The sequence below is a fragment of the Eubalaena glacialis genome, chromosome 18, assembly GCF_028564815.1.
Source record: "Eubalaena glacialis isolate mEubGla1 chromosome 18, mEubGla1.1.hap2.+ XY, whole genome shotgun sequence".
Taxonomy (NCBI): Eukaryota; Metazoa; Chordata; class Mammalia; order Artiodactyla; family Balaenidae; genus Eubalaena; species Eubalaena glacialis.
The window spans coordinates 27,944,110-28,209,988 of NC_083733.1; the positions used below are offsets into that span (position 1 = coordinate 27,944,110).

Below are 265,879 nucleotides of genomic sequence, written 5' to 3' on the forward strand. Positions count from 1 at the left end.
AAGGCTGGGCCCAGACTCACCTGCCTGCAAGATAAACAAGCCAGCAACCAGCAGCTGCTTAGAGGCAGGAGGTGAGGGTGGGGCGATGGGGACCGGGGGGCATGGTCCCTGCTGCCAGAATGTTGAGCTGACACAGACGAAGGAAGGGGGCAAGAATGGAAGCTTCTTCCTTGGCAGGGATTGGGGGCAGCTGCTCCAGGTATCCCGGGGTGCAGAGGGGAGTGGTCCAGGGAAGCTCTGCTTCACGCACGAGGTCCTCACAGAGCCTCTGAGCACACCCTTCCCAGCCTCCTCCTGGACCACTCGCCCCCCAGCCCTGCCTGCCCAGCCCCTGCATCACCCTTGAGGCCTCGCCCGAGACCAGTAGTTCTCCTGGGGAGTTTTTCAAAGTTCTCACTCCAGGTACCCATTCCCCCAGGTGGCTCTGATTCCCACCCCCACCACCAGTACCCATAGTATTAAGAACTGAGCCACCCGTTCTTCCAAGAAGCCATCCAGGCAGTTGTTGATTCATTTGGCAAAGCCTGTACCAGGAGCCACTGTGGGCCGGCCCCAGGCTAGGCACTGAGGTACATAATTGCAACCTTGAGAGCCTTCCCTCGCCTCCCCCGCCAACACACACCATGTTTCCCACAGTCCCCTGGGTTCCCCCTCACCTGGGGCCCATTCCCCACTGTGAGAGTCATTTCTTTCCTAGCCTGTGTGCCCTGCCAGATCACCAAACCCACGCCCCAGCCCAGGGCCTGGTGTGGAGAAATTCTGGGTGACTGGTGGGTGAAGGAGAAAATGTGGGGAGAAGGAATGGATGATGGATGGACAGAAGGCTGGACAGGTGGATAGATTCAGCCATGCATTTAGAGAGTGCCTATTGAGGGCCTACTGTGTACCAGGCACTGTTCTAGGCACTGGGGACACAGCAGCGAACAAAACACAAAAATCTCTGCCGTCTTAGAGCTGCGGGAGACAGATAATAAATTAAATAAGGAAATAAATATGAAATATATTCAGTGGTAAGAACTATGGAGCAACAAAGCAAGGGAGGCAGAGAGAAGGATGGAGGAGAGAGGGTTGGTTTAGATTTTCTCGGAGAAGGTGACACTTGACACAGACTGAATGTGACAAGGGAGGTAGACTTTGCGATGTCTGGAGGGAGAGCATTCCAGGTAGCAGGAACAGCACGTGCAAAGGCCCTGTGGTAGGTGGCTGCTTGATGTGTTTAAGGAAAAAAGAGGATCCGGGCATTGCTGAATGAAGGGGTCGAGGTAGAGAGGAGCCCAGGGAGATGAAGGAAGGATGGATGTACAGATGGACAGATGGGAACAAGTGTGGTGGATCTGGATCTGATGAAGTGTGGGAGAGCTCCAGCCCCCTGAGGGAGGGTTTGCCTCTTGGCCACAGCTCAGACTCATTCCTGGAGGCTAGCCCAGATCCCACTGTGGTTCCTTGTCCCCAGATCACCTCCCCACTTCACCTGGGGAAATTTCCAACTGCTGATACAGCCTCTGCTCTGCCCATGGGCATGGGTGCCTGCTCTGCTCAGCAGGAAGCTGTGCCCCTACCCCCATGGCTGAGTACAGATGCGGGCACCAGGAGAGAAGTGGGGTGTCAGAGAGAAACGGGCCTTTAGGAAGAGGGCCTGACCCCTGAAACCCTGGAGTTTCCCCAGGGTCCTGAGAGCTGTGCCCATGGCCCCAGAGATGACACCCACCCCAGTAAGGACACCAAAGGAGTCCCACTGACTTCCTGTATACCCACTGGTGACTCCCCCACTCCTGACACCCACACTCCATCCCCCCACCCTATGCCACTCTGCCCCCAGGGCCCTGGCTAGTGATGTAATCACCAGGCTCTGTCAGGTGAGCAGGAGGGGCTGGGGCTGCAGCCCTGGGCTGGGCCCTCATTCGCTGGGTGCACTTGGGGAGGTTGCTTAACCTCTGTGCCTCGGGCCATCTATGAAATGAAAACGCATGCCTTCGCCCTTCTTGTCTTCCAGAGGCCAAGGGAGGAAAAGGGATAGATGGAAAGTGCCTTGTCAGAGCAGGTGTCTGAGGAGCATTTGTGGGGCTGGGGGCTTGGTTTCTAGGAGCCCCCACCCAGGACCTGTGGATTATCCCATCAACTCCTCGTTACACCCTATGAGGCAGGAGCCACTTTTTAATGTGAGTTTTACAGATAAAGGCGGGGTTGGGGTGGGGGGAGTGTTAAGTAACACATCTGAGGTCATAGCCAGGCAGTCTGATCCAGGACTGGGGCCCTTTATCTGACCCTGGGTGAGCCCAGCCTCCCTCTGCTCCCCCCACCCCCACTCAGAGGGGAGCCTCCGGACATGCGGACCCTTTCCTTGTAAGGGGGAAGTGTGGAGGGGTGTGAAGGGCCCCAGCTGTGACCTCTCATGCTCTAGCAGGACCTCAGGCTCGGTCTCCAAGCTCCCTCTGAGAGCTAGTGCTGCCCACAAAGGAGAGAGTGAGCTCCCCATCCCCAGGGGAAACCAAGGAGGTGCTCAGCTGGAGTGTTGCAGAGAAGACACCTGCCACATCTGTGAGGAGGACTCAATGGTCTCTAAAACCATTTTCTAATCACAGGTTAATTCACGTGGGCCATTTTTTACTAATTCATGTATTCATTCACTAAATTGATATTTGCAGAATAACTACTGGGTGCCAGGACCTTCCTCAAGTTTTTAAAAACAAACTGCCGACAGGGCAGGCAGCAGCGCTGTGATTGGGCGTGGGGCTCTAGAGCAGACTGCCTGGGTGGGGCATCCCAGTTCCACTTGCCTCCCTTAGCCTTGGTTTGCTTATCTGCAAAATGGGGATGATAGCAGTATCAATCCATGAGGATTAAATGAGAAAATGCTGAGTGCTTCCAACAGTGGCTGGTACATGGTGAGGGCTAAGTCAATGTTTGCCATATCCAAATGCAGAGGGGAATTGAAGTTACTGACCTTATAAAGCCCCTTCTGGTCTTCACTGTGGCCTCTGTATTGAACGGAGTTGGCCTCTTCCTCCTTTTTGGCCACATCTGGAAGAAGGTGACCTCCCCGGCCAGATGTGGGTGTACAAGCCCACAGCCCTCACTGTGCTGGGATGGGCAGAGAGGTAGCCAAGGGCATTACCCTGCTTCTCGTGAGGAGTTCATTCTCCACCATCTGCATCCTTGGTCACACACCTTCCAGGTTCTGCCTGTACCTGCTCATCCGTCTGCACACAGTCTGAGGATCAGGAGACCTGCTTCCAGCCCTGGGTCTGCGGCTCACTGGCTCTGTGGCGCTGAACAGGTCAGGGCCCTTCTCTGAGCCTCAGTGTTCCCATCTGTGTCCTGGGGACAATAAGTGGACCCATGCTGCAGTGTTTTCAAATGACTCACATGAGGAGACTTGGGGCAGGGAACCACTTTGCCAAGCAAAAGACTCATTTCACCATCCCAGCAACTCTGACAAGTGTCTGTCCCCATTTTACAGACGAGACCAAGGGCAGAGAGAAAAATTTGCTCATAGCCCACATGTTTCTGTGGCATCAGGCCACACCTTTGGCATTCCATGACCCTGCAGAAGCTGTCCTTGTGTAGTCTCAGTGGTCCTCTCTGGGTTGACCCTGTGTCAAGGTGACTGAGTTCTAAGGCAACTGAGTCACCTTTTCCTGGTGTCCCGTCACATCCCCTCGGAGTCAGCACTCCCTGTGTAGCAACCAAACACAGGAAATGGGTACAAACCAGATGTCAAGACCTCAGGGGCAGGAGCTGTGGGCCTAGAACAGCTCATGCCGGGCCTGTGTCTGGGAGAAGCTTGGAGGGCATCTCATCACAGCCCCAGCGCGGCCCTGACCTGCCCATGGGTCTCTTATAGGGATCAGGTGTCCCTCGTCTCTCCTGATATCCCACCCCATCTCTGCCCAGACAAATCCCACCCATCCGCCCCTATAACCCAGTTCAAATGCCCCCTCTTCCAAGAAACCCTCTTGGAGTTATCCCATCCTTCCCTACTGGAAGTCAGCCTCTGAACCTCTGTTGGGAAGGGGGACATTTTACCTCTACTCCGAGTTCTTGTGGCTGGACTAATCCTAAAATTGACACAAGACATTAATAGGAGAAAAAGAAACAAAATTTAATTTGTGTGCAGGGAGATCTCAGAATTAGGACCCAAGGGACTTCCCTGGCGGACCAGAGGTTAAGACTCCATGCTTCCACTGCAGGGGGCGCAGGTTTGATCCCTGGTCGGGGTACTAAGATCCCGCGTGTCACATGGTGTGGCCAAAAAAAAAAAAAAAAAAAAAATAGAAATGGGACCCAAGAAATGGCCAAAGCTGGCAGCTTTTATACTTTTTAGACAGAGAAACAATAAATTTGTGAGGAATTGACAGGATAAAGAAACTTAGGTTTGGGTGCTTAATTAGTGAAGAATCTAAACAGAGATTGGGCTTAGGGCAGTAAATTAGTAAAGAAGTAACAAGGTTTGTTTGTGCAGGCTTCTCGGCCCCAAATTCTCCCTCTCTGGTGATAAGGCTGTCCTTACTCCTCCAGATGCAGGAAGGGCACTTTTCACATGAGAGAATTGTTTCCTGCTTTTCAGGGGAACAGAGGAGGGTCAGAGCTTCCTTCTTGCATCGGCTGCTTCTCAAGCAACTTCAATTCAAAATAATCAATGTGCCATTGTGACATATTGGGGGCAGCCTTCCCTGAGCCCCAACATCTCAAAAGTCCTGCAGCACTTTATCTACAAGAATACTACCATCCAACTCTCCTGAGCACTTCTGTGCCAGGCCCCTTCCTTAAACTCTGCATGGACTGGTTCATTTCATCCCCATAACGATCCTATGGAGGGGTGCTATTATTACAGACAAGCAGGCTGAGGCCCAAAGAGATTTAGTAACCTACCCCAGAACACATCGCCAATAAGTGCCAGAGCCAGCATTTGAACCCATATCTGTGTTGGACCATGATTTGTCTCTTTCAGGCAGCTTCTCAGTAAATGTATTTCATTCAACAAACATTTTCCAAGTGCCCACTAAGTGCCAGGCCTCACCCTGGGCTCTGTGGACATGAGACAGACACCACCCCTGCCCTCATGGAGTTTATACTTGATGGGGTGAGGAATTTTTAAAAAATCAATGATGTAATTAATGAATCAAGTAATTCAAGAAGTATGAAGAAAAATAATTACATAAAATGTAAGGGCAACGAAGAAAGCAAACCAAAAAACATAGGGGCAGAGATGGCATGGAACAGGGAACCTGCTTTAGCCAGGTAATCAGGGAAGGCTTCTTGGAGAAGGTGACATTTGTTACAAAGTCCTGATGGATGAGGAAGAGCCAGCCTTGGAAAGAGTGGGTCTGGGGCACAGTGTACCAGGCAGAAGGAACAGCATGTACAAAGGCTCAGAGTGGGAAATGAGCTCAGAGCGTTGGGGAAACAGGCAGCTGGTAAGTGTGGCTGGAGCACTGGGGCAAGAGAGATGAGGCCAAAGAGGAGGGCTGTGAAGACAGGGAGGGAGGTGCAATCTTGATCCCAGAGCGTGGGTGGACTTACACAGGGGGTGAGGGCATCGATTTACATTTCAAGGAGAGTAGCTGTAGGATTAGGCTCTGCCCTGACCAGGTCAAGGCTGTTGGTCAAGGCTGGGTCAAGGGTCCTAACAGAGGTAAGCAGGCACCAAGCAGGAACCCTGCAGAAGTCCCCCAGGGCAGAGAGTGGGGCAGCCTCCCAACCCATCCAGGAGGAAGACACTGACTCTGGTCCACCCACAGTAGCTGGTTCCCACAGAGCTGGAAGGTAGGCATCTGTCCATCCATCAGCAGTCTGTCTGTCCGTCTACCCATCAGCCCTCTGCAGCCTTGGGTCCAGAGCTGGCCTCCTCTGCCCCTCACCAGTAGCGGGCTGTTAAATAGTAACACCTGGCTCTCTGTGTATTGTTCGGACATGAACACTGGTATTTTCTCTCTTTTTTGTTTTATTTTTTTTTAATTTTTATTTTTGGCCGCACTGCATGGCATGAGGGATCTTAGTTCCCCGACCAGGGATTGAACCCGTGACCCCTGCAGTGGGAGCGCGGAAGTTCATAACTGATATTTTCATTTACATGAACAAGTAAGACAAAAATGAAATGACAAAGACATGTTGGAAGTTCACTTGTTCGTCAATGACATGAGCAATTTTTTGCTGAATATGATAATAGTCCTCAAATCCTGGAATTCTTGCTGACTCAGATAAAAGCTTTTGAATACACTGCTGAATGGGATAACAGTTTTCTGTTGTTTTGTGCTATTCACGATTTAACAACCACAGATGTGACACACTGGATTGAATGTGCCTTACTAACATTTTGCCCACCACTTCCTTAAGTCTATCTAGACAATCAACAAAATGATATATCAAGGCCTGATTTGCAGCATTTGCAGATTTCCGTGGTATAAATACTCCCACCATGGCCAGTTTCAAGATGCAAGCATTGAACGTGGAACTGGAGAAAAGATGTGCTGTGGCTCACTATTCTATAGCATTTCTACTGTACCAGTGTGATGGATGTCAAAAACCACAAGAACATAGATCGCTCACTTGCTGAGGCTGCCGCAACTAAGTACCACAGACTAAGCAGCTTAAACAACAGAAATGTATTGTCTCACAGTTCTGGAAGCTGGAAGTCCAAGATCAAGGTGTCGACAGGGCTGGTTCCTTCTGATGGCTGTGAGAAGGGATCTGTTCTATGCCTTTCTCCTAGCTTCTGGTGGTTTACTGGCTATCTTTTGTGCTCCTTGGTTTGTGGAAGCATCACCCTGATCTCTGCCTTCATTTTTATATGACATTCTCCCTGTGTGTGTCTGTGTCCAGATGTCTCCCTTTTATAAGAACACCAGTCATATTGGATTAGGGCCCACCCTAATGACCTCATATTAACTTGTTTCCCTCTGTAAAGACCCCCATCTCCAAATAAGATCACATTTTGAAGTACTGAAGGTTAGGACTCCAACATATGAATTGGGGGAAGGACACAATTCAACCCATAACAATAGATAATGGCAAAATGTGGCATAATAGTTAGAAAGTAGTATATTTTGAATATTTATTACTATTTTGATTATAATTTTAAGTTTATGCAATTTAATTCTTAACAATGGCTGTGTTTCACAACCAATAACCAGCTCTTGTGAGCCAGTACGAATAGACTCCAACACACCAGTGGCCCTCACCTCCCTTCAGCCCTGTCCCAAGTCCCCAGCTGACCTCCCTGCAGGCTCAGATGAGGGACAGGTCAGGAAAGCTGGGTTTAAGTCCTGAACACATCCTCTGAGGAACCCTGAGAGACTGGTCTCTTCTTACCAGGAAGGGGTCCTGAGGGAAGGATGCTCCAGTGACAAGCTGTGGTCTCAGGGCCGCCCAACCCAACCACCCAAGAGCTGGAAACAGTCCAAGGGCCCAGCACCAGGAAATGGCTCCGAAAGCACAACCCAGCTCTGCCCCTCCTAGGGCGACCAACGATCTCTATTTGCCCCGGACTGTCCCTGCTTTAGCACTGAACGTTCTGGGTCCCAGGAAATGCCTCAGTCCCTGACAAAGCAGGCAGTTGGCCATCCCCACCTCATGGGCATATGGTCAGGACCAAAAAAAAAAAGCTTATAAATACTAAATTCAGTGAAAATAAGCAGAAAACAAAGGTGGCATCTCTACCCATCCCAAGGACCAGTTTCTCTGCTCTGAGGCAGGGCTGGTACCCAGGGGCTACTCAGAAATGCTCTGCAGAGCCAGTGGTATCAAATTTGTGTCTCTGGGTCCAGCTTCCAGATAGCAGAGACGTGGGGAAAGGAGAGGTAACCCTGAGGGGTGGGTAAGCGCAGGACGCTGGAGCCAGTTCAATCCCAGCTCTACCACACACTTGTTGTGTGACCTTGGGAAGGTAACCTAACAGACTTGTGCCTCAGTGTCTCCATCTAGAAGCTGTTCCTACCACCTTGGCTTGTTGTGCAGCTTCAGCGAGAGCAACCACAGAAAGCACAGCACCTGGCGTGCAGCAAGCACTTAGGCAATGCTATCAGAAAGCAAAGCCAGTTGGAAGGATTGTGGGTATTTCTTTCCACTTTAGAATTATTTCCATTATGGCTGTTCTAAGGTTGTTTGCGCAATGCAATCAAAACAAAACGAAAACCATAGGTATCTATGTACATAGATGTATACGAATAGAACCTGAAACCAGATGTTATACTCTGGAGGGGTGTGTGATGGGGGCTGCTCCCGGGATGCCGCGGCTGGCCCCAAAACGTGCCATTCCTGGAGGTGTATCTTTAGAACAGCTGATAGGAGATGCAGCTGGTTTCCTCTCTGAGGTTATGCTAACCCATGTCAGAACTAAAAACCTCAGCAAGCCGAGGAAATGGGAGGAGGTGAGCAAGCACAGCTCCCGTATCAGATTGTCTGTTGTTTCTGGGGAAGCCCAGCACAGGCACGACTCAGGCCCACCTGCACGGCTGACACAGATCCCGTTCCCCTCGACACTGACGGCGCCTTGCAGCCAGAGGCCTCAGCAACTTAGGGCTGCCGTGGCCCCAGAGGGAGGAGAGTCTGCCCCTGTACGCGGAGGGGGCAGCCATGCCCTCCCAATCTGCTTTCTCCCTTGTCTCTGAGCTCCTGTCCTAACATTAGATTTGCCTTGTGCAGGGTGGGGCGGGGGGAGGGGTGCCTCAGGTACAAAACGTAAGGAGGTGCTGTCAGGAGCCAACGGACCCTGCACCTCGCTCGAATCTGCCTCTGACTCTATGAGGCAGGCTCTGTTATTATCTCATCTCAAAGTCCAAACAAAATGGAAAGCACAAGCCTCAGAGAGCACAATGTTACTTGCCCTGGAAAGTAGCAGAGCCGAGATTTGAACCCAGGCCCGTCAGGCTCCAGGGCCCACTGGCTTAACCACTGACCCATCCTCTCCCCCTGGGCACATGGACATCTGCCTGAACCTCAGGTGACCAGCATGGCAGAAAACACGCTGAAGCTGGGTTTGCAGGCTGGAGCTGGGGTCCCGACTCTGTCCAGGCTCACTGGATGACTTTGGTCAAGTCCCTTCCTTTCTCTGTGCCTCGGTTTCACTGTCTGCGGAAGCTGATGGCTGCACCGGAGCAGGAGCTACAAACTGCAGTGCCCACCAGGTCCGGGCAGGCCAAGCTAGTGAGGGCAGGAGGGAGGTGGGAGTAGGTGGGTGACAATAGGGAGTGGGGGAGCCCGGGGTGATCTGGAGACTACGGGCCAACTTGGGGAGAACTGCCCAGCTCCAGCCAAATGTCACTTGAAGGGGTTTGGGCCCAGTGTGGCCTGATCCTTCAGTCTTTGGAGAGAAACCAGAATCTGATTTTTATATTTGAATCTAAATTGTTAAAAGTTGAGAATGAATTCAAATGGATTTCAAGCCTTTGAGAGTCAAAGCCTACATAGGGCCAGACACCGCCCATGGGCCTCTCACTGACAACCTCCAGACCCCATGTCAGAGCCTTTGGGTGTTCCCCAATATCCATATGCCCCTTTAGTGGAATGGAACCTCATATTTTTAGCTGGGCTCATAGCTCCCCAGAATAAAGACATCATTTCCTAGTTTCCCTGGCAGTTAAATGTGGCCACATGACCAAGTGCCCCCATCTGCCCGACAGGGAGATCACAAAGGCTAACATTGATATGGGCCACGTGCTGTTGTCAACACTTTACTGCATTAACTCCTTCATGCTCACAGCAGCCCCACAGTAGATACTATTTTATCCACTTTTTCCAGATGAGGAAACTGAAGCACAGACACTGAAGTTCACAAAACCAGAGAGAAACAAAGCCAGGATTCTCCTCAGACAAGCAGCTTTGCTATCTCAGTGGGTCCTTTCACCCCAGAAGACAGGTTTGGGCTTGGCAGCAGCAGGGATGGGGTTCAAAACAAGGGCACATGTCCTTGGGCCCCCAGCACAGAGTCTGGCCTGGCTGAGGAGGCCCCTCGCCAATGAGGGGGGCAGGAGAGTACAGTGGACAAGAGCCCAGACTCTGGAGCCCCCAAGAAAAGAGGTCACTCCTGGGTAAGCCTCCTGTGCCTCAGTGACCTCATCTCTAAAATGGGTACATCAGGAGCTCGTGCCTGGCAGGAATAAAGGTGCATGCAAAGCACTGAGCCCAGGACCCAGCAGAGTCTGAGGGCAGGGAGGGTCCAGGACTGTTCTAGCCCAGCCGAGCCACCAGGGAACCAGGGAGAGCTGGGGGCTTGAGGGGCCTGCAGGGGGTGTCTCAACCCACTGGTGCCAGCGCAGGCACCGGGCAGGGATCAGAAAATGTATGTTCCAAGCTCTCCCCTTCAGCAGCCCTGTCCTGACTCCCAAATCTGCAGGGTTCCCCATGGGTCTCAAGGAACTCCTGATGGGGCGTGAGGACCAGACTGGTGGAGGGCAAGCCTGGGAGGCTGGGGCTCAGCCAGGACCCCACCCCACCCCGTTTGAGAGGTCCCTCTGTGCCAGCCCTGCCCTGCCCCCACTTGCCATCTGTCCTGGTTCCCCCAGCTGCTGGGTTTGCCCACGTGATGCCCCATCTGCTGTGAGTCAGAGGAGGGGTTCACTGGGCCGCCTGGAGGATGGGATTAGGGGTGCTGAGTCCTGCAGTTCAGGAGGACGAGGAGGCACTGGGATTTGGGTCTGTGGGGCCACATTTCTCCCATTCCCCTACCTGCACCCCCAACATCCCCACAGCCTCCTCCATGCCCTGCCTCAGAGCCCTGCCATGGAGAGAAGCCCATCTGCATCCCTGAAAGGGGCGCAATTCCCACCACCTGCACGAAGCTCTTGCTGAGGATGAAGTGATCTGGGGCCTGGTTCAGATGGAGCACCGTCCATGTGGTCCCCTTCATGGCTGTCCCTGCCCTCCCCCTCCCATCTTTGTCATGCCGGCCCCGCTGGGAAGGCCACCCCCACTACACACAGCCCGGCCACAGCCCCGCCCCCTCTGCCCCAGCCCTGCATTTCCTTATTGGCCCCACTCAACCTGCTTCTCTCCAGGCTGAAGAGGAGGCCTTCAAGACTAGACTCCTATGTCCTCAACCCACAGTAGCTGTGTGACCTCTGGCGAATCACTGCCCTCTCTGGGCTCCTCTCCATCTAGGCCCAAGGCCTCCTGCCGTAGTTTCTGAGTTAATTGGTTTTGGATGATGTCCAGCTTTGGTCATTTTTTTCAAGCCTCTCCTACCAGGTGACTTCAGTGTTAGGGAAGAGGAAGAGTGGTGTTTTCTTCCGGAGGGTCTTGGGTATCAGGCTCCCATTTCTCCCCCAGCCTCAGTCACTGGCTCAGCCTTTCCCCTGGAGGTATAGGGTACTTGGGGACAAATGATCCAGAAGGCAGAGGCCCCAGAGGGTCAACGTCTGTGCCCATCAGCGGTGGAAAGTGAAACCTTTGCTGGCCGAACACCCAGAGGTTGCACCTGCTGCTACACAAACACGCCTCCGAGCAGCAGGAGGCCTGAGGTCAGCCTCCGGCGGGCACGCAGCCAGGGCCACCCCACCCCAGCCATGCTGAGCCTCTGCCAGAGTGAGAGGTCAGGAATGTACCACAGTCACCCATGGGGTGGGCCACAGGATGTCACAGAAAGAGCCCAGCCCTGGAGACATGCAGACCAGGGGTCCTGTCCCCCCTCCATCACTGACTCGCAGTGACCTTGGGCAAGTCCCTTTCGACTCTGAGCCTCAGTGGGCCTAGTCTTAGCAATAATACAGTAAATAAAGTGCCCAGCCCAGGGTCCAGCCTAGAGTTAGAGCAGCAAACTGCACCACAACAGGAAGAGGAAAAACAAACAAAAAAAGATAAGCTGATTTTTCTTTTTTCCAGTGCTTGCCGAAGTCCATAAATAATGCCTAAGGTTAATAAATCAAGAAATAGTGGTATAAGCATGTTATTTATTGCCCTGGAGGTAACCACCACATAAATTAAAGTAAGTGGTAGACTCTGAGGAGGGGGTTTGCAGGAAACTGGGCCTTTTGATAAGTCCTATTCACCAGTTCATGTTTTTAAATATCTATCTCTTAAAAGTATTTATTAAAAAGTGACTCAGCCCTTGCAGTGTTGTTTTGGGAGGTCACCACTCTTTTTTTTTTTTTGGCTGCGTTGGGTCTTCATTGCTGCGTGCGGGGGCTACTCTTCGTTGTGGTGCGCGGGCTTATTGCGGTGACTTCTCTTGTTGCAGAGCATGGGCTCCAGGAGCGCAGACTTCAGTAGTTGTGGCACGTGGGCTCAGTAGTTGTGTCTCGTGGGCTCTAGAGCACGGGCTCAGTAGTTGTGGCACACGCGCTTAGTTGCTCCGCGGCATGTGGGATCTTTCTGGGTCAGGGCTCGAACCCATGTCCCCTGCACTGGCAGGTGGATTCTTAACTACTGCGCCACCAGGGAAGCCCCGGGAGGTCACCACTCTTAACAGAAGTATTTGGGGCCTACAACGCCAAAATAAGTCAAAATAAGCCTTATTTTGAGTCCACTCAAGTTGTGGAGTCAGGCTGCTAGGGTTCAAATCCCTGCTCTGCAACTGACAAGCTGCACCACCTTGGGCAAGTTATTTAACCACTCTGTGCCTCAGTTTCCTCATCTACTGAATAGGAATAATAATAATTCCAGGCTGCTAGCATATATAATTGTGAGACGTTATCATTATATATTTATAACTCACATATGCAATTGTTTTACAAAAATAGGGTTATTACGCTATACATAGTGTTTTATAACTTGCTTTCTTTTCTCTTGCTAAGATATAATGGATATCATTCCAGGCCAGTACATAGAGTTCTATTTCATTCTTTCTAATTGACGCAAGAATTCCATTGCACACAATGTAAAATTTATTTTTCCATAACCCCCTATTGAAGGAAATTTAGGCAGTTTCCAATTTTTAGTATAATATGCTTCACAGCAATGAATATATATTTTGGGCACACGTGGGGCTATTTCTGAAGAATAGATTCCTATGAGGGGAATTGCTGGGTCAGAGTTTGTGCAGTTAAAACTTTTATAGATACTGCTAAATTGCCCTCCCTAAAAGTAGTACCAGTTTAGATTCCCACCAATACTGTGTGAAAGTGCCCATTTTCCCATACTCATACCACTGTTTTTTATGCCAGTCCGGAGAGGGCTGATGTCATTGTTTTTTTTTTTTTAATGAAAGCTTATTTATTTATTTATTTATTTATTTATTTTTGGCTGTGTTGGGTCTTCGTTTTTGTGCGAGGGCTTTCTCTAGTTGCGGCGAGCGGGGGCCACTCTTCATCGCGGTGCGCGGGCCTCTCACCGTCGCGGCCTCTCTTGTTGCGGAGCGCAGGCTCAGTAGTTGTGGATCACGGGCCTAGTTGCTCCACGGCATCTGGGATCTTCCCAGACCAGGGCTCGAACCCGTGTCGCCTGCATTGGCAGGCAGATTCTCAACCACTGCGCCACCAGGGAAGCCCTGATGCCATTGTTTTAATGTGCCTATCCATAATTGTGAAGTAGTATGAACATCTTTTCATAACTTTACTTTCCATTTTTATTTCTTCTTGTGTGAAACAATTGTATATATCCTTTACCCATTTTTAATTGGGCTTTTTGTCACTGATTTATTTTCTTACGGATCTATACGACCTTTTTTCGTATTAAAAATCTTAATTCTTTAATACACATGAGGCAATATTTTCCAGTAGTCTACTGTATGCTTTTTAGCTAAATTCTCTGTGTCTTTGGTCATAAAGTTTTACATTATTATATAGTCAAACATAATGTTCCTTTATGAATTTTGGCCCTCATGTCTTAGCTTTTACTGGTTGGACCTTATTAAAAATATTCTTCTATATTTTACTTTAATATTTTTATAGTTTTTGTATAACATTTAATCCATCCATCTTTAATCCATCTGGAATGTTTACATGTGTGTATATCGTGTGAGGTAAGGATCTAATTTTATTTCCTTCTAAATGGAGAGCCAGTTGTCCCAACATTTATTGATTGATCCATCCTCTCCCGGCTGACTTGCGATGTCCCTTTGCCAAATGTAACTCTCTGACATTTTAAGCACCCTTGTTGTGACTGGCACGTGGCAGAACTCTATAAATGCTGACTTTGGGAACAACCGAAATGACAGCTAAATGAGACCAGCATATACTATCATGCAGCAAAGCACGAATCTCAGAATTTAAAACTGGCAGTGAATATGAAGTGGCTCCCAATATAAATGAATATCTGTGGCTTTGGTTTTTGTTTTCAAATTGACTTTATCTCCCTGCAATAAAATTTCCACATTTTAAGTGTACAAATCAATGACTTGACAAATGTGCACGCTTGTGTAGCAAACACCCCAATCAAGATATAGAGCATTTTCATCTTTCAAGAAACTTCCTTTGTGCCTTTGGAGTCAACCTCCCCTCCACTCCCACCCCAGGCAACCATGATACTAAACTGTGTGCGTGTAGTACATTGATAACATTTTCAGAGAAATAAGTAAACCGGCTGCAGCATGAGCCTGTTGGCTGAGGAGGAAGGCCAACTTCCCCTCCAGGAAAGGACTACTCTCTTGAGACTGACAAACACCTCCTTGGACCTGGTTGATTAAGAAGGGGGTGTAGGAGGGTAACCCAGGCTAGGTATCCCCAACTCAGGCAGGCAAGTTTGTTCTCAGTTTTTTCCAAGTCTAGAAATCAAGTCTGCCAAATATTTACTTAATATTTTCTTCTAGATCTATGGATCTTTTAAAATTTAATTCAAAATGACTGCTTTTAAAAGAAAACACAATATCCTGTGTTAAATGACCAGGGTCACATGCCATAATTAATGAAAAGCTATTCATTAGACTAAAGTTAAAAATTAATCTCCCTGTGCCATCTAAACTCCCATTCATATTGCCTCTTATGGAGAGAGCCACAGACACAGAAGAGGTAAGTGAGTTGCAGAGGAAGAATCCAGAACTTGAGGATGGAGGCGGGTGGCTTGAGGGGCAGGAGAGTGGCTGGAGGGGACAAGCCAGCCTCAGTGTGTCTCAGGACCTAAGGGCTTCCTTTTGCACTAAAGCAGTGGAATTGCTTTAAGAACAGAACTCAGTCCACATCCCCCGTCCCTGCAAGCCTGTGACAGTTTCTTAGCTCACAGGTTCTGAGACCTTCCATCCATAAAAGGAAACATGTATTTGAGGGGTCAAAGAGAAAATATCTTTGGAGTCAGAGAGACTGGGCTCTATTTGTACTTAGTTATGTGTCCTTGGGGAAGAGAATAACCTTTCTGAGCTTCAATTTCCCCACCTGTAAAATGGCCATAATAATAGTACCTCACTGGAAGGACTGAATCTGCTGGGGTTTGCAAAGCACACCGCTGGGCAGAGCTGGCTCTCTGTAAATGAGAAGCAGTTGTTTTATTTCCCCTAGGATCTAGGAGGATGCAAGCCACCGACATCATCAGCCTTTGCCTGAGTGATGAAGTGGTTAATGAAATCAGTCCCTCCTGAAAGAAGCGGCTCTGGCAGCCCCCAGTTTTGTTAATGAATTGCTCATTAAAGTTCTACCTGTTTTGGGCTTCCCTGGTGGCGCAGTGGTTAAGAATCTGCCTGCCAATGCAGTGGACACGGATTCGAGCCCTGGTCCGGGAAGATCCTACATGCCGCGGAGCAACTAAGCCCGTGCGCCACAACTACTAAGCCTCTGCTCTAGAGCCCGCGAGCCGCAACTACTGAGCCCGCGTGCCACAACTAATGAAGCCTGCGTGCCTAGAGCCCGTGCTCCGGGCACAGGTGAGGAGCCCTGAGGCTCAGAGAGGTCAGACAATAGGTGGTCAGGGCAGTAGTCCCCCTGCTCAGGCTCAGTGCTGCCTTTCCCCTGTGGTGGGGCAGGTGGAGACCCTAGTGTCCACACTAGGAGGGACAGTCACACCTTTGCCTGATGCGCAGGTCATGTGGGGCCCTTGAGACTTATCTATGCTGTCTCTGGTCCCATTTCATTGACGGGGGACTGAGGCCCAGAGAGGGGCGGGGACTGGCTTGAAACATACAGTCAGAAGCCAGAGCCTAGGTGTTCTGCCTCCGCTCAGGGAAGACAAGTCTGAGTAGGGCTCAGCGTGCCTGCCTGGGGCCCCCCAGCCAGAGGGCTGCTGCGAATTCTCACTCCTCGCTGTTATCCACCCCGCCCCCCGTGAGAAGCTACTTACCCAAGACTGTGTCTGGGTTACACCTTCCTAAGCGCTGCTATTGGTGGTAGAGGCAGCTGGTTTGAGGCTGCAAGTTCTCAAGCTTCTCGGTTCCCGGCAGGCAGCTTCAACTCATCATCCAGCGCACACCCTCCCAGCTCTTTTGGGTCCTCGAGTCACCTTGGCAACTGCAACCCCCAAATCTCCCAGTACAAACGTTGGGGCTTGGTCAGAACACCCTCACCAATGGGGAAACCAAGGCCCAGAGAGGGAACAAACCAGGCCACAATCACACAGTGGTGGCAGAGCTGGGGCTAGAACCCTGGAGCGCCCCTTTGCAGGTTAGGGAGCCAGTGGCCTTCTGGGCGGCTTTGGTGGAGTCCCTGCCCTCTCTGGGTCTCAGTTTCTCATCTCTAAAATGAAGGGTTGCATGAGATTAAAAGAGTAAATGCAATAGTAATATTCTGTCGGTTATTTCAGTTGACCTAGAGAGGTGTGTGAGACACTTTTTATCATCCCATTTTTAAAAAGATTTTATAGTGCCTATTATGTTGCAGGCACTCTCTCAAGGGCATTACAGTTATTAACTAGTTTATTCTCCTATCAACGCTATAAGCTAGTTACTATTATGACTATCCCATATTGCAGATCTGTCAACTCAGGCTGGGAGAGGTTAGGTGTAGCTTCCTGGGGTTGCATAACTCGTACGTGAGGAAGCTGAGATTTCTGCCTAGTCAATGCTGCAGTCAGCCCACAGCACTGCGCCCATTTTACCAACCATCCACGGAGGAGGAGGCAAGAGGTCCTTACGGCAGCAGTTTGGGGACAGGTGGACACAGGTGAGGTCACTGGGAGCTGTGCCACGAGCTGTGGAGTCGGGGTCCACTTTCCTGCCTCCCCAAGGAAGGGAAGGCATCTGATCTTTCCCTGAGTTCTGCCGGCCATATCTAACTCACTTCTGCTCACACCATCTCAGAGGACACAGCATCCTGGCAATGGTACACCAAAGTGGTGACAAGTTGTAGGCTGGACATGTGTAGAGACTGGCATTATAAAGAGAAGACTTTCTGGTGGCACAGTGGTTAAGAATCCGCCTTCCAGTGCAGGGGACATGGGTTCGAGCCCTGGTCTGGGAAGATCCCACATGCCGTGGAGCAACTAAGCCCGTGCACCACAACTACTGAGCCTGTGCTCTAGAGCCCACGAGCCACAACTTCTGAGCCCGTGCACCACAAATACTGAGCCCACGTGCTGCGACTACTGAAGCCCATGCACTCTACGGTCCGCATGCTGCAACTACTGAGCTTGAGTGCTGCAACTACTGAAGCCCGCGCGCCTAGAGCCCATGCTCTGTAACAAGAGAAGCCCCCTCAATGAGAAGCGCGCGCACTGCAACAAAGAGTATCCCCCGCTCGCCACAACTAGAGAAAGCCCGTATGCAGCAATGAAGACCCAATGCAGCCAAAAATTTAAAAAAAAAAAATTTTTTTTAGATAAAGAGAAGACTTTCCTTTATGCAACCCAATGCAAAATGTCCCCTCAGACCCTCAGACCCAGTGGATCTAAAACTGATATTAAGATTTTTGTCTTCAGTCATGGCAGACTTCCTTTACCCTCTGAACATGGTTTAAAATGCTGAGTAAAATATTTTTTTAAATTGCAGAGCTAAAAAGATCATGGGGAAGCAGCAGGCTAAATCTGAGGAGAAAATATAATCCCAGAGAGGTAAGCAAAGTAACAGAACCACCAAAGCCACTTCCGTATGAAGGGTATTGACAGATGCTACCCACTTGGGCTTAGATCTGGGGGCTTTCAGGGTAAGCAGGACAGAAGTCAAGGCCAAAGGCCAGTCAAGGGAGGTGAGTCTTAAAGCAGATGCTTCCCATGTAGGTTGGGAACCCCTCCTCGGGAAAAGGGTAAACCAGAACTAAATCATGCCCCTCCTGTTGGCCCCAGAAAGCAATTTGGAATTGAGAAGAGCAAAAGCAAAGGGGCAGGGGAAGAAGCCCATTCTGAGAACTATAGCCATAGACTGACACGCACGTACTTTGCCACTCCAGGTACAATAGCCAGGGGCAGACAGGGAACCTCAAGCTGTGAACTTGGTCTGAAATTTTTCCACCTTAAGTGTCCCAACTGCCTATCAGAAACAAATACAAGAAGGGGGAGGGGATTGGGGGAGGGATGGAGTGGGAGGTTGGGGTTAGCAGATGTAAGTTATTATATATAGAATGGATAAACAACAAGGTCCTACTGTATAGCACAGAGAACTGTATTCAATATCCTGTGATAAACCATAACGGAAAAGAATTTTTAAAAAAGAAGGTATACATATGTACAACTGAATCACTTTGCTATACAGCAGAAATTAACTCAACATTGTAAATCAACTACACTTCAATTTAAAAATTTTTATTAATATAAAAAAAAGAAACAGATTGCAGTGTTGAGCGTAGCACTCGTGCACACGGCCTGCCGAGCTGAGGTGTTGGGCGTAGCCGTTTCACACTAGGAACTCTGGTCTGAAGAGCCGGGTGCACTTCGAATGAAATTAGACAAGCACAAAGGAAAAGAAAAAAATGCTTTATGTACATTCTGTCGATGAATCCTCTCAACATCTCTGCAAGAACCAAGATGGCGGAGTAGAAGGACGTGCTCTCACTCCCTCTAGTGAGAACACCAGAATCACAACTAGCTGCTGGACAATCATCGACAGGAAGACACTGGAACTCACCAAAAAAGATACCCCACATCCAAAGACAAAGGAGAAGCCACAATGAGATGGTAGGAGGGGCGCAATCACAGTAAAATCAAATCCCATAACTGCTAGGTGGGTGACTCACAGACTGGAGAACACTTATACCACAGAAATCCACCCACTGGAGTGGAGGTTCTGAGCCCCACGTCAGACTTCCCAACCTGGGGGTCCGGCAACGGGAGGAGGAATTCCTAGAGAATCAGACTTTGAAACCTAGTGGGATTTGATTGCAGGACTTTGACAGGACTGGGGGAAACAGAGACTCCACTCTTGGAGGGCACACACAAAGGAGTGTGCACATCGGGACCCAGGGGAAGGAGCAGTGACCCCGGGGGAGACTGAACCAGACCTACCTGCTAGTGTTGGAGGGTCTCCTGCAGAGGCAGGGGGTGGCTGTAGCTCACCGCGGGGACAAGGACACTGGCAGCAGAAGTTCTGGGAAGTACTCCTTGGCATGAGCCCTCCCAGAGTCTGTCATTAGCCCCACCAAAGAGCCCAGGTAAGCTCCAGTGTTGGGTTGCCTTAGGCCAAACAACCAACAGGGAGGGAACCCAGCCCCACCCATCAACAGTCAAGCGGATTAAAGTTTTACTGAGTTCTGCCCACCAGAGCAACAGTCAGCTCTACCCACCACCAGTCCCTCCCAACAGGAAGCATGCACAAGCCTCTTAGATAGCCTCATCCACCAGAGGGCAGACAGCAGAAGCAAGAAGAACTACAATCCTGCAGCCTGTGGAACAAAACCCACATTCACAGAAAGATAGACAAGATGAAAAGGCAGAGGGCTATGTACAACATGAAGGAACAAGACAAAACCCCAGAAAAACAACTAAATGAAGTGGAGATAGGGAACCTTCCAGAAAAAGAATTCAGAATAATGATAGTGAAGATGATCCAGGACCTTGGAAAAAGAATGGAGGCAAAGATTGAGAAGATGCAAGAAATGTTTAACAAAGATCCAGAAGAATTAAAGAACAAATAAACAGAGATGAACAACACAATAACTGAAATGAAAAATACACTAGAAGGAATCAATAGCAGAATAACTGAGGCAGAAGAACGGATTAGTGACCTGGAAGACAGAATGCTGGAATTCACTGCTGTGGAACAGAATAAAGAAAAAAGGATGAAAAGAAATGAAGACAGCCTAAGAGACCTCTGGGACAACATTAAACGCAACAACATTCGCATTATACGGGTCCCAGAAGGAGAAGAGAGAGAGAAAGGACCAGAGAAAATATTTGAAGAGATTATAGTTGAAAACTTCCCTAACATGGGAAAGGAAATAGCCACCCAAGTCCAGGAAGCACAGAGAGTCCCATACAGGATAAACCCAAAGAGAAACATGCCAAGACACATAGTAATCAAATTGGCAAAAATTAAAGACAAAGAAAAATTATTGAAAGCAGCAAGGGAAAAACAATAAATAATATACAGGGAACTCCCATAAGGTTCACAGCTGATTTCTCAGCAGAAACTCTACAAGCCAGAAGGGAGTGGCATGATAAAGTGATGAAAGGGAAGAACCTACAACCAAGATTATTCTACCCGGCAAGGATCTCATTCAGATTCGATGGAGAAATCAAAAGCTTTACAGACAAGCAAAAGCTAAGAGAATTCAGCACCACCAAACCAGCTCTACAACAAATGCTAAAGGAACTTCTGTAAGTGGGAAACACAAGAGAAGAAAAGGACCTACAAAAACAAGCCCAAAACAATTAAGAAAATGGTCATAGGGACATACATATCGATAATTACCTTAAACGTGAATGGATTAAATGCTCCAATCAAAAGATACAGGCTTGCTGAATGGATATAAAAACAAGAACCATATATATGCTGTCTACAAGAGACCCACTTCAGACCTAGGGACACATACAGACTGAAAGTAAGGGGATGGAAAAAGATATTCCATGCAGATGGAAAAAGATATTCCATTCACATGGAAATCAAAAGAAAGCTGGAGTAGCAATACTCATATCAGATAAAATACACTTTAAAATAAAGAATGTTACAAGAGACAAGGAAGGACATTACGTAATGATCAAGGGATCAATCCAAGAAGAAGATATAACAATTATAAATATATATGCACCCAACACAGGAGCACCTCAATACATTAGGCAACTGCTAACAGCTCTAAAAGAGGAAATAGACAGTAACACAATAATAGTGGGGGACATAAACACCTCACTTACACCAATAGACAGATCATCCAAAGTGAAAATAAATAAGGAAACAGAAGCTTTAAATGACACAATAGACCAGATAGATTTAATTGATATTTATAGGACATTCCATCCAAAAACAGCAGATTACACTTTCTTCTCAACTGCGCACAGAACATTCTCCAGGATACATCACATCTTGGGTCACAAATCAAGCCTCAGTAAATTTAAGAAAATTGAAATCATATCAAGCATCTTTTCTGACCACAACGCTATGAGATTAGAAATCAATTACAGGGGAAAAAACCGTAAAAAACACAAACACATGGAGGCTAAACAATACGTTACTAAATAACCAAGAGATCACTGAAGAAATCAAAGAGGAAATCAGAAAATACCTAGAGACAAATGACAATGAAAACACGACAATCCAAAACCTATGGGATGCAGCAAAAGCAGTTCTAAGAGGGAAGTTTATAGCTATACAAGCCTACCTACAGAAACAAGAAAAATCTCAAATAAACAATCTAACCTTACACCTAAAGGAACTAGAGAAAGAAGAACTAACAAAACCCAAAGTTAGCAGAAGGAAAGAAATCGTAAAGATCAGAGCAGAAATAAATGAAATAGAAACAAAGAAAACAATGGCAAAGATCAATAAAACTAAAAGCTGGTTCTTTGAGAAGATAAACAAAATTGATGAACCATTAGCCAGACTCATCAAGAAAAAGAGGGAGAGGACTCAAATCAATAAAATTAGAAATGAAAAAGGAGACGTTACAACAGACACCACAGAAATACAAAGCATCCTAAGAGACTACTACAAGCAACTCTATGCCAATAAAATGGACAACCTGGAAGAAATGGACAAATTCTTAGAAAGGTATAACCTTCCAAGACTGAACCAGGAAGAAATAGAAAATAGGAACAGACCAATCACAAGTAATGAAATTGAAATTGTGATTTAAAATCTTCCAACAAACAGAAGTCCAGGACCAGATGGCCTCACGGGTGAATTCTATCAAACATTTAGAGAAGAGCTAACACCCATCCTTCTCAAACTCTTCCAAAAAATTGCAGAGGAAGGAACACTCCCAAACTCATTCTATGAGGCCACCATCACCCTGATACCAAAATCAGACAAAGATATTACAAAAAAAGAAAATTACAGACCAATATCACTGATGAATATAGATGTAAAAATACTAGCAAACAGAATCCAACAACACATTAAAAGGATCATACACCATGATCAAGTGGGATTTATTCCAGGGATGCAAGGATTCTTCAATATACGCAAATCAATCAACGTGATACACCATATTAACAAATTGAAGAATAAAAACCATACGATCACCTCAATAGATGCAGAAAAAGCTTTTGACAACATGCAACACCCATTTATGGTAAAAATTCTCCAGAAAGTGGGCATAGAGGGAACCTACATCAACATAATAAAGGCCATATATGACAAACCCACAGCAAACATCATTCGCAATGGTGAAAAACTGAAAGCATTTCCTCTAAGATCAGGAACAAGACAAGGATGTCCACTCTCACCACTATTATTCAACATAGTTTTGGAAGTCCTAGCCATGGCAATCAGAGAAGAAAAAGAAATAAAAGGAATCCAAATTGGAAAAGAAGAAGTAAAACTGTCACTGTTTGCAGATGACATGATACTATACATAAAGAATCCTAAAAATGCCACCAGAAAACTACTAGAGCTAATCAATGAATTTGGTAAAGTTGCAGGATACAAAATTAATGCACAGAAATCTCTTGCATTCCTATACACTAATGATGAAAAATCTGAAAGAGAAATTAAGGAAACACTCCCATTTACCATTGCAACAAAAAGAATAAAATACCTAGGAATAAACCTACCTAGGGAGACAAAAGACCTGTATGCAGAAAACTATAAGACACGGATGAAAGAAATTAAAGATGATACCAACAGATGGAGAGATATACCATATTCTTGGATTGGAAGAATCAATATTGTGAAAATGACTATACTACCCAAAGCAATCTACAGATTCAATGCAATCCCTATCAAATTACCAATGGCATTTTTTATGGAGCTAGAACAAAAAATCTTAAAATTTTTATGGAGACACAAAAGACCCCAAAGAGCCAAAGCAGTCTTGAGGGTAAAAAGCGGAGCTGGAGGAATCAGACTCCCTGACTTCAGACTATACTACAAAGCTACAGTAATCAAGACAATATGGTACTGGCACAAAAACAGAAACATAGATGAATGAAACAAGATACAAAGCCCAGAGATAAACCCATGCACCTATGGTCAACTAATCTATGACAAAGGAGGCAAGGATATACAATGGAGAAAAGACAGTCTCTTCAATAAGTGGTGCTGGGAAAACTGTACAGCTACATGTAAAAGAATGAAATTAGAACACTCCCTAACATCATACACAAAAATAAACTCAAAATGGATTCGAGACCTAAATGTAAAACTGGACACTATAAAACTCTTAGAGGAAAACATAGGAAGAACACTCTTTGACATAAATCACAGCAAGATCTTTTTTGATCCACCTCCTAGAGTAATGGAAATAAAAACAAAAATAAACAAATGGGACCTAATGAAACTTCAAAGCTTTTGCACAGCAAAGGAAACCATAAACAAGACGAAAAGACAACCCTCAGAATGGGAGAAAGTATTTGCAAATGAATCAACGGACAAAGGATTAATCTCCGAAATATATAAACAGCTCATGCAGCTCAATATTAAAGAAACAAACAACCCAATCCAAAAATGGGCAGAAGACCTAAATAGACATTTCTCCAAAGAAAACATACAGATGGCCAAGAAGCACATGAAAAGCTGCTCAACATCATTAATTATTAGAGAAATGCAAATCAAAACTACAATGAGGTATCACCTCACACCAGTTAGAATGGGCATCATCAGAAAATCTACAAACAACAAATGCTGGAGAGGGTGTGGAGAAAAGGGAACCCTCCTGCACTGTTGGTGGGAATGTAAATTGATGCAGCCACTATGGAGAACAGTATGGAGGTTCCTTAAAAAACTAAAAATAGAATTACCATATGATCCAGCAATCCCACTACTGGCCATATACCCAGAGAAAACCATAATTCAAAAAGGCACATGCACTCCAATGTTCATTGCAGCACTATTTACAATAGCCAGGTCATGGAAGCAACCTAAATGCCCATTGACAGACGAATGGATAAAGAAGATGTGGTATATATATAGAATGGAATATTACTCAGCCATAAAAAGGAACGAAATTGAGTCATTCGTTGAGACGTGGATGGATCTAGAGACTGTCATACAGAGTGAAGTAAGTCAGAAAGAGAAAAACAAATATTGTATATTAACGTATGTATGTGGAACCTAGAAAAATGGTACAGATGCACCAGTTTGCAGGGCAGAGGTTGAGACACAGATGTAGAGAACAAACGTATGGACACCAAGGGGGTAAAGCCGTGGGGGTGTGGAGATGGTGGTGTGCTGAATTGGGCAATTGGGATTGACATGTATACACTGATGTGTATAAAATTGATGACTAATAAGAACCTGCTGTATAAAATAATAAATAAAATAAAATTCAAAAATTAAAATAAAAAATAAGTAACGTGCTCGTAGAAATGTAAAAAGCCTCAAAATGACAGTGAAGAGAATCACTTATAATTATGTCCTTCTGGGCAAACAATGATGTAGTGAATGTTCTAATGACTTTTTTCTGTGCATCTATAGATATAAAATATGTATTTTACAAAACAAAAAAACAAATACAAGGCTGGAAGGGACCACATCCATTCCTTGGGGGAAGCCCCACAAATAATTTTTCAAAGCCAATGGCTATAGCCAGGTCAAAGATGACAAAGTACATAAAGACAAGAGAGAATGTAAGTCAAATCCAGTAGAAGTAGATCCATGGTTACTGCAAATTTTGTAATGATCCGATAAAGAGGATAAAATAACTATCCTTACTATATTCTTAAAAAAATGAACAACAACCTGAAAATATCGTCAGGGAACAGTAAACTATGGAAAGTGACATCACATGTTTTCTAAAGAGCCAAAGGAAACTTTTAGAAACTTGAAGATAGATCAGAAGAAATTATCTAGAATGTATTCCATAAAGACAAGAAGATGGAGAATACTGATAAGAAGATAGGAAACATGGAGGGTATAGTGAGAGAAAAATCTAACACATATTTAATCAGAATCCCAAGGAATGAGGAAGAAATATTTAGAGATAGTGGCTGAGTATTTTCCAGAATTGATGCAAGATACAAGTGGCCCATCCACAGATACAAGTGGCCCAGAAAACCTCAAACAGAACAAATACAAAGAAATTGATATTTAACAGAAATAGAAAAACAATAAGAAAATATCAAAACCAGCCAGAGAGAAAAGACCATTTACTTTCAAAGGAATGGCAATTAGACTTACAAATCATTCTCAACAGCAACGATGGAAATCATAGAAAAATAGAATGAAATCCTCAATGTGATGAAGCAAAATAACTGCCAACTTAGAATCTATACTCAGCTAAAATATCTTTTAAGAATGAAGGCAAAATAAAGACATTTTCTTTCAAACAAAAACTGAGAGAGTTCATCATCAGCAAAACCACACTAACGAAAATTTTAAAACATGTACTTGAGGCAGAAGGAAAATTATCTAGATGGAGGGTTGAGGATACAAAAAAGAATAGGGACTAGAGAAAGTTGTAAAAAAAATATGGACAAATGTATAAAATAATGACTGTATAGAACAGTAATCATAAAGTCTAGTGGAATTTAAAATGAAATGAAAATATCAGACAATCTAACATAAATTGGGAGTGGGAAGTAAATAGAATCAAAATGTTCTAATATCAATGTGGTATTCAGGGGAAGGGCAAAGGTTTGATAAATTTTAGGCTTTAATAAATTAAGTGTGCATGTTACAATTTCTAGGGTAAACACTAAAACAAGGGTCAGGACACTGGCCCATGGGTCAGACCCAGCTTGCAACCTGTTTTTGTATGGCCTGCAAACTAAGAGTGGTTTCGACATATGAAAAGGGTTATAATAATCCAAACAAAGAAGAATGTGTGACAGACTGTCTGTGGCATGCAAAGCCTAAAATATTTACCATCTGGCTTTTTATAGAAAAAAGTTGCCAGCTCCTGCACCAAAGGAATAGAAACAGAGTATATCATTTCAAACTTATTAAGGAAATAAATGATATGAGTTAAATGATAAAACATATACAGACAACTCTTTAAAGGCCAGAAAGAAAAGAAAAAAATAGGATGAATAAGAGAAGTAGCACAAAATAAGATGGTAGATTTAATTCCAAATATTTACAGTAGGTGTACCTTACATTTACATTTACCTGTACATATACATTAATTATAAATGAACTAAATGCTCCAGTTAAAAAGGCAACATTTTGGGCTTCCCTGGTGGCGCAGTGGTTGAGAATCTGCCTGCTGATGCGGGGGACACGGGTTCGAGCCCTGGTCTGGGAAGATCCCACATGCCACGGAGCAACTAGGCCCGTGAGCCACAACTACTGAGCCTGCGCGTCTGGAGCCTGTGCTCCGCAACGGGAGAGGCCGCGATAGTGAAGAGGCCCGCGCACCGCGATGAAGAGTGGCCCCTGCTTGCCACAACTGGAGAAAGCCCTCGCACAGAAACGAAGACCCAACACAGCCAAAAATAAATATAAAAATAAATAAATAAAATTAAAAAAAAAAAAAAAAAGGCAACATTTTCAGACTGGATGGGGGGAAATTTATTTTGTTTAAAAATGAACAGGGACTTCCCTGGAGGTCCAGTGGTTAAGACTTCTCCTTCCTGTGCAGGGGGTGTGGGTTCAATCCCTGGTCGGGGAGCTAAGATCCCACATGCCTCGTGGCCAAAAAACCAAAACATTAAAAAAAAAAAAGAAAAAGAAGCAATATTGTAACAAATTCAGTAAAGACTTTGAAAATGGTCCATGTCAAAAAAATTCAAAAAAAAAACAAAAAACATTCTGTGCTCCCAATGCAGGGGGCCTGGGTTCCATCCCTGGTCAGGGAACTAGATCCCACATGCCGCAACTAAAGACCCCGCATGCCACAACTAAAGATCCCACGTGCCGCAACGATGATCCCACATGCAGCAACTAAGACCCGGCACAGCCAAATAAATAAATAAATAAATAAATATTTTAAAAAAATAAAATAAAAAATGAACAAACACCTCTAAAACATAAAATAGAGAAAAGTTTAAGGTAATAAAATAAAAATACTAGTTTTAAAAAAACTGATATAACTATATTCGTAAAAAGACAAAGTAGGGCTTCCCTGGTGGCACAGTGGTTACGAATCCACCTACTAATGCAGGGGACATGGGTTCGTAGCCCTGGTCCAGGAAGATCCCACATGCCGTGGAGCAACTAAGCCCGTGCACCACAACTACTGAGCCTGTGCTCTAGAGCCCACGAGCCACAACTACTGAAGCCCATGCCTCGAGCCCATGCTCCTCAACAAGAGAAGCCACTGCAATGAGAAGCCCGCACACCGCAATGAAGAGTAGCCCCTGTTTGTCACAACTAGAGAAAGCCCACACGGAGCAATGAAGACCCAACGCAGCCAAAAATTAATTAATTAATTAATTAATTTTAAGAAAAAAGACAAAGTAGACGTTAAGGTAAAATGCATTACTAGAGGGAAAGATAATAATAAAATTTAATTTCACTAGGAGGACGTAACAATATTAAAATTCTATGTACCTAATAACATAAGCTCAAAATATATACAGCAAAACTTGATAGAACTACACGGAAAAATAGACAAATCAACAGCCATAATAAATTTTAAGACACCTTTTTCAATTTGATAGGGAAGGGAGATGAAGATTTGACAAACTCAGTTAATAAATTAGACTTGGACATACATAGAACACTGCACACAACAAATGTAAAAAATCCATTTCAAGCCCATCCAGAATATTTATAAATATAGCTCATATTCTGGGCCATAAAGCAAATCTCAGTAAATGTCAAGGGATTTAAATCATTCAGATAATGTTTCTCTGACCACAATATAATTAAGCTTGAAATCAATATAAAAGGAAATCCCCACATATTTAGAAAATGTAAAGACACACTTTTTATAACAAAGAAGAAACCACAATTAAAAACAAACTATTTCTAAAACTGAACAATAATGAAAATATATATTCAAAATCGTAGGAAATTTTTCTAAAATAATACTTATAAGGAAATATATAGCATATACTAGAAAAGAATAAAGGCTTAAAATTAGTTAGGTAAGCATCTACCTCAAGGAGTTAGAAAAAGAATAGTAAATTAAAAGTATATAGCAGAAAAATAATAAAGATAAAAGCACAAGTTAGTAAAGTAGTAAGCAAACTTACAATTAAGAAAATCAACAAAAATCAAAATTGACTCTTTGAAAGACTAACAAAATTGACAAACCTCTGGCAAACTATGAAGGTAAAAGAAAAAGGCACAAATAACCTATGTCAGGTTGGAAAAGAGAAACATTATGCTATAACAGTAATCATATAAAACAGAATATTGTGAACAATTTTATGCTAATAAATCTAAAAATTAATATAATTAAATATTATAAAAGTCCTAGAAAAACATTGCTTACTTAAGCTGCAGTAAGCATTCTAAATGGAAATAAAAATCCTGAACAGTCCTGTACACTAAGTAACTTCTATCTGTAGTCAAAAATCTTCCCACAATGAAAACCCATCACCAGAGAGCGTCACTGGAAAATACTACAGAAAATTCTGGAAAGAAATAATAATTCTAAATTGGCCCAAACTCTTAATGAAGACTCAAACTCATTTTATGAGGCTAGCATAATCTTGACATCAAAACCCAACAAGGCATATGAGAAAGAAAAATTACAGGTTACTCTCTCTCAAGAACACAGAGGCAAAAATTCTAAACAAGATATTACAAACTATACCCAGAAACATATAAAAGGATAATGTTATGATCAACTTAGGTTTAACCAATGCAATGTAGATTTAACGTTAGAAGAAAAATTAATGTAGTTCAAACATTAATAGATCAAAGGTGAAAATTCTAATGATCATTGTATGCAAAAGAGATGTTTGACAAAATTCAATATCCATTCATGGTTTAAAAAAAAAAAACACCTTAGTAAACTAGAAATATAAGGAACTTCCTAAATCTGATAAAGGGTATATACTTTTTTTAAAAACCCTACAGCAAATATTATACTTTAAGGTGAAACTGTCAAAAACTTTCCCTTTGAAATTGGTAGCAAGATAAGAAAGTCTGCTGTTACTATACCAGCTCTGTATTGTTCTGTAAGACCTAGCCTATGCAGTAAGAAAAGGAAGAGAAATAAAACAGACAAGGATTGGAAAGAAAAAAACAAACCTCATTATTCATAGATGCTATGATGAGTACATTTTTTAAAATTGACAAACTATTAGAATTAATAAGAGAGTTTAGCAAGGTTGCCGGATACAAAAAATCAATGCTAAGACATCATTATGGGGAATTCCCTGGCGGTCCAGTGGTTAGGACTCTCTGCTTTCACTGCCAAAGGTGCGGGTTCAATCCCTAGTCGGGGACCTAAGATCCAGTAAGCTGCAGGGTACAGCCAGAAAACAAACAAACAAACAAAAAGCTAGAAAAAAAACCTCTGCCTTAAAAAACCAAAAAAAAAACCCACATCACTATGCAATACTATATAGTAACCACAATTAGAAAATAAACTTTTTAAAAGGTCACTGTAACAGGCTCTATTCACTATATGATGGCCCCAAATGATCCCAGCTTCCTGGTAGTCACGCCTTTATGTAATCCCCTCCCCTTGTGTGGGCCGCACTTAGCAACTTACTTCTAATGAATAGAATATGGCAGAAATCATGAGATGTCACTTCTGATGTTAGGTTATTAAAAGACTGTGGCTTCCATTCTTGGGTGTTCTCTCTCCCTCTCTCTCAAATCACTTCTTCCCAGGAAAGCCAGTTGCCATGACATGAGGCAGCCCTACAAGTCAAGCTGAGGTAGGATATAGATAGGCCCCAGGCTGAGCAGCTGCAGCTGGTCTCCTGCTGACTCTTTGAGATGGGTTACCAGTGGGAACATTGGGCCCTGACTGGGTGCATTCTTGTGGATTTCCCTGCCCAACACATGCACAGAGAAGACCCTCAGTCTAGGGGAAGGACAAAAGGAGAGAGAAGACGCCAGCTGGAATCCATCTTGGCTGAGAGATTCACACCCACACCAGGACCAAATATGGAGATGACTGGCCAGGAAAAAAAAAAGGAAAACTGCCCCTATATAAGCAATCTAAGCTGCCCCTACTGGGTGCAACTCAATCTGACTCGCCTGTGTGCTCTTTTACACATATTTTGTTTTTTCCACAAATACTTTGCTTCTTCCACACGTACTTTGCTTCTAATAAATGCTTTTATCTTTTTCACAGTCTTGGTCTCTTTGCTGAATTCTTTCTTCAAAGAAGACAAGAACCGAGGTCCTTCTTCCAGCTTCTCACTGTGGGAATCAAAGCCTTCAGATAAGGCCACAGCCCTAGCCATCAACTTGACTGCAACCTCATAAAAGACCTTAAGCCAGAACCACCAGCTAGGTTCCTACTCACAAAAACTGGAGATAATAAATGTTTGGGGTTTTGATGCTGAGTTTTGGGATAAATTGTTACATGTCAATAAATAATTAATATAACCACCATCTACAACACTTCAAAATATATCAAGTACCTAGAAGTAAATCTAACCAGAAATGTACAAAGTTCAGATAAAATTCTAAAACTTAATTGGGACATCAGAAATAAACTGGTGCACTCACCAATGGTCCCACACATACGTGGCTGCCTGATTTACGACAGAGGTGGCATTTCTGAGAATTGAGGAGAGACTTGACTTTTCAATAAATGGTGCTCGGATGGTTGGGTATCCATATGGGGAAAAAAAAAAATTCGATCCTACTACATACCAGTCACGAAAACCAATTGCAGGTAAATTAAAGACCTAATGGTGAAAAGCTACAAAACTTCTGAGCAACGATATAGAAATATGTCTTCCTGACTTTGAATAAGGGAAGAATTTCTTAGACACAAAAGCACCAGCCATCAGGTAAATGTTTAATCAACTAGAACATATTAAACTGAAGAATTTCTGTTCATCAAAAGACTACAGGGGAGGGAATTCCCTGGCGGTCCAGTGGCTAGGACTCTATGCTCTCACTACCAAGGGCCCTGGTTCGATCCCTGGTTGGGGAAATAAGATCCCACAAGCCACGTGGTAAGGCCAAAAAATTTTTTTAATTAAAAAAAAAAAAGACTACAGGGGAAAAAAGTGAATAGAAAAATCACAGAGTGGGAAAATATAATTGCAATAGTGTAACTGACAAGGGAGTCGTATCCAGAATATATAAATATCCCGCAGAAATCAATAAGAACAAGAGGAGAAGGGAGCCTGAGACAAGGGCTTGGGTGTCTAGAAGATGATGCCCGAGGGAGGAGTGAGGGGTGGGGAGAGTGAGACAGGGTAGGCAGACATCCAAATACAAGGGCATTATCAAGGTCACTGCTGTAGGCAGCGGGACCTCCAGGACCTCAGAGGAGCTCCAGAGCTGTCTCCATGAAGGTCAGGAGGTGGGGAGCCCATTCATCAGCTATCACACCCCCATTCCAGACTTTTCCACAGTGTTGGAGAAGACCCTGGGTAGAATGTGGAAAGACTGGCTCTCTGGTGGGAGGTTTGTACCCTGCACAGCGGCCGAAATCAGAGTGACGCTGGCACCAGAGGCATACGCTGCAAACAACCCTATAGAAAATAGAGAAAAGATTTAAATAGACACTTTAAAAGGGCGGAGGGTCCAACCAGCCAATAAATATATGAAGAGATGCTCTAGCTCATTAAATTGCCTTGGAAATGCAACTTACAGTAACAACGAGATACCATTACACACCCAGCAGATTGCCAAAAAATAGCAATGCCGTGTGCAGCACCAGAGAGCCATGGGAACACTCATCCAAGCAGAGTGGGACTGTAAATTTATTCAACCACTTCAGAAAACTGGCATCTTCTAGTAAAGTTGAAGATACATATGACCTGTAGCTCAGAAATCCCATTCCCAGATATACAGCTTGGAGAGACACGTGTATAAATATGTACCTCTACGTACATATGAGAACGCTCATCAGAGCATTGGTTACAATAGCCCTAACCTGCAAACATCCCAAACGTCCATCCACAGGAGAATGGGTTCATAGCTTGTAGTGTGGTCACGTACTAGAATGGCATACAGCAATGAACTTGAATAAACTGTATCTACACACAACGACACAGATGAATCCTACACACTTAATGGTAAGTTGAAGAAACATGGGTTTTGTTTACATAAACTTCTAAAACAGGGAAAACCAAAATTATGTTATTCAGAGATGCAGATATTGGGGGTAAAACTATCAATACAAGTGAGGAAGCGATGCCTGTAAATGTCAGGATGTTTCCATGCTCCGTGCAGGAAGGTGTGGGATGGAGAAAAGAGGCTGGAGGTTTCGGGGGGTGGGGGTTACGTGGGGATTTGCTTTATAATTTTTGTTAAATTGTGTGTAGATCCTGTGTATCCTCTATAGTTCACATTTTATTAATATTTAACAGTAAAGGATTACATCAATAAAACTGAGGCACACACACGTGCCACCTGTTCTCCCTTCGTGGGTTCCCCACCCCAGTTACAGACAGACCACCCACCACCCAGGACCCCAGGTATCAGCCTTGATGACTCCACCCACCACCTGGTGGCCAGTCAAGCAATTCCGTCCTATGGGTCCCCCCTCCCAACGCCCCACAGAGCCTCGCCCCCCCTCCCTCCATTCCTGCTGTCAGCACAACCGTGGGAGGGGTGGCCCACCAGTGTCTCACGTACACCCGAGAACAACCAGAGATGGCTACTCCTCCCTGGATATTTTTCCAACCTGTTTCCACCCACTGCCAGAGTGACTCTTTGGAAACACCACTTGCATGGGGAACTCACCTGGTCAAAGACTTTCAGTATCTCCCTACTGCCCAAGCTCCAAGATGGGGTCCCTTCTTATCCCTCTGGTTTCTCTCTTGCCCCTCCCACTGCCACCCTGCCCCCCAAGCCCACGTGTCTGCACTCTCTCTTCCTTTTACCACCCCCAACTTCCCCCTCCCCCTTCCCCTGTCCCACTCTACTCAACATGGAGGTCTCAGTTAGAAGTCCCCTCTCATAAGAAACCTTCCTGCCAGGCTGGGTTACACCCCTCGCCCTGCCCTAATAGCCCGCCTAAGGAAGCAGCCAAGCCCACAGGCTCCAGGATCTAGGGTCTGGGTTGGTTTGTGTTCCTGTGGCGCGGGTCCCTGTGGTGAAGGACTGAAGCCAGGACCTGCCTGCCTGAGACCAGAGGCCCCCATTGCTGGGGAGGAAGGTCTGGGGCGCCTCTGACAGGCTGCGTCTCAGCAAAGCATCTCCTGGGCCAGGAAGCCTGGGGAGGGGCCAGGAGCCAGCGGACTAAGAGACCCCATGGGCTCCAATACGAGGACATCAGCAGTGACTACGAGGGGCTGAAGTTGAACCAGAGGCCCTTTCCCCATTTGCTTTCCAGGAGCAACATAAGCCTCTCAGATTTTTGTTGAACTCAAAGGCCTTCTCGGGCTTCCCTGGTGGCTCAGTGGTTGAGAATCTGCCTGCCAATGCAGGGGACACGGGTTTGAGCCCTGGTCTGGGAAGATCCCACATGCCACGGAGCAGCTGGGCCCGTGAGCCACAATTGCTGAGCCTGCGCGTCTGGAGCCTGTGCTCCGCAACAAGAGAGGCTGCGATAGTGAGAGACCCGCGCACCGCGATGAAGAGTGGCACCCGCTTGCCGCAACTAGAGAACGCCCTCGCACAGAAACGAGGACCCAACACAGCCAAAAATAAATAAATAAAACTAAAAAAAAAAAAAAAAGACCTTCTCCACAAATGTCGATCCCCATGCAGAGGATGGGAGAGCCTTGGAGTCTAATGTGATATAAAAATTAATAATGAAATGTGATATTTTTGCACCCCCAATTTTGTCCACACACATCATCTTATGTTATCATTGCCTGGTACATCCCTGGTCCCACCAGACGGTGAGCCTGGAGGAATGGGGGAGAGGGGTGGCGGGAGCAGCAAATGGGCCTCCTCCCTTCACGGGGAACCTCAGGCTGAACAAGCCTGGCTCAACATGGGGTCTTTGTGCATGTGGGATAGACAGAGGGTAGATGGACAGATGTTGGATGTTGGATGGATGGAAGGATGGATGGATGGATGACTGGATAAAAGGACAGATGAATGGATATGTGAACAAATGGAAAATAAAGGAATAATGAAGGGATGGACAGACAGAAGGATGAATGGATGAACAGATGAGTGAATGAACAAAGAGATAAATGGATGGGTAGATAAAAGAACAGCAGACATTCCCAAAGAGGGATGGAAAAACTTATCAGTTTTCTTATTTAACAGATGTGGGAAAGCCAAGTCAGGGCCTCAGATGCACTCTTGCTGGAAATGCCCCACCTTGCAGTTGGCAGGAATGTGGGAGTCCTCGCTGTCCTCTGCAGGTTGCCCATGGGCTCTGGGACCAGGGAAGAAGGCAGAAGTGGCCAACCATGACCCCTGGTGGTCACCATAGGAATGACCACCCCAGCACCTGACTTGGCGGCCCTGGCGGTGCCCAGCCAGCTGAGGAGCCCACCTTCACCCTGACCCCAGCTGCTGACCTTCTGGCCCTTAGGCTGAGGCTCCCATGTAAATGTTCTTAGACACAGCTCACATCACCAGTGGTGTGAGAGGCGCTGGAGCCGGTGTTCACACTCTGAAGGGCCTACTCCTGACCAAGTCCTGTTAGAAATCACCTAGAGAGAGCTGCTGAGGACATCTGTGAACAGGTGACTAATAACAGCCCACATTTAAGCACTGCTCATCACGCTGGGCGGTGGGCCAGGCCACTCACACCTTTCTCTCCCTCACAGCAGCCCTGGAAATAGCAACTAGGACGGCCCCCATTTTATAGGTGAGAAAACTAAGTCTCAGAGAGGCTTCAAGAGGATTGCCAAGGTCTGCGGTGAGTGAGTGGCAGAGCCAGGATTCGAACCCAGACTGTCTCTGATTCCCTCCCATGCTGGCTCCCTGCCTCCCTGCCAAACCCTGCTGGGACAATAATCATGGCTGACTTCCTGAGCATCCTGGGTGGGTCCCCAAGGACACACAGACACACACACACACACACACACACACAGCCCCTGCCACTAGAGAACTCGTCATCCAGTGGGGTTGCTCCCATCCCTCCACTGTTCTGATAAGGAAGCAGAGGCTGATTTGAATCTCAGCTCTGGCATCGAGTAGCTGTGTGACCTTGGGCAAGTCACTTAACCTTTCTGTGCTTCAGTTGCCTCATGGGTGTAACAAGCATGATAATAATCAAACTTACCTCACAGAGTTGTTGTGAAAATTAAGTGAGTTAATATATGTAGGGAGCATTGGGTACATAGTAAGGGTTCCCTCTTACCATTATTAGGGAGAAAATGGGGCTCAGAGAAGGAAAAGCCTGAAAACTCACAAGTATAGCAATTCCACACTCACTTTCATTGTTTTTCAACAACAGGATGGAGACGAGGCCAGGCAGCAAGATGGGGAAGGTGGCAGTGGCCGTGGGCTCTGTGGCAATGCTGGTAGTGGAGCCTGGGGAGGACGCCTTTCCGAAGCTTTCCCACTTCTGCCGGCAGAGCCGCCCCAGGACCGCAGACCTGGGAGGGGTCACTGACTTCTTGGCAGCCCAAGCAGCCCAAGGCACGGGGCCTCGTGCCCCCAGGGTAGTCAAATCTCAGCTAAATGTGTCCCCAGCCAGTGACCACGATGCATACAGAGCAGGACTTCAGCTGGCCAGCAAGTGGCGAGCCTACGGACTGCAAGCCTATCCTGGATTTATTTTTATCCCAAACCCTTCCTCCCAGGTCACCAGCGGCATTAGGTGAAGCAGTGCCTTAAGTTATATTCCCAGAAACCCAATGTATGTAACCTGGGCAAACATGTGACTAAGAAGAGACCCAAGATTTTGGGAACAGAGCAAAGAGCTTCTAAGGTGTAAAGAAGTGAATAAATGGAGATCCTGAAGTTTATTAGAGAAACTGCACTGGGTGACCCTAGGCTACCATTGTAACTGGGACGGTAAGAAATACTCTGCAGATCACTACACACCTTTCCCTGCTGACCTGACTTTCCTCTCAGAGTAAGTGGACACTGCCTGTGGATTTCAGGGTTTCCGAGCTGAAGCGGGTATCCTGAATTACTACCGATTAGACTCCACGCTGGGAATCCAAGTAGATAAATCTGAACTAGATCACTCCAAACCCCTGCTGTCGTTCAGCTTTGGACAGTCTGCCATCTTTCTCCTGGGTGGCCTCAAAAGAGATGAAGCCCCCATCCCCATGTGTATGCACAGCGGTGACATCATGGTAATGTCAGGTCTCAGCCGCCTGTTGAAACTTGCAGTCCCGAGGGTCCTTCCCAGTCCAGAAGGGGAGAGCCTGCCTTGCTGCCTAGAGACTCCTCTCCCAGCTGACCTCCCCAGAGACTCAGTGGTGGAGCCCTGTTCTGTGGAGGACTGGCAGGTGTGTGCCAGCTACTTGAAAGCTGCTCGTGTTGACATGACTGTCGGACAGGTGCTAGCCATAGGTCAAGACTGCCCTTTGGAACCCATGGAGGAGAATAAAAGAGACATCCCCACGGAAGTTTCCTGCCATCTGGATGATGAGAATAGCCAAGAAAAACGAGCTAGGTTAAACCCTGACTGCTGAGACTTAAGAAAGCCCATTCTTTGACTCAGGCAGGTCTCACAGTAAATGACCATGCTGTTTTGTATTGCCATAGACTTTAGCACCGAGACAAGCCAAAAACAGACCGGGAAAAATTCATCATGGATCACACTGTTGCCTTGGAATGCATCCTGAAGAGAAAACTGATTAAGCACTTTGTTCAGAGAAGTGTTTGACATGGTCCAGTCCTGGTTAGGTTTTGGGACTAACGTATGTGAGAAGTCCAAGGAAGTATGAGCTCCCACCGCAGCCTTCTCAGCCTCGCCATTACCTCTGAGAGACGTAGAAGTGAGTTTCCATGTCTATGGAGTCTTCTTTTTTTTTTTGGCTGCACTGCACAGCTTGTGGGATCTTAGTTCCCCTACCAGGGATCGAACCAGGGCCTTTGGCAGTGAGAGCTTGGAGTACTAACCACTGGACTGCCAGGGAATTCCCTCCACATCTATGGAGTCTTTAAATACCTCAGGGGACTTCCCTGGCAGTTCAGTGCTTAGGACTCCATGCTTCCACTGCAGGGGGAATGGGTTCAATCCCTGGTCGGGGAACTAAGATCCTGCAAGCCACGCAGCACAGCCAAAAATAAAATAAATACCTGAGGTTTTATTGATGGGAAACATAATACCCCTCCCACCACCCCATCTAGTGATTTGTGATAAAATTGTGGGTCCATGAACCAACCATTAGTCTTGTCTTCTTAATTCTTCCAATCAACATCAAATTCTTTGATCTTCTCTGGCCTTCACAGAAGAATCTTATACACATTAAGACAATGGAACTGGAAATCACATCCCCTGGAATAGAAAGTAATCACAGTTCTCTCTCTTGCCTAAAAGGTAAATATATATAAACTCAAGGAAAGGGGAACAATAGTTACTCCAGATGTCTTTTTGGTCTCTAAACTCTTCCAGTTGGCTTTTTAATGCAATTTTAATTGTTGGACTAAAAATGTCCCAAGGGTATTCTGTAACTGTTTAATGCCCGAATAAACTTAATTTCAAATTAAAAAAAAAAAACAGGTTGGAATCACATCACTCTTCTCAGAAACCAGCTCCCCTTTGTCCTCCAATAAAATCCAAATTCTGGAGCCTCCACTACCCTTCCCCCTCCTCCCCTCTCCCTCCCCAGAGGTGTCTTGAACTTTGTGGCTGTCACTCACTCACTCTGTCTGTATAGCTTTGTAGAGTATACATGCTTAGATATCATTTGCTTGTGCTGGGTTTAAAACTAAAGAGTATCAAACCATGTATAGTCTCTGGGATTTGAGTTTTTCAACGCAGCACCACGTGTCTTAGATTCACCATGTTGTTGCAGCGTTTCTGCGATTGCCAGCAGTGCTGTTATGGACACTTTCAGGTGTGTATCTAGATACACCTGCAGGGCTTCCTCTCAGATAGAATCCTGGGAGTAGAATGGCTGGGACACAGGTGTGCCACTGTTATCTTTACAGAGAAATGCCAAACTGTTTTTCCACGATGCTTGAATCACTTTACAGACCTGCCAGCAATTTTGAGAGTTCCTGCTGATCCATATCCTAGCCAACATTTAACAGTGTCAGATGTCGCACTTTTTACCAACCCACTGGGTAGAAAATAACGTCTCATTGCGGTCTTCATTTCCATGTCCCTGATCGCTAGCGAACTTAAGATCCCGTCATGTTTTCTGGCCATTTCATCTTTTGTGAAATGCCAGTTCATGGTTTTTGCTCATTTTTCTCTTAAGTTGTTTATCTTTTCTTACTGATCCATAGGGGATCTTGATACCAACTCTGTGCTTACATCTTTTCCCAGATATGGCTCGTCTTTTCACTTCTTTTCAGGTGTCTTTTGGGAAACAGAAATTATTTTTAATTTTTAAAAAATTTTATTGGAGTCTAGTTGATTTAAAATGTTGTGTTAGTTTCTGATTTACAGGAAAGTGAATCAGTTATACATATACATGTATCCACTCTTTTTTAGATTTTTTTTTCCCCATATAGGTCATTACAGAGTATTGAGAAGAGTTTGCTGTGCTATACAGTCGGTCCTTATTAGTTACCTATTTTATATATAGTAGTGTGCATACGTCAATACCAATCTCCCAATTTATCCCTCCCCCCCTTTCCCCCTTGGTAACCATATGTTTGTTTTCTACATCTGTGACTCTGTCTCAAACAGAAATTATTTTTAATGTGGTCAGTTGCATCTTTTCATCATGGTTAACACCTTTTTGGTGTTTCCTTTAAGAGTTGTTTCCCCACCCTGAAGTCAGAAAGATATTAACCTATATTTTCTTCAAACAGTATTAAAGTTGTGCTTGTGACATGTAAGTCCTTAATCCATCTAGAGCTGATTCTTTCTTTTTTTATTTTTTGGCTGCCCCACGCAGCATACGGGATCTTAGTTCTCCGACCAGGAATCAAACCCGTGCCCCCTGCAGTGGAAGCACAGAGTCTTAACCGCTGCACCGCCAGGGAAGTCCCTAGAGCTGATTCTTGAGTACACTGTAAGGCAGAGATTCAAGCGGACTTTTTCCCCACATGTATAACCGATTTTACCTGCTCTACTAAATCACATGGTCCCTCCCCCTCTGGTCTGCCAGCTTCCACTGTCATAAATCAGAGTCCCACACATGCCTCCTCTGTTTCCAGGCTCTCTTTTCCATTCCTTTGGTCAATTTGTTAATCCCAGTGATAAATTTCCAAATATGTGGGGATATTTTAAATTATATTTTTGTTATTACTAACTCCACTGCACTGAGGTCAAAGAATGTGCCCTAATAGCAATTCTTTGAAATTTTTTTGGAGGTTGCTTTCTAATCTAGTATAATATCAATTTTTGAAAATAGTCCATAAGTGCTTAAGGAGAATCAGATCGTGGGAGACAAAACTCAATTAATGTCCATTATATCAAGTCTGTTGCTTATGTTGTTCAAATCTTCCATATCTTGGCTAATTTGTTCAGCTTTGCCATCAATAATTAAGAGAAGCATTTGAAATATCCCATGCTGCTGGTGGATTTGTCTCCCTAGTCTATCAATTTTTAAAAGATTTGTCGAAGTAAATTTGCAGATGATAATTCACTTTTGAAATGATACGGACGTTCATAAGAGAGAGAAATAACTATTGTCATGGGGGAAGGGCAAAGGCTATGGAGGCGAGAGAAGGCCCCATCCTAGATTTTACAGGTCAGGGGCAGCTTCCTGGTCCAGACACAGGGAGATCAGGAGAGGCTGCAAAGCTGAGATCATAAGGGTGTGTTGCCATCTTTCTGCAAATGAAAGACCTGAGGGACAGCGTTCCAGGCAGCTTGTGCCAAGGCCTGGAGGTGAGAAAGTACCTGTTCAGGGAACTTGAAGTATTAATAGTTCAGGGTGGCAGAAGCAAGGAGGATGAGGAAGGAATGGTGGGAGACGGGTGGGAGAAGTGAGCACAGGTCAGACCCCCAGGGTCTTCGAGCTCCGGAGGGGAGTTTGACTACAAGGAGGGGGAGGTATGGAAGGGTTTCAGCAGAGAGCGACATGGTCAGGTTACAGGATGAAAAAATTCCCTCTGGCTTCTGAGTCAAGCTCAGACTGGGAGTGGGGAGGCAGGGAGGCCTGTGAAGAGGCCCTGTGGCAGATGGAGGCTGGTCTGCACCATGGTTGATGGGAGGGGCACCACAAGGCAGAGCCCTTGAGCATCCTGGTGGCAACCTTGGCTGGCAATGGGAGCCCTGGAGGAGGAGCCTCGAGTTGAGTGCAGGGCTCATTCAGTGGGCAGAGGGGTCCCCAGTCAGCACAGGGTGGATTGATTTGAAGGGTAAAGAGTGCACACCCCGGACTCCAGAGCCAATGCTCCTTTCTAAGAGTGTTGCCAGACTTAGCAAAAGAAATAAAGAAAAGAAAAAAAATAAGTAGACGGAGATCTACAGGATAAAATTTGAATTTCAGATAAACAGTGAACATTTTTTTGTATCTGTCCCTCAAATTGGGCATCCTGTATTTTATCGGGCAACCCTCATTCAACCCTCCTCCCCCCAATACACACACTATGTCTTTCTGAAAAAAACCAGCAACAAAGCAACATAGAAACTGCTAGTCTGTGGCCTTGCTGGCTTCGACTTGTCATCCTTCACCACAGGCCTCCTCGGAGACTCTGGCCCTGAGCAGCGAGCCCTAGGCGCCTCCCGCTCCATCTTCCGCTAAGTCTGGAAGCCCCTGACAGCTGGGCCCGGTGCCCAGTCTGGGCAAAGCCAGGATCCCGCTGGGAGTGAGGGGAGGGCACCGAGGCCCATCAACGGCCCCCTCATCCCTGCCCCGCACCCGGTTAGGGCCTTTCCGGGAAGTGGTCCCTGCCCAGCGCCTGAACCCCAACCAGGCTCAGGGCCACATAGCTGGGGCCGTTTCCTAGAATTACCAGAACGATTCTGTGTCACTGTGGCCACATCCTCCCTGGGGCAGCCCTGGGCTTGGTAGGATCTAACACGCCAGGTCTGGGCTGGGGTGGGTCCCAGGCAAGGCCCTGCTTCAGTGGGCTGCGGACCCAGCCTGGGTCGCCGCTCCCCGGAGCTGCCCAAGAGAGGGGCCGGAGGTGCCCATGATCCTCGGCACCCGCATTGGGACGGGGGCCCACCCCAAGGCCTGGGGAGCCTAGTACAAGCTAGGGCTGGCCAAACGGGGAGCTCGAATGGGGGCTCACATCACCCTGAGAGAGGCAGGGGGACACTCTGCTGGAATAGGAGTGGGAGAGAGAGCTCCTCTGTGGGAAAACTGGAGAGATTTCATGGGAGGCATGATAACTGAGCCCCTGAGAATTTAGATAGATCAGAGGATTTGGGAACCGAGGGGTAGGGGGACAGGTGGCAATGGCCTGGAGCCTGTACCGTGTGAGGAATGTCCGTAAAATGACAAAAGGCCAGCAAGCCTGGACCAAAGGCAGCTCTGGGGAAAGTGGGAGAGGAGGTAGCGCAGCCAAGGGACAGCAGGATATGCTGAGCAAGGAGCTGGGCCTGTGAGGCCGAGCAGACCTGGACCTTAGAGGGTCGGCCTCTGAGACTCAGTTGACACTGTAATAATAATTACAAAATACGAGTGATAACAATAACCATTTACTGAGCACTTACCCTCTGCTAAGCCTCTTTATATGGGTTATTTTATTTACCCTTCAAAATAGGTACTACTATTGCCCCTATTTTACAGATGGGAAAACTCAGGCACAGAGAGGTGGAGTGGCTTGTCCACGGTCACACAGCTGACAAGTGACAGAGCTGGCATTTGAGCCCAGGCAGTCTGCGGAGCCTGCGCCACTCACCAATTAGTGAAGGGCTATTCATATCAAGAAATGAACAGAGGGCAGAGGATCCCCCTGGGAGAAAAGGGATCCGGCTCCAATTCCCTCCCTGTGACGTTCAAAGTCACTGCAATCTATCTGATGGCCTGGAGTGGGGCCCTGAGAGCCTATCCCAGCCCAGCGCTCTAGTGCCAGGTATGCCCAGAGCATAAGACCCCAAGAGCCAGAGTGGGCGGCTGCGTTGGGAAAGAGAGAAATGGCTGTGTCGGCAGTGCTAGCATTCCTCCTGCTGGTCACCCAGCAGGTGCAGTCCTGGAGGCAGAGCCTCTCCATCTGGTGTGTCATGTCCACAGACAGGCGACCACAGCATCACCAGACATGGTTCTGAACCCAGTGGCTTCTGACATTGGCCAACAGCGCCCCCTGGTGTGAAGCCTGGGAAAGGTGCTCGCTTCCTGAGTGGTCTCCCACTTGGCCGGACAGGACAGGTCAAGGGCAATGGTGATTTTCTACAACTGCGACAGCTAACAAAACAAACAGGAAGGAAACTGAAATGGGAAGCCTGACAAAAGACTTGTATAATTTATACCAATTTATAAATACTTTAGGTGCCCACCAACTCCAAGAGAACAAACAAGCTTGGGATTTAGAAACCACACCCTCACGCCTACCAGATGAAATTCAATCCTGCCCAGTCATCAAATAGCCGAGTCACTGGAGCTCAGATGGAGGGGAAAGAGGCGCTCCCCTCCCACCTCCAGGAAGCCCTGTGGCCCCAGCTGCTGGTCTTAATGGCCTATGGGGGTCTGGGGAACACTGGAAGAGGAGCCTCTGGAAAGGACTGGACTTCCTGATCTTTGGGAAGGGCGGACTTGGAGTCAGAGTCATCATAATTTGGGGGTTAAAGGAAAAGAGGCCTCAGGTACAGGCTGGTGAGGTCTTACACACTGGGTGGGTCTCTAAGCACTGGGTTGGGGACCCCCGGCCAGGGCTGACCCTCTCCCAGAGGAAGGAAGCAGGGCCCAGCAGGTGTTTTCAGGGCAGGCCCAGGCCAGGGTGGGGATCCCCACCCCACTATGACCTCTTCCTCTCTGGTGCCATTCAATCTGCATAAAGCTCTGGGATTAGGCAGGACCAGAGCCATCTGCCACCATGTCACAGATGTGGAAACCAAGGGTCAGTGAGAAATGACAGGCCCAAGGTCAGACAGTGAGACTCAGAGACAGGCATTGAAACGTGGCCTCCTGACTCCCAGGCCAGTGCTCTGGCCATAGGCCTGGCCAGCTGGGCCCAGGCACCAGGGGCAAGTTTGCTGCCCCCAGGTGGGGCTGGACCCGCCCCAGAGCAGAATGCCTGGGGACGGAGAGCAACACGCTGCCCTCTGGGCCTGGGGAAGGCATGGAGGTGGAAAAGGCCCCCTGGAGGTGACAGTGGCCTCTGGTGTCCAGCAGCTGGCCTGCCATCTTCTCGAGGGGAAGCCAGGGCCTCCGGCTGCAGGCAGCCAGAGAAGCTGGGGGCTCCAGGCCAGGAGGTCCAGACAGTCCAGACTACTGCACCATCTGGGAGGAGCTGAATGCCTCCATCTCTGCCTCTGAGCGGCGCCTCTGGGAGCAGAACCACAGGAAGAGGAAGAAACCTGCACGCAAAAGACTGGTTAGTGGAAGCATCGCAGGAACAGCGTGGGGCCTCCTCCAAAATCCAGGCATCTCCTTGGTTGGGGTAAGTGGGGCCTCCCTGAGGCCCAGCAGTAATTCTCAGAAGCCCTTCCTGTTGGAGGCCAGAAGGGACCGGGTGTAGGAGCTGGAGGACCAGCCACTGCTAGCCCATAGGCTGCCTTTGTGCAAATTACAAGATGGCGCCCCTTCCTATGGGCGGGCGTAGCCCCAAACCAGCTTGTCAGGGCCCAGATTTCAGCCCCTGACTCACCCCCTTGACCTGGAGCCCTTCAGTAGTAAACATGTAGCAGCTGTACGCTACCCCCCTGGGGTTTCCTCCACGTCAACCACAGGCCCTACCGTAGAGCGAATTGAAGGTGGTGAAGAGGAAGAGCTGGGGCAGCAGGAAGACACCAAAGGAGAAGAAGGCCAAGGTCCAGGTGGTGCCCAGCAGCACGGTGAGGCCCAGCACGGTGACGGTATCCCAGCAGGCCCGCGGGCCCAGCGCCTTCTCCTGCGCCCGCAGTCTGTGCAGGACCCGTAGCGCCCAGGCCAGCACCACCAGGTTGAAAAGGGATGTGAGGCCACCAGAGCCCATGACCAGGACACCGTGCACCCAGGGGTTCCGCACCCAGCATCTGCAGGGGAGGGGTGAAGCGCTGGGGTTGGTGTGGCTCCCAAGGCTGGTGGCAGGGAAGCCATGGTCTCCTGGGCCTCTGGACTGCCTCTTGAACCCAGTCCAGTCTTCCGGCTCAGACCCGTCATTTCTTGCCTGACTGCACACGTGGTGAAGTCCTGGGCTCAGCTTTCCAGCCAGGCCACCAGGTAGGACCCACCTGCCACCTCAGCCCCCTGCCTGAAGCCCCTGCATGCCTCCTTTACCCTCCTTTACCCACCTGAAAACTCTTTCTCTCCTCCCTTGAACATCTAACCCTTCCCCTTTCCACGGCCAGCCCAACTGTCAACTTATAAGGTATTGATTGCATCATTGGTCCATGGTCCTCTTTCCTGGAAACTTCTCCTTCCACCCACCACATGATTATCACCATCTCATCCCCATCTTTGTGCAACGGCGCCAGGAGCCCCTCCCCACCTGCACTGGGCCACCAGCCCTTCCCTGAGCTGCTGCAACTCGAAGCTTGGTGGAGGGGCGCTCTCCATGTGTGGACTGAGGAGCCGTGGGGGCAGCAGGAAAACTCCACCAAGGGCAGAGGAAAGATCAGAGAGATACCTGACAGTGGCCCCAGCCCTGGTCCTAGACCGTCCGTGAGGTCTTCACGCCCTTTGCTTCCCCCAAACACCTTCAAGGCAGGTGCTGCCTTTTCCCCCATCAGGTCACGTGATTTCCGTGAATCAGCCATACGATCCTCATGGTGACCCTATGAGGCTTAGAAACGCACACCTGCCTAAGGTGGGACTTGAAGCCCCGTGGTCTAAGCACAGAGCCTGTGCCCCTAACTGTCACGATCACTGCTCTGGCTCCTGTCACTGCAGTCACAGAGTCCTTGAACATTATTTTGGGGGTTCATCCAAGTGGATGAGTGTGGTGCTGGATCATTCCTCTTCACTGCCAGATGATCGTCTGGCAGGGGTGGCTCTATCGCATTTATTAATCCGGTGTCCTGTCAGTGGGCATTGGAGTTATTTTCAAGGTTTTTAAAAACTGCTGTTAAAGAAGATGTGGTATACACACACACACACACACACACACACATAAACACAATGGAATATTATTCAGTCATAAAAAGAAGGAAATCTTGCCATCTGCGACAACATGGATGGACCTTGAGGACATTATGCTAAGCGAAATAAGTCAGACAAAGAAAGACAAGTACCGTATTATCTCACTTACTTGTGGAATCTAAAACAAACAAACAAAAAAACAAGTTCATAGATACAGAGAAGAGATTGGTGGTTGCCAGAGGCCAGGGAGTGGGGGACAAGGTGCAAAACGGGTGAAGGGGGTCAAAAGGTGCAAACTTCCAGTTATAAAATAAATAAGTCCTGGGGATGTCATGTACAGCATGGTGACTACAGTTAACAATACTGTATTGCATATTTGAAAGTTGCAAAGAGAGTAGATCTTAAAAGTTCTCATCACAAGAAAAATTAATTCTGTATGTATGGTGACAGATGTTAACTACACTTATTGTCGCGGTCATTTGGCAGTATATACAACCAAATCATTATGTTGCACACCTGAAATTAATAAAGTGTTATATGTCAATTATACTTCAATTTAAAAAATAAAACAAAAAATGTAAAAGAATTTTTAAAAAATACATATATATGTAGTAAGTGTTTTTTAAATGCAGGAGAATAAAAGTCACAAAATCCAGGGTGAGAGGGGAGAGGGAGAGGTGAGGAAGGCCGGGAAGAAGATGGCTCTTCAGGCGGGAGCTCTCTAACATCCCTGCATTAATGTGCTTCCTGTTCTGTGGAAGCGTCACTGTAGTTCTTTTGCCCATGTCACATATTATACAATAAAAACACATGTTTAAAGAGTCCTAAGTCACACTTCCTCTGAGAAACCACCCCGACGCTCACAGAGAGGAATTAACCCCATCTCAGCCTCACTCTGTGCCCAGAGCCCTCACTTCCCAGAGACTGGGATGGGCAGTGGTTGGGGGCCAGGCTCTGGAGCCAAATCCCAGCTCTGCCCTCAACTGGCTGGGTCTCCTTGGGCAGGGTTCTTCAGCTGCCTGTGCCTCGGTTTCCCCAACTGTAAACAAGGGCTGACAATGGGGCCTGCTCCTTGCTGTGAGTATTCAGAGCCAGCCCTCAGCCGTCTTGAGCTGGTGTCAGCCAGGAGAGGGAAAAGGCCAGACGGTCAACTGCTGGTGATGGGTCTGCAGGGGGTTGTTAAGCTATTCCCTCTATGTTGCCTGTTAGAAACATTTCATCACAAGAAAAAGGTTAATGTCCGAGGGCACGGGAAGGGGCAACAGAGTCTGTCCCCCAAACCGCCTTGGGCCCCCTCCCCACATACACTCTGAGCCCGGTGCCTGGGGTGTCCCAATCCCCACAACACTCTCTTCTCTGACTAGGAGGGTTGGAGGGCTGGCGGTGCCATGCCAGGCCCAGGTCACGGGGAGCCAGAGCCAAGCGCGTGAGCGAAGCACGGAGGTGAGGAGAGAGAAGAGCCAGGCGCAGGCTGAGCTCCACCGCAGGGCCTGAGAGCCAGCGGGGGGGCTGGCCGCCAGCAGCCAGGGGGCAGAGGCCCCCCTGCTCTGGCCTGGCCTTGGAGGCCCATGTGCTTCCTAGAACTAGCATAGAGAGTGAACCCATCCTGCAGGAGACCTTGGGGATCCAGCAGAAGGGGCGTGGCAAAGCCCCCTGGAAACCACGCCCCGTGTAAGCAGTAGCCCCCTCCCTGCCCTGCAGCCAGTGCCCCGCTTACAAGGCACCCTATCTAGAGCCCCAGGACCAAGTGGCCCTGCTGCCAGAGCCAGGGAGCCTGCCGCAGCCCTGAGCGCACTCACATGGACGTGCTCTGGAAGCCCGTGCTATTCCCCTGGCTGTCGGAGAGCGGGATCCTGTGGGGTCCGTAAACTGAGCTCTTGACGGCGAGAAGGAGCAGCACCAGGAAGGCCGGGACCCCTGAGGAGTGGGACAGAGGCTCAGTGTCTGTCAGGAGACCCCAGAGATGGGCTGCTCATGGGTTACTGGGGCTGCTAAAACAGGATTCCGCTGGGCAAGCAGAGGGTGGGGGGGATGGGAGGGAAAGAGATCGCTCTGAGTCCCCAGCCGCTGTCATGTGGTCCAGCCTCAGAGCAATTAGCCTGGTGGTCTTAGAGAAGGCTGATATGAATGAGGGCTCTAGGGTAGAATGGTAGCGGCAGTAGTAGTGGTCACACTGGGAGGTGATGGCTGGAAGGTAATGGGAGAGAGGGTTTGGGAACCGGAGAGGAAACAGATAATAAAGAGAGGGGCTAGGATGGTGATAGAGACGCCGATGATGGTGGTACCAGAGATGGTGGTGAACACAAGGATGAGGATGGTGGAAGTGATGGTGGTATTGGAGGTGGTGATGATAGATGTTTTGGAGGTGGAGGTGGTGATAAGAATAGTCCTGTAGGAAGTGGCGGTGGGCGCTGGCAGGGATGGTGACCAGTGGTCATGGCAGTGGAGGACAAAGAGGACAGGAGGGGACAGACGCCCAGTCTGGCTGGAAGCCTCAGGAAGCAAGGGAGAGGGAGACCGTGCTTACCCCAGCCCACGGTACAGAGCTTGAGCACGTATCGGCGGATGTAGATGTTGTAGACGCGCCCAAGTAGGAGGTAGAGGTTGAAGCCTTCAATGGCCATCCAGGCGAGGCAGCTGAGCAGCGCGTAGTGCAGGGTGGCAGCCAGTGCCACGCATGCTGACCCAGGCACGGGGGGCATGGCCAGCACGGGGCTCAGCAGGAAGGCGACATTGAGGAGTAGCACCGAGGCGTGCAGGTTCATGTGGATGCATGTAATGGAATCACTCTGCTTCCTGCGGGTGGGAGCGTGGCCCTCCGTGACCGGGACGTCACCAGGCAGCGCTACCCCCTGGGCTCATAGACACATAATGACTGGGACACAGGTCGAGAGGGGCAGGGACCCAACAACAGCCACACACAAGGAGGCTGGTCTCCTGCTTCCCAGCCTCTGCACTCTGGAAAAGCCCACCTGACTCTGGGGGCCCAAGTAGGAAAGAAGGAGGGGTGCTGAGCAGCAGTGGGTGGGCAGGCCCAGCACGAGGGCAGGGGAATACCTGGCATGGAGGTGCAGCAGGACCGTGAGCAGCGAGGCCACAATGGAGATGCTGCAGCCCACCAGGGAGATGTATGTGAGAGGCGCCAGCAGCTCTGCAGGGACCGGGGCCGGGGAGAGTTGCTGTGGGAGGGAAGGGGGGCCAGAAGCATGGAAATGCCCTCCACTGCCTAAATCAAAGAGACCTGCCAAGACCTCAGCTTCAAGCCCCCCTACCCTACAGTCCTAGCCGTGGTCCTGACCTGAAAACAGCCACAGCAGACACAGTGGCTTTTCTGCCGCCCAACTCCCATCTCCCCTTCCTCCCCTCCCTCACTCCCGCACGTGGGTGGACCCTCCACTTCTCCTACTATGTGTAGTCAGGTGCACCAGGCCTGGCCTATTGGAGCCTTCCCTCCTCCTGCCCACAGTGATTGGTTAAGGGATGGGCATGGGACACACTCTAGGCCTGTGGGACTCAGTCCCATGACTTTGGCTGGCAGAATTGGGTGAGAGAGGTCTCGTTCTACTCACCTGAACCTAGTAGGACATAAAACAGGAAATGTCAGCAGCCATGTTATAAGCCCATGGGGACATCCTGTCTGAGAACTAAGCTAACACAAAACAAGCACAATTGAGAGACTGAGATAGAGTCCTATCTTGGTGACATTGAGCCCCTAGATCAAGACATGCCTGAAGCCTAACCCAGCCTTTTCGGGAACGTGAACCCATAAGGTTTTTTTTTTGTTTTTTTTTTCCTTAAGCCCATTTGAGTTGGATTTTCTGCCCCCTGCACCGGCTTTTGCCTTTCTCCTCTGTCCTGGATATGGGGCCCTCTGCAGCTCTGACCACCCTCGCCCAGGCTAGATGCACACATACCATGAGAACAGCAAAGTAGGTGAGGTGGTTGCAGCGGCAGAGCACCTGGGAAGGTGAGGGCTGCTCTGTGCGGCAGCCCTCAGTGCTCCAGGCCCCCCAGTGGTGCTTGCTGGCTCCCTCCTTCCAGAAGACACAGTTCACTGTGTAGCCTTCCTAAGGGGAGATGCTGGAATTGGGTGCATCCAAGGGGTGGAGGGGAGGGCCATGGATCAGGGAGGGTCTGGAAATTGTGGGGGCCAAAGGTGACTCAGCTGCACCGTTGTCAACATTTTACCAGGCACTGGCTGGGCTTTGGCATCAGACAGACCAGATTCCAGCCCCACCTCCACCACGGACTCTGAGAGTGACCTGGGAAAGTCACAGAGGTTCTCTGAGCCTCAGTTTATTCATCTGCAAAATGGGATCATTTATACTCAAGTCACAAGGATGGTGGAATAATCAAAGGCAATGAGAAATCTTGAGTGCCCAGCTCTGGCCAATACAGTAGGTGCTCTATAATCAATGTCCGCTTTCCCCTCCTCCCCATGGGGAACAATGACAGTCCAGACCCATCCCAGTGGGGCAGAGAAAGAGTCATCTACAGACAACCCTGACACCAAGCCCTGTGGGTGGAAAGGTGAGGGAAATGAAATAGGCACACCATGGAAGACCATGGAGGAAAAGGCAGAGGAGTCCTGAGAAGGGAAGGGACAGCTGGGGCACTGAGGCCTTAGAGGACACATCAGATTTCAACAGAAGTGGAGCAAGGATATAACAGGGGCAGAAGCCCAGAAGAATGAAAGGAAAGGACAGTGGAGAAATTGGGAGTGCAGAGCGGTCCTGATGAGGCTGACAGAAGATAGGGCCAGAGTGTAGAGATTCTGGGGCTTTTCGGGAATGCCATCAGGGCTTGTGCCCACCCAGCAGTCCTTCTTCCTTCTTTCGGCAACAATATCTGTAGTTTCCTTGAGGACCCATCCCTCTCCCAATGACAGGTCAAATGAATCCAGCCCAGTCCCTGGGCCATGTGACCCAGGTCTGGCCAATCTACATGTTCCATCCCCCTGGGCACAGTGATGGGTCAGGGATGGACACATGACCCAGCTGGACCTTTAGAATCCGTTATGGGACCCTGGTTTGCACTGGCAAGAAAGAGCCTGCTGAGAAGAGGGGAAGGAGGTCCAGCACTTCAGCTGCCATCTTGCCACAGAGTGGAAAGCCAAGGCAGGAAACCATTGTTGACAGATGGAGACTGAGCCATTATGGCATCATATCTGTGCCTGAAGCTAGAACAGCCCTGGACATTTCATGTACATGAGCCAATAAGCTGGCTTGAGTTGGTTTTCTATCATGTGCAATTCAAAGAATCCTGACGAATGCAGTGTGTAAAAGCTTCTCTCTCATTTCTTTGGCAGGCATTTTCAAAGTATGATAGATTTAAAGCAGCTTGTTTCTAAGATAGTTCCAAGTCTGGGTTTGATCAAACCAGTGTTCGACAGGACAGCCACAAGGGGGTACGGGTGGGTTGGAAATGGGGGTGGCCCCAACAATACCAGGCTTTGGTTGTGCCAGAAGCTGATGTTCACCGGCTCACTGAGGTTGCTCACTTGTCCATGGCTCAGCTGGGCACCCAGAACATAGTTATTGAGCACAGATGAATTGATGTCTTTCTGGAAGGGCAACAGAAGAAGCACTGACTGGAGGGGACATGAGGAGACCCTGGACGAGGTCCCAGAGCCCCCCTTCTCCAACCCCTCCTCCCTGGATGAGAACAAGCAGAGTGGCTTTCACTTGTACAACTGCGCCAGCCTTGCAGCCTTTGCGTATGTTGCCCCCTCCACCTGGAACCCTGTCTTCTCACTACCACCACCATCACCTCCCATTTGTTAAATGAATTCCAGCCTCATACCCTCCATGTCACCCTACCCTAACTCACTTTCAAATCCAAGGTTTAAAGGCACCTCCTCCAGAAGCCCTCCAGGACTGCTCATTGGGAACCATCCTGACCCCACCCTGACTCATCCATCCCTTTGAATCTCTATGGTTATAATCAACCTCGAGCTAAAATTAAGTCTCTAAGGTCCCGGTCTAATTGTTGAGATAGAGAGCTCTCTGAGGACAAAGATCTTGTGACCTACTTGTCTATCTCCCATCTAGGGAGAGGCACACAAACAGTAGATTTCTTAGGTCTCGTTTGCACATTATAATCATGCCTCCCTTCCATTTTGCTAAAACAGAGGCCCAGAGAGGGGCACTGATTGACTGAGGTTGCACAGTAGGCTGGTCCCTGCCCAGAGGCCAGGAGGTGGCATGCATGCCTGCAGTGCCCCCCAGGAAGGAGCCAGCATCCACCCTACTTGGCCTACCAGCAGGCCCTGACCTGGAAAAAGCGGGTGTTGGAGAAGTAGATGCAGATGAGACTCAGCTCCCTGGAGCGCACCCTGCAGGCATCCCGGGTCAGCTCAGCTGGGAACTGCATGGCGAGTGGGACCTGGGCCTGTGGAGAGCCAAAGACAGGCTGCACCTGGTGTCCGAAGCCTCCAGACCCACCACAACACCTTCACTGCTCCCCACTCCCGAGGAAGCCCTCCCAGCCTTGCCCCAAGCATTTCCTACCTTGGAGCCTCCACCCACAGAACCCTCTCCTGCCAGGCTGCACCTCCACCCAAACTTCCCGCGATCTCAGGCCTTCCCTTCAGGCTGTTCTGGTCTTGAATTTGGGTTATTTATCCCACCCAACTGGGGCCCTGAAGATGGAGCATCATCCCCCAGCACCCAGGTATTCAGCAGGAATCATACCAGGGCCCTCAAAGGTGTCCCATTCCCCTGGCCTCTCCCACGACTGCCTCACCCCAGGAACCTGCAAAAGCAGGAAGAGGACGCTGCCCCTGAGGGGCCACAAGCACCCCCTTTCCATCATTCACATGAAGAACATCAGCCCCATTTTACAGAGGCGGCAACTCACAGCTATTAAGGCAGAGCCCTGATTGGTGGGAAGGTGGGCGATGGACCCTGGGGAGAGTCCAGACCTTAAACCCCTGGAGGATTTCTAGGGTAGAGGCTCTGGCCACTCCCAATCCCTGGCCACCTCTGACCTGGGGGACCTGCTCCAGAGCAGCACTTCTCAGTGAGAGACCAGTGAAGTTGCAGCCCAGCTTGAAGGCTAGTGTCTGGATGGTGTGCGTCCGCAAGGTGAGGTTGTGGCCCCCAAAGCTGGCATTGAGTAGCCTCGACTCTAGGCCGTGGATGAGCCTGAAAGTGAGAGAGATGGCCACAGCCCGAGGTAAGGATGGAGGCGAGCGGGGCTCCCCACAGCCTCCCTCATCCCACACCCCTGTCACTCCCACCTCTAGACCTCTGCATACAGTGTTCCTGGCACACTCTTACCTCCCCACCCCACCCATCTCCTTCTCCCATTAACTCTTGTTTGGGTCCCAGTTTGTTGACACCTCCTCCAGGAAGCCTTCCCTGGCAGCTCCCCACTGACTGAAGTGCCCCACAGCCCTATGCTTCCCTGGTCAGTCATCAGCATTGGCCTCTCACCCTGAACTACTAGGCTTTTGGGTCACAGACCCTGGAGAGCCCAGCCCAAGTCTTGGAGCCCCTTCCCAGAAAAATGCATGGAGACCCATGATTCTGCACCTGGTTTCATGGCATCCATGGTTAAGGGCCCCCAACCAGAGAGTAAACTCAATGAGGACAGGGATATGTCTATCCCACATCTCCAGAGCTTGGTGCCGGGCACACAGTAGCTACTCAATAAATGAGTGTTGAATAAATGAATTAACAGTCTACACTGGACCAACCCTGGGCCGTGGATTCAAGGTGCAAGCTGGGGGTGGAGGCACAGCTGACTCTGGGCGGGCGAGGAGGGACACCCAACTCACTCAGCAAAAGAAGTGAGGCTCCGGCTCCTGGTTGCCATCTCCATTCTCTCCATCCAGCGCAGGATTTCTTGGGATGCCTCTGTGAGGAGAGAGTCAGACATCCGCCTCAGCCTCTGTCTGCAGCTGCCCCACCTCCCGTCCCATGGTCTCTGGGCCTTCCACCCCAGCCTCCTGCTGCCCCAGGAGGCCTAAGTGCCCCTTTTCAATCTCCCTTGGTTTGAGGCCTCCCCGCTTCACATCACAGCCAGGGATCCAGGCTAGGATGGCTCTTGCAGCTCAGCGGAGCCCTCTTACCCTCTGTTCTGCTCTGAGACATCAAGAGGCACAGGCAGAGGAAAAGGGCCCCGCAGCGATCCATGTCCTGCACCGAGTCTCCTCCAAGAACTGGCTCCCACCCTGGAAAAGGTGCGTGTCTTTGTCACCCCGGTAAAAGAGCCACCTCTAACTCTAGGCATCTGGCATACCCCAAGAATAGGACATGCAGCATCTTATTTGATCCTCACTACTCCTGCATTTCACAGATGAGGAAACCATGGCTCAGAGAGCAAGGCGTCTTGCTTTGCGTGAGGCTGCCTGAAGCCATGTCTCTGTTACTCCAGAATCCTTGACCATTTGGTAAAGCCTGCCATTTGCAGCTCTGCCTGAGACACATCCTCCTCCCAAAAAATGGTATCTCTGGGGGCTTCCCCAGTGCTCTGACCTTACCCAGGGGAACACTGGGAGTTGCTTGTCATTAACCCTGTCCAGCCCTGTCATTCACCCACCACGTGACTTCGGGCAAGAATCTGTCCCTCTCTGATTAAACTGCCAGCAGCTGGGGGAATCCAAAAGTTGGAGCAGAGAAAAAAACGAGAACTAAGAGTTTCAGGAGAAGGCTGGTTTTGATGACAATCGTGGGAGGTCAGAGGCCACCAAGAATCACAACAGCTGGATGACATCAGGAAAACCACTGCCTTTGTCCACAAAGAATTCCCCCAAAGCCCATTTTAAAGTATAATGTGATTTGAACATATTGTTAAGTACTGTATTCAACACTTGCTGTGAAACCTTGTCTTCGTTTTCACTTATTTTTGTGACTGCCAGAATCTATGGCAGCTGTTAGTTATGAATTAAGATGTCAGGTTCAAATTTGTGAAAATAAATCCAATGTTTTGGTTTTAAAAAAAAAAAGAATCTGTCCCTCTCTGCCCTCATTTCCCTCGGTTTTAAAATTAACTAATAGGGACTTCCCTGGTGGCACAGTGATTAAGAATCCGCCTGCCGATGCAGGGGACATGGGTTTGATCCCTGGTCCAGGAAGATCCCACATACCGCAGAGCAACTAGGCCTGTGCGCCACAACTACTGAGCCTGCGCTCTAGAGCCCATGAGCCACAACTACTGAGCCTGCATGTCACAACTACTGAGCCCGCGTGCCACAACTACTGAAGCCCGCGCAACTAGAACCCGTGCTCCACAACGAGAAGCCGCTGCAATGAGAAGCCCACACACCGCAAGGAAGAGTAGCCCCCGCTCACCGCAACTAGAGAAAGCCCGCGCGCAGCAATGAAGACCCAATGCAGCCAAAAATAAATAAATAAATTTATTTTTTTAAAAAGTTAAAATGAACTAATAAACTTCTGCTTAAACATAGCAAATTTACGCCTACCCCCGAAACTCCACTAAAATGAGAGTGAATGAATAAAACAGACACAAAGCCACAAAAGACAGAACAATGGGAAAGAAGACAACAGCAGATGAGAGATATCAGTGAAACTTTGGAGGCCGCAAAGCAGGTGGCCACCTGCTTAAAAAAAAAAAGTTAGCAGACCATAAGACGTTGAACCCAAGCGCTTGCAGTAAGGAGAGGTGAGTACAGCGGGTGGGGGGATCGGGGAGGGGACATGGAGAAGCCAGCTAGGTCAAGCCTCACAACCGTGGGAGCACTTGAGCGCTGGAGGCATCGGGAACCTCTGAAGGTGGGATGAAGGGTGAGGCTAAAAATGGGGGGTTGTTGGTTGTGAGTTTTTAAAATGACCAGCTGGGTCCCCAGATCTCCTCTGCCACCTGGAGCATCCAGGAGCCTTCCTCACCACCCTTGCATCCTCAACCCTACCTTCCAACACAAAGTACATTCCCTGCAGACAGCGCACCAGAGAGAATCTGCGAGGTGCCATTCTGGTACAGGAAAATTAAGCCATATCCCCTCTCCACTTCCTCCTCCAATCAGCTTCCAGAAGACTGCCAGCAGCCAGGCAATGATGCTCCAAGGCAGGAGAAAATTCTTCTCCGAAGAACTGACCATTCCAAGAAAAGTATCCTGTAGCTACTGACATTTTGGTGCTCCTTGATAAAACGGCCAGGACCAAGCTTATGGTGAAGCTTCACCAGTCACCAAGCTCTACCAGCCAATTAAGTTTTTGTTGTTGTTGTTGTTGTTTTTTAACGCACACAGTTTATTTATTTTCAATTTATTTTATTTATTTATTTTTGGCTGCATTGGGTCTTCATTGGTGCGCACTGGCTTTCTCTAGTTGCGGCGAGTGGGGGCTTCTCTTTCAGTGGCTTCTCTTGTTGCAGAGCACGGGCTCTAGGCGCGCGGGCATCCGTTGTTGTGGCACGCGGGCTCAGTAGCTCTGGCTCGCTCTAGAGCGCAGGCTCAGTAGTTGTGGCTCTCGGGCTCTAGAGCGCAGGCTCAGTAGTTGTGGCTCTCGGGCTCTAGAGCGCAGGCTCAGTAGTTGTGGTGCACGGGCTTAGTTGCTCCGTGGCATTTGGGGTCTTCCCGGACCAGGGCTCGATTCCATGTCCCCTGCACTGGCAGATGGATTCTTAACCACTGCACCACCAGGGAAGTCCCAGGCAATTAAGTTTTTAGTGCTCCACTCTTTTTTGTTGTTATAAGTTTATTTATTTATTTTTATTTTTTTATTTTTGGTTGTGTTGGGTCTTTGTTGCTGCACGCGGGCTTTCTCTAGTTGCGGCGAGCGGAGGCTGCTCTTCGTTGCGGTGCGCGGGCTTCTCGTTGCAGTGGCTTCTCTTGTTGCGGAGCACGGGCTCTACGCATGCGGGCTTCAGTAGTTGTGGCACAAGGTCTCAGTAGTTGTGGTTCACGGGCTCTAGAGCGCAGGCTCAGTAGTTGTGGCGCGTGGGCTTAGTTGCTCCGTGGCATGTGGGATCTTCCCGGACCAGGGCTCGAACCCGTGTCCCCTGAATTGGCACGCGGATTCTTAACCACTGCACCACCAGGGAAGCCCGGCAATTTCTTATAAAACTAAACATGCACCTACCATATGACCCAGCAATCCCACTTTTCCGCATTTATCCCAGAGAAATAAAAGCTCATGTTCACAGCAAAACCTGCACATGAGAACTTCATGGCAGCCTTATTCGCAATAGCCCCGAATTGGAAACAATCCCAATGTGCCTTCAACGGGTGAATGGTTACACAACCTCAGGTACATCTGTACCATGAACTACAACTCAGCAATTAGAAAAATATACTGTTACACACAACTTGGATGGGTCTCAAGGGAATCATGCTGAGGAAAAAAAAAAAGCCAATCCCGAAATGTTGCATACAGTATGATTTAATTTATATGACATTCTTGAAATAACAAAATTATAGAGACGGAGAACAGATTAGTGGTTGCCAACAGTTAGGGATGAGGGGTGTTTCTGTAAAGGAGCAGCACTAGGGAGCCTTGTGGTGATGGGACAGTTTTGTATCTTCATTGTGATGGTGGTTACAAGAATCTACACGTCATAAAATTGCATAGAACTAAACACACAGACACACACACACACACACAAATCAGTGCATAAAAACTGATGAAACTGAATAAAGGCTGTGAATTGTACCAAAGTCAATTTCCTGGTTTTGATATTGTACCTTAGGTGTGAAAGATGTTACCATTGAAGAAGACTGGATGAAATGCACACAAAACCTTTCTTGCAACTTCCTGTGAATTTTTCGTTTTTTCAAAATTAAAAGTTAAAAAAATACAGTACGATGGATTGCCATTTCACTATTAAGAATTATGATGTAAATAGCCACATAGAAGAGGAGCACAGCATATCATTGAGCGGAAAGAACAGGTTAAAAATAACACATATAATATAATCACATTTATGGAAAATTATATGCATGTTTAAATCTATGAGGATATCTAGAAGAATGGTCACCAAAATATTAATAATGTTATGGGAGGGGGTTAGTTTCTTTTTTTATGTTTTCTGTATTGTTTGAATTTTCTACAACAAACATGTATTACCTTCACAACAGAAAAGCAAATATTTTAATGCTTAGGATTTTTTAAATATTCCAAATGACTATTTATTGTTATTGAAAAAATAATAGTGACAGATTGCTTATGAGAAACAAAAAGCATGTTGCAAAACAATGTAATCCAATCCTTGTAAAAACTGTACTTTTTATAGATGCAAAATCTGGAAGAAGCACATCAAGGTCACTTCGGTGAGGTGAGATTCTGGGCCTATTTGTTTTGTTCATCTGTGTTTTATAAAGTTACCCCATATGTTATAGTTATCCACTTCCCAATTTTTATTCATTCTTTAGATGGGTTAGAAATTTACATCTTTCAAATATAAACAATAAATAAATACAAAATGGTGCAAAAGGCAAAGTATTCCTGCCTCTTGTGTCACCTAACCACTCAGTTCCCAATTAGTCACCCCCAGGTCACCACTGCTATTAGTGTTTTGTGCGTCTTTACCAGTTTCTTCATACAAATATAAGCGAATATGAGTTCCCCCATTTTATTAAAAAAAAAAAAAAGTAGCATACTCTGTATACTTGAAAATAACCTTGGAGAGCTTTCCTTAATAGTACCTAGAGCCTCCACTTTCTCTTTTATATCTGCACAGTGTGATGTTAGGGATAAACCATAATTTACTTAACCAGACCCCTGTTAATAGTCATTTGTGCTGGTTCCAGTCTTTGCCTCTTACAAACAGCTTGGCTGTGCTTGTACTTGCCTCATTTCCCACATGTGCAAGTTCATCATCTGCCCATTTTGATATTGGGTTAGACTTTTCTTTATCAACTTCTAGAAACTCTTTACATAATAGGAAAATTAGCTCTTTGTCTATTACATGAGTTGCAAGTATCTTTCCTAGTTTGTCTTTTGCCTTTTGACATTACATATGGCCTTTTTTTCCAGGTAGGTCTTTTTTAAATATAAAATTTTTATGTAAAAAAATTACCAGTGTTTTCTCTTTGGGCTTCTGGAATTTGAGTTTTAGCTAGAAAGACCTTCCTCATCCCAACATTATAAAGGAATTCTCCTAAGTTTCTTCTGGTAATTTTAAGGTTTCATTTTTTTATATTGGAATCTCCAGTCCATTTGCATTGATCCTGGAGTGTGAAATACGGATTCAATTTTGTTTCCTGGTGGTTATCCATCTGTCTTAACACTATTTATTAATATGTGTGTGTATTTTAAAAGAGAATAAAGGGACTTCCCTGGTGGTCCAGTGGGTAAGACTCCGTGCTCCCAATGCAGGGGGCCTGGGTTTGATCCCTGGTCAGGGAACTAGATCCGGCATGCATGTCACAACTAAGAGTCCGAATGCTGCAACTAAGACCTGGCACAGCCTAAATAAATAAATAAAATTAAAATATTTTTAAAAAAAAGAATACCTACATTATATAAAAATAAATAAATAAATAAAAGAGAATAAAGACTTTGGAGTCATAGAGTGCTGGGTTCTTATTTATTTGGCTATTAGGTTATTTATTTGGCTGTGTTACCTTGGGCAATTCACTTACCCTCTCAGAACCTCAGCGACTGAGGGAAAAGATTTGGGGGGGACAAAGGAAGCCACTGAATGAAACCATTTGGAATGTTTCAGGTGAGAAAACTGAGAACCTGAGAGTGTAGAAAAGACCCCCTCACAGTATGAATGGGGAAACTGAGGCCCAGACAGTGGTGTGGATTTGACCTCCAGGGTCTGGACCCTACGACGGGGTCCCCAGGCCCTTGGCCATGCTTCTGCCAGGCAAACACAGAGGGAAGAGGAGCTTAACCCCACCATGCAGCTGGGGAAATTAAGGCCAAAGCAGAAGTGACATCCCCCGCACCAAGCACCCAAAGAGAAGCTGTGGTTTCCACCCCCTTTCCCAGGAGCAACCACAATCTTCACTTCTGCTTGCAACCTCCAACATCCCCCTCCCCATCTTTTCAGAGAGACCACCACTCGCCATTACCCCACACCCTCAGCCGTCTCCTTCTTTTTGCAATTCGCTATTTAGGGTCCTCTAGAAAACAGGAATCCCTTACCTGACTCCCAAGAAGGTTCCAATTGACCGTGTCGAAACTGAATACCACACAAGGGTCTGCTCGGGGTTCTTCAGCAGGCCAGTGGGCAAGCTGAAACGCAAACCCAGACTCCAAGTCAAGTGCTCTCCCCCACGATGCGCTGCAGCCTCCTAAAGATGGCCTGGTGGCTGAGTTGCTGTATGGATGAGGAGACAAGTGGAGAGCAGAACAGAGCCTTCAGAAGATGTAAATTCGATAACTAGTTCCAGTATTCAGCACCTGAGGTCTGACGTTAGGCAAGGAACTTGACCTTTCTGTGCTTCAGGTTTTCTCATCTGTAAAATGAGGCCAAGGTCATCTATTTCCCAGGGAGGGAGACTCAAACAACCATTTCCATGATCCACACTCCAGGGAATCTAAGGCTCTGACCCAAGGTTGCCAGCCAGGACTACGCTCAGTGGGAGAGCTGGGAAGCCCTGCCTTCCTATCCAGAGCTGGCGGTGCACCCCCGAAGCCCACCCTCTCCCCAACAGCACCAGGGTCCACTGAGCCACTGCATTCCTGGATAGGGCCCCACCTGCCCCTCCCAACAACTGCTCTTGCCAACCACAGGCCGGAGTCCCCACTTCTGGCCTCCCCCCTGGCCTGGGTGAAAAGTGAACCTGTGGTCTCTGCAGGAAAGTCTTGACAGGTGCTATTATCAGCCCCATTTCACAGGCAGGGAAAAGGAGGCTCCACCAGCACCCAACAGGGGGTCTGTGACCCAGCCAGGTCCAGAGCCTTTGCCTGAGACACACTGTCCCCAGGCTCCCTTCCAGGTCACTCAGAGGAACCGCACCTGCTCTGATTTGCCCAACATAAACTCTGTGCCAGGCCCTTACCCCTGTCACCTGAGGTGCAGGTTACTGGACTAGCCCCATTTTACAGATGAGGAAACTCAGGTCCAGAAAAGCAAAGTTCAATAACTTGCCCCAGGCCACATGGGGCAGGGGGGTGGGGGGGATAAATATTTGAACACAGCACCCAACCACTCCTTAATTTAAATGCCTTTTTTCAAAAACATAGATCTGTACATTCCTGAGATTTGGGGTTGTCATCAGGGGCCCAGGAACTGGTGAAGGGAATGAAGGTGAGTCCCCACCTTGCGGTTCCACGGATGTCACCAGTACAGCAACCACCCAGGCAGGGGCGTGCCCAGGGCCTGCTACGGAACCCAAGGGTAAGGACAGAATCTGGGGGGAGGGGGGCATGGAGAGACCCAGACCGAGGGGCTGACCTGTGCAGCTGTTGTTGTCTCACCGCCGTCCCGCCGCCTTCTGCACGAAGAAGGGGAAGTTGGGGACCTCTGTGCTGCGGGCGGGCGACCTCCTGCCCCTGCACTTCTCTCTGCTCTCTTCACCCAACAGCTGCACCGCACGCTCCCACTTCCCTTCTTCTTCCACTGGAAGAAGCCTATTTGTTTCTTCCCTCAGGGCCTGCAGCACTTCCTGTGGGCAGCTGCACATTTGCAGAGATGCTGGGCTTCGGAGGGGAGAGGGAGGGCTGGCCAATGTGGCACCCAGCGGGGTCCAAGACCCACTCAGCTCTGTGCCCTTGGGCAAGAGACGTCACCTTTCTTGGCCTCAGTTTCCCCTTGTGTAGGAAAGGGAGAATGATCCCTGCCTGATGATCAACGAGATGGATGATGGCAAGGACCTCAGGCAAGGGCTGGCTCACGCTGCCTGGGTTCAAATCCCAGGCCCACCATTTCCTGGCTGGGTAACTTTGGGCAAGTGACGGAAATGGGGTAGTATAGGGCTTATCAAGGGTAATGCTGCAGAGTCACCGGAAGTGCTCCGTGAAGCCCTCAGGTTTCACAGATGGGGTGCCTGAGGCCTGGGGAGGACAAGGGCCTGGCCCAGAGTTACCCAGTGCAGAGCCCTTTGGAGAAAGGCCTCACTGGGAGCAGAGCTCAGAAAACATGGCCAGAACTGTGAGGCTGGAAGGCTGGCCGGCTTCTCCTTGAGCCAGGGGTCTGGACCAGCCTGTCCTACATCAGTCTCCTCCTCCGCAGAACCCTAAGCAACAGGGCGACGTGTCTGTGTGCGTTGCTGGGGAGACAGGGTGCTCTCTCTTGCCAGGGCCCCAGCCAGGCTCCCTGGGAAAATTCTGACTCAGGAATGCGCTTTTCTACCCCCACGGCTGCGATGGGGGTGCAGCAACAGGGAGAAAGAGGCAGGTCCCAACATGGTCTCCCTCTTCTCTGCCCCAACACTGGAGGCCTTGCTGTATCTGCTCAAGTACAGCCCACAGGTAGCTCAGGTGGCCTCTGTGCGGGGAAGGAGGGCAGCTGCTCCTTGCAGGGCAGGGAGATTTCGGGGAGGCGCAGGCCCACCCCAGCTGCAGTGCAGAGACTTTGCAGGGACACCCGTGTGCCTGTGTCCTGACCCCTGGGCCACACTCCTGCTGGGTGACTTGGACAAACTCTTGCCCTCCTCCACACTTTGGTTTTCTGCAGCCATGATGCAGCCCTTGACCTCTAGGCCCTTCCTTCCTTTCCGAGGTCTCCTGCCACCTCTAGGGTTACAACACCAGCAGCTGCTCTCAGGGCCCAGGAGGAAGCCCTGCTCACCCCAAAAGCCCCTCTATTTTCCATCCTGGATCTGTGCTAGCCTTACTATGCGCCGCCTCAATTGGGGGTGCCAGTTACATAGCCCTGCCCTCCAGATCCTGGAACTCACTGCCAAGACACTCCCCAGCTCAAAAGCCAGCAGTGTCTCCCATTGTTTTCATGGTCTAGCCCCATCCAACTTCTACTTCCACCCAGTTTGGGATGTGCTTGCCATGTTCATCCCCATCTCCCTGCTCTGTTCCGCTCTGACACACACATACCTGGGTGGCACGCTAGCTCCTCTCCATCCCTTAGGGCCCAGTCCTGCCTACTCTGGGAAGCCTTCCCTGACTCCAACTCCCCTATAAAACATTCCAGATGCTTCCGCTTTAGGAGGCGTGTCAGGTCCTTGTTCAGTCCCCCTGGCAGGGAGGAAGGCAAGCCACTTCCCACTCCCCAGCCTGGGAGAGCCACACCCCAGCCCTAGTGAAGTGTCTCTCCACATGGGGGCTGCTCCCCCTGGTGATCTGTGAGAGGGCAGTAAGTGGCACCCCAGACAGGCCATTAGATAAACTACTGAGTCACACCACAAAAAAGTCATTTACTTTTCAGTCTTTCTCAATCCTGGTGGCAACCAGGAGAAGCGTCCATTTAGAACTAAATTGTCTCTAACCTCTTTCTACCACTGCCTTCTGTCCTTTTGATTTTCATTCTTCAACCTTCTATTGGACATAGAAAACAAGACACCTGATTTTTCATCATCAACTCAGCCTCCTCCACCTTCACTATCTGTATCCCTACCTCCAGAAACTCTGATAAAGAACTCTAGACTCTTGGTCCATGGCTGTCCTTACTGGCTGTGAAACTTTGGGTAAGCCTGAGCCAAGAGCCTCAATGAGCATTTCCCCAAGTTTAAAATGGGGATGTTCCAGTCCTCTGAGTACTCAATATCTGAATCTCTCAGGTCCAAAGTACACACAGTAAGCAAAGGCCAGCCACTGCAACATTTACAGGTTAGTTCCCTCTCAACCACCACATATCCCCACCAAAATCAGTCCCTAGCTGACTGTCAGATGCTATTAACATTTAACCACACAAATACAAAGCAAATGGTTATGAGTGAAACTGCAAATCTTGCAAAAAGCGTGAGATTTCATGAAGTTGATGGAAGTGATGCCGTGGAAATGGAGCAGCAACTGACCACAGAGGAAGAGAACTTCTGTAAGAGAAATGACCAAGAACTTCCAGAGAGAATTGTTCGACTATCAAAGGATTCATAGTGACCATTGGGAGTGAAACCCCAAATACATCTGCAAAAAATGATCCTCTTGCTGCAAAGAGCCAATACTTTGTTCATTCTAATGCATGCATGATTGCAACCATAATCTAAATACAGGCATACCTTGGAGATATTTCAGGTTCGGTTCCAAGCCACCACAGTAAATCAAATATTGCAATATATCGAGTCACACAAATTTTTTTGGTTTCCCAGTGCATGTAAAAGTTATGCTTACACTATACTGTAGTCTAGTAAGTGTTCAATAGCATTATGTCTAAAAAAAACTTTTTAACTTAAAAATCTTTATTGCTAAAAAATGCTAACCATCATCTGAGCTTTCAGCGAGTCATAACCTTTTTGCTGGTGGAAGGTTTGAAATATTTTGAGGGTTATCAAACGGTGACACAGAGACACGAAGTAAGCACATGCTGTTGGTGCCAATAGACTCGCTCTAGACAGGGTTGCCACAAACCTCCAATCTGTTAAAACAAAACAAAACATCTTGTGAAGGGCAATAAAAAGATATATGCCTCTATTGTTAATTTTCGGTTCAAACTAATTTATCTTCTTCATTTTTAGTTTCTTTTCCCATGTAAAGTCCCAATACAGCAAGTTTCCCTCCACTACCTCTCTGAACTTCTGGTCCTCTTTTTAGACGGATTCACCTCAGCGGCCTTCTGGCGGACAGGATGTGGTAAGAACAGGGCCGCCAGGCGCCCGCCTCCCCCTCTCGCCAAAACCGAAGACACCCACTCCCAAGGGAGGAAGCCCCAAAGTGGCAGAGCGCACGCAAGGGCCCCAGAAGGTAACTGCCCGGGACCGCCCTGTCAGCTGCGGCCCTACCCTTCGCAGGAAGTACCCTGGCACATCCGAGAAAACCTCCGCCCGGCGGGCCAAGTGCCCCATCACACTTCTCAACACGCGCGAGGTTACTCTGGCCAACCCTTCTGTTGTACAAAGGGAAAACTGAGGCCCGATGAGGGGCAGGGACTTGCTGCTCCACGTCCACTCGGTGGCAGAGCTGGCACTGGGAAGAATGCAGGTAACAAAAGTGAACACTTAGTAAACACGCTCCACGTGCTGAGCCCGGGACAGCCGGTGCCCACTTCTGCTGCTGGGCGCCTAGTATGTCATTGGTGCAAGGAGAAACCTGAGGCGGGAAAGCCGAGCCCCGCGGGCGCCCCCAGACCATGCCTTCCTTCCCCCCCCCACTCTCGGCCCCCATGCTGGGGTGGGGCCTATGTCGGGGTCCGGCACGCTCTGTGCTGATCCCGCCGGCTCGGCCCGCGCCCCTCGCCCCAAAGTTAGGTTTGGGTCCCCCACCCCACCGACTAGGAGGGCCAGGGTCAGAGCCAGTCCGCAACCCGCCGGGGCCCCACCACCCCCGCCCCGCCGACTCCTCTCCCTCCCCTCCCCCCGGGAGGGAGGAGGAGACTCCGCGGCCCTCCCTCGGCCCTCCCGGCGGCGGCCGCAGCAAGCCCCGTGCCCGCTCCGCCCATCCGCGGCGGGTCGGACGTCCGGAGCCCGCGGGTCCCCGGCCGAGGTGAGCGGGGCCGCCAATGCAGGAGACCGAAAGCCACGGCTTCCCGGGAACTCCCTCCAGGCCGCGAACCTTCCGCGGGAGGGAAGGGGTTAAGTTGGGGGCGTGTTGGAGGAGAGGAGAGCACTGGGGCTCTCGCGTCCGCTGCAACCCCCAGACTCGGAGCAGAACTTCCTAGCCCCCTCCCCGGGTTCCCCCACCTCCTGGGGCCCGGGCCTCGGGAGTGAAGGGGCTGCGGGAGTTGGGGGTAAGGCAGGGCCGCCCTCGGAATGCAGCGGGCCGGGGCCGGACGGGAGGGGGGCGCCAGCGGGCGGGGGCGGAATTTGGAACTCTCCCGGGGGACCCAACGTGGTCACCATGGCGAGTGCGGGATGGACAGGCAGCGCGGGCCAATCGGAGCGAGGCGCCACTGCCCTAGGCCTGCGGCGGCTGCCAATGAGGGACCGCGTGGTGGGGTGGGCGGGACCGCGTCTCGAGGGGCCAGGAGACCCTCCTCCCTCAGCCCGCCGCTACCATGAGCTGGGAGGCTGGGGAGGGGGCAAGCAAGTGAGGTCTAAGGCGGCTCGTGGTCGTGGGAGGGCAGAAGGGGAATTTCTGGAAGGAGTTGGGGCAGGTGGAACGACGGCTCAGTGCGAGGAGAAGGGAGTGGGCCTCGGTTGCCTCACCGTTCTGATTGTACGAACGACTGGTGTCCGGCAAGCCCGTTCCCCATCCGGGGCTTCAGTTTTTCCGTCTTAAGTGTCGGTTATGTAGGGCTGTTGTGGAGCTTGGATTAGTTCGTATTGGCGCAGATTTTTCCCACTTGTTGGACAAAGCTTTTAGGTATCTTGTTAGTGCCTCTCCCCATCCTACAAGTAAGGAAACAGCCTCAGAGAGGGCACGGACTTGCAGATAGCACACAGCATAACACAGGCAGAGATGAGACTCGTGGGAAGTCTGCTGTACAAGAGTGAATAGTTCAAGGAGTTGCTCAGAGGCCCGGGGCAGGGGTCTGCCCCCATGAAAGGCTCCCATACTCTCCCAGCTATGCTTGGCCACTTGGCCTGATGACTGAGGACCCCATTGTGTAGGTGGTCCCAGGGGCATCTTGCCCCTCAGGTGATCACGACCCAGGAGGGGAGGCATCCTGTCCCAGCATTCTAGCGCCCCACCCCCAGCCCTACTTTGCTGCTGGTCCTCTATGTGGATGTGGACCAGTAGCTGTACCTCTGGGTCTCAGTTGGCCCATTTATAAAGAAGGGAGTTCTGATCGGTGATTTAGGATATCTGTGGCTCCTGGATATGAGATGGGGGTACCTGGGAACAGGCCAGGGGTGGCTACCCCCTCGGGCTCCGGTTCAACCTGCAGGCTCAGCTTACCTTCCTCCCTCCTTCTCAGTCCTCTCCTGGAGGTCCAGTGACTGGAGCGTGGGCAGCAGGTCAGAGGGACAGGCGCCCACACTTTGTGGGCTGACCAGCCTTGGACCCTGCATTTATCCAATCAGGCCGTCCTTTGTGGTTTCCTGCCGGGCTCTGCTCCCTGCCCACAGCCAGGCCTGTGGCCACAGGCCAGCCCCAGAGCCCCACCTGAAAGGTTCTGGGAGAACATAGAGGGTTTCTGAGCTGGAGGGAAGAGTAGGGCCACCAGGCACACTGGCCCCAATCCCCTAAACTGGGCCCAATCTAGGCCTCAGCATTGCTTACTCTTCTCACTAGATATGAGTCATCTAAACATGCTAAGGACGAAACACAAAGTTGTCCCCCTGTGAGTCAGGCTTCCTCAGGTAAGATGCCTGATCCTTGACCTGGCCATGAGATGACTTCTCACTGTGACCTTGGCCTCAGACAGACTCTGACACCTACCTGTCTCAGAGCCTGGCCACAGAGTGACTCCTGATCCTTAGGATGGCTCAACCCTCCCAGGTTATAGGCAACCCTTAACTGTTCATTTTCCATCCATCAACCTGGGAAGCATTTATGCAGCATCTGGGCCCTGTGCTGACAGCCAGCGAGACCAAGATGCCCTTGTGGACTTCACAGTGTGGCAATTGCTGAAGAACAGGGAGGTACCAGTGCTTTGGGAGCACTAACATACTCTGTGTACAAGGTCAGGGAAGGCTACCCAGAGGAGAGGTATCCCAAAGTAGGTCTTAAAGGATGCGTAGGAGTTTGCTGCTGGAGAAAGAAAGGAGAAACAAACATTCCAAACAGGTCCATGAGCAGCAGGAACCACTGGTCACTTTGTGTAGACAGGGCTGATGAGGGCCTAGCCTGAGGCAAATATCGGATCAAAACATTATTATTATTATTTTTTTAATCAATTTTTTTTTTTTAAATTACACTATACTAGGTGTGCTTTATTTATTTATTAATGGCTGTGTTGGATCTTTGTTTCTGTGCGAGGGCCCTCTCTAGTTGCGGCAAGCGGGGGCCACTCTTCATCACGGTGCGCGGGCCTCTCACTATCGTGGCCTCTCCCGCTGCGGAGCACAGGCTCCAGATGCGCAGGCTCAGCAATTGTGGCTCACGGGCCCATTTGCTCCGCGGCATGCGGGATCCTCCCAAACCAGGGCTCGAACCCGTGTCCCCTGCATTGGCAGGCAGACTCTCAACCACTGCGCCACCAGGGAAGCCCAGATCAAAACATTATTGTTTCTGTCCTATGAGTGGCCAGCTGCTGCCTGGAGCAGTGAGGATGGCTGCAGGGATGGGGTTCAGGAGCTCTGAGTCCCACGTGGCCCCGCTGCCCAGCTCAGGGGAAGTGAAGCCATGGTTCAGCCTTCTGCCCTCCACCCCACCAGCCAACTTGGAGCAAATCTTGTATGCAGGGCCTGTCCTAGTGGCTCTGGGTGCCACAAGTGTCCTACCTGGGTTGGGGGAAGCCTGGACTGCAAGAAGAGAGAGGGCAGCTGGCCAGGTCTGGCTGCGGAAGGTTATGGGGCTCTGCTCCCCGGCAGAGAGTGGGGCTGGGGAGGCCAAGGCGTTTACTGGAGGTGGTGGAACTGAGCTTGAAGCGTGGGTGGGGTTTCAGAGGCTGAGGGGGGCATCCCAAGTGGGGGAACAGCCTGAGCAGAAACCCTGAAGATTCAAGCAGGAATAGACCCGTCTGGCTGGTGGGAGGCAAGAGAGGAGAGGGTGGGTGGGAAAGGCTCTCTGGGCCTGTGGAGGCTGGTCCCTCCTCCACCTAATCCTTGGGAGGTGGTGACACCCTGCAGGAATCAGGAGGCCACCCCACACATACCTGCACACCCCTGGGGAAGAAGGCGCTGAGCCTGGTGGGGAAGGGCAGGCAGGGTAGGGCAGCTGGAGCTTGTCTCTACAACTGCAAGCTGAACCTCCGTGTGGCATCGACTCTCGGTGAGTGTGTACGTTACCAGGGCTTGGGTGTATGTGTGTGTGTGTGTGTGTGTGTGTCCGTCCATCCGTGTCCCCAAGGCTGTGTTATGTGAGTGGGGTGGGGGTAGGGGTGAGGGGAGGCGTTGCTGGGCAGTCTAGCTGCCCTTAAGTGTGTGTGCAGGGCTCCTGGTGTGCTGGGGGTGGGCTTCTCCAGAAAACCGACCTTGGGCTCCCATCCCCATGCCTTTACATGTGTGTGCACACACACCCTTCAGGGGACCCTGGGCCTGCAGGAGGAAAGGCGGGGGGGCTGTTCAGAGCCCCTCTGTCCCCACTGCTCCCTACCGCCAGCCCCCAGGAGGGGCCGGGCCAGGCTCCTGGGGAGGGGAACAGGAGCTGAGTCTGGAGCCCACCCCTGCCTTTAGTGTGGGCGCCTGGAAGCCATTAGGGGCCGGGGTGGCGCCTGCCCTGCCCCTGCGCGACAGGCTTGGGATTCCTGGAAGGAGTGGGCCACCTCTCCCTGCCAAGCCCCATGCCAGGCCTGGCAGCCCCCAGAGTGTCAGAGAGGATGTGGCAGTGGCCCCCCCCCCCCCGCCACCCTCTCAGTTTAGGGGCTGCAGGGCGGGCCCAGCAGACAGGGGCCTGGCCCTGAGCACCCCCTCCTCACCACCCCCCCTCCCCCGTTCCCAGCACAGCTCTGGTGGGGCTGCCGGGGCTGCCTGCCGGGCTGGCACTCGTATTTACTGCCTCCTTCCCCTCCCCCGTAGGCTCTCACATTGTTTTTCTTTTCCAAGAGCTTCTCCATGTGGAGCTGGGCCAGGAAAATGGGGCGAGGAGGAGTGTGAGTGTCCGTGTATGTGTTCGTGTGTATATGCTTGTCTTAGGGATGAATATGTGTCTTTGCATGTCTCTGTGTGTCCATCTTTGTGGGCACGTATATGTCTTCAGGTGTGTCTGTAACTCTGTATCTACAAGTGAGCGTCTCTCTGTGCATACATATAGTTGTGTGTGCATATGGGGCCATTTCTGAGTGTGTGTGTGTCTGCCCGTGTCTCTGTATCTATATTTACATGTATGGGGTTGCTTGTGTGTCTGCAGATGTGTGTCTGGGTGTGCACATGTCTGTGAATGCACATGGAATCTAGGCCAGCCACCTCATTGCACAGTTGGAGAGACTGAGTCACAGTGGGCACTCAGCCTTCCAGGGATCCCTTGGGGAGTCAGGGGTGTACAGGGACCTGAAACCTAGGTCTGTATGGCTGTGTCTGTGTGCATAACTTTGTGCAGGTTTTACTGGGGTTGAGACATGCATGTTTGTGTGTCTGGAACTATGGGTGGTGACAAGGCATCACCAGTTACTCATATGTCCCAAACTTGGATGATTAAAATGCAAATTCCCAGCCCCACACCTACTGAACATGATTCTCTGGGGGGTGAGGCCCAGGAACTGCATTTTAAGCAAGTGTCCGGGTGAATCTGAAAGACTCCTTGATCTAGAAGCGCTGGCCTCCCTCACCCCTCACCCCAGTTCTACAGGCGGAGAAACTGAGGCCCAGTATGGGGCAGTGGTTTACATGTGGTTGGTGACAGAGCTGGGCCTAGAGCTGGTGCCTGGTGAAGGCAGACAGTAAACAAACAGCAAATGCACTAGAGAAATGGAGGAGGATCACTGAGGAACTGTGACACTGATGGTCATGAATTGAAACTGACACTGGTCCACACAGTGGTGTAAAACCTGCGATGCCTGGTTATACGGGTGAAGGCAGGAGCAGGCAGAGCGGTGGAGGCGACCAGGGTTGGCGTCGCCTGGAGAGACAAGAACAGGTGAGACAGCTGGGGCGCTCAGGGCGTTTGCGAGGACAAGGTTGCGACCATGGCACGTAGCAAGGAGAGAAGGGACAGGGTGGGCGGTGGGGAGAGTGAACAGGCGGGGCGATCGGTAGGCTGTAGCTCCTTTGGAGACTGAAGAATTTTTGGTGTTGGAGCCCTAGAGGGAGTGAGCTTGGAACTGACTCTTGAGAGAGGTCACAGCTATTGGTAATGACAAAGGTTGTGGCCACTGGCATGATCAGGTTTGTGTTTTTATTTTTTTTAATAAATTTATTTATTTATTTTTGGCTGCGTTGGGTCTTCGTTGCTGCATGGGCTTCTCATCGCGGTGGCTTCTCTTGTTGCGGAGCATGGGCTCTAGGCGCGCAGGCTGCAGTAGTTGCGGCACGTGGGCTCAGTAGTTGTGACTCACGGGCTCTAGAGCAGAGGCTCAGTAGTCGTGGCGCACGGGCTTAGTTGCTCCGCGGCATGTGGGATCTTCCCGGACCAGGGCTCAAACCCGTGTCCCCCGCATTGGCAGCGGATTCTTAACCACTGTGCCACCAGAGAAGTCCCAGGTTTGTGTTTTTAAAAACTCACTCTAGCTGCTGCTCTTGAGAATGGATTTGAAGAAGGCAAAAAGGGGCAGGGGGAAGGGGCGGGGAGGGCGGTGGCTGCAGTCTCCCAGGTGGGAGATGATGGTGGTGGCCTTGACAGGTTAGTGGCTGAGGAGGAAGAAGGTGGATAGATCCACGTGATGTGTGGCAGACAGACTGACATGACTTGGAGGTGGGGAGAAAGCAGATTCCAGGATGTTCCCCACAGCATGAAGGAGTATGGAAATGCTCTTCTCCCAGAGGGGACATCCAGAAGGAGGATCCAGTAGTGGGGAGAGTGGAGACGGTGAATCCCATCCGACCAAGCTGAGTCTGAGTTGTCTGAGGGACATGCTGGTGGTGTGGGCGGTTCTGGAGGGCAGCCCGGGGTGGAGAGAGAGATTCGGGGTTATTGAGGACATGGCGAGATGGCTCAGGCAGGGGCAGCCAGAGAGGAGAAGGGGGCGAGGACTGGATGACACCAGCACTCCAGGGAAGCTGATGGGGAACAGCTGGAGAAGAGGAGGAAAACCCGGAGAACATCCTGGGAGAGAGCGATGCAAGAAAGGAGGGATGGAAGGTGCCCAGAGCTAGAGAGGGCACACCTGTGAGGGCTGAGACGTGCCCAGTGGGTGGGGCAGGGGAGCTGGAAGCCAGCAGGCAAGGCCTGATGAGAGAGAGAGAGGGAGGTGGACAGGGCGGAGACAGCAAGTGTGGACCACTCTGGATGGGCCTTGAAAGGGAGGAGACAGAGAAGTGAGGTGAAAGTGCCAGGAGAGACTTCAGCAGGTGGGGAGGCCCCCTGGAGAGGGATCATTGGCAGGGGTGGGAGAAGCTGGATGTGGGGGGACCTTTGACCCAAGGAGGGAGAGCCCCTCTGTCCTCTTAGGGGCAGAGAGGAGGGGGCCATGGGGCTTGGGGCAGGACAGGGAGGGAGTGCCAGCCTTACAGCTTCTCTTTTCACTGCAAACTCTGACATTAGATCACCTGCCAAGAGTGAGGGGCTTAGAGGCCGGAGGAGGGTGAAGAGGGGACACAGAGCGTTGGCCAGACAGTGTTGGGACACTGTTCCGGGTTGCTGAGAGCCCCACCAGCAGTGCCCTGATGGGTCCCTGAAAAAAGGAAGAGATGGCAATCAGGGCAGGGCCTTAGGGGCCGGGGTGAGGATCTGTGGGACAGGCCCAGCTGAATGGGGAAGGAAGTATGAGATGCCCTGAGGGGCTGCTCCTGGTGGTCAGCACAAAGCCACATGGAGGGAGAGTGTGGCAGGTTGGGGATAGAGAGGGGCACGTGTCTCACTTATTTTAAAGGGGATGTGGCCCGTGAACAGCAGAGCTCAGCGGCAGGCATGGGGGGCACCTCACCACACCGCACTGCCACCATCTAGACACCGGCTTATTTCTGTCGTACCACCAGTGCGTGCAGGTATTCACCAAACCTGCACCGGTGTTGGCGTTTGGACTTCTGGATGCTGTATCTGGATTAACTCCAGGGCTTAACTTTGCTGAGCCTCCCTTTCCTCTTCAGTAAATGTCTATAATTTCCCCCAAGTCTGTTGAGAGGATAGTTCACATAGCCATGGTGCCTGGCCCTCCATAAATGTCACTGTCATTGTCATCATGTGCTGGGACAAAGACCAGGAGCCAGCCCCTGCCCTCAGCAAACTCACAGCCTGGGGTCAGGATGGGGAGCACACAGGGACACAGATAAGTGGTACAGTGAGATTGGCTAGTGGAGACATGGGGTGGGGCTGACCACCTGGCCTGAGGGGGTCCGGGAAAACTTCTTGAAGAAGGTGATATCTCAGATAAGTTTTAAGCGTTTAAACTTAAACTTAAACGCTTAAGTTTTAAGCGTTAGCCCAGTGCAGGAAGAGGCTGGGAGGGGACTCCTGGCGGCAGGGCCAGCATGGAAGCATGCAGCATTCCTGGTGGAGAGAGAATAGTATAAGCCATTCACTGTATGAGATGGGACCTGAAGGTCAGGGACAGCAGATCAAGGTTTCAGGTCAGCTGCAGCTGCTGCAGGGTGAAGGGACTCAAGGGGGGAGTCTGGAGGCCAGTGAGGAAGCGGTTGCAGGCCCTTGCTCACCATTCCAGCCTCACTGGGGCTTCTGGAGGTGACCATTTTCACTCCTCCCACCTTTGCCCATGCTGTTCCCTCTGCCGGTTACTCCCTTCCCATGGCTGAGCTTAAGGATATGGACGGATGGTAGCCACCTCCTAATAATGGTTGTGTTCTCCCACAGGTTGGAGGAGGCGTTCCCCGCCCCGTGGCCGGGAGAGCAGCGGGTAGCAGTGGCCATCATGCACAGTGGTATCGCGTCCGCCGCGCGCGCCCCGCGACGCCTCTGAGTCTGGGAGTTCCAGCCCAGGGCCTGCGAGCCTGCCCGCCTCCGCGGCCACACCATGAGCCACGGGCCGAGCCCCCGGCTGGCCGAGTCCCCGCAGCTGTCCAAAGGTAGCCTCCTGACCATCTTGGGCAGCCCGTCGCCCGAGCGCATGGGGCCGGCCGACTCGCTGCCGCCCACGCCGCCGAGCGGCACGCCCTCGCCCGGGCCGCCTCCCGCTCTGCCGCTGCCGCCGGCGCCCGCGCTGCTGGCCGACGGGGACTGGGAGAGCCGTGAGGAGCTGCGGCTGCGGGAGTTGGAGGAGGCGCGCGCGCGGGCGGCGCAGATGGAGAAGACCATGCGCTGGTGGTCGGACTGCACGGCCAACTGGCGCGAGAAGTGGAGCAAGGTGCGCGCCGAGCGCAACCGCGCGCGCGAGGAGGTGCGCCAGCTGCGCCAGCGTCTCGACGCGCTCACCAAGGAGCTGGCGGGCGCGCGGCGCGAGCGCCAGGAGGCGCAGGGCGAGTGCGACGCGCGGGGCCGCGAGCTGGCGCGGCTGCGGGGCGCCCGGGGGGTCACGGACAGGACGCCTGACGGTCCCAAGACCGAGCCAGAGAGGGAGCAGGAGCCAGTGCGCGACGTCGGGTCGGAGAGACCCCAGGGCAGCCAGGTGCGCGGCGCGGGGGCGGGGCTGCTGGGCGGGGCCTTCGCGCTGGAGTTTAGAAGTGGGAGGGGCTGATTGACTCGGGCGGAAGAGGTGGCCGCCTGGCTCAGAAAGACGGGTAGTAAGGGCCGGTCCCGCAGCGAGGTTTCACCCCTTCAGGGGGTCGGGCTCTGCACTGCAGGGCCCCAGGTTACCTCCCTTCCAGAGACCGCCCCCAGGGCAGAGAGTCCCCGGTTCTGGTGGTCCCTCCACTCCCACACCTGAGTAGTCAACAGAACCAAGAAATCATCCTCTTTGAGCAAGAGCAGGTTCTAAGCACTTACCTGGAAGACATCCATTAGTAGCAGAGCTGAATCCATTCATTCGTTCAATTTGAATTTAGGGGAAGGGGGAAACATAAGAGGTGTCAATCAAAGCTGAGGGGTGGGGGATTATCAGGGCAATGGGAGCACAGAGGAGGTCCCAGATCCAGGCTTTGACGAGGGGGCTGCACAGAAGCTCTTCTGGAAGCAGTCCATTTAAGCTGAGACTAGGAGGATGCGGAGGAATTGGCTGTGAAAAGTGCAGGAATGCATTCCAGGTGATGGAAATTCTGTGCAAAAACCTAGAGGCTGAGAGTGCCTGGTGAGTCTGGGAAATGACATCCATGGTTCGATGGACACCTCCACAGGGTGCTAGGCTCTGCATGTGCATTGTCTGGTTAATTCTCAGAGCAACCCCAGGAAGTATTTCCTTTACAAACGAGAACACTGAGGCATTGAGAGGTTAAGTACCAATGGCTCCCAGCTGGTGACTAGAGTCACTGGGAGTTGACCCCAGGTGAACCCCAGAGCCCATGGTGATAATAGTCAGTATATCTGGAATATTAATGGTGTGTGTGGAGGGCAGCCTCCCCTGAACCAGCAGGCCTGTCACCAGAAGGCCATCTAGGAACAGAGTCCAGCCTCAGGTTGCTCCCAGCTCCGTCCCCAGGCAGGCCAGCTCCTCTAGCTAAGATTCTTGGCTGCCCCCTCTCCTCTCCTGCCTGTGGGCTAGAGTGGGCACTGCTGCCTCCTGGTGGCTGAAGCCCCTCTTCCCCAGGCCTGCATGGTGTTTGCAGTTGGGGTTCATTGCTTTTCTTCGGGACAGGGAATGAGAGCCCCTGTATACCAACCAGCCTCACGGCACTATTCCTGTTCTCTCCTTCTTCTGGTTATGAGTCACAGTCGAGGGGGTGGCAGGTACCAGCGGTGGGAGCTCTGGTGTTGCAGTCTGAGTTTGCTCTCCGGCCCAGCCGTGTCCTCTGTGACCCACAGCAAGTCCCTTCTTCCCTCCCTGTTTCCTCATTTGTGAATTGGAGCTTTGGACCAGGTGGCATCAGAGGCCCCCACCCAGACAGTTTGAGATACAAGAGGAGTAGAATCTCACTCCTCAGGGAGGCCTCAGGGCCACTGTCCCAGTCTGGATAGGGAAACCAAGGGCCAGTCAGGGAAGGGGCTGGCCCAGACTCATCTGGAAAGGCTGTGGGAAAAGCCAGGCTGTAACAGAGGCCATGGGCGTCTTGGGTCTGTAGTCAGAGGCAGGCCAGGGGGCAGACAGGGGCAGAGGGGAAGGGGAGCCTGGCAGGGAGGAAGAGGCCTCAGAGTTGAGTTAATAATCCCTCACTGCTTCCTATCTGGGAGCTGGTTCTGCTCGCAGAGGCCACCCCCCCTTCCTGTGCATCTTTTACCACTTGTCATGTTTCAGGTGTTTGCACCTGAAAAACGGGATCTTCGAGTGGGAATTCCTTTTGAGGGAATCTAGTCCTTATTCGTTGTAGGAATCCCTGCTTCTACATTCATTCACACCAGTGTCCCACCAAATGTTTGCATAGTTCCACTGACAGGGAGCTTACCACCTATTCTGGGGACTCTTCCAGGATTCAGGGAACCTTAGTGGCTGATTCTGTGTGCACTTCCAGGCAGTGCAGGGGGAGGGTGTGGCCCTACCTCTCCAGGGGTGGAGAAGCAGGCAGCAGAAGAGAAAACGGGGGTCCAGAAGGACTGTGTGACTTGCCCAAGGTTACCCACCAAGCTGATGCCAGACCCTGGGCCTAGGAGAGGCCACGATGAAGGCCAAGAGGGTGTGGATTCAGCGACCACTGACCCAGCCTCCACCTTGGACCCCACAGGAGCTGGAGCTGGTGGAGGGCCTGCTGAAGAGCAGACCAGAGGAGCCTGAGGGCTGCTGGGAGGCACGCAGCATAGGGGCCGGGGCCTCACGGGGCAGCTCCGGCCGCCAGGAGCGTAGCCGACTGCCCTGGGAGGACACCGCCACCATCGAGGAGGACGCCTCCAAGTTGACTGCCCTGCGGCTACGGCTGGATGAGTCCCAGAAGGTGCTGCTCAAGGAGCGAGAGTAAGTCCTGGGAGGCAGGCAGGGGCCGGGGGCCGGGCCAGGCCACGCCAGGGAGTGCTCAGAATCACAGAGTGAAAATCCGTGTCTCAGAAGGTGAGATTCACTGAAGCGGAATGGTACTGTTTCAGTCTTGGGGCTTTAGAACAGTGGTGCTCTGCCCAAGGACACAGTGTGAGGGTTTTTTTATTATTATTAATTCAAATAATACGTGTTGGGCATCAGGGTCAGGCTCTGCTCGGCAGTGAGGATACAGCCATCAGTAAGACCAGAAATCCCTGCCTTCATGGGGGGAGAGTGCCGTGGGCAAAAGTAAAACCAGGGAAGAAGGGATAGGGAGATTGGGGGGTTGCAGCTGGGAATTTGGCTTTGGACGTGTTGAGTTTGAGATGGCACGGAAGCAGTTGGGGACATGAATGAATCTGGAGTTTGTGAGATGGGTCTGGGCTGGAGGTAAAAATGCAAGAGTCATCAGCAAATAGATGATACTGAAAGCCGTGAGCTGGGGTGAGAGTGGATAGGGAGGTGGCCAGAGGATGGGGCCCTGAAGCTGACCAAGTTTAGAAGAAGAGGGAAGCAGCAAAGGAGACAGGAGAAGGGAGCCAGTGGGGGGCAGAGAAAGCAGGAGAAACTGTGTCACGGAGGAGGGGGTGATCAGCTAGTCAAGTAGGAAGAGGACTGAGCACTGAGCAGTGGATTTAGGATGTGGAGGTCACCAGTTACCTTGATCGGGGCACAAGCCTGATTATGATGAATATTTTGTAACACCCTCTTTTCTGTCCAGAAATTAAATACAAAGATAGTTTAACTTAACTACACACAGAAGTCTTTTAAAAATCAACATAATGCCCATGTGAAGATAGAGGCAGAGATCAGGGTGATGCTTCTGTAAGCCAAGGAACACCAGAAATTGCCAGCAAACCACCAGAAGCCAGGGGAGAGGCATAGAAGAGATTTCCTCTCACACCCCTCACGTGAAACCAACCCTGCCAACACCTTGGTCTTAGACTTGGAGCCTCCAGAACTATGAGACAATACATTTCTGTTTAAGCAAAACAAACAAAAATCAACCTATTGTACAAACTGAAATGTAAAGAAATACTAGACTTTCAGAATGGGAGACCAGCACGGTGTGGGGTTGGTCGTAAAGCACTGTGTGCTGGGGCCAGACACCATGCTTGTTACCCACAGTGCCTCCTTCACGTTCAGGACAGAGTGCAGGGTGGGGGTCACGAGAACACATGGGACTGCCACCCAGTGATGATGACAAGAGGGGACCCGTCCTTCAGAGAGTCACTGGACAGTGTTTTCCAGCTTTTCCAACTGCAAAGCTGTGTGTTCAAACCAAGCCTACATAAAACAGATAGGAAGAAATGGGGGTCTCATTTGGCAGATGAGCCCAGGGCCCAGTGCCCTGGAGGCCTGGTCACTTCACACTGGCAGCTGGGCACCTGTAGCTGTGCAGAGGGTGGAGCTCCAGAAGAAATGCAAAACCAGGGTGCCTGCCGCAGAGTGGGGTGCCAGGGCCTTGAATGCAGAGGCAAGCACTTTGGACGTGGGATTGACAGGTGCAGACTACATAGGAGGACTCAGCAGAGGGCCCCAGTGGACTCACCCCCATTTATCCCTCCCTCTCCCCTCCCCAGGGATAAAATGGCACTGAGCAGGAACATTGAGAAGCTGGAGGGGGAGCTCAGCCAGTGGAAGATCAAGTATGAGGAGCTGAGCAAGACCAAGCAGGAGATGCTCAAGCAAGTAAGTCCTGGAGACCACAGGGGCTTCCTGGAGGAAGCAGTGCTGCACTGTCGAATTTCAGCAGAGGGAATGGAAGAAAGAAGGGAATTCATTCATTCACTGTCAAGCACCACCCATGTGCCATGCAGTGTTCTGAGTACTGGGGCAGGCAATGTCCTTACCTTCAGGAGCTCACCTTAGGGGGGCCGTGGTGAGGGAGACCAACAGTAAGGAGGTAGATAAATTCAGAAGCTGTGAAGGAGTCAAAACACAATCAGAGAAATGAGGTGGTGGGTCATAGAAAGGCCTCTCTAAGAGAGTGACATTTGAGGCAAGACCTAAAGTGATTAGAAGAAGCCACCCTTGAGAAGAGATAGGGGCAGAGTTCCTGGCAGAAGGTACAGCAAATGCAAAGGTCCTGAGGCCAGAACAAGCCTAGCGTGTTCAGGAAATAGAGGCCAGTGTGGCTGGAGGATAGTAAGTGAGAGATGAGATTGCAAGGGGAGCTAAATCCCATAGGCCTTGTAGACCAAGATGAAGGGGAGGAGTCTGGACGTTCACTGGGCACATGGTGCGAAATCTCGCTGGAGCCTCACAGCAGTCAAGAAATCTGGGTCCTGATGTCCCCATCTTACAAATGAGGAAATTGAGGCTCCAGCTGGCAGAGAGGGGATTCCACCACTGCAGTCAGGGGACTCAAGGCAGGCAGGGGTCAGGCTGGGCTTCCCTTACTGCTTCCTGTGCAGGCCCTGATGGCCACCAGGGGGCGCAGCCACCCACGGAAAGCTGGGCTGGATCCCTGCTTTTCCAGAAGGCCGGAGGTTCACAGACCTCAGAGCCTGAAACTGTCCTGGAAAACCGGTCTTTAAGTAGAATCTCTTTAAGGAATCTCCTAAAATAGAGCTTCCCAGACGTCACCCTCATCCTCCTGAGTCAGCATCTTTGGGGGTTGGATCCAAGAATCTGTCTTTTTAATCTTTTCAAATTGTGTAATCTTTTGAAGAAAAGTGAGTAAGACACAACTGTGCAGATTTACAGATACATAATTATAAAGATTCTCATTTGTATCAGGCTTTCTTCCCTCAACATTCCATATTTAAGGCTCATCCATGCCATTGCAAAGAGCATTCATCTGGCAGTTTTCCCTGCTGTACAACAGTGAATCTGCACTATTTTAAAAGCACCCCAGGCGATTCTCATGTGACCAACCCCACACCCACAGGCAGACCCGGATTCAGATCCACTGGGTGCGTTCAGCCAGTGTTCACTGCCCTGGGCCCAGGCCAAACAGGGATACGAAGGCGGGCAGACAGACACGCTGTCTGTCCTCCCGAGCTTACATTCTTAGGGGGACGGGGGGGTGGAGAAGTACCCCTTCTAGGCAGGGAGGACAGGAGAGGCCTCCCTGAGGAGGCAGCATTTAGGCCAAGACCTGAGAATGAGAAAAGTCAGCCCTTCAAGATACCTCGGAACAGGGGCACCAGGCAGAGGGAACCACACGTGTGAAGCCTGCAGTGGACAGGAACTTGTGTATTTGAGGACTAGGGAGGAGGCCGAGGTGCGCAGAGCACAGAGGGCTCAAGGGAGAGAGGTGGGAGATGCGGTCGAGGGGAGACAGGTAGGGGTCCAATCGTGCAGGGCTTTACGGGACCATAGGGAGGGGTCAGTTTTTATCTTTTTTTTTTTCTTTTTAATTTTATTATTTATTTATTTATTTTGGCTGCATTGGGTCTTCGTTGCTGCACGCGGGCTTTCTCTAGTTGCGGCGAGCGGGGGCTACTCTTTGTTGTGGTGCGCGGGCTCATTGCGGTGGTTTCTCTTGTTGCAGAGCACGGTCTCTAGGCGCACGGGCTTCAGTAGTTGTGGCACGTGGGTTCAGTAGTTGCGGCATGTGGGATCCTCCCGGACCAGGGCTCGAACCCATGTCCCCTGCATTGGCAGGCGGATTCTTAACCACTGCACCACCAGGGAAATCCGTCAGTTTTTATCTTAAGGAACCTGGGAATGGAGATATGATTGGGTTTATCTTTTTTATTTTTATTTATTTTTTGGCCACGCCACATAGCTTGCAGGACCTTAGTTCCCCAACTGGGGATTGAATCGGAGTCCCCTGCAGTGGAAGCGCCGAGTCCTAACCACTGGACCGCTAGGGAATTCCCCTGGGTTTATCTTTTTTAAAAGCTCCCCCTGGGCTATTGTTGTGGAAAGTGGGTTGACTGGGGAGGTGGGGGGCAAGAGTGGACACTGGGAGGCTAGATGGTAATGAGGTAGGAGGTGAGAGATGTCAGAAGAGACAGAAGTGGTCAAATTCGGGGTCTGTTCTAGATACCCGGTGGCCCATTTGGGCACCACCTCAGGCTCCTTGCTGAGCCCTTCTGCACCAGTGCCCACCCCCCAGGGCTGGTGGTCCTCACCTAACCAGGCTGTGCTGTATCATGCAGCTCAGCATCCTGAAGGAGGCCCACCAGGACGAGCTGGGCCGCATGTCCGAAGACCTGGAGGATGAGCTGGGTGCACGCTCCAGCATGGACAGGAAGATGGCGGAGCTGAGGGGCGAGGTGAGGCCACTGGGAGCGCCTGGGGCTCGGGGGACCAGGGGCCCTGCCACCATCAGTCATTCACGTAGAAGAGGGCAGGAACCAGGCCTGTACACTAAGGGGGAACCAGCCACACCCCGAGGGTGCTCCAATCTGTAGGGGGTGGGCCTCTCTCCCACACGGAGACTAGAAGCGCCCTCACATCCTGCACACCGTGAAATAAGCCCGGGTTAATTATAGCCGCTGCAGCTGGACCTGCTTCCTGGAGCCAAAAAAACGGCTGCAGGAGGAGGTGTGGAGGGGGAGCCTCCAGCTCTGGCCTTCCGTGCCCCCTCCCTGTGGACCCCTCCCCCTGTCCTGCCCTGTTGCAGATGGAGCGGCTGCAGGCAGAGAACGCAGCCGAGTGGGGTCGCCGTGAGCGGCTGGAGACAGAGAAGCTGGGCCTAGAGCGTGAGAACAAGAAGCTGCGGGCACAGGTCGGGGACCTGGAGGAGGCGCTGGCCCGGCGACGGCGGCAGACAGCCAGCGCGCTGGACTGCGACCTGCGGGCCAGCCAAGCCGCGCTCTTCGAGAAGAACAAGGTGGGGCAGTGGGTGGCGCGGCCAGGGCTGGGGCAGAGCGCCTCCTGGGTGTCCAGCTCCAACCCGCAGGGGGCCAGGGACCGTTGAAGTAACAACTACGGACAGAGGTGGTAATCGCCCCAGCCGCGGCTCCTGCCGGGCACCCACTGTGGGCCAGGCTCAGTGATATCATAGTAGCTGCCTTTATGGGGCACCACTGTGGGCCAGGCCCTGTGCCGGTGCTTTTTGTCCATGATATCACTTAATCCACTCAACAGCCCTTTCATTAACACGACAAATGTTTACTGAGCACTGTGTGTAAGCCTTGTTCTAGGTGCTGGGGACACAGCAGTGAACGGACAGGAGGGACGTGGCCTCCCCTCATGGAGCTGGTGGCTCAGGGGGATGCAGGTGTTTTTCCCTCCCTCACACACTCACGCTGGTCACACAGCTCCGTGGCTGGGCAGGAAGAGGGAAGAGGGAATACCAGGGGACCTGGCTTAGGCCCCGGTCATGGGGAGATTTCCCTGAGGCAGTGACGTTTGAGCCCAGGTCTCAAGGGAAAGCAGGTGTTGACTGGTAGTGAACTGATTCCGGGAGAGAATTCGGAAATACTGTGAATGAACGTCCCATGGTGACAGGGACATGGAGCTTTGGAGGAGCAGGGAGGCCGGTGTGGCTGGAGGGCAGTGGGCAAGAAGGACGTGGTAGGTGAGACAGGAGCTCAGGGCCACCTTTGAAGAGTAAGAGGTAGGTGCAAGCAGGTTGCAGTTCTGAGCGCTCACTGGCTGCTGTGTGGAAGGCGGATAGGAAGGCAAGCCGGTGGGGAGTCTGTCGCCGTTTCCTGGGGCAGCGGGAGGAGATGGAGGCCAGGACCAGGCTGAGGTTCGTGGAGATGGAACAAAGAGGATGGATTCAAGAGACCTTTAGGTAGTGCCTGTCCCCATTTCATGGATGTGAAAACTGAGGCTCAGAGAAATCACAGAGCTCAGGGGTGGGCAGCTCCTCTCCTGGCTGCTCATCCTCTTCCCAGCCACTCTGGCTTCTGATCTCTTTTCTTCCGACACCCACTCCCCAGCTTAGCTCATCTGCAGACCCAGGGCTTTAATGCCATTTACACACCAAAGAGTCCCGACTTCACCCCTCCCCAGAAAACATGACTCAGCTCAAGTAGGCTGCTGGACACCTCCATGTCATCTCCAGCAGGTGCCCCAGAGTTACATGTCCAGAATGGAGTCACCAGTTCCACCCACCTCTTCCCTCATTGCCCCGCATGCCTTCTCACCTCACTAGACAGCACCTCTAGCCTCCAGCTGCTCAGCCAGCTCTAGTACTGGTATTTTAGACAGCAGATGGAGAGATTCCGGGCAAGAGAGACACCGGCACCCCTAGAACTGCCTGACCTCATAGAACTCCCTCGCACGAGCCCTCCCCCAATCTTTGCTCCCCTGCAGGAGCTGGCAGACCTGAAGCATGTGCACAGCAAGCTGAAGAAGCAATTCCAGGAGAAGGTGGCGGAGCTGGCACACGCCAACCGGCGGGTGGAACAGCACGAGGCAGAGGTGAAGAAGCTGCGGCTGCGGGTGGAGGAGCTCAAGAAGGAGCTGGCCCAGGCTGAGGACGAGGTGAGCACCTGCTGGGGCCCAAAGCACAGCCTGCAGACCTCAGCTGGGGGAGGTGGGAGTGGGGCTGCAGGGCCCTCCCATGTCGGTCCATGCTGGGTCCCTTGGCACAAGCCTGACTCTCAAGAGGGACCCAGGATAGAGCAGGTGGGTGGGTGACAGATGTTGTGTGGGTAGGAGGATGGGAAGAAAAATGGACAGACAAGGTGGATAAGTGGTTGCATAGATTAATGAATGGATGAGTGGGTGGATATGGAGTTGGTTAAATAGAAGGACAGAAGGATAACTCCATGGATGGTTGAACAGATGGATGAGGGAATAGGTGGACAGATGGATGGGAGAGGGAGAGACGATGGATGAGATGTAACAACAGATGTCTGATGGGTGATTGGTTGGATGGATGGATGGATAGATAGATGGGTGGATGGATGGATGATGGATGGATATATGGAAAGATGGATGACTGAGTGGATAGTGGAAAGATGGACAGACAACTGACTGGGTCAGTGGGTGGAAGAATGAATGGAGGGGGAGAGGACAGAAGGATGAAAGGACACAAGGGTAGGGTGAATGGGTGTCTGAAGAGATTAATGAATGGTGAGTGGGTAGGTGGGTATCTCCATGAGCAGATGGTGGATGGTCAGATGGACAGATTCGTAGGGTAGGTGGGTTGATGGATGGATCAGTCGCTTGGGGCGTTAGAGGATGGGTAGACTTGGAAGGGAGGGGCAACAGGAAAGAAGAGAAGCGAAAGGGATGTTTCCCTGGAGGAGGTGGGCCTTCATCTAGGCCTCAAAGGAGCGACAGGAATTGTTCTTGGGGAAGGTCATTCCCACAGAGGAACAGCAGGAGTGGCTGGTCCTAAGCAGATGGCAGGGCAGGCTGGCCCAGCCCAAGGTGACTCCCATGCTCTTGGCCCTGCTCACCCCCCAGTTGGACGAGGCCCACAACCAGGCACGTAAGCTGCAGCGGTCCCTGGACGAGCAGACGGAGCAAAGCGAGAACCTGCAAGTGCAGCTGGAGCACGTGCAGTCCAGGTGGGCCCAGCGTGCAGCCCCTCCGGGGGAGGACTCCTGGCTGGGGCACAGAAACAGGGCACAGCTGGAGCACGTGCAGTCCAGGTGGGCCCGGCGTGCAGCCCCTCCGGGGGAGGACTCCTGGCTGGGGCACAGAAACAGGGCACAGCTGGAGCACGTGCAGTCCAGGTGGGCCCGGCGTGCAGCCCCTCCGGGGGAGGACTCCTGGCTGGGGCACAGAAACAGGGCAGAGGCGCTTCCAGCCAAGGGAAGCCAAGGGTCAGGGGTCAGGGTTGGAGCCCTGAGTGGGGCTAGTGGGGAAGACAGAGAAGGAAGAGATCTGGACGTCCTGGGGCCAGAATCCTGTCCCCTCCAGGCAGGAAGGGCCAGGGCCAGGAAACCAGGGAAGGGAGTGCAGGAAGTAAGACCAGCTGGGAGCCTTGGAATTGTGTCGTGTGTCCAGAGGATAGGAGGGGCGGCCAAAGAGGTCAGGCCCAACATGGGGCAGCAGGGAGGGCCAGTGGGTCTGGGGAGTCTTTGATAAGAAGAACGAGCAGGCGGGGGTGATCCTGAAGGCCTGGAGGGCAGGGAACCATGGAGGAGCCCCGGCTTTGATGGCAGCCCCGACCCCCTCATCTGTAGACAGGACCCATCAGCCTCAATGAGGGAGGACCAGAAGGTCTGGGGGACCCACCCAGCACACTCTGCATCCCTCCCCTGCCTCCCTCTCCATCACAACACCCTGTGAATGGCTCTCTCCCTCGACTCCCCCTCAGAGACATGAGATGACAAATGATATCTAGTCCAAGCCCCTCCCCATTTCAGAAGCCCCCACCTGAGACTGACTCTTCCTGTGCCACGCCTGGGGCAGGCCCTTACCTACATCTTCTTATTTCATGGAATAGACAGAGCCCAGGCTCTGCAGCAGGCTGCCTGGGTGGTTGGGAATTCTGGTTCTGCACTTAGTAGCCGTGTCATTTTGGGCCACTTACTTGACCTCTCTTGGTCAGAGTTTGCTCATATGTAAAATGGGCCTGATAACAGTTTTTATTACCTCTTGGTTGTGGGAATTAAATGAGCTGATCTATGCTTATAAAAGTACCTGGCACATAATAAATGCTAAATAGTAGTGGAGCTTTTGTATTTGGGTAAGATATTGTGCTGTAAGAATCATGCTCCTATGAGAGAAGGAAAGGGAAAGATTTTTTTCCTAGGGGGCTGGCAGACGAGGAAACTAAGGCACGAGAGGGTAAGTCCTTCCACAGCTACGCAGCTAGTGGGTGGTCAGGCCAGATCACCCCCTGCCATCTGCCACCTGAGCCCTCATTTACAGAGCATGTACTATGTGTGCTGAGTTTCTGTGGCTTAGAGTACAAGCTATGGAGCCAGACCTGTCAGCTGTGTGCCCTGGCCAGCCGAGGCTCAGTTTCCCCAGCTGCCTGGGATGCTGCCTGTAAAGTGTTGTTCAGGGGCCCAGGCATGAGTCCAAGTCAGGCTCAGTGTCTGGCCAGCTCTGCCCCCCCCACGTCCCCTTAGCCCCACCCAGCACACACCCCTCCAAAGGCCGCCTAGCCTCAGGGCTCTCCCGCAGTCTTGGCCACATTCTCTGGGAGCCATAAACTCCCAGAATGGGCAGGCAGACTCTGCCCAGCCTCTCAAGTGCTTCCATCAGGGAGGGCGGGGCTGCCCGGGACCGCTGCCTTATTTTATTTCCCAACTTTTTGTGCTTTAATGTTCCGGGGACACTCACTAAATCACAGTGCAGTAATGGAGGCCCCCGCCTGTGCCCCTCCCTGCCGTGTTAATAATTCATGCCTTCCAGTAAGATGCAGCCTGGGCGGCTACTCCGCTGGGGGTGGGGTGCAGGGGAGCCAGGGGAAAGGGGGGATGGGCATTTCCTCCACCAGCTCTTCTTAGAGGGAAGTTTGCCTCATAAATTTTGGCTTTAGGAATTTTAATTTGGGGACGAACTAGGGTGGAGCGCTTTCTCGCTGACATTAAGGATGTAGGGGACTCAGAACCCACACCCCCAAACTCTCTCCCTGTGGGCTTGGGAGCCTGGCTTGGGTTTGAATCCCAGCAGCATGACCTTGAGCCTGCTGCTTCACCTCTCTGAGTCCCTGGCCCACTCCAGAGCCAGCCATCCAGTTCAGAGCCCAACACCTCTCACTGCTGTCTGTGGGACTTCGGGCAAATTACTCAACTGCTTTGTGCCTCAGTTTCCTTGTCTGTAAAATGGGGGTGACAGAAGCACCTCCCTCATTTCAGGGGCTTCTGGGAGGATGAAGTGAGGTGCGGTAATGTTTGTAAAAGGCCCAGTCTGGTGCCTGGCAGCAGGGAAGCGCTGGGGGCGGCTTAGCTGCTGTCAGCACCAGCTGATGACGCTCACCCCTGACCCGCCTGTCACCCCACTCCACAGGCTCCGCAGGCAGCAGCAGAACGCCCCCCTCTTTGGAAAGATCCGCAGTGCTCGCTTTGGCGCAGAGGAGGCAGGGGATGGAGCCAGCGACCTGGACGAGGATGAGGACCTGCAGATCCAGGTGGCCTAGAGCCCCCGGGTGCCCAGGCTGACCAGCCAGTTGAACTGATGCAGCTACCTGTGCTCGCTCTGAGAGCAGACCACGGTCCCTGCCACAGATGACTTCCTTCTCTCCCACAGTGGGCATCGGTGGTCCCACCTTACCTACACTCTGTGAAAGGGAAGCCATGGCCTATGTTTTATATATATATATATATATATATATATAATATATATATATATGCCTGGGGTCCTTGGACCCATTTGGTTTTATAGACACAGGACCACTCTGAGGCCCACTCTAGGTGCCCCCCCAACCCAGGACCTTCTTGCAGGGGGAGCGGGTGTCAAAGGAGGGCTGTTGGGACCTCCACCCAGGCTGCCTCTCTGGGCCTTAGGGGTCGGGCGGGGGCTGTGGCTGTTCATAGTACAATGTGATAAACCCAGTCTTTTGTAATAAATGGAGTTCAGGTTCTCGGGCTGGAGTCCTGAGAGTGTGGCAGATGCGGGCACGCAGTGTGGGGGACAGACAGGATCAGCCTACCTCTGGCTCCGAACCTGAGCTCAGGAATATTGATATTAAGTCACTTGAATGACTTAATAAATGAATGAACGTGAGAAAGAATGAATGAATGAACACTGGAACTGCTGAATGGTCTGGAATCCAGCTCCTTTGAGGGGAAGGAAAAGGGATGGCGCATGTCTAATCTGGAGGAGACTTCAGTTCTGGCACCAGATGAATTCAAATCTCTGCTCTGCCTCTTAACTGGCTGTGCAACCTTGGGGAAGTTAATTGCCCTCTCTGAGCCTCAGTTTCTCCATCTATAAATTAGATGTCTCATAGAGCCATCAGGAGAATTCGGTGAGTTCATCTGGAGCTCAGTAAAGGTTAGTTATAATTGAAATACTTGAAGGTATGCCCTGGAGAGGGGGGCTTTGCCAGCTGGGTCCGGCCGTAAGGGGTGAAGTTCAGGCAACTGACTGGTGGGTGTTTACCCAGAGGTAGGTATGAACACAACAAATAATAAATCCTTTTATCATTCCCCTAGCCCTGCTCTAGGTAGTGAAATTACAGGTAATCTTATTTTTGATACTTAATTTCTAAACCTTCTATGACCAGCCAATTTATATTAAATCTGGTGGAAAAGGTTATTAAAAACACAGTAGCATGTATTTTTGAATCTTCACAAGTTGAGGTGGCATTTGAGACACCTGCCCTTGATGGGAGTTTTACATGAATTCTTGGCACCAGGGCCTGCTTTTCTGCAGGAGGAGGCCCTCTCAGAACTGTTCTAGCACGCGGGCCGTGGCGAGTTCCCTGTGTTCAGAGGTGAGTACGGAGAGGCTGGGCTCGGATCAGGGACCTGGCACCAAAGAGGAGTTAAATTCAATTGACAGAAAAAAAAAATTCAATTGATAGAGGGGCTTCCTGCCCCGAGTGGCAGCTGCACTAAAGGACTTCTCTCTTGTTGTGGCCCAGTCTGAGGGATCCCTGGGGCCATGGTGCCGGGACCCAGTGGATGCCACAAGCCCTGGGGGCTGAGAGGAGGGGAGAGGCAGGCCCATGAGCCCAGCAGGGAGTAATAAATATGGGCACCAAACATGTCATGTCCCCTGTTGCCAAACCCCTGTTGCTAACCATGCTGGAGAGGTGGGGTTTGCTGTCATGGCAAAGAGGCCCAGGTCCCCTCCTGTGCTCTGAGGGGGAGAGGAGGGAGTGGGCAAGACCCAGCCACCGGGATCCACACCGCCACCCACCCCCGTGGGCCTTTCCTCACAAGCCAGGGCCAGCAGAAAAGGGAAAAGGCGCTGCGGGAAGAGGACCATTTCCTGCCGGGGGGTGGGGGGGGGGGGAGGGGGTTTCTTTCTGTTTTCTCTCCCGAACAGGAAGCGGGCCCTAGAAGAGGCTGAAAGTGCTGCCCTTTGACCCCCAGGAGCCAGGAGCCAGGCGCTCACTGACAGCAGCCGTGAGAGCCGCCCCTGAGCCCCCAGGCGGACCTGCCATTCCCAGACACAGAGCAGAGCGTCCGGCACAGCAGGCTCTCCCAGACTCCCTGGCACCTCCAGCGAGATAGTGTGGAGCAGGGGCCCCATTATAGCCCCTGTCTGCGGGCGGGGCCGCTCCTGAAAGCATCACAGAGGAGAGGGTCTGGCCTTCCGCCTCCAGTGTACAAGGGAGACCAGAAGCCTTGGGAGGGAAGCACAGCCGCAGACACAGGTCTGGAAGATTCTCTGGGCCTGGAACTCTCGCTGCCTCCCTGCTCACAGCCCTTCCGTCCCGGTGGTCATGAGAGCAACATCTGCCAACAGGAGCATCAGCTTTGGCTCCCGTGATGCTTTAAAAGCTATATTTAATGCATTGCTAATGTTAATAATGGGAGGTTTTCTCATAAAAAATGTGGGTTTCCCCCTCTTGAGAAATCAGCACCTCAGACCATGCTGGGCTCACACTCCTGCGTGGCTGCAGCCGCAGGGCTGAGAGGCAGGTGCTCTCCAGAAGGGGGCGCAGCCACCCGGTGAGCCACAGTCCCCACCGCTCCCTGCAGCCTTACCTGCACCCTCCTCGTCTCTATTACCGCCTGGCCCCCGAGGCGTGTGAGTGCCCTTCCTCTGGCCTAGTCCAGTCTTTCTTTGAACAGGTGAGGAAATTGAGTGGCTGAGAGGGGCGGCACTGGCCAAAGTCGGTGTGAAGTATAGCCAGGCCAAGTATACGTGTCATTCTCGGTATCAGAACTCCTGCAGGCTTCTTGTCACCACAGGGGTGACTGCCGAGAACAGGTAACATGTATTGAGCCACGCCATGTGCTTTACGGTCTTGTGAGGCAGGCACTCCCGTGGTCATCTCACTTGACACCAAGGATGCAGAGGCTCGGAGGGAGCAAGTAACTATCCCAAGGCCACACAGCTGGTTAGTGGTGACCCTGGCACTCCAGGTCAGGCAGTCTGAGGCCAGAGCCCCCACTCCTGGTTATGCCCCCCTTCCCCCAGCCCTCTAAGGCAAGGCCCCGAATGGTGCAGCCCCTGCCCTCGGCAGCCCCACCGCACTCAACAGACCCTGCAGCTCCAGCCATGTTGAACTCCTTTCCTACCACCCAGAATTGCCCCTTCCCTGTCAGAGTCCCACCAGCCCCTCAAAGCTCAGCCTACTTGGTTCATTCTTAGAGTGTTAGTGGGTTGTGTACCTGTCTGCTTCTCCCACCCCACCAGATGCTCCTGGAGGGCAGAGAATCCTTCCAGCAGCCAGCACAGTGCCCTAGGCCTAGTGAGCATCTTTAAAGGAGGGGAAAAATGATGGCTGGCTGGCTGGATGGACGGATGAGACGGTGGAAGGCTGAAGCCAGAAGCACCCCCCACCCCTGACTCCAGCTTCACTGCAATCCCTGCATTACCAGTCCTAGATATCTTTCTGCTGGTCAGCTGAGAAGTCTCCCAGGCACTGAAAGCCACAGCAGTCTAGGGGCAGCAGTGCCAGGGCCTCTTCTCATGGGCCTGGAATGCCCGGACAAGCTGCAGAACCTGCTGGGCCAGACACTGCCCCACCCGGCCCCTCCTCCCCCTGCAGCATGAGGCTGGGGCCCCTGGAGTCTGTCCTCTGAAGGTTTGGCCTCCCCTTGCTCTCCAGCCAAGTTTGTTTTGCCCCTACCAGCCAGCCCCTAGGGATCCCTGCCTGGAAATTTATGCCCAGGAGTGAGTCCCCACGCCCCAGCCCTTCAGGCAAGCTTGGCTTCTAGATCCAGCTGCTTTCTGATTGGCTGTGTGTCTTTTGGCAATCTCCTGTCCCTCTCTGGGCTTTCATTTCCTTATCTATAAAATGGGGACAGTAGCAACTGGATTCTCCAAACATAGTATAACTTCACTGTTAGTATTATTTTTCTGGCTTTCCTTATGGTCTGCATCCTCTCCCAAGACCCTAGCTCCCTGACTGCCTGGGGGCCCACCAGCCACCCTGGGCACCCCTCTGGGGCAGTGGGTGGTGGGCTGGAGACAGAGGCAGCACCCAGGAACCAGCTGCAGCTCTCAGCCCGCTCCCCCACCCCCACCACCCAGCTCCTCTGCCTACTAATTGCAGGGTTGCAAGATGCCAGCTGCCTCCCAGGCCCCAGGTGGGTGCCTCCCAGTGGATCAAGGGCTCCCTGGAAGGCCTCCCAGTTCTCCTCCAGCCCCACAGACCCATCTGCGCTGGGGTGGTCTCCATGGTGCTCAGACCCCCTCTCCTGCTCTGGGAGGGGCCCTGAAAAGGTGTAAACATAAAGCCTTCCTCAGGCCTTCGCATTTCCCAGGCTTCCCCCACATCAGAGAGGAGCATCCTGGGTCCCCCTCCCCGACTCAAGGACTAGCCATGGCTCCCCACTGCTGGACCGATAAAGTCCCGCTCCACATCTTGGCCCATGGAGGGTTTCAGACTTGCCCTTAAGCACGTTCCCCAGCGGCCTTGGTCTCAGGTCCCTGTTGCTCTAGGATGCAGTCCAGACAGGCCCCTTTCTCCCTCCCCCACTGGCCTCCCCAGCATCCTCTCCATGCCTGCCCCACGGCTGGAGTCCCAGTGGCGTGGTCAGACAGGATGGCAGCTCCACAGTGACGGGGGCGTTCCTCATCTGCTCGCACCGGGACCTCAAGCTCTGAAGGCAGGGGCCCCGCCTATGGGAACCTGAATCCCCTCCCCAACCCCACCACCAGGAAAGCAGAGGGAGTATCATTCAAAGCCCATGCACTGCCACCGGAGGTGGACGATGGCAAGATGAGGAAACCGAGGCCCAGAGAGGGAAGGAACCAGCCAGTAAATCACAGAACCAGGGTTCGAATTCGGGCAACTCCTAAGACCAGGTGTTCTCCGCTACAGCCCTCAGCCGAGGTCTGAGCCTGGTTCAAAGCAGATGCTCTGTGACTGTTCAAGGAAAGGAGAGGGGAAGGGGAGAGTAACGTAATAATGGTGTGAACCGCTGTCACCAAGCCCTCTTCTCTTGAGATCACTCAAGGTTCTTTCTCACCCAGCACCTGACTTGATGCTCTAACTTAGGCAGGTCTGAGTTGGGACGCTTATTACCTAGATGAGTTAAACTGAGGTACAGAGAGCAAAGTGGCTTATGCAAGGGCACCCAGCAACTATGTGTTAGGAATCTCCAGCTTATTTTAATAAGGTCATAATCGTTCACTCCTTTGATCTCCATTCTAATAACTCAAGAGAGAGCAGTCAAAGAGATGTGGATTCGCCTACACCCCTAACTAAGCATCACCTACCTGAGCCTCAGTTTCCCCGTATGTAACACGGGGTGCTGCGGGGATTAGAAAGGATGTTTGTCAAGCCCCTAGCGTGGGCTTCAGCTCCCAGCGGTATTGTTGTTTGTCCACCTTTGTCCAAGGACACCCGTCATATCTGTGTGGAAGACCAGTTGTCCAGGCAGGAAACGTGCCCTTGTCCACACTGGGGTGGGGTTCTCTGTGCAGGATATGCCTCTGCCTGTCTGCCCTGCCACACTCAGCTGTCCCTGCTCTCCGTCCAATCTCAGAAACCTCCACCTGATCACCTGCCCAGTTGCCCAGGTATCTTAATTCCAGGATGGAATGGGGTTTAGGCGGTAACACTGGGAGAACAAAGGCATCTTTGTCTGTTCTTGGACCACCACCCTCTTCTGACCAACCCGCCCCATTGGTTGATAAACTGGAGTTAGGTGTGTAACAAAATCTCTTGGGAATTTGTCTGGCGGGAGTCCCTTATCAGATAAAATTTATCTGATCGCCCAGTCCCCAAAGGGTAAACTGAGGAAGCCGCCAAGCTAAGGGGGAAAGGGTAGGGTCAGAAAAAAGAGCCACGCCAGGCAGTCTGCCTCTCATTTCTTTGGATGCTCATGACAGCCCAGTGAGGTGATCACAGGTATCATCCCACCTTACAAGTGAGAAAACCAAAGTTGAGACTCTGAGGAGCTTCATGAATCCGGGCCATTGTTCTCTAGCAAGGATGCTGGTAACCACTGCCCCAGCAGCTCCTGGTGTACTTTAACTGTAACTCACGCCTCTTCTCTGGCCTCCAGGGCCCTTGCAGGTCTGGATGGTGTCTCTGTGCACAGCTTCATCTACCACCCTCTCCCCAACGCTTACCGTTCCAACCCACTGGCCTCCTTTCTACTCCTCCAAAACCCCAAGTCCGTTTCTGCCTCTGGGCCTCCAGGCATGCTCTTCCTTCTGCCTTCCTATCCTCCCCTGGCTTCACTAGCTACATAGATATTCCCTCTCCTGTGTCCATTAACCTCCTTCTCAGTCCCTTGACATCGATTTTTCCAGATGGTTTCTCCTTCTGTAATTACTGATTTACTCACCTGGCTGGTGCTGACTTGCTAGCCTGTGAGTTCCCTAAGGCCTAGGATTTGGTTCTTACTAGTCACTTTTGTACCCCCAACACCAATGCCTGCCACATAGCAGGAGCTCACTAAACTTCAATGAATGAATGAATGAGTGGGTGAACAAATGAATGAATGACTGCCCATGCTCCCTCCCAGGCCCCTGCTCTGGGTTCCCCAAGGCCAGTCCCAGAGGCTCAGGTCAGTCAAAGGCAGCAAAGAGATGAAGTTATAAGCCAGGGCAGGCAAATGGACTGTGCAAAGTTTTTTGAGAGGAAACTCAAAGATGCAGTGCTATTAAAAATTGATATTTCAATGAGATAATCCCTCTCCTAGGCTTTTAATTGATTGTCTAAAAAGCCTTCCTCTGTTGTTGTGCTTCTTTGTTTGCAGGGACCATTAATTTTTTTATGGATGATCAAACCCGGATAGATTGGAAGGGCCACCACACAGCTGATTCAAAAACAGTCACCAAGGCGCCAGGGACACCCATCTGGGGGTCAACCAGGAGAGGTGATGTGGCCATGGAGTTGGCCTTGGCTCTGGATTTGGGGAAGAGAAGAAGCCCCTGCATGTCCCGGGCATGCGCGCGCACACACACACACACACACACACACTTGCCCCTGCCCCCAGACCCAATAGACAGGCTCAGTGAAGGGAGGAGGAACAGGAGGTGAGGGCCCCAAGGGTGGGGGCAATGGCTGTGAGGGGAAGCCCTGCTCTGGGAGTTGGGACCCCTGGGTTCCCTCCCCCACCCCCGTGCCACTAGTGGCCGGTTCCCCACCATTCCAGGCCTCTGTTCCCCCATCTGTCCCTTGCAGGGTGGGGCTAGAAGCAGGCGGGGAAGAGAGGGTGAGTGAGAAGTTGGGACCTCCAGCTTCTGCTCCTGCACCTCTCCGGGCCTCTGTTTCCTCATCTGTCCAGTGGAGTGTCACTGGCACCAGGTTCAAGGTGGGGACTCTGAGGGCCACACAGAGAGCCAGGAAGGGCTGCTGGTGCTCACACCGTTGTTAACCTCAGCATTCTTCTCCTGGCCCTCAGATCCGCGCCCCTCTCCCCTGAGGGTGACTTTGACCACCTCCTTCCTCCTCCCTCCAGGATGGCTCTGAATCAGCCTCCACGCTCTGCTGCAAGGCTTGTGGCTGTAGAGGTGTTCTGTGAGCACCTGTCTGCCTGGCCTCTGGCCAGATCTGCTTCTCTCCCGACCCCAGCCATCCACTCCATCAGCCTGACAGGCAGCCTCAGTGAGGCCCCAGAGGGTCCCCAGCTGTAGAGCACGAAGCCGAGGCTGGGCTGGGCCAGCCGGGCCCCTGGCCCTTTCTTACCTGCCTTGCCCATGAGCCGGCCTCCCTCACTCCCTCTCTGCTGCTGCATGCTCCTGACACCTCTTTTCTGGAAAGGAGAGACTGGCCAAGTAGGGCCATCTTCCTGGGTGTGTGGCTTGTGCAGTCACACAGGGCCTCGTACTTTGAAGGACCTTGTGTTTGGTTTAATGCTCTGTTGTCAGTGTCTTGAAATTACTAATAATTTTACAAGGAGTCCCACGTTTTCATTTTGCACCCCATAAATTATGTAGCTAGTGTTGCTGTCAAGGGACAGACCCGCTTCAGGAAATGGCCAGAGGGTGGGTCCCCAGAGCAGAGCCCCTGCCTTTAGCCATCACCCGTCCCATCCAGAGGACTGGGCTTATCCCACATCTTCCCTTCCTCACTTTCCCCAGATCCCCCAGCTCAGAAGCCCTGTGGCTCCCATCTCCTCCCTACGGGGGCTCTGAGCGGGAAATGACTTCTCCAGGCGTCTCTACGGGAGGGGATTCTAGGGAGTGTGTCTTTTCTACGGGGAAAGCAAAGGGGTTCTCAAATCCATATGTTCCCCCCAGACTGGTACCACTTTCGTCAAGTGGAAGCATGGAGGCCACAGAACAGATGAGACATGAATTCATTTAAACGATCTGTAGAATTCATAATAGCCCTCAGTCACCATGTTTGTTTTTTTTTCTCCAGGCAACAGATATTAAAGGTACAACGGCTTTGACCTTATAGGTGTTGGAATATTTTCCTCCATCAGTGTGCATCCTTAGATGGTAAAAGGGTAGAAATCCCTGCAGAGCAAACTGGCAAAATGCAGCTAAAACAAAGACAGGTCACTTTTAGAAACCTGTCCTAAGGAAGGCTGTAAGCCTGTGTAATACAGAAGCGTGGGTACAAGTATTTAGCCACACAGCGCTCATTGTGGCATTGTTTACAAAAGCAAAAATAGAGACAGCCAAACAGCCGGTGGTCAGGGGCTGGTGAAATAAATGACAGTACGTTTCTCCAGGGGGATGCCGGACAGTCAGCAAGATGAAGCTTGTTAAAGAAAAGGGAGTGAGTAAAAAAATCAGATTTGAATATAGCATACAATGCCGGCTTGGTTTTCTCTCCGTTTGTGTGGAAGAATCGACACCACAATGTCAGTGTCAGGGTCGTTATTTTTCTTCTTTTTTATCCCTGACTCTCCTGGCTCCTGGTGGCCAATCGCCAAGGAGTCAGGGACACTTGACTTTCTGAGGATCTCTTAGATCTGTCCCTTGCCATCACCCCTTCTCACTACCTAAGTCAGACCATCTCTCTCCTGTAAGACTTGCCTTCGCTTCCTGTCTTGCTCCCCACAATTCCATTGAGACCCCTCCATGTATTCTCTAAGGGCAGCCAGAAGGATTTTTCCAAAATGCAAATTGGATCCTATCCCCTTCCCCGTTTAAAACCCTTGACTAGCTCCCTATTACTCTTAAGATGGAGACCAAACCCTTGAACTGGCCATCAAGACTCTGCATAGCCAGCCTCACTGAGCACCGTGTGTCCCCATATCCCTCTGCATTCCAGCCACTCGGGCCTCCTCCACGCTCTTATACAGGGCAGGCTCTCTTCTGCCACAGGACCTTTGCACATGCAGTTCCCCCAACTCAGAACACTCTGCCATCCCTCTCCACCACACTAACACACCCTTTTGCTTTCACCTTAAGAATCACTTCCTCAGTAAAAGCCTTCCCGGGCAGGTCAGGTGCTCCCCATACCTCTTCTAGCACCCTGTAGCCCCTTTCCCTCTCTGCCCTCATGAGTTGCACCTGCAACTGTGGAGTTCTTAGATCCATGCCTATCACTTTTACTAGACTATGAACTCCTCAGAGGCAGGCTGTTCTTGTCGACCACCGTGTCCCCAGTGCCCAGCGCCTGGCACAGAGTTAAGTGCTCAGATGTTTGTTGAATGAATCAGCGAATCAGTGAGGGAGGGAAGGCTGGCCTGACCACGCAGCCTCCCTTTACTGCTGGCTGGCATGCCTGTCCAGGGAACAGCTTGTCAGTCCTGCTAGTAGCATATGACACGTGTGCTCAGGACGGCAGCCCAGAGGGAACTGCCTAGAGCGAGCCATGTGCTGGGAGATGGGGCTGGAACGTCACCTCCTTCCTGAGAGCTGCTCTCTGCATCCATCGGAAATTGCCCCTTGCCCAGCCTCCTTGGAAGGAAGCAGAGGGAGCAAGGGGGCCCCATCTCCTCCTTCTCCACCCCCCTCCTGGTTAGTTCCCTTTGATGTGAAGGTTCCTGGGGAGGCTGGTTTGTGTCACTGTCCAGCTGGGGGAGGGAGACAGTTCAGGGCCTCATCTTGACTGGCGAACTGGCCCAGATCTCAGCGCTCCTGTACAGCAAGTGGAGGGGCCCGGGGCTCTCACTAACGCCAGCCTGTCACCAACAACATTTGAAAAGAACTCACCAATCTGATGGCTACGGTAAGGTTGCCTGGGATTCTGGGGACTCCTCCCAGCTCCAGATTTCATCTCCTCTGGCTCTGGCTCTGTCAAACCTGCCCTTTTCCCAAGAGCAGACCTGGGGGTATGGGAGGAGTGAGGGCTTTGCTGGGGGCCCCCCTGGGAGACCAGCATGGACAAGGATCCCCAGGCTTCTAGGTTATGTCAAGGCCCCCAAAAAACAGAGACTTCATGGTCTCCAGTTCAAGTCCGGGCATGGCTACATCATCCTGGACAAATTCTTCTACTTACTGGGCCTCAGTTTTTCTACCTGTGCAATGAGGATTGCGACATCTACTCAAGATTGCTGCAGTGAGGTTCAGCAAGCTCGGATGGCGTTTCCCCAGGTGTGGACTCACCACCACCACAGCAAGTGGTGGGATGTCACACTCCACAAAATGGCCCTAACCACCATGGGGTTGTGCTACGCATAAGCGATTCTGTGTTCATTTTTCTTTTCATCCTCTGATGGTTTCAAGAAGGTCTCAGACGGGTGGAAGTGTGGGTTCAGCGTTTCTCTAACACTTGCTAAACTCCTTTTTAACAAAAGCCTTGGAGCTAGCTTTCTAGGCAGGCAATGTTAGCCAGCACACATTTAATGCATTTGTTTTATTTTCAAGGTATTTTATTTATGTAGTTTGCTCTTGAAGCAAACAGAAAAATGTGAGGTGATTTAAAGAAAGGCATTGAGCAAATAATAGCACAGGAGATGCTTGAACCTGGGAAAAGTCACAAAATGGCTGGAGTGGCTAGGGCTTGGGAAATATTGTTCCAGCATGGCGAAAGTACTTTGGGTGAAAATACTTTGAAAACTGTCAAGTGATGTACAAACAGGAGTGTGGGCGAGGGACCAGAAGGGTCAACACCAGAGAAGGGCTTTGGGTTTCCTGGGGGTAAATCTTGGGCCTGAGTATATTATTAATGATTCAAAAACCAGTAACGTGTGATAATAGCTCTTCCTCCATTCTATACACTAGGCACTGGGGAGATGCTTCCACCGATGCTATTTTATCTAACTCTCATTGTTCCCATTTTGGGGGGAGGAAATATTGAGGCTCCAAATGGTGAAGGGTCTTGTAGCACATCTGGGATCGACCCCCACGTGCTTCCCTGCCTCTGTCCTGAGTGAGGATTTTCAAGTACCCCCTCGCAGCGGGACGCCTGGGACAGGCCCTGAGGCCTGGGCTGCGCTCAGCATGGGAGAGGTAATATATCCGGGGTGTAACCCCTCACAGAGCACTGTCCCCACACCCTCCCCTCCAAAACAGTCCCATTGGAGGGTGGAGGTTATGGGAGGAGTAATCACTTCCTTTAACTTAAAGTAACAGATTTACTTAAACAGATTGTTTTAATTGAAAAATTTGCACGTGGCCGTTGTAGAAGATTTAGGGAACAGGCAAAAAGAAAGAAATACTGTGTGGATAACTAACCCGTTTTGGGTACACCCCACATTCAGGGTCCTGTTCCAGGGGGTCTGAATGTATTTCCTCACAGCTCATCACCCCCACTTTACAGATGACAAAACTGAGGCACAGAGAGGCTAGATAAATTGCCCAACTGGTGGAACGAGGGCTTGAACTAGGTGGTTTGATTCCAGAGCCTACGTGCTTAAGCCACTGCCCTTGTCTGCCTGAAGCCCCCGTCTCCTTAGGAGAACAGCCTCTCAGGTGGGCCAGAGGGAAATAGAGGTCAGAGCTGAATTCACACAGCCGACTCCTCGTCCCTTATTCATTGCCTCAGTTTCCCCAGGCAGCACATCCTGATTAGAGGTACCGACCACCAGGGCTTCATTGTTCCCTCTCAGCTGAGGAGGGCCAGGGGAACCAGAGCAGGAGGGAAGGCAACAGGAATGCTGCACGTGCAGTGCTGGTGCCTGTCCTTGGGTCCTGCGCGCACAGGTGTTGCCATCACAATTCCTAGGCTTAACCATTTGCTGCCCAGAGAATGCCCAGCATCTACTCCATCACTCTCCATCGCGGCTGCTCAGTCATCCCCCTACAGCCGACAAATCAGCCATGAGCCAAGGCCCAGAGCACCCAAAAGCCCGGAGTGTGCTCAGGTGAGAAGCAAAGCCAGTCTCCCCACCTAGAAAGTGTGTTGGCTACCGAATGAAAATGTAAGAAAATGAAATCAGCCTGCCTAGTGGGGCCGAGTGGCCCCACTGCTCAGCAGACTTGAGCCTCAAGGACCTGATAAAGCAAATGCAGCCGCAGACCAGGAAATTACCCCAACCTCGTCCCGAGCCTCAGGCCCAGCATCAATGCTGGACTAAAACGGGCTGGGAACCCCGGCCATGAGCTGGAGAGCCAAGCCCAGTTGGCACCATCCTCATTTAACCTCCCCTAATCCGTGCTGGAAGATGGATGGGCCATTCACCTGTAAATTTGGGGACATCCCTCGTCCCACCCATGATTTTAAAAGGAGGGCGCTGAGGTTCTGGGAGGGGAAATGACTTGCCAATGGCCTCACAGCCAGAGGCCACCAGTCTCCCTTGAAGGCTTTCCTGGTAACCCACAGCACCCCAACCTCCCTTCCCCCCACCTACACCCAGGGGTTGAATGAGCACCTACTGTGTGCAACTTCTGAGTTCAGATTTGGAAACTGGATCTTAGAAAGATTTTTCAGAGTAGTATTTTGCACATACTTGATTTTAGGTAGCACATGAATGAAGCAGTTCCATACTTCAAGACGTGATGTATATGTACGTATAAAATATGTTATATTGTGGGGGTGTGTGTGTATGTGTATGGAATCACACAATATGTCAATGTGTACTCTTTTTTTTTCTGGTTTCATTCACTGTCAGTATAATTATTTTGAGATTCATCCACGTTGTTGCATATATATTTCTTTGCTTTAATTGCTGTTGTATTTTACTGTGGGTACATAACTGTACAATTAGTAAAAAATGCAAACTAATAGTATATAGTGAGAGAAATCAAAGCAACAATTGCCTGGGGACTGATGAGCGTTGGGGAGGGGTAGAGGAGGAATAAGAGGGAGGGAAGAAACTATGGAATGATGGATATGTTTACTATCTGAGTTATGCTGATAGGTGTACCTATGTCAAAACTCATCACACATTTTAAATATGCACATTTTAAATATGTACAGTTTATTGTATGTCAATTACACTTCAATAAAGCTTTACTATATACATTTTATATATATATGTCAACTACACTTCCATAAAGCTTTTATATATAATGTATTATATATAGTACACATAGTAATATACATAATACATTATATATATTACAATATATATATACTAGCACAATCCAGCCTGTGATTTGAACAATACTATTGTTTAGTTCAAGGGCAGAGCAGGGAAGGTGTTGATGTTTATTTTAATTGAGTTGGCTCTTCTGCTTCTGGAAAGACGGAGTAGTCCTACTTTTCTCTATACCTCCCACAAAGAGCAACTGAAAACTCTGGAATTTATATGTAAAACAAATACAAGAACACTCTGAAACACTAGACCCCCTCTGACAGCACCCCGGAGGGGAGGGAGAGGGGCACCTTATTACTCCCAGGTCAAGTGCAAGTCCAGGGTCCCCATGACACTGCAGCAGGAGAGCCTCCCTACTGGCTGGGGAGGTGGGTGTCATTATAGCCTAGGCTCCCCATTCAGCCTTTGCTGGTGTGGGGAAGGGTGGGATCACAGTTTTCTTCTGTGGTTTTTGGCTGGAGTAGATAGTTATTGTCTAAAAGTTTTCTGTCTTGCCAGGATACCCCTTTCCTGGTCCTGTGGCTAGAGAGAGCGGGCTTTTGGAGGGGCTTTTCTGTCTGTGCCCATCGGTATTTCCAGGTTGCTGGTGTTCTTCAGCTCCAGGTGTGCAATATATGAGGCAAAATGAAAACCCAGGGAACTCATCACTGTGTTTATGCACCAAACAACAGATCTACAAAATATGTGAAACAAAAACTGATAGAACTAAAAAGAGAAAAGGAAAAATCCACAATAATTGTTGAAGACATCAACACCCCTCTCTCCACGATTGATAGAACAACTAGATAAAAAATCAGGAAAGATATAGAACTCAACAACACCATCAGTCAACAGGATCTGATATTTCTAGAACACCCCACTGAAGAAATTGAATGCTTTCCTCCTAAGATCAAGAACAAGGCAAGGATGTCAGCTTTTACTACTCTTATTCAACATAGTACTGAAGGTTCTAGCCAGTGCAATAAGGCAAGAAAAGCAAATAAAAGACAGACAGATGGGAAAGGAAGAAATAAAATTGTCTCTATATGCAAATGACATGATCATTTATGTAGAAAATTTCAAGGAATCAACCCCAAAAGGCTCAAACTCCTAGAATTAATAATTGAATGCAGCAAGATTACAAAATACAAGATAAGCATATAAAAATTTTATTTCTATATAGTAGCAATGAGCACATGGGTAGAAAAATTTTAAATACGATACCATTTAAAATCACCAAAAATAATTAAATAAAATGCTTAGGTGTAAATCTAACAAAATGTGTATAGGACTTGTATACTGAAAACAAAATAATGCTGATGAAATAAATCAAAGACCTAAATAAATGGAGAGACATACTGTGTTCTTGGATTGGAAGACTTAACATAGTAAAAATGTCAGTTCTCCCCAAACTGATAAACAGGTTGAATGCCATTTCTATCAGAATCCTAGCCCAATTTTCTGTAGCTATAGATTAGTCTAAAATTTATATGTAAAGGCAAAGGAGATAAAATAGATAAAACAATTTTGGAAAAGAATAAAGTGAGAGGACTCAGTTTACCTGATTTCAAGACTTATTACATAGCTACAGTAATCAAGCCTATGTGCTATTAGCGAGGAAAAGACACATAGATCAATGGAACAGAACAGAAAACCCATGATGGATCCAGCTAATTTTTGATAAAGTTGCAAAAGCAATTCAATGGAAGAAAGAGAGGAAGCCTTTTCAAAAAACAGTGCTGGAACAATTGGACATCCATAGGCCAAAGCGGGGGGAGAACACCACATCAACCTAAGTCTCATACATTCTACAAAATTTAACTCAAAATGGTCCACAGACTTAGATGTAAAACATAAAATGATCTAACTTTTAGAGTAAAACATAGGAAAGAGTCTTTATGATCAAGGTCTAAGCGAAGAGTTCTTAGACTTGGCACTGAAAGCACAATCCATAAAAGGAAAAATAAAAATTTGGACTTCATTGAAATTAAATTTTACTTTGTGAAAGACCCTGTTAAGTGGATGAAAAGACAAGCTACAGACTGGGAGAAAATATTTGTAAACCACGTATCCACAAAAGGACTAGTATCCAGAATATACAAAGAACTCTCAAAACTCAACAATAAAAAGGCAAATTATCAATTATCAAATTAGAACATGGGCAAAAGACATGAGCAAACATTTCACTGAAGAAGATACACAGATGGCAAATAAGCACATGAAAAGATGTTCAACATTAGCCAGCAGGGAAATGCAAATTAAAGCCACAATGAGATATCCCTACACACTTATCAGAATGGCTTGAAAAGAAAAAAAGAAAAGTGATAACAACAAATGCTGGCAAGGATGTGAAGAAATGAGGTCATCATACATTGCTGGTGGGAATGTAAAATGATACAGCCACTCTGCAAAACAGAGTGGCAGTTTTTAAACTAAACATACAATTACCATATGACCCAGTAGTTGCACTCCTAGGCATTTATCCCGGCACAATAAAGATTTATGTTCACACAAAAACCTGTACGTGAATGATTATAGCAGCTTTATTCATCACAGTCAAAAACTGGAAACAACCCAGACATCCTTCAGTGAGTGTGCAAAATAAACAAACTGTGGCACATACATTCCATGGAATACTATTTGGCAACGAAAAGGACAAAGTATTGATACATGCAACAGCTGGGATGGATCTCCAAAGAATTATGCTGAGTAAAAAAAAAGCCAGTCCCCAGAGATTATATACTTATGATTCTAATTTTACAACGTTCTGGAAATGACCAAACTATAGAAATAGAGAACAGATTAGTGGTTGCCAGGGGTTAAGGAGGGGTGAGAGGGGGAGGGAAGTGAGTTTGGCTATAAAAGGGCAACAGGAGAGATCTTGTGTGATGGAAATTTCTGTATCTTGACTGTTTCAATGTCAACATGCTCGTTGTGATATTGTACTCAGTTTTGCAAGATGTCACCATTGGGGAAACTGGGTAAAGGCGCATGGATTCTCTCCGTATTATAACTTACAACTGCATGTGACTCTTCAAATATCTCAAAATAAAAAGTTTAATTAAAAAAAATTTGGGTGACAGTACTGCAGAGAGAGAGTGGATTGGGCAAAAATTAGGAGAATGAGAGAATGAAGAAGTTTCAGAAACCCCACTCTAGAGAAGATGCTTTTTTATTACGAACACTCTTTTGGTGCTTGCTGTTGGCCAAAACTCCTCCAAAGGTTACTGGTGGTGAAAAGACTTTGCTGTGACAGATCAAGTGCTGGGGGCTTTATGAGCTGTGGTTTGAAGCAAAGCAGGTGGGCTCAAATTTGGAAGATGTATGGGGGAGGTCAGGAGGTCAAGACCCAGGCCAGCTTGGGACGAGCGCGGCCACCTCCTCCCCTGGCCGCGTAAGACTGGTTAGCTCAGGCCCAGGGCAGAGGCTGCTGGGAGTCCCTGGGGCTCCCTTGGTGGCCACCGGCATGACAGTGACCTCCCTGGGAAATATTCAGGGGAAGAGAAACAGCCCCCTAAGAAGTTCCGTGGGCAAGACTAGGCCAGGCTGAGGCCCAGTGTCTATGAGGCAGGGGCATGGACTCCATGGGTGAGTGCTGTGGTCCTTGGGCCCTGGATAGCTTGGAGGAAGCTTCTCTAGAGTGGGATTTCCTTTGAGGAAACCTGGACAAGGGTTGGACTGGGAGGCATTTTCATTTTTTAGGATTTCAGTTGTTTAGGTGTGGCCTTTTGTTTAGTTTTGTATATTTGGTGTAAAGCAGTGGTTAGTGTGCATTAGAATCACCTAGGGGCTTGTTAAAACGCAGATTTCTGGGCACTACTAGAGATTCTGATTTTGCAGGTCTGGGCTGGGGCAGGGAATTTGCATTTCTAACAAGTTTCAAAGTGATGCTGATGCTGACCCGTCACTTTGCAAACCACTGGTGTAGAAGGGTGCAGACAAGAAAACCTGTAGGGTGACACAGTCCCTCCTGTGGGGAGGCCCTAGGCAAAGTCCTCATCCCTGCCTGGCACAGCTGGGGAGGCCTGTGGTTTGTGATTCCAGCAGGGCCGTGACAGGACACCTGTGCAGGACTGAGGGGTAGTGAGGAGAGTGTGTGTGCTGGGAGGTGATGGAGGGCAACGGGGCTGGCACTTGAGGGCAAAGTCTCGGGGGTACGTAGGATGGGAGTACTGGGTGTTTTGAGGGCGGTGAGGAGGGCAGGGGAGGAAGGAGAGGCTGGCAGACTGCTAGGGGAGCTGACAGTCTAGGAGAGAGGCGCGTACGAAGCTACTGGATTCTGCGGGGGTGGGTGGGGCGATAAGGAGGTCACTGGGGGTCCTGGCTAGGCTGTGGACGGCCCCGGAAGTCCTGTAGGGGATAGGGGAGCAGTGGATGTGTGTATGATTCCTGTAGAAGTTGTCGGGGTGGGGGCTGAGATCTGGGGGCTGGGAGCTGATGTGGTGTTCAGCTTTCAGGGGCTGAGAGGCGATGTGAGATTGGAATCTGGGGCCCAGGGAGGGGCGGTGAGGCTGAGCCGGGGTACCGAGGGCTACCTGAAGGGGCCGCGGAGGCGAGCTGGGGATGGCGACGGTGGTTGGTTGGGGCACGGGGAGGGAAAGGAAGCCGGGGCGGAAGCGCGTGTCCCTCGGCTCGGAGGAATACGGCGGGGGCGGGCCGCCGGGGGGTGTTGCCGCGCCGGAGGGGCGGGGCGGGGCGGAGTGGCTGGAGCCGGGCTGCTGTGCAGCGCCGCCGAGTCCCAGCCCGAACCGAGCTGGGCGGCTGCACCTCCCTAGCAGTCCCCACCCGGCGCCGGGCGCTGCCGCCACCGCCACCCCGCCGCCCCCGCCGGCCGCGCCGTGACGCGGGCATGAGCCTGGCCCGCCGCCCGCCGAGCCAGCGCCCCCAGCAGGGGCCGCGGCGCCCAGGTAACTAGGGGGGCGCGAGGCGGGGAGGGGGCCTTAGGCCGCGCCGGAACCCTCGAGACCCTCGGCGACTCCAGCCTGAGAACTCTCCAAGCCCGTGGGACCTTCCTACCCTGTGGGGGGCCTCAGGGGTCCACCTCCAAAAGCCAGCCCCGGCCCCTGAAACTACCCCCTAAGCTCCACCTACGCCCAGCTCTCCTCTCCAGGGGAGCCCAGGTCGGGGCCTGACCTCACGCCTACCCCACACTCACTCATCGGAGGAGCCCAGGCCCCTGTACTCCCTGGCCCTGGGCCTGCCATCCCGAAGGGGCATAACCCTGCGCATCACAGCCCCCATCCTCCTCCCACCCTTCCTGCTCCCGTGGCCTCCTGCTCTCTCAGCCCCCACCCCCAAATTCCAACACTTACTCCATCTGCCCCGCTACTGCCCACCCTACCTGCAAATGGTTCCTACCCTACAACTTAAAGGAGGAGCCAGCTGCCTCCTTTCCTTGATTCTTCTTCCCTGGTCCTGGGGTCCTGTCCACTTTCTCTCCCAGGACACCCAAAGCCCTGCTTCCAGTTAAATGCTTTCTGTCACTGCAGAGGGGCATGAGCGGAGGCTGGGCACCTGGGTGATGTGGGCAGAGCAGGGCCTCTGTGCAGTCTCCCTGTCCCCAGCCATGGGTGCGTGGCAGTTGCCAGGCAACTTGGATGGAGGGTTTCGGGGGTAGGGGGCTGAGAGTCAAGGGCGGTGACAAGGCCTGGCAGGATTCACAGCAGCAGTCCGAGGCTGGGCTTATTTATTTAGTGCAGATTCCTTTCTTGCCCCTTTCAGGGGATGTGGCTCCAGTGCAGGCCATTCCTGTCCCCCATCTGGGATGGGTCTCAGGAGCTGTGCCCCCTCCCGCCCAGTTACCTGCCCCTCTGAGCCTGGGCACTGGCTACTTCTAGCTCTTCCCTCTCAGGCAGGGCAGCAGAGCTGGGCATGACCTCATCCAACAACTGGGGCCAAGGTGGGGCCACCTGGCCAGGCCTGGACACAGTGTCAGCAGTGCTGTCTCGCATCCCCCGGATCAGCTTTGAACCAAACTGTGGGTCTGGGGCCCAGGGAGATGGGAACCCACTGCTGCTCACACAGCTCTGGAAGCTGAGCTGGGTCTGACCAGGTGGATATTGATGGTGGTGGGAGAAAGGATGAGGAGAACAAGTCCTGGAGATAATTATGTTTTCAGTCCCCAAATACCGAGCACCTACGCCACACTAGGCACCATTCTAGGTGCTGGGATGGAGCCATTAACTAGACAGACACGGCCTAGCCATCAGGAAGCTGACATTCTAGGGCGCTGTAGGAGACAGGGAGTGGCCGAGTAGCAAATCAGCGGATGAAGAGGCAAACCCTATGGTGATATGTGGGGACAGTGAAACTGGGTGTTGCAATAGAGGCTGACTGGGGAGCTCCTTTGGCCAGCGTGGTCTGGGAAGACCTCTCTGAAGTGACGGTCTTTGAGCTGAGACCTGAATGATGCAGTAGAATGAACCTTGGACCATCTGAGGGAATAGAGTTTTAGGCAGGGAACAGCAAGTGCAGTGATCCTGCGTGGGTAGGAGTTAGGCATGTTGAAGAACAGAAAGAAGGCCAACCCTGGGGGAGATGAGGCTGGACGGGTGGGCAGGCAACCTGGAGAGAGCGGAGTGGCAGTAGTGTGGAGACATAGCACCACTTTCCTAACTGGAGGGCTGTTCAGATGTCCTCTCCTCCCGCCAGTCTTCTCTGCCCAGTTGTTTTTTTTTTTTTTAAATAATTAATTAATTTATTATTTATTTTTGGGTGCGTTGGGTCTTCGTTGCTGTGTGCGGCTTTCTCTAGTTGCGGTGAGCGGGGGCTACTCCTGTTGCGGTGCGCGGGCTTCTCATTGCGGTGGCTTCTCTTATTGTGGAGCTCGGGCTCTAGGTGCGCGGGCTTCAGTAGTTGTGGCTCGTAGGCTCTAGAGCACAGGCTCAGTAATTGTGGCTCATGGGCTTATTTGCTTCACAGCGTGTGGGATCTTCCCGGACCAGGGCCTGAACCTGTGTCCCCAGCATTGGCAGGCGGATTCTTAACCACTGTGCCACCAGGGAACCACCCCCCCCAACCCCCACCCCCCGCTGGTTTTTGATCTGTCTTTGCCACCCATCTTGGGACCTGCAGTGTTTCAGGTGGTGGTTGCTTGTGGGGATTTGCATGGGTGGAGGTCAGGGGTGGGGCCGTCTGGGGAGGGGATGACCTCCTCCTGGCCCCTGATAATAATCACACAGGGGTAGAGAGGACCAGGCAGGTGATGGGAAATGTCCCTCGTGCCGGAGAGAATCCCCGCCAGTGGGATCTTTGCCGGGGGTGGAGACAGCGAGCGTCAGTGAGACGGTGTCCAAGTGTCCAGATAGGGCTGTCCCTGAAGCCCTGATAAGATCCGATCTGTCATGGGGTGGGGAGGCCCAGCCAGGCAGGCAGCCGCTCCCGCTCAGTCACTGGTTGCCAACAGCAGCGGGTAGCGTTTGTTCTGGAGCCAAAGCCCCCAGGCAGAATCGAGGTGCAGGGAGGGGTGCTCAGACGGCTGCCTCATGGGGCAGGTGAGCAGCGGGCCGCTCCCCACCCCTCTGCTGGGCACCAGGGAGTCCCCTGCCCCCTCCGCACAGGACACCTGCCCTTCCTGGGAGAGGGGGGCTCCTCCTCTTTGTGGAGGAGCCAGTGGTGGCCTGGTCCAGGGCAGGGACGGTCTCTGGTTGAGCAGCTGCTTCGATGCCAGGTTGGGAGGAGGAACGGGGGTCCCTGCTCCCTACCGCAGTGCTGAGGAGGCTGCTGGGCGCCCTGCGTAGCCCCTCTGGGTGCTCAGAGCTGACCTTGCACACCTGAGACCGCAGGCCCTCTCCAGCTAGCGGGGCCTTTTCCCCTGCTCTAGGCTCGTGAGAGGCAGAGCTGGTGATTGTTCAGGAGTGATGGGGAAAGTGGCCCCAGGTGCGGCGGGGCGGGGGCTGCCTTCCCAGTTCCTGGCCTGCTGAGCTCAGCTGCTCTCCGTCCCTTGATGCCTCATGGGGTCCGCACAGGCTCAGCCTGGGGGCCACTTCTGTTGCTTAACACAGTGCAGTCCCTTTGGGGCATGGGTTGGCTCTGGGTGCCCCCTCTCACCTTGTCCCCATTGCCCATCAAATTTGTGAGTCTACCTATTGGCCCTTCCCCCTCTCTCCCTCCTCCCCAACTCCCCTTTGCTCTACCACTTTGGGCCCCAGCGTGGGTCTTGCTCTTGCATATTCATTAGGGACTGAGTAAGGTCAGCACCACCTGTGACTCCAGGCCAGTGTGAGCTGCCAGGCCCTTTGACACCCAGGCTTCCCCTGGAAGGTTGCTCTTCCCACTTGTTTGTCTCTGTGGGTTTATTTCTAGGGCATGGGGTGTGGGACGGTGGACAGACATGGCAGAGGTGCTCCTGAGAGCTTGGTGACTGCAGTCACTCAAGGGGTGCCGCTGAGAAGGTAACTGGTGGAGCCAGGAAGGAGCAGGCCTGCACTGGGCAGGTGGAAGGCTGGGTTAGGGTGCTTTCACAGCCCTCAGCTGGGCAGCAGCTCTTGCAATAAAAACAGCCCTTGGGGTTTTCAAGGCAGAAGCTCTGGGTCCAACGTGGGCAGGCAGGTGCCTCATAGATTCATTTCCTCATTTAAAATAGGTGGATTTATCCTCATTTTTTTTTTAACTGATGGGGAAATTGAGGCGCTGAGGAGTTAAGCGGCTTATGCAGGACCACCTGCCAGTTCGATTCATGTTCCTGGCTGGGCCACATCTCCGGCTGCCTTGTATGAACCCAGGGGCCCCGTGTTTGCTGCAGGTGTGTTCTGAAAGGGGCCTTCCATGCTGTGGACCCTCAGCCAGTAGCCAGCCAGCTGGCATCTTGGAGGGGGCTTTTACGGAGCTGGTCCTCGCTGTGGGGACAAGGCAGCCCCAGGCGGTGGAGACAGAGCTGGGAAAACTTACTCTTCTCTGAGTGCCAGCACCCAGGTATGGCAAGGATGTTGGGGGTCAGTGCCAGGGAGGGTACCCCACGCTAGACCTTATAGGAGGAAAGCAGACCACTTGGGTGTGGAAGGGTCTTGGCCCCCAGGGAGCTGGGAGAGGGCGAGTGGATGGGCAGGGGTGCTGAAGAGGCTCTTGGGGTACAAGGGGCATAGGGAGCACTACCGTCTCTGTCCCTCTGCCTGTTTTCGTGTGCTCACTGGGGTAGTCACATCTATTCCTTGTTAGGGACTCGACAGGCCTCCAGAAGATTAATTAATGCCAAGCTGCTGGCAGCTCCAGCAGGATGCTTGCCCCAGGGCCCTGTCCTGGCAGCACAGATGCCCAGCTGACCCCAGAAATGCTGCTCCGTTCCCACCCAGCGATCCTGGAGACGGGGAGCCATGTTGCTGGCACAGCCCTGCCTCTGAGCCTGGATGGCAGAGAAGGCTTAGGTGGTGGCAGGCAGCCAGAGCCATGTGGCAGGGCATTCCATCCCCAGGCCTGCCTCCATCACCCACTCCGGAACTTATTTGTCCCTGGCTGAACCCTGGGCTTGCTGTGTGACCTTGGCCATGCTGCTTATCCTCTCTGGGCAGCTTTCTTTTCCCCAACTGTAAAATGATCTAGAATGGATGTTGGACTGGGTCATCACTGAGACACCTCCCCCCTAAGTCTGAGTCTTCGTTATCTGGTAATCTGCCTGATTCTGAGAGCCCCTGACGGCATCCCTTTTCCCGATGCATATTGACTGCCCCTTGGTGCCCCTCAATGTGGTCCAGCTTTGTCCTCTGCCCCAAGCCCAGGTGATTGCTAGTTCTCCATGTAATTAACTCCTGCCTGTGCTTAGGACGTGGGGCACCGCAAGTCCTGGCCAGACCCAGTGCCCTCACAGACCAGCCCGACCTTCCCAGCGCCAGGGCGAGGTGACTGCTTCCACAGTGGCCACCTCCAGCCTGCCCAGCACATTCCTCAGGCTTATCTGAGAGCCCGCCCCACTGGACTCTGCCCTCCCACCCAGGAAGCAGCACCCAGACGAGCTGCTGAAGAGTTCCAGGGGCAGAGAGCAGGGCCTGAGCGGGCTTGAGGTGACGAGTCTCAGCCTCTTGCCTGGAGCTGAGGAGAACCAGGTATAGAATGGGGTGGGGCAGAGGGACTGGGGGGTCTGCTGAGACTGACCAGGCAAGTTGTCTAACCTCGGGGAGCATGGGTCCCAGAATCTGTGCCATCTCCCAAGAGCCCCATCTCTGGGAAGGCTTTCCCACGTGGAGGCTCCTGTGCACAGGAGGGGGGCTTGCTCTAAGTTTACCCCGAAGTTGTAGCATGCGATAGGGCCCGACAGCAGCTCCGGGGCCACCTCCTTTCCTCTGCCCGCACCTCCACAGCAGGAGCCAGAGCCAGTCCTCCCAGGAAGGGGTTAACCGCCAGCCCCAGCCGTGAGGGAGGGGACTGGGCTGGACCATTTTCCTCGTAGCTGCCTCCACCTCGGTTTTCCTGAATGGTTCTGTCGTCCTGGGGTGGGGAGGGAAGGGAAGGAAGAAGGGCGGGCTGAGAGAGGAAGGGAGGGAGGAGTGTGGGAAGAGGAAGGAAGAAAGAGCGAGACAGCCAGGGGAAGAGAAAGATGTCACTGTGTAATCTCCCTGTCATTTTTACTTCCAGCAGGCTCCGGGCGAAGGAGCTGCTAGAACAATGCTGAGGCGGCCAAGGTGAGGAGCAGCCCACGCGGCAGCCCCGACGGAGTATCTCGAACAGGTGATCGGAGGAGCCAGGAAACCGAGGCCACCTGGGCATCCCTCCCCTCGCCTGGGCCGGCCAGAGCCTCAGAGACGGTGGAGAAACCATGGCGACCAATTTCAACGACATCGTCAAGCAGGGCTACGTGAAGATGAAGAGCAGGAAGCTCGGGGTGAGCCACCTCCAAGGGGCCCTGCCAAGGAACTTGGTCTGGCGACTGGTGGCGTGTCCGGGGTGCGCGGCTGCCCGCCTGTGGCCCGGCATCGTGCATTGCTGGTCTCGAGGCTTCTGGCCAGCGGGCTGCCCAGCATGTGCCTGGGCCCGGCTCTGCCTGCTGCAGCTCCTGCCCCAGCCGGGCTGGCTGGCTGGCATCCCAGCGGCTGGGCCAGCGGTGGCAGCCGATGGGCAGGCGGCTCCCCTGCTATTGTTGAAGTTGTCGCCAGGGCAGCGGCTGGAAATGCCGGGCTGTGTCCGAGCTGAGACCGGCTTCTCACTTCCCCTTGCCATCACCTCCTCATTCCCTCCCTCCCCTCTCCTGGCCTCTTTGCTTTTAAGTACCTCATCTCCCCTGCTTCCCATTGCTTTCTGTGTACCGGCGGCGGCGGCGTTTATTTATTTATCTTTGGTGGTTGCTTTTCCAGTTAAAAAAAAAGCATTTGAGAAGGAGAGTGGTTGGTTGCTGGGGGGAGGGCAGTGGTGGGAGGGGTGCAGAAGCTGGCGTTTCCGTGGTTTATGAGAGAGAACCTGGCCGGGTGGCCCGTGGCACTGGGACAGGCTGCTTTCCTCCCAGATGTTGGAGGTGGCTGGGGGCTTGGAGGGCCTGTGGAGATGAGGCCTCAGACACACCTTTGCTGGGTGTGCACCCTCTCCCACCCCGTACTGCTGGAAACCCCCCAAAAGGCATGAGCAGGGGCCCCAGGGACCAATTTAATCATCTTGGTGAGATTGTCCCGAGAGCGGCCTTTATTCCCGGACCCTCCTCCCTCCTCCAGTGAGGGGTCTCCCCAGTAGAAAGGAAACCCTGGTGACTGAGGTGGCCCAAGTCTTGTGTTTTACCTGGGTCCCCTGCCCTTCCTTTCCCCCTCCCCCATGGCCTTGATGGGGTGGGGGGATCTGACCGCTCAAGGCTTCCTGGCTCAGCTGAGTGGGGTGGGGGAGGAGCGGGGCTCTGATACTCAGCTTCCCTGCCTGCGTAGCAGACAGAGCTGGACTGGCCTTGGAGCAGGGTGCTTCTTGCTCCTCCTTCCCCTCCTGTGGCCCTCCCCCGCGGGGCCCCTGTGGGAGGCTCTTCTGTCCGGGCAGGAGGCAGCCGCTTAGCTGGTGGGCATGTTTGGGGTCTTAGCTGGATTTGGACTGTATCCCAACCTGGGCCGTGGTGGCCATCGGCCACCTTGTTCTTGCCCTGAGAGAAGGATGGAGCCCACTTGGTGCACAGAACAAGGAGAAGAACTAAGGCTGAGGTGGGGAGGCAAGGGGGTGGGGGCCCAGGTTCTAGTGTGGCGACTCGTTCCTGAGGGCCCAGACCTGTCAGGTCCCCAGGGGCCAGCTGGGCTGCGGCCCTGTCCAGAGCAGAGCTTCCCAGGAAGGCAAGCCACTTGGGGCGGCCGCTTGGGCTCAGAACCAGGCCTGTTCCAGGGGAGGCCTGGGAACCCATGGTGGGCACAGTCAGGGGGAGGGTTTAGGGGCTGGGGCGTGGCGAGGCCCAGTCTGGAATCGCCTGCGCTCAGGGAACCCGGCTTCCCCCTGCAGACCTGCTGTGAGGGGCTGCAGCCACCCAGCTGCTCTTGTCCCGGGGCAGCCATTCTTGCCTCAGCCCACAGAGGTGAGGGGGGAAGAGCTGGAAGAGATCAGGAGCAGATCCTCCTACCTGCCAGGGCTTTCCTCCCAAGGCAGAGCTCTGGCAGAGTGTTTCTGAAGCGCTGATCAAAGACCTATGAGAAGTGGGGAAGGAGGGCTCTTGAGCGCAGTGGCTCCCTGGGGCTCTGTGTGTGTGTGCTGCGTGTGTGTGTGTGTGTGTGTGTGTGTGTCCTGTAACCAGGCAACCGGAGTGCTTAGGCCCCCAGGACTTCTGCCCCTGCCTCTGCAGACTGCATGGAGCCCATCCTGGCAGGGCATATCTGGGTCGGCAGCATTCGTGCATTCATTCATCCATCCATCCATTCATTCACGGTCCCTTCATATGATCATTCACTTGTTCAGCAGAGGTCTGTTAATGAGGCGACTGGGATGTGAGGATTCTGAGAATAAAATACAGTCTCTGCCCTAAAGGAGCTCCCCAGCTGAGAGCTGAGGCCTGCTGGGGTTTAGGTGGATAGACCAGGGGCTGAGCCAGGGTCATGGGGGCAGGGACAGACATGTCTCCTAGTCTCAGGGGCCAGAAATAGCCTGGTTGTGAGTAGCTTCTTGGGATGGGGACTGCCTGAGCCCACTGCACCCTGGGATCCTGCCTGCTGAGGACCTGGTACCCACGCAGCAGGGCAGAGAAGGGGAGGGGCCTTGAGCCTGTGGCCCAGAGGCCCCTTCGCCTCCTCTGCTCTGGGCCCCTCAGTCCCCCCACTGTTTGCCAGTGAGAGGAGCACTGGAGATTCCTGGGGAATGGCTCTGCCAGGCTTCTGGAGTACTTGCTGAAAGAGTGGGTACATCCCAGCCAGACTTTGGGCTGGAAGAGAGCCTAAGGTGGGAGGGAGGGGGCCATGGGAGGAAGAGTCAGCAGCCCAGGCAGGTGGCTAGGGCCACCCCTTTGGGGGGGGGGGTGTCTGACAAGCCAGTTTGCCCCTTAGCCCCGGAGAGTGGTTGGCTTCCTGCTCCCTGGCTCTTGCCTCTTGGATGGAGTCCGTGAAGCTATAGAGAATTTGGGTGGATTTAGGTACGGGCAGTGGTCGGGACAAGGAGGGAACCTTGCCCGGGAAGGCACCATGCTCTGGGGTAACCCCAGGTTCTTGGCTCTGCTCCTTGACCTCTGAGAGCCTCTGGTTTCCCAGCTGGAACAGGGACCTAACCCTGATTCCCTACACTCCAGGGTTGGTCAGAGAATGAAAAGAGAGGGTTAGTGAAAGGTCCTAGAGACAAGAGGGGGTGTTACCCACATCAAGAGCCCTCCCCCGGCTCTAAGAACAAGGGCCACGGTGCTGTGCAGGCTGGGACCGGGCCAGGGCCTAATCCCTGTCCCCGCGGCGCTGCCTCTGTCGTGGCGGGTGCTCCTGGGGCCCTGGGCAGAACCTTAGCGCAGCGGGCTCCCAGGACAGCCCTGGTTCTAGGCAGCCTGTTTTAAATACCCGCTCTGCCATTCATTAGCTGTTACTCAATTTTTGGGTGCCTCATTCCCTGTCTATAAAGTGGAGATGATAATAGAAGCGACCTCAAGAGTGACCCTGAGATTAAATGTGAAGAGTGCTAATAACAAAAAGTACAAATAGGAAGCACTCAATAAATGTTGGCTACTTACGTTAAACCCAGAGCTGAGCTCATAGTAAACAGTAACTCAGGAGCACCCTTTATGGAACAGCCTTTCAGAGCCAGCCAAGAAATGACTGACTTTTCAATTCGGGGAGGGGCCTCTTCCCCCGGGCAGGGTGTCATGCTGGTGTCAGCTGTCCCCAGGTCTCTTGGGCCTGAGCTCCCTGGAAGGCTGTGCGGCACCGCCCGCTGTGGTAGGCAGGGGTAACTCCAGGGTCACCGGCTGCTTTGGGAGTGGTCCGGGGTCTCATCCCCCTGCCATCTTGTCCCACAGATCTACCGGAGGTGCTGGCTGGTGTTCCGGAAATCCTCCAGCAAGGGGCCCCAGCGGCTGGAGAAGTATCCAGATGAGAAGTCAGTGTGCCTCCGAGGCTGCCCCAAGGTTAGGGGGCCTGGGCCCTAGCTCTCCCAACCTGTAAGCAGTGATGATTTGTTCAGAGTCCTGAGGGCCAAGAGGACCCTCCGGGGGGTGGCAAAGCCGTGGGGGATGCAGAGGGAGGTGCTTCAACCTGGCCGAGTATCTTGTGGATGGTGTTCCAGGTGACGGAGATCAGCAATGTCAAGTGTGTCACACGGCTCCCCAAGGAGACCAAGAGACAGGCAGTGGCCATCATATTCACCGACGACTCAGCACGTACCTTCACCTGCGACTCAGGTGAGGGGATGCGGCTGCAGGCTGTGGGCTGGTCAAGGTCCAGTTGGTAGGAGGCAGAGCAAAGGCTTGCCCTGCCTGGGTATGATGTGTGTGGGTGGAGGGCACCTTTGAGGGAGCAGCCCCAGGATGAGGTGGGGCAGGCACGCAGAACCCACTGGCCTTGCCCTCTCTGCCTGGCGGGGTGGGATAACTCCGGCTGAAGCAGATGGGGTGGGTTGCTGCGGGCCCCTGAGCTGGCAGCACGATGAGGGACTATCTTCTCCAGAGCTGGAGGCAGAGGAGTGGTACAAGACTCTCTCTGTGGAGTGCCTGGGGTCGAGGCTCAACGACATCAGTCTGGGAGAGCCGGACCTCCTGGCCCCAGGAGTGCAGTGCGAGCAGACAGGTGAGGCCTGGCGCTGGCACGGGGTGGGGGTGAGAGGGAGACTCCCCCCCGGTCCCCCACAAAGCTCCAGGCCCACTTGTCCACTCCCATCCAGATCGCTTCAACGTCTTCCTGCTGCCCTGCCCCAACCTGGATGTGTATGGCGAGTGCAAGCTGCAGATCACCCACGAGAACATCTACCTCTGGGACATACACAACCCCCGCGTGAAGCTCGTCTCGTGGCCCCTCTGCTCACTGCGCCGCTATGGCCGGGATGCCACACGCTTTACCTTCGAGGCTGGCCGGTAGGACCCACTCGCCTCCCTGCCGTCCAACCGTGGTCATGATGGTAGCTGCCATTCACTTGTGTCGGGCACTGTGCTGGAAGCTTAAGTTATTTATCAGCATAGCATGCTGAAGGGGAACCCATTTTACAGATGAAGAAATTGAGACTCACAGCAGGTAGGTCAAGTGAAGCTGTTTACCAAGTCAAACTGCTCAGGCTCTAATCAGATGCTGGCACTGGCATTGACTAGCTCTGTGATTGTGGACCTGAGTCTCAGTTTCCTCCTCTGTCAAATAGGGGATAATAAAAGTACCTAACCTCATAGATTGGGTTATGGTAAGGACTGGGTATAGCTTGAACCCTGGAGCAGCTTGCCTAGACTCAAATTCTGTATAATCCACCGTGTAACTTTCGTTGTTACCTTCTGAATGCCTCAGTTTCCTCATCTGTAAAATGGCTTGAGAGAAATTATAATAACGAGGAAACTGTAGTAGCACACAGACCAGAGTGGGGTGGTGGGGAAAATGGAATGGATTAATCCTTGTAAAGCATTTAGACCCCCACCTGGCACATAGAAACTGTTCAGCACATTTGAGCTGGGTGGTCAGACCCTCAGATGACAGCCCTGCCTGTTCCCAGACGAGAGCCTGACCATGCATGTGCACACACATGGGGGCATACCCACCACCTGGCTCTTGGTGCTACTTGTGTCCCCAGGATGTGTGACGCTGGGGAAGGGCTCTACACCTTCCAGACACAGGAGGGGGAACAGATTTACCAGCGGGTCCACAGTGCCACCCTGGCCATCGCCGAGCAGCACAAGAGGGTCCTGCTGGAAATGGAGAAGAACGTGAGGGTGAGGCAGTGCGTGTCCCAGTGCAGGGGCAGGCTGGCGGGCGGGCGGGCCGGGGGCCGGGGGCCGGGAGAGTGGCAGCTGTCTCCAGCTGGTGTGTCTGGTAGAGGCAGGCAGGGTCTTGGGCTGGCTGCTCTGGGCTTAGCCACTGACCCTTCTCTGCCCCACAGCTGCTGAACAAGGGCACGGAACATTACTCATACCCCTGCACGCCCACTACCATGCTGCCCCGCAGTGCCTACTGGCACCACATCACAGGTTCCCAGAACATCACTGAGGCCTCCAGCTATGCCGGTGAGTCACTGCTGGGCCCCACCCCTACCGGCCAGGAGGCTCTGTGGAGGACAAGGCATGTTGGGCAGGGGCCTTCTGTCCCGGGCCCAAGGCCTCAGCCTGCCTCTGTGTCCACAGGTGAGGGGTATGGGACGGCCCAGGCCAGCTCAGAAACGGACCTCCTCAACAGATTCATCCTGCTAAAGCCAAAGCCCAGCCAGGGGGACAGCAGTGAGGCCAAGGCCCCTTCCCAATGACGGCAGAGCTGGCACGCACAGATGACCACTGGGGCTGCCTGCAGCGTATCGTGGATGGCATGGAGGGGCTGTGGGCCAGGAGCCTGGGGAAAGGGAGCAAGCGGTCCCTTCTTTGCCCCCGAGGGTGAGACTGGACCAAGGCAAAGGGCTGGCCATGCCACCTGAGCATGTGTGAGGGGCTGGAGCTACCATGGGACTATATACTGTTAATGATTTTAATATATATGGCTTATGACGTATTCTATATTAATAAGATTCCCCCTCTGACCCTCCCTGCCACCACATACACATTTTTTAATCCCATGACCAGGCCACAGTCAAGGCTGTTTTTGAATGTGAGGGCAGCGGTTTCCCTGTCCCCCATGGTACCAGCCCTCCTGCTGCCAGGACCTGAGCTGCCAGGGCCAGAGGAGGGAGACACTCCACACTCCGGGCTGCTGCGCTGGCTGCTGGCTTTTCCCAAGCAGCCCAGGGGCGGAGACAGCAGGTGGCTTCTCAGTCCCTCTGGGCCTAGAGTGGCACAGGAAGGATCCGAACTTACACTGTGCCACTTGGTAGCCTTGCACTTGGAGTTTTCAGCAGAGGTGACATCTGGTGACACCTCAGGTGAAAATCTGGTTTGAAAATGGTTTCTGCCCAGACTCCTTCCTGCTTAGCAGGCTGAGGAGACGCCCTGGGGGTGGGGGGTGCTGGTTACATCAGCCCGGGGAGGACAGCCAGTCCCGGGCGCTTTCCTGCCCCTGGGCCAGGCCGGCCGCGCAGGAGGATTGCGGGGAGTGGGGAGCGCCCTGCTGCCTGCTCTCAGTGACCGGCGTGGGCAGTGCTCCCACAGAGGGAGCCCCTCTGCCTGTCTGGCCTCCCTCCGGCAGCCAAAGTACTCAGAAGCCGAGACCTCCCCACTTCCTCCTCCACATGGTGCTGAGGCTCCCTGCTGAAATGCAATTAAAGCAACTGATTTTCTAGTGCTGGTATTTACTGACGACCGTGCAGAAGGGCTATCTTTTTACTCACATCAAACCTTTGGTTGCGTGTGTGTTGGGTCGTTTTGTTTTTAATATTTTAGGGTTCTGATTTGAGGGAACAGACCTTCTTGTAAATAACCATTATTCAAGTCGTGGCAGGAGGATGATAAAGCAAGAGGCCCCCTCCGACAGAGCACCGGAGCCCGGGAGGTGGCCACAGCCCGCTCAGCTCTGACCCTGACCCAGGGAATGACCACCTAGAGGAATAAGCTAGCCTGAAGAAGGGAGCCCAAAGGCCACGGAGGGGAGGCAGAGCTGGCTGGCTTGGTTAGTGGCACGATGACGCATGAAGGCGATTACGTACGTTTTGCTCTTTATTGCCAAAAATAAAAACTTTAAAAGACAACTACTGTTAATAAATAACCCTTCCTTTTTGTACTAGATCTCTGGTTTTCTCCAGGCTGTTCCTGCCAGGCTGCCTAATTAACTGCTTTGGGTTTGTTCCTACCTATAGGGCTAAGTGGCCAAGGCCAGACCTCCATGAGGGCCCTTGCCCTCCCCCACAAATTAAATAACCTGGCCGTTGTTGGTGACGTTCAAAACTCATAGGTAGAGAACAAAATACAAGGTTTACTGGCGGGAAGAGGGGGATAGCCTGGGCCTAACACTACTCTCAAAGGGACTACTCTCAAATTAGGGACACTTGGGAATTTGAGTGAAGAACCAGGCTGGCCGGGGCAGTGACTGCAAGGGCTCACGGGGCCTGAGTGAGGGTTCTAGATTCAGCGCTAACACAGAAGCCTAAGGTACAACAGTGAACATTCCAACTTGTGAACAGAAAGGATTTGAAGTAAAGAACTGAAATACCCAGAAGATGAGAGTTCAGCTCATTGGTTCTCAACAGGGGAACGCCGTGGCCCCCTGAGGCACACTGGGATACAGGGCAGAAGGGACGTTCCGGGCAGCACTACTGCCCATCAGCAGGCAGGGCCGGGGACGCTAAATATCTGGGAAGGGACTGTCCTGCCTCCAACAGCAGTGCTGGCCCTGGTAATCTGTGACTGCGCAAGGCTGGGATGGACCTACCCTTCCCCGCTGCTACCTTTCTAATTGGTACTGAAGGCTTGCCAGGAAGCTTGAGCAACAGCTGTCCAGTCCCCAGGAGCCAAAATCTGGAGTCTCAGGAGAGACCTAAAATTCAACTGCTGTTCTGCTGAAACAGGTGAGCTGCAGCTAGTTTATGGTCAGGACGTCACTCTGGATCTCGTGGCTTAACTGGGTCTGTAAATCACTCAGCTTCTTCTTTAATCCGGACAGGGCTGACAGGACAATGGTTTCAGGGCGCAGAGAGCCACAGGACTCCACGTTGTAGTAAAACCTGAGAGGCAAGAGTCTGGTGAGAGCCTCCATGAGGCAGGCCGGCCTGAGCTATGGCCACGGGCCCGCCTCCCTCCTGGGTCCTGACTCCTTTCTCCCCATGAACTCGACCTTGCCCCAGGGATGACCTCCATCCAACCTCTTAGAAACAGTGGTCCCAGGGCACTTTGCAGGACCTCGAGGAGGCCACGGCTACCTCAAAAAACTATCTCAAAACACCTGTGTATGGATGTATTCCACACTGACGGAAAAGAGAAAGTAAGCAGTGTCACCTGCTCCAGCGTTTTCATGTTCGTCACTAGAAGGCTCTGGTCAGTTTTGGGCCCTAGGTTTGATCCTAGGTTGATCTTTCTTTGGGAGCTGAAAAATCAGACTAGGAACAGTCTGGCTAACTGGAGGGTCCCCCTTCCCCCCCAGCAACCAAAAGGGGGATGATAATCTGCCTGGATGTGCACAGACCGTGGGTTCAGCAGTTACCGGCCCCTCCTCAGCTGAGGGGAACCGGGATGGGCGGGAAAGGGTCTCCCCAACTCAGGCTGCATCAGAACTGTACGTCCTTACACACGTTACCTTCAAGTGCCAAACCAGGCTCTCACCTCTCCGGCTTGCCGTTGGGGTCGTAGGGCGCCTGCGACTCATCCTCGTCCAGCTCCGAGTACTCACTCTTTGGCCTGAGGTCAAACACGGACCAGCACAGGCTGCTACTGCCGCTTTGAGGGCAGCTGTGTCTCATAGTGAGGCTGCCCCATCTCGGTCACCAGGAGCCATTTCCACACCCGCCCACCCTGCCTGCCTTCACTCCCAGCAGGAACATACCACTCCTCCGGCTTGGGGTACACCGTGTGCCTCAGGGCGTTGTCGGGATCGTATTCAAAAGCCACGCCTGCAGTCGGGTTCCACTTGGCGTGTTCCTTGCCAAAGCCCTTTTTGGCGTAGGCGCGAAGTCTCAGCTCCTGGCCCTTTCTCAGCTTGACGATGAGGATGTCTGCGGGGAGATGTGAGTCAGTCGAGGGCCAGCAGAGGCACAGTTCTCCACGGTCTGACCTGCAGTGCCACTGGAAGACCGGGCAGCACGAGAGACTGGGTCTGGTCTCTGCCCCTCTCGGGCCCCTTACCATCCTGCTCCACGTAGTCATTGGGGTCATTATCTCGGTTCCGGGACGTCACCTGCAGGGAGCCCAAACAGAGGCACTTATTAGCCGCTGCTCATCTCCCCACGCACCTCTGCCGGCACCCACCTTCCGGCACCTCCAGACCGCAACCTGCCGAGCCAAGGAAAGGATGCCTGAGAAGGCGGTGGTAGAAGTGCCTACTAGGACCCAGTCTGTGCTGGTTACTGGCCTCTAACCCCTACCTCATGGCTTTGTGACAACCTCCCCAGTCAAAACAGTACCGTGGCCTTTAAAAGGGTCCTTAGGGGGCAGGGCCCACAGCACCAATGCTTTTGCCCACGCTGGCAAGAGTCCAGAATTATTAGCACTTCTAGGCATCAGGCTTAGGTTAAGGCAGAGGGTAACACAGGGAAAGTCGGTGTCTTATAAGAATCCACCCCAGTCTGGCCCACTTGGAGCCAGGAGAAGAGCAAAGGTCCTGGGTAGGGAGGGTGTTCCTGACCGGAATGACCCGGGGGCTGTTGGAGATGAGGTCTCGAGACGTGACGTGACGCGTCTGGTCTTCGTTGCACCGCACGTCGAGGGTGAACTCCACCGAGCACTCGGGGCAGAACTCTTCACACGTACAGTCCTGAGGCAGGAAGAGAGGCAGGAGTGAGTCTGCGGAGAGACGGCGAATCCTGGCTTGGCTCCCCGCTTCTAATACCCTGTTCCTTAAGGTTCTTCATCTGGGAAAGGGTGGATCACAGCCTCCAGGCTCTCTTGGGCTGTGTCCATCTGCACACCATTCTCAGGCTGCTCAAGGGCAGGTGCGTCCCAGCTCAGAGACCCCCTATACGCTGGCACCCACATGTCCTTCCCACCCCTCGCTGCCAGGCCACGGCCGGGAGACGCACTAACGTCTCACCCTGCCCTCGGGTGCCCTTCCTCAGAGAACCAAGGCGGTAAGAAGGAAGCGGCTTTCACACTGCATAGTTCAGCATCCCCTGAGCTAAGTGGACTAGCCTGGGAATGCAATGACCATTTAAAATAAAATAATCCAGGGAACAATAGAAAAAAGTACATTTTAAGTTCCAGACTACTGACCTTTTCTTAAAAAATTTCATACGGAAATTTTTTCACAAAAGCAGAGAAGAGTGTAAGAGACTGCCACAACGTAAGCATCACTTGGCTTCAATAATTCTCAAGTTTGCCATTCTTTACACTGATTCTTGAAAAACTCCCGTATTAGAGATTAGCTGCTATCGTTTAACTTCAGGCAAGAAGAGAGTTACTAGAATGTAATCAAGCAAACTGTTCTCCCCCTCACGCTAGTGAGGAAAACCCAACCTATTTTCGATGTTTTCAAGACAATGAGGAAGATCTAGGGGCCATACCTGGATAGTCTGCAATCACACACAGGTGAGACGGGAAGGCAACCTAGACCCTTGAGACTGAATCACTCACAAATATGAAATTAAAGAATCAAAATGTAATGGAAGACAAAAATATGAAAAGGTACTTAACCTCAAAAAAAATAATAATAAAAAGAAAGGACTCTGTTCAAGAGATCAAGAGACTAAAGAGGCGCAACAACTGAATGCAACGCACGGATGACAGAGCCGCAGACAGAAAACAATTAAGGGGAACTCCCTGGCGGTCCAGTGCTTAGGGCTCCTCGCCTTCACTGCCAAGGGCGCGGGTTCAATCCCTGGTCAGGGAACTAAGATCCCGCAAGCCGCGTGGTGCAGCCAAAAAAAAAAAAAAAGGTAAGGACATTTTGAGGATAACTAGGAAAATCTGAATTTAGACTGTAGATAGATAGTACAAATCAGGGCTAATTTTCCTAGGCATGATAAGTGTGGCTATGTAGGAACATATCCTTATTTTTAGGACATGCATGCTGATGTAGCTAGGGGGAGAAATGTCATGATTTCTGCAACGTTCTTTCAGATGGTTCAGCAAAAATCACATCTATATGAAACACAAAGCAAATATAGCAAAATATCAACAACTGGAAATTACAGGTGAAAAGACAATGAGTATTTATTCTACTTTTCACTTTTCTGAAGATTTTCAGAAAAAAAAAAAACAAACAAAAAAATCCATACCATCTTTGTTCAGTAAATGCAATACTAGAAACAAATTTAATGGAAGGAACTGTTAGGTCATGGGGGATGCATATCTTTATATAAGATATTGACTAACTGGTCTTCAATTGGTTGTACAACTGTCTTCACCAATATATGTGATGTTTTATTTCTTAAAAACAGACTCTGGAGACGTGAAGCAAAATGGTGAAACGTTAAAATGTGATAACCGGTTTGGTGGGAGCATGCCTATTTGTTATATTAGCTCCACACTTTGCTGTGTGCTTGAATAGTTCTTTTAAAAAACACATATAAATTTACAAAATATATCAAATTAGCCACCATAAAAATGACGTGCCCTTGGGAATATTAAAAAATGGGCTGGGCTTCCCTGGTGGCGCAGTGGTTGAGAATCTGCCTGCTAATGCAGGGGACACGGGTTCGAGGCCTGGTCTGGGAAGATCCCACATGCCGCGGAGCAACTAGGCCCGTGAGCCACAACTACTGAGCCTGCGCGTCTGGAGCCTGTGCTCTGCAACAAGAGAGGCCACAATAGTGAGAGGCCCGCGCACTGCGATGAAGAGTGGCCCCCGCTTGCCGCAACTAGAGAAAGCCCTAGCACAGAAACGAAGACCCAACATAGCAATCAATCAATCAATCAATCAATCAATAAATCTTAAAAAAAAAAAAAAAAAGAAAATGGGCTGATTCAGGATCACCTAAAGCCATCAAGAAGGAATAGTCTCAAGCTGTTAACTAATGCAGCTCTGGTGAAAGGATGCAGGTAACCTAATCCTGTCCTACACTCTCCCTAGTTCTAAGTCTGTTAACGTATCATGGAAGTGCAAACCTGGCCCTAGAGGAAGGGAGCCATGTTTAACTAGCAGAACTCACGGGGTGAGGCATAAACCTGCAGGCGCCAGTACCCTGGTCACTCAGGTGCTGCTCTGTGGGACAGCTCTCACTCCCTCTGCTCCTTGTCCTCACCCCCTAACCTTCTGTCGACTCCCTTTAGCCTCCTAGGCCCCTGTCCCTGGGAAGAGATGCTCTGCAATGCAGAGTCTGAACAGATCAGATGCTGAAGAGGAAGAGCTCCACCCGTTCCGTATAAATGGGCATCCAGGAGTACGCCCCCTCTTATGTGGCTGGCTAATGAGACTCCCCGATGCCCCTTGAGACTAATCAATCTGAGGTCCCATCAGAACCAAAGACCAATCAATGCCTGCTTTGGGCTCTAGACAACATCTCCACATTGTCTTTCTAAAAGCTGAAAGCAAGATGTCGGGAAAAATTCCTGTAAGAACTAAGGTTCCCTGCCTCCCCCCACTCCCGACCTTCCACCCAAGCACACAGCATACCCGGGAGTACTGCAGCTTGTCCACAATGTCGTCACTCGTGAGGGGAATTAATCCTGGAAGACAGAAAAGCACGTTAAAGAAGGCCAAGGGGCCCAGCCAAAAGGAGAACCCAGAAGTCCCCCTGGGAGTGAGAAGGCTTCCTCCTCTGACACCAGCACAGCCCCCTCCCTTTAACTCTCCAAACCCAGCACTCACCAAGCCTGTGAGCAATGAACTCGTCGTGAAGGACTGAGGAATTGGCATCGATCTGAACCCAGTCAATTGCTAAAGAATGAAGGAAGCAGAAAAGGAGACATGCAGTTTAGCCACCACATTCATCTAAAGACTTAAGAGCAATGGTTCTCCAGATTTAAAAATCATCTAATGCTTATGAAATTGCAGAGGCCTGGCCACGCTGCCAGAGACTCTGATTCCACAGCTCTGGAGTGGGGACCAGGAAGCTGCATTTTAACAAGAACCACGCACACCACACCCTACTTCCCTGCTCAGGTGGATCTGATGCAGAGAGTTCCCTGTACCACCCAAAAAACACTGACTTATTAGAGAATACCACGGGAGTGGGAACATGTTTCTTTGAGCTGAGTATTTCTGTGGGAAGCACTTAAATCTGCTATTCATGCCAACACCAAATCCAAGAGCACCTGAAAGTTAGACAAACCTCACAGAAGTAACACAGACTTATGGTCCACATCTCATTTTATGATACAGTGACCAGATTACGCAGATTACTCAATTTAATACTTTATTATCACTCAACCAACTAATGCTTACAGAATCCTTTAATGAGCAAGGCATACTAAGTATACAACCCAATCCCTACCAGCAATGAGCTAGTAGGACGGTAAGAACTGTACTTGTCACACACGCCTGACTTAAACACACATTCATTCATTCATAAATAAACATCTGCACATAAACAATTAAATTCATTAATCAAATGGCACTGGCGCCCAATTGCCCAATGAGGGGCATGGACACTAGGTACGGAGGTCAGAAGAGGACCACACATGACCTAGCCCCAACCTGCTTTGTCCTATGCTTCCTATTGCTTCCTCAACCCAAACCAAATAAGGACCACGAGCCAAGCTTTTCTGCCTCTGCGTCTTTCCTCCCACCGGCACGCCCTTAATCTCTGCTGTGCAGCTGAAAATCGTCTGAGCCTCCTATAAACCAAGCCTTGCCTGCCCTCCATGATACAGAGACGAACACTCTGTCCCTGTAAGCTCCTCCCTCCCAGAACTCTGTCCAGACTTCTCTTAAGACACCTGTCATATTTTGCCTTGTGTTATATTTGTGTGTCTTGTCTCTACCTCATGCTTCAAAAATTCCTTGGGGCAGGGTCTTCAGATGTCTTAACTTCTGTATTCCTAGCTGGGGCCTGGAATGCACCAGGTGCTCAATATTATTTGTGGGAAAAGTGGCACTTAGAATGTCAGGGCTGCATCGTAAAGCACAAGTCCCTCATTTTACTCATGATGGAACTAAGGCCCCAGGACATGGAGTGATTAGGCAGAGAAGGAGGACCAGCCCTCCAAGCTCTGAGTTGAAAAAGTCTCTGGGGGTGGTAATGGTGGAAAAACTATAATGTTCTCTTCTTTACCAATCATTTGGCCTGCTTATTTCCTTAGGAGTTTGCACGCTTGATGCAGCAACTATGACTTACATTTCTTTTTCCTAACCCAAACTCTCTGAGCTGACACTCAGAAGATATTTGTAGTGTATCTGTAAACGTGTAGAACACCTAGTGCAGAGTGGCTGGAACAAAAGCAGAAACAGATTCTCCCTCTTCTAGGCGCCAAGGGCACTGTAGCTATGCTTCTCCTTAATTGATCCAAAAGTCTGTCTTGCATTTGGGTTGTCTGTGAATTCATCTTTCCCCTACAACTTCACTGTGAGCCTTCGGAGGGCAGGAACCCTGTACTTTACAGCTCTGCGTTCCCAGTGCCTAGCACCACTGCCTGGTGCTTACATGCTCCCTAAATACAGTTGACGGAACAGATTCACATCTACAAGTACCAGACACTCACTGAACACAATGCACAGAGGTTACCCCCTTAATACGTGACATCACCCTGATAACTACTATTAGTGTCCGAACGTTAGAGAGGAAACTGTAGCACACAGTTTAATAACTTGCCCAAATTTCACAGAGACAGTAAGTGAAAACAGTATTCAAACCCAAGTCCACAGACTCCTGAACCCGTGCTCTCCACCAACGCACGTGGAAGAGTGGAACTAAATAGCCCGTGGGAGCCAGGGAGGTGACCAGAGTGGCCCAGGGCCAAGGGCACTGGGTCTAATCAAGTCTGCAGCATTACTGTTCTCTCAGCGCCCCCATCCCCGGCCCACACCAAGGCTGGAGGCAGGAGCGCCAAGGTATGGGGAGGGTTGCGGGGGAGACCTGGTGGCCCTGGCAACGAGGCGGGGGTCGCTTACCTATTATGGGCACCTCAGCGATGAAGACCCTCCGGATAGAATTTGCCACCCTGAGGAATGAAAACCAAGCGGCGTGTGGGCACCGCAGCCTCGACAGGCCGGCCCCGCGACCCACGGTTCCCAAAGCGAAAGCCCTGGCCCGGGGGCCAGTTCTGGAAAGATGACCCCCGCCCCACCTAGGCTGGGGCCCGCGGCTCTCCAGAGCCGCCAGCCTCTTCCCTCAGCAGCCTTACGCCAGGTCCGTATTCTCGATGATGAACTTGACATTCTCGTCGGTGAGCTCCGTGATCCGCACGGTAGGCTGGTTGGCATACGGCATCGCGCCCCACCACTCGCTCGGCCTCCAGCGTCAGCTGTACTGCGCCTGCGCCAACGCCGCCACCGGAAGTCGGTCGAAGCGGCCTTGCCGCTTCTGCGGAGAGGCGCTTAGAACGCCACCTGCTGCTCGGAGGCCCAATGTTTTTTCCACCCCCGCCCCCTTCTCTAAAGGGCACCAGGTTAAACCATTTGGAGGGCGACTTGGCAAAACATGCACACGCGCTTGACTCAACAATAACACTTCTAGGAATTCACACTGCAGAAGTACTTGCAGTTGTAAGCAAAGATACATCTGCAAGGACGTTCACTGCAGCAGTCTGTACCAGAAGATAAAACTACTTGCCCACTGACAGAGACCTGATTAAATATACAAACATAGGAATACAGTAACGTTTTTTAAAAGAATTAAGTCTGTACATTTATGGAAGAATAAAAGTACAGTCGGTCCTCCGTATCCAAGGGTTTTGAATCCGTGTATTCAACCAACTGAAGATCAAAAAAAAAAAAAAAAAATTTCCATAAAGTTCCAAAAAAGCAAATTTGCTGTATGCCCAGCAACTATTTATATAGCATTTACATTGTATTTACAACTATTTACATAGCATTAAACATTGTATTAGGTATTATAAGTAATCTAGAAATAATTTAAATTACATGGGAGGACATGTGTAGGTCATATGCAAATACTACACCATTTCACATAAGGAACTTGAGCATTCACAGGTTTTGGTGGGGAGCAGGTGTCCTGGAACCAATCCCCACAGATACCAAGGGATGAACGTACACTTTAGCAAAGTGTACTTGAACAATAGGTTTATACCCTTTCCCTTCCACCCCCCAAGTCTGGATCATGCACTTCTGAAACTGCAGGAAGATACAATGCTCTTTAATGTATTGATATCATCTACAGTTCTGTGTAGCTGCAGTGGGTGGGTATGAGTTCTTCATCTCTGCATCTCCAGTGCCTGGCAGTGTGCGTCTCATAGGTTGAATATTCAATAAAGAATTACCAAAGTCCCCTAAACAGCCTAGAGAGAGGTTAGAGTGGGCTTCAAAAAGGTGGCAGTAGCTTTTTTTTTTTTTTTTTTGGCCGAGCCGTGTGGCTTGTGGGATCTTAGTTCCCCAACCAGGGATCGAACCCATGCCCCCTGCAGTGGAAGCACAGAGTCCTAACCACTGGACCGCCAGAGAATTCCCAGATGGCAGCAGCTTATACAGAGAAGCCCTAAAATAGAACTTGGCAGGGGACAACATTTAGGGGGCAGAAGAAGAGTAATCAGAGGAGATGAGGAGGAGTTTGCCTTAGCAAGGAGTGACACCTCCTCCTGAGACAGAGGGGACGAGCACTGAGGGGGCCCTTGCTACACAGCCTGTGTCATCTCAGTAAATTAAGAATTAAAGTAGTCTTCTGAGTGTGAGACAGATGCTATAAAGGAGAGAATGGAATGAAATTTGGAATAGCTACTGCAGGGAACTTGACAGGATGTCGAGGTAAAACAATCAGAGAGGTGCAGAAAGGGCCCAGAGGAAGGTACACAAGAAGAGACTGGAAATTCCTACTAGCTCGTTACTCCCCCCATCATTCAGTCTACTTGGGTAGGAGACAGCAAAGCAGAAGGCAGATGCTGTGGGATGCTGTATGTACCAAAATGTTGAAGCTCTAACCCCTAATGTGAGGATATTTGGAAATGGGGGTCTTTGTGAGGTCATGAGGGTAGGACTCTCATGATGAGATTAGTACCCTTATAAGAACAGGGAGACACATCAGAGCTTGTTCTCTCTCTCTCTGCCATGTGAGAATATAGGGAGAAGGTGGTCATCTGCAAGTCAGGAAGAAAGTTCTAAGAACCAAGTTGGCTGGCACCTTGATCTTGGACTTCCAGCTTCTAGAACTGTGCCATATTTCATCACAGCAGCCTGAGCAGACTAATAAAACAGAGTTAACCAGACTGAAAAAGGAAGCCCAGCCAGTGTAGAGGCTGAGAGAATTAGTAAAGCTAAAGACTGTGTCACTGAAATAGTTAGTGACAGACAGGAGTCAAAGGAGCTAATGGTGAGGGGGAAAAGGCCCCTGCCACCCACATTTTACTGATGGGAAGCCTGGGCCCACAGATGCAGAGCTGTCCTAACTGCCCAGCAGTATTAGGCAGCACCAGGACCAGAACTCAGGTCTCCTGGCTGCTAGTTTCAAGCCTTTTCCACAACACTGTTGTCTCACTCTGGCGTCTTGGATACCTGCCATGGTCTATATGGAAACTACCTACACAACAGGAAATTGCTTCAAACATATTTATTATAATTTTTACAGACTCTAAGTTCACTAATAATCCTGCAACGCGTGCTGGTGTAACTCGACACAGGGCCTGGAATCACACCTCTGGCCAGGCTGGGCACCACCGTCCAGCACGCACCTGTCTCAGGTGAGGCAGCTTGCAAGGGCGTTTCCAGTGCAGCATCTCAGGACACCGGAGAAGCAAAGGGCAGCATGGTTCCCTCTGGGTGCACAGGCCTGTGCTGTGCTGTGGATGAGCTGCCACCTGGGGTGGCTTCAGACCCTGACTATGACCTGGGAGCCCCAGAGAGCATTTCTAGGCACGTTAAGACATGATCAAAGTGCCTGAGAGACCAGGACAGGGGCGTGCTGGGTTTCTGTGGCTTGAATGCTTGATTGAGCGCTGCATTTTTAATCACACAGCTGCAATGCAGAAAGGCATCAGGAGGCCTGGCCCCGTGTTAGGAACTGAAAAAGTGGCCCAACCCTGGGCTACAACTGTATCTATCCTCCAGTGCCCTGTGGTTTCCAGGTGGTTGTGGTAGTGTGTCGAGTCCTTCGGTGTTCTCTCGTTAACACCCTGTTTTACGGATGGCACCTCATACGTTTCAAAGCCCTTTAAATATATCCTCGGGTTTTCTTCTGGGCACTCTAGCTTACACCCCTTCTTGCTCACCGGCGCTGGTTTAGACCTGTCAAATTCTTGAGCTGACAAAGGGATGGAAACAGAGAGTGATGAGACCTTGCCCTGACCCTAGGACTCCAATGGGAAAGATTGAGATTTCCAAGGCAGCATGTGTGGCTAAGATGCAGAGATCTGACATACCAGGGTCCTGGGAGTGAGCACTGTTTCCTGATGCCAGTAAAAAATAGAAGTGGGGTGCTTGGGATCTAGAGATTGGGACTGAACCACTGTCAGTCTTATTATTAGCTTCCCAGTTTAAGGCTACAAAACTACTTGGGGTCAGTGACACACGTGAGAATGGATGGGCAGGGATGAGCTGGGCAGTACTCACTGTCACCGCTGCACCCATGAGTCCTTGCACCAGTGCCTCTCCGGTGGACTTTACCTAGAAGGAGTCAGAGTCAGGTTCTCTCAGGCCCCCACCACGAGCTCAAAGGTGAGACAGGTAGGACACATCAGTAGGCCTATTAGCCCCAACGGGTAGAGTCAAGAGGGCTCTGTGTACTGGAGGAAGAGCCTATGGACAACACAATCACAAGCGGGCCAAGTGTGGCTTTCAGGGAAGGCCCTGGGGACTGTCAGCTGAAGTCAAAGGGGAGCAAGAGAACAGACACATGACCAGTGTGGCCCAAGGAAGACAGTGTGCCTAGTGAGGAGGCTTCCCAAACGCCAAGCCCCCAGCTACCTGCTTGGCAGTGTGGCCCATGTTCATTGCGTCGTTAATTCGGTTTTCCAGGAAGTGCCAAGTGTCCTCAAAGTCTGGGGAGGAGTCCTGCATCATCACCAGCTCTGTCGTGCTGTAGATGCCAGCCAACGCTGCTCGGCGGGTGTACCAGTTAAACTGCAAAGAAACCCATCAGGGAGGTGGGTCACCACTATTGCTGCAGTTTGGGGGAAGTCTGGGTAGTTCCTACCCAAAGCCACTGGCACTCCTGGGCTTCCTCTTGATTTCTTCTTTTCCTCACAGATACACATGGCCCTCTAGACAAGACTGCTGTTCCCAAACTAGGCTGTGTATCAGAATCACCTGGGAGATTAAACATGCAAGCTACGGGGCCCAACCTCTTAGAGTTTAGAGTCAGGAGGTCTGAAATAAGTGCCAGGATCTGGATGTTTAATAAGCAGCCCACGTGATTTTGCTACATCCACTCGGCTTTGGAAACGCCAGTGAAAAGCCTAAGTCTCAGGACATCTAAGTTCCAGGGAGGCTCTGTGGTCAGGCAGTTATGACCAAACCTTCGTGTGTCCATCAGTGAGGTGAGGGCTGAGACAGCATCACGGACAGACTGGAATACCTGGGAAGGGCTGAGAGTTCAAGTCCTTCAGCAACTTCTGACTGTCCTGGCGAACCACTCTTTAGAGCACTAGCTCGGCTGCTTTGTGTTTTATCCCTCTGATTTCTTAGCTTTCTAATTTCATTTTCCTATCATCTCTGTTGGTGGTATATTCCCACACGATGGAAGTTTATTAAAGCACTTTGTTAGAACTGTGGTGGAAGCATCTTTTTGCCTCCCATCCTGGATTCCACAAAGTACCATCACACATTAATTTCTTTTATGAAGGTATATATATATATTTTTTTTAATTTCCTACCAGAAATATGATAGCATTAACAAGTCAGATTCTTTCCTGGTGCCTGTTTAAAGGCTTATTGATCTCTTAGCAAAGCAGGCCAACATGGGCTACAGGGAGAGAGTTTCTTTTTAAAGCAATGAGTGTCTCCATGGCATTCTTTTGTTTTTTTTAATCAGTCTCATAAAAGACACACACTGAGAAAGTCTGCTACAAAATCTAAATCATAGAAGACTGAGGGGGAAATGATTATAAAATGGCAATCCAATCACAAGGCCCTCTGATGCCTTGTCACCAGTCGAGGGGGGGAAGGAATACCAATGGTTCATGGCTACAGCACTGGTCCCTGAATGAAGATGACCTAGATCCCACTGTGGCTTGTTGAGGGACCCTCCTCATACCTTAGCCTCTCCTTTCCAAGATGGGAATGACACTGTAGTCCCGTGAAGGGATTTGTTATCAAAGAAATTTCACAAACTTCCTGAGGAAATGCTTAATCCAAGCCTTCCCAGTAGCCTGTGGGCCTGCAGAGAGCACTCACGTCAGTGGACTGGTCCCCAGCGTAATGCCACATGTCATCCACCATGCTGGTGAGTAGGCTCAGGCTGGGCGGGATGTTGTGAGGGAGCAGGAGGATGCTGAGGGCCTGCGGAGAGATGACAGAGGAGAGGTACTGCATACCGGTACCAGCAGCGCTTAGGTGGCTGGTGCCTCACCTCTCCGTGGAGGTACGTAAGGGGGCCTGCCCAGCCCGCATTCTGAGACTCACCATCTCCACCCACTTGTGTGAGCTCCTGGAGTCTAATGCTCCCGACTACAGCTAATGGGAGCCGGGGCAGATCCGACCCTCAGCTGACCCAATCAGATTCTCAATCCCTAGCATGTGGACTTGGGAATGCAGACAGCCAGGTCTAGACGGGTGTCTTTGAGTACTGAGAGCACCCCATTCTGTAACATGGAGAAAGAAGCAGGGATAGTTGGGGAGTCTGGGGGTGGAACGCGAGGGGGAATGGGTCAAGCTGGAGATCTGGAAATCAAGCGTGGTGAGCATGGGCAGGGGACGGGACTTGACTCTGGACTGTACTCCCTCACACCCGGCCCACAACTGAAATTACATGCTCAACCGTTTCCCAGCTGGGCAGAGGACGCTAGGTGATCCGTGGGCCCTCTCAGTGCTGATGTGCTTTGAGTTTCTTAACTGAGAGAATGGCCTGCACGGTGACACACTTTGAAACAGGAAAAAAGGACCTTTAGAAAAGGGGGGTGGGAAGCCCTTGGAATGAATACTCCAATTCTCTAAGCATCACACCGACATACTGAAAAGAAGTCCCAATTCCCTGAGATCTAGAACGCGACAGGCCTGTTAATGATGATGGCCAGTAAGATATTCTGACTTTTCTAATCCCCTTCATGGATTCCTCCTCACTGAAGACCTGGTGGCACACCCGGGACGTGATCTAGGACCCACGCCACCCACGTTTCCAGGAACTGAGACACAGATGGCTCAGAGGTCCTCTCTTTGGCTCTCGCAAATCTGAAACCTAGCTCTGCCAATTGCACTGCGAATCCCGAGTTCTGTGGAGATGAATGAGCTAACTTCTGAACAGTGTGCCAGACCCTCCAAGTGAAGGTGCTGAGGATCATAAACACGAATACTTTATGCCCTGGGGCCTGGATATGGGCTCTGTACCCGAGGCCAATGCTCAATGTACGGGATCAGCATTCTCAGTCTGGTTTCCACAGCGTCCCTCAGGAACTGGTCTGTTTTCCTCTTCCTGGAAGAGGGAAAAGAAAACAGTGTGTCTCTGGATCAAAGGCATGGGCTCGGTGCTACACTGTTTACTCAGCCCTAGTGGGGAGGGGCCCACCAGCTCCTGATGAGACAGGCAGCTGCGTTTCAGTCCCATCAGAGCAGCAGGGCTGCTCAGTGCTACTCTCTTGGCTCTGCTTGGATTGGCCTCCTGGGGACAGCTGGTGGCGCCTAAGCTCCTTGAACCTTAGCTGCCACCCCGAGCAGTGATGCCATGGGACTTACTCTGCCTGGCCCAGCTGTACCAGCTTCTGCTCCTCTTCCAGCACACGGGTGAGCCGAGCGTTGCACTGGGTCACAAAATGCAGTATCAGTTCGCTGCCATCATTCCCAAACATGTTGGCAGCCGCACTGGAGAGACCCAGAGACTACAAAGGGGGAGAGGGAAAACAGGAAAGTGGCGGGCAGGTGGAGCGGACATTTGCCACCTGTTCATCACTAGTGCCTCTTCTTCTAGTAACGGCAGCTTGGTTCTCAGTGGGACACCCCACTCTTCATTCTTGTCCGTGTGATCTGGGAGAAGCTGACCACCAGTCCCTCCACACTCCATCAAGCCCCTGGGTGTGATGCAAAGCAGGGGATCCAGACCTGGATAAGTGGAGTTCACAGCAACTAGTTCAGGAATGTGCACGTGACCAAATCCAGCCCTACGAGGCCCCCTCCACGCTTTTGCTAGTACCGATGGGAAAGAAGTACCCTCTTTCCTCTGCGGCTGCTGAGCCATTTTTAGTCCTGCATGGGAAGCCCCTGCTGAGAATGAAGCTCACAGAGAGGAAAGCAAAGCAGATATGCTGTAGAGACAGTTCCCAGCAGTAACAATCTAAGAACACCGAGCCAGAGCTACTTCCAGACTTTTCTGTTATTCAATGAGCCAAACACTCCTTTTCTTGCTTGAGCCAGTTGAGTTCGAGTTCTGACACTTGTAACCTAGAGTTGTAACTATTATAAAAAGGGGCTTGGGAAGAGCGCTCATAACTCTTTTCCTCACCAACTCACTTAACCTAAATCTCTTGGAAAGTAGGTCTCTCAGTTGTTTAAAAAAAAAAGCCTCACAAACTTTTTTTTTTTTTTTTTTCCCCACACCGCAGCATCTGGGATCTTAGTTCCCCGACCAGGGATCCAACCCGCGTCCCCTGCATTGGAAACGCGGAATCTTAACCACTGGACTGCCAGGAAAGTCCCTCACAAACTTTTCCTAATGAGTTGTCAGAGAGTTAACAAAGCCACAGATATCCTTCACTATTCCTCACATACACGACTCACTGAGCAGCTGCTGGAGGGAGGACCCTGACGGCAGCAGGGACAGAGGGCAGAAAAGGAACCAAAAAAACCATTAACTCTAAATTCCCACCGTTGGGAAAGTGCCTCTCTTTTGGTGGAGGTAAACAGCCTTTTTGGAGGGCAGCTTGGCAATATTCACCTCAACATGAGAGCTGCAGGAGCATCAGTACTAAGGGTGACTGCGTGCTCCCTGGTGCCTGGCTGAGCGCAGTATATACACGACCTTGCTGCAGCCCCACAGCAACGCCAGCAGGTGGGTATTATCATCATCCACATTTTACAGAAACCGAGGCTTCAAGCTCTTAACCACCAGGCTATGCTGCCTCTAACATGTATGTAACAAGAACCTCGAAAATATACACACTCCCTGAGCCAGTTGTTGAGCTCTTGTCTCTCAGCTCCAAACCTGCCTTTCCATCCTCAGCTTTGTGACGCAGGGGCTGGGGCTCTGCCAGCCACACTTCTCGCCCCACGTTAGCTCCTCCAATAGGGTCTCTAGAGGGAGACTGCAAGGCTGGAGGAGGAGGACGGGCCTGGCTCCGCGCAGTTTACCTCCTGTCCGCTACTGGTCTGTGTGAGCAGCGCCCTCCTTCAGCACGGCAGTGCTGTCCAGTGGCAGCAGCTGAACCCAGTCTGCAGTATTCTCAACAGGTGCAGACCCAGTTTCATCGAGCCACCACCCTCTCCCTGCCCGCCCAACCGCTCCGCCATTTCCCCAACCCCAGAGGGCGAGTGCCAGCCCCAGGGGACCCTTCCTCCAGGGTCCGCGACACCAGCAGCCGCTGAGGAGCGCCTCCTCCTGAGAGGTCGGAGTTTCACCCTCACAGGGACTCTCCTTCAAGCTCCTAGTTGTAATCACTCCGACTCTTCCCTTTGTTTCCTTAGCCCTGGGGATGAGAGCTCCTCCCTGCAGGTGCTACCTCTACGATACCTTAGTGTTCTTTTTATCCTTTCAGTTACCTGGTTACCAATTTCACATCTAGTTAACAATTCTTTGTGTTAAATTCTCTCTATTCGAGTAACTGGTGTGATTTCTTCTGATTGATGCACTCCCTGAAAGACCAACTCCACTTCTCAGAACTTGTCCTATAGAAACCAACCAGAAATGTACTTAAATCTGTCGTACAAATAGGTTTATAATATTAAAAAAATTGGAAACAACCCAAATGTTTATCAGTTGAGCTCAAGTAAATGCAATAGGTAATATGCAGCCATATGAATGGAGATATGCAGAGTGAAAAAAGCATATGAAAAGAGTGAAAAATTTAACCGTAGAATATTCAGTAGAATCAGATTTTTCCAAACAATGCTGTTACATTTCTGTCCTCTCCTGGTTCACACCTTTCTGTAATGATTCTCTCAAACCTTCTCTGCTACCTCCGAACCTCTGTCTCCTCCCACTGTTTCCCAACTTCAGGATCAGGAGACTACCACACCTACGTCACAGAGAAAACAGAAGCCATCCCCTGGGAACTCCTTAAAGGTTCTTCTAGAAACTAAGCCTGCAGCTGTCTTCTCCAACTTTGCCCCTAATGCATCGAAGGCTAGTCTTTCCACCTGTTTCCCGGATTTCATAATCCTTGCCTTCAAGGAACCTCACGTTTTTTATTTTGCCACTTTCTCTTGTATCTTCACCGTCACCGGTGTTTCTGTGCCCTCCTGCCAGTATTCAAACATGCTCAAACTTCCAGCCCACTTCCCCTGCTTAGTATACTAGCTCTCTTCTCCCCCTCGCAGCCAAACGCCTCTGCACTTCCTTACCTCTACTCACTCCTCAACCCACCCGTTATTTTGGACCTGCACTCCCTTCAAACGGCTGCCGCTGCAGTCACCGATGTCTAGTTGCCTCATCCACATTCTCCTGCTTTGCCTCCAGCGCAGGCTCCTCTACCTCAGTCTTCTTTGCCACCCCACCCTTAAATGTCAGTGGTCCCTGAGGACCTAGACTCCTCTTTCTTTTCACATGACACTCTAGGCACATTCATGCCACCCTAGGCAATCTCACTCACTCCCATGGTTTAATGACCACATACATATGTGGATTATGCCCCAACATATACTCCAGTCCAGGCAGCTCCTCCAGTTTCAGGCCTGTATGCTTGAGGTCCCCCGCTGGCCGACCCAAAGACCCCTCACATTCAACAAAGCTCAAGACTGTACCCATGGGCCTTCCTCAAACCTGGCTCTTCAGTGGCCTTAATCTAAGAAAACGGCACCACCAAGTACCCACGCATGCAAACTGGCAGGCAGCTCTGGTGGCATTTTGTCACTCCCTCCTATGGTATTCTCTCACCAAATCTACCCACTTGTCTCCATGTTCACTGCCACTGCTCTAGGTCAGAAAGCCCTCATCTCTCCTGGATGACGAGCAGCAGCTCCCAGTGACTCTCTGACTCCAGTACTTTTTCATCCAGCAGCCAAAGTGCTGGTTTTGAAATGTCAAATTGAGTTCTATATCTCCAATTATTCTTAGAATAAAAGAAAGCCTAACTCTTCAACATGACTTTTGGACCTTGCCTGATGTGGCCTCAAGTGACCCTTCCCCAGCCTCACTCAGCTCAGATCTCTTCCTGACTCTCGGCATGATGGTTTTCTTCAGTTCCTCTAATGTGCAGGCTTCTTTCCACTCTGCACATACTGTGTCTCTGTCTGGACTTGTCCATCCCCCACCCCACCAAATCAGGTAAAGCCTTCTCATTCCTCAGCTCTCAGTTCCAAAGGCTTTCCTCACCACGTTCTCACCCAACCCCGAGTTAGATTCAGTCCCTCCACTGCATGTCACAATAGCACCTTTTCCTGATAGCCCTTACCACATTTTATAAATATGTATTTGTATATATTTGATTAATGTCACCAGACTGGAAGCTCAACAAGGGCAGAACTTTGCCCATCCTGACTACTATGATGCCTCTAGGACCTAGCACACTCTCTGTTCAATAAATATTTAAAGAGTGAATGATTAATAAATGAAAGGTTTTCTTTTTTCTAATTTGAAAGATCAAAATGTTGATCTTTGTTATCACAGACAATTTTTAAGTTCTTTTTTATATCTGTTTGTATTGTTCAAAGCTTTCACAGTGAGCACACAGTGGAATCACATAGTATACACATTGCACTTACGTGACTTCTGTTACCATATGTGCTCTTGGGAGAGTGAGAGAAGACAAGAGAAATAACAGTTAAATTTAAATAAAGCAGCAAAGTTGCCCACTGTCCCACTTCAGGAGCAGATATCTCACGTGCTTGGGGTGGGAGATGTGACTCTGCAATTCCATCAGTCTCCGTCCTCACAGACCTTTCATAGGATGGTATGTGGCTACGCTTGATGATTCTGCACAACGAGGCCTCAACATGAGCCTACGGCTTAATCTAAAGGAGCAGGCTGCTCCACTGCAGGAGGAAACACTGATTATTAGACTTACATAGAAAAATGAGGTGCGCTGGTCTCCAAGGTGGTGCCTTCTTGGGAGTTTTCAAACACCACATTTTGTCAATTCTAGGATCTCCATTTTTTTTTTCATTTTAAACAATCAGTGTGAATCATAAATTGATGATGCATCATAGTTTAACAGACAGCCTTTTTCTTTTTTAGTGATGCATAAAATAATGGTGCTTCTTACAACCAATGGCATCTTAGAGTCAATGAAATACGGCAGTTTTGATCATAGGCAATTCTTGCCTAATGAGCTGCCTTTAGAACCTAACTCCCAAGAACTAACTCCGCGGTATATTCTTTTTATATTAAAAAATAATTAAAAAATAAAGCCATTTCTACCCTATTGGGGAAAAACAAACAAAACAAAACCAGAAAATCTTATAGCAGTGAGGAGCTCTGGGGCTCTGCGCTGGGCTGGAAGAAAGCCCTCTGCTCTGGCTGCTGTGATTCCCTCCTGGCTGATCTTGGTCAGGCTGCCCCGCCCGCACCCATACCCACCTTGGCTCCTTCTGCAATTGCCTCTGCTGTCCACCCATGGGCGGGCACAAACTCCAGCGCTGCCGTCAGGATGCGGTGCTGCAGCTGCTCCTCACTCTCGTAGTCCTCCTCCTCCTCACCGCCCTGGTCTGTGTACCTGAGGCCCAAATGCAAGAGAGGCATGGGGCACAGAGCCCGGCACACCTCACCTCACCGCCTGCTGCCTGGCATGCAACATGTGCCGGGCCAGAAACCGCAGGTTCTGTGCCTCCTCTCAGCACATGTTGAGAGGACATTTACTTATGTGTCAGTATCAATGTTTGAATGCCAACAGAGCAAAAATCATATCATCCATCGCCTCCCATAGAGTCACTGAGAGAAAGGAACCATGAGCGAGGAGGTCAGGTGATAGGAAGGTACATGCTGTCCCAGCACCCTGGATTTCCCAGTGTATAGCCTTACCGCATTGTTTCTTTATCTGGATTTGTACCAAACTGTAACTCCATTGAGGACAGGGACAACGGTTACATTATTCACAGGGCCTGGCACAAAGTAGATCCTCAAACAATATTTGTTGAATTGAAATGAAAACTACTTTCATTGGGAGACCAGAAAAATGACTGGGAACACTCTAATTTCAGAGCTAGAGGAACTTCTCAGTGGCAGGATTAAGTAAAGACGAAACATCTAATGGAGATGTAAATTATTATTTCCTTTCTGGAGGGTAATTTGGCCTCACATGTGTAACGAAATGTAAAATGTGCATATCCTTTGACTCAGTGCTCCCACTGCTGAGAGAATCATCTACTTTATCACATTATTTTTCATACCAGTGAAGGAAATCTAAATATCCATCAATAAAAGATAGGTCAAATAAATTTTGGTACTGCCATTTGCTGGAATACTATGCAACCATTAAAATAATATAGATTGTGAAATGACATTATAAACGTACTGCTGAGTGAACAAACAGGTTCTGGAACAGCATGTATAGTGTACAGTGTAATTAATCATTTATAATATATACAGGGTTATATATGAAATACGTTAGAGAAAAGGATATTCACAAAAATGTTAGCAGAGTTATTTCTGGGTTTGTGACTTCTGATAATTTTTTTACTTTTGTGAACTTCTTTGTATTATTTAGAATGGTTTAGAATGTACAGGCACTGTTTTCATAAAACAAACAAACAAACAACAGGTTCCTTTCAAAGATAAGGTTGAAAACGATGAAAGGTGTGACGGGAACAGAGAGGCTAGAGGAAGGAGAAGAAGAGATTCACCCAAGCACACAAAGTAGTCAGAAATGGGTGGACTGGGGTTCTACTGCCTACCTGGGGGGTGAACGAGAAGACTCCTGATTGGGTTCTTCGGTGCCCTGTGTCTCAGAATGTTGCTGAGAAAAGGAGGGGGGAGGTTGCCGCTTCTGCTGATCTGAAGACCTCAGCTGTGTAGCTGAAGCATGGAAGGCACGTGGCACCAGGGCTGGTCGGCAGCGGGACACTGAAACAAACTGAGCTGGTCAGCCAGGGACACTCACCAGAGAAGACCCTTTGAGACCCAGAGTGGTATGAGGGATGGGGAGGAAGAAAAGCAGAGGAAAACCAGAACCAAGTGTTGGATCCCAGACAAAATTCTTGGGTAAACTGGGAACCTTTTGACATGACGTGGCAAAAGCATGAACCAGGAAACGGAAGACCTGTCTTCTAGGCATGTTTCCATCATTTGTTAGCTGTGTGTTAATGGGTAAACCATTTCACCCCAATGAGCATGACTTTAAAATACGCAAATTAAGAGAAATAATCTCTACTTACTCAACGGGAGTGTTGTGAGGCCCAAACAAAAAAATGAAAGTGACTTGAAAACATTATATATTTATATATCATGGCAAGAGCACTGGACTAGAAATTAGAAGGTCTGAGTATTGACTCCCTAGTGGTTATGTGGTGTCTTTGTTTTCTCATCTGCAATATTGCAACACCTATTTACTTTAGGAAAGGGCTTTTGAAAAGTACAGTATTGTATTTCCTAAGCAAAGGCTCATATTACTTTTTTCTTTCCCAGCATTTTACTACAAAAAAAAAATCAAACATACAAGCAAGTGGAAAGAATTGTGGCATGAACACCTGTATATCCATCACACTCTTCATACATCAAGCCATCTTATTTATTTTTTTTGGCCACGTCACACAGCTTGTGGGATCTTAGTTCCCCAACCATGGATTGAACCTGGGCCTCGGCAGTGAAAGCACCAAGTCCTAACCACTGGACCGCCAGGGAATTTCCCAATCCATCTTATTTTTTTTTTTTTCCCATCTTATTTTTTTGATGCATTTGTTGCAGACTTCAGAATTCTTTATCTTGAAACATTCCAACATGCACATCATTAACTAGAGTTCAATATTTATTGAATATTTACTGTTCTTTATTGAGGTGATATTTACATTCAATGAAATGCACAAATCTTAAATGGGCCAATTCTGAGTTTCGACAAATGTATACACCTGCATAACTTGAACCCCTATCTAGAGATTAACATCACCCCAGAAAGTTCCCTCTTATTCCTTCCCAGTTATTCCCCACCCACACTATTCTGAATTTTTCATTCTAGTCTTGCCTGTCCTAGAATTTCATCTAAATAGAATCATACGGTGTGTCCTGTGTATGCATAAGACTTCTTTTGCTTAGAATATTTTTTAGATTGATTCATATTTCTGTGAAAATCAGGAGGTTGTTACTTTTTACTGCTGAGTAGCATTCCACTAAGAAACACTATTCTATTGAACACCTGGGCTGTCGGCTATTATAAAGGTGCTATGAATATACTTGTTCAAACCTTTTTGTGGACATTTTGCTTTCATTTCTGTTGAGTAAATACCTCGAAGTAGATTTTCTGGGTCATAGGCCTTACTTTTACTGAACATATTTAGTTTGGAGCTTTGTATAAAAACAACAAAACAGCACTCATTTTTAAAAAAATCTATGGACCAACTCAGGAAAAAATGATTTTTAAAAGAAACAGCACGTATGTGTGAAAATATCAATTATTTTAGCATATGTACAGAAAAAAACGGACCAAATATTCATAAAACTTCTAAAAGGACCTGGGAGGTCCCAAAGCAGTATTGCAGAACCACTGCAGTCCACGAGAAGATTTTAGGTGAAATACAGGAGAATATTATTTCGTTAGTTATATATTTATGTTAATATGTTAATTCATACGTTCTATTTGTGGAAGGTGACATTGGTTTTCCATTTATGGTAGTGCTATAAAGTTTCCTCTTTTAAGTAAACGTCTATATTTTTACGAAATCAGACGCATAAACAAAAATACTGACTATATGGTGGCAAAGGTGGTACGAGGATACTGAAGAATTACTGAAGAGGTGGGGAAATGACTGACTTGGGGAAAAAGTAGACTAGGCGCTCTCTGTGTCTGTTTCCCGGGATCAGGGCCCAGGGACTTGACAATGGAGTTAAGAGACTGGGTACAAGTGTGCCAGTCTGCAACCGACCGAGCTGTATAACCTTGGGCACCCACAGCCCTCTCTTGGGCTGCGTCAACTCCATGAAATAGGAGTGACAGGCTCTTCCCTGATGCTCTCGCTCCTCACAGGTCGAGAATGGGGTCAGAAGCCAGCCAGGCGCCCACTTCAAGCCCGAGGCGCGGGCGCGAGCCGCTATGCCCTTCACCTCACCTTGCTCTCGAACCGCCACGAGGCTTCTTCCGCCCCTCACCCAGCCCAGGTCGGCTTCGCGCCCCCTCCCCTTCCCTCCCCGCTCCCGGGATCGGCCGCCCTCTCACCGGGGAGGCACCGCAGCTGCAGGAGCCTCCACCCCGCCCGGCCAACCGCGCCAGACACCGTCGCTGCCATCTTGGAGGCGGGCAAGCTGCCTACGGCGACGCGCCTTGTAGCACCGAGTCAGCTGCATGGCCACTTCCGCCCTCCCCGCGCAGCGGGAGCTTCGTCCTCTCGCGAGAGGCGCGAGGTGCGGAGCCGGCCGATGCTGAGAAGCCGGGAGCGAGCCCCGGGCGGCAGGTGAGCGATCACCAGGTGGTCCGAGAGCCCGACCTTCCCCAACGCCCCCGTTCCGGCCCACCCTCTGCCCCACGTCCTCTCATTTCCCATCCCCAGCCCCGTCCTTCGGCGGAAACGTGGCTATGGCCACCTCCCTGAGGACCACAGCGGGCTTTCGCTCGGGGGAAGCCGGTGTGAGGGGTTGGGCCTGTCCTGCGTCGTCCCGGGCTCCTGGCGTGGTGGCTTCTGCTCTTCCCGGGCTGCCTTATCTCCCGCACTGCCGGACCCGGCCTGAGGCCCCGGGGGACAGTGCTGAGCTGGGGCCCGGGAGACCGGAGTCTGAGACCCGCTTCTGCTAGTAGCCAGCTGTTGTGACCTTGAGTCTCAGTTCCTCTTCGCAAACATCAGGGAAGCTGAAGTTTCCGTCTTTGGGGGTACCTGGACCCCCCAGGTTATAATTTTGAACCTTTGACTTCCCTGAACCTCCAAAGTGTTGAGTTGATATAATTGAGTATTCCCAAACTTGCCGGATTGGAAAAACCATCAGGACGCTTGTTAATAAATCGGATACCGAGGTCTTTCTCCTGGAGAGTTGATTCAGTACATCTGGATGTAGTCCTGGAATCTTATTTTAACAAATGCCCCTGGGTGATTTGGATGATCTGCAAGTTTGGGAAAGGGTGGTGGCCTTTATTCCGACATTGAGTGCCAAGCTCTGCGTGACTCAGGGAGGTCATGGACTAGTCACTGAGCAGATATGTAAATGCGGAGCGCCTCACTGGGAAACCTATCACCAGGGAAGGCTTCATAATAGTCGGAAGAAGTAAATGGTTTGGGGATGAGGGATAACCAACAGCTGGAGCTAAGCATGCCATCCTGTAAGTTTTGTGTAGTTAGACCCTTGTCTTTGTATTTTTGCACACTCCTTATCAACCTTTTGAGAACCTCTTCCTCTCCCCTGCGTGAGTGTGGGGGAAGCCTCCGCCTAAGCCAAAACTACTCCCCAAATGTTAAAATTTCAGATCCATATTTCTGGATTTCGGTAAAGCACTACTGATCTCTCCATGAGGTTTTGTTTTCTGAGTTCTGTCCACTCATCTTTTTTTTTTTTTTTAATTTATTTATTTTTGGCTGTGTTGGGTCTTCGTTTCTATGCGAGGGCTTTCTCTAGTTGCGGCGAGCGGGGGCCACTCTTCATCGCGGTGCGCGGGCCTCTCACTATCGCTGCCTCTCTTGTTGCGGAGCACAGGCTCCAGACGCGCAGGCTGAGTAGTTGTGGCTCACGGGCCCAGCTGCTCCGCGGCCTGTGGGATCCTCCCAGACCAGGGCTCGAACGCGTGTCCCCTGCATTAGCAGGCAGATTCTCAACCACTGCACCACCAGGGAAGCCCCTGTCCACTCATCTTCGAATGAATCTTTCCTGTGGAAAATCTAGCACTTGGATATCCTTCCTGAAACCCTTAAGTTTGACACACACCTAATTGCCTGGAGACAAAGTCTTCTATTTCTTTTCCTTTGAGTTTACTGTTTCCTTGCAGATTGTCACCTTTTTTTCTGTGTGTGTGTGTGTGTGTGTGTGTGCAAGTGCACGCGCTTTGGTCAGTTCATTTTAATTAAATTTTTCTTTCTGATAGCTGTCAGTATTCTTAGAATTTTCTATGCATTTGACTTAAAAGGATTTGATCCTTGGTTTGAACTGATACCCAAACTTCAATCTTATTTTTTTTCTTTTGGCCCTCTTCATCCTTAAAAGGAGCCAAATGCTCAGGATTTGATGTTTACTGGGTGCCTTAAAAATAAACAAGTGCATCTCCAGAAGTTGTTCTCAGACATCTGCTTTCACTGCCTGCCCACAACATTTTAGAAGGGCTGTGGGCATGTGTGTGCAGCAGTCAGAGTTGGAAAGATGCTTAACAAGTCCAGTGACGTGACAATGACTTCTATTCCACCTCTTTTTATTTATGAAACTGGGCTCTGAGTCACACTTCTAAGTATGTTGACTTAGGTGCCAGACATTTTTTCCTTGTTTTTTTAGAAAAGACATTGACAACAACATAAAACTCTGATGATGAATAGTATCACACTTTGGCTTTTAGATATTTAAAAGAACATTGTGTCCCATTTTATTTGGAATATGCTGACTGAAAGTGGTGGCTGTGTCTTTTTGAGAGTTAATGTTTAATAAATGTATTTTATGAGCTCCCTGTTGCCATAGAAGATTAGTTTGGGGGGATATGGAAAACAAAGCACTTTCCATTCTTCTGATTTACAGACACAATCCCACTGGAGTGCTGTATAAGATGTCATAAAGTGCAGCTCTTATATTGTGTAATTTTAACAATAAAAAAGCAGCTTCACATTTCTCCCCGGGGTGTCCTCCCAGCAGGTATGGCTGAGGAGGAGGAACAAGATTTTATAGGACTGTTTGAAGCAAAGGCAGATGAACTGGCCACGGAGAAGTGGAGGCTCAGAGTTCTCTTAGAACATTATTTTATTGAGCTCTGTGTGCCAGGTCCTGCTGAGTACATTGCATATTTTTATCTTCTCATTTACTTCTTGCAGCAGCCTTGCAAAATATAAGATTATTCTTCTTACTTTGTTAATGAGAAAAGAGGCTAATCACTGATCCATTGTCATGTAGCTAATAAATAGAAGATCTAGTGATAGGTAGAACCCCAGTTCATCTGTATTCGAAACCTGTGCTCTCTAAAACTCTGCCTGATAAATTGGGAGATCGGGATTGACATATATACACTAATATGTATAAAATGGATAACTAATAAGAACGTGCTGTATAAAAAAATAAAATTCAAAAAAATAAAAATAAAAAAATAAAACCCTGCCTCCATTAAGGTTGCTGAAAAGGTCTCGACGTCTGGCTTTTTGTGTTTCTCTAGTTAATGAGTAGCCTTTGGCCCCTCGGTTCTTCCAGGAGGATTTTTCTGTGAGTACAGTGCAAGGTTGTAGTAGTGGGAAGGGAACTTCTCATCTCTTTCTGTTGTCCCAAGGGAGAGCCTGTTCCAGCATCATTCTAGAAGGAGATCATTTATTTCTTATAACTTCATACCCAGCAATCCATATTCCTATCTTCCCCAGCTGGTTCTTAAATGTGAGATTGATCCCAAGTTGTTCACTTGAAAGATTTGTAAGGGTTCTTCCTCAACATCATGTTACAGTTGAAAGCTAAAGTTTCAGTTCTTGATTGTGTGCTTTTTAGGGATTTAAAAACCACAATTCAATGACTAAGGAATCCTGTTTATCTGATAACACTTGGCATCCTTTTACCACGGCATGCAGTCAGGTTAGGATAATAAAGAGGGCATTCCACAAGGAAGGAACCAGATAAAAAGCATGATAGAGTGAAAATACCAAGATTTTTCATACAACAAGGAAGGATTCACTTTGGGGGGGTGGGAGATACAGGTGGAGCCAGATTACGGAGCACCTGAATCCAGAAGACTGAAGAGTTTTGATTTTGCTCTAGAAAATAAAAGCCTTAGGAAATGAGCAGCAAAATCAAAGTACTACAGTATTTAAGGATGACTGGCTGACCTAGGCATGTTTTGTAGGCTGAGGAGCAAGTCATTTGAAGGGAACATTTTTTTTTTTAAAGATTCTGCACTCAGATTGCTTCACATGTCTTTTTTTTTTTTTTCTTTAAGATTTATTTATTTATTTGGCTGCTCTGGGTCTTTAGTTGCAGCACATGGGATCTTCGTTGCAGCATGGGGGATCTTTAGTTGTGGCATACGGAGACTTTAGTTGTGGCATGCGGGATCTAGTTCCCTGACCAGGGATCGGACCAGGCCCCCTGCATTGGGAGTACGGAGTCTTAACTGCTGGACCACCAGGGAAGTCCCTGAAGGGAACATTTTTAAAGAAGGAAGAGTGTGTAGGCCTGACTTAAACTTGGTCCTGGAGTGTCTGTGGTGGCGTAATTGTCACTGGGTTAGCCACCTCTGCAGAATACAGAAGTATTCGGCTTAAGACCCATCTATGTGTGATCCCTCTCCCACAGCTTTGGTCTCATGTCATTTGGTAGAGCTGTCTGAAGCTGGGGACTTGGAGTCATTAATGTTTAAGAAAGAAATGGGGAACTGAGTAGACTGCTATCTCCTGACCTGATTGCATCATGAGGACATTCTATACTCATCTGAGTATCAAGTCAAAGAGAAAGTTGACCCCAGCAGGAGGAAATTTCCATAGGTTAAAAGCATGGGTTTTACAGTCATATAGACTTGGATTCAGATCCCAGCTTTTACTTTTTCCACACAACACTTACTAGTTGTGTGACCTGGGCAAAGTCAACAGCCTGTTTCCTGACTGTAAAATGGGAGTAATATCTAGTTTAAGGTTGTACTGAGGTTCAATTGAGATAATGTAGGTAAAATGCTTTGAAGAGTCTGGCTAATATTAATTGTTAGAGATAGAGATAGTAGATACTATTGATCAATGCAGAGTAGTAGAATTGAATTTTCATATCTTGATGAATGGGAAAATATCATTATTCAGTTTGCTAAATTTACATATGTTGTATCTTTTTAAAAAAACACTAAGCTTGTGGTTGGGTTATATCAGCCAATTTATTTGCCTCCCTTGCTGAGTCATACTTCTGCCTAATTAATGTCGGGTGTGTTTTACATTCTGTTCAAGCTGAGTTGTCTCATACCAAAGAGAAAATAATATTTGTGCCTTCAACCTCTTTACTTGACTGCCCAGTCAGGATTCTCACCAAGGAAGCCACCTGCCCTATTTGGGAATGTTGGGGTTATGAAACCTTGGGATAATGGGTTTATTTATTCACACTCTGGTATCTACAGTGAGGTTTTCTAATGTGGTCAGCATTCCCTGGTGGGAGGTCGGAATTAGGTTGCAATTCTAATCACATTTGGTGGTACCCCATGGATTGAATTGCGTTTTGTCTCTGCTCACTCTTGACTCTCCTTTGGCCCATAGCTTGTAGGTCCACAGCACTGCAGGAATGGCAGATTTTGGGATCTCAGCTGGCCAGTTTGTGGCAGTGGTCTGGGATAAGTCATCTCCGATGGAGGCTCTAAAAGATCTGGTGGATAAGCTTCAAGCCTTAACTGGCGATGAGGGCCGAGTGTCTGTGGAAAACATCAACCAGCTGTTGCAGTGTAAGTACCTACCCAGGTTGTCTTACAGGGAGGGCAGTTTTGATGGCAATACTGCATTTCTTGTCGTTCCTTGATAGCTGGGTTTTTTGTTGTTTTTTTTTTTTTTAAATAAATGTATTTATTTATTTTTGGCTGTGCTGGGTCTTCGTTGCTGCGCGCAGGCTTTCTCTAGTTGCTGCGAGCGGGGGCTACTCTTCATTGCGGTGCGCGGGCTTCTCATTGTGGTGGCTTCTCTTATTGCGGAGCACAGGCTCTAGGCACACGGGCTTCAGTAGTTGTGGCTTGCGGGCTCTAGAGCACAGGCTCAGTAGTTGTGGCGCACGGGCTTAGTGGCTCCGCGGCATGTGGGATCTTCCTGGACCAGGGCTCGAACCCATGTCCGCTGCATTGGCAGGCGGATTCTTAACCACTGCACCACCAGGGAAGCCCAATAGCTGGGTTTTTTTTGGGGGGTGGCACATGATAGTAGTTTTTTCAGTTGAGATACAGTGGACTTAGGAGTATAGTTGATGATTTGTATAAGTAAGTTCTTATTTCTTATTAGCTGTTCCACATTTTTTAAAAAAGCTTGGGTTTTGTCCACCTTCCTTTTTTACTTTTTCCCCTGAGCATACAAAAGGAGATGAAGTTAGTAAGACTGAGGGAGAGCAGGGCAGCAGTGTCCTTGCCCCTCTTGCTAGTAACGGTGGTGTAATAGCATTTGCTGAACAGGTAGCTGTTTATTCTACTAGGCCACGCATGTAGCCTTTGTGGGGACTTGGGAGGGATTGGGAGATTCTGGGGCCCAAGTGATTGCTGATTAGAGTCTTCCTTCTTTTCAGCTGCCCACAAAGAATCTAGCTTTGACATTATTTTGTCGGGTATAATTCCTGGAAGCACCACTCTGCACAGTGCTGAGATTTTGGCTGAGATGGCCCGGATCCTTCGGCCTAGTGGATGTCTTTTTCTGAAAGAGCCAGTAGAGACAGCTGTAGGTAAGGAAATCTTCACTTGAAAGACTAGAGTTTAACAGGGTTGAATCTTTAGGTATGTTTACTGCATCTCTCTGAGAAGGAGGTATAATTTGGAGATCAACAGTCCTATACTGAACCTTATCCTTAGGGATAAGGGATGAATTATTGTAAAACTCTGAACCAACACATCTGAATAAATTGTGATCTTTGACCCATTAGGTAGTAAAATAGAAGGAAACTGCTCATCTGAAAATGGCTGGATCCTTCAACAGGTGAATGCTTAAACTGGTGCATCCACACCATGGAAAACTATGCAGCAGTAAAAAAGGAACAAACTATTGCCACATGCAACAACTTGGATGAATCTCAGAGGAATCATGCTGAGTGAAAGAAATCCAATCTCAAAAGCTTAGATGCTGTATGATTCTGTTCATATAACATTCTTTTTTTTTTTTTTTTCATATAACATTCTTGAAATAACAAAGTTATAGTGACAGAGAACAGGTTGGCCATCGTCGGGGTTAGGAATGGGAGGGAGGGGGTACGTGAGGCTGTAAAGGGGGTGGTGTGAGGGTTCCTTGTGGTGATGAAGACTACGCACACAAACAAGTGTTTGTAAAACTGGTGAAATCTGGATAAGCTCTGTGGACTACCGCTGTCAATTTCCTGGTCTTCATATTATATGATAGTTGTGTAAGATATTATCGTGGAGAGAAGAGGTGAAGGGTCCTTGAGACCTCCCTGAACATTTTTTTTTAAACTTCCTGTGCATCTATAGTTATTTCAAACTAAAAAGTTAAAAAATAGTGACTAGAAGTCTGAGAGTGATGAGCTAAGTATTGATCCATGTGAAAGTAAAGATAGAATCCAAGAAATAAAAACCTCTTTTTTGCTCAGTGGTAAAGCTGTCAGAATCATTCTAGATTTTTAGCATTTTTAACTAGACTTTCTGTCAAAATGTGATGACTTATTTCATCAATTAATAGAAATAAAAGTATTTTGAAATGTATAAAGGCATTTATGTGGAAATATAAGCTTGTGATGTTAATAGCAGCTATAGCCTTCTTTGCTAGGATGTAAACCTTGGGTGACTAAACACCGTGTCTGTTGGAACTATACGGAGATACTTGTATACTTTACAGTTTCTCAGCCTCTTGGTCATTATCCAACAGCCCCTGGAAGGTTAGGTATTCCAAAGAAACAGAGAGTGATATGAAGCAATAATAATGTAATTATTATATGACACTTAAGAGCATCAGTAAGAGCACTTTGAACAACCAAAAGGATTTATCCAATTAAAATATCACTAAAATATATATACACTGAACAGAATAGGTTATTATTGTTTTAATGCCTGCTGACCTGAATAGGAGAGAGCCTTTATTATTTTTCCTGCTTTGACCTATAAAGCTATTAACTGGGGTTTTCCTCTTAGCAGTTAACAATAGCAAAGTGAAGACGGCATCTAAGCTGTGTTCAGCCCTGACTCTTTCTGGTCTTGTGGAAGTAAAAGAGGTATGTTTGTAGACGACCTTCTTTGCTGGGAATTTAAGCCTTGGGTGACTAAACCCAGTATCTCTTTTGTCAGACGATACAGAGAGAATCTGGGAGAAATAACAACCCTGAAGGTGAGGTGATCAGTGTCACTCAACTAGGAAACAAGTTGAGAAGGGCTTTGCATGTGAGAAACCAGATGCCTCGAAGGACGAAACCTCTGAAATCAATCTCCTCTGAAGAGACTCAGCTTGGGCCCATGTGGGTTGGGACATATTTTGGTCTCAGTACTAGTGGTGACCACTGAGGCAGGGAGAGAGCGACACATCTCTTAGTGGACACGAATCTTAGGCCTAAGTGAAGGGCAGTTGCCTGCATTTTCCTCAGCTTTTTGGTGGGAGGCTAGAATAGGTTGGAGGGGGAAATCCTTTTCTGACAATTCATTAGAAATATTAACATTAAATAGAGGTATTTATGGTTCTACATTCTTCTCCAATGCTGAAATTTTCTTGTGTGAGAGGTGTTATACCACGATAGCTGTTTATACCATTGATCTGTACATGACCTAGGGCCTCAGTTTCTTCACGCCTACCCTTTCTTATTTTTCTTTTTAGTTAAAGTTCTTCCATTTTTTATTCCAAAATATGGGATGTTCATAAAAATTCAGTTAAGACTGAAGAATATAAAGTGACATCTCAGGACTTGCTTACGCTTTCTTCCCCAGAGGGAGCCACCAATACATTTTTTGGTGTGGCTGTTCGGACTTCTTTTTATGTATTTACAAGGGTGTTGTGTGTGTATACACATTTTTCAATGTAAATAAGGTCGTGTGTATACAGTGTTCAGTCACTAGCACTTTTCCCCACCTTTAGCTGGCCTCGACGTTATCCACCTCAGGGTATGGACCCACTTTCTTACTAATGATGGAACGGCATTCAGTGGTCTAGATGGACTGTGGTTTATGTAGCAGTTCCATAGTTGTCACACATAGAGGTGGCGCCCCCAGCTTCTTCCCAAGGAACATAGAAAGCATTTCCCTCCCCCTGTGGTTCTCTTTCTCTACTGCGTATTTCATTTCTGGCATCTTTACTGCGGGCATGCTCCCCCGCCACAGGCTTCGATTCCATCCAACAGCCTCTTCAACGTGTCCGATTCATCTTGATAATCATAATCGTTACAACCTCCACAATGCCTCGCACAGTGCCTTGTACCTAATAGACAGATATTTGATAAAACTCTCCGAGGGGCAGGCTCAACATAAACACGTAGACAGAAGTTACACTCTAGGGTCCTGATCAGTGAGAAACTGAACGTGAGGCACGAGGCAATGTCTGTGATCTCCTGCTGTTGTGCGCTTACTACAGATGTGAGCATTTGACACCTGTGAGGGGGACATAGTACACCATCATACTGTAGAAGAAGTGTGGCCTAATCCTCTGATATCTTGAATTTCAGCTGCAGCGCAAGTTCTTGAGCCCCGAGGAGATTCAGTCCGTCCGAGAACACCTGGGTTACCACAGTGACAGCCTGCTCTCTGTGCAGATCACAGGAAAAAAGCCCGATTTTGAAGTGGGTTCTTCTAGTCAACTTAAGCTTTCTACTACCAAGAAGTCTTCCGGTGAGACTGGCCTAGGGACATTGTTCTGTCTGAGTGGGCCTGGAAGGCCCTATTAAAAACTGAGCCAGAGGTCTGATGAGGTGGTGCTATCTTTAGAGGATCATGCCCTTCCTTAATTTCCCTCGCTTCCAAATGGACGAATGCTTAACGTGCTGTTGTCCTGGGCATATTCGGATCCAAAACGGAAATGATGCGTAGATATTACCTAGTTCAGCCCATTCTTCTGCACCAGAGGACACTGAGGCCTCCAGATTCTAGAGGTCAGACTCCCATAGCTTCATTAGTTAATGAAGTCTTTCCAGACCCCAGAATTATGACATTTACCCTCAGAAGACCTCACAGTGGCGGTCATGGCAGATAAGAGTGTGCTATTCCTCTTCCCATGGGTCCTTTTCTCTGTGCCACTGAAGTCAGCTTTTCTTGGAGGATCTTAAGACACTTATAAAAATATCTCTTCTCAGAAGATTGCACTCCACGCTTTGTCACCACTCTCACCCTTCCTATCACTATTTTTTAATGCCTGAGTTGAGAAAAATTATCCTAGCTGTGAGGTATGCAAAAATTTACAGGTACATTCACACTGCTCTGTATTGACTGTCCAGCCTAAATCTTCAAGAAATCCTTTAGCGTCCTAACCTTTGGAGTCACAGTTCCAGAATGGGTAGGAGCAGCTTAGATGACCTGCCCTGTGGGGGATCTGAGCATCCAGTTGTGACAGTGATCTCTGGGGGGTGCACTTACCCCCCAAGGCCCATTCGTGGACTGGCCCACACTGAACCCTCAGCTCTTTCAGGCCCAGACAGAGAATCAGGAGGTGTGATTTGCTACTGATTTGTTGTTACACCGCCGCCATCAGCTCTTGAGCTCATTTTCTTGTCTGTAACAGGTATGCATGAGACCGGAGCTTTGCTATTTATAATGCTTTTTGGCACAGTGTCGTGTTTAATATTCAAATCTCCTGCAGTGGGTATGGGGAATCCTATTAGCCCCATGTTCTAGGGATGGGAAGTAAGAGAAGGAGGAGAAAGCAATATGGAGCGGAAGTTAAAAGCGTTAGGTAGACTCTGTCTGTACTTGTGTATTTGTGGCTGTGTGTAACTGGCCTAAGTATCTAAACCTCTTTCCTCATTTATAAAATTAGGATGACAAGAACTTTCCTCATAAGATGGTGAGCAGGACTAAATTAGATCATGTATGTAAAATGTTTAATGTAGTATCTGGCACAAAGCAAGTGCTTAACAAATGATGGCTTTTATTACCATAAAGTGATGGGTCCCGCTCATGCCTTTATAAGTGGTAGAGCTGGGTCTTGAACCCAAGTCTTTTGACCGCCGGTCCAGTGTGTTCCCTACACAGCCTCAGTAGAAAGCACTTACATGTGCTTGGAGTTTGTTTCCAGCTGCTTTTCTGGAGCTTGTTTTCTTTTATTGGTTGGATTCAGGGAAGCCTGCTGTGGACCCTGCAGCTGCCAAGCTCTGGACCCTCTCGGCCAATGATATGGAGGATGAGAGCGTGGTAAGTCAGCACTGTGGCCACCTGATTGCTTTCTTTTAAGCCCCACTTTGGGTGGGAATGTTGTTGTTTGGAGTGGCCTCTCTGGGTTTGTAGGTGTGAAAGCATTTAAAGCCCAGCCTTGTGGCTGTGCCTGCCACTGGCATTTTTTGACTCAGAAGGAAACTCCACATTAGTGGCATTTTAAATTTCTTTTTCAGCATCTTTCCTCCCGCAGATTTTCTTGTTCTCACTTCATGTGATATATTAAAGACTCTTGTGGGCATGCGTAAACCTGAGAAGAGTTTGTCAGCTAAAATATTTTTTGGCTCCTTCGTCTGGGCAAGTCACCAAATGCTCACTGTCTTAAAAGTAATGCTCTTCCATCTCAGATCAGTGCTTTCTGTAATAAAGTTCTTCATTCCTACAACTATTGAAGTTAGAGTGGTAAGCAAATTAGGCGATGGTTTGTGCCCTCACAGAGCTTACAGATTAACTGTCTACACGTTTATCGAAGAATTACACAAGTGTATATATCATTATCTGTCTTTTCCTCTGGAATTATATAGAAAATATTTCATTCCCTTTTCTCACATGACAACCCTTTATATATTCACATAAATATAACACTTCTCTCTTTGTTCTTCCTGCTCCCTCCCTCCCTCCCTGCCCTCCACACACATATTCTCTACACATCGTAAATGAGTTCCCAGCCCCCTCACAGCCTAACACAGCTTCTGTGCACGTAGTGTACTCACTATGTGGTCAGCTTGGGCGTGATGATCAAGCCCAGGTAGGACGATGGGTGCCTTCTACATAGATGGGCGAACTGCTACTGTGGCCTGTGACCACTTCACCTGTTCATTAGCAGAGACCATGACTGTGTCATTAATGGCTTCAAACATTCTCCAGGATCTCATTGACTCAGATGAACTGCTGGATCCAGAAGATATGAAGAAGCCAGACCCAGCTTCCTTGCGGGCTGCTTCCTGTGGGGAAGGGAAAAAGAGGAAGGCCTGCAAGAACTGGTAAGCCTTGGGGTGAGAAGAGGCTGCCAGGCTGCTTCCAGCGGCTTCTAATTATCAAGGAATCGCTATACTTTACAATTACTAAAACATATTTTATCGTAAAATGTATCAGACGGTAGAAGAGTATGCTAAATAAGTACATTTTAAAGAATAATAAAATGAACACCCATGTACTGATCACCCAGGTTAAGAATCAGGAACATGACTTGTTCCTTAGAAGCCGCCTCTGCGTGCTCCCTCAGCTGCATCTCCCTCCCTCTCCCTACAAGAGGCTACCATTCTCCCAAATTTGTGCTAATCTTTCCTGGCTTTTTCGATAGTTTACTGTCTATGTGTGAATCTCCAAACAATACATCATTTCATTGTGGAGCCCAAACCTGACTAGGCCAGGAAAGGTCAATACTCCATATCTGTGAAGGCTCCCAGGGAAAAGGTCTGTCAAGGATTTGGAGTTTCTGGATGGTGGCAGATCCCACTCATCAGCTGCTAACTTTCCCCCAGCACCTGTGGCCTCGCAGAAGAACTGGAAAGAGAGAAGTCGAGGGACCAGATAAGCTCCCAGCCCAAGTCGGCTTGTGGAAACGTGAGTATCTGGTTGATTACTCAGTATTCACAAAGGCCTAAACTAAACACAGACCAGCTCCAGCTCTACAGAATTCACTGCCCAAGTATTTTAATAATAGGTGAACATGCGAGAACGTGTCTCTAGGTAGTAATGGGGAAGAGGGGTTATCTCCTGAGAGTGGGTAGCACACTCATGCCCGTAGGGGAGGCACTTGTCATTTCTTATTTTTGGCCCCTTTCTTTCTTTTTCACATTGGGCCTGATGCTACTCAGCCATTTGCTGAGTGTGGCTATGATTTGAACTGCTGAGAATATAGAAGTATGTCCACCTAAGGAACTTCTCTAGACTTTTGTCTTTCATGAAATCAGAGATCTTAAAGACTCTTAGTATTTGGATCCCAATTGGACCTACAAATGTACCCAGTCATTCTCTTCTGGCCTGTATCTCTGGGAGAGCTGACACTTGGCTTCCCTGTATGATGGTCTCTTCTTTCAACAGTGTTACCTGGGCGATGCTTTCCGCTGTGCCAGCTGCCCCTACCTTGGGATGCCGGCCTTCAGACCTGGGGAGAAGGTGCTCCTGAGCGACAGCAACCTCAATGATGCCTAGGGGAGGGCCCGGCCTGGGACACACCTGCTCCTCCACCAGCTCCTGCCCCTCACATCCCACCGCGTGGTTCCTCCGATCTCCTCTCGATTGGCTCACTCTGGCTTAGGGCCATTGCGTAGAGGGTGCTCAGTGGACAGAGTGGAGCTGGCTGGGCACAGTGGTGTGGAGTGCTGCTACAGATCGAGACCAGGGTATCCCGGGGCCCTGTTACCCTGAGTCGGGACCTCCTTCACCCAGTGTTAGGTAAACGGGGCGCATCCCAAATAAGTCCCTCTCCCCAGGTCAAAATGCTGACATTTCGTAACACTCTCCGAGCCCGCCATCCTTGAGTATTAACAGTGTGACAGAGAGGGCCCTGCCCCATTCTAAGCTCCGCAGTAGTGCCACGGCTTATCTTCCAGAGTTGGTGGTTTATTCACCATGCAATTTTCTTGGTGACAAGAGGCAAGTGTCTCATGCCCTCAGAGCACCAAGGGAGTCACTCCTTGGTTGCTGTGATCATATCCAGTGTCCCTCTGCCCCCTCCAGTCCTACCCCCCCATCCCTGTTTTACTGTGTTGCATCTGTGTCCTATTGTCATTTCTGTTAATCTCCAGGTATTAAACTTACGTACTAATGTATATTCGCTGTGAAGAGGGAATATGTCTGTGTGTGTGTGTGTACGCATAATGTCTGACACAGCCATCCAGGCTCACCTGGGACCACAGAACTCTTTTCTGGAGAGACTGAGTCACACCACATGGGGCCAGTCCTACACTTATAGATCAGGGCCTCTCTCCATCTACTTTAGAAGAGTCCAGGTTGGTGAGCATTTAGAGAGAAGCAGGACAGAAGTCTGACCCAACAATAAATCTCTGAGCAGGAGACCCTTTGTTCTTCTTGTTCCCCACCAACACAGACTTGGAATTGATCTTGCCAAATAGTGAGAGAGATCACTGTGGACTTAAGAGACCTGGGTTTTTCTATTTTGACAATAAAGAAAAGTGTTCATTGGTATTTGTCCTTGAAACTTGACTTGATCCTCTAAGTTTGCTTTTGCTTATCCTGGTCCCTGCTGGTGGATTTTAGTTATGGGTGTGGCTTGACTCTGAAGCCCCTGTGGTAGGCTGAGTTCTAAGATGACACCCCAGTGCCCCACACTTTTGTGTAATGCCCTGCTCTTGAGTTTGAGCAGGACCTGTGAGTATGATGGGACATCACTACTGTGATTAGATTACCTTGTGTGGCAGACATGAAGGGATTTGCAGATATAGTTAAAAGTCCCTCATGGAACCCTCGAACACTGTTGGCAGGGATATAAATTGGGGCAGCCACTGTGGAAAACAGTGTGGAGGTTTCTCAAAAAACTAAAAATATAATTACCATATGACCCAGCAATTCTACTCCTGGGTATATATCCAAAATACCAAAAACACTAATTCAAAAAGATACATGCACCCCAGTGTTCACAGTAGCTCTATTTACAATTGCCAAGAAACGGAAGCAACCTAAGTGTCCCTCAACAGATGAATGGATAAAGATGTGGTATATATATAATGGAATACTACTCATCCATAAAAAAGAATGAAACGGTGCTATTTGCAGCAACATGGATGAACTTGGAGGGCATTATGCTAAGTGAAATAAGTCAGAGAAACACAGATACTGTATGATATCACTTATATGTGATATCTAAAAAATACAGCAAACTTGTGAATATAACAAAAAAGAAGCATACACACATATAGAGAAAAACTAGTGGTTACCGGTTGGTGGGGGGGGGGCAATATAGGAGCAGGGGAGTAAGAGGTACAAACCATTAGGTATAAAATAAGCTGCAAGGATATATTGTACAACATGAGTACAGCCAATATTTTATAATAACTATAAATAGAGTATAGCCTTGAAAAATTGTGAATCACTATATTATACACCTGTAACAATATTTTGTACAGTGACTATACTTCAATAAAAATAATAATTAGGGGGAAAAAAATCCGTCATGGACCTTCAGCCTTTTAAAAGGGAGATTATCCTGAGTGGGCCTGACCTAGTCAGTTGATCCTTTATAAGAACTGGAGGACAAGTTTCTCTTGCTGGCCTTGAGTTGCCGTGTTGTGAGAGGTCCCACAGGCAAGGAACTGCAGCCTCTGGGACCCGGGACCAGACCCCACTGACAAAGAGAAAATAGGCCCTTGGCCCTACAATCATGTGAGAACAGAAATCTGAACTGAATAACCACGTGAGCTCGGAAGAGGACCCAGGTTCCAGGTGAGACACAGCTGGTGGGACCCTACATGGGGGCCCAGCCTCACTGCACCTGGACTCCTCACCCACAGAGTCTGAGACCATAACTGTGTGTGGTGTTAAGCCGCTAGATTTGGGGTGGTTTGTTACACAGCAGTAGGACCATTCCAGCCCCCGACTAGGCTTAATGGTAACGGATATTTGTCGAGTCGAGCTGCCAGACGGGATGCCGTTAGTTGCTTCCGCTGCAGTTGCCAAGGTGAAGAGGAAAATCTCCACCTGCAGGTTGAGGACAGGAGATCCTGAGCCAAAGAGCTTCCTGGGCTGGGTTTAGCAGAGCCCCGGGCAAGTGCCACAAGCTCTTGCTGAACTGATTCTTGTTCTGTGTCCCCGCCGCTCCTGGCAAAGTGGGTGACACTACCTCCTGTCTGCTGCACCTGGCAGTTAAGGGTCCCGGCTGGCAGCTGCTGGGTCGCTCCACATGAGGGCTCAGAGCGGGGCTGGCCAGCTCAGAGTCGAGGCCAGCATGCTGCAGAGCGGCCTGGCCAGCCAGCAGCGCACACGTGGCCTTGGTGCCCAGCTGCCACTCAGCACAGCAAGACCACGGGAGGGACACAGGTCCTCACACCTGCTGACTCTGGAAGACAGCAGCTCTGAGGGGAGGTTTTGGAGCCAAAAACCGCCTCAGATACCATTGAAAACAACCTCAATTTACATTTGGGGACACGGTGAGACCCAGAGAGTGACCTGCCTCCACCAATCACCTGACGACCTTTAAAGGTACAGGTGGCTGAGGTCCTTAGGTGGGCCTAAGTGGGGCTTGGGAATCTTAATTTTTTGGTCAACTCTCTAAGGTCATTTCCAAAACCTGACAGCAAACAGTTGGAACATCCCCTTTTCTCTGAAGTCACTCCAAAGCACCAAGTGGAGTGGGCAGCCGAGCAAACCACACCTTCCTCGGGTTTAGCCAAAACAGAACCACAAGAGGAACCACAGGATAGTTGCAAGGGGACCAAATTCAGGGGCTTTGGAGCTGGCGTGTGGGAGGAAGACAAGGAGAACAAGTGAGAACACAAACCTGCTCCAAGCCGAGGGCTGCTCTTGAGTTGTAAAATCAAGCAGGGGGTTCCACGCACCCAGACAAGCAGCGGGGCTGAAGAAAGCATCCCACAGAGCACCCGGGGACAGCACTCCGGTTGTTGGGCAGGAGATCAGAGGCTTGGCTTTGTGCTCATCCTACAGCCACCTGCTTCTTGTGGGGTGGGGGGAGGAGGGGAAGCTACATGTGGAGCTAGTATTGATGAGGGCATGACCCGGCAGGCACTCTTTCACAAGGCCGCTGGGATCGGTTTGGACAACTACCTCCTAGAGAGTCAGTTTCAACGCTGGCCATGTATTAGAATCACCTGGATAGCTTCCCCCTCCCAAAAAAACAACAGAAACACCATTGCCTGGGATCCCTCCTTTCCAAAGACCAATTAAGTCAATCTTTTGGAATAGGGCTGCAGGTGTCAGCATTTTGGCAAAGCTTTCCCAGGTAAGTGCCTCCAAAGTTGAGAGCCACTGCCCTGGAGAAATTCTTCGACACATGCACCAGAAGACAAGCTAAAAAATGTTTAAAGCAGCACTGTTTGTAATAGCAAGAATCTGGAAATAATCCAAGTGGCCATACCAAGAGGATGGGTGAAGGAGTTGGTCGTCACGGGGGGAAAATGATGATTTGTATCTGTCTGTGCACATCAGCGTGGAAGAATCTCAGAGAACAAGAGTCACAAAAGCAAGTCACGGGAGAGCATGTGTATGAGATATGTTACATTTACGTAAAGTTCAAGAGTTTAAAAACATACAAGATGCATCAATATATTGTTAGGGATATACGCATACATGCATATGTAGTATGTATATACACACACGTGACAAATGAAAGAAAATCAAGGAGAATGATAAACACTAAATTCAGGAACGTAGATGTCTCCGGAGGCTGATGGGAGGATGACAACAGGGAGGGGGAATGGGGACTTCAGAGCAGCAGGAAGGTTCTATTTAGTAAGCTGGATGGTGGGTATACAGGTGTTTATTTTTTACTGGTTTGTCTACCTTACATATACATTATGTATTTTGTATTGATAAGAAATTTCATTTTTAAAAACCCAGGGAAACCCACACATAAAACTCTGGGTCTTAAGGAAAATGCCCACTAGCCTGGAGCAAAGTCCCGTGCCTCCCTGACATGAACCTCCAGGAAACATTTGGCCCAGTTAACATTTCATTCAAAATTATAAAACTGGAACCAACACAAATGATAATAATAATAAGAACAGTAACAGCAACAACAGCAACAGAGAACATTGCCACTGAGCAGATAAATATTGCCTGTGACCAAAATTTTTACTACAAATTACACAAATGTATAAAATATATCAAAGAGAGACAAGAGCTCAAGGAAATGATTAATGAGGCAGAGAGAGAGAGCCGTGATGGAAACGTGAACTGGCAGAGCCAAGGCAAGAAGTGAAAAAAATAACATCCCAGATATGAAGTCAATATCGGAAATAACACTAGGAGAATGGACAGGGCTAAAAACAGGGACAGGAATAAAAGAACCAACCGAATGAAATGGAAATAAAGAGGGAGAAAGGATCAGTGGGCAAATGATTAGGCACAGAAGGTAGAAGAAACACCAATAAGGAATCAGAATGAATTACTTAAAGACATAATTCAAGACCTCTTCCAGAAATAAAGCAAGAGTTGATCCATAGATTGATGAAAAAAAAAAAAGATGCAGAACGTTCAATACTAAACGCAATAGTTTTGTTTGATAGCATTTCTAGTCCCAGAACCCGCGCACGCAGAGGGCTGAGCATCGCAAGGGGGCCTTGTAAATGCTTAGGGTCCCTTACCGTGAAAGCCGTGTGATACTCTCTGTAAACGAGCAGAACAAACGTGTTTGCTTTGAGTCCAGAAATGTTTCTAGTTTGTGCTTGTTTGTGTTATCCTCTCCGCTCCCTCAGTCTTTCTCCGCTTCCTTGCTGTCCCTTCGCAGCGACAGACTTGCGGGGTAGGGACAGTGCAGTTCTGCAGGCAGCTCTTCACCCCTCTCGCTACACAGTGGGGACTGTACGCTCCACTCCAACCTTAGTGGCCTCAGACCTCACCTTCTTTTGTCACTTCCGGGCGGTCAACTTGTGGTCTGGTCACCACCATCCAGCATATGAGGCCTTTACCTCTGCAAAGCCCTGTGATGATCTGGAAGCTGCATTTAGACTCAGCTGGGCTCAGAAGTGCTCAGAAGCCCCTCCCTCCCTTCCTTCTTTTCTCTTTCTCTCTCTCTCTTTTTTTTTTTTTTTAACAATTAATTAAACTTTTCTTTCTATTATATTATGACAGATTTCAGATACAGAGAACTACAGATACAATACAACAGACAACCGGGTTTGCCATATTTTGATTCAGATCACTCTATTGAATAGGTGAAATGTCACAGCTGTGTCATCCCTTTCCCCTCCCTGCCTTCCTCAGAGGTGTTCTCCATCCTGAGGTCATATATCACACCTGTGCCTACGTTTATATTGTTACTCTGCAGAAAAGAGGTTGTATGAAATGTGTCCCTTTTTTTTTTTTTGAGGTGAAATTTGCATAACATAAAATTAACCATTTTAAAGTGAAAAGTTCAGTGGCATGCAGTGCATTCACAAGGTTTTGCAACCACTGATTCTGTCTAGTTCCAAACATTTTCATCACCCCCAAAGGAAACCGTGTACCCTTTCAGCAGGCTGCCCTATGCCCCTGCCTCTGGTGACAACCGATCTGCATTCTGTCTCTATGGATTTGCCTATTCTGGGCATTTCATGTAAATGGAATCACACAATATGTGACCTTTTGTGTCTGGCTTCTCTCAGCATGTGTTCAAAGCTCATCCACATTGTAGCAAGTACCAGTACTTCACTCTTTTCTATGGCAGAATAATATTCTGTTGTGTGGATATACACTATTTATCCATCCATCCAGTGATGGACACTTGGGCTGTTTCCACCTTTGGCTTTGGTGAATAGCGCTGCTATAAACGTGTGTGTCCATGTGCTGAACACGTCCTTTTAAGGTTTACTTCTCAACAAGGCCCCAGCCCCTTTGCTTGTCTGAGTGTCTCATCCCTGCAGTGTGCATGGTGGTTTTGGAGAAGGGGTCATGGCAATTCAATTATGGGGAAACTGCAGGTTTTCAAAGACTCTGCTCCCCTAAGGGCAATGTGAGAGGCAGGACGGCAGCAGACTAAGCCCCATTCTCTTGACTGGCTAAACCCTAAAGCAGGTTAGAGAAGGGCTCGATTTCATCATTCCATGGAGAAACAGGCCCAGGAAGGTGAAGCGATCGTGTCAAAAACCCACAGCCAGTCAGTGGCAAAGCAGAGACAGAACAGGTCCCTGACCCTCTTCTGTTAAAATGTACCCATGGTGCAGCCACTATGGAAAACAGTATGGAGGCTCCTCAGAAAACTGAAAATAGAATTACCATATGATCCAGCAATCCTACTCCTGGGCATGTATCTGGAAAAAACTATAATTCAAAAAGGTACATGCACCCCTATGTTCATAGCAGCCCTATTTACAATAGCTAAGACACGGAAACAACCTAAATGTCCATCAACAGACGAATGGGTAGAGAAGATGTGGTACATATATACAACGGAATACTACTCAGCCACAAAAAAAGAATAAAATAAGGGGTTTCCCTGGTGGTGCAGTGGTTAAGAATCCGCCTGCCAATGCAGGGGACACGGGTTCGAGCCCAGGTCTGGGAAGATCCCACATGCCACGGAGCAACTAAGCCCGTGCGTCACAACTACTGAGCCTGCGCTCTAGAGCCCGCGAGCCACAACTACTGAGCCCACGTGCCACATCAATTGAAGCCCGCGCGCCTAGAGCCTGTGCTCTGCAACAAGAGAAGCCACCGCAATGAGAAGCCCTCGCACCGCAATGAAGAGCAGCCCCCGCTCGTCACAACTAGAGAAAGCCCGTGCGCGCAACGAAGTCCCAACGCAGCCAAAATTAAATAAATTAATTAAGTTTTTTAAAAAATGAAATAAGGTCATTTGCAGCAACATGGATGCAACTAGAGATTATCATACTAAGTGAAGTAAGCCAGACAAATACCACATGATGTCACTTATATGTGGAATCTAAAATATGACAAAAATGAACCTATCTACGAAGCAGAAACAGGCATAGAGAACAGACTTGTGGTTGCCAAGGGAGAGGGGGCATTGGGGGAGGGATGGATTGCGAGTTTGGGGTTAGTAGATACAAACTATTACATAAAGAATGGATGGACAACAAGGTCCTACTGTATAGCACAGGGAACTATATTCAATGTCCTGGGATAAACCATAATGGAAAAGAATATAAAAAAGAATGTATGTATATGTATAACTGAGTCACTTTGCTGTACAGCAGAAATTAACTCAACATTGTAAATCAACTGTACATCAATAAAAATAAATAAATAAATAAATAAATAAAATGTACCCATGGGATTTAAATGTATGTAGGTGACTGAATGCCATTAAAGAAGAATTTATTACTTACATTTCCTAAGAGAAGGGGCCATGCCACACCACGCAGGGCAGAAGGAGAAGTGAGGGGAAAGCCGAGGCCACAACCCTTATTGGGTTTCCGTGCAAAAAGCAAGGCAGGGCAGGGTCAGCAATTGAGGACTGCCTGTGGGAGTCATTCCAGCGGGCTTCGGGGTGTGGGCGCTGTCCCTCATTGTCTGGTACCCGGCCCTGGGTGATTTGGGGAAATATTCATTTGGGGAGTGAGTTATATAAAGGAAGTGGTTGGGGGATTCAGGATTGGTTGGAGAGTTTGCAATATGATTTTTGCATGCCTTCGAAAGCTGGATCACAGGGGAGGTGTAACTTGTGATGAATGGATGCCAAATAGACAAATACAGAATCTAAGAAAACACGGTGAGAACACCCCTGGCGCACTGCTCTCAGCACTGCCCACGTTGCATCTGGAATTAGTGGCCCTGCAATTCCCAGCAGTGGTTTTCCTTCTTCCTCTTCATCTCGTTAACCCCTGGCAGCGTCGTTGGTGGTTTCCTTGCCTCTGCTCCCTTAGGAGAAGGGCTGGCCAACCGCAGACACCCTGACCCGAGGCCCTGAGCAGCTACAGTCGGATGTAGGTGACCCCAGCCCCTGGGGACAGCACTGAGGCCAGGGCCCTGGTGGTCAGGGACATCAATCTGGCTCAATCTTTAGTGGGAGCTGGAGCGCCCTCTGGTGGGAAACCAAAGGCCAGCGCAATTCAAAATTCCACTTCAAGGCCGGGCTTGAAGCCCACTTATGTTATCAGGGCACCGCTCCTCTGAGGTCTTCTTTCTTCACGTGCCCCTCATGGGATTCACCCGGGGGCTTGTTGATGAAAATATATATGTCAAATGTCCACTATGCACAAAGCACTTTTCCCCCCTTATAAATGAGTCAGTAAGTACCGAGTTGCCTGACTCAAATACCTGCCCCAAGGAGCTCATCAGTGAGTCAAACATGAAAGTATCTATATTTACAGGGGACAATGTGGTAAAGCTGAGGTGAGAGCAGGGAGCTGGTGGAGGACACGGAGTGGGGCATCAACTGCAACCAAGGAGACCAGGGAGGGCTTCTTGAGGGAGGCAGCATTTGAGCTGAGCTCTGAAGGGGGACTGGATTTCAGACATGGAGGAGGCAAAGCTCTTTTCAGGTGGAAGGAACAATGAGAGACCAGCGCCCCTCCCTACCGTTCTGTGTTCTCTGGTTCCTGCCCTGTCCTCTTTCTTCCTACCTCCCTACTAGCCTGTCATGGGAAGTCTCCCAGTCACGAGTCCTTAAAATGGCTTCTTCCCAGGGGAACATGGTGGCTGGTCCCATCTCCTGCATCTTGCCCCACCCACATTGCACCCTGACTCTGCTAGTAGACACTTGGATTCTGAATCCTGCATTTTGTTGCCAGCCCTGGCTCCACCTCTCCCCCACTGAGGGACCTTTAAGCCACCCCCCGGCTCGGTCACTCTCAGGGCCTCCCCCCGGGTAACCCCTTACCTCCTCATAGTCCTTCACTTATCCGAGTTCACAATATGGGCCTCTGAGGAATATTTCACTAGGAAAAAAAGGTTTTGATTCTTTTAAGGCAAGTTTTCAATGCAGTGGATTACATGCATGTTCTCTGAGTGTCTTTCTGGCAGGGCGAGGGATCTGGGCCCCAGCCCTTGTTCTCCTTTGCTGTCCCAGGGGCTCCTCCTTGCCTCCCCCTATTTTGAGATCATCTTTTTCTCACCCTTTACCCCATGTATCCAGATGACATTTTTCCACAAAGAATTCAGACTGGGCTGCCCCAAGGACTCTGGATCCAAGGCAGCTGTTCAAGGGATACTCCTTGGGACCAGGGCAGGGAAAGAGCCCACCTGTGGCTGAGGAGACCCTGGGTTCACAGAGAAGTTCACAGTTCATCACCATCATCAGCCTTATTATTAGTAGTAGTAGTACTGTTGCTGTTTTATTCTTGTCCCTCTTCGAAAGTGGGCTTGGCTCTGACATCTGCCCTGCAATAAGACAACTGGCCACAGGGGGGCAGCAGAAGGCATAAGCTTTGCCTGAAAATAACTCAATTGCAGCCCCGCCAAACAACACAGGTCACAGAATCCCAGGAGAGAAGGACCCATTGCGCCTGCTCCCAGGCTTCGTCCCAGAGAGAGAAGCCACAGCCTACAGCTGGTCAGGAGAGTGAGGCAGAACTAGAATCCGAAGACCCTAACTTCCCCCACCCCACAAGGCTCCAGTCCTGAGCTGGGCCTCGACAGAGGGGTCTGGGGATGGGTCCTGGTCCACATCCTTCTGAGCACTATGGGGTCCCCAGGGAGACTCACTGAGCTCCCAGCCTAACGGAGGAGTCAGGACTACAGACCCACCCAGGAGTCGACGGGAGAACAACCCTCTCGGGCTGCCCCAGAGTCCCTGAAAGCTGGAGGAATCAGAGCAAGAGAGAGAATCGGGGGTAGCTGTTCTCAGGGACAGCTTCCTGGAGGCTGGCTTGGGCTGAGGCTGGGTGAGATGTCACCTGGTAGGGCGGGGCTCACACTTCAGGTCGGCAGGAACCACGGGGTCGGGCTGGGGCGGGAGACGAGGGCTGGGGGCAGCGGGGATGAGCGGGCGCGAGGGTGAGGCTCGGGACGCGGTGGAGCAGCTCCGGCCCTGGGAGCCGGCCTGGGGGTGGAGCCGGGAGAGGGAGCTGGGCGCAGGTGGAGCTGGGCTTGCAAAGACCGTCCGGGGCTGGCTGGGCTGTGGGGTTTGGTGGGGGCTGGGAGGTGGGAGAGATGGGGAAGGGGCTGCGGGAGACCCCGGGCCAGGGAGCTCCCCAGCACTTGACAGAACCCTGGCCTGCGGAAGAATTCTAGAACCATCTGTGGAATTGGATCAAATGCTTAAGGCGAAGGGTGTCCTCAGCTCCGCATCAGCTGGGGTGTCACGGAGGAGAATGGGGCAGGCCTGGGAGGACTCCATGGGCAGATAAGATGGGAGAGAATCCAGACGGCCCTTCCCAGGTCCCCCTTCTGCCTGCATGCAGCAGAGGGGAGGACCTGCTGGCCTCTTGTCTCCCCTGCCCTGCTCGTCCCACAGACCCCCTCAGCCCTACCCCTGCCCGGGCCTCCCCTCATAAAGGTGGTCTGCACACTCGAAGCCTCAGTTTCCCTCTCCGACCTGGACAGGGCGAGACTAGATGTTCTCTGCGGGCCCTTCCAGGGCAACAGGCCAGAGTGGACAGAACACGCTGACCCAGACTAGGGGAGAAAAACTTTAATCAGAGAAGGGGACGAGGGGCCTCTTTGTCCTTGTAAGGCCTCCACCAGACCCAGGGAGCTCAGGGCTGGGATAGTGAACGTGGAGGCGGGAAGACTCCAGATGGTCCAGGGAGCAGTCAGGACGGCTGGGCGGCCAGGTCACGTGGCTTTGTGGTGTTTCGCAAGTGCTTGACTGCCTTTTTCACCTGCACGTCCTTGGGGTCTGAACAGATGGATCTGCCGTGGAGAGTCACCAGCCTACACAGAGGGAGAAAACCGTGCGGGCGCTCAGGGCAGGAAGGCCTTCCCGAGGCCCGGGACCAGCCTCGCCCTGCACTGACGAGGACCCTGAGCCCGCAAGAGGGGCAGGAACTTGCCTGAAGTCACCCAGGGCATCAGCGGCAGCTCTGAGACACCCGGCTCTGTCCTCGGTGATTCCTGACCCTCCCAGGGTCCCTGCCAGGCCTGGCCCTCCCAGGGAGCCGGGGCTGCACGACTTTGCCCCCCCCTCCTCAGACCGCCTGCACCCACCTAGGCCTGGGAACGAGGGGTGCTCGTGAGGGGCCCAGTGCTCAGGGCTCAAGCCCAGGGCCTGGGAAGTGACCACATGGGCCGCTGACCGCCCTGTGATATGGGGCTGTCCCGTCTCTCTCAGGGCCTCAGTTTCCCCATAAATCAATGAAGAGCTTAGACCTCACAGCCTGGGGCCCTTTGGGGGCTCGCAGTGTGGGGTCGGGGGCTGCCCTGAGGAGCAGGGCCAGGGGGTTAAGGGACGAAGGCCCTGCTCTCTCCTCTCCTCTCCCCAGTGGCCCTTCTGGGAGCTCCAGGCTCTGCCTTCTCCCACACTGAGCTCCCAGGACAGGGGCAGGGTGGGGACAGGCAGACTCACACGATGGCATCCCTGGGACAGTCCCTTGGGGTCCGGTACCACCTCACCAGCTTCCTGAGAGGAATGGCCCCTTTGAAGTACTGCAGGCAGCACTCTCGGCCGACATTGGCTCCTCGAGCTGCGGGGAAAACAAAGCAGGAGCAGCTGTGTCTGCGGGTGTCTGTGTGGGGAGGGCATGTGCATGGCTATGGCTGTGGTTGTGGAGGAGGCTCTGTGAGGGTCTGCACATGTGTGTGTGTGTGTGTCTGGAGTGGAGTCTGTGTGCATATCTGCATGTGTGTTGGTGTGCCTGTGTGTGTCTGTGGTATCGGGGTGGATCCGTGTGTGTGTATTTCTGCATGTGTGTGTCTGTGTGGTTGGGAGGGGTCTCTTGGGGGGGGTCTGTAATTGTATTTCTGTGTAGGGCGTATGTGAGGGGTCTGCACATGTGTCTCTGTGTGTGTCTGTGTGTGTCAATGCGTGCACGATTGTGTGCATGAGGTCCTGTGTGTGCTTTGGGGGGCCCTTTGAGTTTGTGTGTCTGTCTGTTCACGTATCTGTGTATGTTTGGGAGGGTTTGTGTATGCATGTCTGTGTGTGTGCCTGTGAGTGTGTGTCTGTATGTGTGCATATTTGTGTGTGTGAGATCTCTGTGTGTGTGCATGTGTGTATCTGCATGTGTTTGGGGAGTCTGTGCATATATGTGTGTGTCTGCATGTGTGTGCATCCGTGTGTGCTCACATTCAGACCAGCCCCGAATCACCAAATGTTGACTCTGGGCCAGGCTCTGGGCTGAGCCTTTGCTACCGCTGCCCCTTCAGCCCTCAAGCACATCTGGAGACAGGTGCTGTCACTACCCCATTCTACAGATGAGAAAGTGGAGGTCCGAGGTGTGAACACACTTTCCTGGGACTCAGGGTCCTCATCTTTGCACAAGAAAAAATATCCAACACTTGCTAACTGGCAAGCTGGTAATCTGTGACTTCAATTAAGGCCGTGACAGAGTGTTTTCTAGGAAGCCTCTGACTGTCCTCTGACCACTTTGGGGGTGGAACTTGGTTTGACTAACACGGAGCTGACCAGGCCCAGCGTTTTACGAAGTGAGAGTGAACGTGCAGCCAACTCTGAAGATCACCCCATTAAGATAACCCCAAAGACTGCAGCTGTGTCACCATGTTACCACGCAGGGCGCTAACCAGCTTTATTTCTAAAGTAACAATCTTATCTCAGTCTTCCTTTCCCAACTGAGTATAAAAATCTCTTTTTTCACCTGCTCTGGGAACCAATTCTCCTGCCTTAATGCTGATCCTCTCATTGTATATAAGACCCATTAATAAAATAGACTCTAACAAATACTTGTGAGAATTCTTCCTTTTCCACTGTCAAAACACAACCACAGTCACTGCCCCACAACATTTGCAGTGTGAGACATGCAAGTACTTTGTTCCTCGGAAGCTGAGCCCCAAGTCCTGGGGCATCCTCCTCCTCATCCTCATCTCCATCCTCTTCCTCCTCCTCCTCCTCCTCCTTCTCATCATCATCATTTTCCTTTGAATGCCTCCCTCAAAATCCTATTGCTGCCGGCCTCTCGCATCTTTGTAGGAATAAGTGGGGTGTAGGAATAATGTGTGTGTGCAGCTGCTGTAGTCTCAGTGCCCCCACTCCTCCTTGCCCTGTGTCCCTTCCTCCTGCTGCCTCTGATCTGCCCTCACCTGCGTGGGTGTCCTGCAGGGAAGCCCCCAGGAGGAGGGCGGCCAGGAGCAGCATCTTCAGGGAGGTCATGGTGCCGGGAGCCCAGGAGAAGGTCTCTGTGTGTGGGTCTCTTTGCTCAGGGGAGACCAGGATGAGCACCAAGTGTGGAGGTGACCTATTTAACCTCTTTGGGGATCTTGCCCCACCTCCTGTCACCTCCTCCCACATCCTTCCCTAGACCCACGGAGTTCGACGCATTTGAGCTGATTCGGCAGAAGCCCAGTCTTGGAATATTTGCGGCTTTCCAGAGAATAAACACTCAGCTGGGGACAGAGGTGGGTTATGTGTGTCCGGGGGCTGTGACACACTTCTCCTTTCACAGGAGACATTTCTTGGTTCCTCAATTAGCAGAACCAAAAAGCCTCCATCCTAAGCTGCGTGCACCCCTGCTCTGAGGCTGGCGAGCTTCCTTCACGCACGGCGCCCTGGGCTGGAGGACGGCCAGGCAGGGGCCAAGAGGGGCTGCTTAACCTGGGCCCGGAGGGGCTTCAGGGTGCCAGGAAGGCCTCCTCAGGCGGTCGGCAGGCTGCACGGGCACACGGCGTCTCTCTGCAGGGAGAGCTCTGTCTCATTCTGAGAAAGGTCTGACGCCCAGACAGACTTGGTTGTGGGTCCTTCCCTAAGCTGGGCCCTGGACCACAGAAGGCCAGAGCCCAGCAGGTTTGAATCACCATGTAGTCCCAATCTGTAGAGATTGGGAAGCCAAGTTCCCTTCTGGCTCCTAGCAGAGCCAAGTCTGCATTGGGCATGTGGTCAGGGTCCAGTCCCAGCCAGGCCCTGAGCAGAATTTCCACGAACCCCATGGGCTACAGCATCCCTGCATCAGGTCAGTCTCCTGGCCACCAGAGAAAATGGCCAACAGTCTGCTCAGGGCTCCCCCCGAACCAGATTATGGGAGTCCCTTAGCTAGAAGGAGAGTCCCATGCCCACCTCCACAGGCTGCATCTCACCAGGGCCACTCTGGACTTTGATTCTGACACGTGGGGTCTAGGCCTGACTCCACCCCGTCCCTGAGCAACCAGAGGCAGCTCAGAATGACACCCACCCACCCCTGCAACAGGGTGTCTGGTGCATCTGACCCTCTCGCAGTCAGCTCTGTGTTAATCACTGAGCCATTATTACCATTTCATTACCAGTAATGAAAACAACAGCAGGTGCTGTTGTTTTTGTTTTGTTTTGTTTTTGTTTCTAATTGAAGTATAATTGACCTATAACACTATGTTAGTTCCAATAGTACAACATAGCGTTTCAATATTTCTATACATTACAAAATCACCAAAGTTATTACAATATTATTGACTATATTCCCTATGCTGCACATTTCATCCCAGTGACTCATTTATTTTGCAAACTGGAAGTTTGTACCTCTTAGTCTCCCTCACCTATTTCACTCATCCCCCTGCGCCTCTCCCCTCTAGCATTCACCTGTTTGTTCTCTGTGTCTATGAGTCTGTTTCTGTTTTATTATGTTTGTTCATTTGTTTTTTGGATTCCACATGTGAGTGAAATCATATGGTATTTGTCTTTCTCTATCTGATCTATTTCACTTGGTATAATACCTTCTAGGTCCATCCATGTTGTCACAAATGGCAAGATGTCATTCTTTTTTATTTCCTTCTTTTTTATATATATATATATATACCACATCTTCTTTATCCATTCGTCTATTGATGGGCACTTAGGTTGCTTCCATATCTTGACTGTTATGAATAATGCTGCAATAAACATAGGGGTGCATATATCTTTTCAAATTAGTGTTTTTATTTTCTTTAGATAAATACCCAGGAGTAGAATTGTTGGATTCCATGGTAGTTTTATTTTTAATTATTTGAAGAACCTCCATAATGTTTTCCACAGTAGCTGCACCAACTTACATTCCCACCAACAGTGCACAAGGGTTCCCTTTCCTCCACACCCTCACCAACACTTGTTACTTGTTATCTTGTTGATTATAACCGTTCTGAGGTGTGAGGTGATAGCTCATGTGGTTTTGATTTGTATTTCTCTGATGATTAGTGACGCTGAGCATCGTTTTCATGTGCCGGTTGGCCATTTGTATGTCTCCTTTGGAAAAATGTCTATTCAGTTCCTCTATCCATTTTTTAATCAGGTTGGTTTTTGTTTGTTTGTTTGTTTGTTTGATGTTGAGTTGTATGAGTTCTTTGTATATTTTGGATGTTAACCCCTTATCAGATATATCATTTGAAAATATAATCTCCCATTCAGTAGGCTGCCTTTTTGTTTTGTTGATAGTTTCCTTTGCTGTGCCAAAACTTTTCAGTTTGATGTAGTTCCATTTGTTTATTTTTGATTTTGTTTCCCTTGCCTGAGGAGACCTATCCAAAAAAAATATTACTGAGACCAAAGTCAGAGAGTGTACTGCCTATGTTCTCTTTTTTATTTTTTTTAAACAGCATATATGGTGTATTTTATAAAACTGTACATTAAAAATGTAATCTATGCACACAGATAAAAAGTACAGGTTATATGCCAATACTGGTTATTTCTCAGTTCATGAGAGCATGAACTGAGCCTATGTCCTCTCCTAGGAGCTTTATGGTTTTAAGTCTTACATTTAAGTCTTTAATCCATTTTGAGCTTCTTTTTGTATAGGGTGTGAGAAAGTAGTCCAGTCTGATTTTTTTGCACGTAGTCATTCAGCTTTCCCAACACCATTTATTGAAGAGGCTGTCTTTTCCTCATTGTGTATTCTTACCTCCTTTGTTGCAGATTAATTGCCCATATAAGTGTGGGCTTATTTCTGGGCTCTCTATTCTGTTCTATTGATCTATGTGTTTTTGTACAGTACCATACTGTTTTGATTACTTCAGCTTTGTAGGGTAGTTTAAAATCAGGCGCTGTTTGTTGAAACCCAACTCTACCAGGAACAGTTCTCAGACTATAACCTCATCAGCCCTCACGGCTCACCTGTGAAAGGAAACCATGACGCTGGACTAGATCATAGGAGGAGGTCATGTGCTCTTCCTCCTCCCCCAGGGCCACCTCCCCCAGTCTGGGCTCCTTCAGGTCCTCATTGGGGGAGTCCTCCTGTCTATGGTAGAACCACCCTGTGGGTGGGATGCTCTCTCGTGGCCTTGCTGTGTGACCTTAGGAAGCTCACAGACCCTCTCTGGGCCTCAGTTTCATTTCCTGTAGGGGGACTCAGGAGGCCCCACCAAGACTGTAGGTCTGAGAAAGATGGGGTCCTCCCTTAGTGGAGGACAATTTGTCTGCTTCTCTTAAGGTCACATCGCCTGCCAGAGACCCCTAACCCCACCCACTCCTCAAGCCACAGCCCAGGAGGGTTTTCTGCCCCCAGCCTGTCCCGCTGGCCGTTCCTCCTATCCCCGGGGCAGGTTTCCATTTGCACATGCAGTGGAGCAGAGGGGAGGGGAGTGGCATCTTCCTGTCTGTGCACATCTTTGGCGCCAGCTTCCTACAGATGAGGGGGCAACCTGTACCCCCCACAGAGGAGTGCCCAGCAGCCCCCCTCCTGCTGAGTCAGAAGAGAACAGGCCCAGCTGGGGAAGGGGTGCTGGTGCCCTCAGCCACCCTGGCTGAGGAGGGAAGCTCTGGCCTGGAGACAGAAAGGAAACACAAAAGCCCAGAGGTGCTCGGGGAGGGCCTGTGTCCTGGAGGACGCAGAGGGGGCATGTCTGCTGATGCAGCCTCTCCTGGATGGAAGTCTCTGCATCCTCTCTGCTCCCCATGCCCTCTGCCTAGTGGCTTCTGCCCCCCATCTTGTGGACACTCCACCTCCCACCGGGGCTCTTCTCTGTTGGACAACAGTAAACGGTTATGATGATTAGCAGCTTTATTAACAGTGAGGCCGCCCCAGCACCCACTGCTGGGGAAACCCCCTGAGTGGGTTTCGAGTTTCCCTTGTTTCGCCACAGACTCAGAACTTTTCTCTGGAAGAACCCAAGTTCCCCTGTCCCTTCTAGGGAACAGGTTACAGGAGCAGGAACAGAGGGTTCTGGACTAGCTCTGGGCGGGCGCAGCCTGCCTAGCCGGGGACGGGGAACAGAGCAGCAAGTGTGTCAGGGAGCCCCTGCCACGTGCCCAGCACTGTGCCAGGGCTGTGGGGCGGGCAGAGGCCAGATGCCACCCGTGCCCTTGGGGGAGTTCGCAGGAAGTGAGCATGGAGAAACAAGGCCTGGCCTCACAGGGGAACGTGCAGGTGAGGTAAAGGGCTGCAGGGCCTGGGTGCGGGGAGAGGTTGGCCACCTTGGAGGCCACAAGGAGGCTGCAGCCAGTGAGCTGGGCCGGGCGGGTGGGAGGACTCATACCAAGAGGAGGGGTGGGCATTTCACATGAGGGGAGCACGGAGCAAAGGTGCAGAGATAAATGGGGGAAACAGCACAGAACCCTAGTGGGGAAGATAGCCTGGATGTGACACCAAGACAGTAAACTCCGTGGCGACAGGAGCGTGTCTGCTTTCTTTACCACCGTGTGTGTCCCCAGCGCCAAGCACAGTGCCTGCCATACAGCGGGCTCGCAACGAGCCTTGACTGAGTGAGTACAGGACGGAAAGGCAAGCGGGTGACATGGCGTAGGAACCGGGGTGTGGGGAGAGGGCCTGGAGGGATGAGTGCATCTCTCAGCCTAAATTGCGAGAGACAGAGGAGACCAGGGACATTTTTGAGGTGGTTTCCTCACCAGGGATTAACCCACTTATTCCTCTTTGGTTCTCCCAGCTGTGAAACAAACTCCAAGGGACCTTCCGGATGAGTGTCCTGGAGGGTGGGCCTGTGATAAGGGTCTCCAAAGGCCTTTATGGTGCTATGTGGCCTCGAAGGTCTGTCAGGGGGATCAGGAATGCGCCCTGGAAGAGGGAGAGGGAGGGAGGCCGAGAGGGGCCGCAGGGGAGGGGGCGCTCCAGATGGAGGAAGGGGGCGGGCACAGGCAGGGAAGCAGGCCAGATACAGGCCTGTTAAGAGAACAGCATCACAGGGGAATTGCAGCAGAGCCGGAGGAAGTGGCGAAGCTTCCAGCGGTCTCAACACCTCTGCCTCAAGCCGCCCAGACACCCTGCCTATTCACCTGCCACCCCTCCTGCCCCAGCCCTGACACTGCTGCCACGGGGAGTCCCTCGAGGGTAAAACCAGCTAGAGGGGTCAACATGCCCCGCCCCAGATTTAGCTTGAAGGACCCGGACCAGCCTGATTCCCGGTTCCTTTCAGGTGAAGGAGGGAGGGAGGGTTCCTGGCCCACCTCTGGCTCTACCACGGGCTGGGCGGGAACCAGGGATGCTGCTGTCACACCCCCCAAAACTTAGCCCCAAGCCACCGAGCAGGGACTGGGTTGCTGGGGTGTGGAAGCTCTTTATCATCTTCAAATTGCACAGTTGTCACCGTGGGTCACACCCATGTCAGCTGAGGGCCAGGGTCTCCTGCAGGAGATGGAGCGTTTTGTCTACTCAGTTCCATCCTCTGGCAGCTGAAGCTAGATTCGTCCTGCCCTGCCCTGCCCTGCCCATGGGGGCTGAGGTGTGCAGGCCCCCAAAGTTATCTCCATCCTCCAATCCCAAGATATGGCCCACTCCCCTGCCCTGAGGGCCTGATGTACTCATTGATGCACTGATGTCCGTTGTTCCTGACAGGTTGCAGGTCTGCTTGGTTCCTCAGGTCAGAAACGCAAGGGTCATCCCTGCCCTGGGGTCTTCCCCCACTCCCCTCCTACTGAGTCGGCCACCTAGACATGTCTTGAATCCATCTCCTTCTCACCATCCACATGGCCACTCCTGCATCTCTCTGCTGGACCACGGCCCCACACTCATCTCCCCGCTCCCAGCCTTGCCCTCCGGTCCATCCTCTCTAAAGCCCAGTGATCTTCCCTAAACACAAATCTCAGCAAGGCTCTCCCCTTGCAAAATCCTTCATTACCCTCAGGATGAGGTCCAGATTCCCACCGACTTCTCAGCCTCAACTTTTGTGCCCAGCCCTGCCACCTACCATGTCACTTTTTTCCAGCCACATCGATGATTTTTCAGTTCCTTGAAAATGCCAGGCTCCCACTGACACTACTCAAGCCTTTGCACAGCCTGTCCCCTGCTTCCCATCTAGAACACTCTCTCTGCTCCCCACACCCCACCACCTTTCATTCCTACCCTCCTTCAGATCACAGCTTAAACCCTCACTTCCTTCCTTCAGCTCCAATTTTCCTTTGTGTCCTCATAGGTCACTGACTTCCCCATTAAGCTCTCTTTCCATTGCATTGTGATGGCTGGTTTATTGCTGTGAACTCCTTGAAAACAGGATCTCTCTTTTTTTTAAAAAAAAAAATCTTTATTGGAGTATAATTGCTTTACACTGTTGTGTTAGTTTCTGCTGTATAATAAAGTGAATCAGCTATATGTGTACATATATCCCCATATCCCCTCCCCCTTAAATCTCCCTCCCACCCTCCCTATCCCACCCCTCTAGGTGGTCACAAAGCACCGAGCTGATCTCCCTGTGCTATGGGGCTTCTTTCAGCTTGTACCTCCAGGACTAGTACCCAGTAAGTACTCCATAAAATATGTTTATTGAATGGATGAAGAGGTGGGTGGTTGGATGGATGGGTGAATGGATGGACGAATGACGGATGGATGGATGGATGTGTGGCTGGGTGAGTGGATGCAAGGATGGGTGAATTGACGCATGGATGTGTGGATGGATGGATGGATGGACACTTACACATTTCTGAAGTACAGCTTGGGCCCAGCTTCCATTCTATCTAGTGGTTCCTTCACCCCAGAACGAGTGACTTTTTTTTTTTTTTTTTGGCTGTGTTGGGTCTCTGTCGCTGCGTGTGGGCTTTTTTCTCTAGTTGCAGCGAGCGGGGGCTACTCTTCATTGCGGTGCGCGGGCTTCTCATTGCGGTGGCTTCTCTTGTTGCGGAGCACGGGCTCTAGGCACATGGGCTCAGTAGTTGTGGCTCACGGGCTCTAGAGCGCAGGCTCAGTAGTTGTGGTGCACGGGCTTAGTTGCTCCACGGCATGTGGGATCTTCCCGGACCAGGGCTTAAACCCGTGTCCCCTTCATTGGCAGGTGGATTCTTAACCACTGCACCACCAGGGAAGTCCCAAGGACAAGTGATTTTTGATCTAGTGTGTCCCACCAGTTCATGAGATACGCCTGAATCCTTCTGTCATGGATGAGGTGGAGGAACCCAACCAAGGCACTCTTTGACTCTTTTTCCATCTAGTTCACAGCTTCCTTGTGGGTTGTGGCCATTTCCTGCCTCTTGCCAACCTAAATTGCTTCAACTGTGGCTTTGATCTCATTCCTTCTTCATCCCAGAAGGGCCTTCTTCCTTCCATTACACTCCCACCTCCTGGCTCCTCACACTCTCCCACCCCACCGTCCCCTTCCCCTCTGCTGACGACATGATCCCATTTCTCTGCTTCCATAAAACCTCTCCTTGCCCCCAACTCCCCTCTCTCCTAACTCCCAGCACACTGTCCTCCTATTTCCCCTTTTATTCAGGACCAAACTTCTCCTATGTGTGGTCTACATCTCCCACTACCAATTTCCTCTCGACCCACGTGTGATTTAATTCTTAGACTGTGGCTTCTGGCACTGACACTCTGGGGAAGTGACTCTCTCTAGGCCTCTCAACATCCCCTCCCTCCATGGCCACTCCTTGAACTTCCCATCCCCTCACAGAGGGCAGTGTGGGGCAGTGGTTACCAGCAGGTGCTCTGGAAGCATTACCTACAGCCCCAGTCCTTCATCTATCTGTCCCTGGTTGTGTGACCCAAGAACAAGACTATGAACCTCACTGTCCCCATCTGTAAAATGGGCATGTTGGTAGACTCTCCCTCATGGTATTGCTGGGAAAATGAACTGAGTTGATGTATGTAACGTTCTTTGTCCCCAGCTGGTTTGATGAGTCTCCTTGTCATCACCGAGAACCCGCTTCCCTTCTTGACATTCCTCCCCATGGGATTTGACACATGGTTCCTGCCTGGGCTCTTTGTGGGCTCCTCTCCTCAGTAACATCCCTGAGCTCTCGCCACAGGTTGGGCGAGGTTCTTAGCAGTTACGTTTATGGGTGAGTGGATGCATGGATGCGTGGATGGGTTTACTTTGTCCTCACAACAGCCCTAGGAGGTAAGAGCTATTATTATCTACATTTTACGGATGAGGAAACTGGGGGCCAACCACAGTGGTTAAGAAACTGGTCCATTTCAGATAGAAAAAAACAAATACTGTATGCTAACAAATATATATATAGAATCTAAAAAAAAAAAAAGTCGTTCTGAAGAACCTAGGGGCCGGACTGGAATAAAGATGCAGACATAGAGAATGGACTTGAGGACGCGGTGGGGCAGGGAAGGGTAAGCTGGGATGAAGTGAGAGAGTGGCATGGACATATATACACTACCAAATGTAAAATAGATAGCTAGTGGGAAGCAGCCGCATAGCACAGGGAGATCAGCTCGGTGCTTTGTGTCCACCTAGATGGGTGGGATAGGGAGGGTGGGAGGGAGATGCAAGAGGGAGGAGACATGGGGATATATGTATATGTATAGCTGATTCACTTTGTTATACAGCAGAAACTAACACACCATTGTAAAGCAATTATACTCCAATAAAGATGTTTAAAAAAATTAATTAATTAAAAAAAAAAAAAAAAAGAAACTGTTCCAAGGGCACAGAGCTAGCCTGTGGCAGAAGCATGCCTGGGGCTCTGTCCTAGGGTGTGTTTTCACCTCAAGCAACCCTTTCTCCCTCCCTGATGTCTCCACTCAGGCCTTTGATCTTGGGATGGATGCTTCCTAAATCTCTGTCCCCAGCCTCTGCCGGTGACAGATCAAACACACACCCCTGGACTCCACCCCATCCTCTGGCCTCCTCTTGCCGGCACTGTCAGCTGCCTTAGCTCTCTCTGCCTTGCGGTCTAGCCGGCTCTGTGCACGTCTGTCACCCACACTGACTGTGAGCCCCAGAGAGGAAGAAAGCTGTCCCCTCACGGTTCACTCAGCCTCAAGAACCAGAAAGGCAGAACCAAGTTCCCTTTCCACCAACTTCCCTCTTTTCTGTTCAAGCTAATATCATTCCCTACCTCCCCATCTGCCTCACTGGTCTGAAACTTTGCCCTTGACTTCCTCGCCTCCAGCCCCCACATTGCATCAGGCACAGACTCTGCTCAGCGATGTCGTCAGGCAACGCTCAGCTTTCTCACTTCCTCTTCATTCCTACTGGCTCAACAAGAATCCTTCACACCCAGACTGTATCAACAATTTCCAATCCTATTTCCTCCTCTCTGGTCCTCTAGACGCCACCCACCTGCATGCTTATGTCTGACAGGTCTTTCTCAAGGACTGCTCTGACTACATACTGCCCCCCTCAAGAACCATCGATGGCTCCCTGCTTCCTTCTGCCTCCACTAGAAACTCTTCAGGCCAGTCTTTAAGCCCTACTGTCAATCGGGTCCATCCCTCCCTAGTCAGTCTCATCTCACGGATCCCCAGGGTTCACCTTATACCCTGTGCCTGGGTTTGCGGCTCCTGTCCTCTGCTTTTCTAGATTACCCACCCCCTTCTCCGCAAACCAAATTCTACGCATTTCTCATATATGGCATGCCATGACGGATTAAGCAAGGGGGTCACTGTGGAGCCGAGGGACTGGGAACAAAGACTCACAGTCAGGTAACCCGGGTTTGAATTCAGCTCTGCCATCGGCAAGTTGGGGGATTTCAAGCAAGTCATTTCCCTCTGAGCCTAGGTTCCACAACTATAAAATGAAAATAATAATAGTAACTGCATTACAAGGTTTGAGTTCGCATCAACTGCCTTAGCACGTATATCTGGCAAATAGTACGTGTTCCTGACTTTAAATATCATCTCTATGCCAATGACTCCCAAATTCCTCCCGCCAACTCCAGACTTGTATATCAGCTGCCTACTCAACGTGTCAAACAGATGTCGCAAACCACCAAGTCCAAAACTGAATTCCCCATTCCCGTTCTCTCCCACACCTGCTCCTCCTCTGTTCTTTGCCAGCCCCTTCCGTCCGGTTACTTGGCCAGAAACCTGGGTGCCATCCTTGACGCCTCTTTCTCTCACCCCCCACTTCCCATCTGTCCGGTGATCGCCTGGCTCTGACTCCAGAATCCATCCAGAGCCTATCATCTCTCCCCTGGATTCCTACACTGCCTCCTGGCCGTCTTCCCACCTCTATCCTTGCTCCCTACAATCTATTGTCAGCACAGCTGCCACAGGGAATGTGAGTGTCCTCTGATCAGAGCATCTCCATGGCTTTCCATCGCACTCAGAGGAAAAACCAAGGACCCCACGGCAGCTACAAGGCCCTGCGTGCTCTGCACCCATCCCTACCCTGCTAACTTTGGCATGTTCTTTCCCTGGATACCTGCGTGCCTCGTTCCTTCACCTCCTTCAAATTTTACTTAAATGTCACTTTTCAGTGAGGTCTACCCTATTTAAAACTGCAACCCACCCCCACCTCTTCCTCTGCTCTATTTTTTCTTTTTCTTTTTGCTGTAATACTTACCACCCTCAAACATACTATACCACTGACTTACTTATTCTGCCTGCTGTTCATTGCCTGTCTCCTACCCGTATCCCCCTACCCCCATCCCCACTGGAATGTAAGTTCCACGGGACAAAGGCCTTTCAGTGAAGCATATCCCCTGGCACATAGTGGGCCATATTCTACATACTGGTAGAATTCAGTGAGTGGATGAATAATGGCTGATATTGTTCCGGGGGCAGAGTACAGAAGCACTTCTCATGGAGTCTCACTCTTACCGGTGATGGACTTGTCTCAATCTCTCTCGTGCCTGGGCTTTAGCACTCCATCTGGGCTCCCGCTCCAGCCCTGTAAAACAGTTCCTTTTATTCACTGCTAGAGTCCAACTCTCTCTTTCTGGGGAGCATTTGTCCCAGTTTCCAAGTTATTTCACAGGCAGGTCTTTGGTGTCTTGACAGCACTGGGACAATTCCAGGCTGTGCTGCCGAGTGACCCGTTCAAGGCACTTAGCCCTCAGGGAGCAATGACGGATCTTTCGTTCGGATGTCAGAGGTCTGCTGCAGCCTGCTCCGAGCCTGGCAGCCTGCCTGGGGTGGGGGGGTGGGGGGGTGAGGGGGTGGGGTCCTTCCTATCCAATCTGACCCTCGTGCTCCCAAGAAAGGTTTGTTCAGCACCAGGGTCAGCGTTCAGAGCCCAGCATCCTGGAAGGAGAACATGGCACCCTTTCTAAGGAGCCTGGTGGATCTGGCCTCTTTGAAAGTCTAGGGGTTTCCCCGCATTCCTGTCCAATCTCAGTCACTGCAGACAAGCCAACAGGGACAAGAGCAGCGGCGTTGGGCCATTCGACATGTGGCACAGTCCTGCGTGGATCATGGCTCCCCCAGTGAGGGCTGAGGGTGCAGAGGGGGTGTGGCCACTCCTGAGCAGGGTCCAGACCTGGGAAGTATGAGCCCCCAGAGGAGGCTAAGGCCCTGTTCCCTTTCCAGAGAGAAGCCGGTGCCTCAGCAGCCCTCCGGGCCCAGCCACGTGGGTTGTGACTTGTCCTACCACACACGGGGCTTTCCCCTCAACCCCACTTGCTTCAGCATCTCCCTCCTTCCTGCCTTGCCTCCGTCCCATCAACTCTCCAGACTCATTGTTTTTTTTTTTTTAGATGAAACTAAAACTATCTAATCTAATGCCAAAAATAATTTGGTATTTTTATTGGGATCACATTGAATGTATAGATGTCCTTAGGGAGCTGGGTATCTGTACCATCTACTCCTTGAAGTTTTTCTTAGCCTGTCCGACCTCTCCTCCCCCAGCCAGCTCCCCCTCATCCCTGCCCTCCCTGTGGGGTACAGGCTGGGGAGCAGGGTGACTGGCTCTCTCCGATGTCTGAGGTTGGGCTCATTAAGGATGTGCTCTCAGAGGAGACGGGGAGGAGCGTGGGAATGAGGGCAGGGAAGGGATGGAAGCCCAGAGAAGGTGTGACGTCAGGCACAGCCCCCCAGGGAGCTTCTGTCTGGCCCCGCAGGGGCTCTAAAGTGAGAGTTAGAAGCAAAAGCAGCCAAAGGGAGTGGGGATCCGGGCGGGACACCAGCACCGTTAACCATACCCATGAACCCACCACCAGGTAAGAGTCAATATTACTGCTCACGGTGGCCCCGTGTGCCTCTCCTGATCCATCCCTCTATGCATTAGAGAAAACTGAATTGGGCATCCATTAGTCCCATGCATTTCTTCATATTTTACTAATATGTGTATGTCCCTAAACAATATATAGCACTGTTTATGCATGTTTTTATGCTTCATATTAACACTGTCATACTGTATCTGTACTTTCACATCTTGCAGTGTTGAACTTGAGAGTCATGTGTGTTGACAGGTATCCATGCATTTCTTTCTTTTTACATTGTACGCTGTTGCATACAATAACTATACTACAATTTACAAAAAGTAGAGTGGGGTCTCTGGAGTTGGACTGCCTGCTGGCTTGGTCAAGGTAAGTTCCCTTAATCGGTCTGTGCCTCAGCACTTCCATCTAGAAAATGGGGCTCCTATTAGTAGGACATCATCTGAAACCCGAGGAAGGGATTAAATGAGAAAATTAATTCGAAGGCACACGGTGGTGTGTGACAGGGACAGTGAAGCCCCCGAGGAGGACGAGGCCAGTGTCCTGTTCACCGGTGTCTCTGGCAATAAATGAATGGCTCCTCCTCCTTCCCCTGCTCCCCATCCCGCCCAGGGGCCCCACTGCTTCTGCTCCTGGCACCCTGGAAAGAGGACCAGGGCCTACGTACCTGGCCTCTCAGTGCTCACGGAGACGGGACTTCAACTCCATCACGTCGATGGCAGTCATGATGATATATAAAAACAAGGAAACGGGCCGCACAGGGACAGTGAGACCGGGGGTGGGGAGGAGAAGGGAAGACCCGGGAAAATGGCCAGGCAGGCAGACGCGCCCACGCTGAGACTCCTGAGATCCCAGGGATGCTAGGTTCCCCCTCCACCTGCTCACCCCTCTGTGGGTTTGGGTGACAGTCAGAGCCTTGACCCAGTCCAGGCTTCCCAGGGGTCCTTGCTGGGCCTGAGGAGCAATTTCTTGACCAGGATAAGACGGCGGAGGGTCAGAGAGTTTCCGGGGTGACTTGCACACATCTTCACAGAAGGCCACTTTCAGTCTCTGACATCCCTTTGAGGCAGTTAAATATTTTCACCAGGAAATGCCTTGAAATGCACCTCCCCGCCATGGATGGGCAGGCTTTGAATAAATCAGAAAGGGGTGTGGCACAGGCACCAGGTCAGAGAGGGCCAATGGACACAGACAGCTGTGGGCCCTGGCGCTTCCCCTCTTTCTCTTCTTCCAGGACCTGTGGTGGTCACTGGAGCACAAAGGGAAGAAGACACACACGTGCCTGCTCTCACGGGTCTTACGGAAGCACCTTGAAACAAGCTGGGTCACATGAGGGATATAATGGACGCAGGTGAGGTGAGTACCCGTGGCAGTGAGCCTTCGTTAAGCTAAGTCAGGGAAGGCCTCTTGGAGGAAGTGACATCTAAGCTGAGACGAAAGGATGAGTAGGAGTTGGCCAGGGCAACAGTGAAGGGGGAAGTTATTCCAGGAAGAGAGAACAGCCAGTGCAATGGCTCAGAGGTATGAGAGAGAAGATTGACTTGAGGATGTAAAAAAAAAAAAAAAAAAAAAGTGTGCCAAAGGTGATGTGGGGGCGTGGAGTGAGAACGGGGGAACCAGCATCAGGGGAAATGAGCCTGGAGCCAGCGGGCCAGTTGAAATCCTCTAGGAAAACAAAGACACGGAACATGCACTTGTCAGTCCCTAGAACTATGCTCGATTTCTGTGCCAACAGGCCTAGGTTACCCTGGTTGGGCTGCTGGGCTTAGGAGGTACGTGAAAGACTGGTTAATGTAGATCATCTGGCAAACAGCTGGTGCTCAATCATTTTAATATTCTTCTCTCTATTTACTTCCTTGTCTGCTGCAGTGATCACCAGCGTATCTGAGTCATTAGAACTCCCGAGTATCAGCGTATCTCAAAGCAACTACAAAACCCTTCTCCTTTCCAGCTCCACTCAGTGAGAATCCCAGATAAATCCATTAACAGCTGGTGGGCTAAGGATGAACTTCATCCCGTCTGCCAAGAGAGCAAGTGAAGAGAGGTGAGCTTGATAACGGAAAGCTTGTTTACCCCAGTTAAGGGAATGGTTTGAGCCTTTTAACAGCATCATGCACATTACTGACAAGTCATTCCTACTTAGACCAAGTAATATATTTCTTCTTCCTGATTGCTGCATCAATCAGGATAGGCTAGGTTATGTTGCAATGACAAATAGCCTCAAACTCTCAGTGGTGTAAAACCACAAAGCTTTGTTTCTTCCACATAGATCTGCTGGGGCTCTTTCTGTGGCTGGAGGTTCTGAGTCATCCTCACTCTGGGACCCGGGGTAATGGACCTGTCATCTTCTGGAATATTGCCAAGTTCTGGACCCAAGGAACTAAAAGTTCTGAAGGCTCTCTCACCGATAATTAAATGTTTGAATCTGATTTGACAAACTTTACTCCCACTGCCAGTTCAGAACTGGTCATGTGGCATCTCACCAATGCCAAGGCGGCAAGAAGAGCAGCCCTCTTGAATGCCTAGGGGCAGCAAGCCAGAAAAACTCAGAGAGACTGATGTTGAAACTAACTTCCCATTCTGTCCAAGTCTAAGATTCAGGCGTCTTGCTAGTCTGCTTCTAATTGGGATTCGTGAGTTTTGACCTTGCCAAGTTCAAAAGCAATTTAGAGGAAAAAAGTTACACCAATTTGAACAGCATCTATTAGCTTAGGGAAAAAATTATGCAAACTACAAATTATTTTTATCTGCTTGCTGACACTATAACATGTCTTCATCTTACTTTACCGAAAACCAGGAAGACTGCTTTTCTTTATACACATCCTATAATTCTATAGTCTTGTTTGGGTAACCAATGACAAAAGTGAATAGAAATAGGATGTTTCGAACCCTTTGGAAACATCTATCTCATGATCGTAGATTCTAATTTACCAAGAGCTCACTATGGGCACGTCATTTTTCTAAGTGTTCAGCAAGGATTATCTTATGACATCTTCCCCTACAAGGAGAGTTGTTATTATTCCTATTCTACAGAGGAGAAAATCAAAGCCCGGAAAGGTTAAGCAACTTGCCTAAAGTCATACAGCCAAAGATCACCATGTTACATTACACTCCTGTATGGCTAAAAAACAAGAGGCTCATTATAAATAATTCTGTTCTGTCCTCTGGGGGCAACAGATCCCTTGAAGGTAAGAGAGGGGCATCTCTTCCAAAACATTCCCTGCTTTGGAATTCTCCTAGGTTCAGAGGCATCACCACCACCAGCCGATTTGGTGAGATTAATAAGATCCTGCATGGGTCTGGCCGTTGAAGTTTGCGGTCATCTGGGGAAAGCCAGCCTAGCACTAGATCTTTACTTTAATCCCAGCGGCTGAAACATTATTTATCCAGGAAAGCACATGACTGAGAAGAAGTAAATGGGGCACGGGTGGTCTCCTGAGCTATTAGTCGCACAGGGGCAGCAGGGCGTGTACACACACACACACACACACACACACACACACACTAACGTGGCTCCCAGATGCCTATTATTCAGCCTCGTGCTGGAAATTCCCAGCCATTTGTGTCTGTGTTTTTCTGCCTGGCCTCACCCTTTTGGGGAATGTACAGAGAACAAAGGAGAGGGAAAGGGGAATAACAACAAAGGGCAGAGGGTGAGAAGAATGCAGGTGGCTACCACCCAAAGGACCCTGCAAACCTGGGAGGGGTGGGGGTGGGCTGGCCTGGTGCGGAGGGCTCTAAAACTTTGGCTAGGAGCCAAATCCCCTAATTTGGAAGGCAGGGCAGGTGGGGAGGGGGAGAGGAGGGGAGGATGGGGGAAGGGGCAACGGCTTGAAGGTACAGATTCCCAGCTCTCCCACCCCTGCAGTCTGAATTCAGCGGGGCTTAAGTGGGGCTTGGGAGTCTGTACTTTTGAAAATCTGTGGCTCACGCTTTCAGAAATAGTGATTAAGACTGAAGTCCTGGAGAAAGACTTCAGGTCATATTCCAGCTCTGCTGCTTACAAGCTGTGTGACCTTGGGCAAGTCATGTACGCTTTGAAAGCCTTACTCTCATCATTTGTAAGATGGGAGCCCTTGTACGTAAAGAACCTAGTATATTGCCTGGCACATGGTAAACATTAAATAAACAATGGCTATTTTAATAATAATAATATTATTATTATTATATCTCAGAGCCCTGATCGCTCTATGCAAGATTTCAGAGGCCTCCAAATCTCTGTCAAACTCTGCACTAATTGTGGGGAATCGCTTCAGCTAAAGTTTAGCTCTGTAACTGAAAGAGAAAATAAAACACAAACACCCAGCATCCCTAGGGAAGTGCTCTGGACTGAGGGAGAATAATATTTCCCTACTCTCCATCCTCTTCTGGCACATGAAGAGTTTAACCTTATCTGAGAATGTGATGAAAAGACAGGAACAAGCATTTTCATTTCAAAGCCTCCGTTGGTGTCTCATGTTGCTGAAAGGGTGGTATTCGGGGAGAGGTTGGGGGGCTGTGACTTTGCCTCCAAGCTCCTTCCTGGGGGTGGGAATGGGCAGAAGCAGGAGGGACTGGACTTGGGGTGGAACAGGAGAGCTACTGCGCACTGCTAAGGGCAGTACTAGAATTTGCAGGGTCTTCCCTGGTGGTCCAGTGGTTAAGACTCCACGCTTCCATTGCAGATGCCACGCAGGCCACAGCCAAAAAAAATAAATAAATAAGAATTTGCAGCTGGCGCAGAGGCAGCAATCTCAGATTCTTGCAGGAACCTCAAACCCAAATGTCTATGGGGCTTGGCAGGTAGTAAAATGAGGGAAGCAATGTGTAAGAAAAATTATGTGCCCATCATATTCTGTCTTTCCTTGTCCTACTTTTGATGAAGACTTGGGCTCAGAGAAAAATATCCTTAATATAAGAAAAACAAGAGAACGGTGATGATAAATGGCAACTGACATGGCCACAGGACCACTGGACCGCCAGGGAAGTCCCGCTTTCCCAGAGAGTCTTGGCTTCTCCTTTGTTCCATCCTCCCGGAGGCTCTGGTGCTGAGCCTGCCCTAGGAAAAGCAACTTTATTTGATTCACAAGACTTTTCAATTTTATTAGTAAAATACAAAATGGCACAGACATTGGTGATAGTGTTGGAAAAGCAAAATGATCAACCGACTCCTTCTAAAGTCCTCCCCAAATTGTCTTTGTCCCTGTCCTGCTTGGGGGAACTCACAAAATCCGTGCAAGGGGGACACGCTGTCCCCAGCTGCTTTCTCACAGAGGGGAGCCCCTTCACGGGTGCCCGTCCCTTGAAGGCTCCCAGGCAAGAGGAGCCCCAAAAAGTGCATTCAGATCCGCCGTCTTCCTCTCTGAGCTGTCAGAGTGCCGCCAACCTGAGCCAGGCTCAAACATCCTGTGCCATGACCTGCAGGGGAGCGCAGGAGAGCCAGGCGGGCAGGGAAACACAGCTTCCCTCTCTCTGGGGACCGGAGCCCTGGGTGCTTCCTCTCAGCATCTGTCTACAAAGGAGCATGTCACCTGTACCTGGGGGAAGCCTAGCCCATGGGACACCCCTCTGGTGGAGGGCAAAGAACACCTTCAGAGACGATCAGAGGGAGGTGGGGAGCTGCCGCCAGGGGCCTGAGAGGTGAGGCCTGCAGGTCCGGCTCTGACTGCGGGGTGCTGGCCAGCCCAGTGAGCCTTTGGCCCCATCCAGGCCTGCCCGAGTCTTCAGTGCCAAAAAGAGAACCTCTGACTTCATGCCCACAACTTCCCCTCCCCTGCCGGTCCCTCCCCACAAGACAGAGTCCCTTTCAGAAGTAAACACGGGAACCTCAGCTGTCCCTGGTGGATTCTGATCTCATGGAAATTCCTGGCCCTGCCTGCGGGGGGTGAAGGTGAGGGGAGAAGATCTCAGAGTGCAGAGGACAGTGTCTTCAGGGCACGAGAGGTGTAAGAGGAACCCAGGCCGCAGGAAAGAAAGAGAAAATGCCTGACTCGGGTCCCTAACGAAGGAGCGAAGGAGCGTGGCTACTGCCTGCAGCTGCTCCCTGGCTCCTTCCTCGGAGCCTGCAGGCCTCCCCTCATCCTTCAGCCTGTCACTCGTCACTTCGTCTCAAAGCCAGCAGGGGCAGAGGGGGGGCCTTCAAAGTTGGTCTCTGCGTCTCAAGCGCCCACGGTGCTGACAACGGGGCAGGACCTCCAGGTCACAGCGTCCATGGACGTGCCGGTCTCATCGATTGGCAGAGACCATCTCTTCTGATGAAGGTTGAGAGGCTGCACCCAGGGTCTGCAGAAAGGGGTCTCTAGATCAACTAGTGATGCCTGCCAGGGGTACAGGCTATTGCCGCATATTTGCCGTCCCTCTCCCCTTTCACAGATGGGAAACCAGAGGTATGAATGCCTTGATGGATTGGTGGTGGGTCTTGGACTAGACCCCCAACCTTCACGCTCATAGTCAATGTTCCTTCACAGCACAGACGGGGCAAGGCAGCGGATGGGAATCAAAGCCACCGGATAACTTCATTTCCCATTCTCATGATGCCTACCTGAGGGCAGATCCTTCGCTGGGATCAGTCCCAGGAAACACCACACTAGCCTCATGCAAGAAAAGACAGGTCCCCGGCTGGGACATGGGGTCTATACAGGGGGCAGGGGAGCTAGCACCGCAGGTGGCCGGGGTGACTGGCAACCACAGCGGGACCAAGAGACACGATGAGGTCTGAGGGAGTGGGGAGAAGGGGCCTGGCCTGAGGCTCGTTTGTAAGAAGGGATGACTGTGGTACCCGCAGGGGTATGGGTCAGAGGGGCTGGGCGTTCAATAAATAATTGTTCACTGGGGCTGGCACGGTATCTAAGGGACCCTCTAACCAGCCAACAGCAGAGGGGAGTTTTCTGACTTGGGACATTGGAGTGAGTTGTGGAGGCCACCCCCTCTGTCCGCAGTGGGTCAAGGATGGTCAAGGGCGGCCTCCAGGAGCTGGGGGCAGTTCCACCCAGAGGGTCCCACCTCCTTGCTCCAGTCATCCCAGCTTGGGCCAGACCCTTGGGTGAGGGTGAGTGTGAGGATGGGGGACCCCAGGCAGCTGAGTTGAACAACTGGATGCAGGCAGGTGGGCAGCTCACACTGGCACCAGGACGTACGAGTTACTGCCACAGCTCCGGGGAACGTAGCGAAGCCCCTCCACCATGTCTCCTGCCATCTTGCGGGGGCAGCCCTGAAGGCTCTGATAGGCAAACATGGCCACCCCCAGGCAGAAGAGGAGACCGAGGAAGGCCAACAGCCCCACTGCCTGCCTTCGGGTGGCTGCCTGGGAGTCGGGGATGGGAGTGATGAGGACACCCAGCCTCTGGGGGTCCATGGTGGCGTGAATGGGCTCCTTGACCTTGGGGGTCCAGCTGCCAGAGGCCAATGGATCCGTGCTGGGGGCCGCTTCAGAGGATACAGGGACCACGAAGACATCGGACACGCTGCCGGGCCCCATGAAAGCATCCGTGTGAGCTGAAGTGGGACCCATTTCTTTGGACCCTAGAGAGTTCTCTGGCGTGGGGTGCTGTCCCTTGATCCACCCAGGTTGGCCTTCGGGCCCAGTGTTGTCCTCTGGGACTGTGTGTGAAATAGTGGGGGCCTGGGTGGAGGGGGCCTGGGTGGAGGGGGCCTGGGTGGGGAGGGCCTGGGTGGAGGGGGTCTGGGTGGAGGGGGTCTGGGTGGAGGGGGCCTGGGTGGAGGGGGTCTGGGTGGAGGGGGCCTGGGTGGAGGGGGCCTCAGAGGCTTTCCCCTCAGCCTCGAGGTCTGCCCCAGGTTGGTAGGCGGTAGAACTCTGCCAAGACGTGGTGGTGGTGACGGCAGCCTTGTTGAAAAGCTCAGTTCTCTCGGGCCCTCCATCCAGAGTCTTTGAAGTGGAGGGGGACCTGGTCCCCCTGGAATCAGCCACTTCTGGTGGCAGCTCTGGGGAAGTCCCGAAGGCCCTCTGTGCCTCCGGGCTACTGCTTTCGCTTGTGAATTTGGTCTCTGAGGCCTCAGACCAGTCCATGCCCCTGGTGGCTGGGCTGGTCCTGGGCTCACCCACGCCGATTTGCTTCTCGAATGTGCCGCCATTTGGAGCCAGAGCAGCAGCCTTGCGGTCTAGATGCTCCATGGCTTTCTGGACCCATTTCTCCTGTGGGTCAGCACAGAATAATTTTTCCTTCATGGTCTTCAGGCTGCAAGGAAGGAAGACAAGGGACCCAGTGATGCCCAGATGCCATGCAGAGTAGGGGTATCATGCACATGCGCTGCAGGTGAGCAGACCCGGCTAGAAATCCTGCCCCCACCACTTACTAGCTGTGAGCTATGAGTTCTTAGCTGGGGCAGCTCAGCTTACGGAACTTCCGCGTTCTCACCTGAGAACGGGAAAGAGAGCCCCACCTTCCGCGGGGTGACCAACCATCCCAGAAAAACTGGGACTGAGGGCGTTCTCAAGATGCGGGTCTTTTTGTGAAAATTCCAGCAAACTGGGACAAGTTGGTCACCCTACTTCTGTGTTATTGTAGAAGATGAAAATGATGTAAAGCCCCTGGTTCAGAGTAGGAGATCAGTAAAATAATAACAATGTTAATAATAATGTCATTAACATGAAGGTGGGGGCTATGGGCTACAAGTTTTCTGATTGGGAGAAGATGTCACCAGTGTTCTCTGCCACCAGGTGTAAGACTGGCAAGCTTGGTGGTAGGGCCTCCTCGCTCTGGAAAGGACTCGATGTCATAACGTCCTCTTCCTCCTCTCCCTCAGTTGCAGGCTGCCCTCTGGACCTCTACCCTCCTCTCCTAGTGTGTATCCTCAGACTGAAAGGGCCCCTAGGGAGCTCCAACCCTATATATGGTGGCCCTGCTGGGACCCTGAGTGCCATCCAAATCTTGAGCTTCCTTTGAAGCTGCGTGTGGCTGGTTTACTACCGAGACCACAGCTCAGAGCTGGCGGGGACCCTTGCTCCACGCCATGACCTGTGCTAGGCATTTTGCCTGGTTAAACTTCACACCCATCCTGTAAGATGGCTACCACGTGCACCCCCATTTTACAGATGAGAAAACCAAGGCTCAGAGAGGTAATGTAAATGTGCCTGGCTCCAGTATGCTAGGAAGCCAGAGAGGTCCAGAAAGCAAGCGTGACCCTGTAGGCCCCACAGGTGCAGTGCTGCCCTAGTGCCATCATCCCCTCTCTGGAGCGTCCCACTTCCCCTTCGCCTACAAAATAGAAGCAAATACGTGGGGGAGTCTGGGGGAAGCGAATCTTGACAGGTGAGCAGAGAGGTCAGGCAGTAGCACACTTGCTCCTCTTAGTAACAATCAGCGGGAGGAAGTACATCTTCCTTTAGCTGAGCCCCTACTTCGAAGGCCCACTGGCCATTTCCTGTTGCCAGGACTCAGTGTCTGGTTGAGTCTGGCTGAGGCCACTTTAAGACCCAAAGGTCAGTCCTGGGGAAAGGCCTCAGGGCTGGGCGATTGGCAGTACCCAAGAAGGACCCCAGAGGAGCAAGCAGCCAAGATGGCCAGGGATCCCAACAGCCAGAGGGGAAGCTGGCTTGGCTTGACCCCTCCCCAAGGTCTCAGAGGGATTCTATTTCCCCATCTGTCCAATGGCGATAATAACCTTGGCCTCTCCTATTGCCAGCAGCTTCCGGGCACCCTGCCAAGCACTTTAGTTTCATTATCTCCTTTCAGCTTCCCCAAACTACCCATTTTACAGATAAGGAAACTAAAGTGCAGAGGGTAGGCAACATGACCAGGGCCACCCAGTCTGTAAGTGGTGAAGCCAGGATTTGCACCAGATCTGTTGGCGTCTGGAGCCTGCACATTCAGAGCACCATGTTTTCATCCCCCATGAAATCCAGCAGGTTCGAGGGCTGCATAAACACCCTTTGGCCCAGAAGGAATCATCAGCCTCGGCGGCATCTCCAGGCCACGGCCGTTCAGGAAGCCACAGCTCACCTTTGCCCTGTGGCACAGATATTAAGATTGGCGAGGAGGCCAGCAGGTCAGGAGCAAGAGGAGCATTTGCAGAGGCACTGGGCCAGGAGCCCAGCTTTGGGTGACAGGATATGGACATGGATTAGCGGAGGCCAGGGAACCATCCCCGGGGCCTGAAAGGAATTCAGAGGCCAAGAGGGCAGTACCTACATGATGGCACGTTTGCCGCATGATTCTTGATTTCGTTGGTAGTGAACTAGACGAGCCACGGGGATCTCCGAGGTCATTTTGCTGCACGTGATGTTACACTTCTTCACACCAAGGTGCTGTCCTGAGCCCACAGAGGCCCCCAGTCAGCAGGACTGTCCATGGGCATCTGGCTTCCCAGCCCCACGCCAGCTTGTCCCCGCCGCGAACCCCCCAAACCAGAACCGATGCCCCACACCCTTGACCTCAGCCCCCTGTCCCGGGCCAAACCTCTCTATGCCTCAGTTTCCCCACCTGTAAAATAGAGACAGCAATAGAACCTACCTCAGAGGGTTGCTGTAAGGTGATGAAAATGAATTCTTACTTATAAAGCTCTTATTGCCTGGCACATTGTGTTTAATTTTAAAAATTAAGTCGCTATAGTTGGTTCACCCAGGGGAGAGGAGTGTGAGACTGTCAAGGATCTGCCTGAGGTCACACAGCCAGCAAGTGATGGAACAGGGTCTCCTGCCAGGCCTGGCTCCCGGCCCTTCTGGGCCCAGGACGCTGCCCTTGCCCCCACCATGCTTTTACTCCAGTAAGTCACCTGCTCAACTATCGCCCTCTCCCATCAATATCCCATCCATCCCTCTCCGCCTGATCCATATTCATGGATTTCCACAACCTCTGGGACACACCCAGACCTCGGTCCATCCACACCCCACGTGTATACCCTATGACACACACGTACACTCATAGCAACAAACACAATGACACATATATATATGCCCCCCCCAAAACACATAAAGGCATACATGCAACCAGGCACACATAGCGGATAATATAATTTTTTAAATATATAAGTACAACCACCTTCTAAGGAGTGTGCTGAGTAGGTGATCCTTTGTTCTGCCATTAAGAGCCAGGATGATTTTGGAAGCAGTTTCTTGAGAGGAACGCAATGGGCCATTTGGATTCCCGGGGCAAGCTGGCGGAGCAGGAGTAAGGAGGAGGAATGTAGATGCGTTGTACATGGAGTGGGGACAGAGTGAGATGGGCGGGGGCCTGCAGATGGCTGCGTCCCACGTGGAGCCAGACAGCAACGCCAGGACAGAATGACGGTGACGCAACAGATAGTTGAGAACCCACACATTTTATATAAACATTCGAAGTGGTTTGCATTGCATTTCCACCTTCCCCTAAAATCTCCAGCAAAATTTACTCTGTTTGCTGTAAGCTGTAGAGGGGTATGCAAAAAATGAGGAAGAACCTGAGTGTAAGATCTGGGTCAAGGTTATATGCGGCCGAAGCATGACCTCAGAGGGTTTTGCAAAAATCTAGAGGCCGGGACTTCCAGGGCAGTGGAGCTGAGGGAACAAACTTATTTAGCTCTGCAGAGCTAGGGAGGCCCCAGGTGACCCCCCCGGGTTCCACCAAAACACACAGAGCTCACACACAAATACTTATGTGTGTGGACACGCAAACCAAACACGCTCCGCCTTCCCACAGGCGTGCACACACACCTTCTAGAATCTGCCACCCCTTCTCTCATCATTTCCCCTGCCTCGGCCCACCCTGCTTTGTGGGAAAGGGGGTGCAGGGCTTGCAGGGTGGGGCTGGGCCATTAGGGGGCAGCACTAGTAGCTCCCGAGGTGGTCGGGGGGCTCCTTGCAGCTGGTCCCTGAGTCACCGGTAGCCCTTTCTCTCTGAGGAACCAGGATGTGAAAGAAGCTTTATCACCCTCCTTCTCCCACAACGGGACCTCAGAATGACTCAGCTGCAGCCTCCCCAGGTCCTGTTGAGTAGAGCCAGGAGCCGGCCCCTGGACTGGTGTGGCAGGTGACTTCCAGAGGAATCCCCAGAAGAATGGTGCCCCCGGATGACCTGGAGCCGGGAGAGGCTGTCCAGCGGGCAAGAGGGATAAGCTCGGGCAGGTCAATTTGCTCTTCTGACTTGCTTCCACTGCCCACCTCCAGGGCTTAAAGAGCCACAGAGGCGGCCTGTCCTAAAGTCTCCACCCTCCGCCGTGGTGCCTGAATGGCCCTGACCAGGCTCTGTTCTTGGTTCTGCTTGAGAAGGTTGTGTAACTAACTGGGGTGTCTTTTCTTCTCAGAACGGAAGTTTTCTTTTCTGTAACTGGAGATAATGCCTCCACCAGCCAGTCATCTATTACCTGTCATATGAGTGTCAGGAGGACAGGCACCTTGTATGTCTTGGTGTCACAGTGTTTCCCAGCATCCAGCATAAGGTGGATATAAATATTCATTGAAGGAAATAATGTCTCAATCTACTTATCCCTTCACGTACCTCCCCATCCATCTATCCATCCATCCATTTATCTGCCACCCCCTTGTCAATCCCCTACCCGTTCCCTGCCACCCACCTGTCTACCTCCCATCCATCCCTACTCACCCTGGTCCATCAATCTATCCGTGCCCCACTCACCCACCTATCACCCGTCCATCCCCTACGCATCCTACACCCCCTTCATCTACCCACCCCTCCATCTCTCACCAGCCCACTCACACATCCTTCATTATCCATCCATTCATCCATCCATTTCCTGATTCAGACAACACTTGTCTGAATTACTTTTGAGTATCTACAAAGACCCAGACCCTCTTGTCCTTAACCCTGAGCTCCTTCTCCCGAAGGTGCTGGTGCTGAGCTTGGAGAGAGCACCTCAATCCCAATAAATGCTATCAGATCGCCATGTCTACTCAGTCAACCAACAAATGCCGACCTGGCTCTTGCCAGGCCCTGTGAGGAGTAGAGGGATGAACAAGGCCCATCTCTGCCCTCAGAAGTCTCCCAGCCTGATGGACAGCTAAGACATAACCACAAAGTATCAGAGCTTTTCTTAGTAGAACACCTACTCTGTTTTGGACCTTATGCTCAGCACACACACACATCTGCTCTCATTAATTCCTGCAAAAGGATGATTTTTATCCCCATTCTAAAGATGCAGAAGCTGAGAATCAGAGAGTTTTAATGACTTGCCCAGAGCCACACAGCTGCTTAGTGGCAGATCTGGTTTTCCTCCCAGCCCCTAGACATCCACTGTTCTAGGCTGCCTTAAACACCAGGTAAAAACACCATGTTCCAGAACAGACCCCAAATTGTGCCAGGGTTTACAGGAGGGAGAGACCACTTCCAACTGCAAGTGATCAGGAGACGTTTCTTAGAGGAGGTGTACGTTAGGCTGGACCTCAAGGACTGTTTGGAGGATTACAGGCAGGAAAAGATGGGAATATTCCGGGTCTCTGGGTATTTGGGTGGTAGAGAAGGCTTGAGCCACTGCTCAGCTGTGTGTCCTGGACGAGTGACTGAGGTTCTCTGAGCCTCCATCCCCTTACCTGTAAAATGGACGTGATAATACCTGCTGTGCAGGATGGTTATGAGAATGAAGCTTTAAAAATATCTGGACCCTTAGAGCAGGGTTTTCTCAACAGCAGACACCACTGACATCTTGGACCACATAATTCTTTGCTATGGAGGCTGTTCTGTGTCCCGTAGGACATTGGGCATCATCCCTGGCCTCTCCGTACTAGGTGCCTGAGCTCCCCCCAACCAAAATGCAACAACCAAAACTGTGTCCAGAAATCGCCAAATGTCCCCTTGGGGGCCGAATCCCGCACTGAGGAGCGCTGCCCTGGAGACACCCATGTGTCTCCCTCAATGCCCCCTTCTTCCCTGACCCTCTACTTAAAATCTCAACACCTTCCCCACCACCCCCGACTCCCTGCTTTTTTAAATCACAGCGCTTTTTTCCTTCTCACAGACCAAATCTGTTTATTTTGAGGATTGTCTGTCTTCTCCAGTTGATGCTCAGCACGCTGAGGGCTGGGATCTCTGGCAGTTTTATTCACTGATGTGGCCCCAGCACCTAGAATTGTGCCTGACACATAGTAGATGCTCAGCCAGTGAATGAATTAACAAAATGCACAAGGAGGCACTTTGTGACATATAAAATCCTAACCAACGGAGACATAGAGGAATTTTAATTTAAGTTCGACTTGGGCCTGGACCTGACCCTCTGGATTTATCCTCCCCTGCCTTCCCCCCACCCACACCCTAACCAGGGGGGCAGACGACAGCAGCTTAATTCAGGGTTTTTTTTGCTCTCTTTCTTGTTGGAGCTTGAGTGGGAGTGAATGCGTCAGTGCTTGGGGAGAAAAATTCACTGCTCTGACTTGTATCTGCAGGTTTGTTATATAAAGCAGAGGAGCCTCTTGCCTGACACAGCCCTGCAAACCCACATTTGGGAACTGACGCAGCCACCCTGCACCAGCCAGGGCAGTAGCCACGAAGTCCCCAGCCCCCTTCCGGGCCTCTCTGGCTTGTGGACCACTCGCTAGTCCTGCAGGGGTTCCCGGGGGCTCTCTCAGAGCCACAAATGTCAGTGTGGTTAAGGACTTCCAAGATGAGCCCGGCCCAATGCCCAGTCTTAAAGGAGGAGAAACTGAGGCTCGGAAAGGTTGAAATAATGTGAGTATCTCCCAGCAAAACCAGTGACCAAGATTAGGGCGGGAACCTGATGATTCTGAAGCCTCGGGCTGCTGGATAGAGCATCCAGAGTCCCCCCAGGATCCCCTCTCCATCCTAACATAGAAGACCTCCACCCCCAGCTTAGAATAAGTAATCCCTCCTCCTCCCACTTTCAAAGCGTCCTCATAGGCATTAGAGCCTCACCACATGGAGGCAATAGCTATCTTTAAAGGTGCGGCAGCTGGGACCAAAGAAGGCAAGACCCCACTCAGGGTCAGGGCTATGGAAAAACAGCCTCCATCGGAGTCCACGTCTTCCGGTACTCACTATCCCCAACACCTCGGAGTTCAGTGTTCTAGCCCAGGAAGCAGGAAGGCCAGTGGCACGAGGCCCACCCCACCCCACCCACCTGCTCTCTGCCCCACTGGTGGGCTTTCCCCAAACAGAGGGACTCGGGGGACAGTTTGCTCCACGGAGGTGCTCTGGAAGCTGGAGACTGGTTTTCATTTCCCCAGCCTGGCTGTGTGCCCTAAGGCAGCCTCCCACCCTCTCTGAGCCCCAACCTGCCGGATGGTCCGGGTATTCCCTGAGGATGGGGCTGACTCAAACGGTTCTTGAAGGCAGCGTGATCCACAGAGGTGGTGAACATGCATCCACACTCTCTCCTGCACCCACTCTTACCCTCTCCTGCCCTACTTGCTGGCTGTGCATCCTCAGGCCAGTTTCTAAACCTCTTTGGGCCTCCATCTTACTCTTGTCGGGTGGGATGGATACATCATGCCCTATCAGGTCCCAGGCTCCAGAAAGCAAGTGACTGGAGGTGCAAACATTTCTAAGCTATGCTTGTAGGAGAAAGGCAGTATCATGGGGGAGACACAGGCAGAGGGACTGGGGGCTACAGGCCAGAGCAACAGTGATGAGTCCAATTCATGAGCTGCAGTGACCTTGACCTCCACTGGTCCTGGGCCCCCTACTCCTGGGAAGGACTTGAAATCAGGGCAGGAGAAAGTCCCAGTGTGGCTTAGCCCAGGGCCAAGCTGAGACTCAGGAGTCAGGGCTGAGGGTTACATATTAACCCCGGGCAGGGAGACCAGCCCACAGTCTGCCAGGGCTCCCACCCCAGGGCCCACCAAGAGCATCCTCGGGCTTCCCACAGCCCCACCTCCTGGCACCCCTCCACACCCAGCATCTTGTGCTGCCCGCACCACCTCTCTGTGCTGCCACGCGGTCGCCACCTTGCTCACTGGGCCGGGCAGGGACAGTCTCTGGAGACGGTAAATCTTTCCAGCCGGAGGGGCAGTCCTGAGTCCGGGACCGCCACCAGGGAGATGCCCAGCCCCCTCCAGCATATCAGTCAGGAAGGGGCTGCCACGGATCTCAGCCTTACGCGGGCAGGGTCCGGGGGCCCTCATGGAGCCCTGAGGGGCAGAAGTGGGGCTGGGGGCTCCCCAACCCCGCTCATGCCTGAGTCCACCCCACTCACCAGCCAGCAGCACGATCAGATGGCAGAGGGCAGCCAGGCGGAGCAGCCACGAGAGAGGTGGAAGGGCCATGGTCGGGGGTGTCCGGGGGCGCCGGGGCAGACGTGGGGGCCCTCGTCGGGGCTCGGCGCTGTCCCCTCGCTGCCTGAGCTCTGCCGCGGTTTATAATGGGGCTCCACTGCCTCTGCCTCTGCCTCCGCCTCGCTCGCCCCCGCAGGCAGCAGGCAGGCGGTGGGAGGGGAGAGGAAGGGAGCGTGTGCAGCGACTGAATTCCTTAGGATGTTGCCAAGGAGCTGAGGCGCTCCCAGGCTCTGGGTGAGGGCTCCTGGGGGGGGTAATGGGCTGGCTTCTCATACGGGGACCCGCCTGGGAGGCTGGACAAAGCCTGCTAGGGTTCAAAGGGCCTCCTCTCCTCCCATCTGCTGGGGCCACCTTCCTACAGGGAACTGGCACACGCCCTAGGGTCCGACCTGGGGCCCTAGCTCCTAAGTGGGCAGTAAACCAAAGGACAGAAGACTAGAGAATGCTGGCTGCAGGCAAGCCAGGAGGACACAGGGCCCGTCAGTCTGGGTCTGACGAAGTCTCCTTTGGTCTGGGAGGTAGCTCTCCCACGCCAGGAAGGACCTCCAGCCCTTACCTCTTAAAGCCCCAACACCTGGGGGACCTTGTTCATCGAAGTATCCTCCGAGCCCAGCATGCAGCCTGGCAAACAGTAGGGGCTCCGTACAGCAAATGCCTGCTGAAAGAATGATCCAGCCCAACTTCATAGGGACAAATGGGCAAACTGAAGCCCAGAGAGGGGGCAGAATCATGCCAGGTCATAGAGGTCATCAGAGCAGAGAACCCACCTCCCGCTGCCACAGAGAAGAGTAGGTGTGAACAGGGCGTGGGCAGTTCAGGCAGGACACAGACAAGAGCCCCGGCCTCCCTGCTTCCAGCCCCCCGACCTGTCCTTTCCTCATTTGCACCCGCTCCCATTGCTGGCTCTGGCCCTCCGTGAGCCCATGGGAAAAACACGGCTGCCAGCCTCACCCCTGGTAACTCAGGGCCTCTCAGTTGGTCCTTAACTCGGCAGCATGCTTGAAAAAGTCCGGCCCCTCACGGGGCCTCAGTTCTCCATCTGTACAAGGAGGAAGTTGGACTTATCCACTGAGGAGGGAGCTGCACAGCTCTGACTTTCTAGGTTCTCTCTTTGTTAGAGGTGGTGACAACAGGACCAGGCATGATCGGCCATCAGCTCCCACCAAACTGGTATAAGTGCTTGCTGGTATAAATGGGTGCAGCACAGCTGCTTTCATGGCTGCTTTCCCTGCAGGCAGTGGCAATAATGCCCAAGACTCTGGAAGAGTCTAACAGGAGCCTAGCTCAGTCTGGGACAGGAGTTGACTGTGAACCCACTCCCATCTAGGCAAGTCTGGGCTGCCAGCCAGAGCAAAACCAGTTCGTTAGGCACTGTTGCAGGCTACGGAGCCAGTTGGTCTAGGCTGGGCTGGGTGGAGGGGTCACAGCTCCCAAGGCCAGGGTACCTCTCTCTCACCCAAGCACGGTAAAGCTGCCTAGGGTGTGGAGCTAAGAGCCTGGACCCTCCTTGACAGGGAGGAGCATCCCTGGCACTGGCCAGTGTCCACTCAGGCTCAGAGAATCTGTCGCAGCCCATGCAGATACGAAGCTAGTAACCTTCACATCCCTCGGTGTATAGCTGTTGAGGCCCAGAGGGGGACAAGAAGTGAAACAAACTGAGGTCCAAGGCTTTCTGTTCTGCCCAAGTAGGAGCAGATGAAGAAAAGGGGGAGGAGGAAGAGGAGGAAGAAGAGACAGAGGAGGGGGAGGGCCGGGGTAGGGGACAAGTGGGAGGAGGAAGGGGGGAGAAATAGGGAGGAGGGAAGGGGGAGAGGGGAGAGGCAAGAGGCAAGTCCTGGGAAGCCCCACACTTCATAAAGGACAAGACCCGGGTTGGGCCAGGTATTTGGGGGTAAAGACCCTTGTTCCCTTGGCCCCGGACTATGCTCCAAAGGATTTAGAAAGCAACGGCTTTGGGATCAGATGATCCTGGCTCTGCCACTATCTCTGTGTGATCTTGGGAGGCTTCCCTGCCTCTCTGAGTTCACACTTACTCTGAGATAGGCACTGTTTTAAGTGCTTTGTATGACTAATTCAGGAAAGCATGACAACAAACCCAGGTGTAAGCAAAATATCATTATCGTGGTCCATTTTATGGATGGGGAAACTGAGGCATGCAGAAGTTAAGGAATTTTCTGAGGATCACCAGCCAGGAAGTGGGGGAGCCTGGATTTGCCCCAGCCAGCTGGCTCTGGAGTCTGAGCTCCGGATCACCAGACTACACCACCTCCCTCCATCCCCACTTCGTGGAATGCTGTGAGAATTGAGTTTGTGCCCTTAAGGTGCCGGTTCAGAGCCTGGCACGAAACAGGTGCCAAAACACAGATATAACACTGCTTTTCTTTGTTCAGCCCTTGGGAACATCCCCTATCTTCTACTGGCCCAGCTTTCCCTCCCATAAAATTGGAATGGTCACCCCACCTATCTCATCAGGGTGCTAAGAACTAACTGAGTTTAGATTCAACTCAGACACAGGAGCCAGGCTTTTAGGTTGGTGGGACCTGAAGACAAACATGACTCTGCCGCTTATGAGGGGTATCACTTTGGGCAAGTGACTTAACCTCTCTGAGCCTCAGCTTCCCCTTCTGTAAAATGGGATGCTAAAGCCACCTCATCAAATCACTCCCTGGGGGAGTTCATAAAACTAAGAACTTTCAGAGTGCCTGGCACACAGAAACCATTGGTGTTTGTTATTCAGCCCTGATGTGTGCCTGGCACTGTGGTGGGACAGTGTTGGTGGGGGAGCATAGGCAAATAAGCCAAAGTCTTTGCCCCAAGGAGCCCCAGCTCACTGGGAGGGAGAAGATGCAAGTCCTACCAGAGATTCGAAGGCTGCAGGTCTTAGGGAGGGAGAGAAGCCTTTGTTCTTGTCTGGGAATCAAGGAAGGCAGGAATGAGAGACGATATTTCAATCAGAAGATGGACAGAGGGACTTCCCTGGTGGCACAGTGGTTGAGAGTCCTCCAGCCAAAGCAGGGGACATGGGTTTGATCCCTGGTCTGGGAGGATCCCACATGCTGTGGAGCAACTAAGCCCGTGCGCCACAACTACTGAGCTTGCGGTCTAGAGCCCGCGAGCCACAGCTACTGAGCCTGCGTGCCGCAACTACTGAAGCCTGTGCGCCTAGAGCCCGTGCTCTGCAGCAAGAGAAGCCACCGCAATGAGAAGCACGTACATCGCTTGCTGCAACTAGAGAAAGCCTGTGCGCAGCAACAAAGACCCAATGCAGCCAAAGATAAATAAATAAAATAAATTTATTAAAAAAATTTTTTTATTAAAAAGAAAAAAAAGATGGGCAGAATTTTGCTTTTTTTTTTTTACATTATCGTTTTGAAAAATTTGTAAACAGTAAAGAAGAAATGAAACAAAGAGCTTTCCTATCTCTACCACCAAGATTCAATGATTAGTGTTTTTTCATATTTGCTTCATTTTTCTTCTTCTTCTTTTTTTTTTTTTTTTTGCTAAGCCATCTCAGAGTAAATTATGGATGCCTGATACTTTGCCCCTTGAATTCTTCAGCATGTACCTCCATTGTATAGACATTGTCTTACATAAATAGAATACTATTATCCCACCTAACAAAACTAACAATGATTCCTATGTCTTGTAATATTTAGTTAATATTCAAATTTCTCCAATTATCCCAAAATGTATTTTAAGTTTCTTCTCCTTCCCTCCCTTTTTCTCTCTCCTCCTTCTTTCCTATCTCTCTCTATCTATCTATCTACCTATTTATCTAACCATATCTATCTATCTATCTATCTATCTATCTATCTATCTATCTATCTATCTATCTATCTATCTATCTATCTATCTATTGAACCAGGGTCCAATCTAGGTTCATGCATTGCTTATGGTTATTTCTATTTATTCTACGATAGACCTCCTTTACATTTTTCATGACATTGACTTTCTGAAGAGTCAGGACCATTGTCTCACACGCTGTTCTCATTCTTAATTTATTGAATTATTTCCTTGTGATGTCATCTAATTTGTTCCTTTACCCTATGTATTTCCTGTAAACTGGAAGTTAGATCTAGAGGCCCGATTAGATCTTAGCTACAAATCCTTGGTAAGAATCCATTATGAGTAATACTTTGTACACCAATCACATCCACCACGATGAACAGGTTATTCCACTATTCTTGAGAGATTGATGGCCGACCGCTAGATCTCTCCACTGCAGAAGTGTTATTCCCTTTGTGATTCACAAGTAACTTGCCATATGCAGACAGGCAGGATTTTGACCGACCATTCCAGGCAGAGGGAAAACTTAACCAAGGTGGAAAGCACAGGACCTATGCAGGGGTTGGGGAACGGTCCAATGCCATTGGTTCTGAGGAAGGAGTGGGCAGGGAGGCTGCAGCTGGACACTTTGAAGCTGGAGTGAGGAAAGAGAATGCTGTTCAGGGGCAAAGGGGAGCTGGGGATCTTCTGAGCTGAGGAAGAACTAGAGCAGCGCTGGGCAGCAGGCAAGTAGGTTCTCTCAGAGTCGGTGGGATGGTAGGGATGGGGGTCTTCCCACCCATACCTCTGCAGGCCCACAGATGGCTGGGGCCCTGCGTGGGTGTCCCAGAGAGCAGGGAGCCTGTGTCGTTCTTGTGGAACATGAGAGATTCCCCCAGCATTGGAAGCAGAACAGAAACAACATGGGGATCAGGGTGGGGAGCCCTGGGCACCCCTGTGGGGTCCCAGGATGGTAGGAGGAATGTGGTGGCCAGGGAGGGGGTCATCTCCAGGGCCCCTTGGGAACAGCCTTCCCTGTCCCAGCCAGTCCTGCCCAGCTCACCTTTTCTAACCAGTAAAGAGGGCTACCCCCACGCACTGGGCATTTCCTCTGTCTGTGCACATGCCTGGCCACACCCTCTTTTTTAGTGTGGTAAAATATACATCACGTAAAAATTAACATTTTAACCACTTCTAAGTGTTCAGTTCTGTGGCATTAAGTACATTCACATTGCTGTGCAACCATCACCACAATCCGTCTCCAGAACTTTCTCATCTTGCAAAACTGAAACTCCAGACCCGCTAAACAATAACTCCCATTTCCTCCTGCCCCAGCTCCTGGAAACCACCATTCTGCTTTCTGTTTCTATGCATTTGACTCCTCTAAGAGTCATACAGTATTTGTCTTTTTGTGACTGGTTTATTTCACTTACCACGATGTCTTCAAAGTTCATCCATGTGGTAGCAGGTGTCAAAATTTCCTTCCTTTTAAGGCGGAATTATATTCCATTGTATGGATAGACCACATTTTGCTTATGCATCCATCCATCGATGGACACTTGGGTTGTTTCCACCTTCTGGCTATTTCAGAAAATGCTGCAATGAATACGGGTATACAAATATCTGTTCCTGTCCCTTTCAGTTCTTTTGTGTGTATGCCCAGAGGTGGGATTTCTGGATATGGTTGTTCTATGTTTAATTTTCTGAGCAACAGTCACACTGTTTTCTACAGCGACTGTACCATTTTACATTCCCATCACCAATGCTCAAGGGTTCCAATTTCCCTACACCCTCACCAACCTTGTTTGTTTTTTTTTTATAATAGCCATCTTAATGAGTATGAAGTGGTATCTCACTGTGGTTTTGATTTGCATTTCCCTAACGATTAGTGTTGTTAAGCATCTTTTCATGTGTTGAGTAGGAAGAAATTTTCCTCTACACTTCTAGGTTCTCCTGGCTGGTCTAAGAATTAAACTGACATGAGACAGATTAACAGGAGAAAATCAAACAAAAGTTTAATAACTTGTATATATGGGAGAGGTCCAGGAAAACTGAGTAACTTGCCAAAATGGCTGAAACCTTCACGTTAAATGCCATCTTCAGCTAAAGACAAGAGGTCGCTGGGGGTAGTGGTTTGGGACTTCAGAGGGGAGGAAGACGATCCACAGGGAGATAGAAAAGCAAATGTTTGGTAAATAAATGTTTGCTGGGTCATGCAGAGACAACGGGACACAGAGTGGACCCTGATCTCCAGACGCTGCCGAGTCCTCCCCACTACAGTTAGCCCCATATTCTTTGCAGATACCTCTGGCGATAGCTCTATAACTGTGACCAGTCCTTTATCTAAATTCTTTCAGGCAGTTAAGGTGGAAGTAACAAGGAAAACTTCCCGAGTCTTCTGTTTCTTAAAAATAATCAGCCTAAATTAGTCCTCATGCCAAAGAGACACATTCTGGGGTGGCAAATATCGCTCCCCTACAACATGCCTGTTAACCAGTTGAATATCTTCTTTGGAGAACTGTCCATCCAAGTCTTTGCCCATTTTGTTATTGGGCTGTCTGTACCTTCTTATGAGATTCTCACAACTACATGCACCATGTGCTTTTATTGCCCCCTATTCACAGAGGGAGAAACTGAGGCTCAGAGGGACCAAGTAACTTGTTCCAGACACGCAGCCAGTGAGAGTTCCTATATCTGTCTGAATCCGTGACCTGTGCCCTTCATCATACTTCTCCATGCCTCCCAGACAATGTTCTATGTGTCTGTAGCTTCAACCCTGGAAATCCCACTGTGAGAGCCAGATCCAAAAGGGAACAAAGGCCACTTGTGCCAAGATGTCCATGGAACGGTATGCACACCGAGGAAATAATGAAGATGCACCAAGGGCAGAGGAGTCCTTTTTTGTTGTTGTTTTGGCAGAGTGAGCTGTGTCCAGGAACTTCAGGGAAGCAGAGGCCCATTTGAGGGTCCAGGGAAGTTAGCGCCAGATGAACTGGATTTGGAGTACTCCCCAAACCCACTCCCTCTTCCTCCTGGACACACAGCTTGGCTGTACTTCCCAGCATCCCTTGCTGTCAGGGTGGTCATGTGACTAAATTCTGTCAATGGCACATGGGCGGAAGTGATGAGCCCTTCTTGGCCCAGCTCATAGAAAACCTTCCCACAAGCCTCTATTCTCTTTTCCCATCTGCTGGATGATGGAGAGGAGACCTGGTCATGGAGGTGGGCAGGGCCATGAGAAGGAAGCAGCCTGGGTCCTTGAATGACCACATGGATGGAAGGTCGCCCACAGACCAGGAATGCCTGATAAGACTTCGTGTGAGAAGAAAAAAACTTCTATGGAGTTGAGCCACTGAGATTTTGGGGGTTGTTTGTTGCGAGAAGTAGCATTTCCTGACTGATATACTCTCCTCTGCCTCTGTGTCCACCCTTGAAGTGGGAAGGTTGAGATTGGGTTATTGAATGAATGGATGAATATGCTGCTCAAAGATCTAGACTTGAGGACTGAATGAATGATTTCATCAGCTCCTCCTGACAAGTGGTCCCAGGGTGGACAAATGTCTGGGGTTCCCGGCTGACACCTGCTCAGCTACTTCCCAGGTCCTCATGTCTAGCTGGGATTCCCCACCTTCTCACAGGGTGACCTTGGGCAAACCAGCTCACATATAAATGTCAAGGGCTTCCCCACTGGGAGAGAGGGGCCATGGGTCCCCTGCCCCACCTCACAGGAACAGCACATGCCAAGGAACAAAACAGACATTGTTGTAGAGGATTTATTTTCCAGAAGGCTTGAGGGGCAAGGGCAAGGGCAGGACAGGAGCGGAGGGAGATCCCAGAACAATTGAAGGCCCTGTGCATGGGCAGTGGGCAGGTTAACACTTCCGGTGCCTATAGTGGGCAAATGACCTTGGGCTCCCGGGGGGACACAAGCCCTGGAAGACACTGAGTTTCATGGCCAGCAAAGCCACATTTTCTGTGACTTGGATCTGAGCCCCACAGCAATCCCATAAGGTAAGTATTCTCACTCTCAGGTGAGGCTCAGAGAGGTTAGATGGTCTCCTCAGGGTCACACAGCAACAACCACCCTGCCATACTATACCAGGCTCCCTCGGAAAGGAACAAGCACAGATACCTGGGGAACCTGTGGTCCTCAAAGAGGTGTAGACAAGTCCTAAGTCCCAGTCCTTAGCCTGGCCCCAGCCACCTGAGAACAACCTCCATCCAAGGCTCTTTCACTTAACTATACCCCACACATTCCTGGTCCAAGGACCAGGAAATCTCTGCCTTGTCCCCCCTCCCACACATTTCTTAAAATTCTTCCAGTCATCCATTTGGCCTTTTAAGCATTTGCCCTCTTTTCTTATACAAATATAACTAGAGCTTATAATACCAAGCCAAGGGTACTCATTCACCCCATAGCAGGAATTTGGTTGTCAGCTATTTGGGGAAGGAGGAAGAGGAAATTCGGGACTCTGAAGAGGTCAGGCCTGGATGTTGGAGGTTGGAGAAGCAGTAAAAAACCCAAGGGAAGCAAGAAGGTTAAAGAGGTAACATGGGGAAGAAAGGTGAATCTGGGTAAATTTGAGGCTTCATAATGAACCCCGCCAGCCCTTCTCTAGATGACCTTGAGTCTCTGTATTGATGTGTGAGAGCCCTTGAGAGGTGGGAGACGGACATTGCTTTTATTGATTCAATCTGCAGCCTCTTATTGAGCACTGATTCTGAGCCAGGCCCTGTGCTCTGTGCCAGAGGCCGGGAGACAAAAGTAACTCAGGTGTGGATATTGGTCCAGCTGGTGGGGCTGGAGGACAAGCTCCCAGTTCCCGAGAATTCTGGGCAGACTGTGATCAGGGCTGTTAAAAGGGGGCAGAGGGCCAGGGGAAGTCTAAAAAATGACTCTTAATTACTGGCTGCTTAGGTTGAGTGATGCCCTGGAGGGCTGGTGGGGTTGGACATGTGCAGAGGATGGGGAGACATTCTGGGTGTCAGGAGCAGCTCGGGAAAAGAGCCAGAAGTGGAAATGTATGACATGGGTTGGGAGAACAGGGAGCCGGAGTCCAACATGCATGAAGGGAAATGAGGCAGGGCTGGAGGCAAAGGATAAGACCCAGATCTGGAGGGCAGGGATGCCAGGCTCAGGAGCTCTGGTCTCAGCCTAGGGCAAAGGGGAGCCATGGAAGGATTTTGAGCAGGGGAGTGATTGACCAGGACTGTGGACCCTCTGGCTTTGGTGGGGCAGAGGATGGGTTGGAAGGGTAAGTGGGGAGATGAGAGTGACAGTTGGAGGCTTGACTGGGAGTGACAGCTGCAGAGATCAAGATCAGGGACCGCTGAGAGGGTTGTTGGCACAGGGTTGTGTCGGGGAGCAGCTGTAACAGCAGGGAGGTGGGGCTCCATGAGCCTTCCTGGAGGAGCCAAGGCCACGGTCATCAGGGCAGGGCCTGCCTCATTGGTCCAGCCTCTGGAGAGCTTTCTTCACCCAGGGCAGTCTGGGATCAGCACAGATCTCTCGGTCCCTCACGGTTAGCAAGCTGGAAGGCGGAGACACCAGGGAGACAAGGAGGCTCCATTAGCATGCAGCAAGGATGCCACAGCCCCACTGCAGAACCTTAGCAATTATGAGTCACCTGCTGTAGGCAAACACATTTCTTAAGAAGGAGAGGGGGAGATAAGCAGCAAGGACTTCCCATACCTTCAGCCCCAGCCATGAGTGCCAGGTCAGGCCAGGAAATAGAATGCCCAGGAGTCCCATAATCTTTGCTGACATTGCTTTGGAAGAGAGTATTGGGTAGTGGACAAGAGCGTCAACTTTGGAGCCAGCCTATCTGGATTAGAATTCTAGCTCTGCCACATGTTAGCAAGTCCCTTAACTTCTCTGAACCTCAGTTTCCACATCTGTAAAATGGGCATGATAATTCTGGTCCAACCTCATAGGAATTTGATGAAGATTTGTTGAGTTAATATAAACTGGAGTGCTCAGAACAGTGCACAGCAGACGGTAGGTGATATATAATTGTGCCAGGACCTGGCCTGAACTTTTAACATTGATTTCCTTAATAAATCCTTACAACAACCCTATGAGCCTCTAATATTCTATCTACTTCATAGCTGAGGAAAGTGAGGCCCAATGGGGTAAAGCAACTTGCCTAAGTCCCAGAGCTGGTAAGACCTGACTCATCGTGCTTGCTGTGAACGAGCATCCCTATCCAGGCCCCTCTGAGAGACCTGAGCACAGAGAGGGGAGGTGAACAATAGCCCAAGACCACATGGCAGTAGTGGGCTAAGGCTTCCACTTTTGCCAGAGCTGCAACAAACACCCCTGATCTGCACACACACACACACACACACACACACCCAGATGACCAATGAACAGAAAGAACAAAGAAGGCAGCAAAGCAGCGTTGATCTTGGCCACGTGGACAGCCTGCCCTGGCTGCTTTGTGACACTGGACAAGGCTCAGACCCTCTCTGAGCTTTGATCTTCTCATTCATTGAGCCACATTCTTTCTAGAATCCCTTCTGGCTCAAGATCCAATAATCACATGTGTACCATCTCTCATTGAGTATCTATTATATGCCAGGCATTGAGTAGTACACCTCCCACTTGCTATTATTGTGCCCTGTGATGCTTGGGAGGCCCCATAACTCGCTGTGCACATTTATGCACCTGTAAAAAGGGGATTGTAACAGTACCTACTACATAGGGTTGCTTGAAGGATTAAATGAGTTAATGTTTATAAAGCGTTTATAACAGTGCCTAGCACTTAACAAGCACTCTCTACATGTTTGATTAAAAAAATAAATGAAAGTGATCACTCCCGCTATACTGATGGGGAAACTGAGGCCCAGTATTGAAGTGACCAGAACTGTGGCAGGCCTTCCCGTTTCAGCCTTCTTGTATTTTACGCACAGACCCCTCTGAGGGACGGAAGATGAGTGAGAAGGATGAAGATGAGAAGATGACAGGGCCCCAAAGGGGGTCATAAGTCCCCAAGCTCAAACATCCCCCACTCTGTGGTCTGGCAGGCAGCAGGCTCTGAGGAGCCAGAGCAGCAGCCAGAGGGGCTGCCCCAGAAAGGACAGGTCCCGTCACCCAGCCAGGGGCAGGGGCAGGGGGAGGGGCAGGGGTGGGGGCGGGGGCAGGCTCCAGGCCTAGGAAAAGGAAGCAAAGAAGCTGAGAGAAAGCAGCAAAGGAGAATAAGAACCTTAGGAGAAAGCCCTAAACAAGGATCCAGGAGTCCTGGTTCCAGCCTGGGCAACCTTGAGCAAGTCACTTCTCCCCTCACCCTGCCCCGAGCCTGTTTCTCCATCTGTAAAATGGAAAGAATAGCACCTTCTTGTAGGATCATTGTGAGAATTAAACAGTCATGCTCAGAACAGTACCTGGCCCTGAGGAAGCACTTAGTGGCAGCTCTTAATACGCTCCTGGTGAGAATAGGCTGCCTCAGATAACTGACTCCCAGGACACTGGGGATCCAAGATGCTTCTGATGGGAGCATCTTTGCTGACTCAGTGGGACCAGGCATACTGCCCGTACCCTGAACCCTACACTCTGCGGCAGCTCTGCACTACCTAGCTGCCTTGCCGGCGTGGCGCGGCACCCTCTGCATCCTCAGAGCCTGGCACGCTGCCTGGCACATAAGAGGTGCCTGATAATATCTGTTGAATGATAGCATGATTTTTTTCTTGGTACACCCAAGCCTCAGCAGAGCCATGTAGTTCAGCCAGTGCTCCCAGCCGACATCTGGATGCCCAGCTGCGTTCCTCCGTCCCCGGGTGCACCCCACCCACGTGCACCTGGGGCCTCCCGGGCCACATCCATCAGGCTCTCCGAGGTCTTGCCTCCCCGGCTTCCTACTCACACCACGCCAGGCCTCCGGCAGGAGTCCGAAGTCCAGTAGTAATATTTCACCAAACGCAGGGGCAGGGGGTGACGGATGTAGTCCCGGCAGCAGATGCTGTCCTCCACGTTGGCACCGTAGGGGCCTGGGGGGGAAAGGGTGCTCAGAGGAGTCACAGGCTGCTCTCCCTTGGCCCTAACCTCTGACCCAGCTTTTCTGTTCTCATGTGGAAGGTTGGTGTCCAGAGGATTCTGGGCCCTCAACGTCCCCACTCTTGGGGCCTCTGAGAAGCCACTAAGTGCCCAAAGTCTACACTCTGCGTTGATCAGCTCAAGGGAGAGGGATTCAGAACGACCGAGCATCAACAATGCCCTAAGCTCTAGATGGGACCAGAGACTCTGAACAGGAAGGAGCCTTAGAACCTTGTTATTCAAGTTGAGGTCTGTGGACCCACACCGTCAGCATCACCTAGGAGCTTGTCAGAAAAGCTCAGGGCCTAGTCCCAGCCCTGCTGAATCAGGGGGACATTTTGAAGAACTCCCCAGGTAATCTGAGAACTTCCCTTCAGCTCACATCTACTCTAATCCCCTTCATGGTGCAAATGGTGAGGCTGAGGTCCAGAGATGGGGGAGGACTTGCCCAGATCACACAGCATGACCCCGGAGAGTCAGGACAAGGGCTCAGGCAGAGTCCAGGCACGGAAGCCCGGGTTCGAGTCTCGCTCTGCCCTGAGTCACTTAACATCTCTGAGACCTAATTTCCTCCTCAGACCCAGGAGGTAATAATAGTACCTACTCTATGGGGCCTGTAGTGCAGGGAAGGCGCTCAGGAACCCCATAACTGAGCAGTTATTGTTCCTAGCTCCCTGACTCTCAGTCCAGTGCTCATTCCCCTCCCCATCACAGGGCAGAAGAGTGTACATTGGGGTGGAAAGAGAAGTCAGGAACCCAGTGTTGAGGGCAGGTTCGGGAGAAAGATGGGGTGGTGAGAGGGCAGGACTAGTTTTCCAAGGGAATATCTCTTACCCCTGCTCCTGCCTTTACCCACCCCAGCTGGCCTCCTTCAGTGGCTCCCTCTCCACATCCCAAGGCCCTACCCTTGAGCTCTCTGGAGTAGGAGACCCTGGGCCATGCCCACTACAACGCTGAGCCCAGCTGAGATAGATCCTAGACTCCAAGCCTTCAAGACTATCCATTTAACAGATGTATAAACTGAGGTCCAGAGAAGCAATGGGACTGGCCCAAGAGCCAGTGGCAGATTGGGGTCTTCTGCTCTCAGTTCAGTGCTCTTTCTACCACATGAGGAAGATACCCCAGTATCTGACCTTGACCTCTGCAGAGAGCCCTCCCTCTTCCCAACCTCACCTGCCTCTGTTGCTTGAAGTATCATAGCAAGGAGGATGAGGGCAGCCAGGAGTGGGGTCTTCAGGCTGGCCATACTTTTGTCCTTTGTGTCCCAGCTCAGGTGTCTACAATCGCCAAAGGACAGGAAGCTCTGGTATTTAAGTGTTTGCTACACCCACAAGCCTCAGACACTCTTAGTCACCGGTGAGCCCAGAATCTCTGACATTCACATTATGAAAGAAGAACTCCCACTTCCTCCAAAGAGAAGGAAATTCTCTGTGGCCAGGAGCCACTCAAAGGGGACCCCCACCCTGACCTCCCCCCTGGGTCCCAAGAGACTTGCAAAATCCCCCTTGAGCTGGGCCTCTTGGAGGCCTGTGCTCCCTGGGGTCTGCTGGCTGTGTGGCCTTGGCCATGTCACTGGATGTCTCTGGGACTGAGTTTACCCATCTAGAAATGGGGGAGATGGTTTTACAGTCCTACGTATTTACCCCAGTGGTTGTTTGTAAATCAGGTGAGAATGTGGACAGGAGCCAAACAGCCCTAAACCCTTCACCTGGAATTGAGGCCCATCTTGATGAAGGGAGACCTTCATCACTGATCTGTCTTCAAAGGGAGAAGCCTATGAACCCATTGGGTTAGTTTCTCTGCCCCATCACCGGTGTCCTCTAGGGCTTCTCACAAAGTCTCAGCTTGGGCCAGTTCATGGTCCACTCAACAGCTGTAAACAGCTTCCACACATTTCCATCTTGCCTGTTCTTCCTTCGCAGCTGTCTCCACGCTCTTCCTCACCCACCCCCTTCTCAATCTACCGCCATGTCCCAGTGATTCTACTACCTCAGTCTGTCTCGGATCTGTCCCCTTATCTCCATCCCCACTGTCCCTGCCCAGTCCAGGCCACCCCCACCTCAGGCTCAGATGCTGGCCCCTCGTTCCCCTCTCCACACTGCAGTGACCAGAGTGAGTAGCCCGGATTCAAAGCTGCACATGCCTCTCTCCTGCTTCAAAACCCTGCTGTGGCCCCCTGAACCCATGCTCCTGATTCTGGCGCTCAAGGCCTCCATTCCGGACACGACCCCACCGCCCCCGCCCAACTGGTCTCCGTCCCCTGAGGAATCACATCCACAGTCCTCATAGTTTCTCAAAGAGGTCTGTGGCTTGTCCCTGGCCGTGAATGCCCTTGCCACTTCTCTACCGCGTAAACTCCTACTCGTGCGTGCATCAAGAGCCATTTGAAATGTCACCCTCTAGGTAAACACACCCCCTCAGGACTCCAAAATTCTCTGAGGTGACCTAGAACGTGGACTTAAACAGACTACGTCAGGTTTCCTCTTTCTCAGTCTCCTCCCAGAAGCCAAACTCCAAGCTCTTAGAAGGTGGGGTCTCCCTTTATTTGTCTTGGCATTCCAGGGTCTGCCAAGAGTGGGGTACACGGTGGGTGCTCAGAACACACCTAGTGGAAGAAGAAACCCAGGCTCAGAGGAGGAGGGGCCTTGCCTGTAAGTGGATAAGCCATCCTGGAGTTCAGGACTCAGCACTCCATTTGTAGAGGGATCCATCCACTCATTCATTCATTCATTCATTCATTCAACAAGTATTTATTGAGCCCTTGGTCGACAGAATAATGAACCCCCCCAAAATGTCCATATCTAATTCCCCAAACTTGTGAACGTGTGACCTTACATGGTAAAAAGGACTTTGCAGGTGTGTTGAAGTTAAGGCCCTTAAAACAGAGAGACTTCCTTGGGACTTTCTTGGTGGCTCAGTGGGTAAGACTCTGTGCTCCCAATGCAAGGGGCCCGGGTTCGATCCCTGGTCGGGGAACTAGATCCCACATGCACACCACAACTAAGAGTCTGCATGCTGCAACTAAGAAGACCGCATGCCGCAACTAAAGACCCCACATGCCGCTACGAAGATCCCACGTGCCACAACTAAGACCCGGAGCAGCCAAAATAAATAAATATTAAAACAAAAACAAAAACAGAGGGACTTCCTGGATTCTCTGGATGGACCCAATGCAATCACAGGGTCATTACAAGAGGGGCCAGATGGGAGGGGCTGCAGGCAGGGCCGGGCAGGGCCTGTTCAGCTGCAGTTCCTATGAGCCTCCTGATGGATGTGCATTGGAGGTGCACAGCACCGCCTTGGAAGACCTCTTGTCAAAAGGCGTTACCCAAAGCCAGTCACAGAAGGACAAATACTGCATAATTACAACTCTGTGGGGTTCCTAGAGGAATCAGATTCATAGAGACAGAAACTAGAATGGTGGTTACCAGGGGTTGGAGGGCGGAGGGAATGGGGAGTTAGTTTTGTGGATTTTTTAAAAATAAATTTATTTATTTATTTATTTTTGGCTGCGTTGGGTCTTTGTTGCTGCACGCGGACTTTAGTTGTGGCGAGCGGGGGCTACTCTTCATTGCGGTGCACAGGCTTCTCATTGCGGTGGCTTCTCTGGTTGCAGAGCATGGGCTCTAGGAGCGCAGGCTTCGGTAGTTGTGGCACGTGGGCTCAGTAGTTGTGGCACACGGGCTCAGTAGTTGTGGCTCACGGGCTTAGTTGCTCCGTGGCATATGGGATCTTCCCAGACCAGGGCTCGAACCTGTGTCCCCTGCACTGGCAGGCGGATTCTTAACCACTGCACCACCAGGGAAGCCCCGGGGAGTTAGTTTTTAATGGATACAGAGTTTTGGTTTGGGAAGACGGAAAAGTTCTGGAGATGGATGGTGGTGAAGGCTGCACAACAATATGAATGTACTTAATGCCACTGAACTGTACACTTAAAAATTATTAAAATGGTAAATTTTACATTATGTATATATTATCAGTTAAACTACTCTCTGGTCCAATGATCACGATCCTTGGTATTCACCCAAAGGAGTTGAAAACTTATGTCCTCACAAAAGCCTATATTATAGCAGCTTTATTCACAACTGCCAAAACTTAGGAGCAACCAAGATGTCCTTCAGTGGGTGAATAGATAAAATGTGGTACATTCAGACAATGGAATTATTATTCACTGCTGAAAAGAAAAGAGCTATCAAGCCAGGGAAAGACATGGAGGAACCTTAAATGCATGTTACTAAGTGAGAGAAGCCAATCTGAAAAGGCCACAAACTATATGACTCCAACTATATGACCTTTTGGAAAAGGCAAAGCTATGGAGGCAGTAAAAAGATCAGCGGTTACCAGGGCTTAGAGGGAAGAAAAGATGATGAGTAGGTGGAGCACAGAGGGTTTTTAGGGCAGTGAAAATACTGTGTAAAATACCACAATGATGGATACACATCATTATATTTTTGTCCAAACCCATAGACTATACAACACCAAGAGAGAATAAACCATAATATAAACTATGGACTTTGGGTGATTATGATGTGTCAAAGTAGGTTCATCATTTGTCACAAAGGTACACTCAGGTGGGGGAGGTTAATAGTGAGGGAGGCCAGGCCTGTCTTGGGGCAGGAAGCATGTGGGAAATCTCTGTACCTTCCTCTCAATTTTGCTGTGAACCTAAAACCGCTCTAAAAAATTAAGTCTTGAAAGAAAAACAAAAAGAAAAGGTGTAACCCAGAATCTAATCAAGCCTCTAGTCCTAACTTCCAGTTTACAAGAACTACAGGGGCTAGAGGAAGATGAGCGATCCCGCAAGAAAACAGACAACTCCAGAAGGTGGGGCCTTCCAGGTCTCCTACAAGATGACTGTCTGGGGATCAACAAATAGTCAATGTTCTTTTTTAAAAACTGTGGATTAGGGACGTTGAAGATTAAAAGAGATTGAAGAGACATAACAGCCAAATATGTGCAATATGTAGATTTTGATTGAATCCTAATTTTGAAAAACAGTTATAAAAGACCTTTCAGGGACAAATGAGGAAATTTAAATATTAGATGATATTAGGGCTTTATTGTTGATTTTCTTAGGTATGATAAAGACTTTAAAGGTGTGTAAGAGAATGTCCTTGTTCTTAAGAGATGCACTTGAAGTATTTAGGGGTGAAGTTCATGATGACCCTACTTTCAAAGAGTTCAGGTTCAGAGGAAATATATGTGTGTGTGTGTGTGTGTGTATGTGTGTATGTGAGTACATATAGATGTGTGTATGTAGAGGGATATATGTGTGTTTGTGCAGATACGTACGTATATGCATGTATGTATTGCCTATATATGTGCATGTGCATACGTGTGTATATGCATACATGTATGTGTGTATTGTATACATGTGCGTGTATGTATGCACACGTGTGGTGTGTGCGTGTATGTACATGTGTATATGTATGTGCGAATGAGTTGTACGCATGTACGTGTATGTATGTGTATAGGTATATCATATCCCAGAGAGAGAAAGGGAAAGACAAAGCAAACATGGCAAGATGGTAACAATGTTGCAGTGAGGTAGTGAATCATGGAACTGCTCTAACAACTTTCCTGAACATTTTAAATGTTTCATAACAAAAACATGGAGAGAAAAGAAAAAAAATATTTTTTAAATGTGGAAGTCATCTTGTAAAAATGGGCTGTCACTGGAGGACTGCAAGTGAGAGACAGAGAACTGATCTGATGGTTCTTCATCTGAACTCGGGGTTTCCTTACACGGGGCCCTCATGGAGGCCCCTCCGGGGGGGGGCCCAGGGGCTCCCCCCTGGAGAGCACCTGCGTCCCCAGGGACTCGGCAGGGCCCCAAGGCTTTCCTGCTGGCTCAGCCTCTGCTACCCAGCACCTCATTTCCCTGGGGCTTGTAAAGACGGTGAGCCACACGTGCAGCCAGCAGGCCTTTGCTCCCTCAGGGCCCTTGGCCTCCCTGGTGCAGAAGAGGCAGGTACTGCGTTCAAGGAGCCCTGAGTTACCAGGCAGGGCTCAAGGGACCAGCTTTCAAAGAAAGGAAAGGGGAGTTTCTCTCTCGGGGCTGAAGGCGGGGAATCACGGGCAGTTGCCAAAGAAGGGGATGTTTTCCCTCCTCTTGTCAAGAGGTTGATGATGCCCTATCCTTCTGTCCTTCTACAACACTGGCAATGCATGGGAAGCTCCCAGATCAAATCCTCTTTCCCCCAAACTTCCTTCTTCTTTTATTTAAATTAATTTTTGTTTATTAAAAAATATGTAAAGGTGGAAACAACCCAAGTGTCCATCGATGGATGAATGGAAAAACAAAATGTGATAGACACACACACACACATTGGAATATTATTCACCTTGAAAAGGAAGAAAATTGTGACATATGCTACAACATGGATGAACCTTGAGGACATTATGTTAAGTGAAATAAGCCAGTCACAAAAAGAAAAATACTGTATGATTCCTAGAGGCATCTGTGAGGTACCTAGAGGTAGTCAAATTCATAGGGATCAAAAGTAGAATGCTGGTTGCCAGGGGCTGGGGGAGGAGGGAATGGGGAGTTATTGTTTGATGGGACAGAGTTTCACTTTGGGAAGATGAAAAAGTTCTGGAGATGGAATGTGGTGATGGTAGCAACAATGTGAATATACTTAATGTCACTGAACTGTACACTTTAAAACAATTTAAATGGTAAAGCTTATGTTATGTATATATTACCTCTGTAAAAATACACTTAATTACATGTAAATGTGGATTTACAGAAATGCATAGCTTATATCTGGAAAGGTATACAAACAATTCATTACATTAATTGCCCTTAAGGAGGGAAACGGGGTAGTGGATGGGGGCAGCTGCTCAGAGGAGGAAAGACTTACTTTCCACCAAACACCTTTTTGAATGATTTGAAATTTTTTTCCATATGCATGACTGACCAATTCAAAAAGATAAAATTTTAAATTCATGCAGCCAAAAAAAGTGTAGACTGAAAAGTAATTTTCTCACCTCTGACCTCCCAACCACATTTCATTTCCACTTCTCAGAGGCAAACAAGCTTAATGATTTCTTATTTTTCCTTCAGAAACAGTCTATGCAAGCACATATATAAAGGCATTCCTTTGAAAGAAATGGGAGAAAGGAAGGAATAAGGAAGGGTTCTTTCCAATGGCCGTCTGGTTTTTCACTGTATGGACCTACCAAACTTCATAGAGCTGGTCCCCTTATTGATGGATGTTTTGGGTTTTTCCGGTCTTTTGCATTTACATAAAAATGCCGAAATAACCTTCCCTGAGCATACACACGAGGGAGAATGCAGCTGGTGAATAAATTCCTAGAAGTAGTGTCTGGGCTTTTGCTTCCACTGAGAGGCAAAGAGAAAGCCCCTGCCCTGAACAGCTGCCTCAGAGCTTCCTCTTTTCAGCAAAGGCGAGGGGCCCCAGAAGAGAGCTCCACGTGGGGCTGTGAGGACCATGCCAGGCTCCTGATTTCTGAGCAGCTAGGAGCCAAAGTTTTCTGGGGGACATCCTGCCATCCATCTGCTTGGCAGGGAGGAGATCAGCACCCCAAGGTTGTCCCACAAATGGAAGGAAGGATGAGCACTTTTATCTGAGGGCCTGGGGTGGCAGGCTGACAAACCTGGGCCTTTGTGAGCAAAGAGAATTGGTTAAGAGCCCGGCCAAGAGGCAGCTGAGTCCAGACCACCACTTGGGCCAGACGAGTGGAGTGGGAGGCAACAGGGAAATCCTGGGATGGAGAGAGAGGGGTGGGGAGGAAGAAGTAAAAGACTTTGGGGTTAATTGGCCACAGTGGCAACCACTACAGTAATAGGAGGAAGAAGAAAGAGGAGGAGGAAGAGGAGATGAAGAAGAAGGAGAAGAAGAAGAAGAAGAAGAAAAGACGACAGCAGCCCATCAGTACTTACTGAGCGTCAGAGTGCCAGATGTACTGTGTCTTGTGTTTTACACCAACTGTCTCATCATCTTCCCACAGCAACACTTAGAAGGGGCCACCATCATTATCCTCATTTTTCAGATAAGGAAACTGAGACTTAGATTCCACAGCCAGTGAGTGGTGGGGCCTGAATCTGCCCTCAGGTCTGATGCCAGAGTCCAGGTGCGCAGTAACCGCTCATTGTTGCAGCCATGATCAGACTAGGAATAGAGGTACCTGTGAGAGTAACAAGCCCCGTTAGACGGGCTCGTTAGATGGCCTGAGAGTCCATCTCAGGTGGGTACAGCCGGGGTTACTGTAAGTCCCCTCAGATGAGGAACCAAGGCTCAGAGAATGGAAGTCATCTGCTGGGACCACACTGGATTTGATCCTAGGTTTTTTGGTTTTGTTTTGCTTTTTGGCCGCACTGCATGCAGGATCTTAGTTCTCTGACCAGGGATCGAACAGACGGCCCCTGCAGTGGAAGCGCAGAGTCTTAACCATTGGACCACCAGGGAAGTCCCTGGTTTTGTTTTTTAATTGAGATATAATTCACATACTATGAAATTCACCCTTGTAAAGGATATATATAATTCAGTGGTTTTTAATATATTCACAAGGTGTATATCCATTTCTGCTATCTAAATCCAAAACATTTTCATCACCTCAAAAAGAAACACAGTACCCATTAGCAGTCACTTTCCATTTCCCCCTCTCCCCAGACCCTGACAACCACTAGTCTACTTTCTGTCTCTATGAGTTTGCCTTTTGTGGACATTTCATATAGACGGAATCATGCAATAGGCGGCATTTTGTGTCTTTCTTTCACTTAACCTGTTTTCAAGGTTCATCCATGTTGTGGCATGTATCAGTACTTCATTCTTTTTTATGACTGAATAATACTTCCTTATGGATATATCATATTCTGTTTATCCATTTATCCACTGATGGCCATTTGAGTTGTTTCTACCTTTTGGCTGTTATGAGTAATGCTGCTATAAACATCTGGGTACAGATTTTTCCGTGAACATATGTTTTCAACTATTTTGAGTATATAAGTAGGAATAGAATTTCTAGGTCATACGGTAATTCTATGTTTAACTTTTTGAGGACCTGCCAGACTATTTCCAAGGAGGATCTACCATTTTATGTTCCCATCAACAATGTATGAGGGTTCCCATTTTTCAATTTTCTTGCCAACTCTTGTTATTGTCTGCCTTTTTGGTTATAGTCATCCTGGTGAGTATGAAGTGGGATGTCATTGTGGTTTTGATTCACATTTTCCTAATGACTAATGATGCTGAGCATCTTATATGCGTATTGGCCATTTGTATATCTTCTTCAGAAAAATGTCTATTCATATCCTTTGCCCATTTTTAAATTGGGTTGCTTATATTTTTGTGGTTGTGTTGTAGCAGTTTTTTACATATCCTGATATTAGATCCTTATTTTCTCCCACTCTTTGGCCTTTTTTTTTAAAATTAATTAATTAATTTTTATTTTTGGCGGTGTTGGGTCTTTGTTGCCGCGTGCGGGCTTTCTCTAGTTGTGGCACACGGGGGCTACTCTTCGTTTATGTATGTGGGCTTCTCATTGCGATGGCTTCTCTTGTTGCGGAGCACGGGTTCTAGGTGCACGGGCTCAGTAGTTGTGGCTCGCGGGCTCTAGAGCTCAGGCTCAGTAGTTTTGGTGCACGGTCTTAGTTGCTCCGCGGCATGTGGGGTCTTCCCAGACCAGGGCTTGAACCCGTGTCCCCTGCATTGGCAGGCGGATTCTTAACCACTGTATCACCAGGGAAGTCCCTGGCTTGTCTTTTTACTTTATTGGTAGTGTTCTTTGGAGCACAAAAGTTTTAAATTTTGATGACATCAATTTATTTTTTCTTTGGTTACTTGTGCCTTAGGTGTCATATCTAAGAAACCATTGCCTAAGCCAAGGGCATGAAGATTTATCCTTATGTTTTCTTCTAAGAGTTTTATAGTTTTAGCTCTTACATTTCCATTTTTGATTCAATTGGGGGTAATTTTTATATCTTATGTGAGGTAGGGGTCCAACTTCATTCTTTTGCATGTGGCTATCCAGTCCCAGCATCATTTGCTGAAAAGACCCTTCTTTCTCCATTGAATTGTCTTGGCACCCTTGTTGAAAATCAATTGCCCGTAAATGTATGATGTCATTTCTGGACTCTGAGTTCTAATCCACTGATCTGTTTATCCACCCTTGTGCCAGTACTACACTGTTTTGATTACCATACTTTATAATAATACACTCAGGTTCTTTTTTTTTTTTTTTCAAGTGAAATCTTTCAAACATACAGAAAATTAAAATAAATCCGAGAACCCACAACTTAGATTTAACAGCAGTTGATATTTTGCTGTGTTTTGGTTCAGCTTTTTTTTTTTTTTTCATTAAGAAGTAAAATAGTTTAGATACAACCAAAGCTATCTTACTCCTACCCCCACCCATTTCCCCTCCCTCTGTCTCCGTGGGTAACCACAAAACCATCACTCTGAAGCTGCTGGGGGTCTTTCCTTGGATACCATTATCCTATTATAGCCTTATAATATATTATAGCATTGTTTTGTGGGTCTTAATATTTTATGTAAGTAGCATCGTACTGAATGTAACCTTTTACAACTTGCTTATTTCATTCAAGTTTATGTTCATAAGATTTTTTTCCATGTTGATCCATGTGGATCTAGTACATTCATTTTCACTGTTGTGAAAATGAACTAGTTCTATTTTGAACTTTTATCCATTCCCCTGGTAACTGACATTTAGGTTGTTTCCAGATGTTGACTGTTACTGAGAGTTCTGTAATGAATGGACATCCTTGCCTGTGTCTTCCTGTTCTCTTCATCTTTTTGCTCACTTTTTTGCTCTAAGCTGGGTTCTCCCCTGAGGATTCTGCTTCCCCTGTGGATTCTGCTTCCCTTGCAGCTTTCTTAGCAGTCGCTGTTCTCTCCCTGAGGACCGTCACACCACAAGACTGGGATAGGATAGGCATCCTCTTTGCTATTCATAGCTACTTCCAAGCCAGCCATTCTTCCTCTCTTCTCCCTAAAACCCCCAGATTCTTTGACATGCATGTCACCAGACTCTCCATCCATTACCCACCCCTTGTTGCAGCCATGTACACCCCTAGACACTCCCTCTCCTTCAGTGATAATTTTAGCTCCCAGCTCATAGTCATTCCCTCTAGCATGATTCTGTCACAGTCATGGTGATTTCAATAACCAGCTTCTCAGTTCCATGACCATCTCTCCTCCAAAAAACTTATCCTCCACCTACCTCAGCCCCTCACTTCCAAGGTCACATCTTGACCATATCATTACCAGTACCTGCAGTTGCATAATCTCAGTTTCACACACCCCACTCTCTAACTACCATCATCTCTCAGCCCAGCTCATCATTTTGAGTACCCAATTTCAACTATCCTTCCACTGTACCCAAACTGATCCTATCTCTTTTCCCCACTCAGGTCCTTGCTTCTCTCCTAATTCAACTCAACTTCCCTGGTCTTTCATTACAAGCATTATTTACCTATACCTTCAACTCTCTTGCCCAAATAACTTCAACTCCCATTCTTGCTACCTCCTGACAAATCCAAGACCAGGTGGAAACCCAACTGTTCACCCACTGCGCCTGCACCAGTGCAGCTGAACATGGCTGGAGAGAAGTATCCAGTCATGCTAACTGAAAATTCAAGATCACTGATCTCTTGAGGTCCTTCCGTGCTGCCCCAAAGTCCTGCTACATTTTCCTGGCTTGTTTGCTTTCCCATTCTCCTACACTATTTCATTCTTTCTTCTCTCCACTCAAACCTTTGACCCCTTTTCCTTGATCCTCACTCTCAACTGATGACCCTGATTCCTATTTCCCTGAGAAAAGAGAAGTTACCAGAAGAGCACACCCGCCTGCAACTACTGCATCTACCCATGGACATGCATCTTCCTTGTTCCTGACTAATCCCCTCTCCTACTCAACGACACTCTTCCTCAGTTCTCCCATTCTTTCTTGCATCATCAATTTCCCCCTCTCTACTGTATCATTCCCATCTACGTGCAACATACCATTATTTCCCCCATCTTAAGAAAACAGTGCCTTGACCACACATCCACCTCCAAATACTGCACTTTTATAGTAAGACTCAAAAGAATAGTCTATACTTGCTGTCTCCAATTCCCCTTGTCCTAGGCTCTCCATTCCCATTCTGATTCCAAAGATTCCTTTGGAATTCCCTGTGATGGCAGATTCATGAGAGGAAGATCCACTTCAGAGAGGGGAGGGGGAGATGAAGCTCTGGAGCACACTGTATTTTGAAGGTATTGACAGAGACATAAGAAAATATTTTTGGTTTATGGGGGATGGAGAAATTGTTAAACACGTGAAGGATATAAAATGTCTTTTGTGGTTAAAAAAACCTGTTGGAATTAGGTAAACTAACATGTATTAGATGATGGAACACTAGATGCTGTAACAAACAAACCCCAAATTACATAATGGCTCAGACATGATAAAAGTTGACTTCCCGCCACACAGAGTCCAAAATGGGTATTCCTGACTAATGGGGCAGCTCTTCTCTTAGTGATGATTCAGGGACCCAGGCTCCTTCCATCTGTGGCTCTACTATTGTTAACAGGTTACTGTGCTCATCTGCAGGAAGCCAAGGAAGGGAAAATAGAGCAGGGCATGAAGCATGGGAGGATTTTATGGTCCAGGCCTGGATGTTGGGAGGCATCAGCTCTGCTAACATTCCATTGACCAGAATTCAGACACATGGCCTCACTTAACCACAGGGAAGGCTGAGAAACTATCTAGCTGACTGCCCAAGAAGAAAAGGAAGCAGGCTTGATGAAGAGTCAGCTAGTCTTTGCAAATGATGGAAGTCCTCCAAGGGCTTCCATTGAGCAGGCAAGAAAAAGATGATTCATCCTCCAGCACCTTATCCTGAATGAATAGCTTGCTCTGGTCTGGATTCAGAGAGGAAGTCCCATTGTAAAACCACATTTGCTTTTTTCTAGGAAGAAATCCCTTAGAAAAGCAAACAATTCTAACATTCCATTTATCTCTTCTGCCATTTGATATGTTTTGTGGGTTTCCAGTTTGGTTTTTCAGTGTTCCATAAAAACAAGAGGTACCTTAAAGCCTGTAGGGTGTAACTAGCGTGGCTATACCCTAAGACTGGGACTCTGGCATGGCTCCACTTCCAACTGGCAGCAAGAGCTTGGCTACCAAGCCTCTTGCTCCTGGGGCTCAGGATCCAATTCTGTGAAACGGGGATTAGTAACGCTTGCCACTGCCATGTTGTTGGGGAATCAAAGATCTGCTCGTTCTCTGCTCCAAATGATCCTCACAACAGCCCTTTGGAGTTGAAAGGGCATGAATGGCCATTGCTCATTTCACAGATGGGGAAAGTCTGAGCGGGAGAGGTGACATGACTGGCCCAGGAAAACCCCAATTCACAGTCCCTAGATAAGAGCTGGTGGCTTGTGATTTGTTTTCCCTGATGCCTGGTGATCTATTCAAAGAGGGGGGACTACAGAGAAGTAGAGGGGGAACTAAGGGCATCTGGAATCCCCAGAAGCCTTCAGGTAGGAGGATGACCTAAATTAATATTGATTCCCTGGTCAATAGCTGCCTGTTTGAGGAAAGGATCCTCCAGGAGGAACCATGAAGGAAAGAGACCCTCCTTTTGCATTCTTTTATTCTGAGCTCCAGGTAGTTACTGCCCCAGGTATGCTGTATTTACTGCATGGGTCTGTACCCCTTATCTGAAAAGGGAGAATGATTTAAAAAAATAAGTGACAAAATGTTAACCATGAATCAGAGTGACGGGAATACAGGAATTCTTCATACTATTTTTGCAAGATTGCTGTAAGTTTGAAATTACTTCAAAACAAAAAGTAAAAAATAAATCAGAAGATTATAAGCACCTAGAAGCCCCCTCATGACCTCTTCCAATCACTACCTCCTCAAGGGAAGCCACAATTCTGACTCCTAATATCTAGACCAGTTTTTCTATTTGAATCATGTAGAAATCATTCTTTTGTGTCTGACTTCTTTCATTCAAAACTGTATTTATGAGATTCAGCCATGTTGTTGCCTTTTTTCAGCTCTCTCATTCTCATTCCTTTATAGCATTCCATTGTAAGAATTTATCATATAGGGGTGGGACTTCCAGAATGACTGAGAACCTCTGAAAACGCTCACCCGAAAAGTACAATGATAAAACTATGCAAAATGGCCAAAAGCAACCATTTGAAAACTGGAAATTTATCAAAATCATATGTGGTAGGCAGAATAATGGCCTCCCAAAGATGTTCATGTCCTAATCCCTGGAACCTCTGAATATGCTGTTATATGGCAAGGGGGAATTAAGACTGAGGATGGAATTAAGCTTGTTAATCAGCTGACCATAAAATAAAGAGACAATCCTGAGCTATCTGAGTAGGCCCAGTGTAATTGCAATGGTTCCTTAAATGTGGAAGAGGGAAGCAGTGTAAGAAAGACTTGACTGGTCATTACTGGCTTTGAAGATGGAAGAGGACCACAAGCCATGGAATGCAGGCAACCTCTAGAAGCTGGAAAAGGCAAAGAAATGGATTCTCCTCTAGGGCCTCCAGAAGGAAGGCAGCCCTGTCAACACCTTGATTTTAATGAGACCCATTTTATATTTCTGACCCACAGAACTGTAAGATAATACATTTTTATAATTTTAAGCCACTAAGTTTGTGATAATTTGATATAGAAGCAATAGAAAACTAATACATCATACAAGAAATTGAGAAATGTTTACTCAAGAAAATCTACTGAACCCTAGTAAGAAGAGTATGAGTCTGTGGTGTTCAGCCTGAGGCTATGCCCATCTTTCTCCTCCCCTCAGCTTCATAGTATAGAAAGGGGTGGCTTTATTGGCTCAGAGTGCAGAAAATTCCATGCCCAGAGGCATTATCGAAAACAATAGTGGTCTCAGTGCCATACAATCAGAGAGGCAAATATCAAAGCTAGTCTGAGGTCTCAATACTGGCTGGGAAAAACAATAGACCAACAGGCCAGCCAGAAGTTTAACAGGGAGGTCTGGGGAATGAGACAGCCAAAGTTCTTCTCAGTAAGATTCTACTTATCTCTGATAGTCTGGCAGGCTATGTGCATGTGAAAGTCTGCACACATCTCAGAAGATATTGGAGAAGGTTCTAGTGAGCTACTCAGCATGAGCTTAATATTTGGCCTTGAAAACACAGGAGTTAAAATCTGGAGTAGACTTGTAAACTAGCTGCACCCCGAAAACACAAACAGATCATTCAGCAAAGGGTAGAAGCCTTACTGGCTCAAGATGTTTAAGCACAATTTCTGACCAACCATTGGCTAACAATCAAGGAATGCTGACCCTAGTACCAGGTTTAAAAATAAAAAACAAGAATAAAAAATAACTGAGCAGAGACATCAGCAGCCACACTCTCTGGGGGAAACAAAAGCTATAGAATTAGTCCAGACAAGTCACCAGAAAAAGAAACAAACAACAATAAACAGCCCCAGTGGTAGGGAAAGGGTAACAGAATCCAGAGTTGGTGCAATATATGATCTAAAACAGCTAGCTATTAACAAAAAATTACAAGACACGCAAAGAAACAAACAAAAAAGGTGACCCATACCTAAGAAACAAAACAGTCAATAGAAATTTTCTTTGGGGGGATCCAGATGTTAGAATTAGAAGACAAAGTCATCAAAGCAGCTATTGTAAATGTATTCAAAAAACTAAAAGAGACCATGTTTAAAGAATTAAAGGAAAATATTGGGACAAAGACTTATCAAATAGAAAATAATAATGAAGACAAAGAAATTATATTTTTAAAAAAAAAGAAGAAGAAGAACCAGTAGGATCTGAAAAGTGTAATAACTAAAATGAAAATTTCACTAGAGGAGCTAAAAATCAAAATTGAGCTGGCAGAATAAAGAATCAGTGAACTTAAGGACAGATCAATATGTTATCCAATCTGAATAATGCAAGAAAAAAAATGAAGAAAAATGAACAGAGTTTTCAGAAATCTGTGGGACACCATCAATAGTAACAACATATGTTTAATGGGCATTTCAGTAGGAGAGGAGAGAGGGCTTTCCGGGTGGCACAGTGGTTAAGAATCTGCCTGTCAATGCTGGGGACACAGGTTCGAGCCATGGTCCAGGAAGATCTCACACGCCATGGAGCAACTACTACCGTGAGCCACAACTACTGAGCCTGCGCTCTAGAGCCCGTGAACCACAACTACTGAAGCCCGGGCACCTAGAGCCCATGCTTCACAACTAAGAAGCCACCACAATGAGAAACCCATGCACAGCAATGAAAGGTAGCCCCCACTCACCGCAACTAGAGAAAGCCTGCACGCAGAAACGAAGACCCAATGCAGCCACGAAGACCCAACGCAGCCAAACATAAAAATAATAAATAATTGGAAAAAAAAAGGAGAGGAGAGAAAGGGGCAGACAACATATTTGAAGAAAAAATAACTAAAATCTTCCCAAGCTTGAGGAAAACATTAATCTACACATCCTAGAAGTTCAATGAACTGAGGTAGGATAGACCCAAAGAGATCCACCTGCAAAACATAAGAATTAAAGTGCTTTCACCATTTCTATTCAACATAGTGCTGAAAGTCCTACCCAGAGCAATTAGACAAGAAAAAGAAATAAAACATTTCCAAAGTAGAAAGAAAAAAGTAAAATTATCTCTGTTCACAGACAACATGGTCTTATCTGTAGAAAACCCTAAAGATTCCACACAAAAAAACCCAACAACACTAACGATTTCAGCAAAGTTGCAGGATACAAAAGCAATACACAAAAATCAATTGTGTTTCTATATACTAACAATGAATGATCTGAAAAGGAAATTAAGAAAGCAATTTCATTCATAATAGAATCAAAAAGGATAAAATACTTGGTAGTAAACTTAACCAAGAAGGTAAAACACTTGTGCAATGAAAACTACGAAACACTGCTAAAAAAAATTAAACAAGACACAAATAAATAGAAAGACATCCCATGTTCATTGATTGGAAGAATTAATATTGTTAGGATGTCAATACTACCAAAAATATTTACAGATTTAATACAATCCTTATCAAAATTCCTATGTTTTCTTTTTCAGAAATAGAAAAATCTCTTCCAAAATTCATATGGAATTTCAAAGGATCCTGAATAATCAAAACCATCTTGAAAAAGAACAAATCTGGAAGTCTCACACTTCTTGGTTTGAAAACTTATTACAAAGTTGTAATAATCAAAACACAAAACAATGTGGTTCTGGCATTAAGATAGACAGGTAGACCAATGGAATAAATAGAGAACTCAGAAATAAACCATCACTTTTATGGTCAAATAATTTTCAAACAAGCATGCCAAAACCATTCAATGGGAGAAAGGACAGTCTCTTCAGTAGTGTTGAGAAAACTGGATATTCACATGCAAAAGAATGAATTTGGACCCTTACCTTATACCAGACATGGAAATTAACTCAAAATGGATCAAAACCCTAAATGTAAGACCTAAAACTATAAAACTCTTAGAAGCAAACATAGGATGAAAGCTCACAACATTGGATTTGGTAAAGATTTCCTGAATGTGGCACTGAAAGCACAAAAGTGAAAACAGATAAATTGGATTACATCAAAATGTAAAACTTCTGTGGTTGAAAGGACACAATCAATAGAGTTAAAAGGCAACCTAGGGAATGGGAGAAGATATTTGCAAATCCTATATCTGATAAGGGTTTAATATCCAGAATATATAAGAAACTCCTACAAATCAACAACAACAAAAAAATAACCTGATTAAAAATGGGCAAAGGACTTGAACAGGCATTTCCCCAAAGAAGATATACAAATGGCCAACAAGCATATAAAAAGATACTCAGCACCACTAATCATTAGGGAAATACAAACCAGACCACAATGAGGTATCACCTCACACCCATTAGAACGGCTAGTATTAAAAATGAACAAACAAATAACCAAAAATACCCCAGAAAATAACAAGGATATGGCGAAACTGAAACCCTGTGCATTGCTTGTAAGAATGTAAAAATGATGCAGCTGCCATCAAAACGGCATGGTGGTTCCTCAAAAAATTAAAAATAGAATTACAGTGTGGTCCAGAAGTTTCACTTCTGGGTATATACCCAAAAGAACTGAGAGGAGGATTTCAAAGAGATATCAGCACACCATGTTCATAGCTGCATAGTAGTCAAGAGGTGGAAGAAACCCAATTGTCTAGCGGCAGAAGAATAGATAAACAAAATGTGGTGTATACATAAAATGGAACATTTTTAGCCTTAAAAAGGAATGAACTTACGACATGTGCTATAACATGGATGAATCTTTTTTTTTTTTGGCTGCGTTGAGTCTTTGTTGCTGCATGTGGGCATTCTCTAGTTGCGGCGAGCAGGGGCTACTCTTCATTGTGGTGCACAGGCTTCTCATTGCAGTGGTTGTGGCACAGTGATTAAGAATCCGCTTGCCAATGCAGGGGACACGGGTTCGAGCCCTGGTCTGGGAAGATCCCACATGCCACAGAGCAACTAAGCCCGTGCGCCACAACTACTGAGCCTGCACTCTAGAGTCCACGAGCCACAACTGCTGAGCCCGCGTGCTGCAACTACCGAAGCCCGTGTGCCTAGAGCCCGTGCTCCACAACAAGAGAAGCCACCGCAACGAGAAGCCTGCGCACCGCAGAGAAGAGTAGCCCCCGCTCGCTGCAACTAGAGAAAGCCTGCACGCAGCAACAAAGACCCAGTACAGCCAAAAATAAATAAAAATAAATAAATAAATTTTAAAAATAAATTAAAAAAAAATCATGATAAAAGTGTACTGTTGGGCTTATGACATACAAAGATGTAATATATGTAACAGTAATAGCATGAAGGAGGGAGGTGAGTTATACTGGTGTAAGGAAAGTACACTAGATGTTACCCTGAATTCACAGGAAGAAATGAAGACTACCAGAAATCATAAATACGTAAGTTAATTTAAAACCATTATAAATATGTATTTTCTCTTTTCTTCTCTTAACTTCTTTTAAAGGCATAAGACTATGTAAAGAAATAATTATAACACTATACTGTTAGGTTTATAACACATAAACATATATATGACAATTATAGCACAAAGGAGGGGGGAGATTCACAACTAGACACATCACAGTAAAACTGTAGAAAGACAAAGAAGGAATCTTGAGAGTAGCAAGAGAAAAACAATTCATCTCATACATATGATCCTCTAAGATTAACAGCTGACTTCTCATCAGAAACCATGGATGCCAGAAGGCAGAAGGATAACACATTCAAAGTACTGAAAGGAAAAGACTGTCAACCAAGAATTCCCTATCCAGCAAAGCTATCCTTCAAAAACAAATTGGAAATAAAAGCATTCCTATATAAACAAAAACAGTGAGTTTGTCACTAGCAGACATGCCCTACAAGAAATACTAAAGTGAATTCTGCAAACTGAAATAAAAGAACCTAAGACAGTACGTCAAATCCACAAAAGAAACAAAGAGCACCAGTAAAGGTAACTACACAGATAAACATAAAAGACAGTATAAATTTTTTTTGTTTATAACTCTTCTCTCATCTGATTTAGAAAACTGCATGAAGCAATAATTGTCAAACTGGGTTGATAGATTTAAAATGTATAAAGATGTAATTTATACGAAAATAATAACACGAAGGAGAGGGGAGGGATTGAAGCAAAGGTTTTGTGTATTACTGAAATTAAATTGATAGTAATGCAAATTAGATGCTTCTAAATTAAGATGTTAATTGTACTCCCCAGGGGAAATACTAAGAAATAGAAATATATTTTGAAATAATACATAAAAAACAAAAAAACAAACAAACAAAAAAAAACAAATAGAAAAATGACAGACACAACTCTTACCTTTTCAGTAATTACACTGAAATCAAATGGATTAAATTCTCCAATTAAAAGCAGAGTATGAAGAATAGATTTTTAAAAACATGATCCCACTATGTTATGTCTACAAGAGACACACTTGTGAGCCAAAGATACATATAGGTTGAAAGTAAAATGATGAAAAAGATATATCATGCAAATAGAGATATAAATGCAAAAGAGAACTAGGGTATCTGTATTAATATCAGGTAAAATAGACTTTAAGACAAAATTTGTTACTAAAGTCAAATAAGGATATTTTATAGTGATAAAACTGTCAATCAATCAGGAAGACAACCATTATAAACATATATTCACCTAACAGTACTCCAAAATACATGAATCAAAAATTGACAGAATCCAAGGGATAATTCAACAATAATAGAGACTTCAATGTCCCATTTTCAATAATTAATATAAATAGGTAGAAGATCAATAAGAATATAGAAGACTTGAACAACATTATAAAAAAAACTGGACCTTACCGACATCTATAGAACATTCTAACCCAAAGATAGCAGAATAAACATCCTTCTCAAGGGTACATAGAACATTCTTCAGGATATACCATATGTTAAGCCATAAAACAAGCCTCAATAAATTTTAAAAGACTGAAATGATCCAAAGTATGTTTTCCAACCACAATTGAATAAAATAACAGTAGGAATTTTAGGAAATTCAGAAATATATGAAAATTAAACAATAAACTCCTAAATAACCAGTGAGTAAAAAAGAAATCACAAATGAAATTAGAAAGTACTTTGAGTTGAATAAAAACAAAAACATCAAAACTTAGGGGATACAGCTAAGACAGTGCATAGAGGGAAATTTACAGCTCTAAATGCCTATATTTAAAAAGGAGAACGATCTCAAATAACCTAAACTTCCATCATGAGAAACTAATTTTAAAAAAGATCAAAGTAAATCCAAAACAAGCTGCAGAGATGAAATAGTACAGATTAAAGTGGAAATAAATAGAAAAACAACAGAGAAAATCAACGAAACCAAAGGTTGGTTCTTTGAAAATATTAACAAAACTGACAAACCTTTAGTTAGACTGACTAAGGAGAAAAGAAGACACAAATTAACAAAATCAGGAATGAAACAGGAGATATTACTACCTAGAAAATATTATGAGCAACTGTATGACCACGAATTAGATAAACTAGATGAAATGGACAAATTCCTAGAAAGACAAAAACTACCAAAACTGACTAAGAAAGAAATAGAAAGTCTGAACAGATATATAACAAGCCAAAAGATTGGATTAGTAATCAAAATTTTCCCACAAAGAAGAGGCCAAGCCCAGATAGCTTCACTAGTGAATTCTGACAAAAGTTTAAGGAAGAATTAACACCAATCCTTCTCAAACTCTTCCAAAAACAGGAGGGAATACTTCCCAACTTATTCTATTGAGATAGGCTGGGACTTGGGACCCGGCACCTGGGACCCTTCACTGGAGTGCTTGCACCTGGATAAATGTCTACTCGAGAATACAAAGAAACTATAAGGGACTAAAAATAACTGCATGCATGTGCGGGTAGGGCAAATTATGAATAAGATACAAAAAGGCCAAAACCAACTGCCATTTCTGAGGTGCCAAGAGCAAAAGCAGGGTACTCTGTGTGATCCCTGCACACAGCACCACCAAGGGGGTGGACAGCCCACCTAAGCCATCCCTCCAGCCCAACCCACCAATCCACCCCTTACACTCACCCCATTTAAGGAATCAGCCTGCTCTCCTCAGAGAGCAAGCAAGGGCACCTGTTTCTTGTTTTCACTCCCTCCTACTGCAGCCAGAGCCCAATAAAGCCTTGCCTGAATTTCTCATCTGTCCTCTTATCAATTTCTATTGATTGAAGACTCCAAGTACCTGGGTCAGTAACACTGTGAGGCCAATATTTCTCTGATACCAAAACCAGAAAAAGAAATCACAAAAAAGAAAACTAAGGAAAACAAAAACAAACAAAACTAGGAAAACCAACATCCCTTATGAGTCTAAATGCAAAAATTCTATTAAATAAAAAATTAGCCAACCAAAATCCAGCAAAATATAAAAAGGATTAACTATGATCAAGTGGAATTTATCTCAGGAGTACATGGTTAGTTTAACATACAAAAACCAAAAACAATCAATGCAATATACCATATTAATAGAATAAAGGACAAAAAACACATGATCATCTCAATAGACCCAGAAAAAGAATTTGACAAAATCCCATACCCTTTAATGATAAAAAATACTCAACTAACTAAAAATGGAAAGGAACTTTCTCAATCTGATAAAGGGCATCTATGAAAAACCCACAGCCAACACATACTTAATGGTGAAAAACCAAATGCTTTCCCCCTGAGATCCGGAACAAGACAAGGATTTCTGCTCTAGTCACTTTAAGTCAGTATTTTATTGGAGCAACAAAGAGAAATAAGAGGCATCCATACTGAAAGGGAAGAAGTAAACTATCCCTATTTGCACATGTCATGATCCTATGTACAGAAAATTCTCAGGGGATTACAAAAACAAAAACAAATAAACAAACAGAACCACAAAACCCTAGTAGAAACAACAGTAGTACAGTTGATTGCAGAGTAGAAGATCAATATACAAAAATCACCTGTATTTCTGTACACTTATGAACAATCCAAAAATGAACAGTTCCATTCACAACAGTATCAAAAGAATAAAATACTTTGGAATAAGTTTAACAATTGTGGGACAAGATTTGAAAAGTGAAAATTATGTCTTTGCCAAGAATAATAGAAATCTAAATAAACAGAGACATTCTGTGTCTACGGATTGGAAGAGTCATTATCTATAGGAAATTCTCTTCTATTTGATCAACAGATCCAACTCGATCCTTATCAAAATCCAAGCAAGTGGGGGGGGATGAACTGGGAGATTGGGATTGACATATATACACTAATATGTATAAAATAGATAACTAATGAGAACCTGCTGTATAGTACAGGGAACTCCACTTTGCTGTACAGTAGAAACTAACACAACATTGTAAAACAACTATACCCCAATTAAAAAAAAAAATCCAAGCAAGTCTTTTTCTTTTCCACAGAGATTGACTAGCTGTTTCTAAAGTTTATATTAAAAGGCAAAGGGCCTAGAATAACAAAAACAATCTTGAAAAAGAATAACAAAGTTAGAGGACGTAACTTCCCAATTTCAAAACTTACTATAAACTACAGTAATAAAGAGAATGTGGGACTGCATAAGGATAGACGTATAGATCAACGACACAGAAATAAACCCTTACATTTACGGTTAATTGATTTGCAACCAAGGAGCCAAGAGACAATGAGATAGCTACACACAAAAGAATGAAGTTGGACCCCCCACATCACACCATTCACAAAATTTAACTCAAAATGGATCAGAGACCTAAATGTAGAGTTAAAACTATAAAACTCTTAGGACGAAATCTTTGTGACCTTGGATTAGGCAAAGCTTTTGTCACCGGCAAAGCCCACTGGGGTCCAGGGAAAAATAAGATTGAATCTAGGTGATAAGGTCTAATTTCTTCTTTGCTTAGTCTACTTTCCCTTGCCTGTAGGGGACCAGGTACAGAGGCCTTGCACCTAATACCACGGATTAGAGTTTCCATCGCAGAACCACTAAGCCCAGCACCCCAACTTGGCAGGGCCGTGTGCAGGGACGCTGCACCTGGCACTGCGATCTGGAGCGTGAGCAACATGCCTGCGCCAGACCTGCAAGAACCCCGCCCCCTCTCCACTTGACAAGAACCCTGTAAATCGGCCCTGCCCACGGCCTTGCGGGAGGCGGGTAGCGCGTACTCTAGAGCCAGAGCTTGCACCTGTCCATTCTTTGATTTGACCAAAGAATAAAACTTTCCTTTGCTTTAAAGCCGAACTGGGCGCTTCCCTGGTGGCGCAGTGGTTGAGAATCTGCCTGCCAATGCAGGGGACACGGGTTCGAGCCCTGGTCTGGGAAGATCCCACGTGCCGCGGAGCAGCTGGGCCCGTGAGCCACAACTACTGAGCCTGCGCGTCTGGAGCCTGTGCTCTGCAACAAGAGAGGCCGCGATAGTGAGAGGCCCGCGCACCGCGATGAAGAGTGGCCCCCGCTTGCCGCAACTAGAGAAAGCCCTCGCACAGAAACGAAGACCCAACACAGCCATAAATAAATAAATAAACAAATACTTAAAAAAAAAAAGTCTGGAGGTTGGCAAATCCAGACTGATCAGCACATCAACGAGGGCACCGGTGCCCAAAATTCTTACCAAAAAACAAACAAACAAACAAACAAAAAACCAAACTTGGTCTCGTTCTACTGGTGCAAGCAACACAGGGCAGGAGGACCCTTGTTGAGGCTCGACTCGAAAAGGTCGGCAGCAGTTTCTTAGATACAACAGCAAAAGTGCGATCCATAAAATTTTAAATTAATAAATTGAATTTCATCAAAATGTAAAACAGTATGAATCACCATTAAGAAAATCTAATCACTACAAGAAAATATTTGCAAATTACCTATCTGCTTAAAGATGTGTACCCAAAATACAAAGAACCTTTTACAGAACACGACTAAGAACACGACAAGTAATCCAATTTAAAAATAGGCAAAGGAACTGAATAGACATTTCACCAAAGAAGCTATATGAATATCCAATAAGCATATGATAAGATGTTCAACACTGTTAGTCATTAGAGAAATGTAAACCACAATAAGATGTGTTTCATTTCATACCACAAGAATGACTAGAATAAAAAAAAAGATAATAAGATAATAACAATAAAAAAAGATAATAACAAGTGTTAGCAAGGACGAAACTAGAGCCCTCAATAAATCAGTGGAAATGTAAAATGGTACATTTAGTTTAGAAAACAGTTTGGCAGTTTCTTAAGAAGTATAAATTTTATATATGACCCAGCAATTCACTCCTAGGAACATATTTCCCCGAGAGAAAGGAAAACATATGTCCACACAAAGACTTAAATATGAATATTCAGACCAGCATTATTCATAATAGCCCAAAAGTGGAAACAACCCAACTCTCCACTGATGGATGAATGAACAAAATATATTATACACATACAACAGAATACTATTCAGCCATAAAAAGGAATGAAGTACTGATACATGTTAAAACATGGATGAATCTCAGAAACACTGTGCTAAGTGAGAGCAGCCAGACATAAAGGGCCACATATTGCATGATTCCCTTTAGGTGAGATGTCCAGAAAAGGCTTATCTATAGAGAGAGAGTAATTAGATTTAGTAGTTGACTGGGGCTAGGGATGGGGAAAGGGGAGTGACTGTAAATAAGCATGAGGGATCTTTCGGGGTAATGGAATGTTCTAAAATTTAATTGTGGTGATGGTTGCACAACTTTGTAATTTTACTAAAAATTATTGAATTGTACACTGAAAAGTAAAATGTATGAAAACAAAAACAACAAAATGAATATATAATTTATTTATTCATCCTACTGTTAATAAACATTTGGGTAGCTTCAGTTTGGAGCTATTATAAATACTGCTGCTATGGACATTCTTGTATATGTCATTTGGTGGATATAAGTAAACATTTCTCTTAGGTCATATCTAAGAGTAGAATTTCTGGATCATAGGGTATGCATATATTCTGCTTCAGTAAATAGTGCCACAGAATTTTCCCAGGTCTTATACCAATTTACATCTCCATCAGCAGTGATGAAATTTCTGGTTGTGTTACATCCTTGCTGACACTTGGCACTAGCTCTAATTTTTTTTTAGCCATTCTGATGAGTATGTAGTAGTAACTCATAATGGTTTTAATTTGCAGCCCCTGTTGATTCATGAAATTGAACACCAGTTCAAGTTTGCTTTGTTTTGTTTCTTTGGCCATTTGGAAATTCTCTTTGTGAAATGCTGGTTCAAGTATTTTTGCCCCTTTTTCCCCCTAAGTATTCTGTCATTTTCTTATTGATTTTTGTGGGAGTTCCTTATATATTCTGGATAAGAGGGGGTTTTTAATACCACTCTCTGACTTTTCACTTTCTTAACAGTGTCTTTTGACAAACACAAATTTTTGCTTTAATGTAGTCCAATTTAACGATTTTTTTTCTTATGGTTAGCATTTTTTGATACCCCCAGTTGAGATCTCCTACATCTAGGTCATGAAGATATTTTCTTGCTTTCTTCTAAAGTATTTATTGTTTTACCTCTCATATTTAGATCAACAATCAATCTGAAATTGATTTTATATATGTAGCTTGAGATACGGGGTCAATATTCCTTTTTTTTTTTTCCATTTGGATAATTGATTGATACGACATGTTTGGGTTTTTTGCTTGTTTGTTTGTTTTGTTTTTTAAGCACAGCAGCTTTATAGTAAGTCTTGAATCTGATGGGCTAGTTGTTCAACTCTGCTTTCCTTCCTCAAGATTGCTTTGGCCATTCTTAGCCTTCTGCCTCTCCAAAGAAATTTTAGAATCTGCATGTAATAAAAACTATCCTGGGAACAAACAATCCTAAAATTCGTATGGGACTACAAAAGACCTCAAATAACTAAAACAATCTTGAGAAAGAAGAGCAAAACTGAAGGCATTATGATCCTTGATTTCAAACCACATTACAGGGACTTCCCTGGTGGTCCAGTGCTTGAGACTCCATACTTCCACTGCAGGGGGCACGGTTCAATCCCTGGTCAGGGAACTAAGGTCCCACATGCTGCACGGCCAAAAAAAAAAACAAAAACAAAAACAGAAAAAACACATTACAAAGAATGAAGTCTTGCCTTGAGGACCTCATGCTAAGTGAAATAAGTCAGAGAAAGACAAATACTGTTAAATGTCACTTACATGTGGAATTAAAAATAAAAAACAAGTTTATGAATACAGGGAACTGGTTGCCAGAGGTGGCAGGTAGGGGTGGGCAAAATGGGTAAAGCGGGTCAAAAGGTACAAACTTCCAGTTATAAAATCAAAAGTCATGGGGATCCAACATACAGCGTGACTATAGTTAATAACACTGTATTGCATATTTGAAAGCTGCTAAGAGAGTCAATCAATCTTAAAAGTTCTCATCACACACACCAAAAAATTGTAACTATGCATGGTGACAGAAGATGTTAACTAGATTTATTGTGGTGATCATTTCACAATATATACAGATATTGAATCATTATGTTCTACACCTGAAATATAATGCTGTATGTCAATTATACCTCAATAAATTTTTTTAATTTTAAAAAATTAGTTTATTATTAAACGTTTAGAGAAGAAAATGTCTCAAATGATTATGGAAAAACATTATTACAATAACATTAAAAAAGAAAAAACAAAAAAATAATAATTTGCAAGTAAATTGTAGACATCATGACACTCTATTCTTTTTTTTTTTAATACTCAGTGAGTCATGCATGCAATGATTGTATAACAAACCTGTAGCACTATTGTTTCCAAGGCTACCTTGAAGCTGCAAAAAGCCTAGCTTTCAAACAGGAAAAGGAGGTATCTTCCTTTCTGTGTCCTTATGAAGACTCTTCCCACATTAGATTTATATAGATGCTTCTCACAAGCTACATGAAAGAAATTTTAGGCACAGCGTTCTTTCAGTGAAAGGAAGCTATACTCATTGGGTCATGCATGCAGTGAATTGTATAACAGACCTGTAGCACTAGTGTTTTTAAAGCTGCTTTGAAGGTGGGAAAAGCCTAGCTTTCAAACAGGGACAGGATGTATCTTCCTTTCCATCTGCATGTAAAGGTTTCTTCCTGCATTAGATACATAGATGTTTGTTACACGCTATATGAAAGAAATTTTAGGTAGAGTATTCTTTCAGTGAGAGGAAGTTATACTCAGTGATGACATTACATTCTTAAATATTTCAAACATGTATCTTTCTTTCAAGAATAAAGACATTCTATATATATGCAAAAAAAAAAACTGGGATTTTTTTCTACTGGAATTGCCTTAAATCTATAGATCAATTTGAAGAAATGAGAAATAGACTCTTTATAATCCTGAGTCTTTCACTCTATGGTCATGGTATATTCCTCCATTCATTTAGCTTTCCTGTAAATTTTTTTCAAAAATAGTTTGCGGTTTTCAATGTAGAGGTCTTGTACAACTTTTATGAGATTTCTTTCTAGGTTTCAAATTATTTATGGTACTGTATAACATTTTAAATTTTCCATTAAAATTTTTTAATCATCTCATCTTTAAATTTAAGTATCTATTTGTATGTTGCTTGTTTATCGAAATATAATTAACCTTTGAATTAACCTTGGATGCAGAAACCATGCTAAATTTCCTTATCAATTCCAAGAGCTAGTGTGTAGATTCTTTTGGAAAGTTCTCTGTACTCAATCATGTCATGAGTAATGATAGCTTTTTTTTTTTCCTTTCTAATTCTTATGCCTTTTATTTCTTGACTTATTGCACTGGCTACCACTCTAGTACAATGTTAAAGAGAAGTGGTGAGAGTGATCTAAATCACTTGTCCAGTATACTATCCTAATTGTAGTAAAAAGGGGAACTGGGGCTATATGTACATATATGCTTAAAACCTTTGGATCTTTCTGGAAAGATATACTAAAAACTGGTAACCTATCACTAAGGCAGCAAGTGTTGGGACTAGGGGTTAAATCTAGAGCCAGTGGTAGCCACCCCAGACCTGCCCCAGGCATGCTCTGGAATGGAGGAATAACCTGCCTCATCAGGTTTTTGGGTTTTTTTTAATTTTATTTATTTTATTTATTTATTTTTGGCTGTGTTGGGTCTTCGTTGCTGCGCGCGGGCTTTCTCTAGTTGCAGCAAGCGGGATCTACTCTTCGTTGTGGTGCACGGGCTTCTCATTGCAGTGGCTTCTCTTGTGGCAGAGCACGGGCTCTAGGAGCGTGGGCTTCAGTAGTTGAGGCACATGGGCTCAGTAGTTGTGGCTCGCGGGCTCTAGAGCGTAGGCTCAGTAGTCGTGGCGCACCGGCTTCATTGCTCCGTGGCATGTGGGATCTCCCCGGACCAGGGCTAGAACTCGTGTCCCCTGCATTGGCAGGTGTATTCTTAACCACTGCACCACCAGGGAAGTCCCTCATCAGATTTTAAAGCCCACAGAGCAGAATCACAGTCAAATTCTCACACCAGGAAGAGAGGCCCAAATGGGATGCAGGAATGGGCGCTTTCATCATTGTTTAGAAGGGAAAGTGGCCCAGAGAAAAGACTCTTCCCTCTAACTACGTTTTCTGGGCATTTCATGGTCCTGCTTTCCTACTGCTTTCTCTTGGGACTTTTCATCAGCATCACAGAAACTCTCAAATCACAAATCAACATTAAAGTTATTGTTGAAGAAACAGGCAAGAGTAGTTACCTCTGGGAAAAGTAACTGGGGGTCAGGGGACAGGGAGAGAGGTTTGTTTTTTACTGTTATACCATGTACGTGTGTTATGGACTGAATGTTTGTGTCCCCCCAAAATTCATATGCTAAAATCTAATCCCCAGTGTGATGTTGGAGGCAGGGCCTTAGGACGATACTTAGGTTCTGAGGGTGGAGCCCACATGAATGGGATGAGCATCCTTATAAGAAGAAGCCTGAAAGCTAGTTCACTCCCTTTTTCCACCATGGGAGGATACAATAAGTCAGCAGTCTACAGCCCGGAAGAGGGTCCTCACCAGAATGGACCATGCTGGCACCGTGATCTTGCACTTTCAGCCTCTAAAACTGCAAGAAATAAACTTCTGTTGTTGGTAAGCCACCCAGTTCACATTATTTTGTAACAGCAGCCCAGCGGACTAAGATAACATGTAATACTGATTCAAAAACAAATTTAGTATTTATTTACCTTATAATAAATAACTCAATTAGATGTTAAATCATTCAGTTGGAAAGCCGAATTTTGGGAAAACACCCCTCTCGGAGAGTGTGGGGCTGTCAGCCCCTCTCCCCAAACCCCGCTGTGCTTCTGACATGGAGAAGAGAGGGGCACAGAAGCCAAGACCTCCTTGGCTTCTGCGGGACAGCAGTGAGCAGGGGCCACAGCAGTGAGGGATGTGAGGATGGGGTCCCACGGCTGACCTAGGGAGACTGAGCAGCCACAGAAAAAGACCCAGAGACCCAAAGAGAAGCTGAAGCACAAAGATGGCAGAGTGCCTGGCACAGGAAACAGGAGTTCCTGTTCCTGAGTGGGGAGGACCCCCAAGGCATCCTTAGAGACACCCCCATCTCCTCAAGTCCTGTCTCCTGTGTGTCCCTATGACATATCCCCACCCCAGAAGTCATGAGCATGTCCTGTTCCTCCAAGACACTGGCTCAGGTGGGGCTCTTCCATCGACCCTTGACCATACCCCCCGCCGGCTGGTCAAGGTGGGCTGCTGACTCCGGAGGCCTCCCGCCTGCCCCAGACCAGAGGAGGGGGCTGAACTGCTCCAGGCAGCCCCAGGGCTGCTCTGCCCTCCCCGGCTGTTCCCCACCCCAGTTGTTTCTGGATGTTCCATGTCCCTGCCTGGGAGGCCCAGGCAAATTCTTTCTGTGTTTACGAATGGCCGTAAATCTGTGACCTCCCTCTGCAGCTGACCAGTCCTGTAAGAGTTTTCCGGAGCCCTTAGGCAAGAGGGCCCCTGCGTGGGGTGGGGGGGTGTCTCTCTGCTCCGTCTGGAGCAGCCCCCCTTCCTACACTCCCACCTTCCCAGAGGATCCCCTCCTCTCTCATGTCCTAACCCTTGCGGTTGGATCCCAATCGACAGCTGGGACTTTCCAAAAGCTCCACTAGGCCTATTCCCAGAATCTCCCCCTCTCCAGGCCACCCATCAGGGATCTTGAATACTGGGTGAGGTGAGGAGAAGGTTTCTTGGAGCCCCAAAGCGCAAGATGGAGCCAAAAGCAGAGGAAAGAGCACCGGACCACCACACTGAAATTCTCCCTGAACCCAATTACAGCGTTGTTAATAGAAGTTGAGAATATGTGCCTCTCTCTCTTTTATGTGGATTAATTTATTTAATCCTCTCATAAACGCTTTGAGGTGGGTACTACTGTTTTCCCCATTTTACAGAGAAGGAAACAGCACCAGAAATTTAGAATGCTTGCCAAGGTCCACAGCTGTAAGTGACAGAGCCAGGATTCAAACCTAAGTAGTTTGATTCCAAAATCTCGGCCTTCGACTCATACATTCTACTGCCTCTCAGAGTCCCTGGGCACGATCCCCCCTCTGAGCTTTTGGTCATGCTGTCCCCTCCTTCTGGAATGCTTCCTCCCTCCTCCACCTGGCAAAACGTACCCTTCCGTGCCCACACAAGTGCTTTCCCTGATATGTTCCCTCTCCTCCTCTCTCCCCCACTAGACAGAATTGCACGGCATCCTCCTCTGGGCCACCAGGCTGCCACTTCCTTCCACCATGGGGTGGACATGCCACAAGGTCTTTGCCCAGTCATGACTTTGGATAAATCACTGCCCTTCTCTGGTCTCTCTCAGGAGTGAGATTTTTCTCTGTTCCTCAGCTGCTGAAAGCCCCATCTCTCCCTGCCAGAGAAATCACCTGGTGACCTTTTCTCCACACTCTATGGTAGAGAGACCGGGAGCTGCTAGTTGGGTCAGCCCGAGGTTCTGGGATCTCAGGCTGGACTTGTCCCAGAGGAAAGTCTGAGTCACCTTGCTGTCTACGGATGGAGCCTGGCTGCTTTCTCTTGGGTGATGAAGGGCCAGGAAATGTCCAGACCCCTCCATCCAAACCCCCACTCCTCTTGTCCAGGCCCGGGGAGAAGGGTCATCCAGTTACAACACCCCACTGATAATAATAACTGTTACTAGGTATCATACAACACCGCCTCCCATTCATTCACAGTGCTGTGTAGTCCCAAGCCTGAGAGGCAGAGCACTGGGATGGTTAGGACAACAGGCTGCGGTCGTGCCAGAGCTTCAGCTCCAGGGCTTCCACACCTTCTGAGCCTCAGTTCTCCCATCTGTAAAATGGGTCAAGTGCCTTTCCTCAATGGGTCGTCGCTGTGAAGAAAATATGCGTGAGCCGCACAGTGCCTGGCACGTAGCTACGGCTCAACGCCTGGCTTAGACCACTGTATGGATCAGAAGATCTGTGAGCAACCTGGGGGCAAACTTCAGGTGTTCTATTCACCTCCCTGCCCCCGGCACCCTGTACATGATACATATCCAAAAGACCGAAGGAAATGTTCCCTTTTCTGCTCTGCCCTGGTGGCTGTGTGTCTTTGGGCAATCTGCTTTCCCTCTCTGGGCCCAGCCTCTTTGTCTGGGGGTTGATGTAAAGCTGTCTAGGCTTACACTTGAATATCAACACCCAAGGGAGTGGTAGGTCACATTAGGGACCGTGCGGTCGGCAGAGCCGGCCTGGTATGATTTCTGTCTCCAATGCTAACTAGCTGTGTAACACAGGGTACTTCCTTGACCTCCCTAAGCCTCAGTTTCCTTATCTGTAAAATGCGTAAAATGTGTCCAGTTTCTCCCTTCCCCTCAGTGTTGTTTTGAAACTTCAATGCATGAAGACTGCTTGGCACAGACCCGGAACATCGTAAATGCTCAATTAATTAAAGATTATTTGAGTGAAAGGAGGAAGTGGCGGGGACCGGGGAACGATGGTTGTAAATCACGAGTTGTGGGAACCTAGAAAGGCAGCAACAAATTCCAGCTGGTGAGGCGTAGAGAGGAGCTCCTTGGGGAAGATGAACCTGGAGGCCCAGAGAGGGAGGGTGACCTACCCAATGCTACACAGCTGTTGTGGCAGTACTGGAAGGGGGCTCAGTAGATTTGGTCCCAGTTTGGGCTGGGAGGCAGCGATCTGTGACAGGGGCAGGCACTGTCTCGCAGATGACCCCTGGGGAAGGCGGGTGCTGTTTTCTAGTGTGTACTTGGGAAGCTGTGATTTCCTCTCTTCCTTCTGAGAACCAAGGGCTCTTAAACAAATCTTGGTAAGCTCTATTTCACTCAGTGAATTTGTTTAAAATAATATCTCTGAGTGGAAACAGTTCATCCCTGACGATTTCACCCTCCAACTTGAGGAACGCTCCCCAGACGGTGAGGCAAGACGGGGTTCTAGAGCTCTCTGGGCCTCAGTTTCCCCTTCTGTAAAATGACCAGATTCTATAGGCATTCGTGTACTCTTGCAAACAACCACCAAGGTATATTGTTAAATGGTGGGGTCGGGGGAGGAACGGAGCAGAGTGTATAGGAAACTACAGCATCAGGAGGGGAAGGAGGGGAAATACCTATACATATCTGCTTGTACGTGCAAAGATGTCCTGGAGGGCTGCATGAGGAACTGGGAACAGGGAGTGCCTCTGGGGAAGGAAACTGGGGTCAGGAATGAGAGGAAAGTGCTTCACTGCTTATTCTTTTGTACCTTTTGAAAGTCAAGTTATGTAAATGTCATGCCTGTTAAAAATTTTTTTAAATATGTAATGTAAAAAAATAATTAAGTTTTGGAAGCCAGCATTTTGGGATTTTTAAAAATTATATAACAGTGACTGCAGTTTTTATTTCATTTTCACACACTGAGGTTCGAAGAAGAAAATCTCCAGTGGCAGGCTCTCTGGCCAGAGACTTCCTGATACCAGTGAGAGGAGGAAGCAGGAGCACAAAGAGGAAAAAAGGATTTGGTTCCAAAATTCAAACCTTACTTTGAAAGGTACAAAATGAAAAGTGAAATCCTTCCCTTTCCCTCCCCAGACATACCCTCTGATAATAGCTTTCTGTGATTCATTGTGGGGAGGAGGAGGACCTAAAAAAATAAAAATAAAAGGAGAGAAAAGAAAACAGACGTTGTGAAAGGCAAGTTTCCATTTAATTTAACCCTTAAGTCTGTTTCTGCAGGCGATTTTGTCCTGTTTCTCCGGGCACCGGGCTGGGCCCGATTCTTCTTGGCCAAGAACGCAAGTCTGGAGGCTTCCGAGAAGCAGCATCCCTGTCTCCTCCAAGTTAGGCAGTGACATCCCTAGCTGGCTCCTGGGGAGAGGAAGACCACCCAGAGCCTGCCTGGTCTGAGGATCTGACCCTGGCAAATAACCTCACACCCAGCCGTGTCCACCACGGTCATCTGTCAGCAGAACCACAAGCATCTCCCCAGCCAGACTGAGAAAGGTGGTAAAGGTTTCCAGAGCACAGATGCCTTTTCCTAACATCTCCACCATAAAAATCATACATGCTCTTGGTAAGAAATTCCAAGAGCACAGAGAATGGAAACTCTTTTCTCATTTCCTCTCCCCAGAGGGAGCTGAGTTACCTTGGCATCCGCCCAGAGTGGTCTGTAGGTCAGCCCTGGGAGGCAGTGAGGGTAACGATGCCCATTCTACAGAGGAGGAAACTGAGGCTTGGAAAGAAGGAGAGACTATTGAGGACACAGCTGAAACGTGGCAAAGTTGGGATTTGAACTTGGCTCTCCTGCCCTCAAGTCTACAAATTTCCACAAGTTCCCAATGGTGTAAGCTCTAAATGGCTCCATCCCGAGTTTATAGTGCTTCTTTGCCCCATCCCTTGTCACGCGTACACACAAAACACATTCACATGCAGCACACACACACATGACTAACTCAGCCACACAAAAATGCCCCACATACGTATACACACACTGGCCCGGTGGGGTGCCCACGCTCCCACAGACACACATCCATCTCTAAACCAGCATACACACTCACCCGTTTAATCACACATGTGCACACTTCAGACACACACACACGTCCTCACTCCCAGAGACACATGCTTCTACACACCCACAGACACAGACACTGGGACATGCCCTGTCCCCACCCAACTCCCCTCCTACCCTCTGTCAGAGCCTACCCCTCAGAGAGGCCACAGTCCCCCTCTCAGCTGGGCTGTCCACAGAAGTTCTGCCCTCTCTGCCCAGTTGAATTCCAGCTGCTGTCTTCTAGACCACATTTTGTGCCAGCGGATGCCACCTGTCCCCAGCCACAGCTGGGCCCCCCACCTCCCCACCCTTCCCCTCCTGGCCAAGATTCTAAGGCAGCAGAATTCTAAGGCTCCTGCTCTCCCCCTGCAGCCCCGGTGCCTCATGGAATTTTGGTGAAGAACCTCACGGTTCACCACTCCCACCTCCTGAGGTTTACATGCACAGATACCTTGAAGGGGACCTCGGCTGGGAGATAAAAACCCCAACCCTAGGTGGAAGCCCAGCCCTAACCCTCACTCCAACCCCGGTGACCTTCGTCTTCTCCAGTTGCTCCATTTGTAGAATGTTTCCAAATCCCTTGCCTCAGTTTCCCCCAATAGTCCTCATGCAATAAGGAAGAACCTTTGTATTCGAAGTTAATCACCAAAGGGATGTTGCCTATAAGCTTAAAGTATACATAATGGCCCACCTCTGGGAACCCTGCCTCCCAGAAAATGAGTGGTAAGCTAAAATACCTTTGTTTAGCTCACAGGAACCATCCTGACCAGGCCCACCTGTGAATGACTGCGGGGAGGGAGAAATTAACACCACCCCTCCAGAGTCTGGCTGGAATCAGGACTTTACCCCTTCCCCTTTTGGTATAAAAGAAGCCTGAGTTCTAACTTGAGGAAGATGGTTCTTTGGGACACTAGTCCCCCAACTTCTCCATCTGCTGGCTTTCCAAATAAAGTCATTATCCCTTCCCCCAACAGCTCATCTCTTAATTTATTGGCCTGTCAGGTGGTGAGCAGTATGATAAGCTCAGACTCAGTAACACTCAAGAGGATGGAAACCTGTACGTTCAGTCTGACTCGAAGCTCTCCTATAAATGTGGCTTCTTAACGCACCAGAGACTGGGATGAACCTCATGAAAACGCCCTCCTGCTCCCACACCTACTTGGGGTCCTCAGGGCTGGGGCAGAGTGGGCACTCAACCAGGAGGCTGAGTAGGAAGGTGGAGAGAGGAAGGTTCCTCTCTTCTGTAGCCTGACGTTAACTAGGAGAGACTTGCTTCCCCTGAAATGTAATATTGAAGATTAGAGCACAAGGACTGAGGTCCTTATTTGGGGTGCTGTAAATATCTGGGGGGTTAAACTCTGAATTTAGGATTCATTCATTCATTTGCTCAATTAACAAATATTTCCAGGGTGCCTACCTACAAGATGCCAGGTGCTGGGGATCAGTGGTGAATGAATCAGTGGTGCTGGGGATCAGTGGCGATTCTCAGTGGCCTGAGAATCTCACACACACACACACACACTCTCACGTGTGCCATGCTGAGGGCTCTGGTGCAGACAGGGGAGCTGACCCAGGCTGGAGGCCAGCTTCCCCAGGAAGGGGTTGTCCAATGGACAGCTAAGGGCTGTAAAGACGCTGAGGTCCTTCAGCAACACAAACTTTTTGTGACCACCTGATGTAGAAAAATATTGCATCAGACTCTGTCTCATTTTTGTGGGGAGCTTGATAAACCAAGATACTTGCTCTACATCTCTGTGGAAATCTTTGGAGAACAAACGAGATGTCAGTAATGCTCTTTTTTTTTCAGAATGAAAAGTAATTTTCATGGCTTTTTTTCTTTTGCATTGCAAAAGGTGAATTGGGGGGACATGGCTCCCCCAGGACGTCTCTGGCTGGGGGACAGAGCACCCTGATTTCGTACTACTCAGTGATGCCCTACTGGGACTCAGTGAGTCCACCTGTCACCTTTCCAGGCCCCTGCTGGCATGTCCTCTGTTGAGTTCCAAGGACATGAGTATGTTTTCTAGGAGCTGGATGCCAGCAGCCACAGAAAGGGACTGCAGGAAACGGGCCTAGAGAAAACAGAAAGCATTAGGCATAATCGAAAGATCAGAGGGAAACTGGGAGCTATTTGAGGATAAGAGAATTTCCAAAGGAAATGCTGAGACTCTGAGTGGCTCCGTGCTGGTGGGAAAGGCCTGCAGATTCTGGCTCCTGTCCCTCCCCAGAATTAGGGCCCTTCTCTCCCTCCTTGGAAGCCCCACTTTGATGGGCGAAATCGACGGCCCATCTTTTTTTTTTTTTTAATCTTTTGGCCACGCTGCGCAGCATGTGAGATCTTAGTTCCCCGACCAGGGATTGAACCCGCACCCCCTGCATTGGCAGTGGGGAGTCTTAACCACTGGACCACCAGGAAAGTCCCTTGACAGCCCATCTTAACCCTCAAGGCTCCCTTATTCCACCCTCGTTTCTCCTCAGACCCCTCTCCTGTTAGTCCCACGCTCAGGCCTTTGCTCATGCTGTGCCCTGACCTGGAATGCCTTTCCCTTCCTCTCAACCCCTGCAAAGCAGACCTATCCTTTTGTGCCCACCTTCTTCAGGAAGCCTTCTCCTCCTTGGCATCTTTGGAGTGCTTTTCTGGTGGGGATGCATCATTATTTGGGTAGGCTCTGATCTCTTGCTTCCTGATATTTTACAGGTGGATCATCAAGGCCAGCACTGTCCAACAGAAGCATAACACAAGCCACATACACAAGTAAAATTTTCTACTAGCAACATTGAAAAAGTAAATAGAAACAGATGACATTCATTTTAATAATATGTTTTAACACAACATAGCCAAAGTATTATCACTTTAACATATCAATATTCAAAATTAATAAGAAAATAGAGTTGACCCTTGAACGACATGGAGGTTAGGGGTGCTGACCTTCCCCACGGGCAAAAATCCGTGTATAACTTAGTCTGCCCTCTGCACCTGAGGTTCCTCCATACCCGTGGTTCCTCGCTACCTGCGGTGCAGCATCCATGGATGGATTCAGCCAATTGCAGACTGTGTAGTACTGTAGTATTTACTGCTGAAAAAATCCACACGTAAGGGACCCACACCGTTCGAACCCTTATTGTTTAAGGGTCAATCGTAGTTTACATCTTTATTTTCATACTTTCTTTGAAATCTAGTTTGTATGTGACATATGATCTGTCTCAATTCAGTGTAGCCACATTTCAAATGCTCACTAGTCAGCTCCTGACTACCGCGTAAGCCAGCACAGATCTAGGCCACATTAGTCTTTGGGTTACAGGTGACAGAAGTTCACATTAAACAGGCTTAAGTGGAAAAGGGCATTGGCTCATGAAATTGAAAAGACCAGGGGCGGATGGTTTCAGGCACAACTAAATCCAAGTGTTCGAATAACATCGATGTCAATAGAGTTCTGACTTTCTGTATTTTCCAGCTCTTCTCAAGCAGGCTCTGGGTGGCATAGCAATGACAGCCACCACCAGCCTCAGACTTTACCGGCTCAGCCACCTGAGCCCCACACCCACTTTCTCTTCTCCAAGAGTTCCCTCTTGCCAGACTCCCATTGGACCAACTGGAATCACGTGCTCATTTCTGAACCAATCACTGTGTAGCTAGGTGAATGGAACTGACTGATTGGTCAGACCTGAGTCACAAGCCCATTTCCCCCCAACAAGGTAGGAGAGTGGAGTCCGCTTCACATGACCTGCCTGGACAGAGAGTGGGGGAGGGGTTGTTTCCAATGGAAAATCAGGGGGCTGGTACCAGAAGACCTGGGTGGGGAGCGGGAGAGGGAGGGGTGAGTGGTGGGAGTGGGAGGTGGCCAGAGAAGGGGTGGGATTGAATCCAAAGGGGCTCCCAAAGAGTAGTGGAGCATCAGGTCAAAGAAGAAAGCCATAATGTGGTCCTGCGGAAATGTTTAAGATCTTTAATGACTTGCATCGCACCTGCCCATGACGACGGACGACAGCCTTTGTTCTGGAGCTGGCCGGGAGGTTGGTGGACTGCAGGAATCGAGAGTGGGGAGGGGCCAGGGTGGCGGTGGGGACTCAGGGCGGCCCTGTTTAGCAATTTGTACAGCAGTACTTTACTCCGTCGACAGGGCTGTGGTCACAGGGAGGGAACCAGGGTAATAACCAGTCCCTAGACCTCAGACACCACGTCCCCCTTCACCCCTGCACTGAGTACTCAGCCCACCCTGAGAGAAGGCCCTGGGCTGGTGGAGCCCTAAGCAGAACACCAAAACGTTTTAGCCAAAAGAGGCAGAGCAGATGGGGCCTGCGAGAGGTCTGGAGGTCCCTGAGCCCCAGATGGGCAAAAGTAACTGATGTGTCAATGCAGAGAGCTGGGCGTGTGAGTCTGAGCTGAAGCCTCAGGGGAAGGCAAGGGGTCATAAATGGCCTCACCTGAGGAGGCTTCCTGAGCTCCACCTGAGACAGAAAACGGACTTGAAGAGTCCAGGGAATTGACCCGCCCATCCATCCATCCATCCATTTGTCCTATCATCCACTCATGCAGTACTTATGTATCAAGTTCCTGCTATGTGACAGGTACTGTACTATCTGCTGGGAATACCTGGCGAACAAGATGGCCACGGTTCCTGACTTCACAAGAGCACAGAGGCTAGTGGGAGAGAAACGTGATCATCAAATAAGCCAGCGAATAAGCACAGTAACTTTGCATCTGTCAGAAGGAGGCCAGATTGAAAGTGAGTGGGAGGTGGGGTGAGGGGCCATTTTCACCCAGGGGCTGACCTGGGGATGATGAAAGGAGCCAGCCCTGCATGAGCTGGGGGAAGATGGCTCTGCATGGAGGAAACAGAAAGCGCAAAGGCCCCGAGGAGGAATGTGCTTTGTGGATTGAAGGAACAGAAAGATGCAGGCAGGGAGCTGGAAGTGGGAGATGAGGCTGGAGAGGTGAGCAAGGCTGGCTCAAAGGGGGCAGTCAGGATGCTACGGTTGGCGGGATGACCCTATAGACACTACTTCTGCAAAGTCAGTTTGACAGGTGGGAACTTGCTCCACAATATTCAGCAGGTGCAAGAAATGGTACATTGGGGACAAACAGCAATGTAGGTGATGGTCTGAGACAGCACCGCCAAGCTGGGAACTGGGGAGATGGCCGAGACTGACCCCAAGGCCGGGCAGGATCTCACCTCGGTGGTGCAGACACCCCTGCAACAGATGCAAGATAAATTTCAGACCACGTCCGACCAGATCATTGGAAGAATTGATGACATGAGCAGTCGCATTGATGACCTGGAGAAAAATACCACAGACCTCATGACACAGTCTGGGGTGGAAGAGCTGGACGGTGAAAACAAGATCCCTGCCACACAGAAGAGTTGAAGGTTGCTCATCTGCGCTGGAATCTGGAACAACCTTTTTACAAGCCAAGAGAAGACGATGGTTTTTTGCAACTAACTACTATGTGTAGACAGGTTTTATATTATAAAGTGTGCATTCTTCTTACCACATACTATAGAGTTAATTTATAGAGTGATTTCCCTCCCGTGCCCCCCACGTTTCCTGAACACGGTAACTTCATATTTTGGACCTTGGTCAGTTGTGCTATTAAACACTAATACTTTGGCAGTTCCTGGGGGGGGGGAAAAGAAAGAAATGGTACATTGCTTTATTTTTCTAGGCTAACATTTAAAGCATTTATTCTATTCCAGGAACTCTAAACGTTGAGCATGTATTAACTCTTCAATCTATACAACCCTTTGAGGCAGATACTATTCCTAAATTCATTTTACAGATTGGGAAACTGAGGAACAGAGGGACAGAGAGGCTAAATAAGTCCTGATGGTCACAGAACTAGCAGAAGCAAGATTTAAACTCAGGTGGTTCCAGAATCCACATGCTGAGCCGCTCAGCCGTGCTGCCTCAAGTCAAAATTGGCTCTACACCTCTTGCTTATCAGAGTGGCATGCTACAGAGTCTCCCCCATTCCTGGGGTTCTCTTTCTAGGGTGATCAAAGGCCTTGGGGGCATGATAAGCAGTCTACAGAACTTGGAAGTGAGCTTCTGGCCTTTGGTCCATTCTGGTCACCACTGTCCACATGATCCATTCAAAATCGGGGAACTGGGTTGCCCAACTCTCCACACCAAGGGGGGGACCTGGGGTCTTTGGCTCTGGCTCCAGAGGGATGAAGCAGTTCCTATCCGACCCCATCAGAGATCCACACCTGCTTCATCCGCTTCACCCCTGAGGTCCCCCCTCAGTGGACCAAGATGCCCAAACCAGGCCTTGGCAGGGATCCACTACTGGCGCCTGATGGCTTCTGTCCCTGAACCTTGGCCAAGGAAATCAGAGCCTGAGGCACAAAAACTTGGCCTTGCCACTTGGACTGGCTTGCTGGGAAAAGCCTACCCTTTCTTTTAAGTCTCCTCCAATAATGAAAACAGAACTAAAATTAACGTCTCCAAATCCAGCCTGCCACCTTAGTTGGCAAGCCCTCATGGCTTTTGCTTTTAAAAAGAAACAATGTAAATAAAGTACCTATCACAGTTCTAGGCTCAGAATATTTCTAGGCTCAGAATAGTTCTCAAGAAGGAGTATTAAAAAAAGAGTATTAAGCCAGAAAAATCAGGTTCCACTTATCATCTGTGTGACTCTGGGTAAGTTACTTTGGCCTCTCTGAGCCTCATTTTCCTCATCTGTAAATGCAGGTAATGATATTCGGTGTTGTGGTGATGTTACGAACATTAAGTGAAATAATAGATGTAAAGGAGACATTCGCTAAAACTCAGCTTCCTGCCACTCTTTTCCCAAGCAGAGGTGGGTATGTGTGCCAAGGTCACAGGGATGCTAGGATTCCCCCTTTCAGGCCCCTGGGCTGGCTGAGCACCAGGTCCCCACGGGGACTGACTCCATCTGTCCCTATTAGGGCTGAGCAGGGCCGTGCCGGGACTTCCCCAGTTGCTGGTAGACTTTCCAGGCTGAGCTCAGGGGACTTTCCTCTCCCAACCTGGACAAATGCCCAGAGTGGAAAATGGGTGAGGTCTGTCCCTCGAGGATCCATCGTTGGTGTCTAGGCTGCTGATAAGGGGGAAATGGAACAAACAGGAATAGTGGCCCTTTCCCATTTTTGGTCTTGGGGGTCTGAAGCTGGAATGGGATCCTGAAATGGCTTCCTCCACGCCACAAATCTGGCACCTGAAAGGTGTCAGGGGAGGACAACTGACCATCCACCGAAACGCAGGAGGTAGGGCTGAGTGGGGCCTCAGCACCTCCATCCAATGAGCACTTTCTTCCAGCCAGGCCAGGAGGGAAGCAGGCAGAGCGGGTCTGGCTTGGGCTCCAGCTCTGGGCTTGCCACTGTTTTCTTACCTCTAAAACGATGCGCCCATAGAAAGGTTGGTGGTGTAAGGCATGAGGGGAGGGTTCCAGAGGTGGAGAGCACAGGGCTTCTGCCCCAAAGAGGATGTTGGCAAATCACTCAGCCTGTGTGAGCCTGAGCTCCCTGGAGTAGGAGTAGGGAGCAGCTCCTGCCCACAGCACTGATCTCAAAGGGAAGTTGTGAGCATCTGATAACCTCTATGATCTTGGTGACTTTCTGTTGCATCCCTGCATCCCCTCTCTCCACATTCACACACACACACACACACACACACACACACACACACACACACACACACACCAGCCAGCCAGCAGGGCTTGTTCGTTATACCTCCAAAACACATCTTGAATCTTGAACTTGACCACCTTTTGCATCTCCACTTCCCTGGTCCAGCCTCCATCATCTCTCATCCTCCTTTCCGTGGCCTTCTCCCTGGACTCTTGATTTTTCTGTTGCCTCTCATGTCCTTTCTCCTACAGCAGCCAAAGGGATCATTTTGAAAGGCCAACTGAATCATGTCACTCGCCTGCTTTTAAACACTCCAGTGACTCCAACACACACAGAAGAAAAGCCAAACTCCTCTTCCTGGCATCCCAGCCATGTGTGATATGGACTTCAGCCTCCTGCCACCCATACCCTTGCCCCATTGGCCTTGCTGCCCCTCCAACAGACCTCAGCCCCTCCCTGCCTCAGGACCTTTGCACTGGCTATGCCTCCCACCTGGAACACTGCTACTCCCGGCTTTGACTGTGCTTGTCTCTCGCTTTGGAACTCATTGTCACCTCCTCTGAGAGTGGCCCTCCCTGACCACCCTTCCTATGAGAGCCCCTAGTCACACTTTTTTTTCTTTTCATACATCTTTATTGGAGTATAATTGCTTTACAATGTTGTGTTAGTTTCTGCTGTACAACAAAGTGAATCAGCTATAAGATATATCCCCATAACCCCATCTCCCCTCCCTATCCCACCCCTCTAGGTCATCACAAAGCACCGAGCTGTAGCTATCTGTTTTACATTTGGTAGTGTATATATGTCAGTGCTACTCTCTCACTTCGTCCCAGCTTCCCCTTCCCCCACTGCGTCCTCAAGTCCGTTCTCTACGTCTGCATCTTTATTCTTACCCTGCCACTAGGTCCATCAGTACGATTTTTTATGGTGGGAGCCCCTAGTCACTTTTTTTTTTTTTGGTGGGGAGGCTGCGTTGGGTCTTTGTTGCTGCACAGGCTTTCTCTAGTTGTGGTGAGCGGGGAGCTACTCTTCGTTGGGGTGTGCGGGCTTCTCATTTCAGTGGCGCCTCTTATTGGGGACCACGGGCTCTAGGCGCGCAGGCTTCAGCAGTTGCAGCACGTGGGCCCTAGAGCGCTCGGGCTTCAATAGTAGCATCATGCGAGCTCAGTAGTTGTGGCTCACGGGCTCCGCCGCATGTGGGATCTTCCTCGACCAGTGATCGAACCCATGTTCCCTGCATTGGCAGGCAGATTTTAACCACTGCGCCACCAGGGAAGTACCCCTAGTCACCCTTGATCGCTATTAAGAGACTTTTTTTAAGGTAAAATCGTGATTCTCACATAATTATAAAATGAACACAAGTCAAAGATTTCATTAACTCAGTAATTTGTGGGGAAACCAGTAAGATGTTACAACCGACTCAAAGGACACACATATATTGGCAATCACAAATAATGAAATGGATTTATAATACAGATGTAAAAATGGTCACTATCCACAGGGCAATAATTAATTGCATTCCACTCCAACAAAATCCACTTGCATTTCCGTGAATAAGAATCATTTGTATGTAGAAGTAATGAAAGGTGCAGGCCCTTGAGAATCAGCCAGCCAGGACTGGTGCCCCAGACGACACCCAGTTATCTTTCTTGGCCTATCTCAAAGTCTCTTGCAAGTTTCCTGACATCCTGTTTCTTGCACTTAGCAGCACCTTTAACCTTTTCTTTCTTTCTTTCTTTCTTTTTTGTTTTTTTTTTTGCCATTTTACCTTTCACGTATTTCTTATCTTTCTCCCTTCCCCCCAGGCTTGAATGTGTCTTAAGGGCGGAAATTCTGTTTTGTATACAAGCCTCCCCGAAATCCCGTGGAGAAAGTTACCCTCGCGACCTGAGGTCTTCTGGTCCCTGGGCAGAGCCAGTGCGTGGGTAAGTCTGGGGTAGGGAGGAGACGTGAATCACGAAATGACGCAATGCGGGAAGGAGGAGGCGAGGGACGGATTAATCACGGACATTCCCTGCACGCCTACTGTGTGCCAAGCAAGGTTTTCGAACTAGGAACACGGTCAGGAAAAAGGGTGGATCTGGCTGTGCCGCTGCAGGACTCGGTGTAACCCGGAGCCTGAGTAAATGAGTTAAACACACATACAAATGTGAAGTTGCAGTTTTGACGAATGTACGCGTGCCAAGAGACCCTGCGATATCGGGGCTTCACCTGGTTCGGGCGCCAGCAGAGATCTATAAGCCGGTGCGAGTGTGCGGACTTGACTGTTTCTCGCGGAACAGGCAACAGGGCATGTATGCAGAAATGCAAGGGTACTTAGAGATATGCAAGAATCAAAGCTGATGTGAATAGTAAATGCATGAATGCAGAATGAATGCCTGTCGGCGGCACGAACGCACACGGGTCCAAGTAATAGTCCTCGGTCTCTCCGCCGTTCAGGGTGTCCAGCACACCGCGCGCGCCCTCTGCCGCTGCCCAGGCGCCTAGTTCTGCACCTTCTCGTTCTGTCTCGCTCCTCCCCTTCGAGCAAACGCCAGTATCTAGCTCCTCCCAACGCAGGGAGGAGAACAAAACAGTTCCCGCGGTTCGCTACGCATGCGCACACTAGAGCCATTTTTGAAGGGGATTGCTCATTGGAAAGTATGCCAGTAGTCAGGATGGCCGAGCGGTCTAAGGCGCTGCGTTCAGGTCGCAGTCTCCCCTGGAGGCGTGGGTTCGAATCCCACTTCTGACAAAGCTTTGTTTTTCTTTTTTCTTTTTTGCTTTTCACGTAAAGTGGCACATCAAGTAGGTAATACTATTAATCTTTTTACGAAACAAGTATTTCCTTCTTAAAAAGTGTTTTTTTCTTAATGATATTTATTTGACTTTTGGAATGTAAAAGAGAAAGATCCGATCTGAAACCGCAAAGACACTCTCCTTAGACCCTGGTAAAGAGAAAAAAAAAAGAGAAGGTTGTCAGAAGTGGGATTCGAACCCACGCCTCCAGGGGAGACTGCGACCTGAACGCAGCGCCTTAGACCGCTCGGCCATCCCGACTCTTGAATGGGAATTTGTGGCGTCTTTTTTAGTGCATTGTATGGTGCGACGCGGCTTGGGAATTATCCAAATAATTTTGGGGTCCCTGGTAGCTCCAGATCCAACCACACAGCCCCTCGTCAGCCGCAATCAATAACCACCCGCGTTGCCAAGATTTACCGTTATCCTTAAACTGGTCCAGTCTTTTTACTACTTATATGTTTTAAATGGAAACTCTAGCCTGAACAGAAAATGAAAATTAGTTTCTCTTGCCATCAATAGAAAATAACTATAAAAGTAAATACAATGGAAATGAAACTGTATTATTAAATTCTAATCACTTGCCAACGCTCGGAACCTGAAGTTTTGACATTATTTTTAATGACAAATACTATCGAAAGGGTCGAGACTATTGTTGAGCCCCTGGGGGAAGTGAGGAGGGGGTCTACATGATTCTTTTTGGAAGGGGGTGTGCTCGGTTATGGACTTTGTCATGGGCTCCTCCATGGATGGGAAGACACGGGCAATGGGATCCCATTCCACAAGTGTTTAGCTGAAGCCTCATCAAGAGAAAGTTGGCTTTTATACCTTTTTGTAAACTGGCCAAGGGAAAAGCTGGAGGATGTTAAACCTGGAGAAGAGATAATTTATGTCTATAAAAGCCTCATATGTACAAGGGATTTAGACTGTGTCTGTTGATCCTTGCTCTGAGAACTGGGGCTTGAGGTGGGCATGCAGTGGGTGGGAGGTTACCACGGAGGAAGGTTTCCACAGAAGAAAGAGCTTGCTGGAAAGAAAACAGGGTGCCTGTGGAGACAGTGATATCCCCATCATTGGAGGCATTCAAGACGAGGCTGGACATTCACTGGCAGAAAAACTGGTAAAGGGATTTGACAGTTCCTGTTTCTTATTGCTACTGTAACAAATTACTACTAACTTAGAGACTTAAAACCACACCATTTATTATCTTATAGTTCTGGAGGTCAACACTGTGTTCCTTCTGGAGTCTCTAGGGGATATCCATTTCCTTTCCTTTTCCAGCTTCTAAAGACCACCACATTCCTTGGCTCATATCCCCACATCATTCCACCTTCTGCTTCTGTCTTCATGATGCCTTCTCTGACTCTGACCCTCCTGTCTAACCTCTTATTCTCACCTAACGCAAGTTTGTGTGCCCAAAGCACAGTGAGACCAAACACACCTGAACATCAGAGTTTGGAGCAGAGAAAGATTTATTGCCAGGGCCATGCAAGGAGAACGGGTGGCTTGTGTTCAAAAGGCCAGAACTCCCCCGTGGGTTTCAAGGAAGAAGGTTTTATACGGAAATTTGAGGGGGGGAGGGCTGCAGGGTGTGTAACCTTCCTCTAGTTGGCAGTGAGGTAACAGGGTGGTGTTCTAAGAATCTCAATCATCAGCCTTCCGGTTCCAACCAGTCTGGGGTCCCAGTGCTTGTACTGAGCCTGAAGTTACCATCCTCTACCTGGGCAGGGCCCTTAGTTCCTATAGAAGAACTCAGAGGTGTATGTCAGGTTTTCCTTACATCCCCCCAGGAGGAACCAGGAGCAGGCCCCGTGGCTGCACTATGGTTTCTTTCTGTATTCCCTCACTCTAATTACTAATTGAATCTGGCCTTTGGAACTCAGAGAAGGTCTTGGAGGCGGAAACCTTTTTCCCACAAACAAGAAATGGGGGGTACAGAAAGGCCTTTGTACTTGGGAAGGCCCCACAGGGTCCTGTACAGTTTCAATTCCTCCTTTTCTTTGATACTCCTCAGTCTTCAGGGGAACAGGTGTTGAATAGAGAGGTCAATCATAAACTTGGTAGAGGAACTTGGTTTTAGGGGAACTTGGTTTCATTATAAAGATGCTTGTATTTACACTGGGTCCATCCTGATAATCCAGAGTAATCTCCCCTGTCTCAAAATACTTAATTTAGCCATATCTGCAAAATCCCTTTAATCATGTAAAGTAATATATTCACAGGCTCCAGAAATTGGAGGTAATTATCTTTGGTGAGGCAGCCTGTGTGTGTTTGAGGGGGGAAGAGGCAGGGTGAGAGGGAGACTTGTATATTTAAATTTTTGTATCATGTGCATATATTCTCTAGTCAAAAATAAACATGATTTCACCAGGTGATCAAGGTCAACATCAATAGTGATAAGTCAGATTGATAGTTTGTCAGATTGATTTGATGTGCCCTTAAATGGCACTTGGCCCCTGTAGACTTCCTCCCCAAAACACAATTACTCTGAGTCTAATCATGAGAAACATCAGACAAATCCCAATTCAATAGCATTCTACAAAATACCTGAGTAGTGCTCCTCAAAACTAGCAAGGTCATCAAACACAAGGAAAGTCTAAGAAACTGTCGCAGATAAGCCTAAGAAAAGACATCACTAGTAAATATAATCTGGTATCCTGGATAGGATCCTGGAACAGTAAAAGGACATTAGGGAAAAACTGAAAAAATCTGAATGAGGTATGGACTTTAATAATAACGTATCAATGTTGGCTCATTAATTTTGATAAATATACCATACTATAACTGAGCAGGATTCTAAGGGGCCTTCCCAGGACAGACCCCTCCCCCATATCCTCTGCTTTAGCTCCTCTCTGAAGTACATAGATAATAGTAACTGGCACACATTTCCTGAGTTGTTTTACTGATGCTAAAACCACCACCAAATGGAAGAAATTAACTACTTGATGATCATGAGCATGTAGCCCCCAGACCTATTGGCACCTAAGGATTGATAATGTTAACCCCTGTGACACCACCCTGTTACCTCACCATAAACCAATCAGAGAATTGTGCACGAGCTGATTGCATAACCTGGGACACCCCATCCTCACTTTGCCTTTAAAACTGCCTCACTGAAACCCATTGGGGAAGTTCAGGCTTTTTGAGCATTAGCTGCTCTGGACTCCTTGCTTGGCGCCCTGCAATAAATGCTGCACTTTCCTTCACCACAACCCAGGGTCAGTAGATTGGCTTTACTGCACACAGGTGAGCAGACACAAGTTTGGTTCAGTAACACTACTAATGCAAGATATTAATAACAGAGGAAACTGCGTGTGGGGTATAAGTGAACTCTCTGTACTCTTTGCAATAATTCTGTAAATCTGAAACTATTCTGAAAAGTTTAAAACTCTGAAAAATAATACAATTTCATAGATTATATATTAACAAAATATATAAACTGTAAAATATATAACTACATTGTTTATACATTTATATTGTATATAAAATTATTTATTTAAAAAATATATATAACAAAATGTGTCTATTAAAGTCTCAGAGGCCATAAAAAATCCAGATCTGTGATTATCTCTGGATGGTGGCATTTATTGTGATTTTTTTCTGATCAGTTACCTGCATTTGAGATTTGTATAATGAACATAGATTACTTGGGTAATTCTTTTTTAATTGAAAAACTGTCAGGAAAAATTGGAGAAGACTTTGGAAAAGGCAAAAAGATTCCTGGATGTTCTTTCAAAGGAATATTATGTGTTGTCTACAGCTGTGCTGTCTAATACAGAGGCCACTAACCACATGTAGCTACCGAGCACTTGAGATGTTTTGCAATCTTGGTATGAAAAAAAGAATGCAAAATATCTCAATAATAATGTTTATATTGATGACATGTTTAAATGATAATATTTTGAATATATTGGGTTAAATATGATATATTATTTTAAATTGTTTAAAATTCAGTTCGTAAGTATGCAAACAAATCTTGTCTGGTAAAATGGAATTGATTCCATCCTTGGTAGAGGCCAGTTTTGCATTTGTTAGCAAATTCATTTCAGCATTCCTGATTGTGAGAGATATGTACATATATATATATGCATATATGTGTGTGTACTACACAGTTCACTGGTATTAACTACACATATTCTTGTACAAACATCACCACCATCCATCTCCAGTACTCTTTTCATCTTGCAAAACTGAGACTCTATACCCATTAAACAATAACTCTCCATTCCCTCCTCCCCCAACCCCTGGCAACCACCATTCTACTTTCTTTTTTTTTTTGGCCACACCACGCAGCTTGCAGGGTCTTAGTTAGTTCCCCAACCAGGGATCGAACCTGTGCAGCCCGGCAGTGAAATCATGGCGTGCTAACCACTGGACCGCCAGGGAATTCCCTGTCTTTATTCATTTGATTACTCTAGGTACCTCATATAAGTGGAATCATACAATACTTGTCCTTTTGTGACTGACCTATTTCATTTAGGATGTCTTCAAGGTTTATCCATGTTGTAGCATGTGTCAGAATTTCCTTCCTTTTTAAGGCTGAATAATATTCCATTGTACATATATACTACGTTTTGCTATCCATTCACCCATCAGTAAACACTTGGGTTGCTTCCATGTTTTAACTGTTGTGAATAATGCTGCTATGAGCATGGCTGTATAAATATCTCTTCGAGATCCTGCTTCAATTCTCTTGCATATAGTATACCCAAAAGTGGAATCTCTGGATCATATGGTAATTCTATTTTTATTTCTTTGAGGAACTGCCATACTGTTTCCACTGCACAATTTTTTTTGCATTTTACTTTAAAAATGTATCCTTTAACAAAACGTTCTCAACATCCAGGAGGAGAACAGAAGGATGGCCCATCTACAGATGGGTACTTAACTACAGCATCTACAGAACATCGTATATAATTAGGATACGCCAATTTCCTGTTGGGCAAAGGAGGAGAAAAAGGAAAATTGGGGCAGTGGTGGGGGTGATGGAGATGGTGAAGCTTGGTGTCCTGGAGAAGAGGTTTCAGGAAGAGTCCTGGAACTGTGGGCATGGGTGGGAAGGGCCAAGGGAGGATGGAAGATGGAGGCAGCTCCCAGAAGCAGGGCCCTGGGCCAGAGTGGGGAGAGGGACAGTGTTGATGCCCCTATGGCTATAGCTGGATCTTGCACCGTTGGAAGGGAGGCTGAGGAAACTGACAGTGTTCCTTCTTCTCGTGGTTGCTTCTCATATGTCACCTCCTCCAGGAAGCCTTCCCTGATGCTTCTTTCCTTTGACTAGGTATTTTGGCTTCCTCTGTGTTCCCACAACTCCCGGGCTGACCCCTCAAAGCACTGGAATTGGAATGGCCTCTCTAGGTGTCTTCCTGCCCCTGAGGCTGAGCTCTTCAAAAAGGCAGAGATTGCAAGTCTCATTTGCCCATGAATTCCCAGGGCCTAGGACACAAAAATGTGGAGAAGGAGCTAACTGAGTACAGGTTGAATAATGAATGAATGATACAACAGGATGGGGAGGGCCAGGGGGCAGGAAGTCCTGGAAATGCCACTCCAGACCTCCTCATGCATCTGGCACCTGGACAGGATGCAGTCAGTCCACCCAAGCCCTGGCCTGGCCATCTCTCTCAGGAACATGAGTTGTGGATCCCTGAACAAATAGTTAATCTTGATGTCCTCTCTCTGGAGCTCTGACCTCCCATCCCAAACAAGCCCTGTCGCAATCCTAATGGGCTGAAGGGGCCAGGCAGGGAAAATGACCAAACCGTGTGTCCAACCTATGCCTCATTCTGGGCAAATCAGTAAATGGCCCAGAGGTTGGCAGGCTCATGCCAGCATCCCACCCACTCTGTCCATACCTCGGCTGCATCTCTCAACACAGAGACTTGCTCACAAAGGCCATCAGCCCACACCACTCTGCATGCCCGCCCTTCGCTCTTGTACATCCACCTAGAACACCTCCTTCTCATATGGCTCTTTTCAAGGCTCTGTTCAAATGGCACCTCCACCCTGAAGGCCTCACGTCTTCTCTTACCCCAGGAGGTTCAGGCCTGGTGGCATTGCATAGACTGGCATTCGCCTAGAAGTAATAGAGCCCCCTCTCCCTAAAGCTGTTGCTCTGTGATCTTCATGCGCACCCAGTTGCAGCCTGCTCCTTGGATGCACCCCCAGGGGGATGCGCATGAGTGACAAGAGGAGCCACCTGGTCCCTGGTCACATTGCTCATGTACATCTTGAGCTAACTCTTGTCCGTCTCTGAGATGGACAGACATTCCAGCGGTGCCAGGAGGGCATTGGATGAGATCACTCTTCCCCAAACTTCAGGCATTTATTACCCTATTTTCCCCTATCTACATATCACTGTGCACCTAAAAAAATTTTTTTAATTAGTTATTATTAGTATTATTATTATTCTTTTTTTGGCTGTGCAACATGTGGGATCTTAGTTCCCCGACCAGGGATCGCACGTGGGCCCTTGGCAGTCCTAACCACTGGCCCACCAGGGAATTCCCTGTACACTTAAAATTTTTTTTTCTTTAATTGTGATAAGATACATGTAACAAAATTTACCATTTGTAAGTGTACGGTTCTATGGCATTCACTGTTATGCAACCATCACCACATTCCATCTCCAGAATTTTTTCGTCTTCAACTGAAACTCTGTCCCATCAAACCATAACTCCCCATTCCTCTCTTCCTGAAGTCCCTGGCAATCAACATTCCACTTTCTCTTTCTATGGGTTTGACTGCATTTTTTTTTTTTTAATATTTATTTATTTGGCTTCATCGGGTCTTAGTTGCAGCGCACAGGCTTCTCTCTAGTTGTGGCACACGGGTTAGTTCCCCGACCAGGGATCGACCCCACTTCCCCTTCACTGGGAGGTGGATTCTTAACCACTGGACCACCAAGGAAGTCCCTGTTTTGTTTTTTGATAGCAGCCATCCTAATAAATGTGGGGTGATATCTCACTGTGGTTTTGATTTGCATTTCCTTAATGATTAGTGGTGTTGAGCATCTTTTCGTATGCTTGTTGGCCATTTGTATATCTTCTTTGGAGAAATGTCTATTCAAGTCCTTTGGCCATTTTTAAAATCAGTGTTGTTGTTATTGTTATTGAGTTGTAGGGGTTCTTTATATGTTCTGGAAGTTAGCCTCTTTTAAGATATATGATTGGTAAATATTTTCTCCCTTAGGTTGCCTTTTCACTCTATTTAACTGTGTCCTTTGATGCAGAAAGTTTTCATTATGATGTAATCCAATTTACCTATTTTCACTTTTGTTGCTTGTGTTTTTGGTGTCAAATCCTAGAAATCATTGCCAAACCCAACGTCATGAAGCTTTTTTTTTTTTTTTGGCTGCGCGTGGGCTTTCTCTAGTTGCGGCGAGCGGGGGGCTACTCTTCGTTGCAGTGCGCGGGCTGTAGAGCGCAGGCTTCAGTAGTTGTGGCTCGCGGGCTGTAGAGCGCAGGCTCTAGAGTGCAGGCTTCAGTAGTTGTGGTGCACGGGCTTATTGCTCCTCAGCATGTGGGATCTTCCCGGACCAGGGCTCGAACTTGTGTCCGCTGCATTGGCAGGCTGATTCTTAACCACTGCGCCACCAGGGAAGCCCATGAAGCTTTTTCCCCTGTTTCCTTCTATGAGTTTTATAGTTCTAGGTCTTACGTTTAAGTCTTTGATCCATTTTGAGTTAATTTTCATATATAGTATAAAGCAAGGGTCCAATTTCATTTTCTGTATGTGGATATCCAGTTTTCCCAACACCATTTGTTAAAAGACTGTCCTTTCCCCAGTGAATGGTCTTGACACCTTTGTCAAAAATCATTTGACTGTATAAGGGGTTTTACACACTTTTTGAAAATTAAATATTTTCTTTAAGTGGACTCATTTTAACTGTAATAAATGTGTTTTTTAAAGAAACTTACGAGGACTTCCCTGGCAGTCCAGTCATTAAGACTCCGCACTTCCACTGCAGGGGACGTGGGTTCGATCCCTGGCGGCCAAAAAAAAAAAAAATTAACAAAATTAGATGGTAAAGACATATTATCACCAAAAAAGGCTTTCTCCTTGGCATAATCAGATTGAAAGTGAAGTTAAAAACAAAGTACTCCTAATGAAGCATTTGAAGTATTTGATGACTACCCCTGGGCCATCAAAAATCATCTCACATCCCACACAAAGGTCTTTTCCAGGGGGATGCACTGCCCTCAGATCTTAAAGGGGATTCTTGTCAATGATCCCCATTCCCCAAGCCTTTCCCACCTCTGTCTGGTACATTCTGGTCTGGGGTGGAGATGGCAGTAGATTGAAAGCTGCTCTGGCCTCCACCTCCTGCTGGGGCTGGATGACAGAAGAGAGGGTAAGAAGGGGCAGAAGCAGATGGGGAGGCTGGAAATGGGAGGGGGATACTCAGGCAGGACTGCCTCTCTCAGGATCACTACTGGGGATGAGAAGATGTAGATGCTAGTTCTGCTGTTGCCTCTAATTCAGTAGGTGACCCTGGGTAAGTCACTGCCCTTTACAAATGAGTAAAACCAGTTGGTGAACAGCCTCTTTGGAAAAATGGTGCAGCCACTTTCGAAAACAGTTTTGCAATGTCCTATAAAGTTAATGATACACATACCGCATGATCCAGAAATTCTACTCCTAGGTACATACCCAAGAGAAATAAAAACATATGTTCACACAAAAAACCTGCATGTGAATGTTCATAGCAGTTTTATTCATAGCCGTCCAAACTGGAAAGAACCCAAATGTTCATCAACTAGTGAAAGGACAAAGAAATTGTGGTATATCAATACAATGGAATACATTCCTTAATAAAAAGAAACAGTCTACCTGTATGCTCATCAACATAGATGGGTCAATGAAAAATTAATTAATAGTCAATCTAAGAAAGAAATAGAAAATTTCATCCAAGCCAATCTGAGGAGATTGGCTTTCCAATCTCCAAACCAGGGAGATAGCCTTTCCAAAAGCTCTGAGGACTGACTGTTCCACCTGTTAGAGGTCAAAGCAGAGTTATACACATTTTTGAGACAAAGGGTTATGCATCACATGACATATTGACAGTTTACACAATCCAGATCTGCATGTACAAAGCAAGTAGCGGGTCATTGTGACCCCTTACAAGATTAAGAAGGAATGTTATCTCCTATAGAGGTCTGGTTAATGCAAACACACAATACACACTAAAAGGGAGGGAGGAGAAACATACAAAAAAACATTTTATGTTTATATTTGTCTTGTCTTGCCATAAAATATGAATTTTATTTCATCAGATGAATTTCAAAAGCTTTATGTTACATAAAAGAACTTTTCACAAAAGACTACTGTATAAGTTTCCTCTGGCTGCTGTGACAAATTACCACAAATTCAGTGGTCTAAAACAACACATTTATTCTATTGTAGATCTGGAATCTAAAATGAGCCTTAAGGGGCTAAATCAAAGTGTCAGCAAGGCTGGTTGCTTCTGGAGGCTCTAGGGAGAATTTGTTCCTTGCCTCTTCCACTTCTAAAAGCTACCGGCATTCCTTGGCTCCTGACTGCATCCTGTCAATCTCTATTTCTGTGCTCACATTACTGTCATCAAATCTCCCTTTGCCTCCCTCTTATAAGGACATCTGTAGTTACATTTAGGGCCCACTCAGATAATGCAGGATAATCTCCTCATCTCGAAGTCTTTAATCACATCTGCAAAATCCCTATTTCCATAACAGGTAATGTTCACAGGTTCCAGGGATTAGGATGGAACATCTCGGCCTGCCACAACTATATCATGTAAGATTCTATATGACATTCTGGAAAAGGCAAAACAACAATGACAGAAAACAGATCAGCGGTTGCCTGGGGCCAGGGTGGAGGTCACAAAGGAACTTTTTGGGGTGATCAAAATGTTCTATATTTTAATTTTGGTGGTGGTTACATGACTGTCACATTTATCAAAATGCCACAGAGTGGGAGAAACAAAGTAGGAGAAAACAATAGCAACATACAAAAGTGACAATGGGGAGAGGGGATCCAAAATATAAAAGGAGCTCCAAAAATTAAAAAAAAAAAACAACACAAACTGGGCTGCAACTTTGGAGGGAGTACAGTACTCCACAAGACTGCTGTCACTTCTGATGCAACTGCAGGGTTCGGGGGGTTCCCAAAACCACCCTCAGGTTCAATAATTCATTAGCTAGAAGGCCTCACAGAATGTGCTGCAAGCTGTTATACTCACAGTTACAGTATGTTACAGATAAAAAACACAGATTAAAATCAGACATGCGGTGATGGAAATGTTCTGGAATTAGACGGTGGTGATGATTCATTATAGTGAATACACTAAAACCACTGAATTGTATACTTTTTTAAAGGTGACTTTTAAGTTCCAAAAGTGGAATGTCCGTTGTCCTCTCCCCAGGGAGTCACAGACTCCATGCATTACTTACCCAGCACTGATGTGTGACAGTACACATGGAGTACTGCCAACCAGGTAAACTCACCAGCTGCCTTGGTGGCCAGAGCCCTTCTTGGGATTTCATCACCTGGCCACGGTTGATCTCAGTGTCCAACTCCTCCAGGTGGAGCTACTTGAGCTGATGGCCAGTGCCTCCACCCTAAACAAAGACGTTTCTATCAGGCATGATGTTCCAAAGGTTTAGAGATTACCTCTCAGAAACTGAGGAAAAATGGCCAGATCACCCTTTGGGCAATTTAATTCTTCACTACACAAAGGCAAATGATTCAAACTTTAAATTCACAGAAAAGGAAATATGAAAGGCCAATATTCAGCCACACTAGCTAAGTATTAGGTAATACAAATGGAAACAATGAGACTTTTTTTTTTTTTAAGCTCACTACATATAACCATAGGGGCAGGCAAATAGTTAAGCTCACTTACTCTTTTTTTTTTTTAATATTTATTTTTTAATTATTTTTGGCTGAGTTGGGTCTTAGTTGTTGTGCGCAGGCTTAGTTACCCAACGGCATGTGGGAATCTTAATTCCCAGACCAGGGTTCAAACCCACATCCCCTGCATTCATTGGAAGGTGGATTCTTAACCACTGGACCACAAGGGAAGTCCCATAAACTCACTTACTCTTAATGGGGATGTCAACTAATATGGTCTTTTGGAGCAATTTGGAAGTATCTATTAAAAAAAAAAAAACATGCAAATACCCTCAGTCCAGTGGTTCTGCTTTGAAGACTGGATTCATGTGTGTGCAGAGACGCATAAATAAGAAGGCTTATATAATATTGAAACCGCATAACTCAGATGGGATTCGAACCCAGCCAACACTCAGATTGGGACTTGAACCCATGGGCTGGGACTTGAACCTACTGTCTTTTGAGATCACACACCTGGTTTCAGGACTTAACGAAGCTCAGGTTCTTTATGTCTCAGCGCAGAAGGAATTCAGGGAGAGGTAAAGTGATAGGTAAGAAGTGTATTTATTTAGAGAGATACAAATTCCATAGACAGAATGCGGTCTGTCTCAAAAGGCAAGAGCAGCTCCAAAATATGGAGTGGTTAGTTTTCATGGGCTGTGTAATTTCATAGGCCAACAAGTGGGAGGATTATTCCAACTATTTTGGAGAAGGGGCGGGGATTTCCAGGATTTGAGCCACCTCCCACTTATTGGCCTTTTATGGTTAGCCTCGGAATTGTTCTGGCTCCTGTGGGTGTGTCATTTAGCATATGCTAATGATTATAATGAGTGTATAATGAGGGTCAGGGTCTACTGGAAGTCAAATCTTCCGCCATCTTGGGACTAATCAGTTCTAACCAGTTTTTGTCATATCCTCAATGGCTATGTCATTCTTTTAAAGGTTGTGCCCTGCCCCCTTCCCTCCTGTTTCAATATTACTTGTAATGAGGAACTGTTGGAAACCACTTACCTTTTTACCAATAAGGGAAGGGATACTGTCATAGCCATTCTATCAAATATTATACGACATATAAAAAGAATTAGGTCAGTCTTCAGGTGCTGTCATGGAGAAATTTCCAAGATATGCTAAGTGAAAAAATCAAGTTTCAATGTATACAGTATAATCCCATTTTTTTGTAAAAATGTTTAAAAGTTACAAACAAAGCAAGTCTCTATATTTCCATATATTGTATGATAGTGAAAAAAACAGAAGAAAGAAAAGATCTGACGGGATACTCCAAACTCTTCTCAGTGATTAGCTAGGGGTGAGGGTGCAGGTTTGGAGATGTGTGTGTGATGTGCAATGAAATAAACTAATGAGTTAATTGGGCAATTAAAAATAAAGAAACCGAAACTAACCAGCCCCACAGCACCAAGCATAGGGCCAGCTGGAAAAGTGTTCAATCAATATTTGCTGATTATAATCAGCAACCTCCCAAAGCTGGCTTCTGGAAATTGTTGGATGACCTCCAGAGGAATCTTCCTGTGAATGTTTTAAAATTGGAAACCAAACAGTGTAACTGCCCTCTAATGGTCTGTTTTTTAATAATAAAATCCAAGAATTCTCTGGCGGTCCAGTGGTTAGGACTCCATGCGTCCACTCCCGGGAGCACGGGGTTCAATCTCTGGTAGGGCAACTAAGATCCCGCATGCCATAAGACGCGGCCACAACACTCTCTTACCAAGGGTTTAAGACCCAGGTGACCTGGCCCCTGGCTTCCTCTTGAACTTCATCTCTCCCCAGTCCCTTCAGTTTATAACTTTATGTCCCTCCTCAAAGACTCCAAAGTCTTCCCTGCCTCAGGGCCTTTGCATGTATGGTAGTTTTCTCAGCCTGGAATGCTCTTTTCCTGTCTGATTCTTAGGCATCCTTCAAGTCTCTGCTTAAATGTTTACACTTTGCCTGACCTAGCTATCTAAACGACACCCCCAAATCTCAATTATTCTTTCCTGTGGCATCTTGCTTTTTCTTGTAGTAATGTCATCACAATCTGTAATTATTTATCTGTGCGTTTGTATATCTAGAGACGGTCTGGTCTCCCCCATCAGATTCCCTGAGGGTAGGGTCTCTGCTTGGATGGCTCTCAGGGCTGTCCCCAGTGCCTGGCCCACCCAAGGTGCACACTAAACATCTGCTCAGTGCCAGAACCCCACAGCCTCGCCAGTATGCTCCATCCCCACCCCAAGGGACAGCAGGCCCAGTACACAGTAGGGGCTTGGCCAGAGTAG

General features: G+C 49.0%; 9 protein-coding genes and 1 pseudogene across 19 annotated transcripts; 5 read left to right on the forward strand and 5 right to left on the reverse strand.

Moving 5' to 3' along the window:
* The first annotated feature begins 35,736 nt into the window (after positions 1 to 35,736).
* LOC133077639 (nucleic acid dioxygenase ALKBH1-like) lies at positions 35,737 to 36,903 on the forward strand (annotated as a pseudogene).
* A 6,810-nt stretch (positions 36,904 to 43,713) lies between these two features.
* ADGRG5 (adhesion G protein-coupled receptor G5) lies at positions 43,714 to 53,642 on the reverse strand. The gene is made up of 11 exons (XM_061173509.1): positions 53,579 to 53,642; positions 53,285 to 53,363; positions 52,469 to 52,649; positions 51,778 to 51,888; positions 50,951 to 51,067; positions 49,419 to 49,571; positions 48,562 to 48,683; positions 48,032 to 48,300; positions 47,304 to 47,421; positions 44,182 to 44,459; positions 43,714 to 43,802 (listed from the first exon to the last, which is right to left on the reverse strand). The coding sequence occupies exons 1-11, from the start codon at positions 53,640 to 53,642 to the stop codon at positions 43,714 to 43,716; spliced, it is 1,581 nt and encodes a 526-aa protein (XP_061029492.1).
* Positions 53,643 to 64,868: 11,226 nt separating this feature from the next.
* CCDC102A (coiled-coil domain containing 102A) lies at positions 64,869 to 87,124 on the forward strand. Of its 2 annotated transcripts, none has more exons than XM_061173005.1 (9): positions 64,869 to 64,952; positions 72,918 to 73,668; positions 75,812 to 76,038; positions 77,682 to 77,790; positions 80,211 to 80,327; positions 80,678 to 80,887; positions 82,321 to 82,491; positions 83,422 to 83,525; positions 85,924 to 87,124. In XM_061173005.1, exons 2-9 carry the CDS (start codon positions 73,078 to 73,080, stop codon positions 86,051 to 86,053), a joined length of 1,659 nt encoding a protein of 552 aa, XP_061028988.1. In that variant the 5' UTR covers positions 64,869 to 64,952; positions 72,918 to 73,077; the 3' UTR covers positions 86,054 to 87,124. The 2 variants fall into 2 exon arrangements, with proteins under 2 accessions (XP_061028988.1, XP_061028987.1); XM_061173004.1 differs by lacking the exon at positions 64,869 to 64,952 and adding an exon at positions 65,107 to 65,196.
* Positions 87,125 to 104,085: 16,961 nt separating this feature from the next.
* Positions 104,086 to 117,506, forward strand: DOK4 (docking protein 4). 7 transcript variants are annotated; one of them, XM_061174362.1, is made up of 11 exons: positions 104,091 to 104,260; positions 108,097 to 108,266; positions 109,282 to 109,390; positions 109,920 to 110,166; positions 113,725 to 113,832; positions 113,991 to 114,105; positions 114,371 to 114,490; positions 114,585 to 114,774; positions 115,473 to 115,611; positions 115,779 to 115,902; positions 116,020 to 117,506. In XM_061174362.1, exons 4-11 carry the CDS (start codon positions 110,101 to 110,103, stop codon positions 116,136 to 116,138), a joined length of 981 nt encoding a protein of 326 aa, XP_061030345.1. In that variant the 5' UTR covers positions 104,091 to 104,260; positions 108,097 to 108,266; positions 109,282 to 109,390; positions 109,920 to 110,100; the 3' UTR covers positions 116,139 to 117,506. The 7 variants fall into 7 exon arrangements, with proteins under 7 accessions (XP_061030340.1, XP_061030339.1, XP_061030344.1 ...); XM_061174357.1 differs by having other exon boundaries at positions 104,086 to 104,260; positions 109,111 to 109,390; positions 115,779 to 117,506; XM_061174356.1 differs by having other exon boundaries at positions 104,086 to 104,260; positions 115,779 to 117,506.
* POLR2C (RNA polymerase II subunit C) lies at positions 117,457 to 125,899 on the reverse strand. Of its 2 annotated transcripts, none has more exons than XM_061174363.1 (9): positions 125,686 to 125,897; positions 125,453 to 125,502; positions 123,212 to 123,280; positions 123,017 to 123,069; positions 120,092 to 120,220; positions 119,593 to 119,644; positions 119,294 to 119,462; positions 119,074 to 119,148; positions 117,457 to 118,478 (listed from the first exon to the last, which is right to left on the reverse strand). In XM_061174363.1, the coding sequence occupies exons 1-9, from the start codon at positions 125,769 to 125,771 to the stop codon at positions 118,334 to 118,336; spliced, it is 828 nt and encodes a 275-aa protein (XP_061030346.1). In that variant the 5' UTR covers positions 125,772 to 125,897; the 3' UTR covers positions 117,457 to 118,333. The 2 variants fall into 2 exon arrangements, with proteins under 2 accessions (XP_061030346.1, XP_061030347.1); XM_061174364.1 differs by having other exon boundaries at positions 118,398 to 118,478; positions 119,048 to 119,148; positions 125,686 to 125,899.
* Positions 125,900 to 128,045: 2,146 nt separating this feature from the next.
* Positions 128,046 to 141,219, reverse strand: COQ9 (coenzyme Q9). 2 transcript variants are annotated; one of them, XM_061172372.1, is made up of 9 exons: positions 141,109 to 141,219; positions 138,638 to 138,806; positions 137,325 to 137,460; positions 132,335 to 132,477; positions 131,990 to 132,074; positions 130,841 to 130,945; positions 129,413 to 129,568; positions 129,059 to 129,112; positions 128,046 to 128,750 (listed from the first exon to the last, which is right to left on the reverse strand). In XM_061172372.1, exons 1-9 carry the CDS (start codon positions 141,176 to 141,178, stop codon positions 128,715 to 128,717), a joined length of 954 nt encoding a protein of 317 aa, XP_061028355.1. In that variant the 5' UTR covers positions 141,179 to 141,219; the 3' UTR covers positions 128,046 to 128,714. The 2 variants fall into 2 exon arrangements, with proteins under 2 accessions (XP_061028355.1, XP_061028356.1); XM_061172373.1 differs by lacking the exon at positions 129,059 to 129,112.
* CIAPIN1 (cytokine induced apoptosis inhibitor 1) lies at positions 141,214 to 154,838 on the forward strand. 2 transcript variants are annotated; one of them, XM_061172375.1, is made up of 9 exons: positions 141,214 to 141,343; positions 146,279 to 146,460; positions 147,282 to 147,434; positions 148,852 to 148,928; positions 150,363 to 150,525; positions 151,967 to 152,040; positions 152,929 to 153,044; positions 153,546 to 153,627; positions 154,108 to 154,838. In XM_061172375.1, the coding sequence occupies exons 2-9, from the start codon at positions 146,304 to 146,306 to the stop codon at positions 154,216 to 154,218; spliced, it is 933 nt and encodes a 310-aa protein (XP_061028358.1). In that variant the 5' UTR covers positions 141,214 to 141,343; positions 146,279 to 146,303; the 3' UTR covers positions 154,219 to 154,838. The 2 variants fall into 2 exon arrangements, with proteins under 2 accessions (XP_061028358.1, XP_061028357.1); XM_061172374.1 differs by having other exon boundaries at positions 141,215 to 141,343; positions 148,849 to 148,928.
* A 30,199-nt stretch (positions 154,839 to 185,037) lies between these two features.
* CX3CL1 (C-X3-C motif chemokine ligand 1) lies at positions 185,038 to 196,289 on the reverse strand. Its single transcript, XM_061173663.1, has 3 exons — positions 196,043 to 196,289; positions 190,096 to 190,216; positions 185,038 to 188,142 (listed from the first exon to the last, which is right to left on the reverse strand). The coding sequence occupies exons 1-3, from the start codon at positions 196,110 to 196,112 to the stop codon at positions 187,062 to 187,064; spliced, it is 1,272 nt and encodes a 423-aa protein (XP_061029646.1). The 5' UTR covers positions 196,113 to 196,289; the 3' UTR covers positions 185,038 to 187,061.
* Positions 196,290 to 205,229: 8,940 nt separating this feature from the next.
* Positions 205,230 to 209,164, reverse strand: CCL22 (C-C motif chemokine ligand 22). The gene is made up of 3 exons (XM_061174007.1): positions 209,092 to 209,164; positions 207,749 to 207,872; positions 205,230 to 205,417 (listed from the first exon to the last, which is right to left on the reverse strand). Exons 1-3 carry the CDS (start codon positions 209,162 to 209,164, stop codon positions 205,333 to 205,335), a joined length of 282 nt encoding a protein of 93 aa, XP_061029990.1. The 3' UTR covers positions 205,230 to 205,332.
* A 38,348-nt stretch (positions 209,165 to 247,512) lies between these two features.
* LOC133078573 (heat shock factor-binding protein 1-like) lies at positions 247,513 to 247,820 on the forward strand. Its single transcript, XM_061173664.1, has one exon. The coding sequence runs from the start codon at positions 247,513 to 247,515 to the stop codon at positions 247,741 to 247,743; it is 231 nt and encodes a 76-aa protein (XP_061029647.1). The 3' UTR covers positions 247,744 to 247,820.
* Positions 247,821 to 265,879: the final 18,059 nt, after the last annotated feature.

What these genes read in the sequence shown, in the direction of transcription:
- CCL22 (XM_061174007.1), bottom strand. Translation starts at nt 209,164, where the DNA reads ATGGCCAGCCTGAAGACCCCACTCCTGGCTGCCCTCATCCTCCTTGCT. An exon ending in ACTTCAAGCAACAGAGGCAG is followed by an intron (nt 207,873 to 209,091) that starts GTGAGGTTGGGA and finishes TTTCCCCCCCAG; the next exon opens with GCCCCTACGGTGCCAACGTG. An exon ending in TGCCGGAGGCCTGGCGTGGT is followed by an intron (nt 205,418 to 207,748) that starts GTGAGTAGGAAG and finishes TCCGCCTTCCAG; the next exon opens with CTTGCTAACCGTGAGGGACC.
- CX3CL1 (XM_061173663.1), bottom strand. Translation starts at nt 196,112, where the DNA reads ATGGCCCTTCCACCTCTCTCGTGGCTGCTCCGCCTGGCTGCCCTCTGC. An exon ending in TCTGATCGTGCTGCTGGCTG is followed by an intron (nt 190,217 to 196,042) that starts GTGAGTGGGGTG and finishes CTGTGGGCTCAG; the next exon opens with GACAGCACCTTGGTGTGAAG. An exon ending in TGCGGCAAACGTGCCATCAT is followed by an intron (nt 188,143 to 190,095) that starts GTAGGTACTGCC and finishes CCTTCCTTGCAG; the next exon opens with CCTGAAGACCATGAAGGAAA.
- ADGRG5 (XM_061173509.1), bottom strand. Translation starts at nt 53,642, where the DNA reads ATGGATCGCTGCGGGGCCCTTTTCCTCTGCCTGTGCCTCTTGATGTCT. An exon ending in GTCTCAGAGCAGAACAGAGG is followed by an intron (nt 53,364 to 53,578) that starts GTAAGAGGGCTC and finishes CTCTCCTCACAG; the next exon opens with AGGCATCCCAAGAAATCCTG. An exon ending in GAGGTGGCCAGGGATTGGGA is followed by an intron (nt 51,889 to 52,468) that starts GTGGCCAGAGCC and finishes CCACAGGCCCAG; the next exon opens with GTCCCACTCGCCATGCAGTT.
- LOC133078573 (XM_061173664.1), top strand. Translation starts at nt 247,513, where the DNA reads ATGGCCGAGACTGACCCCAAGGCCGGGCAGGATCTCACCTCGGTGGTG.
- COQ9 (XM_061172372.1), bottom strand. Translation starts at nt 141,178, where the DNA reads ATGGCAGCGACGGTGTCTGGCGCGGTTGGCCGGGCGGGGTGGAGGCTC. An exon ending in ACATTGAGCATTGGCCTCGG is followed by an intron (nt 130,946 to 131,989) that starts GTACAGAGCCCA and finishes ATCTCTCCGCAG; the next exon opens with GCCCTCAGCATCCTCCTGCT. An exon ending in TGGGCCACACTGCCAAGCAG is followed by an intron (nt 129,113 to 129,412) that starts GTAGCTGGGGGC and finishes GACTCCTTCTAG; the next exon opens with GTAAAGTCCACCGGAGAGGC.
- DOK4 (XM_061174358.1), top strand. Translation starts at nt 110,101, where the DNA reads ATGGCGACCAATTTCAACGACATCGTCAAGCAGGGCTACGTGAAGATG. An exon ending in TACCTTCACCTGCGACTCAG is followed by an intron (nt 114,106 to 114,370) that starts GTGAGGGGATGC and finishes TATCTTCTCCAG; the next exon opens with AGCTGGAGGCAGAGGAGTGG. An exon ending in AGTGCAGTGCGAGCAGACAG is followed by an intron (nt 114,491 to 114,584) that starts GTGAGGCCTGGC and finishes ACTCCCATCCAG; the next exon opens with ATCGCTTCAACGTCTTCCTG.
- CIAPIN1 (XM_061172374.1), top strand. Translation starts at nt 146,304, where the DNA reads ATGGCAGATTTTGGGATCTCAGCTGGCCAGTTTGTGGCAGTGGTCTGG. An exon ending in CATCAACCAGCTGTTGCAGT is followed by an intron (nt 146,461 to 147,281) that starts GTAAGTACCTAC and finishes CCTTCTTTTCAG; the next exon opens with CTGCCCACAAAGAATCTAGC. An exon ending in ATATGGAGGATGAGAGCGTG is followed by an intron (nt 152,041 to 152,928) that starts GTAAGTCAGCAC and finishes AACATTCTCCAG; the next exon opens with GATCTCATTGACTCAGATGA.
- CCDC102A (XM_061173005.1), top strand. Translation starts at nt 73,078, where the DNA reads ATGAGCCACGGGCCGAGCCCCCGGCTGGCCGAGTCCCCGCAGCTGTCC. An exon ending in AGAGACCCCAGGGCAGCCAG is followed by an intron (nt 73,669 to 75,811) that starts GTGCGCGGCGCG and finishes TGGACCCCACAG; the next exon opens with GAGCTGGAGCTGGTGGAGGG. An exon ending in TGGCCCAGGCTGAGGACGAG is followed by an intron (nt 82,492 to 83,421) that starts GTGAGCACCTGC and finishes CTCACCCCCCAG; the next exon opens with TTGGACGAGGCCCACAACCA.
- POLR2C (XM_061174363.1), bottom strand. Translation starts at nt 125,771, where the DNA reads ATGCCGTATGCCAACCAGCCTACCGTGCGGATCACGGAGCTCACCGAC. An exon ending in GTTCATTGCTCACAGGCTTG is followed by an intron (nt 123,070 to 123,211) that starts GTGAGTGCTGGG and finishes TCTGTCTTCCAG; the next exon opens with GATTAATTCCCCTCACGAGT. An exon ending in ACAAGCTGCAGTACTCCCGG is followed by an intron (nt 120,221 to 123,016) that starts GTATGCTGTGTG and finishes TTCCTGCCTCAG; the next exon opens with GACTGTACGTGTGAAGAGTT.